Source organism: Notolepis coatsorum (assembly GCF_963971535.1).
Source record: "Notolepis coatsorum genome assembly, chromosome: 6".
NCBI lineage: Eukaryota > Metazoa > Chordata > Actinopteri > Aulopiformes > Paralepididae > Notolepis > Notolepis coatsorum.
Window position 1 is genome coordinate 140696024 of NC_140170.1, and position 286098 is coordinate 140982121.

The 286098-nt window shown below is 44.9% G+C and overlaps 2 protein-coding genes across 4 annotated transcripts; one reads left to right on the forward strand and one right to left on the reverse strand.

Annotated features, from left to right (window-relative positions):
- Positions 1–31172: 31172 nt before the first annotated feature.
- Positions 31173–196488, forward strand: LOC311230920 (integrin alpha-5-like). Its single transcript, XM_084317367.1, has 30 exons — positions 31173–31531; positions 44808–44932; positions 50941–51041; positions 51854–51977; positions 53478–53539; positions 53700–53745; positions 53953–54078; positions 55210–55254; positions 58302–58345; positions 58946–59002; positions 62688–62740; positions 64927–65135; positions 65598–65789; positions 65907–65952; positions 66047–66160; positions 67528–67583; positions 69499–69656; positions 89249–89386; positions 111669–111736; positions 140161–140311; positions 140614–140706; positions 150255–150334; positions 150455–150535; positions 150635–150740; positions 152039–152197; positions 152557–152664; positions 172415–172528; positions 181954–182055; positions 192512–192634; positions 193633–196488. Exons 1-30 carry the CDS (start codon positions 31323–31325, stop codon positions 193714–193716), a joined length of 3174 nt encoding a protein of 1057 aa, XP_084173493.1. The 5' UTR covers positions 31173–31322; the 3' UTR covers positions 193717–196488.
- Positions 196489–197593: 1105 nt separating this feature from the next.
- Positions 197594–232796, reverse strand: zc3h11a (zinc finger CCCH-type containing 11A). Of its 3 annotated transcripts, XM_084316968.1 has the most exons (18): positions 232718–232790; positions 232180–232249; positions 230929–231002; positions 230605–230750; positions 229201–229320; positions 226429–226552; positions 225289–225471; positions 221643–221735; positions 220031–220213; positions 219832–219909; positions 219112–219210; positions 207937–207999; positions 207303–207839; positions 207050–207120; positions 206374–206950; positions 201005–201174; positions 200655–200872; positions 197594–199628 (listed from the first exon to the last, which is right to left on the reverse strand). In XM_084316968.1, the coding sequence occupies exons 4-18, from the start codon at positions 230656–230658 to the stop codon at positions 199406–199408; spliced, it is 2793 nt and encodes a 930-aa protein (XP_084173094.1). In that variant the 5' UTR covers positions 230659–230750; positions 230929–231002; positions 232180–232249; positions 232718–232790; the 3' UTR covers positions 197594–199405. The 3 variants fall into 3 exon arrangements, with proteins under 3 accessions (XP_084173094.1, XP_084173095.1, XP_084173093.1); XM_084316969.1 differs by lacking the exon at positions 232180–232249 and having other exon boundaries at positions 232718–232796; XM_084316967.1 differs by lacking the exon at positions 232718–232790 and having other exon boundaries at positions 230929–232704.
- Between the last annotated feature and the right edge of the window lie 53302 nt (positions 232797–286098).

Sequence of the window (286098 nt, forward strand, 5' to 3'; positions counted from 1 at the left end):
ACAATTGTATGTATTGAGCCGTACTGTATTGTACCCATTCTGCAATCTGTTAAATAAAGTTTTCATTCATTCATTCATTCATTCATTCATTCATTCATTCATTCATTCATTCACCGCGTACCTCGGACGCTATTTCGGCGTCTGGGACAACCGTGCGCGTCACGGATCTGGGGTACACGAGTTCGACTCCCGGACTCGCCGTATCCTCTCAGAGTGTCTTTCCCCCGATCTATACCCCATTCAACCTGTTTCTGTCGGTCATGCTTGACCAGAAAAAGCGATAAACGCTAAAAGAACCAGCTGACTGGTCAAAGTTAAAAAAAAATAAAGATAGCTGGGTCAATATCGCTGTAGGGTGCCTTTTGGTGTCCTGTACATAAATAATACATTTGTCATGTCAATTTAACATAAAGATTATTATGAAAGGGTTTGGTATATTGGGCTAAGTCTTTATATTAATAAAAAAGCATTACCTGGCTCTTTAAATACATTTTCCAGATTTTTAAAATAGTCAAATCCAAAAAAATAATTATTTTGTTTTCATAATATTATTTAGTTAAATAAGATATTACTCAACTTAAGTGTATTATCTTATTTAACTAAATTAATATTTGTATTTATACTAAAAAAATAAGAGTTTGTGTGTGTCCTTTAAATGATTGTCCACCCTGTCATATTGGGGAATCCGCCAATAGTATCCAGCTGCAGCACGACAGCCCAGCGCTTACAAGCCCCGCACATACAAGCCCCGCACATAGCAACCCCTCGCTTCCATTGGCTGATTTTGGTGACGTGATTTTGGGTCACGTTGCACTGCGGGATTGATTGATTGATTGATTGAAAACTTTATTAACAGATTGCCGTATGATTTGGGTCACGTTGCACTGCGGGATTGATTGATTGATTGATTGATTGATTCATTGATTCATTGATTCATTGATTGATTGATTGAAAACTTTATTAACAGATTGATTGATTGATTGAAAACTTTATTAACAGATTGCCGAATGGGTACACGTGACCACAGGCCCTGATTGATTGATTGAAAACTTTATTAACAGATTGTAGAATGGGTACACGTGACCTGACCGATTGATTGATTGATTGATTGATTGAAAACTTTATTAACAGATTGCAGAATGGGTACAGTGACCGATTGATTGATTGATTGATTGATTGATTGATTTATTGATTGATTGATTGAAAACTTTATTAACAGATTGCAGAATGCAGTACAGCTCAATACACACAATTGTTAAGGGGATGCAGACCATGCAGTACTGTTACATTTGTGACATACAGTAAATATATACAAGGGGGAGGGAACTGTACATTTATGATGAATTGAAAATGGGGGACCCTGATGTAAACAAGACGGAAGTCTTTCTCTGGTCTGCATCCCCTTAACAATTGTGTGTATTGAGCTGTACTGCAGATATATTTCAATTGCCTTACTTATTTACATAAGTATTATAGGCCTACAGCAGTATTGTACAGACAGTCTGTGTGAAGTCTGTGTGGTTATCCAGCTGCACAAAGGCAGAGCAAGAGGCTCTACAGAGGGTGGTGAAGGCGGCAGGCAGGATTGTCGGGACTCCTCTATCAAACATCACCTCCGTCTTCACCTCCCGCTGCCTCCACCGCTCCAAGTGTATCATCAAGGACCAGTCTCACCCAGCACATCACCTCTTTCAGCTCCTTCCCTCACACAGTAAATTTCGCAGAGTAAATTTTACTCAAACTGAGTCCATTTGCGCCCAAGTGAGTAAAACTTTACTCAGTTTGAGTCAAATGTACTCAAGTTTGAGTAGAATTTACTCAGCGAAATGTACTGTGCAGGGAGGAGATACCGGTCCATACATGCCAAGAGTTAAAGATTTAAGAACAGCTTTTTCCCCCAAGCAGTCAGACTGTTAAACGCTCATTGACTGTCCCCTCACGTGCACCATGCACTTACCTGGACTTGATAATCACTGTTACCACTCATCATGCACTTTATTTAAAATATTCTGTTATGTACAGTGTTATATGTGTTTCATGTATGTATATATTGTACTACGGTCTGTGGGAGCTCCCCTGAAATTTCACTCACGGTCATATAAGAGTTTTAATGTAGAAGGTTTTATTAATGAAATGTTGGGTATAAACTGGGAGGAGGTATGTTGTGAGGATGACCCAGAGGTTGCACTGGACTTATTTATGTCAGAAACAAATCAGCCCCATGGATAGATAGTAGCTTTTAATGAATTTTAATGAATGAGAGAGACATACTGTAGCCAAAAAAGCATCAGTGTGTTCCAGTTCTGCAGATGACAGACAAAAGTACCGTTCCTTACGTAATCAAGTCACAAAGTTAAATAAGGTGAGAAAAAGGGAATATTTTAAACCATGGTTATATGATGTGAGAAATGATGGTAAAAATCTATGGAATGTTTTAAATCAAATTATGGGTAGAAAATCCAATGTCTGTACACCTTTTGTTGAGTCATATGGAATTGTCCTAACCAAACCATGTGATATTGCCAACCATTTTAATGATTTTTATGCAAGTAAGATATCTCAGCTCAGGCAGGGAATGCACATCTCAAACAATACAAAATCAAATGACATAATTAAGAATATCATAATGAAAGATAAAGGGTGTACATTTGATTTTCAACAGGTTGAGGTTAGTGATATTGAAAGGTTACTCCAGGCTCTACCTGACAGCAAGTTAGCTGGCACAGACAACTTGGATAGTAAATTATTGAGAATTACTGCTACGATCATAGCAAGTCCAGTGTCATATTATTAATAGATGTATACAAGTGGGACTATGTCCAAAGAGATGGAAGGAGGCTAAGGTTACTCCTTTACCCAAAGACTCCAAATCAGTTTTTAATGAGGGCAACTCCAGACCTAATATAGAAAAGATAGAAAGGCTGACAAAGAGAAGAAGAGTGCAGCAGAAGCTGGAGAAAGAAAAAGATGGAAATATTTGAGCATTCTCAGTTTTTTAGAGCCACACTTGCAAGACAGGGAGACCAGCAGCTATTTCAGGGAGATGGAGAGCCAGCAGACTGTGGACTCCTTGCTTGCCTCCATCATATATGTCAGAGGTAATAATTGACTTTAGGGCCTGATCACTTCAGTGCAAGCAGGGAGTAGGAGATGAAGGTTGTTGTGGAATATTCCAATGAGCCAAACAGTGAAGCTGTAGGAATTCAGATCGAGTCAATTTGTATAAAAATATAGAACAGTTTATTTCTGTTTCCATGCCCACAGAAAAGTGCTCAGTTCATCATCAGAGACCAGAATGTCATATCTCCTTCCTCAACCTTGGCTGTTGTTTATAAGAAGGCCGTCAGACTGTAACCTAGTGTCTTTGCCTAGTATACTAGTTGATCATATATTAACTAGTCAAAAGCTGTACAGAGATTTAACACAGATGGACATAGATAACATTTCCAGTCACAAGGTTTTTATTGTTAAACATTCACAGAATGTGTGTGAGATACCACTGATGTAATCAGGTTTGTTTACATAAATGGCAAACTATATATATATATATAGCTTTGGCATTTTGTGGAAAACTGGAAAAAGTGGAAACTTAATTTAATTATTCTAGTTTTATCTCCAAAACTGAAATATTCTGTCGTCTGTCACCCAGACGACCCAAGGTTTGAGCAGTGAGGAGGAGGGCCCTGGTCCATCCACAACACTGCCCCGCTCTGCACCACCAGCGGAGATAGCTGCTCCACCACCTGCTGCACAGAGGGAGGTCCCTGGCACCTCCATCGTCCGTCGGGGACATAACAGCTCTGCACCACCAGCGGAGATAGCTGCTCCACCACCTGCTCCACAGAGGGAGGTCCCTGGCACCTCCATCGTCCGTCGGGGACATAACAGCTCTGCACCACCAGCGGAGATAGCTGCTCCACCACCTGCTGCACACGGGGACATAACCGCAGGGCAGGGCTCCTCCTCCACCACCACCACCCGCCTGACTACCTACCAGCAGGAAACAGCAATGAACATTTTTTATTGAGCCTGCTGCCAGCTTTGGACACACTTGATGGTGAAAATAATTCACTTTTAGTAGAAAAAGGGGGTAACCACTGCGCTCAGACAGGTGCGTAGTCCAACATTAATTAAGTTGCAAAAAAGGAGGTAGGGACCGCACTCAGAATATCGTTGTTTTTATTTTCAAGTTGTTATAGCGCACAAAACGTTTTCAGCCATCCGGCCTTCATCAGTGTGCACAGCAGTGCGCTATAACAACTTGAAAATAAAAACAACGATATTCTGAGTGCGGTCCCTACCTCCTTTTTTGAAAAGAATTCACTTGTCAGAATGAAAATCCAGCAGGTTTTGCATGAGGCTCAGTTTCCAGTTGAGTTGTAGGTTCTTTGTTTTATTGTAATCAGTTCAATTGTTTTTAGGTTTACTTGTTTTTAATGATTTAATTTAATTGTAATCAGTTTAATTTACCTGTGCCTTTGATGATCTGTAAATAAAATATGCACTGTTCTAATAATCAATTCAATGTCTAAATGTATCTGTGCCCATAATTGTAATATGTATATATGCATTGGTCAAAGTTTAATCTTGATTTGCATCGTAATAGCCAAAACATTATGCTAGTTATGAATAACATTTATACAAAATTGTTGGTAATAAATAGTTATTGTACAAGGACAATCTTGGTTGAGCATGGGAACAACTCTCTCAACACAAAGTAGGTGGCTCTGAAAAGAGCCTTTGGGTGGCTCTGAAAAGAGCCTTTGGGTGAATACGGGAGGTAGGAGTAGGAGGTCCTCAGATGATCCCATTCTGCCATGGCACCTATCCTGCAGCTGAGCAGCTGAGAAGTACCCAGTGAAGGTTTCCCTGACAGTAATGGCCTCTCTGGTGGCGTTGTTGCTTCCCATCCTTCTGAGGGCCTGGGCACCAAGGAGTGGCTCTGCTGGCACCACAGGCACTGGCACAGATCCATCGTCCCACCTGATTGATTGATTGATTGATTGAAAACATTATTAATTGCAGAATGGGTACAATACAGTACAGCTCAATACACAATTGTTAAGGGGATGCAGACCAGAGAAAGACTTTCGTCTTGTTTACAAATCTGCATATGGCTCGCTGATAACAAACTATCATTACACATGGGCAAAACAGAGTCCATTCTCTTCGGTTCAAATAACAAACTCAGCAAGACCGACGGCTTCTCAGTTACAGTGGGTGACAATATTGTCACAAGGAAAGATGAAATTACCTACCTGGGTTCCATCCTAGAGGCAAATCTTTCCTGTGACAAAATGGCATCCAATGTAATAAAAAAAGTCAACCAACGAACTAGATTGGGATCTCCTCTCTGGTAAACAAGAATACCCTGAAGACTCTGGCAGGAGCACTCATTCAAGGGTACTATGACTATGCGTGCACCTCATGGTACCAAAGCACCTCAAAGGCGCTTAAAACAAAATTACAAACATCACAAAACAAACTGGTCAGACTACTTCTTGACCTGAACCCCAGAACCCACCTCACCCCTGCCCACTTTGACAACCTAGGATGGCTTAGAGTAGACGACAGAGTACAGCAACTTGCAATGGGCCTGGTCTACAAGATACACTATACGACCGGGGTGCCCATGTACATGTCAAAATACTTCCCAAAGGTCAGTGAATACCACAACCACTACACCAGAGGAAGCTCAACAAATCATGTTAAACCCAGATTCGGCTCAAACAAGGGACTAAACACGTTTCGCAATTATGCCACAACAATGTGGAACGCCCTACCCAAAGCTGTAAAGGAAAGTGAATCCCTGCCCACATTCAAAACCGCTCTTAAAGAGCACCTACGGGAGGCTGCAATTCAAAACTGGCCACCGTAAATGCCCAAAACCCCCACCACCTCCTAATAGACAGTCTCCTCCCCACCGCATGTATATATTCCCTCCCCGCCGTATGTATATTTCCCTCCCACCCCCTCCTAATGTACAGTCCCCTCCCCATCATATGTATATACTCTGTCAGGATCTAGGGGTAACAGTACTGTATATTTGAATACCGCTTATGTCACAAATGTATCAGTACTAAATACCTATATGTCCCTATGCCATAAATGTCATGTATGTTGTGTATGTCATAAATGTCTATATGAATTGAAAATGGGGGGGACCCTGATGGAAACAGGACAAACGTCTTTCTCAGGTCTGCATCCCCTTAACAATTGTATGTATTGAGCCGTACTGTATTGTACCCATTCTGCAATCTGTTAAATAAAGTTTTCATTCATTCATTCATTCACATCAGGGTCCCCCATTTTCAATTCATCATATGACATACATGACATACAGATAGACAGAACTGCTACATCTATACATTTATGACATACCAGATCTACAAATACAGTACTGTTTGTGATACAAAAAGGGTCTAAAAAAGAGAGTATACATTTGAGGGGGAAGACACTGTACATTGGAGGAGGTTGGGTAGGTGGGATGGGGAAACTGTACATTTGAGGATGAATGAATGAACACTTTATTTAACAGATTGCAGAATGGGTACAATACAGTACGGCTCAATACATACAATTGTTAAGGGGATGCAGACCTGAGAAAGACGTTTGTCTTGTTTCCATCAGGGTCCCCCATTTTCAGATGCAGACCTGAGAAAGACGTTTGTCTTGTTTCCATCAGGGTCCCCCATTTTCAATTCATATAGACATTTATGACATACACAACATACATGACATTTATGGCATAGGGACATATAGGTATTTAGTACTGATACATTTGTGACATAACGGTATTCAAATATACAGTACTGTTACCCCTAGATCCTGACAGAGTGGGGGGGCATGTGGTAAACATGTTTATCTTTTAATTTAGTTTTGAATGACCAATTGAAGCTCTGACATACCTGCGGTGCAGCAAGGGGCGAGGGCGAGGGATCCAGATGCGGACGGCCGTGTTACTATTGTCTCAAAGACAAGACAAGACAAGACAAGAGTTTTAATTGTCACGGCATACAGGTATACAATGAAATGCGGCTGGTCTTGCCCGCGACGATGTGCAATACAGTGGTACAACATATAATAGAATCCAATTAAATACAGTGGTACAACATATTAATAGAATCTAGGGATGCTCGATATTGGCTTTTTTACCGATACCGATATTCCGATATTGTCCAACTCTTAATTTCCGATACCGATATCAACCGATATCAACCGATACCGATATATGCAGGGTTTCCCACACCAAAAAAACGGAATAATTTCAGGTAACTAATAATTTCACTGGATATATATATAACAAATATTGTTATTGTTTTTTTCTTTTTTTAAACCGATACCGATATTTTCCGATATCACATTTTACTGCCGATATCGGCCGATAATATCGGTCGGCCGATAATATCGGACATCCCTAAATAAAACAGTGCAATAAACAGGTACGTAGCGTCTTGTACTCTGTGTGGCACTGCCACTCGGGACAATAATACGGTCCGGTCGTGGAGTCACTCCACAAGTCTCCAATACAGTGCTTGCAGAACCGATGGTCGCACTTCAATGTGATCGGGTCGCGATATGAAGACTTACACAAAGGACACGCCGCCGCAGGGGTGTTGAAAGATGCGCCCATTTTGTTTATAAACTTTATTATATCTGTTAGTGTTCTTCTTCACTTAGTTAATGTTTTGGTTGCACAAATCACGTGACCCACCCAAATCAGCCAATGGAAGCGAGGGGTATCTACGCGCAGGGGACCTCAGCCATTGGGTGGGACCCAAATTACGTCACCAAAATCAGCCAATGGAAGCGAGGGGTTGCTATGTGCGGTGCTTGTATGTGCGGGGCTTGTAAGCGCTGGGCTGTCGTGCTGCAGCTGGAAGCATCTCGAATCCGCCCCCTTAAGAAAAGGCCATCCACTCTAGTGACATCACAACGACAGTTTTTTCCTCTCTTCAGTGGCGGGAAATTCAATGGCTGAGGTGAATGAGTAGCTGACTTTCCTATTGACACATTTTCTTTCTATAAGTTTGCTTACTTGCTCTGACCAAGCTTAACATGTCCACCCTGTCAGCATAAAATATGCTGGAAGTGATTAGAATACAATATTTTCAAAATATGTAAGTTTAACTATACCAAATTCTCTTCAACAACCAGACTAGCTAGTTAGCTAGTCACAGTTTGTTGTAAGCTAATATGCTAACTGAAGCTCAAAATGTCCACCCTATCGTTGTCCCAAAATGTCCACCCTGTCGGGACCACTTAGACCCGACAGGGTGGACATACACATGACAGGGTGGACATATACTTAATTTGTAATTTGTATGGATGTTAATTTATCATCCCTTTGATAATGGACTCAACCACACACACACACACTAGGTCATATTAGTCTATATTATTGCTTATTCCTTGTTGGGTCAAGTTGTATATTAAGTGTAGCATCATTATGCATTAATAAAGCCTTAATAAACATGAAATAACTATTTTCTCTCTAACGCTCTAACTCTAATGTTATTAAGCATACTGTCATATATGGAAGTATATAAGATATACGTGGGTAGTTCTAAGGCCTGCGCATTGATCTGGAGTTATATTGTTACACTGAACGTGAATGAGTCAGTGGGTTACTGCATACGGAAGTTGTCAATAAATTAGCAGAGCTCGCACCAAGTCAAAGCCTCCAGACGATTAATCGACAATAAATGGTGTCAGAAGTAAAGTAGACAGAAATGGCAAAATTTCACCCACCGGCGAGTTTTCTTTTCGACAAACCAGGAGAATGGCCCGATTGGAAGCAACGTTTTGTGAGATTCAGAAAACGGCTACCAAGTTGGATAAGAAAGATGGTGCCGTGCAGGTTAGCAGTCTGATATATGCTATGGGAAGCGAGTCGGAGAATAAGTCTCCCGTAAGTTGCAGCTGACAAGGGACTTGACACTCGCGCTGACCATAGAGACGGTCAGGCAGTCTGAAGAGGTTGCTTCGCAGATCAGCATGCAAGGAGAGACAGCTGGATGCCGGTCGATACACAAGGTCACTCACAACAAGCGCTACAAAGGCAATGGCAGCCAGGGTAAGCCACAAGGGGGCGACAGAGGACAATGTAGACAATGTGGGAAAGCGTGGCACAGTAGAGATGAGAACTGTCCAGCTAAAAAGTCCACATGTAATACCTGCGACAAAGTAGGGCACTGGAGCAAAGTGTGTAGGAATAGGAAAGCAGTATGTGAGGTCAGAGAACAAAAAGAAGTGCAGCAACAACAGCAGGACTCCGGGTCAGAAGATGGGTACTACATGCGGGAAGTGAGTAAAGCAGGTGGGTCACCAAAGAAGTGGGCCGTCAAGGTGTTGATGGGTTCCACACCGGTCAAGTTCAAAATCGACACTGGGGCGGATGTGAGCATCATTCGTGAGGAGACCTACCACTCACTCATGCCAAACAGACCGCTGGAGCCTGCGGAAATACCACCGGGCAGCCCAGGTGGCGAGCTGCAGTGCATAGGACAGATCCAGAGCACTGTGACCTACAAGGGTAAGACACACCCACTTACAGCTTATGTCATCCGGGGGCCTACAGTAAACAACCTACTCAGCAGGCCAATATCAGTGAAAATGAATCTAGTGAGAAGAGTGGAGGAAATGGTGAGCAGCAGCGGGAAAAATTTACATTTGCAGGCAGGCATGGGACATTACAAACTGAACCAGTAAGAATACTGCTGAAAGGTGGCGCCCAGCCGTACGCTGTATACACAGCGCAACGTGTACCTCTCCCTATGCTGCAGAAGGTCATGGAGGAGCTCCAGAGGATGGAGGGGAACGACATCATCGAGAGGGTGACACAGCCTACCGATTGGTGTGCACCCATGGTGCCGGTCCTGAAGAGCACAGGCAAAGCCCCATCTGTGTGGATCTCAAGAGGCTGAACGAGGCTGTTAAAAGAGAACAGTACACCCTGCCCACTACCGACGAGATCACAGCAAAGCTAAGCGGGGCCACAGTCTTCACTTCACTCGATGCCGCCAGTGGATTCTTCCAAATCCCGTTGCACCCAGACAGCTGTAAACTCACCACCTTCATCACGCCGTTTGGCAGGTTCAACTTCAAGCGACTGCCATTCGGGATCACAAGCGCGCCTGAAATCTTCCAGAGGAAGATGATGGAGACCCTGGACGGGTTAGAGGGCGTCAAGATCTTTATGGAAGACATTCTCGTCTATGGGGCCACAGAAAAGGAGCATGACAGTCGCCTGGAGGTGATGCAGCGCATAGAGACGGCTGAAGCTGAATCGAGAAAAGTGCTCCATCAAGCAAAGTCAACTACGGTTTCTCTGGCACATCATCGACCAGTCCGGGATCCGGCCTGACCCAGCGAAAGTGGAGGCTATCCGGCAGCTGGCGCCGCCAACAGATATGCAGGAGCTGAGGAAGGTGCTGGGAATGGTGAATTATCTCAGCAGGTACGTCCCAGACCTCTCAACAGTAGGACAGCCGCTGTATGAGCTCCTGAAGCACAAGAATGCATGGGCATGGAATTATGCCCAGCAAACAGCTTTTCAGAGGATCAAAGAGATGTTGACCACAGCACCAGTACTCGCCTTCTACGACGTGAGCAAGCCCACCGTCGTGTCTGCAGACGCAAGCAGTTACAGGTTAGGGGGCGTGCTACTTCAACTTCATGGCGAGCAGTGGAAACCTGTGGCGTACTGCTCAAGATGCCTCACCGAAGCAGAAACGCGCTACGCCCAGATTGAAAAAGAAGGTCTGGCGGGCGTGTGGGCGTGCAAGAGGTTCGACCGGTACCTCAGTAGCCTGGACCAGTTCAAGCTAATAACTGACCACAAGCCCCTTGTACCTCTCATTAACACTCGCAGCCTGGACAATGTGCCTCTCTGATGCCAGCGACTCCTCATGAGACTCATGAGGTTCAATGCGGTGGCAGAGTATGCTCCTGGAAAGACTCTGGTCGTCGCAGATACTCTGTCATGCAGCCCAATGGCCAACATAGGTGCAGACTTGGACACACAGCGTGAGGTGGCATGCTATGTGGTTAGTGTAATGGAGGGGATCCCAGCGTCCGCAAGCAAGATGGACGAGATCAGAGCGGCCACAGCAGCTGAGGCCGAACTGCTGTCAGTCGCCAGACTCATCAAAAAGGGATGGCCTGAACACCTAGCCGAGGTGCCTATCGAGGCGAGATCCTATGTCCCAGTGAAATCAGAGCTGTCAGAGCGAAATGGACTTGTCCTAAGAGGGAACAGGTTGTCATGCTGAGACCGATGAGAGGAGAGATCCTTCAGAGAGTGGTATATTCTATGGTATATTCTATGGTATGTTCTATGGTATGTGGTATGTTCTATGGTATGTGTGTGGTATATTCTATGGCATGTGGTATGTTCTATGGTATGTGGTATATTCTATGGTATGTGGTATGTTCTATGGTATGTGGTATATTCTATGGTATGTGGTATGTTCTATGGTATGTGGTATATTCTATGGTATGTGGTATGTTCTATGGTATGTGGTATGTGGTATATTCTATGGTATGTTCTATGGTATGTGGTATATTATATGGTATGTGGTATGTTCTATGGTATGTGGTATGTTCTATGGTATGTGTGTGGTATATTCTATGGCATGTGGTATGTTTTATGGTATGTGGTATATTCTATGGTATGTGGTATGTTCTATGGTATGTGGTATATTCTATGGTATGTGGTATATTCTATGGTATGTGGTATGTTCTATGGTATGTGGTATGTTCTATGGTATGTGGTATATTCTATGGTATGTAGTATGTTCTATGGCAGGGGTGGCCAACCCGCGGCTCGCGAGCCGCATGCGGCTCTTTGCCCGTCAATGTGCGGCTCTTCCATCCATAAAAAAATTTAAATAAAAAATATTATAATCTTTTTTTTTTACTTTTTTTTTTTTTTTTTATGTCACTCATTCCACAAGGACGTAGAATAAACATTTAATTTCTTTTTTAAATGGTCCATTTGCATGTTCTTGGTATCTGAATCTAGGGAATTTCTCCACCATTTTTCATCATATTGCAACACCGTTTTTTGCAAGACGTTCACAGAAAGGTAGAGAAACTAACTGCGTTATGTTTTATGGCAATAACGTTCAGGTTTGTGGGAGATAATCCCAAAAAATAAGAGAAATAAAAAAGTTAATCCAGAAGTCAGATGATTGACAGGGGCTGGTGTGAGCTGGGTAGGGTCGTTTTTCAAAATTTTAAAGCCCTGCGTCTCTTCCTTCAAAAGACTACACTCACTTTTGGATGTGCCACTTCCTCCTGTCAATATGCGCCGGTTTCCGACTCAATGCCCTGAGATTTCTATAATCTTATATTTCACTAATAACAGTTAAAATAATTGGTAAACAAACGTAATGCTGAAAATATACACTTTTACTGTATATCTCGGGCTTAAGAGGTTAACCCTGTGAGGCCCAAATTAAAAAGACATTAGCAACTTCAGAGGCCAGAGGGTGGGACATATAAACACATTTACTATCAAATAGCATTGTGAGGCTGAACAACAGGACCAATTGACTATACATGTGCTTAAATGGGAACTATCTTATAAATGGCCTTTTCAGCGTTTAGCATTGTTTCCTAGCTATGTGGACTTATATTAATATGATCTATGTCTCTAATTCTCATATTGGCGCATTCTTCCAATTCTCCTCTCACAATATTCACCCTCACTGAACTGAGTCATCTGAAAATTTGCATATCTGTGATGTCAGAGATTTCTCAGCTGCATAATAATGTGGCAGTTGATGTGGCAGTTGGCACCAGGCCACACAGTGGTTGGAGCCCAGCCTGAGTCAAAACGGCTTAAGATCTTGAGATAGAAAAATGCGGTTTTTGAGTACTTGATTAGAAATACAAACCGTACGTTAAATCTAGAGGAAGGAAGGACGTGGTACTTACCTCACCATTTGAAAAAAACCAAGGTGTTCCATAGACTCACAGGAATTGTGTAAAAGTGCCCAAATAGTGAAAGAAATAGTCAAATAGTTCCCCTTTAACATTTTTTAAATAAACATTCTTTTTTTAAATGGCTAAAAGTGATTTTGTAATTTTGCAACCGTGGGTCTCACAGGGTACTTTTAACCCTGTGAGGCCCAAATAAAAAAGACATTAGCAACTTCAGAGGCCAGAGGTGGCCATCGGCGTATTTAGACCACTATCAGTAGGGCACGTGCCCTACTGATGATCATCTGTGCCCCACTGATAATTTTTTTTTTCTTTTTTTTTTTTTTTTACAGATGTTTTTTATTTCCCCTTTTTTAACATGATCAAATGATCATTTAACATGATCAAATAATTATTATAATATTTTTTACTTCACTTTGAAATATTATAGTGAAATATTTTGCAATGTTGTCGCATTTATCTTGTTGAAATCCTCCAACAGGCTCTTTTTTGTAAGTTGACTGGTTTGCACACCAATAATACAGTGCAATAATAGAATAGTAGAATAGATAGTAAAATTATGCAATAGAATGGCCAGAGTAAAATAGTGCTACAGTACAATCAACAGCGGGGTGTATTAGAAGGCTATGGTGAAGAGGTACGTTTTTAGCTTATTTCTGAAAATATTAAGAGATCTAGCTTCCCTAATGTCCATAGGTAGTGTGTTCCATAACTTTGGTGCATAGTTAGCAAAGGCTGCATCCCCGATTTTCTTTAGACTGTGGCTTGGAACCTTCAATAGTAGATGATCGCAATGTTTATACTTTGTATATAAGGAGGAGGACCTTGAAATCAATTCTAAATGTTACCGGAAGCCAGTGTAGGTTATTTACTTGTAACTTTGGGTTTGATCCAAGGAGTAAGTTGCCCCATATTGCTCTGTAACATTTCTCTTTTTGTTATAGGACCGACTAGTAGGATTTCAGTTTTGCCCTCATTTAATTTTAGGAAGTTGTTCGTCATCCATTTGTTTATTGCTAAGAGACAGGCGGAAATGGAGTTTATAGCTGTGTGATAATTTGGTTCAGTGGAGATGTACAATTGTGTGTAATCTGCGTAACTATGGAAACATACATTGTGCTTTCTAATGATGTCTCCTCAATGTTCAATGTTCAATGCAATGTTCAATGCAAGTAAAGCACTTTAAAGTATGACTAAATGCTTTCTTGACTATATATATAGTAACTGTTCCAAAATGCATAGATTTCTATGTATTTTAGGGGTTTGGGGGGCTAGCTCTTTTTAATATAAATGTCAGATTGTTTTATTTATTTCATAGATTTCTATGCATTTCAGGAGTTTGGGGGGCTGGCTCCCCCAAATAATTAAATAACATAACCCTAACCTAACCCTAAAATCGAAATAAAGTTTTTAAAAAATAGTTACAAAATCCACCCATTTTCGCCCACAAACCGGCCAAAACCGGCTCACCTATAAACACATGAAGGGTGCCGTGACTGAAAAAAAGGTTGAGAAACTTTGTGGTACCACAGTAATTTTTGTGGCTCTTAGTCTCTGACTGGTTGGCCACCCCTGTTCTATGGTATGTGGTATATTCTATGGTGTGTGGTATATTCTATGGGATTTGGTATGTTCTATGGTGTGTGGTATATTCTATGGTGTGTGGTATGGTATGTTCTATGGTATGTGCTATGTTCTATGGTATGTGGTATGTTCTATGGTATGTGATATGTTCTATGGTATGTTCTATGGTGTGTGGTATGTTCTATGGTATGTGCTATGTTCTATGGTATGTGGTATGTTCTATGGTGTGTGGTATGTTCTATGGTATGTGATATGTTCTATGGTATGTTCTATGGTGTGTGGTATGTTCTATGGTATGTGCTATGTTCTATGGTATGTGGTATGTTCTATGGTGTGTGGTATGTTCTATGGTATGTGATATGTTCTATGGTATGTTCTATGGTGTGGTATGTTCTATGGTAAATTATTTATTTCAAATAGATTGAGAATGTACCCATTTTCAAAGTTGAATAAATGTTTCATTTTCATATTTTGTGATTCTTTGTGTGTTCTGCTTTATGTGTCCACCCCGTCATGTGCTGGTCCACCCTGTCATGCACTGGTCCACCCTGTCATCTTGATATTTTTTAATAATAATTCAATCATACTGTGAGATATGTTTAAATAATCTAGTGTGTTCAATAGCTAAGTGGGGGGCAATAATATGCAAATAAAAAACTGCATCCAAATATCACAGTTTTCTCCTAATTATAAAATATATATGTGCGAATTGTATGTGTGTCTTTTAAAAACAGATGGTTTACATAAAATCTTTTATTTATTTATAATTTAAAGCAAACAAATAACCCTGTTCAGGAAAGGGACATCATACCTTTCTGAAAAAGTAATTTTCATCTTAATATTGCAATGAAAACATATTTAACAGTAATGTATTATGTCCATGACAGGGTGGACATATCTCATGGTTTATTCTGCGAATATATGCCCATAATTATCTGAAAATATGTGTGGGAGCTCAGCTTATATATATTTCTACAACTTGAGTATCTACTATTTATGATAAGACATAAAGGGAATGGGAAATTAAGATAAACATTTCTGAGTATTGTGAGGGTTGAAAGGCACTCTATGGTGATATTGACCCAGCTGGTGTTCATGTTGAGTAATGTATTCAGTATGCCAGTGCAGTGTGTTGAGTAAGATAAGATATTCCTTTATTGATCCCCTTGGGGTAAATCGGATGTCATAGCAGCGGGGGGGGGGGGGGGGGGTACGGGCATGGTAATAGTAGAATACATAAATATAGGCAATAAAACTATAGTGAAGACAAAAATAAGTAGTGTAAACAATATAATTAGCCCCATCAGTTATATTGTATGTTACAATAAATGTGGGCAATAAACACTTAGAATCTGAATATATATAGGCTACTATGAGTAATCGAAGTATACAATATACACAGGTGCAGTATACATAGGTACCCTAACTGGCATGATGTAGGTCATACGTTGTAGTCCGTGCAGTTTAGGTGGTAATTGTCAGACACTTAGTGATCAGACATTCCTAGTAGTTATTGAGTGCTGGCAGGAGTGGCAGCGGTCCCTGCCCACTGTATGTACGGTAAGGTATTTATTATCAATCAATCAATTTCTTTAATGACCACCCAGCCAGGCCCTTGTAGTGTGTTGAGTAAGGTATTTAGTATACCTGTTTGTTGTGTAAGGTATTTAGTATGCCAGTGCGTAAAGTATTTAGTATTCTAGTGTGTTGAGTAAGGTATTTAGTATGCCTGTGTGTTGAGTAAGCTATTTCATATGCCAGTGTGTTGAATAAGGTATTTAGTATGCTAGTGTATTGAGTAAGGTATTTAATATACCAGTGTATTGAGTAAGGTATTTAGTATACCAGTGTATTGAGTAAGGTATTTAGTATGCCAGTGTGTATTGTATTTACATTTAGGCCACGGGATGGTTGTAGATATGCAGTATACAATGCAGGTATCCCATTGAAACTCACTCAATAGCTGATGTAGTTATTGGCCCTGCCCTGCGGTTTCCTTTGTACCACAAGAGGGCAGTGGGAACTACTGAATGACCTCGTGGGACTCTTGTGGTTTTTACTGAGGCTGTACTGTACAGTATATGACCTCGTGGGACTCTCGTGTTTTTTACTGAGGATGTACAGTATATATACACACGCACACAACACGTCGTATTCCTTCAGCAGTGACCAAGGAAAGGGAGGATGATGAAGAACTGAACCTCATAATTAGGCTCTCAAAGCCCAATGCTTATAACCACGGCATGAATGAATGAAAACTTTATTTAACAGATTGCAGAATGGGTACAATACAGTACGGCTCAATACACACAATTGTTAAGGGGATGCAGACCAGAGAAAGACGTTTGTCTTGTTTACATCAGGGTCCCCCATTTTCAATTCATATTGACATTTATGACATACACGACATACACAACATACATGACATTTATGGCATAGGGACATACAGGTATTTAGTACTGATACATTTGTGACATAAACGGTATTCAAATATACAGTACTGTTACCCATAGATCCTGACAGTATTATACATATGATGGGGAGGGGACTGTACATTAGGAGGGGGTGGGTGGGTGGGAGAGAAATATACATACGGTGGGGAGGAGACTGTACATTTGGAGGGGGTGGGTGGGTGGGAGAGAAATATCGGCTGTGAGAGAATATACATGCGGTGGGGAGGAGATTGTCTATTAGGAGGGGGTGGGGGGTTTGGACATTTAAGGTGGCCAGTTTCGAATTGCAGCCTCCCGTAGGTGCTCTTTAAGAGCCGTTTTGAATGTGGGTAGGGATTCACATTCCTTTACAGCTTTGGGTAGGGCGTTCCACATTGATGTGGCATAATTGTGAAACGTGTTTAGTCCCTTGTTTGAGCCGAATCTGGGTTTAACATGATTTGTTGAGCTTCCTCTGGTGTTGTGATCGTGGTATTCACTGACCTTTTGGAAGTATTTTGACATGTACAAAGGTACCTTAGTCGTATAGTGTATCTTGTAGACCAGGCCCATTGCAAGTTGCTGTACTCTGTCGTCTACTCTAAGCCATCCTAGGTTGTCAAAGTGGGCAGGGGTGAGGTGGGTTCTAGGGGTAAGGTCAAGTAGTAGTCTGACCAGTTTGTTTTGTGATGTTTGTAATCTTGTTTTTAGCGCCTTTGAAGTGCTTTGGTACCATGAGGTGCAAGCATAGTCGTAGTACCCTTGAATGAGTGCTCCTGCCAGAGTCTTCAGGGTATTCTTGTTTACCAGAGAGGAGATCCGGTACAAGAATCTAGTTCGTTAATCGTTGGTTGACTTTTTTTATTACATTGGATGCCATTTTGTCACAGGAAAGATTTGCCTCTAGGATGGAACCCAGGTAGGTAATTTCATCTTTCCTTGTGACAATATTGTCACCCACTGTAACTGAGAAGCCGTCGGTCTTGCTGAGTTTGTTATTTGAACCGAAGAGAATGGACTCTGTTTTGCCCATGTGTAATGATAGTTTGTTATCAGCGAGCCATATGCAGATTTTGCCTAGTTCCGAGCTGAGAGTTTTTTCAACCTGCAACTTGTTCTTGTCAGAGACCAGCAGGGCTGAGTCGTCCGCAAACAGGAACAAGTTGCAGTCACAGGCTGACGACATGTCATTTGCATAAATTAGGAACAGTAGCGGTCCTAGTATGCTTCCTTGTGGAACACCACAGCTCACTGTGAGGGGGGGGGATAGAGTACCGTTTACCTCCACCATCTGTTCTCTCCCCTCCAGGTAGGATTGCATCCAGCTCACTGATACACTATCAAAACCAATTGCTTTTAGCTTGTCAATCAGAATGGAGTGATTGACAGTGTCGAAGGCCTTTTGTAGGTCCAGCATGACCATGCCGCAGTATTTGCCCGCGTCCACCTCTTGTTTGATGTGGTCGTTCAAATAGAGAAGGCATGTGTCAGTGGAGTGGGACGTTCTGAAGCCAGATTGGAATTCGTAGATTAGATTTCTTTCCGCCGGGTACTTTTCGACCTGTTCGTAGACTATTTTCTCCATGACTTTCGAGATGGAGGTAAGAATAAAAACAGGGCGGTAGTTGCCTGGGTCTAATTTGCTGCCCTTTTTGTGCAGAGGGGTCACTCTCGCAATTTTGAAGTCCTTGGGGACGTGTCCCTGTTTTATGGAGAGGTTTATTATGTGTGTGATGACTGGGGTGATGGCGGCTGCTGAGTCTCTGAGGAATTTGGAGGGGATGTTGTCATGGCCAGTGGCCTTGTTAGGTTGGAGGGCGCTCAATTTTTTGAGTACCTCATCGGTTGTTACCATTCTTAGGTCTGATAACCCATAAACAGTTAGTTAATATGACTCAGCTTTAAATGACACAAGAACAACCACTACAATGTGAAAGAACCAAACGGAAAAGAACTTCTCAGACAAAACTCTTAACTGCAGGGAAAGTCCCGCAGTCATCATCAGCTGAAAAAAATAACTGTTTGGGAAAAACGAAAACAAAAAGTGAGGAATGAGAGAGCCTGGGGTCTCCTTTACTCCAAGCAATGACATTGGCTCTTTATTGAAGTCCCTGCTGTTATATTAAACCCCATTCGCACAATGCCTACCAAATTAAATCACCGCAGTGACACAGGGATGTTGCGCAATCCTGGGCTGGTTTGGATTAGAATACTGCTTCCCCCTGATTCCTGGAAGGAGAGCGTTGTTGCTTTTATTTCACAATAGAATGAAGTGTGGAAAAGTCAGCAGGTTCTCTGTGCTAATTGATGTGATTGATTGATTGAAATTTTTATTAACAGATTGCAGAAAGGGTACATACACACAATTGTTAAGGCGATGAAGACCAGAGAAAGACTTTCATCTTCTTTATATCAGGGTCCCCCATTTTCAATTCATAATGACATTTATGACATACACAACATACAGATATAAGAATCTAATCCTGGGTGGGAGGGAGTTCGGACATTTACAGAGATCCTAAGAGAAAATATATACATACAAGGGGGAGGGGGGTGCAAGGTGCAAGCATAGGGAGGGGGGGGGGGTTCAAATTGCAGCCTCCCGTAGGTGCTCTTTGAGAGCGGTTTTGAAGGTGGGTAGGGATTCAAATTTTTTTACGGCTGTGGGTAGGGCGTTCCACATTAATGTGGCATAATTGCAAAACGTGTTTAGTCCCTTATCTGAGCCGAATCTGGGTTGAACATGATTTGTGGAACTCCCTCTGGTGTTGTGGTCGTGGTATTGACTGACCTTTGGGAAGTATTTCGACGTATTTGAGTATTTTCGATGTACAGTACATGGGTACCTTAGTGGTGTAGTGTATCTTGTAGACCAGGCCCATTGCAAGTTGCTGTACTCTGTCGTCTACTCTAAGCCATCCTAGGTTGTCAAAATGGGCAGGGGTGAGGTGGGTTCTAGGAGTAAGGTCAAGCAGTAGTCTGACCAGTTTGTTTTGTGATGTTTGTAATCTTGTTTTTAGTGCCTTTGAGGTGCTTTGGTACCATGAGGTGCACGCATAGTCATAGTACACTTGAATGAGTGCTCCTGCTAGAGTCTTCAGGGTATATATCAAGGAACATAATCAGGAGATCATGTCTGTTGATAACGGTGTGGCAGCCCCTTGTGTGTTCCTCAGATTAGCAACTGTTAAACCTTTTTAGGGCAATTTTATTTACTTCAAACAAGGAAACAATGCTAGTTTCACTGCAGGAAGCCTTTTAGGCGGATATACTGTGTGCCTGTTTTACCGTTAACAGTGATATGAGTTTAACAGTTTCCTTGCTGATTCTTCTCCAAGAACAGGATAATGAAATAATCAGTATATCTTGATGCAACATATCCTCTCTCGGAGGGGAAAACCTAGTAATATTATTTTCTGCCCCATGTGTAGATTTTCTTTACATCCATATTCATGTACATAATGTCTTTGTGGATTTCTGAAGGGTGACTGACAAGAACAGAGATCTCAAATGCTCATAACTCAATCATTTCATCAGAGGTGGTAATAAAAGAGACTATTTGTCACATCTACACCACAGGGTCAGCAGATGACTAATCAGGATATGCGCGACAGTACACAAATTCTCCTCTTAGAGGTATCCTAGACAGTAACAGAGATTCTATTATGTATAGCTCTGCTCCAGTGCAGGTTAACCCTGAAAAGGGATATTCTCCATAGACTACTACATTCTGGGCTCCACTCCAATATAAAAGCAATGTAATATAAAATCAATTTACTGTTACTCATCCTTTACTCAATGTGGAGCAGTGATTGAAGTACCCAAATCCTTTGCTTAAAGGTTCTGGGTCGCAGTTGCTGGGGGAGGGGGGGGGGGGGGGGGGGCGGGTGGAGGCCAGCAATAAATGTACAGTATGTTTAATATATGATATATGTTAAGCAGGTTTGGGGAGGGCCTATTCACTGGACTTTTTCAGGGGTGCAGCCAAAATTCCACTCAAGTAAAAGTATTATTTGATATTATATGTACTAAAGAATAGAAAGAAAAATGACACATTCTATGTCATGTCCTCATGTCAGTATGAGGAACTATTCCTTATCTTTGATTCATTAACCTCTAGGTTAAGCTGAAATGTTTGTTGGTCCAGTTATGGCTGCCCTGAGGATTTTCCCTTTAAAGCTGCAGTAGGCAACTTTGGAGAAATTAGTGAGTGAGTTTAACTGCAGGAATAGAGCAAGCTCTATGTTAGTTTTCCAATGCAACCCTGGGAACACCACTTGGCAGAGACCAAAAACATCTGACTGGCCAGAAACACCAGCTCCCTGCATCAGCAGCAATCAGATGTTTTTGGCCTGCCAAGTGGTGCTCTCGCGGTCGCATCGGAAAACTAAGACCACCATCGCATTCCTCATCAAAAAGTACACACTATGTGCAAAACCACCTGCTGATCGGAGGCTGGGAATTTTTTTTATTCAGCTTTTTATTCAGCTGCTGGTGCCTTTGGGAGTCTGTGGAAAACCTTTGTTGCACGTCTACAGTCTTGAAACAGGATTTCTCAAAATCTCTCTGCAAAGTCGCCTACGCTTGAAGTTGACTGGCTCAAAGTTCAAAAGTGCATCCTTTTTATGAAGGTCATGAATGCAAACCCTTCTATTAAAGGTAACAGTTGCAGGTGTTATAACTAAATATAGGTGACAAAAAAGTAGGATATTTTCTTCCAAATGTAGTGGAGAAAAAGTGGAGTAGTAGTGGATAAGGAAATACTCAAGTAAAGTAAAAGTACCTCAAAATTTGGCATTTAACAGAATTAAAGTATTTTCATTAGCATCAAATACAGGACAGTATTTATTATAAAATATGTAGTATTTGTATTAGTATATAAAAATACACAGCATTATATTGTTTTAATACTAATTATCAGTCTTTGTTTTTATCTTTTATGTGTTCATAGTTGTTTTTTCTCATATTTCTGTCCTATTCTTTGCCATGCTGTGCTGTGCCAATGAGAACAAAGTTCTCCTCTTTAGTACTTGAGTAAATGTACTTCGTTACTGTCCACCCCTATTGCAGAGGAGATTTTTTTTGTCCTCCAAGAAAATCCCCCTTTTCTCCATGACCGTTAACCTCTCAGCGCTTGTTTGTTGTGCTAGTTCTCCTATCTGGTCCTCTAGGGATCCAGCGGGCGTGTCAGTTACACAGAACGCATAACTGTTGTATTAGTGTTGGGGTCCATTAAGAAGTGGTGGTGTGTTTCGGCGAGGCTGATGATGATAGATAACCTTCAGTGGTGTAAAAACTCTGGGAGACTTCTGGAGTTTCAGCCTGCAGCCCTCAGTCACATTCCTCCGCCTTTAGATTCTGGCTCAAGGTGAAAGGGAGATGAGATGTTTAGAGAGAACTGGCTCCAATCAGAGGAGCTCCGTTTTTCCATGTTTATGCAAATGTCTGTTTAGGGTTTTGAAATTGTCAGCATTTTCCATCAATCGTGGGAAAGGTGTCTCATCAGTTGGGACAAGTGAAATGAGAACGTCATTGAAGTTATTTGTTGTCAGAACATCACTGACGTAGAGGTATCAAAGACATTCAAATATATAACAGATATCTGTATATGTACCCACTCTGTACACACACACTATATATACATGTATCTATATGTGTGTATATATATATATAATATATATCCATACCTACTCTTATTAGTTAAACCACTGGCTTGTATGGTTTACTATCACAGTGTATTCATACTTGTACCACTGTATATAATAATACAATACATATTTAGTCTGTAGCTTCATCATATATCTACTCCACATATTCACATGTTACACTGTATCCTGCAATGCACATTACTGCTACTTTGCACAATAAATGTAATGTAATGCAATGTAATCTAATATTATCTGTTGTAAACTTAAATTTTCTTTGATACCTCTGTCAGTGATGATGACAAAAACCTGAAAAATCATTTCATAAGTCCCAAAAATAGGCCCACACCATAACGAGGGTCCCAACTGTCAAAGACATCTTTACCCAATATACTCTGTACTTGTGCAACGACAATACATTAAATCTAATGTAATCTAATAATAGAAATGTAAATATGAGAATGAACATGGTCACTCATAGCTATGTGGGGACGGAACCCATAAATCTTCTGAGAATATTACTATTTTGTTTATATGGAAATGGTGTTGACTGTGATTAGAGAATACTGTGAATAAGCCTCCTCTTGTACTCTACATCCTCAAGCCTCCACTTGTACTCTACATCCTCAAGCCTCCTCTTGTACTCTACATCCTCTTGTACTCTACATCCTCAAGCCTCCTCTTGTACTCTACATCCTCAAGCCTCCTCTTGTACTCTACATCCTCTTGTACTCTACATCCTCAAGCCTCCTCTTGTACTCTACATCCTCAACCCTCCACTTGTACTCTACATCCTCTTGTACTCTACATCCTCAAGCCTCCTCTTGTACTCTACATCCTCTTGTACTCTACATCCACTTGTACTCTACATCCTCTTGTACTCTACATCCTCAAGTCTCCACTTGTACTCTACATCCTCTAACCAATGCTGAGAAACTGGCCCATTCTCTGTGTCCCATCTGTGTCGCATTAAAGCATCACTCCATGTAAACCCATGATGACAGTCTTTCCATAATACAGTTTACCATACTGCAAAAGAGAGCTACTCTGTCAACCTCTAAATAGTGTGCTAGTACACAGATGATACTTTGAGCAATGAGCACACAGATGATATCCCATTACAAAGAAAAACGGGGGATTATCAAATATTTACCTTTGAGTATAAGCAAGAAAACATGGTTAGAGAAGGTCCTAAGGCAGGTCTTGTCAGGATGTATGAATACCTAGACAGTGACTCTAGCAAACAGATGCAACCCCCCCCCCCCCCCCCATTGGCCCTATGTTTGCTGCCATGTTGTTGTTTTAATTGTGGTAATCCTGTGGCTTCCTGTGTGTGGGGGCGAGTGTGTGGTTGTATGTGTGTGTGTGTAAGAGTGCTTTTTCTTTCGTCTTTCAATATTCTCAAGACAACATGCAGATACACGTATGTGCGTCATGTCTTTTATCACCTTTGTCTTGACATAATACAGACTGTCCTGTGTGTGTGTGTGTGTGTGTGTGTGTGTGTGTGTGTGTGTGTGTGTGTGTGTGTGTGTGTGTGTGTGTGTGTGTGTGTGTGTGTGTGTGTGTGTGTGTGTGTGTGTGTGTGTGTGTGTGTGTGTGTGTGTGTGTGTGTGTGTGTGTGTGTGTGTGTGTGTGTGTGTGTGTGTGTGTGTGTGTGTGTGTGTGTGTGTGTGTGTGTGTGTGTGTGTGTGTGTGTGTGTGTGTGTGTGTGTGTGTGTGTGTGTGTGTGTGTGTGTGTGTGTGTGTGTGTGTGTGTGTGTGTGTGTGTGTGTGTGTGTGTGTGTGTGTGTGTGTGTGTGTGTGTGTGTGTGTGTGTGTGTGTGTGTGTGTGTGTGTGTGTGTGTGTGTGTGTGTGTGTGTGTGTGTGTGTGTGTGTGTGTGTGTGTGTGTGTGTGTGTGTGTGTGTGTGTGTGTGTGTGTGTGTGTGTGTGTGTGTGTGTGTGTGTGTGTGTGTGTGTGTGTGTGTGTGTGTGTGTGTGTGTGTGTGTGTGTGTGTGTGTGTGTGTGTGTGTGTGTGTGTGTGTGTGTGTGTGTGTGTGTGTGTGTGTGTGTGTGTGTGTGTGTGTGTGTGTGTGTGTGTGTGTGTGTGTGTGTGTGTGTGTGTGTGTGTGTGTGTGTGTGTGTGTGTGTGTGTGTGTGTGTGTGTGTGTGTGTGTGTGTGTGTGTGTGTGTGTGTGTGTGTGTGTGTGTGTGTGTGTGTGTGTGTGTGTGTGTGTGTGTGTGTGTGTGTGTGTGTGTGTGTGTGTGTGTGTGTGTGTGTGTGTGTGTGTGTGTGTGTGTGTGTGTGTGTGTGTGTGTGTGTGTGTGTGTGTGTGTGTGTGTGTGTGTGTGTGTGTGTGTGTGTGTGTGTGTGTGTGTGTGTGTGTGTGTGTGTGTGTGTGTGTGTGTGTGTGTGTGTGTGTGTGTGTGTGTGTGTGTGTGTGTGTGTGTGTGTGTGTGTGTGTGTGTGTGTGTGTGTGTGTGTGTGTGTGTGTGTGTGTGTGTGTGTGTGTGTGTGTGTGTGTGTGTGTGTGTGTGTGTGTGTGTGTGTGTGTGTGTGTGTGTGTGTGTGTGTGTGTGTGTGTGTGTGTGTGTGTGTGTGTGTGTGTGTGTGTGTGTGTGTGTGTGTGTGTGTGTGTGTGTGTGTGTGTGTGTGTGTGTGTGTGTGTGTGTGTGTGTGTGTGTGTGTGTGTGTGTGTGTGTGTGTGTGTGTGTGTGTGTGTGTGTGTGTGTGTGTGTGTGTGTGTGTGTGTGTGTGTGTGTGTGTGTGTGTGTGTGTGTGTGTGTGTGTGTGTGTGTGTGTGTGTGTGTGTGTGTGTGTGTGTGTGTGTGTGTGTGTGTGTGTGTGTGTGTGTGTGAGAGAGAGAGAGCCAAAGTGAGTGTGAGGGTACAAGTGGTTGTGGAAAGGCAAAAATAAAATCTCCTCTGTGCCTCGAGAAGTCCTCAATACTTACCAGAGCTGGCTAGTGGAAAATATTAAACCATGTTTATATATATAATATGTGTAACGGTTGTGACAACGTCACCTTTATATATATTACACACATAAAGAGCTGGAATAGCTGTTTCAAGGTTTACTTCCATCTCAGACTTTTCACATTAGCCAACAGGCATAACTGTAGCATGGCGTCTCTCTGGGCTGTCATCACTGACAGAGGTATCAAAGAAAAGAAAGGTTTTCAGATAATGGTTGAAGAATATATAACGAAAGGAAGTTGGCATCTGACCAGAGTGCAAAGGAGCAGTAAAGTGTATTGCAGTATAACATGTGAATATATATTTTTTTGTATTTAATTTTTTTATGATTTTTTAAACAAACACATAAACAAACATGACAACACACGATAAGATATACAAGCATTAGTTGACAGTGCACATCCAATGAAATCACATTTTAGTTAATTGTCATATATAGGATATACCCTTACCTGTTATCTAAAAACCTACACACATATGCTCCAGCTCGTACCCCCCCTCCCGGACCCCCCATTGGATAATCCATCCATTTTCCCTCGCTCCTAACCATGTGAATATATATATAGACAAATCTACAGAGTAAATACGTAAGGGATAATGTATAGCTACGAGGTCATTGTTGCAAAATAATTTACCGACACGGAGTTTAAAATACAGAGGCGCCTCGCCGAGGTGTTTTAAACGTCAGTAAAGGTCAATTATTTTGCGACAATGACCGAGTATAGCTATACATTATCCCGCTTATTACATGGCTAACTTACTAACAATATACCTAATTCATTTTACACCATCGACAAGACGAGATCAAATGCAGACGCAGTTGTTCTGTGGCTCTGTCAGCCCCGGCAGCCGGCAGGTGTGTCTGATTGCACTGAAACAGTGTGCGTCAGTGGGCTTGATTGCTCCAGCTGCGAAAAACAATAATCACCGGTGGTTATCGAAAAATAATTCACCGCTATCAGGGGCTATTGACCAATCACAATCAAGCATTTCGGCGAATGTTAAAACGCCATGTAATAAGCAAAGTTAATGTGTGCACAGTTTTGTTATTGTATGGTACAAGTATGAATACACTATGGGAATAAACCAGTCTAGCCAGTGATTTAACTAATACTGTATGAGTAGGTATGAGATTCCAAAAACACCGGCTGTGATGTTAAACTGTCCTTTGTGCCAGTAGGTGGTAAGAGAGTTTACACAAGATGTGCCTTGTTGTTGAAGGTGGTAGGTGATTGACAGGTGGGGATGCTTTAATGTATGTGGGAGGTGTATCTTGGCCTGGGTTAGGTCAAATTTCAGGATAATAGGGCACGGGACACAATCAGTAATGTTCCCTTGCATCACTGGGTGTTTTGACCTTACAACACTATATACCCTCCACAAAGGTCGACCGTATATATCGACATATATAGGTCGACCTACATAGGCCTACCGCGTATTGTCTTGAATGATATGCATTTAACCAAAGAGACAGATGTTATTTGAGGACACACACAGAAGTTAGTTGAGGTCACAAAAACAAACTCTTTCACAACTAGATATCATGAGAGTGAGCTCATACCGCCAGCTGCAGGGTGATCATCCCTTTGCTTGTGACCAGTACCCAATTGTCCATGAAATCCGCCTTTATACAGATTGTGACAGACTCTGGGTTGTTTTGAGCCGTCACCAGATTGGAATTAACAAAATAGAAGTTGTATTGCTGTTTAGGGGAAAAGGAGAGGTTAGTGATATCGTCAGCCAGTCCGTAATGTGTGAGAATGGTCTTGTCTCATAAGGGCGGAGGCTGATCCGGGAGAAGAGACATCAGTCAAGCAGGGGTCGATACACATGCGGGTTCTCAGACGATCGGGGGTTATAGCACACATCACGGTCCTCCTTCCAAAAGCAGATGAACACAGCATTGGTCACACAGACAATAATCTTCCTCCTCTTCTCGCTCTCTCTTCTCTTACTCACGTCCTCTCTTTCAGTACAGGTTTCGCCTCAGCTACTCCAATGATTCTGTCTCTCTGTCTCCATTTTCTATGCTGCTTGATTGTGTGGTAATTGCGCTTACCTGTCTCGGGCGCGTCTGGCACAGGTGCACTGCATCGGTGCTGATGCACTCTGCTCTGTTGGGGGTCTCCTCGGATCTCCTAATAAATATGGGCATATGCCCCAGTACCTTGGCTGATACATAGTGGCCTTCTATTACCACGCCAGCTGGTCTGCCACAATAATGTATATACAGTGTTTATGGTGTTATTGTACATTGTTATTATACAGTGTTCAGGGGGGGGTGAGAGGTGTCCTTGATGACGTTGCGTGCCTTTCACAGTCTCAATTGCAGGGAGTGGTGTACAAAGTGATGCATTGGGCGGTTTTCACCATCCTCTACAGTGCTTTCCAAGGTCCAAGGCAAAGCAGTTGCCATACCAGACTGTGATGCAGTTAGTGAGTATGCTTTCTATAGCGCATCGATAGAAGTTCACCAGAATCTGAGGAGACAGATGGTCTTAACTCAGTCTCCTCAGGAAGAAGAAACGCTGGTGCGATTTCTTGACCAGGGTTGAGGTGTTGAGCGCCCAAGAGAGGTCCTCAGAGATTTTAAGCTGGAGACACGCTCAACCTCCGTCCCGTTGATATGGATGGGGGGTCTGCGTGGCTGCTTTGGTCTTTCTGACGTCCACGAGGAGGTCCTTGTTTTTTTGGTGTTGAGGCACACCACACCTCCAGGTGCTGGACCTCCCTATAGGCCGACTCAAACTTGATAATGGTCTTGGAGCCATGTATAGGAGTGCAGTCGTGGGTAAAGAGGGAGTATAGGAGAGGGCTCAGCACACAGCCCTGTGGGACGCTGGTGTTCAGGGTGAGGGTGGAAGAGGTGAGATTGTCTAACCCTAACATGTTGTTTAGGAGGTCAAGTATCCAGTTGCAAATGGAGGGGTTGATGTCGAGGTCCTTGGTTTCCACAAGGTCACCACGTTTGGAGATGAGTTGATAATATACATTTTAACATGAGTATAAACATGACTCAGGCACTGATATCACTGCCCCCTGAAAATATTTTCCATACCAGGGAGCCGGTAGTTAAGCCAGATAACCACCTTTTCTTTTTTTAAAGGTCAGGATCCAATGTCCACCAAACAACAACAGTTGAGGAATAACATAGAAAGATCCAATAAGATGATACATTTCACTCTGACACACATTTAGGAGTGAGTTTACACCAAGGGGATAATATTGCAAGCTTTCAACCTTGTTACATAAAGATTACATAAAGATGAATATTTCCCCCCAAAGTCAGATTTGTTTTGATGCAGGTCTAAGACCATGTCCACATGTACACAGATATTTCAAAAAACACATTTTTCACCCCTCCATTCAAAATAATTTCCGTCCACACCAACAGTGTTTTAGAAAATCTCTCCATGAGATTTTGATTGACCTGATGGCAGGCTGCACGGATCTCACTGTGGTCCTAATTGCAGAGAAAATACTCTGTTTGCAAAGATATACATACACATGTGGACAGGGGCCAGTGGTCATGATGTTAATATTTTCAAAAGTTCCATTTTAGCTCTGTTTCAACGTCCACACATATACAGGCAAAACTGTGTTAAAAAAATCTCCACCCTTGCAGGTGTTGTTGAAAAGTGATGGGGACACTCTACATCTGTGAGTGCCGTCCTTCGTATGAGACGTTAAACTGAGGTGAATTTGTTCATTAAAGAACCCTGTCTCCTGAGCCGTTCAGCCATGGTGTAGTGTGATGATGTGTGCCTGGTGCCAGTGTATGGCAGCCATTAAGCCTGCATACAAGGTTGGGTGCTACACAGTGGTGGTGAAGGAGGCCATTTCCACCCTACATTGTAAAAAGCACTTTGAGTCTGTCCAGGAAAAAGCGCTAGATAAATGCAACAATCATTCATTCATCATGAGTGAGTGGTATTTAATTGAGAGATTTTGCCCTTCAAATGGAATGGATTAGGTAGAAGCCAAAGATACATGTCTCCATGTGAAGTAAAAGTATATATATATATATCTCCATGTGAAGTAAAAGTATAGTACTTTGTCTAAGTTCTATTGCCTTTGGCAGGTGACATACCTATTATGACTCATGGTACAATCTGGGGCCTCTATTTCCTATACATGCTCAGGCACACAGCCACAAGAGGCCCTAACACACACACACACACACACGTCACACACACACACGTCACACACACACACACACAGCCCGCAGCACCAGCAACGGTAAGCGTGTCTCATTTAATTTCCACCACTGAAGCGGGTTTTCCCCTATCGATTGCGTCCTCCTGTGTGTAGACAACCAGCTTTGCGTGTGCTCGCTCCACTACAGTGAGGACTGGTCTCGCCCTCTGCTGGCGCGTGCTGTGTGTGCACTACAACCAATGCCGTCCCTGTCAAAACTCTGTTTCAGTGTAATAGAAACTGAAACGCATCTGTGATTTTGACGGTATTGATTTTCAATACCGTCGGGATTTCTAAATACCCTGGTATACCGTAATACCGTCATACCGCCCAAGCCTAACACACACACACACACACACACACACACACACACACACACACACACACACACACACACACACACACACACACACACACACACACACACACTCATCACTGTCTGCTGTGACAGCTAGTACTGCTTCCAATCAAACAAATGATGAGACAGATACGCTGACATCTGACGTTATATGTTTCCATGAAAAGTCAGAATTCTGCCTTGATGTGTATGTGAGCACATTAACAGAACATTTTGATATTGAGCTATATTCATGATGAGGTAGTGGCAGGCAGCAGCCTATAATAGAAGCTATGCACTAAGCGGCAGGGGGTTTTCACCGGTTGCCCCATAACTGAAGTTGAGAAACTGCTGTGACCACAATGTTTACACATGAAAGGGTTGTTCCTGTCTCACTGTAGGCTACTGGTGTTTAGGCTAGTCTTTAATTGAGTGCAAAGATATATGTTTATTGGCGAGCTGCATGACTTTCACATGGGGCTTCATTGTGCAACAAAAGTCCAAAATGTTACTGGTCATTTTGGCTTGATGGGAAGCCTGTACTGAGGGATGTATGATTGATAGATGTAAGCTTATATGAGCTGACAGCTGGTCTACACACACACGCATGCACACACACACACACACACACACACACACACACACACACACACACACATATATACAGGCACACACACACACACACACACACACATACACACACACACACATACATACAGACACACACCTGTTTCGAGGCAGCGAGGCAGCAGGGAGGCTCAGTGAAATCCTGTTGAAACCTTAAAACCAGATAACTAGTTGGCCATGAAACTCGTGAGGTCATTGTAGAGGGTGACTTTATGGCAACTCTCTCTCTCTCTCTCTCTCTCTCTCTCTCTCTCTCTCTCTCTCTCTCTCTCTCTCTCTAAGGGGCTCATTTCAGAGGTGCGCCCGCCAACATCTCATGTAATAACCAAACTACCAAAGCTCCACCCCAAATGAGGTTGCAATCATCTCTCTCCATCTCTCTCTCTCCCTCTTTCTCCCTCTCTCTCTCTTTCTCCACTACACTCTTTGAGCCAAAATGAGCGTGTAGAGGGAGAGAGCGCACGGGACCATACGGGACCTGTTGGAGCTGGAGGGATCTTTTTTGCAGAAACCTAGACTATACACCTAAACAACAGCACGGATGATGCGTTTTGCATTCCAGGTTATCAATGAAAGACAAGACGCACAAAAGAGATGGGCACTGGACTGCGACTCGCTAAAGTTTCACAAATACAGTCATCACAACATCGCTCCCGTTGCACTTTGTTCGCTGTGCTGGCTGTGATTTCGGTCCAGCTGTGCGCAACGTTTAACTTGGACACAGAGAAGCGGGTGATCTTTACTGGACCCAGGGGGAGTTATTTCGGCTATTCTGTGGAATTCTTCGCAAATAATTTGTCTAGGTAAGTTCATGCATCATGCACTACAGCCCCATTCCGAATCATGTTCCTTTGGACTTTGACCGCGGTCTCAAAGCTATCCAGAATTTGGTAGAATTATCTCAATGCCAAATTTATTATGCGCTCCTGTCAGCCAAAATAGAACTATTCTATAATCTTCCATAGTCCATCGTCTCTTTCGTGACGCTATAGTTTCTTACCATTTGGCACCATTGTTTGTAATCATAATGTGACGTCAAACGTTGTAGCTATATTGAAAATTAAGTAGCTATACACGCACGCTGACACGCATGCTCAAACACATGCCAAGTACAAAGCTGATGAGAAACAGACATGTACGTGTCTATGGGGACATAGAAGAGCCTGCAGAGGGCTTCAACTACTGAAGAGTACGACTATATGCACATCCTCGTATGAATATTTACTGAGGGGACTTCACTTAACTGTACCAGAGACGAAAGTCTTTTTTTCTGGTCTGCATCCTCGTCGCAGTTGTTTGTATTGAGCCGTAGCCTACTGTACAGTGTACTGTACCCATTCTGCAATATGTTAATACAGTTTTCAATCAATCAATCAAACCAAGAAGACTCCTGCAGTTTATGTCGACAGGCGAATGAGAAGAAGTTAGGCATCATTTTGGGCGCTAATAATTCTAGACGCTAATCTGGACGCACACACACACACGCACACGCACGCACACACACACACGCACACACACACACACACACACACACACACACACACACACACACACACACACACACACACACGTACTCTGGTAGAAGAAACAATCCCCTCCACCAAAATTAAAATCTACCCAAATCAAAAGCCCTGGGTAGACAAATCCGTCCGTGAGGCTCTGAAAGTGCGCACATCAGCATACAACACCGGGCTGGTGACAGGCAACATGGAAGAACACAAGATGGCAAGATACAACGTCAGGAGAGCAGTAATAGAGGCAAAACGGCGTTACAGGGATAAAGTTGAACTTCAGTTTGAACAGGCTGACTCTAGAGGCATGTGGCAGGGCCTCAGAACAATGACAGACTACAAAGGCACCCCCCTCAAACTGAACAGTGACATCTCCTTAGCAAATGATCTCAATTCCTTCTATGCAAGGTTTGAGGCTGTGAATAACAACACCAGCCTACAAACCACGGCAATGGGGGGGGGGGGGGGGGGTCTGCTGATGGAGACTCAGTGTTCAGGGTAACAGAGCATGAGGTGAGACGGATCTTTAAAAAAGTGAATATCAGGAAGGCAGCAGGACCGGACGGCATCCCCGGCCGCGTCCTAAAAGTCTGTGCCGACCAACTGGCCCCGGTATTCACCGACATCTTCAACCTGTCCTTGGAACAGGCTGTCATCCCCACCTGTCTGAAGAAGTCCACCATCATCCCTGTACCCAAAAAATCTACGACCGCTTGCCTCAACGACTACCGCCCTGTAGCCCTCACCTCCATAGCCATGAAGTGCTTTGAGAAGCTAGTGAAGGGCTACATCTGTTCCTCCCTCCCCATCAACCTGGACCCTCTGCAATTTGCATATCGCCCCAACAGGTCCACGGAGGACGCCATAGCCCATGTGCTGCACACAGCAGCATCACACCTGGACAAGAGGCAGGGGAACTATGTGAGAATGCTGTTCATCGACTACAGCTCAGCATTCAATACCATAGTCCCCTCCAAACTCATAGCCAAGCTCAGGGACCTGGGCTTGAACTATGACCTCTGCCAGTGGGTCTTGGACTTGCTGACGGGCAGACCCCAGGTGGTAAGAGCCGGCAACTGCACCTCCTCATCCATCACGCTCAACATAGGGGCCCCCCAGGGCTGTGTTCTGAGCCCCCTCCTCTACTCCCTGTACACACATGACTGCGTAGCACAGCGGAACAACAACACCATCATCAAATTTGCTGATGACACAGTAGTGGTGGGCCTGATCTCTGCCAACGACGAAAGGGCCTACCTGGAAGAGGTAGAGAACCTGTCACAGTGGTGTCAGGAGAACTGCCTCTCCCTGAACGTCAGCAAAACAAAAGAGATGATTGTGGACTTCAGGAGGTCGGGGGTCAAGGACTACAGCCCCCTCAGCATCGACGGGGCACCGGTTGAGAGAGTGAACAGTTTCAAGTACCTCGGAGCCCACATATCCGAGGACTTGACATGGACCACACACATTGACAGTGTTGTGAAGAAGGCACGACAACGCCTCTACTTCCTCAGGCGCCTAAGGAAGTTCCAAGTCAGTCAGAAGATCCTTAGGAACTTCTACTCATGCACAATAGAGAGCATCCTGACCGGCAACATCACCTCCTGGTTTGGGAATAGCACTGCACAAGACCGTAGCAGACTACAAAGAGTGACACGTTCAGCCGAACGCACAATTGGAGGGGGGCTTCCCACCCTCCAGAACATTTACAACAAGCGGTGCAAGGGGAAGGCTAAGAGAATTATTAAGGACTCGAGCCACCCGAACAACTGCCTCTTTGTACTGCTGCGGTCAGGCAAGCGATACCGGAGTCTTAAGGCGAGCACAGAAAGACTCAGAAGAAGCTTCTATCCCCAGGCCATCAGGCTGCTAAACGAACAATAATCACTATGCAACAACCATCAAATGCACACAGCACACACACCCACACGCACACACTCACTCAAACAAACAACACACTGCAGCACCCACTCTCCACACTTTAGATCACACAAACACACTTACACTTTATATTTATTGATAAAGGATTTGCACTACAACTCGTACACCTACTGTGAATTGTACCTAAATTGCACCTCGTCCCATTTCTCCATTTCTGCCTTGCACTATATAGTATTGTATATTAGTACACTGCACAGTATTGTATATTGTATGGTAACTACGTCTATTCTGCATCGAACATTGTACATATGTCTAAACTGAACACTGTGACCTCATTTTTTTTACTTCTAATTTTACTATGTTATTTTATTTCATACTTATCTTGTCTTGCACAGTCTCTGGAGCGCAACAGTAAGAAGCATTTTGTATAAAAGTATTCTGTACTTCTGTATGACAACTATTAAAGAAACTTAAACTTAACTTAAACTTAAACACACACACACACACACACAGGAGTGTAGCTGTAGATTCTGGGCCCCATGAAAGAATCTATTTGTGGCTGTGGGCCCCCAATCCATGCGAGCGGCGTTCGCGCGCAAGCTTAAAAACATTTGGGGCATTTATTTATTTATTGATGAAAACGCATAATATGGTTTTTACCTATTTTTTTTAAATAATACAGGCAATTATACTTTTGAGATTTGAGTCCTATCTACTTTAGGATAATAATAAAACCATATTAATAAAAAGATAATAATAGTGTTCTCTCCCCCCCCCCCCATTGCTGGGCCATTGGAATCGTCCTAACCCCCCCCGCGTGTAGCTTTATGCCAAGCAAGCAGTGCAAAAATTTACCGTAGTGGCGTGCAGTAATGCGCCTTTCATTTTCCGCCGCCCAGCGCCCAGGTCGCGCGGAAATAGGCTGTCTATTGCCATTCTCTTTGACAAACTCTAACCTTAACCAGCTCCTTAACAACGCCTAAACTTAACCGTTCTAACCTTAACCAACTCCGAAACAATGCCTAACCTTAACCTTAACCTTAACCATGCCTAACCTTAACCATAGAAATTATATTGCCATTCTCTTTGACAAACTCTAACCTTAACCAGCTCCTTAACAGCGCCTAAACTTAACAGTTCTTCTAACCTTAACCAACTCCGAAACAATGCCTAACCTTAACCTTAACCATGCCTAACCTTAACCGGCGAAAGAATACACGTTAAAAAAAAATCACGTTAAAAAATATTTTCGATGGGATTCGAACTCGCCAGCAAACGAGCCATAGGATCCACAGCCATGTGGCCTTGCCAATTGAGCTATTGCTAGATACTGAATAAGGGGCGGTGACTTATATATATTGAGCTCCGCTCGTGTCGAACCAAGGCGGGATCTCATGCGCATGCGCGGGCACCTCGCGCGAGCACGCCGGCGCACGCACCTGAGCGAGCACGCCGCCGCCGGTGCACGCACGGTAGCATTTGTCTGAAAAGAAGGGCGCTTTACCGCACTGGCGTGCGGTGACGAATGCGGAAGCATTTTTGCACTGCTTGCTTGGCATTAAGGAAAACGCGACCCCCCCCCCCAGCTACTCCCCTGCGCGCACACACACACACACACACACACACACACACACACACACACACACACACACACACACACACACACACACACACACACACACACACACACACATATGCACTGTCAAGCATATAATGTCTATTGTCTAAAGTAAAAACTACACTTCTTAAAATGCTTGGATTATCCCTCTAAAGTAGTTTATATTGGTTGGTTTATGTGGGTCGTTGTTATCATCATCATCATCATCAACAACATAATCATAATAACAGTATATAATGGAGAGGCATCAGGATATTAGTCAGGGGGTTGAACTCTAGTTCTGTGCTCTGATGACTTGTACGATGGTGTAAGATGATCTATTCAGTAGGCTTAAGAATTTTGCACTTACATTATATGCTCAGTAAAAATGTGTACATGAATGAACACTCTTCTCCAATGCTGAGCTACTCAAACAAGGATTACCACTATAAGACAGTGTTTAGGTCTGTGACCAATCCTTTATATTATCACCTCTCTCTTCCCCACGAGGTGGGTGTCATTGGGGTTTAATAAAATGTACATACTTCCCTAACATCAGCGGTGAGGAAATTGGTTAAGTCTTTCTCAGTTTGCTTAGCTAAGCGTGTGTGTGTGTGTGTGGGGTTGAGGGGGGGGGGGGGGGGGGGGGGGGTGCAGAATGTGTGTTGTTGAGTTCTTATCAAGATGTTGATTTACCGGTAAGCCAATAGCAGGAGCCCGGCCTGCAGAGCCCCCCGATGGGTTAGCCTGGACTGAACAATGGTGCCCTTTGTCCTGCAGTAAATTAAACAATTTAGCAAATTGCATTTAATAGCTCACAATTATTATGAATGTACTGTATGTGTAATGTTTTCACATTTATTGAGACTTGTTTTGTCACATGAATCATATTGTGGCGCGCAAAATATTTCTCATAGATGTCATGCGTTCTGACCATTAGCAAACTGTCCAGCTTTACAGGGTGTTGTTGTTAGAGTTGACCCTGTCTCTCCCCATGCCATCTCTGCTTTTGGGCTTTGGTAATGTGCTCAGTGTAAGTCAAGAACCCTGGTTATAGAAGAGTGTTCCAGTAAAGACGGTGACTGGTGAAGATGAGCCCTCGGCTGCAGGAGTGGGTTGTGGTGATGATGCATAATGTTGAGGTTGTTGATGTGCAGCATTTCACCACAGTCCTACACAGTCTGGACCTCAGTTACATTGTCGTGGGTGAACGGGGGAAAATCCCACCCATTTTAACAATTAATTTAAAGCCCACATTTCTGATACATTCCTGTGCCCCTCGACCATTCGTTCAACATTTGTGAATGTGCATCACTCTCCTAAAACTAGAAATCAACACTTTGATGTAAAATCTGCTCCATATAAGGAATGGGACTCTGTCTGAGGAAGTAAGCATGACTGGATCAACAAACACTTTAATATAAACCTTAGACCAAGGATTGAGCTCCCAAGCATGAAATACAATAATAATGTATAGAAGATGTACTTTTAAATGGACTGCATTTATATAGGGCTTTTATCCAAAGTCCTTTACAACTCATGCCTCACATTCACCCATTCACTCAGCAACGGCAGAGGTGACCATGCAAGGTGCCAACCTGCTCATCGGGAGCAGTTAGGGGTTGAGTGTCTTGCTCAAGGACACTTTGACACGCTGCCGGGAGGAGCCAGAATTGAACCAGGGACCTTCTGATTACCAGACAACCACTCTACCTCCTGAGCCACTTTTAGATTCAACGTATAAGAAAAAGAAGAAAAAAAACATTTATAAAAAGGGAACTTTTTCTTTTGAATGGAAGGCTTTTACCCGACTACTATTCTGTCAGGATATTTGTACTGTGAAATAGTGTTATTGAGTCCTCAGAGTAGGCTCTGAAGAAGGCTCTCTGCCAAAACGTCAGCCTGAACTGATCTTCCGCAGAAAAGAGTGCTCCTGTCCTGTGTTTTCCATCCTTGGATAGCCAGTTGTGTTTCCTGCTGGTTCTAGGTTATTTGTGGTGGTGGTGACAAGCTGGGTGATACACACGTAGTCCCTCAGTGGAGATGACTGTGTACATACATGCAGGATGAGACATTATGAATGTGTTGGGACATCTTATTTGTGGTGGTGGGTGGCCATGTATGGGAAACGTTTGGTCAGCTTTGATGTTTCCTAGGTAAGAAAACGTTTACATTGATATAAGTACAAGTTGAGCACCGGGTCCCTTGCATTGAAAGAAAGCTGGCTGAAGCACATTGGAGTTAAGTCTTTCTTTCAGGGTATTTCTTACTCAAAGGAACACGCCAACATTTTGGGAAATTAGCTTACCGTCTTCTCCAGAGAGAGACAAGAAGATGAATGGAATTAGGCATTGTCCAACTAACACCTCTCCCGAAGGCTAACCGATCATGTCCACTTCCATTCATTGTGCTAAGCTAGGCTAACATGCAGCCAGATAGCTTTCTACTGAACGCACAGAGAGGAAACTGGTATCTATCTTCTTGTCTCTCTCTGGAGAAGACGACAAGCTAATTTCCCAAAATGTTGGCGTGTTCTTTTTAAGGAACTGTATACTTTTCCACCAATACTCATTTCCCTCTGGCTCAACATCTTCATATTGGGTTTGATTGATTGATTGATTGAAAACTTTATTAACAGATTGCAGAATGGGTACAATACAGTACAGCTCAATACACACAATTGTTAAGGGGATGCAGACCAGAGAAAGACTTTCGTCTTGTTTACACCAGGGTCCCCCATTTTCAATTCATCAGGACATATATGACATACATGACATACAGATAGTCAGTACTGCTACATCTATACATTTATGACATACCAGATTTGCAAATACAGTACTGTTTGTGATACAGAAGGAGTCAAGAAAAGGGAGTATATACATTTGACGTAGAAACTGTACATTGGAGGAGGTTGGGTGGGGGGGGTTGGGTACACTGGGATATTGACAACCATACTGGGTAATTTACATTGGAGGTGGTTGGGGGGGGGGGGGGGCACACTGTATAAGCAAGCAAAACTGTACATTGAGGGGGGGGAGACTCTGTACAAACAAACAAAATTGTACATTGGACTATTGACAAATTACAGATATATAATTGTCTATGGCACATGTCCTGTTTCTAATAGCCGGGGGCCAAGTTTATCCCGACTATGAGAAACCTGAATATAATAGCTGGGATATGCTGGTATTAGGATATTAGGGCACCTCATCGCATTCACTGCTGGGTTTTGCTGTCTGTGAGTTCTGTTTCTATGGTAATACGAGCAATATTCTATTTACTCAATTATATGGGCATACTGGTAGTCGGCATTAAAATGCATATTAACACCTTATCCCGTCTTAAGACCTTAACCGCAATATTAACTAGTATCAAGAATATTCATGTGCATGTAATGTACATGCAGCCATCGATCATTGACCATATTCACATGGCAGTCAGCTGGAAACAGGGTGAATATGTCCAATAACAAGGGTTGTAGGAACACAAAGTTATTTCACATTCCAAGAGTATCACCCACAGAGTACGCTGGTGTCTGACATCATATGTTCATCATAAGTGCGTGTCACAGGCTCAGCAGGCACTTAACCACTCAGCACATCCAGAGATCACAGGGTGGTTAAATGTGTACATTTGAAAGAGAGGGCCATTCAAAAAGCTCCACCCAGGGAGAGAAAGAGTGTGTGTGGTGAATGCTGAGGGAAAGCTAATCCTGCCATGTAAATATTCCTCTTGTGCTCTCCAGACGTTTTGGGGGCCTCTGTGTGATCTCTGCTAATGTCATCAGTCATTGATTTCTTCAGTTCTAACGTCCCCCTGCAGGCAGACCCTTTTGTTGTTTTAGCATGGCTGGCTGCGAGCTTGAAAGGGTTGTTGGTTTGTCACACATCGGCATACACACAGAGGCATACATGCACAAACACACACTTGTATACTTGTGCACATGCATGCACATACATATATATATATTCACATACACACACACACACATACACACATTCATATATATATTCACACACACGCACTCACACACATACACACATACATATATTCACACACACACACACACACACACACACACACACACACACACACACACACACACACACACACACACACACACACACACACACACACACACACACACACACACACACACACACACATACACAACTACACACACACACATACATAAATACATGATAAGTAAACCATACATTTAAATAAAAGTAATTTTAGGGCGGCTGAGTGGCGCAGTGGGCAAGGCGCTTGCCACTAACGCAGGAGATGCTGGTATCAAGCCCAGCTCTGGGCGTTGCTACCGGCTTGGCCGGCCGTCATACTAACACAATTGGCAGTGTTAGAGGGTGGGAAAGCCGGTGGGTGAGGATTGGACGTTGTGGACAGGTCGGTTGGGTGACGCCGGTGCGGCGGAAACAGGAAGTATCGGGGGCAGCGTGAGCCTCCCACGCATTACTCCTCGCCACTGAGTTCGAGCTGCTGCGGTGAAAAGATGCGACAGGCTGCCTCCTCGTGTACCGGAGGGGACACGTGATGCAAGGCTTCTATCCTCACTACAGCCGACCAGTGGGAGGCATAGTCTAGCAACGTTCAAGACAGGGGAGGGAAGAATTGGAAATACGAAATTGGGATGGGAGAAAAATAGAAAATGTGGAGAAAAAGTGGAGAAAAAAAAATAAATAAAAGTAATTTAGACTTTTACACTACAAAATGTCTATGAGCCCACAAAGTTGGCCACTAATTCATTGTGAATGGACCAACTACAAAAAGGTATTACTTGATTTAGCTAATCTCACACAAATAGAAGTACAAGAGCATGCACACACACACACACACGCACACACACACACTAGGCTTGGGCGGTATAATTTTTTTCATACTGTCATACCTTGCTGACATAATACCCCGGTATATGGTATATGACGGTATGACTTTCATTTTCATCAGCGGGCGGGGGGGGGGGGGGCAACCAATGTTACCAAGTAAACAAATCACGGAGCGATGACCAGTTAGCCCGCAGCATCCTAGTAACGTTAGCTCCCAGAACGGTAGCCAGTTAGCCCGCAGCACCCTAGTACTACTAACGTTAGCTCTCAGAACGGTAGCCGTTTGCCCGCAGCACCCTAGTGCTAGTAACGTTAGCTCTCAGAACGGTAGCCGTTAGCCCGCAGCAGTGCTAGTAATGTTAGCTCTCAGAACGGTAGCCGTTAGCCCGCAGCACCCTAGTGCTAATAACGTTAGCTCTCAGAATGGTAGCCGTTAGCCCGCAGCAGTGCTAGTAACGTTAGCTCTCAGAACGGTAGCCGTTAGCCCGCAGCACCCTAGTGCTAGTAACGTTAGCTCTCAGAACGGTAGCCGTTTGCCCGCAGCACCCTAGTGCTAGTATCGTTAGCTCTCAGAACGGTAGCCATTTGCCCGCAGCACCCTAGTGCTAGTAACGTTAGCTCTCAGAACGGTAGCCGTTTGCCCGCAGCACCCTAGTGCTAGTAACGTTAGCTCTCAGAACGGTAGCCGTTTGCCCGCAGCACCCTAGTGCTAGTAACGTTAGCTCTCAGAACGGTAGCCGTTTGCCCACAGCATCCTAGTACTAGTAACGTTAGCTCTCAGAACGGTAGCCGTTTGCCCGCAGCATCCTAGTACTAGTAACGTTAGCTCTCAGAACGGTAGCCAGTTAGCCTGCAGCATCCTAGTACTAGTAACGTTAGCTCTCAGAACGGTAGCCAGTTAGCCCGCAGCACCAGCAACGGTAAGCGTGTGTCATTTAATTTCCACCACTGAAGCGGGTTTTCCCCTATCGATTGCGTCCTCCTGTGTGTAGACAACCAGCTTTGCGTGTGCTCGCTCCACTACAGTGAGGACTGGTCTCGCCCTCTGCTGGCGCGTGCTGTGTGTGCACTACAACCAATGCCGTCCCTGTCAAAACTCCGTTTCAGTGTAATAGAAACTGAAACGCATCTGTGATTTTGACGGTATTGATTTTCAATACCGTCGGGATTTCTAAATACCCTGGTATACCGTAATACCGTCATACCGCCCAAGCCTAACACACACACACACACACACACACACACACACACACACACACACACACACACACACACACACACACACACACACACACAAAATGTGTCTGTTTTTCTGTTTCTCTCTGTGCTCTTGCCAGCTACTCATTCCAGTCCGTCGGCCAGTGTAAATATCGATGAGCGGTTGAAATCAGTCCATACCTAATTTATTTGCTCTTTCACTTTTCCATCTCCCATTGAATCTCTTTCATCTTATTGGTTGGTTCAGACGGTGAACTGTGCCTCAGTTCCACCAGACTTCCCCTGCAGTTCCCTCTGTTCCAGTTACTGTACTCTCAAGAGACATTATGGCAGAAATCAGCATGGCTCAATACTGAAGATTTCTCAGATGCAAAAGTAACCCTTCTGAAATCAAACCTGGGTCCCCTAATTGGGGAACTGAACATTACACCGGTCAGCCAAAGGGGAATCCTCCCAGTGCTACGGAGATATTAGGCTTACTAGGCTTCAGGCCAAGGGAGATATTAGGCTTACTAGGCTTCAGGCCAAGGAAGATATTAGGCTTACTAGGCTTCAGGCCAAGGGAGATATTAGGCTTACTTCAGGCTTCAGGCTGGGCTACTCTGCTACACTCACCCCCCTTTGACCTCCCACTATGGCGGAAAGACGTCCACTTCACGAGACACTAAAACCCACCTGGAAATTAACGCCCCCCCCCCCCCCCCGCCTAGGAGACCAAACAGCTACTGGTCCTGGATCAGCCAAACATCTACTGGTCAACCAAACATCTACTCGTCCTGGATCAACCAAACATCTACTGGATCAGCCAAACATCTACTGGTCAACCAAACATCTACTGGTCCTGGATCAGCCAAACATCTACTGGTCAACCAAACATCTACTGGTCAACCAAACATCTACTGGTCCTGGATCAGCCAAACATCTACTGGATCAGCCAAACATCTACTGGTCCTGGATCAGCCAAACATCTACTGGTCCTGGATCAGACAAAAATATACTGGTCCTGGATCAGACAAAAATATACTGGTCAGCCAAAGGGGCATCCCCCTGGCAATATTAGGCTTACTAGGTTTTAGACACGGCTCTGTATTTCGAATCTCCAGAGTCGCTTGGAAGATTTGGTTGGGGGAAGTGAATGAGGGTTGCTCTCCCCACCTTCAACATGTACCAATGAGGTGCCTTTGAGCAAGGCACTCCCAACTCCTAGGAGGCTAGGAGCTATCTTCCATCCCTCCCTTCCTCCCCCTTGCAACTACTCCCTCAGGCTGTTCCTGTAAATAGGAATACTTTCTTCGTCAACAACTTGCCTAGTTTAGAAAATGGTTAAGGTCAGGAATAGATATTTCTAATGGTTGGACATTTCTGTTTTGGCAGATATGTTTGATGAGATTTAATTGTAGGCTACTACTGGCTGTTGATAGGATCAGTGGCCATTTTCCCACCTGAGAAGATAATTATTGTTAGCAGCTTTAATCAATAGGCATATTTTCAACCAAATAATCAATGACGGACTGTTGCATTGCCAGACCTATTCCACACCTAGTGGACTTCTTCCACCACTGCCTCCGACAGTGACACACTAGGTGCCACACACACACACACACACACACACACACACACACACACACACACACACACACACACACACACACACACACACACACACACACACACACACACACACACACACACACACACACACACACACACACACACACACACACACACACACACACACAGCTGTCCATCACAGTGTTGACTGCTACTCAGCTCTCCTCTCCTCTCTTGTCTTTAAAGAGATCATTGATCAGTATCAAGAGATACTTTATTGATCCCCTTGGGGAAATTCAAGCATCATAGTAGCACAGGGGAAGGGGTACAGGTATGGGCAGGGTAATAGAAGAAAAGATAAATATAGGCAATATAATTGAATCTGAATATAAAATATGAGAAAATTAAACAGTATAAACAAAGGTGCAGACACGCAGGTCTTGTCACTGTTAGCTTGTTAAATATGGCAAGAGCAGAGCCTCCATGACTGGTTTTGAATAATTTTTAAATGGAGAGAAACAGCTGAGCTGTATGAATGAATGAAATGAATGAATGAATGAATGAATGAATGAATGAATGAATGAATGAATGAATGAATGAATGAATGAATGAAAACTTTATTTAACAGATTGCAGAATGGGTACAATACAGTACGGCTCAATACACACAATTTTATTATGGCTTCATGTCATTATCAGAATGAAGCCTTCAGGATATTATTACAGTAGCTCAATGTACAGTAGGATGTTGGGCCTACTTGTTGGAAAGATGTTAAACCATCTGGATTGGGAACACTGGAAACAGAGTGCATTTCCTGTTTCTACAACCCCACTGGCCTCAATCTCTTTCTGTGTACCGTCTGTTCTCTCTCTCTCTCTCTCTCTCTCTCTCTCTCTCTCTCTCTCTCTCTCTCTCTCTCTCTCTCTCTCTCTCTCTCTCTCTCTGACATATACACACACACACACACACACACACACACACACACACATAAGTGGCAATAGTGATAAGCTCTGCTATGATTTTGCCCTTATCTCTGCCCCAGGTTCAGTAGCGCTGTCATCTCTCCTCTCTTCAAGTCACGATGACCTCTTAATGGCTGCTCTGGCTTCCCGTTTCTATTTTCAGTGGCCTAACCTAATGGTGGCCTCCACGAACAACCACTAGTAATGATGACAGGGGACCCAGGAAGAATGGTCGCTGAGGTAATAGCTGTAAACTGTACCCGACTACCCGGTGTTTCCCAACTGCCCAGTATTGGCGGAAGGTGCCTGACAACACTTCTTTCTAAAAAGATGTTTCATATGTGTGGTTATGGTGAAATGGGATTTCAGAGAGTAAATGAGTCCCTTTGAAACATGTGCCTCTGTGTTTACAACAATATCTGAGGTGAAGCTGGAAGTGAGTTCTTCTTCGTGTCATAGACTTGGTTTGCTGTACACCAATGCCAATCTGACATCCTTTTTCTTTTCTACAGTGTCAGCATTTTGATCGGAGCCCCTAAAGCCAACACCAGCCAACCCGGCATCATTGAAGGAGGAGCTGTCTACTTGTGCCCCTGGAGCCAATCGAATTGCAGCATTATCAACTTTGACAGTCAAGGTAGGGTGTCCAACTCGAAGAGCTTGGCTAAGAACACTTAATACACACAATTCTTCTAGGGCGCTCGCCACGAATGCGGAGACGCTGGGCTCGCCTGTTCGGCTGCTTTCAGTTTAGCTGGTCGTTCATACTAATACACATTGGCCGTATTAGGGGGTGGGAAACTGATGGGTGGGGATCGGGCGTTGTGGACAGCGACTCCTACAGGTCGGTTGGTGCGCATGCGCAGTAGAATCAGGAAATGTCGGGGGCAGCGTGAGCCTCCCACGTGTTACTCCTCGCCACTGAGAGATCGAGCTGCGCAGGTGAAAAGATGCGACTGCTGTTACCTCAAGTACCGGAGGGGACTTGTGCTATGTATGACTTAGTCCACATTGCAGCCGGCTTGTGGGAGGCAAGAAACAGTGTTCGTGACAGGGGAGGGTTGAATTGGATGATACGAAATTGGGATGGGAGAAAATATAGAAAAATGGGAGAAAAAGTGGATACAAAAAAAAAATACACACAATTCTTCTAAAGATAAGAAACAACTAATTTTACACAATATGACTTGGTAATTCATAAAATCATAAACTTCCATCACTTCTCCCAATAGCCTTGTTTAGGACTTTACAGTGTAGTTAACCTTCAATTGTTTCTAACCACCCATATAAGTGGGTTAAAGAGGCTACGGGTAGCATCATGCGTGGAGCTCTGCTGTGCCTTATTTGACCCCTGGGGTCACCAGAGCTTAGGGCTCCTCATGCTCTTGTTTTGATTGAAACCAGCCTTTGATGTTGTTCTGTGCTTAAACGGGAATTCCACCCTGGGTCTCTCTTGTATTTGTAGAAAGGTTACTATAGAGTAAAATGAGCATATGCTCCATCTTCCCACTTTACAAAGGACTGAGGTGACATGGGTAAGTGTCGTTAGGGCACCTGTCTCTACAAAAATTAGCACCTTCCACAGCCGATGTGTCTGCTCAGAAATCGCTTTAGCCACATAAAGAGAATTTATCAGTTATGCCTCATTCTGGTGAATTAGTTTAATGTTGCTTTGTGCTGGAATTCCCCTTCACTAGCTGCTGGTCCCACCTACGTTTTAATTATTTTGTGATTCAGGGTCTGAATCTGTTTGGAGCTTTCTCTGGTTGGAATTTCAACCAGGCCAATCAGCAGCCAACTCACAAGTCTACTTGTACCTATCAGGTCTGTTGACCAGAATAATGACACATGAAATTGGCCAGACTGGAATCACTTTCAGACTGAATAATGCAGTAGTGAGTATCAGACAAGGGGAACTATCTTACTATTTCTTTCACTATTTGGGCAATTTTACACAATTCCTGTGAGTCTATGGAACACATCTGTATGTTTTTTTTTTTTTTTTCAATTCATTGTTTTGTATTTCTAATCAAGTCCTCTGGACTCTAGAGCAGCATTTTCTGCACTTCCAGATTCCAAGCTGTTTTTGGCTAGGCTCCGCCCATACTCGCAATGCGCTGTATGACAGTCACCCACAGTCTGCACTGGCAGACAGAGAGAGAGATAGATAGATAGAGAGGGAGACTAATTAATTTAGCCGCAGGGGGCATAATCCCACGGGACAATGCATTGGTAACTTGTTTCAAATGACAATATATACCCCGTGAATATTATTGCACGGATCGGAATATGCGTGTCACGTGTGCGTGTGCGCTATGATATTTTGCAACAGGTTGACGTGACGCGAGTGCTGATAGAGAGAGAGCGAGAGAGAACGAGCGAGCGAGAGAGAGGGGGAGAGAGAGAGAGAGAGAGAGAGAGAGAGAGGGAGAGACAGATAGAGAGAGGGAGAGAGAGAGAGGAGAGATGCTCAGAGAGCGTGCGTGTGTTACCCCACACACACGCAGTCGGCAGTGTGTGTAAATGCTCCGAGACGACTCGAGTTGCACCATATGAGAGCCTCTCTCTCCCTCTCTCTATCTGTCTGTTTCTCCCTCTCTCTCTCTCTCACTCGCTCGTTCTCACTCTCGCTCTCTCTATCAGCATTCGCGTCACGTCAACCTGTTTGAGGAAGTGTCAGTGACAGGGAAACCGCTTTCCCATTATTTCCACTCGCTCCGTTGTTGAGCGAATTGTTGATTGTGGGCGGTGGCTACAACCAGGGGCTGATATATGCAGATCAGTAGGGATGGGTACCGTTCACATTTGAACCGATACGGTACCGGTACCGGTACCTGTGAATCGATACCGGTACCCAACGGTACCTTTTTTCTGTACTTTAGTCTCTAAAAATGTAATCTACCTACCTCAGAATGATGGAAAAAAAATAACCACACTTTCGACCGTTTTGTTGTTGAATCAAGTCAAATCCTAGGTAAGCGTCAATTTTCTTTTGTTTTGTTTACAGTACCGACAACGGTATCTCACGTGAATCGATACTCGGTAGTACCGACGTGTTTCGGTAAGTACCTTTAAAAGTACCAAATTCGGTACCCATCCCTACAGATCAGTGCCTAATTCACGTCAGCGAACCAGTCAAATCAGAATGGCTTGGTTCAGTGGGGGAGGACCTTGTCTCATCTGAACTGGAGGAATGCGCAATTCTTTTTATTTGCGACATAGATAGTGTTGCTACAACCCCACATTGCTAGAAAACAATGCTAAACACTGGAAAAGGCAATTTATAAGATAGTTCCCCTTTAACACTGGCTGAGCCCCTCTCCTCTCTCCATCCCACTGGAAGGCCTTCATTTTGGGCTCATGTTTGCAGTGTTTCCACAGAGCCTTGATTTCTCGCTGGTTGAAAGCACTCTTTAATTAGGCCAAAGTCATTATGGGGACAAGGACCCCTGAGGTATCCCGGGGCTGCCCCTAACTCTGCCTGTGAAGTAATCTCTGTCCCATCTGATAAGCAGGAAGTGATAAGGACCACTGTTTCGGGATCAAAGGGTCTTGAGTTATCACGCGCGCTCACGCCTCACATACTGCACTGGGTGTAGACACGTACACACCGACAACACACAACGTGTACTCACACACCCATACACATACACACACTATGTCCTCGCATTACTATAGCTGGAGGTGTATACACAGGCCCATAGCTGGAGGTGTAAACACATACCCATAGCTGGAGGTGTAAACACAGACCCATAGCTGGAGGTGTATACACAGACTTGGAGTCACATCTATACAAAAATTGTGTACATGCATAAACACGGCCCTATGATCTGTTTACTAACATGCGCTATGTCTGCAGTCAGCTTCTGAAACTTGATACTGCACAGTCACATGCACACAAGAACACACACAGACACACACACACACACACACACACACACACACACACACACACACACACACACACACACACACACACACACACACACACACACACACACACACACACACACACACACACACACACACACACACACACACACACACACACACACACACACAGCTCCAGAGTGTTCCTTGCATTGTGCTTACAGCCCATTATTTCCCAATGCACAAGGTGTGTGTGGGGGGGGGTTATGGTGTTTGAGGACACAGTCCAGACGCAGTTGAAGCAGACAGTCACTGAGCTGTGATGAAGAGAGGCTAATGTCACCGCTCAGGTACAAGCAGGCAAATCCATCACAACCGCAATCAAGTTAACTCATTTAAAGGGCAGTTCATCCATGAAAGAATACGTATGATCTCACATGTGAGATTAGAATTTTGAGAACTGAATATTCTACTGATGATGTCACAATGGCTACTGGTTAATAAATCTACGAAATTCTAGAAATTCAAGATAGAATTTGTAGAAACCTGCAAGAGTTCAACATGGGGTTAATAGTCGGTAGTGAGTTCAGACCCACTCTGAACTCATAAAGAGTGCAAAACTTCCCTATTTGTTGTGTTATTGTTGATGCTATTAAGTTTTATCTTCTCATTTTGTTTACAGTTATTTGCTTCAATGTTTTCTTTAGAATGATTTAGAAGAAAAAAAAATTGCAAAATGATGTCATGGGATTGTTTTTGCCCAAGACTAAATTCTCCATGTGTCTGCTGACAAACCTTGAGTTTCCAGCTTGTAATTACTATACTTGGAAGAGGATGTAAGCAGTTTTTGTGAAACAAACTCATTCGTATGATTACCCCCATATGATGTGAGTGTATTGCTATGGGTTCTGGTTTGAATTTAATTTATTTATCTTTTATTTAACCAGGGTAATCACTCTGGTATTTTTCAAGTGGGCCCTGGCCAAGAAGGCAGCACACAGATAGAAGATAATAATAATAATAATAAAAATTAAATATAGATACTATAGCACATACATACAAAAAAGTTGAGAACATTTCACATTTTAATGAAAAAATACTACATTTAAAACATGAGCACTCCATAGCAAGCAATCTTTTCTTTAAAATGACTAATTCCAATTAGGGTAATCTAGCTTCAAATCTTTTTAGGAGAATGGAGCAGCATAGCTGAACACATGTTTCCCAAATTCAGTTTTCACAGTAGGAACATGATATGAGATATTATTTTGTGATCTCAGATTGTAATGTCCATCTCTTGGTTGAATGAGTACAGTGCTGCTTACGTAAGTTGGTAGTTGCCACAGGATGGCTTTGTGTACAAACAAATACCAATGTATGTCTTCTTATGGCCAGGGATGACTGACCTGACAATTAATCACACAGTGATGTGTGAGGGATGAGCTGTTTGTTACAAATCATAAAGCAGCAATCTATATTGTGTCTAAAGGAGGAAGATGTGATTCTGGAGCATTTACAGTATATATAAAACATCACCATAATCCAATATAAAAATAAAGTAACATAATACAAGCCACTCTTTTGCTGAAACAAGCCCTGTTTCTAAATTAAAAAACCCTATTTAAGTTCACATTTCTTTGCTAGTTGTTCAATATAGAGTTTAAAAGACAATCGTTCATTGACAATCAAGAAGGAACCCTAGATACTTGGAAGATGACACCACCTCTATCACCCTGTTTTGTATTGTAGTGATTTGAAACACTACAATACAGTGGAACACTGATTTTGGATTAAAAAAAAAACATCAACTTATCTTCTATCTGCATTAAGAAGTTTAAGCTTAATTAAATAGTTTTGAATGGTATTTTTTGTCATTTAAATACAGCCTCAGATATGGTGGGAGCAGAGCAATAGATTATGGTACCATCTGCATATAAATTGGATTTTGCATCATCTATGTGTTCATATAACTCATTTACATAAATAGTCAAAAGCAATGGCCCCAAAATGTAACCTTGTGGCACTCATGTATTTACAGTTAACACACTGTGTCCTGAAACTGTGGACAAACCTATCTCAGACAGCCTATTCAACAGTATTTGATATTCATCAATAGTGTCAAATGCCTTGGTTATTAAAATGTTTTTACTGGACTCAGGAATGTATATTTGACCAGCAATGGCTGTCTAAAATAATGACATTTCCATCGTCTAATTGAGATGAATTAGATAAACATCAGGTTCTTTAAGAGTGAAAGAACATGTACTGTAGAGTCTGTACTGCCAACTTCCAAGCTTTATTACAGTTAGGCTGACTACCCCCCGCCCCCCCCCTAACCTCTCTGTAGCTCTGCTTAGTAACCAGGCCCCCTTCCTAAAACAGGCCCAGACAATGAAGGACAGACGCTTGGGTTACAGTAACAACCCGGTCCATGTCCTCTCCGAGCTGTTTGATGTCTGCCTGTAGCACGGTGGATGGATTAAGACGTCAGGCCCAGGGACCGAGGTCATAAAAGTTCCATGTTAAAAGGACATGTGGGGAACGGTCGTGAATGCAGCCCCGCCAACTCAAACATCAGGGTGGGGGGGGGGGGGTTCGAGAAATGTAGAATTGGAATCCCCTGATCACACCAAAGTCTCCTCTTCACAGGGTTCACTTTCTAAGAAGCTAGAGGTTTAATTAATGATATACCAGCAATGTTTCCCAGTAACCATAGTTCTACTAATGGATGATGTATAAAAATGCAATTTCTCTTTTACCCTCTCATACCCTCAGGTGATCGTCATTTTTACATCAATGACGCTGACACCCAGGTGGAGTTCAAGTCTCATCAGTGGTTCGGGGCCACCGTGCGTTCCCATGGCGACTCCGTTCTGGTAAGAATGGTTCTAGATGAGTTGGTTGGGTTTCAGTGAACTAAACTGTGTCGAGCTGTAAGGCTGTGGCCACGTTCCGACCTTATGGTAGAACAATCCTCGTCAAAGTACTCATGTAAGCCAGAGAAGGGTAAACTGGATTCCAATGCATAAAGTATGGATGAAGTAGCAAAAATTATTAGGGATATCCCCATTGGATCGGACACAACAGAATCAGAGCCAATATGGGGCGACAGTGCGACAGTGGTTCGGGAGGTAGAGCAGTCGTCTGGCAATCCGGAGGTTCCCGGTTCGATTCCCGCTCCTCCCGGGCAGCGTGTCGATGTGTCCTTGAGCAAGACACTTAACCCCTAATTGCTCCCGATGAGCAGGTTGGCACCTTGCATGGTTGCCTCCGCCATCGGTGTGTGAATGTGTGAGTGAATATGTGAGTGAATGGGTAAAAATGTGAATAACAAATTGTAAAGCGCTTTGGATAAAAGCGCTATACAAAAAAGAAGCCATTTGCCATTTACCAATAATGGCATATTTTAATTGATTGGTAATGATACGTTTTTATTAAAAAATAAATGGAAAAAATCTTTGATTATTTTTTTCTTTAAGCAGAACTATTCAATTACCAAGCATATCTTACCTATTGGATTGGTTTTATTTAACTTTAATATACTTGAAGTGTGCAAGGATCGGATCAGGATATTACATTTCTCTGATCGGGATCGGGGGACATCCCTAGAAATGATTGAAGGGTCTCTCTGTCCCTCCCAGGCTTGTACTCTTTGTCTCACCCAGCCGTCCCTCTCTCTCCTTCACAGGCTTGTGCTCCGAGGTACTACTGGAGGACAGAGCATGACACTCCTTTCTCTGACGCCACAGGAACCTGCTACCTCTCCGTGGACAACCTCAGAACATTTGTGGAGTACGCACCCTGTCGAACAGGTAATGTTCACTGTTCACTTCACTGATTTGCACCAGCGGTACTGTATGTAAAGTCTGGCCTGAGAGGGCCTTTTTACAGTCCATAAAAGACAGTCGAGTGGCCCTTGGAAATATTATAGTATAGAGCCCTCCAGACAGCATTAGTAGAACCAGGGGGAGGTCTGGTGTTTAGTAATTGTTACCTCACAACCCTATTAATTCAAAGACATTCTGTGATTTTTCTCCAGCTACCCCGCTAAAAGTTATAGCCAATTTCCCATTGTTTTTGAATGAACTTGGACATCCCATAGTCATTTCTAATCCCATATGGATCTACACCTGGCATTTCATGTAATTATCGACTTCCACACATGGGATCTTAATTACAAGGGCCATAAAATGTTGGGTACTTAGAGTAGGCCCCACTCTTAAATGATAACAGACAATATGGAGCCACTTGAGAGTTTTGCCTGTTTTGATTCCATGTTACGTCCATGTGTTACGTTTGTTCAGGAAATAACAGTGTGTGACACCAACGTTTTTAAAAAGGTGCTGACATTGTGCAAAACATACACACAAGCATGTCCCTGAATTACCGTACACCCTAGGGGTGGGGGGGGGAAATCGATACGTAGTAGTATCGCGATACTGTATCGATACAGGGACGCCAAGTATCGATATTTATTTATTCATAAAAAAAGATAATTTTTTTTAAATTTTTTGTATAAGGAAATTGCATTGTTCATTTCAATACCTGTAATAGTACAGTAGTCCACACACACACATGTGCATTCAGTTAAGTTGGAATATGACTGTAATACAAACAGTTCAGTTTGTCAGGTACATGCAACACAGATTACAGTGTTTACATCTGTCTGCTTGAGAAAATACCATGCAATAAAAATTATTGAAGTGAGATGAACAGACTGAACTTTATTTTATTAGATAAAACATGTTGACAAAGTTTTACTTTGCAGTTGAAAAAAGGTAATAAATAAAATTTGTTTAAAAAAAATAAGAAAATAAAAAAATCCACAATACTCGTGATATATTTAGTATCGCGATACTATCGTATCGTGACGCAAGTATCGCGATAGTATCGTATCGTGAGGTCTCTGGCGATTCCCACCCCTAGTACCCCCATTACATTATTTCTGTGTTGTTGACATTCTGCTGGAAGCTTATGGAGAATGAAGCATGTCTCTGAAAAATACCATTCAGCTGCTTCCAAAAAGCTTCCTAACTGTTTCACAACATAGTTAAGAAGGACTTAAATGTGAGTTTCTGGAGACCTCCACTTGCATTGCTAACAAAGCCAGTAATTTCTACTTCCAACATGTCTGCATATGCTTCATTATGCACTGAAATTACTTCAAATTTTTAACAAAAAACAAAGCATTTTCTAAAATGGATGGAAAGAGTCTTGTTAAAATGTGTATCCCAGAAGAAAAGTTTGAAAAGCACTATTTAATTTAGAAAGTTACACGTGTTTCATGTTTGTTTTGGTGCTATTCATCACAGAGAGACATGGCCCAGCCGGTCAAGGCTACTGCCAGGGGGGGTTCAGCGCTGATTTCACCAAGGTAAGTGAAAGTCGGTCCACCATTTCTGTTGGTTTCTACTGTATATAGACTTGACACCTCAGATATGTGCATTCAGTATTGTAGCAGATGAGCAGAAATCCCCAGATAGAGAAAATTACACCACAGTTTCTCTGCGCTGAACTACTGTTTGTTGGTTCAGGATGGGAAGGTTGTACTTGGAGGACCGGGAAGCTTTTACTGGCAAGGTGAGCTCACAAATATGTGACATGGATTTTTTTTTATTTATTCATGAAATCTTAAGTTATCTAGCTCCTGGTCTCAAGAGACCATACTGCATCATCATTCATCAGTGAATGACGCATTGTGTTAAAACCCCAAAGAAGTTCAAAGGTCACTCCTCTTGTTTTAACCCCTTTGATGTTTAACCGCTTGCCACCCATCCTATCCTGTAGGTCAGTTGATCTCAGCCACCACGGAGGAGATCGTCAAGGCCTACTACCCCTCGTACTTCCTGCTTTCTGTCGCTGGGCAGATTCAGACCCGACAGGTGCAGGGCAGCTATGACGACAGTTACCTGGGTGAGACAGTAGTATAAATTAATCCATTATATGGGCGGCTACGTGGCGTAGTGGGCAAGGCACTCGCCACAAATGACGGAGACGCTGGGCTTGCCTGTTCGAGCCCAGCGCTCCACATTGCTTTCAGTTTAGCTGGTCGTTCATACTAATACACATTGGCCGTATTAGGGGGTGGGAAACTGATGGGTGGGGATCGGGCGTTGTGGACAGCGACTCCTACAGGTCGGTTGGTGCGCCTGCGCAGTAGAATCAGGAAGTGTCGGGGGCAGCGTGAGCCTCCCACGCGTTACTCCTCGCCACTGAGAGATCGAGCTGCGCAGGTGAAAAGATGCGACTGCTGTTACCTCAAGTACCGGAGGGGACTTGTGCTATGTATGACTTAGTCCACATTGCAGCCGGCTTGTGGGAGGCAAGAAACAGCGTTCGTGACAGGGGAGGGTTGAATTGGATGATACGAAATTGGGATGGGAGAAAATATAGAGAATGGGAGAAAAAGTGGATAAAAAAAAAAATGTATTCCATTATATTCAATGTATAATATAAATCCATTGCCTTGGATGGAATATTGAAATGGGTGGGGGAATACATTTTTTTGTCACTTTTGGTTTTGCCGTTCAAAGTCAATTCGATTACCTCCGTTATGTTTTTGTCTTTATCTATTTTCTGCTTGATGGTGATACAACTTAAAGCCTCAAGTCCTTCAGATGGAAGAAACTGCACAGGTCCACTTTTAGTTTTCATAATGAATGATGTTTTAAAATATCATTACCTAAAAGACTTACAGTTGGAGTGTTGTGTACATTAAAGACAGTAGGCTAGAGGGTGTGTACTGTGTACTTGGAGATGATGTAACATTCCCAGTAGTACTAATAATTGCACAACTGTAATGTTGGCTTGTGTGGCTCATCATCTGAATGCCTGAATACTTCAGTAGAAGAGTAATAATACTCTCCTCTCTACCTCTATCTATCTCTCTCATCTCATTCTCCTCTCTATCTCTCTCTCTCTCTCTCTTTCTCTCTCTCTCTCTCTCTCTCTCTCTCTCTCTCTCTCTCTCTCTCTCTCTCTCTCTCTCTCTCTCTCTCTCTCTCTCTCTCTCTCTCTCTCTCTCTCTCTCTCTGTGTGTTCCAGGTTATTCTGTGGCTGGGGGGGAGTTCAGTGGGGATGATGTAGAAGGTGAGGGTCATATTTCCAGTACTGAGAGCCAGACGTGGTCTGCTTACCCCACACACCTCTGAAGTCTAAGTCCTTTGGGGGGGGGGGGGGGGGGGCTTGGGACATTATGTAATTTACCTGTAATGACCATTCCCATGTTCAACTTATGTGTAATATGTTGCTCTTAATAATAATAATAATTCATTTAATTTATATAGCGCTTCTCAATAACCCGAAGTCGCTGACAGTAGTCGGGAGCAGGAGTACAAACAAAGAAACGAAAGCAAAGAAACAAAAACAAAAACAACAAAGAAACAAAAACAAAAGGAACATGAGACCATGGGGGGAACAGGGGAGACAGCCTGATAGCACAAAAAAGACTGGAGACAGACATCAATCAGGTTGGAGGGGAGGGGGGGGTTTAGGGGTGGGGGGGGTTGAAGGCAAGGGAGAACAGGTGGGTTTTGAGGCGAGCTTTGAAGGTGGAGAGTGTAGGGGAGTCTCTGATGGACTGGGGGAGGGAGTTCCAGAGTCAGGGTGCAGTACGAGAGAAGGCCCGATCTCCGAAGTTTTTAAGCTTGGATGTCGGGACAGTGAGGGAGGCAGTGGAGGAGGACCGGAGGGAACGGGTGGGGCGGTAGGGGAGAAGGAGATCAGTCAGGTAGGGGGGGGGGCAGGCTGTGGAGGGCTTTGAAAGTGAGGAGGAGTGTTTTAAAGTTAATGCAGTGTTTGATCGGGAGCCAGTGGAGGGAGTGGAGGACAGGAGTGATGTGTTCGCGGGACCGGGTGTTAGTGAGGAGGCGGGCGGCTGAATTTTGGACCATTTGTAGTTTATGGAGGGAGCGGGAGGTGATACCAGTGAGGAGGGAGTTGCAGTAGTCCAGGCGGGAGGAGATGAAGGCGTGAATGAGGGATTCAGCAGCGGGGGGGGAGAGGCAGTGACGGATTTTTGCGATGTTGCGGAGGTGAAAGTAGGATATTTTTACGATGGAGCGGACGTGGGGGTCAAATGAGAGGGTGGGGTCAAGGAGGACACCAAGGTTGCGGACTAGGGGGGAGGGGGTGATGGTGGAGTCGTTGATGGTGAGTGTGATGGGTCCGGATCTGGTGAGGGTGGTTTTGGTGCCAATGATGAGAAGTCTTGTCACTGTTCAGTTTGAGGAAGTTGTGAGTCATCCAAGTTTGGAGTTCGGTGATGCAGGATTCGATGTGACTGAGGGGTGGGCTGTGGGGGGATTGTGTACTGATGTAGATTTGGGTGTCGTCAGCGTAACAGTGGAGGTTGAGGTGGTATTTACGGATGATGTGACCAAGGGGGAGAATGTAGCAGATGAAGAGCAGGGGGCCAAGGACTGAGCCTTGGGGGACCCCCTGTGTGACTGGGGAGGGGGAGGAGGTGTGGCCGGAGAGGGATATGAATTGGTGTCTGTCTGTGAGGTAGGAGGAGAACCAGCCAAGTGCTGTGCCCTCAACACCCAGTTGGTGCAGCCTTTGGAGGAGGATGGAGTGACACACTGTGTCAAGGGCTGCACTGAGATTGAGTAGGATCAGGATGTTGAGGGCACCGGAGTCAGCGGAGATGAGGAGGTCGTTGATGACCTTAACCAGTGCAGTTTCGGTGCTGTGAGCGGGACGGAAGCCAGACTGAAGGGGTTCATAGAGGGTGTTGGACTGGAGATGGGAGTGGAGTTGGGAGGCAGCAATACGTTCCAGTGTTTTTGAGAAAAAAGGAAGATTGGATATGGGGCGGTAGTTGGAGAGGCTGGATGGGTCAAGAGTGGGTTTTTTGAGGACAGGGGTGACAGCGGCGAGTTTATAGGGGGAGGGGACGTGGGCCTAGGGATAGTGACTGGTTGAAAAGGGCGGTGAGGTGGGGGATGAGAGCAGGGAGGCAGGCTTTGGTGAGAGTAGTGGGTAGGGGGTCAAGGGAGCAGGTAGTGGTCTTGGAGGTGGTCATGAGGTCCATGATGAAGGAGGAGTCAACTGGGGCGAAGGCAGTAAAAGGGGTGGGAGGGATGGAGTCAGGTGGGGGAAAAATGTTGGTGTTGCTCCAGCATCTTTTGCGTTGATGCCATTAGTTACACAGCTTTGGTGCAATTTCAAACACATTTTTGAGAATTTTTAACTGTCCAAAAGACAGCAGTACGACCTCAAGATCTTGGAGAGCAAAGGTTAAAATATTGGCCATTTCGGCAATTGGATGGCGATCACTCCTTCCTGAAAAATCCCACTCACTGTCACTTAGTTGAGGTCATACATCTTCTGAAGGGCCTAGGTCTGGTTGTAAACTTTCTATTATTCGGAGGTCTGTGATTATCCTTGAGGTCACAATAGGTAATTTATATTGTGAAGTCACGTTTAAAAACGAAAATCGTACAATCATACAACTCATGCAATTCCAAGACTGTATAAGGATAATATCCAGAAATAGGTCTAAATGTATATATATATTAACCCTCCTGTTTTCAATTTGACCCCATTCAATGTTTAACATATCTAAATAAATGGTTTACATCATCTTTTTTGCTTATTATTTCATGACTTTTCCTAAGTTAATGAGGACAAATGGGTAAACATAACATTAACACAACGATGTGTTTTCAATGTCCTGAACACACTTTGTGTTATTTGGGGTAAATTTGACCCCAGGCTGTTTTAATAATAAAGAGAAAATCACATATGCATGACGATCTTATCACTGCATGATTTAGCATTAAAACAGCATGAAACTAGCATTTAATATCATGTTTATGAATCTTTATATCGTATAATATTGTAGTTTCTGAACAAACGGCGTCTAATCCCCCAAAAAGAGGCATAGCAATCAAAATTCTGTGCGGATGACATATTGTCGGTCTGATGTATACCCAAAATTTAGGTGGTTAAAAAATCTCGTATGGATCTGGTCTTTAGTCACTGAACTCACTGATATGGCCTACAGTACTGGAGAAATTAACTTTAATTCATCTGTCTATTTTAATTTCCAACAATTCAGTTCCTACTGTAGTTGACTATTTCCCTTTGTCTTCATCTTCACCTCTAGCCTCTTGTTCTCTCTCTCTTTACAGATTTTGTCACAGGAGTCCCCAAAGGACTCATGCTGTATGGTTTAGTAAGGAGTCCTCACGTTTCATTACACATTTTACACTGACATAATTATTACAGGAGAGAAATGTCTATAAGAATATTTATTAAAACATTTCATAATATGTGGTTTGCCCTATCATTATCATTCCCGTTGACCCACATGCATATTTTGAGTTTTATGTACACTGTAAAAAGAAAAGAAAGAAATCACAAGTCGTCTCAACTTGTATTTTCAAGCAAGCTATTCACAGTCGCAGTATAGGCTGTTGAAAAGAGTAGATTAACAATACATTTATTATTTATATTAATATCAAGCTAGACATCTTCCACTGAATATTAGTGTCACCAATACATGTTTGTTATAATGCAATACACTGTGGTTAAGTCATTGTAAAATATGATCAACAGTATTCAGAGATCACATTGTTTTAGTAAAATATGAAGAAAATGAACAGTATGATAAACAGTATGATAAACATCACTGATTAGAAAACGAGTCGTTGCACCTTCCGACTGAAAACATATTATATATTTAAAAGGTGGAGCCAATGCCTACATTAATAATCATGTAATAAATAGTTACAGTAGCAGGCTAAATTACATTGACTCTCTGTCCCTCATGTAGGTATCCATACTGAATGGAGGAGACCTGACCTCTCTGCTGAACTTGACTGGGGAGCAGGTATGAAGCACACATCTGTATGGGGATTTTCAGTATTCTTTCCATGCCTCTGTTTTTGGTGACCTGGTGAGCTGTGTGTGTGTGTGTGTGTGTGTGTGTGTGTGTGTGTGTGTGTGTGTGTGTGTGTGTGTGTGTGTGTGTGTGTGTGTGTGTGTGTGTGTGTGTGTGTGTGTGTGTGTGTGTGTGTGTGTGTGTGTGTGTGTGTGTGTGTGTGTGTGCGTGTGCGTGTGCATGTGTGTATGCGTGCAAGAGAGTGTGTATATGTGTGTCCATGCATGTGTGTGATGAGGGGGTAGTTGAAGCAGAAGGAATTTGCCCTCTGGAGAGGAGCCCTATACCAGGATCAGAGGTGAACTCACAGCTCATGGATTCTATAAGTCGTGAATCAAAACCAGAGGTAGCCGAGCAGCAGCAGCATACTGTACACACAGCACTTCTCCTTCTATTATTATTATTACCATGGACTCAGCAGGGTTTTATTCATGCAGAGTTTGGGATTGGGGGGGTTGGGGGGTCAGGGGGGTCGGGGGTTGTGAACTTAATTGGGGAGACGGTACAGCGGATGAGAGACAAGCACTCTGGCTCTGTGCCATTAAGTCAGGAACTCTGGGATGAATCATATAGGGGAGAATACCTTGTTGTAATTGTTGGTATTTGTGAAATGTAGGATTGTGCTCGTCTAGACATGTGTCTGTTCACCAGTGGTGAGGTAGTAGGTGAGGATATATACTGCTGTGGAGGTATAACATCCTATAGAAATAGATGCCTGATGATGACCCTATTGGGTTGAAACTTTTTAGTTAATAAGGTATTGGGAGCTGTAATCCAGTGTGAAGATATTCCTTTCCTACAGTATTGTGCCCAGAGAAACAAGTAACCCTTAAACCCTTAAAGGAGCACTTTGCTGAAAAACAATGCTTTTATTTTACACATAATCTCACACACGTCCACCCGCTGTGCACACATTCATTTAGTTTGACAGTTATTGAGAGTAAGTGAGTTTGAATAGGGCCACCAGTGATGTCATCTGGGACATTGAATCCTTGTGTTGTGTTAATTACAGCTCAATTAAATGATGTAGATGAATCAATCAAGAAGAAGAAATACTGCTACCTTATAATTTCATTTAGCTGCAATTAACACAACACAAGGATTAAATATCCCCCACGATGACATGACTGGTGGCCATATTCAAACAAATTGTCAAACTAAATGTGTGCAAAACTGTGAGTTTTTGGACATGTTTGAGATCTATATTCACATTGATATACTATATTCATGATGTTGGAATTTTGTATATACATCTTTTATACTGACCTGCACTTTTAATTACTTTTAGCAATGTGTGTTGTGAGGAACTATGGGTACTGTGTGAGTGATATGTGTAGTATGGAGAGAATGATATGTGTAGCATGGAGGGATGAATATGTATTGTAGTTGTCCTGTTTATCTTGTTTTTAACTACACTGATCAGGAGTACCACTCCTAATTGAGTTGTATTGGTACAATGACAATAAAGCTTTCTATTCTATTATGTGCAAAATAATGCATTTATGTGCATTGTCTTTTTGGCAAAGTGCCCTTTTAACTGCACCACTACGCACATGTGCGTGTGTACATTTCCGTATGCGTCCACGTGTGTTACTTCAAAATGCATGTGTATGCAAAATGTAGCCTATAGGCCTACATACATGTGTGTTTTCAATGATGGAGGTAAACTTTGCCGGCTGGCCAGCACTCTCAGTCTAAATGGGTGGAGGGTGCTGTGTAAACTGTTAGGTTCTGAGCAGCAGTGATCTGAAGTAAACTTCTGCCTTGCTGACTCCATAGTGACTCTGCGGGCTGAGAGTGGTCCCTCCACGGTCCCTCCAATGCACTGAGGAACTCAGCTGCATAAACACTTTAGAGAGAGTCTATCTGCATAAACACTTTAGAGAGAGTCTATCTGCTTACCCAAGAGCCCCTGGAGATGTGGGAACCCAAGCCAGACATTTTCCCGCTTGTTTTTTTCCCCCACAAAGCTGCGTGTCTTGAATTTTTGAGACATCGATACCTGGAATGTCTTCCACTTTCAGTGATGTGACATAGTTGGCTCGTCGATATAAGGGAGAGCTTGGTGGACAGGGATTCAAATTAAGGATGCATTGATATTGATATTGGTATTGGACTGAGGTACTGATACCAGGCTAAATCGGGTTATGGGTATCGGGAGAATTCCCCGATTAGTGTCTAAGTATATACCGTTCAGTAACCATAATGGATCAGAATCAGTATCAGCAATAAAAAAAAATTGGCATTGAATACCTGGCAACAATCTTATTTTTTATTTATTTTTTAGCTAAATGTAAGAATAATAGTCTTGGACCAAGCTTGATCTGTGTCTTTGGAACCAGCCCACAGTGTGTCAGAGGAAAGAAAAGCCTTGTTGCCTGAAATCAAGCCCTGACTTGCTCTCTCCTTAGCCACGCCCACTTTTTACATTAAAGGTAGAATCTTTAATGTTGTGACTTCTAGGTAACATCTACCATAACCTTGTTCCCAGTTTTATCTCCGTGAGTTAAAGCCTGGTAAAGAACTACTGCCGAAAGTGTCTATGGGGTGGAATTTCCGGTGTATGTACTTCCCCCTGGAAGCTGCCTCCGAACGGACCAAACTTTTCCCGAATCCTGTCCGCAAACAAGCTAGAACGTCCCGGTCATGTAGTAAATTCTTTAGGCAAAGCCGCTGCAGTGGCTTAAACGAGGAAATATTGTGCACTTCACACGTTTCTATAATTGTTTTGTCAAAACCGGAAAGTCTGTAGCCTGTACTTCCTGTACGTTTTGTCTTGGATCTGATGTGTGTGGATTGGAGTTGAGTGGGAATAGTGGGAGGGGTAGCTACTGTTGGCAACAACTCATGTTCTGCCAAGAGAAGTCTGGAGAGATTCACAGTATAATAAATGTATTAAACTCCAACCCACACATCAGACCAAAAAATAAAATGTAAACAAAGCGCAATACCAAGCAGGGCTCTTTTGCTTAGAGCTCACTGTTTGATGGCATTATTCTACCTTTAAAGGTACAATCCATGATGACAATAATGGAATTGAGTCTGAAATGTATTGTCACGTGACTTTTACATTTGTAATTTTTGTAAACATTGGAATACAACAGAACTGCGCCTCAAGTTATAAGAATGTTGAGAAAGCAAAGAAATAAAATAAAATAGACCCCACCTGAAGTTTCCCAAAATGGATTTATTTATTTTTTTAACTGTTTTTGTACGAAGGGGAGGGGGTCACGCTAAAAAGCTCATAACCTTCCATCTTATCCTTGGCGGGGTCACCAAACTCACCCCGGTGCATGTCGACGACAAATCACTTTGAAGTGAGTGTCACCCACGGACGTAACTCTACCTTAATCTATCATACGTGGCATGAAATTAAACCGTGGAGCAACAAAGCCCCCCCCACACGGACCCCCAACCCCTCCTGTAGCTTACAGAAGCTGTGTGAAAGTAGAGAAGAGGAGAGCCCAGGGGGGGGGGGGGGATTTGAGGCCTGATTGAAGGAGAAGGTCCTGGCTGGCGGTGTCGGGGAGAGAGAGAGGGTGAAAGAGAGAAAGAGAATTAAAGAAAGAGAGAGAGATCTGTACCCCACAGTGTGATTACAGGCTAACTTTGTCTTGTTCTCAATGCATTCCAGATGGGGTCCTACTTTGGCTATGCCGTGGCCGCCACCGACATCAACAACGATGGGTGAGTGAGCGGACAGCAAGAGTGGTGGGGGGCGGGGGGTAAGGAGGGGCGGTGGGGGGGGGGTGGGGGGGGGGGGGGGGGGGGGGCAGTGTTGGTGCAGGCAGGAGGAATTGGGGAAAAGTCAGAGAGATTGTAGTATGGACTGGTGAGTGGGAGAGAGAATGAAAAAGAGAGAGAAAGGAGTCACATAATTCAACAGAGCCTGTATCCATAATGCATTATAATCATACATAGTTATAACACATTAGAATTGTCACAAGCATGGTGCATTATAGATAATCCTGCATAGGAGGGTATAGTATTAATTCAATCAATACTTGTAATGTGTCATAAAGCTTTTTTCATAATGGCTTGTTGTAATCATATATATATATATATATATATATATATATATATATATATATATATATATATATATATATATATATATATATATATATATATATAATAAAATATAATATAGGGTATGATTATAGTATAGTTATAGCTATAATATAGGGTATGATTGTAGCTATAGTATAGGGTATGATTGTAGCTATAATATAGGGTATGGCAAGATGCATCACGCACACCAAAGAGAGGAAGTGAGAGAGAGATATTAGATAGAAAGTGAGAAAGTGGGGGGTGCTGGAGGTGAAGAGTACAGCTTTTTGGAAGATCCCACGGCCATCCAGTCACCCACTCTCTCCCTCTCTCTTACAGTATGTGTCATGGAAATTCCTCTGCTGTTCAAGGTTCTCTTTTTGGCCAAAGTCGCTTCCTCTGTCTGCCAGAGTCGTGTCTCTCAATCCAGAAGAAAATTGTTTAGTTATTTCATGATTTAAAGCCTTGTTTAGATTTTGCACTGTTATACGGTCTGGTTTCAGTCAACCAGAATTCTGGTTCTGGTGCTTTGAGACACTATCTTGTTCATTTATCAGCAGAAATTAAGTCATTTAGATTTTTCGATACCTACACAGTTCCTCTTGTTCCACCCCCAGATGTGTTTTTTTCAGTGTTATTGAAGCAACAACTGCCGAATAAGGAACTCCAGGAATGTTCTCTATCCTCAAAACACTAGACCACAGTTCCTGCATATATGTCTAATGAGTATACCACTTATCGTCCTTGTGCCCGTATTCACTTTCCATTCCTCTCCCCTCCCCTTGTCCCATCTCTCCTTTCGTATCCTCATTGTTAAGAGGTCTTAGACAATTCTCATATGAACATGGCCGTTTTCAAGGAGATATTTTTTTATGTGACTGGTCAGTTCCCTGTAGATGACTTATGTGACATTCCGTATAGATAGACTGTTGCGGTTTCAACAGTGTTTTCAGTTGTTAGGTAACGACATTGTAGTTCCAGCTGAACATCTGGTCCGCAACATTCAAACACGAAAACAGCTGATGATCGGCTGATGTAATTCTGTATTTACTGGCAGCTGTGTACATTAGTTTGAGAGCCTTTGCAGGGTAGGTTGTCCCCTCCTAACAGGAACAACCTGAACCAAGTCTAGCTTTTTAGCTCAGAATAGAACCCAGTGCAATGTGTGGATTTCAGGAGAGAACTGGACACTGTCAGTCAGGTCCTTAGCCCCCGTTTATATCTTAGTGTTTCCAAGGACCAGCATAATGTGACCTTCACATAATGAGAATGAGGAGTTTTCCTGCCAATCAGAGCTGTGCTTGGAACAATCCCGCGTACAACACGTTGCATGTTGCTCCTTTCACTGCTGACCTTTCGAACGTAAGATCAGTGTCTTCACAGAAATGTCTGTCTGCCAAAATGGAGACAATTAACCTGCTTGATAAATTGGTGATAGTCTACATTATATGATATATATGCCTATCCGTGTATATTTTACATGCCTTACACCACCATCATTTACACTGCCGACATACAGTATGTCATGACTTATTATTATTATTATTATTATTATTATTATTATTATTATTATTATTATTATTATTATTATTATTATTATTATTATTATTATTATTATTATCATAGAATATATATACAAGAACCCTGTTGGCTTTCAACCTGGACTCCTCTTCCAATGTCTACCTTGTCCTGTCCTTTTATCCTCTCCTCTCCTCTCCTCTCCTCTCCTCTCCTCTCCTCTCCTCTCCTCTCCTCTCCTCTCCTCTCCTCTCCTCTCTCCTCTCCTCTCCACTCATCTCCTCTTCTCTTCTCTTCTTCCCCAGTCTGGATGACTTGGTAGTGGGAGCGCCCATGTTCATGCGTCGGGGGTCTGATGGGCGTCTGGAGGAGCTGGGTCGTGTATATGTGTACCTCCAGAGGGGCCCTCTCCTGCTGGAGCCCAGCCAGCCCCACCTCAGTGGAACCCAGGTCTACAGCAGGTTCGGCAGCTCCCTGGCCCCGCTGGGGGACCTCAACCAGGATGGCTACAACGGTGGGTGGCGGAGATGCAATGGGTGACCGGGTCTGTGACTGAGACTCTGTCGTTTTGATTCGCATCGCATTTGGAATTTGATGATGATTTTGAGAGAAACATTGCAGAATGATTTCTAACAATACCTTTATTATTTCTCCACTCCTAATATCAAGCCAGTGTTGAATGTGTAACTAACTGTATTCATATTCTGAATGTATCACTAAATGTAGAGATTATGAAACCCAACATTGTTTTTGTAGAACGTGAAAGAAATCCACAACACAAAAAAGAAATCTACATTTTGACGGAGAGAAAAAAAACTGCTTGTTTGCAAACCTATCTCAAACCCTGCCCTCTTTTCTTGATAGGGGCGGAGTTTGAGATAGGCCAATTATGACTTCTGACTGAAAATGATCAAGTGTGTCATTGATATGAGGACACAAGTTTCACGCTGTGTTGTTTGTTCTTGGTTGCTCCCAGACTTGGCCATCGGCTGTCCTTACGGAGGAGATGACCAACAGGGATTGGTTCTCATTTATAACGGACATGCAGGTGGGCTGAAGGGAACGCCCACCCAGACCCTATCTGGCCAATGGGCTTCCAGTTCCTTTCCTGCTAGTTTTGGTTATGCTCTCCGTGGCAACAGAGATCTGGATCAAAATGGCTACCCAGGTACCAGAGAACAGAGTTCAACTCCCATGTGTTTATTTAAAAGGTATGAAATAATTAATTCTGGTAAAATGATTGATAATGATTTAATTTAAGATAATCCACTTTAATCTCCCTTAGATCTGATCGTCGGTGCTTTTGGTGTTGACAAGGCAGTGCTGTACAGGTATGTTAAAGCACCCAGCGACACAGCATGCATGACAAATACATATTAACAAACACACTGAGCTTATTTGTCTCTGGTTGGTTTCTCCCGTTAGGGCTCGGCCAATTGTAAACGCCAGCGCTTCTCTCGTAGTGCACCCTACCATGATCAACCCAGAGGAGAAGAACTGTGAGGTGACCACTGGGAACGGGACTATCGCTGTGTCTTGGTTTGTACACACGCCCTTTTCCTTTGAAAACAATGTTTTTCGATTTTGAGGTTTGATTTGACTTGCTGTCAACAAAGGAAAAAGTATCTTACATGGTTTTCAAATTAATGACTTTAAGAGCTCTGTGACGGTAGAGAGTGCAATGCTTCTGAGTTTAATTTAAACTTTCCAAAGGTTACTGCGTGAGTCATTGTCAAATTACTTTGGACCAGGGCTGTTCAGCTTCCTGTCCTGGCTGCATTTAACTACTCACTCAATATTCTTAGAGCCAGTAAAAAGGAAAAATCACCCCCCTTTTAACTCTAGATGAAACTCTTTCCGCGAGTTCAATTCGTCATGTTAAGCATGGAACACTTTTTACACTGTCATAAGAGAGGTTTGCCAACTGGCTGGTATTTTAATGCCTACTCGTAGGTTTGGTACAAGCAGGTTTTGTTTGCATGTTTACTAGTGTTTCTGTTGCCTTGGAAACAAGAGGACCCAGAAGGAGGAAAGGAGGAGGAGAAGGAGCAGGAGGAGGAAGAAAGGTGGAGTAGCTGTTGACAGGAGAAGGGTTGGAGGAGAGGAAAAGTGGCGGTAGTGGAGAGGAGAGGAGAGGAGAAGAGAGGGGAGGAGAGCAGAGAAGAGGGGAGGAGAGGAGAAGAGAAGAGGGCAGGAGGGGGAGGAGAATAGTGGAGAGGAGGGGGGAGGAGAATAGTGGAGAGGAGAGGAGGAGAAGAGAGGAGAGGAGAGGGGAAGAGAGCAGAGAAGAGGGGAGGGGAGGAGAAGAGAGAAGAGAGCAGAGAAGAGGGGAAGAGAGAAGAGGGGAGGATAGGAGGAGAAGAAGAGGTTGCGTAGTTGTTGGTGACATGGGAGAGGGTGGACAGGGTTGGCATTCACACTGAATGAGATATAGTTTGGCACAGGGTCAAGTAGCTACAGCATGCGTCAAAACACATGTTCCCTCACGTGTGCACATTGAAATGACTACAACACACACTCACAAGCAAAGCTGTACACTGATGTGCTGGGAAACATATGGACGCTGTAAACAAAAACATGTGCATGAAAGCATACATAAGCGCAGGCACCTGTGTACACACACACACACACACACACACACACACACACACACACACATAAACGCAGGTGTAGACAAGTATGTGTGTGTATGCATATGCATGTGCATATGCATGTGTGTGTGTGTGTGCGTGTGTGTGTGTGTGTGTGTGTGTGTGTGTGCACATGTGTGTTTGTGTGTGGAGGAGAGTGTTTAAGTAGAAATTATTTTATAAATTAATGATATTCATTCTAACCCCCCCCCCCCCCCCCTTTCTCGCTCCCCCCCCACCCCCCCCCCCCCCTCTCTCTCTGTCTCCAAATTCCAGTGTTAGCATCAGTTTTTGCCTGTCGGCTAACGGAAAGCACCTCCCCACCGATCTAGGTGAGGCGTGCATGTACTGTACACACAGAGACACATGCATGCACACAAACACACATACACACACAGACACCCACCAGACACACACATATGCAGACACACATACACACACAGCTGGCCCTCATAATAATAATAATAATAATAATAATAATAATAATAATAATAATAATAATAATAATAATAATAATAATAATAATAACTATTAGTATAGCAGCTGTCTTAACAAAGTTACAAATTGCAGTTATAAACACAAGTATTATCATATAGGGTATGCTTGTAGCTATATTATAGTGTATGATTGTAGCTATAGTATAGGGTATGATTGTAGCTATAGTATAGGGTATGCTTGTAGCTATATTATAGTGTATGATTGTAGCTATAGTATAGGGTATGATTGTAGCTATATTATAGTGTATGATTGTAGCTATAGTATAGGGTATGATTGTAGCTATAGTATAGGGTATGCTTGTAGCTATATTATAGTGTATGGTTGTAGCTATAGTATAGGGTATGATTGTAGCTATAGTATAGGGTATGATTGTAGCTATATTATAGTGTATGATTGTAGCTATAGTATAGGGTATGATTATAGCTATAGTATAGGGTATGCTTGTAGCTATATTATAGTGTATGATTGTAGATATAGTATAGGGTATGGTTGTAGCTATAGTATAGGGTATGATTGTAGCTATAGTATAGGGTATGATTGTAGCTATAGTATAGGGTATGGTTGTAGCTATAGTATAGGGTATGGCAAGATGCATCACTCACAGAGGAAGTGAGAGAGAGATGAGATAGAAAGTGAGAAAGTGGGGGGTGCTGGAAGAGGTGAAGAGTAAAACTTTTTGGAAGATCCCACGGTCATCCAGTCACCCACTATCTCCCTCTCTCTCATGTGACATGGAAATCTCCCCTCCATTTGCTTAAAAAAAGAAGAAACGTATCCTCTCTGAACTATCTCTTCTCTTCAAGGTTCTCTTCTTGGCCAGTCTTTTCCTCTGTCTGCCAGAGTCGTGTCTCTGGCTCCAAAAGAAGGATTTAAAGTTCACGTTGTACTTGAGTGCATTGCTTTTGTAGATTTTATATTTATTTATCTATTCTGTTGTATGGTTTAAACAGCTTTCCTTGGCCGCAAATATGTTGGAACTCACTGTGGTCAATCTGGCAGTTCAGATAAAAGAATAATCAAGTGCAGGGAGCCTGGTGGGCTATAAGATCCTGGTGAGCTCTGGTAGCTTAAGCCGTGGTCACATTGATTGCAGAAATTCATACATTTTCATTACCGATGCATTGTTGTATTGCCGATGTGTCACGTTGGATTTCAGCCATCACATACTTGGATTTATCCTATTTTGGATTGAAATGGATGCGTGAGCTAAACCAGCTTTCTGCCGTGTTGTCATGATGAAATCATTTGATCAGTGAAGTTGCAAAGAAAATATATAATGACACACTAAAATCAAAGTTCTACCAAGCAGCAAAGTTTTAGGCTGAATGTTGACGACCAGAATAGTTTTTACGAGTGTAGTATTTCATTACAGGGATAATAACCCAAATCTAAATTACTACATTTTCGTCAAGAATAACAGCACATTTGGCCAATAACCACTCCTGACCTCTTTCTGTTGGAGATATGGGATCCTTGCGTGTTGTGTTGTATATTGTACACAATATGCACGGACAGTGTATGAATGATTAGGTGTGCCTTGTGTATGTTCTATTTGTCATCATGTCTGTCATATTGATGTACAGTAAGTGGGTTTGTGACTTTGTGAACAGTGTGTGTGTGTGTGTGTGTGTGTGTGTGTGTGTGTGTGTGTGTGTGTGTGTGTGTGTGTGTGTGTGTGTGTGTGTGTGTGTGTGTGTGTGTGTGTGTGTGTGTGTGTGTGTGTGTGTGTGTGTGCGTCTGTGTGTGTAGGCTTTGTGGTGGAGATCCAGCTGGACAGTGTGAAACAGACTCAGAGAGAGTCTATCAGAAGGACTCTGTTCTTAGACACCCAGCAACCCAGTCTGGTCGGGAGTTTCAGCCTGGCCAACGGAGGACGCCTGTGTCACGAGACCAAGATCTACCTACGGGTTAGTTTTGGTTTATACGCCTGTGTCACAAGGCCAGGATCTACCTACGGGTTAGTTTTGGTTTATACGCCTGTGTCACAAGGCCAGGATCTACCTACGGGTTAGTTTTGGTTTATACACCTGTGTCACGAGGCCAGGATCTACCTATGGGTTAGTTTTGGTTTATACACCTGTGTCACGAGGCCAGGATCTACCTATGGGTTAGTTTTGGTTTATACGCCTGTGTCACGAGGCCAGGATCTACCTATGGGTTAGTTTTGGTTTATACGCCTGTGTCACGAGGCCAGGATCTACCTACGGGTTAGTTTTGGTTTATACGCCTGTGTCCAGTGATGTAACCTGACCGCGTTCAATGAACGATCGTTCGTGAACGCGTTCGTATTTGGGGCCAACGTGAACTGAACGTACTGTATTTCCGCTAAATGAACGTAATTGAGAACGCGCTCATTCTCAGCGCTGTATAATGGCGTTCAAAAGTGCGTTCATTCTCAGCACTGTATTATAACGGCGTTCAAAAGTGTGCCCGATTTCATATGCCTTTCAGCCGAAAACCCAGTTAAAACACACCGTAAACAGGGTGCAAAATAATGCGTAAAACCACCCAATCTGGCAACCGCTCTGGGCGGAGCTTCGGGGAGTCGGGTAGTATAGCAGCAGCACTCGCTCAGAGTCAGACTCTACGCGGCGTCGGCGTATGAGCATTTAAAAGAGTTTTAGTTAAAGTCAGTAAATGTTTTGCACTTTGAATATTGAACTTTGAGGTACAACCTTAGTTTCATACCTCAGCCTGGTTCCTACCTCGTGTTGTGTTAGTACAGCGTTATGTCGGCACATGTTTATATGTTATATGTTTGCACAATGACTACTTTCACTTTTGGTACTTTAAGTATATTTAGATTATTATACTTAATAAAGACCATTCAAGCAGCACGTTTTTCCTCATGTTTTTTTAAATATACTGTAGAGATGAAAGCTGCAGCTGCTACTAGTGTGGACTGAATGGACGGCAGTAAAGCGTTATGGAAATGCCAGTATTCTGTGGTTCTATATGGGTTGTGGCAATACATTTGACAAATAATAGCTTGCAGCAACGTATTGAAAAAATAACTATAAACTATAAATTTGTTCATTTTTGAAACCGTGAACTTTTGTTCAACATTTTTAATTATGAACTATGAACTGAACTAGTTCATTTTAAAATGTGTGAACTGTGAACTGAACTAGTTCATGTAGAAAGTGAACTTTCCCAACACTGCCTGTGTCACGAGGCCAGGATCTACCTACGGGTTAGTTTTGGTTTATATGCCTGTGTCACGAGGCCAGGATCTACCTACGGGTTTGTTTTAGTTTTATACTCCTGTGTGATCCACATTAAACCATGTTTACCTGCAGACAGTATTCCAGATACCAGCTCATATCCTGCATAATGTGGTTATGTGCATCTTTGTATTCCAATCACAGATTCTCCCTGTATAAGTAAATATAGTATTGTGAGTATTACCATGGAAACGGAGCTTACATAGACAGCAAAACCCAACACTAAACACAATTATGTACATGTAAAGGTACCTGAAAATACATGTCTCAGTATCCTGTGAGTTTAATATCCCAGGTGTTATTAACTAGGTTTCCCATACTGCTGGATCTCCACAATAAGGATAAAAAGATTTCGCCACTGTCTTTAACAACTGTTGTAGGTGTATATTGTGTTGTGTTTGTAGGTGTATACAGTGTGTGTTTTAGCTGATCTCAGCATACCTTACTAAATGCCATTCTAACTGCATTGATGTTGAAAAGGGGTGGACAAGGCTTGAAAGTTGGGTAACACTTTATAATAACACTCAGTTATAAGACATTTATAAGGTATTTATTTGTAGATAATGAACTAATCATGAACAAACCATTTAAATACATTTACAACTGATTAGTACATAATTTATAACTATATTTGTATAACATTCATAAATGATCTGTTGGTCACTTTTTTCCACATGATCAACCTTATTTGTAAATTATTAGTGTAACATTTAATAATAAATAATAATCTAATGTGTAACACATTTGTAGATGCTTTGAAAAATGGATATGAAAAAACGACTACCGGTATACCTCTATTTATTTGTTCATGTTCAACAAATGATTTGTAAAACATTCTTAAGATCTATAAATCATTTGCAGATGTTATTGTGTGCCCTAATCTAAAGTGAAGACTATTCATCATTAACAATGTCTAATAGTTTATTTAACCTCTTAAGCCCGGAGCCCTATTTTCTGAAAATCTGCCTAAAATACATACCTAAGTAAATGGAATATTGCTCCACTTCTACAAGGTCCATTTGCATGTTCTTGGTATCCAAGGACATCTATGGACCTCAGTGAATGTATTCCCAGTGTCAGAAATATTGTGTCTATTACTAGGCTTGCTTAAATTCTGATGAAACAAAGGAGAATATGAATTATGATTTTTCTTTGCATCTTTGACAGTGAATAACACCATGCTAAAAATGACCAGACATGAAAAACTGAGCTCGTTCAGTACCTTCTTGAGATCACGTGTACAAAAGATCTAAGGAAATTAATAAAGGGAAGATGATTAAACAGAAGGTTTTGTAGATACAGTACTGAATTCTCCCATCCGGACCAATGCAATTTGAAATATTATTATAGAATATAGAATAGCAGGCCTATAAATTACCTTATTATAGCCAATTCGCACATTTATGGATTGGGCCAAATCTTCTCTTTCAAATGGCCGAGTTCAATTTGGATTTAGTATCACCAGGCGTGCATGAAGAACAGAGAATGAAAACTACTGTATGTACAGTAGGTTTTTTGTTCTTGCATGAGCTCTGCCATTTCGGAACTTCGGATGGTTGCTAAATGCTCAAAATAGGGGAGACAAACTAACTGTACTCCAATATATGCCAATAACGTTCAGTTTTGTGGTATATAATCCAGAGTAATAAGATAATAAAATAAAATTCATAACAAGTCATTTGCTTGAATGGAGCTAGAAGCCTTTGGGAAGTGTAGTTTAAAAAAATTCCAACGCTCATTGAAAGCTCTGCATGTCCTCTTCTCAAAATGACTACATTTACCATCATTCAGCGACGGCCGGTAATTCAAAATGGCCGATCTCCGCGATCACAACAACACAAAAACTAAAACTAAAATCTCACTAATAACACTTTAACCTATTGGTAAACAAACGTATTGCTGAAAATATACACTATGACTATAAGTTGTAGTTCGGAAATGATGGACATTTTACCAACGAAAAAGGTGTTTAGCCTGCTCATACCTTAAAAGCGTGGAGCAGCACGAATTCCTTGGCTCTGCTAATGTATAACATGTATGTAGCTTCCATTAAAACAGACCAGAACAAACGTGAACTTTCAACTTTCAAGTCTCATGCGACTCCCTCTACATACTCTGGCAATACCTGGCCAGGGAACTCCTGGGTCCTAGTGTCCCACTGGTTACATTTATATGACTTGTCAAAAGAGACTCTTTTTATTTGTATTATAAACCATGTTTATTGGTTGTTGCTTTGTTTGTGTTAATAAAATTGCATTTATCTATAGCCATAATTCTGTGACTGTTTTATGTCACAAAGAAGGGTGGATCTGAAAGCTGTCTACAACATTTGTAACAGGTGATGCAAAAGTCACCAAATAATTAACAAACTGTATTAGACATTTGTTAATGATAAATAGTCTTCACTTTAGATTAGGGCACGCAATAGCATCTGCAAATGATTTATAGGTGTTTTATGAATGTCTAACAAATCATTTATTAAATATGAAAAGACAAGTCTGGTAATTGCTTCGTGTCTGTATTAATAAAAGCCAGATTGTTCATAACAGGTGAGTAAAAAGTCCACAAATAATAAACAAACTATTAGACATTTGTTAATGATGAATAGTCTTCACTTTAGATTAGGGCACACAATAACATCTGCAAATGATTTGTAGATCTTTTAAGAATGTTTTACAAATCATTTGTTGAACATGAACAAATAAATGGAGGTATAGTAGTTTTTTCATATACATTTTTCAAAGCATCTACAAATGTTAAATAACATTATTTAATGAACAAATCAAGTACAAACAATGTTGATAATGAGTTATAATGTATAACTAATTTGTAAATGTTATACAAATATAGTTATAAATGATTTAATAATATATTTATAACTTATTTAACTATATAAATTGTTTGTTCATGATTAGTTCATTATCTACAAATACCTTATAAATGTCTTATAACTGAGTGTTATTATAAAGTGTTACCGAAAGGGGTTTGAAAGTTGATAGTGATATGTAACTCAACCTTAGAATGTATATACATATTTTAGAATGTATATCCCTGACTGTATTTTTATTCTTATTTGTGATTTTTGATTTTGACTACCTAAATGTTTATTGTGAGCGATCTGTAGTGCTGAATTTCCCTCGGGATCAATAAAGTACTTCTATTCTATTCTATTCTATTCTACTTCTATTGTCTCAACTAGAAGCCCTGCAGTACAATACAGTAACGTTAGGGAAAACGAAAGTGCAGTGGTTTTCACGAGGGTAGATAGATGACTTGTGCCTAGCGACTTTCACGTTTCTTGGTGTATTTCCACCCCTTTTCAACATCAATGGCAGTGTGAAATGTAGGCTGAGATCTACCAATACATACAAGTTATACACCTATGCACGCAAAATATGTTAAAGAAAAACGTACATAGATGAGGAGGAACTTCCATCTATAAGGGACAAGCAGGTGAAAAGTTTGGGTAGGTGGTGGAGTGGTGAATGAGGAGTTGAATGATAGATAGAACACCTTAGGAAAGATATTGTAGAGGGGATAGGAAGGATAAATAAGTCAGGGCTTCCAGGCAAGCTGAAGTTATGATGTTTGCAGTTTGGATTATTCCATAAATTGATGTGGCCATTGTCAATATATGAAATGCCAATATCAAAGGCTTGAGAGATTGGTTAATTTGTCTATTAGGAAATGGCGAGTTCCTTGGTGTATCAGTAGTGTGGCATTGTATCGGAAACCAGTAACGGGTTTAACAGAGGAGTTTAAGTGTGTGAGAGGAAGATTAGCTGGAAGAACCTGTGGAGTATAGAGGAAAATCATATGAAATTCCTAATAGTCTCCTTATGATGTCAATATGATGTCAGAGATGGAAATTGAGGCATATTATGTCAGGCTGTAAGACTAGTCTAGCTGGTATACATGGCAACATAACCAGGTTTTGGAAAGCTTAGCGGCAGGAATTGAAAGTAAAAGAGTAGAGGTGAATTCAGGATGTAATGGAGGGTGCAGCCATTCAATTTGTCCGTGAGGGAGAGAAATGTAGAGGAGGTAGGTTTTTAGGCAGGTGTGAGTCAGGCCACCAAAATGGAGCTTCTGATTGGAGATGCAGGTAGATTTGGGAAGAAAACACGTTGTTCCACAAGAGATATTGTCCGTGTCTTGGGAGGATTCAGTGGAGGAGACGTATAAAATTAAAAGGCTTAGATATGCAGACTTGGCAGCAGAAACTGAACAGTGAGAAGGGAAAGCTAGGGTTTGTCCGGTGGAAGTAGGATGCACAATCGATTTATAGCACAATCGACTTTATCAGTATTGGGAGAGTTGGGGATTTGTGGGCAGAGTTTGCGTAAAAATAGGGAAACAATGTCCAGGCACGCACTCCAGGTTTTTCCAAATTTATTGGCAGCCTGTAATCATGACGTTTCGGTGTGAACACACCTTCTTCAGAATGGCTTGCATGAAGCATGAAGGGTAAGTGACCCTAGTATATACAAGTCAAACAGGAAGTGACAACATAGGAAGTGACAACACATTCCCACAAGAGATCTGCAAAAAAGTACAAAATACCATTTACAAGCACAACCTTTTCAGAATTATGTAAATCGAAAAGAAGCGTGTAAATCAAAAAGAAACAGTAAATCACAAAGAGATATATCTATATATAGTTATATATATTTTATACAGAGTAGGCCTATGTAACAGAGTTAGAAATGATATTTGTTTGCATGTGAATTTTATCTAAATTGAGAAACAGAGCCACCTGGTGACGTGTTGAGGTCATTGTATATCGCGCTGCATGTCTCTGTGGGGACACCGTACCACTACCTACCCAGCAGTCTTATACCCAGTTGCTTGAGGCAATAAACAGTCGAAAGCAGTTCCGTCTCTTCAATCTCTGACCAGATGACAACCGTTACACTGGTGCCGCGACCTTCTGGATCTTCAAGATCAGCTCGACGCCGATCGCCGTGGATGCTGTGTGGCTGTCCAGAATTGTGTACAAGATCAGTGTGTGGTCAGATCTGTAACTAGTATATTGGTCAGAGCGAAGTGTTTTCACTCCCATACATAGAGTGACGATTAGTTTTGTTTTGTTTTGTTAAAAAGAAAGAAAAAATATATATATAATTATTATTTTGATTATAATTTTCTTTTTCTTTCTTTTTCTTTCTTTTTTTTCTTTTCATTTGATATTCCGTAGTTTAACACAACGCGAGTACTTGCAATGTCTGAGGGGGGAGTTGATGACGATAAGGTGGATACTTTTGCCAGCCCAGTCCTATCGATGGGAAGAGGTTTGGCGTTGAGTGGCTATGCTGGCGGCAGCGATGTCACCAGGAAGTTTGATAGGGGGGTGGGGCGTTCCCGGTCCATGGCTGACAGCGGTAGGGGTACAGGGTTGAGTCAGAGCCCAGGTTGTGCTCCTGTTGGGCAGGTCATGGGGGAGGGTCCTCACACTTCTACACCTAGTAGTGATGCTGATGCTATGAACCACCTCACAGACATGGTAGGGCAGTTAGGTGCCCAGATTGGCGAGTCTATAGTCGCAAAGTTGATGTCATCTGGTGTAATAAACATGAGTGGCGATCTCCAGAATACTTCACGTAAGGATACGCACAGGGAAGCTACCAGGCAGGAAGCCCCACATGTGACAGTTCAGGTTAGGCCAGACAGAGAACCCCAGACATTCAGAGGTGACGGTTCTGATAAGTGTTCAGTTCAGGAGTGGATTGACATGACTAAGTCTCATCTCAGGAAACAGGCGATACCTATGCTTGAGCAGGCTGAGGAAATTCTGAGTCGGTTAAGGGGTAAAGCTAGAGATGTTGTGAGGATCGGCCTACGTAGTGATCCATCACTTGATGCCAATAGAGACCCTGGGCTGATTTACAATATCCTCCTTCAGTACTTCAGTGATGCATCCTCATGTCTCCCTCTTTCAGACTTCTATGCCACCCTGCCCAAACCCAGAGAAAACCCAGTCGATTACTGGATTAGATTGAACAAGGCAGCAGACCTAGCTATTGAGGGTCTGGACAGACAGGGCAAGCAAGCAGGGAACATGAGTGATGAGGTGGCGCTCATGTTTGTGAAACATTGTCCTGACCCAGAGTTATCCTACACTCTGAAATGTAAGCCAATCCATGAATGGACCTCACGAGATGTGCAGATGAGGATTGATGATTACCAAAGGGAGTTGAGGGCTAGCAGCAGAGTTAGTGGGGCTGTGCAGTTAAAGAGTCACACCACCACTGTCCTCCATGAGCAGTCTAGCTCATCACCAGCCAGTTTGTCAGTACCTGAGCAGTGCCACACCCAGAGTCCTATCTCTCTCTCTCTTCAAGCCCAACACCAGGAGTGTCATACTCCTTACCCCTCTCCTGGTTCTGTCCCAGTTCAAGGAGAGTTCTGCCATGTCCCACGCCCCACCTCTACGGCAGTTGTCGGTCAGAATCTCCAGCAGTCGGAGGAGAGGCTTCTTAGCCGTATGGTGGACATGTTTCAGGGGATGATGGAGAAAATGCAGCAGCGCAATGTCGCTACTCCAATGCGTGGTGGGAGGTTCCCGCGTACCCCTGGAGGGGGACGTCCCAGGGAGCAAGCTTGTCGGGTCTGTGATGACTCTAGTCATAGCACCATTTCACACTGCATGAATGAGAGGCTGTGTTTCGCCTGTCTGGCCCCTGGGCATACAAAGAGGGACTGTCAGGCCAATAAGTCCTCCCAACCTCAGTTTGGGGGAAACTAACTGACCTGTATGTGAAGGGAGGCAGTACAGGTCCCGTCGTGAACTCCCAAACTAGTTATATATCTGATGCTGAGACGGTTTATACGTCTGTGAAGGATTCAAGTGATGACTCAGAAGTTGTTGTGTATCAGAACATACACAGGATTAGCAGCAGTGACAGTCTTTTTTATACACCTGTGGGTGTGGGTGGTACAACAACGCTGGGTGGCATGCTGGACAGCGGGTCCATGGCTTGTAGCATCAGCGAGGCAGCAGAGATGAAGCTGAGGGAGGCTGGAGTGATAACTGAGCACAACCAGATCAATGTGAACGTGGTCCTTGTTGGATGTGGTGGACGTCGTGTCACGCCAAAGTCTGCCTTCGATGTGGAGATGGAAGTGTATGGCTGTAAGATGTCGGTCCCCACGCTCGTTGTTCAGGGACAGCATGATGAGTTGATACTGGGGACTAATGTTATTAAGCATGTCCTTCGTCAGTCTAAGCTGTGCGATTCCTACTGGAAAGCTGTATCCGACCCCTGCACTGCCAAAGATCAAGAATCTGAACAGTTCCTATCTATGCTCTCTGGTCTGAGTCCGTGGAGAGGTCAGGACGTGCCGGACAAAGTTGGCACTGTGAGGTGCAATTCAGCTGTTTGCCTTGAACCTGGCCGTGAATATCTCGTATGGGGAAAACTACCTAAAGACACTGTTGTATCTCCGGGCAGCACCGTAATGACAGAGCCCACATCTGCTCGTTCGGCCCCGAGGGGAGTTTTGGTAGCAAGGATTGTTACTCCATTGTGGGGAGACAGATGGGTCCCACTGAAGCTCATCAATACTTCTGACAGGCCCGTGTTGGTGAGGCGTAATGCAAAGCTGGCCGACGTCTTCTCCTGCATGGCGCTTGAGGACATGGATGTCGCTGACCCTCCAAAGGTCCCCCTGGTCAGTTGCACTCAAGTGGAGATGCCCGCCTCTGCCGAGGTACGTTCCACTGATGACAAACTTGAGTCAGTTGGGTTGAGCAGTCTCGACGTCCAGTCTTGTGATGTATCAGAGAGCTGGAAACAGAAGATGGCTGACCTGATTGTGCGGTATGAGGACATCTTCTCATGCCACCATCTTGACTGTGGAGAAGCGAAGGACTTCGTACACCGCATTCACCTCTCTGACCACAGACCATTCCGGCTCCCATTCAGGCGGGTTCCCCCCGGCCAGTATCAGATATTACGCCGGGTACTGAGTGAGATGGAGGAGAAGGAGATCATCCGAAAGTCCACCAGTGAATACGCGTCTCCTCTGGTACTTGTGTGGAAAAAGAATGGCGATCTCCGTGTGTGTACGGATTTCCGTTGGCTGAACAAGAGGACCCTAAAGGACGCTCATCCTCTCCCTCACCAGGCGGATTGCCTGGCTGCGCTTGGTGGCAACTGTTTCTTCAGTACAATGGACTTGACCTCCGGGTTCTATAACATGCCATTACATGAGGACGACAGAAAGTACTCAGCCTTCACCACGCCCATGGGCTTGTATGAGTACAACCGCCTTCCGCAGGGCCTCTGCAATAGCCCCGGGAGCTTTATGCGCATGATGACCAGTATCTTCGGGGACCAGAACTACTTGAGTTTACTGTGCTACTTGGATGACTTGTTGGTGTTTGCTCCAGATGAGGAGACTGCCTTGGGGCGCCTTAAAATGGTGTTCGACAGACTGCGTGGTCATAACCTGAAGTTGGCCCCAAAGAAATGCTTCTTCCTTAGAAGGTCTGTGAAATTTCTCTGTCACATAATAGACGAGAAGGGCGTGTCAACAGACCGCAGCAAGGTTGAGAGCATTGCAAAAATGACGAGTGCTGACCTCATGGAGCCCAATGGGGTGAACCCATCACAGAAGCGGATAAGATCGTTTTTGGGGATGATCAACTATTACCAGCACTTCATTCCCAGATACTCCGCCGTCGCCAAGCCTCTCCTCTCTCTGTTAAAGGGCGAGCGAAGAAAAGGGAAGGAGGGGAAGTACAGACTGTCGAACAAGAAGTTGAGAGCCTCTGACTGGACCTCAGACGAGGAACAGGCTTTTGAGAAGCTGAAGACATCCCTTGTTAACACGGTGGTCCTGGCTCACCCTGACTTCAGCCGCCCCTTCATGCTGTCGACGGATGCATCCCTGGATGGTATTGGTGCTGTCCTGTCACAAGTCCAGGAAGGCGAAACCAGAGCCAGGCCTATTGCGTTCGCCAGCAAGTCCTTGTCTCAGTCTCAAAAGAACTATCCAGCTCATCGTTTGGAGTTTCTGGCCTTGAAGTGGTCAGTCTGTGACAAGTTTAGTCACTGGCTGAAGGGCCACAAGTTTACAATTTGGACTGACAACAACCCGCTGACTCACATAATGACAAAGCCGAAGCTGGACTGTTGTGAACAGCGCTGGGTAGCTAAATTGGCAAGCTACGACTTTGACATCAAGTATGTGCCAGGCCGGCTGAACGTTGTGGCTGATGCCCTGAGCCGTGTGCCGTTTGTTAAGGACAGTGTTGGTCATAGGTTGCTGGAAGAGCCCTACCTGAGTCTCCTGTCCCAAGTCAGGGATATGTCGAGTGGCTCTGTTCAAGATGCCTTTCGGGTTTCCAGTGGTCACAGGGAACACCCCCCGATGAGTGTCGATGCTCAGGCCTCATGCAGTCCCATTCACATGCATACTCAATCCATTGAGATGGAAGATGTGTCTGCTGTTGTACAATCACATGTGGAATGGGAGGCTGGTTCAAGGGCTCGTGCTGTGGCAGTGCTGCAGTATTTGCCTCAGTTGGTTCCGCCTGGACAAGACTCTTTGCCTGCCCACACAGAGAGGGACCTCCGTGATAGGCAGTTAGAAGACAGAACCGTTTCCCGTGTCCTGTATTACGTGGAGAGATGTCGGAGACCTTCCAGGAGAGAAAGAGTGAAAGAGTCTGTCACAGTCATGAGATACTTGAAGCACTGGGAGAAGCTCGCTGTGAGCAATGGTGTGCTGTACAGAGTTTCAAGAGACCAGATCACCAAGGCAAGGCGGTCTCAGTATGTCGTGCCTGATTCACTCAAGGTTGAGGTTCTGAAGGGTGTTCATGATGATGCAGGACATCAGGGCCAGTTCAGGAGTCTCAGTTTAACCAGACAAAGGTTCTTCTGGCTAAACCTTGACAGGGATGTGAGAGACCATGTGTGCCACTGTCAGCGATGCATCGTCAGCAAGACAGTCGAACCTGAGGGGAGAGCTCCCTTAGAGAGTATAACATCAACCAGACCGCTGCAGCTTGTCTGTATCGACTTTTGGTCGGCTGAAGATTCCAGAAACAAGTCAGTCGATGTCTTGGTGGTGACCGATCACTTTACGAGGATGGCTCAGGCGTTTTCCTGTAGAAACCAGTCAGCCAAGCAAGTGGCGAGAGTCCTCTGGGACAGATATTTCTGTGTCTTCGGGTTCCCAGAGCGGATCCACAGCGACCAAGGGGCAAACTTTGAGAGTCAGCTAATCAGTGAGCTTCTCAGAGTTTCAGGTGTCAGGAAGTCGCACACAACACCCTACCATCCAATGGGAAATGGTAGTGTGGAACGATTCAACAGGACCCTGGGTGGGATGATCCGTGCATTGACACCTGAAGCAAAGGCTGACTGGCCACGGCGTTTGCAGACGTTGACATTCATGTACAACTGTACGGTCCATGAGACGACGGGATACGCCCCCTTTTATCTCATGTTTGGCCGCATTCCCCGTCTACCTGTAGATGTCCTCTTCCGAACCGTCTTGAATGACTCATGTGTGACGAGTTATGACAAGTATGTAGAATCTCTCACTAAAGATCTGAGGGAGGCCATGGCCATTGCCCAGGAACATGCCACGAAGGAGCAGAACAGGCATGCTCGGCTCTACAACAGGAAAGTGAAGGGGTCTGACATTGAGGTCGGCGACAGGGTGCTCTTGGCGAACAGGAGGGAAAGGGGGAAGAAGAAAGTCGCTGATCGATGGGAATCAACCATCTACACTGTGGTGGGCATGAATGCTGAGACACATACGTACAAGATCTGTGACACAGTTGCTGGACGTGAGAAGGTGGTCCATAGGAACCTGCTGATGCTTGTCAATTTTATCCCTGTGGATGACATGAGTGAAGTGTCCGACCTTGCCTCATCCATGCCTGAGACCCAATCGTCCATTCCAAGTGTCGACGGTGTGGGGGAGAACACAGAGAACATCTCTGAGGAAGGGAGTGGGGATCTCTTGACTGGCCCAGCATCTGTGGACTCTGAAGGAAGGACCCGAGACTGGATTACGCAATTGTCCGTTCCTAGTCTTTCGCAGGCCGACATTACAGACATAAGCAGTGCAGACTCTGTGTCTCGAGACATCTCAGAGGGACCTGAGGGCCAGATGGAGGTTCGGTCTGTGAGCTGTGACTATGGACCAGTGAACGTCACTGTTGATGCTGGCAGTTCTGTACACAGAGTGCAGGCGGATCCTTCACTTGACACTGTGACACGGACTGATAGGGCGAGAAATGTGCAGTGCAGTGACATACAGAGTCCACCCGTACACACTGATCAGGCTCGGTCTAGATTTGGCCGCCTTATCAAACCAGTTAGCAGGTTAATACAGACCATGTCAAGGCAGGATGTTGTTCGCGACACAGGGTCCTTGTTCTAGGTTTTGACAGTCCAGAGTAATTTATCTTACATAATTTTTTTTTATGTTGCGATGATTTATTTTCATGGGCTTATACTACACAGTGTATGAGGGTCTTGTGGGGTGTACAAGGCACCCTACCGCCAGTAGCTGGATTGAGAGCGTTGTTCTCATACCACTTCATCCTTATGGGATACTTTTGGAGTTGGTTTTGTTATTTTGAAGACCCAGTGTGTGTGTGGTTGTGTTGTACTGTGCCTTTAGTAGGTAGTACGTAGTTGGTGCTCAATGTCGCCAAAATTCAGTGGGGGTGGGTGTAACAGAGTTAGAAATGATATTTGTTTGCATGTGAATTTTATCTAAATTGAGAAACAGAGCCACCTGGTGACGTGTTGAGGTCATTGTATATCGCGCTGCATGTCTCTGTGGGGACACCGTACCACTACCTACCCAGCAGTCTTATACCCAGTTGCTTGAGGCAATAAACAGTCGAAAGCAGTTCCGTCTCTTCAATCTCTGACCAGATGACAACCGTTACACCTACATCTTAAACTCTAAACATAAACACTCATGACCCATATAAGCCAGAGGGCAGAGTTTGCGAAAAGCAGTAAATGAGATGTCGGAAGAAGCATTGAAAGGCAGCCAGTGTATTTGGTTGAGGAGAAATAATGTCATCTGGGGGCCAAAGTAAACAAAAGGTAGGGATGTCCGATATTATCGGCCTACCGATATTATCGGCCGATATCGGCATTAAAATGTGATATCGGAAAATATCGGTATCGGTTTTCAAAAAGTTTTTATTTATTTCTATAACCTTTATTTACCCAGGCAAGCAAGTAAGAACAAATTCTGATTTTATTTATTGTCAAAAGTATGCATAATGTTGTGTTAATTCCACAACAAGAGATATGTAATGTTAATTACCTGAAATTATTCCATTTTTGGGGGGGGGGGGGGGAACCCTGCATATATCGGTATCGGTTGATATCGGTATCGGAAATTAAGAGTTGGACAATATCGGTATATCGGTATCGGTAAAAAAGCCAATATCGAGCATCCCTAGATAAGAGTATTCCTTTTCTTCTCTGTTGTTGCCGTTTCATGTGTGATATTGGTATCAGGAATTGTTCTATTTGATAAAAAAAGGTAAATGGTGCATTTATATAGCGCTTTTATCCAAAGCGCTTTACAATTAGTTATAATAATAATAACTTTATTTGTATAGCACCTTTCATATAGAAATTGCAGCTCAAAGTGCTTCACAGCAGTAAAAAAATATATATATATATATATATATATAAAAAGAAGACATGCATAAAATTAGCAATGCAGACATATAAAACAGACAAAAGGATAGCAGCAAAGTAGACAAGGTAAGGCAAATCACAGTTTTTCACATTAGGATCTAACGTTCAATCCTACAATATGGCTCGTTTAGGCCTTGAACGTAAAGTGGTGGACACAGGACAAGACAGGAGTTATCAAAAATAACAATATTTATTTGCACAGCTAATTTAAATGAACAAAAAGAGTGGGGAGCTGGGTGCTCCAGACTCCATAGTTCGATAACAAAAAGCCAAAAAACAAGCCAAAATATACAATAAAGCAGTGAGAGCAGGTGAGACACTGGAGAGCTGTGACGAGGACAAGCTCTGTGAAGTGAGGACTTGACAACTGCAGCCTGCACTCTGCTCTGCATTAGAAAAGCGGCCATTTTAATGACAAGCCAAAAAGACAACAGAAAGAAAAGTGTGTCAATCAAACCACCCATTAGTGACAACACACTACTACCACAATGTGAATATGCACCACAGACAGTAAGTATCCCTCCACCATGTGAAAGAAATACGTAACACATCCCAATAGGCCTCTTTGTTTATGGTTTGATTCAGTTTTAAAACAATAGACAGTAATAAAAAAGACTAAAATAGAATAGACAGAGTAAAATAGTGCAATAAAATAGTCAAATAGAATAGACAGTAAGATGATGCAGTACTGCAGTGCAATAAAATAGTTAAATTAAATTAAATAGCCCTCATTTACAATATAATAATCAGTGTTGAGGTAATGAGTCTAGCGGCACAACAGAGCAGCGCATTTCTCTTAACACTTTATAGAACAAGAGAGCAGTGCATCGCTCTTAACACTTTATAGAACAACATAGCAGTGCATCGCTCTTAACACTTTATAGAACAACAGAGCAGTGCATCGCTCTTAACACTTTATAGAACAACAGAGCAGTGCATCGCTCTTAACACAATGGGAACGAACAACGGATATATACGTGTTTCGATTCCACCCGTTGTGGACAGAAGCACGGATATATCCGTGGCAAGTTGTTTTGGCTTTTATTCCATTTTAATAACCTATTCAAGGTCGCCGAGTACCCAGATGTACCCTACTCTTTGAATTCACCAAAGTGCAATACCGGCCAGATCCTCTTAGGGGCGCTGTCGCTGTGTGCCCTGTGGCTGAACGGAGCATTATTTTTTTCAGTTAGCTGGATTCTGGATGTGCAGCCTGTAGCTTGGATTACATTTTGGATCGCGGATTTCACTATGCAATAAGGGGATTTATCATCAGCCAATGGACATATCGATCTACCAGATGGCGATCGATAACAGGGAAATTCTCGGGGGGATCCAACCGGCTCATGGTAAGATCTTTTTCACGTAAATTACAGCCAGATCGAGCCTTGTTATGATACGATACGATCAGCGTATGTGGCTACTTAGACGAACACGGTTATTGGTAATCAATAATAAGAAACAACGTCCGTCCCCCCCCCCCCTTTCATGCATACATGCTTGAGGATCGTGCCGATCATATGCAGTTTGAGTTTTAACTGTAGCATCTGTATAACGGAAATGCCATTGGATATAACGTTAGTATTAGCCCTTTATTTAGCCTTCCAGGAAATATACTAGACCAAATGCCGTATAACGCTTATATTCACGGCACTATAAAATGAGAACGTATTGATGATTTTTTTTTCTTTAAGCCATTTTGAAGGGACGGTTTATGGACTCAATTGACAATGACAATGGACAGATAGCAATACTATAAAGTATAGATTTAGCTCTACAAACAGCCCCAAGTCTGTTTACAAATGCTGGTCGTCTCTAGTGATATTAGACTCATCCCAGTGGCCGCCAATGTGTTAACACTTTATAGAACAACAGAGCAGTGCATCGCTCTTAACACTTTGAGCTTCTTTACAAAGTTCAGTTCTAAATTACAACAGAGCAGAACAACTATAGAACAACAGAGCAGTGCATCACTCTTAACTTAACAACAGAGTTTTAGCGGCCCACACAAGAGCAACAGTAGAATAGACAATTTCTTCATCCCTTCCTCTAAGCTCTTTCTAGTATCGTCCTGCACAATCGGAAGTATTGTTTTATCGGATCACGCCCCTATATATCTGGTCTACTCCCTGTCAGAAGAGAGGGCGCTGTCGAGGCGTTGGCGCCTCAACCCATACCTCCTCAAGGATGATATGTTTGTCTCCTATTTCTAATCGGAATTTCAAATGTTCTACTCAATTAACTCGCATTCTACGGATAACCCGTCTCTGCTCTGGGAAACATCCAAGGTCTTTTCTCGCGGACTGATTATGTCTTACGTATCATCCAAGAAACGCAAGAAAAATTAACAATGCAAACTTCTTGAATCCAAACTAGCCGACCTTGAGAATCAACATGTCTCAAACCCAGCCCCGGCTGTGCTTATAGAGCTTACGGCCACCAGAACCGCGTTAAACACTCTTTTGATCCAGGACGCCGAATACTCTCTTAAATTTGCCAGACAGAGAATGTACGAACAATGTGACAAGCCTGGTAGGTGCCTAGCTAACTAACAGAAGAGCCACATTTATTTTTAATTTAATTTTTATTATTTTACTTTCTTGTTTGCCTGTCTTGTACTGTTATTATTGTTGTCGTTGTTGTTGTTATTGTTACTATTATTATTATTATTATTGTTAACCCTTTAATCGCCGTTGACGCTTTTCAGCGTCATTCCCCGCCATGCTTATTCTGCCGATGACGCTGTACAGCGTCATTGATATCAATATTTCAAAAATCTGTGATCGAAATCATATTTCTCCCCTGGAGACATTATATGTACTGGTGAGCCCCTGTCAACTCTCTAACGGTTCAAGAGCGCCATCTGGTGGCCGATCGGCAGATCGCCCAGGGCATAAACAGGGAAGTGGACGCTGGTGCTCATTTCAATTTGGTCCGATCACTCGCTATAGGTCCCGGGACTCGAGCTCGATACAATGGATATCGATCCGTTGCCAATAACTCGATAAACAACATGATTTGGACGTATATACTATTATACAACCTGGAAATGGATCGGGTATTTCTATATCCCATAATAGAAAAAATTCTGTTCCACGCTCATCTCCCAACGGCGCGAGGAAGCTACGGTGAGTTTCAGCGTTATTTTGTAATGTCTTCTATACTAACTGCTCCAATGATCATATCACCCACACTAGATGAATGATATAACGTTGCCCACGGAATTATAAACCACCCCCCGCCCATCCGGTCAACATCAGATGAGACGTAGTGACTTCTAGAACCACGTCCAGTTGACATTTTTTATCTCGCGCCGATTGCTATCAAACTGTATTTCATCATCAATATAATGCATTTGGAGCTATAAATCACGTTCTGGAGAAAGCTGCAGAAAACGATAAAAACATACTTATACTTTAGACCGTATTTTAGTATGAATATGTGAATGAAAAAGTATAACGTTGCTACACCCTGAACAATAGATATAGGACTTTGAATGGGCCATGGTAATGTCAATTTAGCAATACAATTTAAAAAGTTATAGCCCTGCAAAGAAGGGGAACTTCTCCATGTTAAATAGGGCTGGCGAGGGATGGTAAATTATGAATTTAACCCCGGCGATCAAAGGGTTAATGTTATTGTATTGTGATGTCTTGTTCTATGTTGAAAAATGGAAAATAAAAACATTTATAATTTTTTTTTAAACTTAACAGAGCAGTGCATCGCTCTTAATACTTTCAGTTTCTTTACAAAGTTCACTTCTAATTTGCTTTCTAGAACAACAGAGCAGTGCATCGCTCTTAACGCAGCGGAAATGGTGTTCAGTTCTAAATGACAGTGCATAGGAGGTAGTATGATCAAATTAGCATAGAACAGGGGGCAGCGTGAGCCTCCCACACGTTACTCCTCGCCACTGAGAGATCACGCTGTTCAGGTGAAAAGATGCGACAGCTGCCTCCTCGTGTACCGGAGGGGACACGTGATGCAAGGCTTGGTCCTCACTGCAGCCGACCAGTGGGAGGCATAGTCTAGCAACGTTCGAGACGGGGAGGGTGAGAATTGAAGGTAGAATTGGCGAGGCAAAATTGGGATGGGAGAAAAAATTTAAGTAAGGAGAAAAAGTGGACAAGTAGGCAGAATAAAAATAGTGCAGCCAAAATACAATTTGTGTCTTAAGATATCAAAATATCCAGTCTCCCTGATATCTCATTTAAATGCCTGAGCAAAGAGATAGGTTTTAAGGTGTCTTTTGAAGATATTTAGCGAGTTGGCTTCCCTGATGTTTTGGGGCAGTTTGTCCCATCGCTTTGAGGGTGTAGTTGACAAAGGCTGCATCACCGATCTTCTTTCTGGGAGCCTCTAGTAGCTCACTGCCTATCTATCTACATGTTGGGTTGTGGTGGCCATTGGGGGCCATGTGGTAGGATATGTAGCATCGGCATTGTCAATACCTGGAGTTCACATTTTAACCCCCCCCCCCCACACACACACACACACACACACACACACACACACACACACACACCGAACTAGCACCTTTTGGTTTGGCCCCTGTGAGTATAGATGTTTGGCATAGACCCCAGATGTTTGGCAAGGGGATTGGGTTTCTTCATTGAGTGCTTATCCTTATCATTAGGGCACAAGTATCTTGCGTTTTATTATAAAGACAAGGACAGTCTCTGGTAATGGCGAGAAGTCAAAATCACATATGGTCCTAAGTAGCTTCCTCTTTATGACGCTTTAATTAGAGACACCATCCATTCACTTATCCATGCATCGGTGCACTCGCTACATCTGTTCATTCATCTGTCTATCCTTCTGTCCATGTATTCATTCAGTCCCTCTTTGATGGTGGTGTAAACATGCTGGTTTGGCCATCAGACTTCACGTCACATGTGGTAGAAATTTAAAACAGATTGCATTTAGCTACATTTCACTATTGCATCTGTTTGTTATTACACATGCTATGAAAACATTCAAACGTGACCCTTTCTCTTCATCTTGCACATTTACCTGTGAGAGGGCATTGGCTGCAATATACGAACATTTCAAGTTTGAAAAAAATCTAATTAACTTGTCCCTGGCAAAAGAATATTGAACAGTAGTCATGTGTTCTGAGATCCATATAGACCTACACCCAGAGACAGAGAGAACTATTCTAAATTCTAAATTCAAAAAGGAGATATCCACTCCTTGAAAAGAATGTGACACCTATTCTTAGAAAATGACCCACTGCAAAATGTACCTATCTCAAACCTCACCCTCTTTTCTTGATCCTCCAATCACAACTGTTGCTTCCCTCAGACAAGTTTGCAACAGTTGTGTTTGGATGATCAAGAAAAGAGGGCGGGGCTTGAGATAGGTCCATTCGAAATAGACTAGTGGTCCATGTGGTGATTGTATGTGATGTATGAGCAACCATCTATCTAGTTTCTATATACAGCTTTCTATGCAATGCTGTGGCAGTTCCTCTTCAGTCTAATAACATCTCTGCCTCTCTCTCTCTCTCTCTCTCTCTCTCTCTCTCTCTCTCTCTCTCTCTCTCTCTCTCTCTCTCTCTCTCTCTCTCCCTCTTCTCTGCAGAGTGAAGAGGAGTTTCGGGATAAACTCTCTCCCATTTACGCCACTCTCAACTTCAGCCTGGATGCCCATGCCCCGTTGGACCAGCACGGCCTCGGTCCTATCCTCAACTATCAGACAGAACAGCTCATAGAGCAAAAGGTACTGCATGCACTGCCGTGATATTATCAGTAAAGTATTGAAAGAAACGGGCACAGAGGCACTGAAAGAGGATTTCACCCCTAATGAACACACTAGACTAGACAAATATCAAGATGTATCCATCAGTGGACCAATTGCATGCTTTCTCAGAGGCCAAGAAGCCTTCAGTCGACTCCTTCAGACATTATAGTCGACTACCAGTCGACTATCAGCTCATTTCGACTATACAAATCCTTAGTCGGGGACAGCCCTAGTCGTATGTGGTCCATTTATGCTGCTCTGATTACGTCATCTTGAAGTTGTCAGGCTTCAAATGTGTATAATCTTCATACATTGCCAACATATTTTTCTTCAAAGTAACTAGTAACTGATGGGTTCAGAGTAAAAAGTACAATATTTCCTCTGAAATGTAGTGGAGTAAAAGTATAAAGTTCCCTAAAATTTAAATACTCACATAAATGCAGTTTGAGCGTATGGCGAAAAAAAGGCTTTGGCAGTAGTAATGTTTTTGGAGAATGCTGACAAGAGGTCGTGATAAGTAGTAATGTCACTGGTGAGGTGTGTCTTTTTGCACTTCCTCTCTGCCGCTCTCAGGCAGACTTGAGCAACCTCAGTCTAGTTGTAACCAAAATATTTGCTGTAAAGCCATTTACTTCATCCAAGCAGTTATCCACTGCAGTCGCAGGGTCTGCTCTTGATTGAATGAAGGCTAACCTAGCATCACTTAGCCAGCACCTAGCATCCTTTGGCTAACCTACAATCTAGCCTTCACAGAAGTCTGTATGATTGAAGCACACACGTTGTAGTAGCAAACAAAGAAGCCTTCCAGACCTACCTAGAAAAGTATTTAGTCACTTTGACTTAACATGGTGGTGTGTTGGTCTTGTCTCTCATCATGCAATTCATTCCTGGCAATGTCATCCAAGTAATCTTAGGGAAAAGGCGATTTTGTCTTTACCAGCCAAGAGCTCCCCTCCACTAAACGAGCCTTGCGTGCATGTGTGTGTGTGTGTGTGTGATGGCTTGGTGATGATGCATAAGGCAGATGCACTCGGCGCACACACACACACACACACACACACACACACACACACACACACACACACACACACACACACACACACACACACACACACACACACACACACACACACACACACACACACACACACACACACACACACACACACTATTGCACTTTACTGTTACATTTGCACTCTGGTTGGATGTTGTATTGTACTGTATTGTGCTGTATGATGACAATGCATTTGAATCTAATCGAATTGTGATCAGTCACAAATCGCTTCCTGTTGAATACAAGGGTCAGCACAGCAGAGATGCAATGCAGACTCTCTCGCTTCCGTTTTGCACACAGCCCTGGTCTTATAAGGAGCTGGTAGGGCTTGTCTGTATGCAAATTCAGGTGTACGGGAATGAGTTTAAGAATGAGTGATGTTTTTCATTTATGGGAACCCAGCTGCGTTGATTCTGGCCACCTACGAAGACCGTTTCACGCGTTCAGGAATCCGGAGGAGTATTTTTGTAAATGTGTTGGTATGACATTTTTACCAAGATATTTACAAAGGTACTTACGAACATGTTCGAGAATGACTTTATAAGCCGATAGCTGATTGCCTTTTGAATAAAAATAATTTTCCTGCTTTGATTTCGGGTTCAAGCCTTAATACAACAAGCTGTTGTGTTCTCTTTCAACATTCAACATAGAATGTTGAGCTTCATTAAGTCTGTACTGTCTGACTTGGCAGCTTAAACTGTAAAAACTAAAGTATGTATGAATGTAAAGTACATCAAATCCTCATAGCTACCAAGCGTCGAGAGACCACACAGTGTATTAAGCAGGGGGTATTTGGCTTCCTACTGTGCATTCCCTGCACTTAACAGACAGATACCAGAAATATTAGCAGCGTGGAGATCAGAGCAGATGGTATGGTCATTATTTTCACAAGACCATATTGAAATTATCACAGCTCACAGAGAAGCGAGTGCCATGGAGACTATGGCAGAGGTTACACCTTTCGTATCATCTTCGTATTGTTTTCTTATGCGTATCGCCGCGACGTCGTGCGCCTGAGTCACACTTTCGTTTTTTTTTTCGTTTTTGTCAGCCAAGCACACTGATGTAGTACACTGCCAAAGCAGTAGGTGGCAGTAGGTGGCAAACATGAAGGCAATTTCAACCAATCAGAACGAATGTGCCAATACACTTCCTGGTGGAAGCTCCAGCAAAGAAATTTCAATAAGGCAGGCGCCTATGCCGCGCCACCATCTTGCTTGCTCACTCAATGCAGCAATTCTTTTTTCAGCAAAGCCTAATAAAAGTGCAATAAACAAAACGGATACATTCACTGTGTGTTCTGCCTGTCATTTGTTGATGAAACAAAACTAACATCAACACAAGTGACCACCAAGAGCAGATAGTTTAGTCTAAAAACGATCGGTAGCATTGTTAGCTGCATGCTAACGTCAATGGAGTATGCCATTATAACAATATAGCATTGTGGCTAGAAGCTAACGTTAGCTCACGCTACTTAGCCAGCACGAAACTGATGATATCGCGAGCTATCAGTAGTTAGATAACATTAGAGACAACGCTGTGTGTATTAAACAAAGGTGAATAGATGACTGGGCCATTTTGTTTAATGCTTGTTAAGTTGAAAGAGGAACTCTGAGCTAACAGGGTCTGAATCCTGATAGCTCACGTTAGCCAGCTCATGCAATCGGTAATGCTAGCAGAATGAATGGATGTAAACTTTATTTAACATATTGCATATGGGTACAATACAATACGGCTCAATACAAACAATTGTTAAGGGAATGCAGACTGTTGTAGCTTGGACTGGGGTCCTTATAACAATAACTTGACAACACATGGTAGCTGAAGCTATTTGGGACACGGAGCTCTGTCCCAAACACACACACTGTACACAGGAAGGGCACGCAGATGGTATCTACTGCGCATGGGCGTTTTCGCAACAACTGCTCCGTGCTGACTACACGCTGTATTCCTGGCGTTTTTTTTGCGTATCTCCAAACGCAAACACAATTTTGCGTTTCAGCCGTATCCACAAAAAAACGCCAAAAAACGCGTTTCTGTGTAGATAGGACATGATACGTCGTCAAAAACGTATAAAAAAACGCAAGGAATACACTAGTCTAACCTCAGCCTATGTATACATGCAGTGTTTTCCCAGACTGCTTCCATGCAGTGTTAATTTTGTCAACGAAAATGATGACTAAATATGTTCGTCAACAAAGCTTTTTCCCCTGACTAAATCTAGACTAAAACAAAAAAGACAAAATCGAGACTAAAACTGACTAAGACTAAAATGCTCAGACCTGTAGTTGACTAAAACTGACTAAGACTAAGGGCTTCTTCTCATTAGGAACGGGTGCTCCGTTCCGTCCTCGCTCCGTCCTCGAGTGCGACCCCCTCCCTCTCCCCCCTCTGGTTTGTATACACACTACAATCTCGTGTTTCGTTCTCAAGCTCAATAGACCTATCTCAAACCCTGCCCTCTTTTCTTGATCCTCCAATCACAACGGTCTCTTGCCTCGGACAAGCTTTGTTTGTCCGAGGCAAGCGACAGTTGTGATTGGAGGATCAAGAAAAGAGGGCAGGGTTTGAGATAGGTCCATTGAGGAGAGCAACTCTCTATAGTCTATTATATTTCTGAATTAACCAAAACAGTTACACAGGACATTTTCGCTGTACCTCAGGAAGTAATGTACCAGCTAAACCTACACGATGGGTTAGATACAGGCGGGATTTTGGAGACTTTTCCTACACTAAAAACATTATGGCCATGCGCTAACCACATAGATTACAGACAGATAGACAAAACATATATCGAACAACGTAAAAGATAATATGCATATATACTTGATCGCTAAAAACACTGGCCACTTATGCTGCGCGTTAAAAACACAATGGATCACAGACGGATCAGACACTGAAAAGTCATGAGAATATGGATGCTAAAACTTTACTTACCGATTGGCAGGCTAGTTGATGGACTAACGTCAGGCTGCGTTACTGGAAGTAGTAATAGTGCAATGGGTTGTGTGATTGAACAACAACGTCGGGCTCCCTTGCTTTGGATGGGCTAACCGGCCACATTACTGTGGGTAGTGATTAAACAACGGAGGAATCACTGGTTGGTTTTTGGCCGATTATGCTGTCCACTGCATCAAATAACGGAAAAGATATTGAAGCCTCATCTTCTTCACTTTTAGCTCGACATTGTTGACTGATCTGTTGTACCCATCAGAGCATGTGAGCGGCGCGGAGCGGCCGAGAAATCCGCTCTTCGCTCGGGACGGCTTAGTTCCGCTCTCATTTGCTCATGTTGGCCCCCCCCTGCTCGCTCAGCGCTCATCTTCATTTGCTCATCAAGCGCTCGGCGCTCCGGCCCGCTCAGCAGAAAAAAAATATTTTTTTGGAGCATGATGTAAATTAGCTTGATTTGGCCAAACTACAACAGTCTGCACCCCCTGGGCCCCTTAACAATTGTTTGTATTGAGCCTTATTGTATTGTACCCATTCTGCAATCCGTTTTCAACCATTCTACTAGCTGTCTAGCTTTACTATGCTAATGTACGCTAGCCTAGCTGCAATGCTAAGTGTAACTGAGGGGTACAATTCCCTGACTGTATTACTAGATATGATACTTACTACCACTACCTTTGTACTTAATATTCGGCCACCCAGTACACGGCATAAATATATTATGATGAACACTGTCACGTAGATGAAACGGATCCAACACAAATGTACGAATTAGAAATAGGTCTTTATTTCTACACAGCGATGGTGTGTAGAGCAAGCACTTAATCAAATCAATCACATTTATGAATGGAAATTAGTATGCACTTTTATGGCAAGAGTATTCGTCGGTATATCAATAGAGAATGTCCAATCTCTGAAGGCGCAGGTGGTACATATACGACCTGGAATAGTTTAAGGAATAACAGCAATGATACTTTAATGATTATATACTGGACACACTAGGGGGGCTTAATCCGGTCGCTTGTAAGCCGACAGGAGTAGGAGGGGGGGGGGGTAGAATCCGGCTGCCTCATCCGGCCAAGGGTATCCCAGGTGAACCCACTGTAGTGCCGTTCAATGCGCCGGCGATCCTTGGACCACAGATGAAAGCAGGTGGACTCTTTGTGGGCCGGTGTCCTCCGGTCCACGGAGGAGAGACGTGAAGCGACCTCGTCTTGCAGAGCGTCTCCTCACCTTGCGTCCTCTCCAGGGGGGGGGGGTTCCAACACACGGCAGTGTCGGGGGTCTTTATCCATGGAATAATCAAAGTATACAAAGCATAATCCGTGCCTGGGAAGGCGGGCTGTCGTCGGTAGAATAATCCGGTATACAGGTCCACTCGCTCGTCGGCTCTGGGGCTCCTCGGGTGCAGCTTCACGTGGGGTCAACCACCCTGGATAAGCAGCCAGTTCTCTGCCCGAAACGATGGGGTACTGACTACGGTAGTATTCTCACCGCACGAAGCACTATATATTAACAGACTATTATTAGCTTAATAGACTACGTCCAACTCGACGATATAGTGCCAAATATGACTATTCAAATATTAATATACACGATGTCTCAATACCGATGGTAGGCGAACTTGGCCTTACTCCCACACGTGGCGTCGCGGGGAGGCTTTACGTCTGTGACTCTATTGGAGGGTAAGAAACTGGACTGAAAAGAAAGTCCTACTTTAGTAGCGCAGTATATATACGCACTATGAACAAATAGTCCCATTAGTGATGCGGTAGCCAGATTCCTACGCGGAACTAGGACTTGTTCGTACATGTGGAGCGGTACGTTTGAACTGGGTCTGAGGGGTATGGCAGCCTGGCACCAAGGTCTCGACCAATAGTAGAATGGAGACTATTATGGGATGTTCAGTAGGTTAGAATGGATATTCAATGCATATTGTACAAGGAATATACAAGGGATATCAGGGAATATTAGAGAATGTACAAATACAATTAAATATATATATATAAATAAATATATATATTCGGTTTAATCTGGCCCTTCACAACACTAAGTGTTTATACTGGCAGATCCCATTTACGTTAGCATGTAAGCTAACAACACCAGCGCTCTTTTTGTGAGACTAAACTCTCCGCTCTGGGTGGTACATTGTGTTGATGTTGGTTTCGTTTCATCAATAAATGAGGCAGAACACAGTGCACCCCCTGGGCCCCTTAACAATTGTTTGTATTGAGCCGTATTGTATTGTACCCATTCTGCAATCCATTTTCAACCATTCTACTAGCTGTCTAGCTTTACTATGCTAATGTATCTGCATAACCAATGAACGGATTTTGTCGAGGCAGGTAGTGTTATTTCTAGGGATGCACTGAAAATTCAGTCACCGAAGGGGGAAGAGAGCGCGTGAATGAATGTTTATTAGAGTAACTAATCAACATTAGTTACATTAGTTACTAACTAATCAACATTCATTAATTTCATCCACCCGCGCTCTCTTTCCCCCTCCTCCTCCTCCTCACAAGCTCCATATAACGCGGAAGTGCAGTGGTCTATTCCTCTTTCACTCGTCTCTCGTAAACTACGTCATCCCCCGCTAAGAGTCACGGGAGATATAGTAAATACAACAGTACTTGACTTTAATGTAACAGTAAGAAGCATTTTGTATAAAAGTATTCTGTACTTCTGTATGACAACTATTAAAGAAACTAATGCACATTTTGTTGTATGCAAAGAGAACATTTTTAAATTGTACAATCTTTCAGCAGTCAGTCTGGAATTAATGCATGCATTCAAAAGTGCTGAATAAATCTGTTATGGGCCCATAAGTGATTATTAATATTATTTAAGTTAAGTTTTGCCATAATCATGTCTTTTGCCATAATCAGGTAGCTAAATTCTTTTTTTTTTAAACATTATATATATATTTATATTAATCATTTTCGGCCTTTCGGCATTCGGTTTTCGGCCAACTGTTTCTTATTTTCGGTATCGGTTTCAGCCAAGAATTTCCCATTCGGTGCATCCCTAGTTATTTCAGGGAAATTGATATCTATAGACTGGTGTATTTTTCGTCCATGAAAAATGGAGGCTCTTATTATTATTATTCCGATAGACTCTCGAGCAATAATTATTATTACAGCCTCCATTTTTCATGGATGAAAAGTGGCCTTTGGTTAGGGTTTGGTTAGGGTTCACTTCATATGGTAGAGTAGCAGTGACTAGGGGAGGTGGATGTATGGAGGATGGAGATTAGGGAGTCATGGCTATGCAAAAACACAGAGGGAGGACTGACAGCTCTCTTTGGGTGGGGCGCTGAGTGTAGACATCTGGTTGTGGTCTGTTTATGTATGTTGCCAGTGGTCTCCGCCAAGCAAGAGCCAGGCCCAGTGCGTGTGTGTGTGTGTGTGTGTGTGTGTGTGTGTGTGTGTGTGTGTGTGTGTGTGTGTGTGTGTGTGTGTGTGTGTGTGTGTGTGTGTGTGTGTGTGTGTGTGTGTGTGTGTGTGTGTGTGTGTGTGTGTGTGTGTGTGTGTGTGTGTGTGTGTGTGTGTGTGTGTGTGTGTGTGTGTGTGTGTGTGTGTGTGTGTGTGTGTGTGTGTGTGTGTGTGCGTGCGTGTGTGTGTTAAAGAGGGGTGTGTTTGTGCTTCTATCCTTGTGAAGACCAAATGTCCTCACAAGGATAGATAGATGTCAAAATCCTTTAATGTAGGTCTGTTGAAATAAAGTTAGAGGTTAGGTTCAGGGTAAGGGTTAAGGTAAGACATGTAGTGGCGAGTGTTAAGGTGAGGGAAAGAGACTAGGGAATGATTGTAGTCAGTAGAATATAATCAACAAAGCATAGTTATACAATAATGTATGTATGCACGTGTGTTTTCACCCTTGGTGTATAATTGGCAGTGAAACCAATACAGCCCCAATAAAGCAGAGCTCTGGGGAATAGTTCACAGTCTCTCTCTCTCTCTCTCTCTCTCTCTCTCTCTCTCTCTCTCTCTCTCTCTCTCTCTCTCTCTCTCTCTCTCTCTCTCTCGGGTCTCTTGTCTTATCGAAGCACATATTAAAATTCCTCCAACCGCCCTTGCCTTTCTGACACAGGGAATGGATACACAGGGTGTTGGAGAAATGAATGCGAGAGAGTGGACGTGGTACAGTGTAGAGATGATAAGGGTGGTGGTATATCTATTACATGTGTGTGTGTGTGTGTGTGTGTGTGTGTGTGTGTGTGTGTGTGTGTGTGTGTGTGTGTGTGTGTGTGTGTGTGTGTGTGTGTGTGTGTGTGTGTGTGTGTGTGTGTGTGTGTGTGTGTGTGTGTGTGTGTGTGTGTGTGTGTGTGTGTGTGTGTGTGTGTGTGTGTGTGTGTGTGTGTGTGTTTGTCTCTCTCATGGTGTTGACTGACTGATGGCCACATGGAACTGAGTGGGCGATAACACCGGGGGAACTTAATGAGCAATCGCCATGGTGATAGAGTGAACGGTTGCCATGCTGACTCTGTGCTCTCGTATGGCCCTATAACATTCTTCTGGGGTTTAATGTTTCCCATATGTTGGGGAGATGAGTGGTATGGTAACAATGGGGGAATGTTTCACTCGTATGCATGGCAGAAAGAGGAATGGTGGAGACAGAGGAGAGAGAGAGACAGAGAAAGAGAGAGAGAGAGATAGATAGAAAGACAGACAGAGAGAGAGATAGAGAGACAGACAGACAGACAGACAGACAGACAGTGAGAGAGGGTCTGAAGGGAACAATACAGCCAAATCACATTCATTATATTGTGGTTTTTCTCCAGTCACATGTCACACAGCACTTCAGAAGAGATTCAGCTCTTTTTCTTCGTCGTCTCATTTTCACCATGGCTGTTTTCCAAAGAATATAAAACACTCATCATTCTCCCCTAAATCTTGACACTCTTTAAGTTCTCTTTTAAGGCTTCTCTTGTTCTGCAAAACAGATCATCTAAGCTTACATATTTGTCCTGGCGTCATGAAATTCTTAGCTGTGGTTGTTGTATATTTTGTGAATATATTGCGAGTGTGCCAAACTATCCCTCCCTTAAACATGAATCTATACTATTAGCTACTATTATTACTAATAATAATAATAATGACTTGGATTTATATAGCGCTCTTCATGACACCCAGAGCGCTTCACAGAGTCCATTATTAGTTCATACACAGTCATACCGGTGGTGGTACTACTACTACTGCTATTACTACTACTGCTATTACAACTACTGCTGCTACTACTACTACTATTACTACTACTACTACTACTACTACTACTACTACTACTACTACTACTACTACTACTACTACTACTACTACTACTACTACTACTACTATTACTACTACTATTATTACTACTACTACTACTATTACTACTACTACTACTACTACTACTACTACTACTACTACTACTACTACTACTACTACTACTACTACTACTACTATTACTACTACTACTATTACTACTACTACTATTATTACTACTACTACTACTACTACTACTACTACTACTACTACTACTACTACTACTACTACTACTACTACTACTACCACCGCTATTACAACTACTGCTACTACTACTACTACTACTACTAACTACTGCTACTACTACTACTACTTGTTAGGGCAGCAGTGGCGGAGCCCAATAGCAGAACACAGGAGAAGAGAGAATGGAGCATTTTAGGTTGGTTTTAATTGTAGGCACCAAGCAGACAGGTATGACAACAGGAATGTGCAAATAGATGCGAGCAGGTGTACTCCTCGTGCAGCACAGGAGCGTCCAGGTGGGTGGTGTCTCGGGAGCGGTGGTCCTAGGTTGTTAGGTAACACTGTGACGAGGGAGAGCAGGATCCGTGGGCTGAAGTAGGGGTTTGATGATGAGGGAATCCCTCACAGCCGCGCTGATTGATCTCCCTCTGGCAGCGTGGGAGTGCAGGGGTCGGATGCTGCCCATATAAGGGTGTTGAAGGATGAGGGGTGAGGAAGGCTCTCGCCGTGATGGTGTGGAAGGAGGAGGGGTGAAGAAGGTTCTCGCCGTGATTATGACACTACTACTACTGTTACTACTACTACTACTACTACTACTACTACTACCGCTATTACAACTACTGCTATTACTAATACTTCTACTACTACTACTACTACTACTACTACTGCTACTACTACTACTACTACTACTACTACTACTACTACTACTACTACTACTACTACTACTACTACTACTACTACTACCGCTATTACAACTACTGCTACTACTACTACTGCTACTACTACTACTACTACTATTACTACTACTACTACTACTACTATTACAAATACTACTCCTATTACAACTACTGCTACTTCTACTACTACTACTACTACTACTACTACTACTACTACTACTACTACTACTATTACCACTACTACTGCTATTACTACTACTACTACTACTACTACTAGTACTACTACTACTATTACTACTGCTATTACTACTACTGCTGCTATACTACTACTTCTGCTATTACCACTACTACTACTACTTCCCGGTTCGATTCCTGCTCCTCCCAGGTGAGTGAATGTGTGAGTGAATGGGTAAAATGTGAGTAACAAATTGTAAAGCTCTTTGGATAAAAGCGCTATATAAAAAAGCAACCATTTACTACTACTGCTATTACTACCACTACTGCTATTACTATGACTCAATCAATCAATCAATCAGATTTATTTATATAGCACATTTAACATGACACGTGTCAACCAAAGTGCTGTACAGAGGGTAGATACACATAGATACATATTGACAACAATCACACTCCGTTTTATGGGAGGGCACACAGGCAAACACATAGGAAAACAGGGCATGAGTCAGTGAACGGGAAAGGCTAGTAGGTAGAAGTGGGGTTTGAGCCTCGATTTGAAGGCATCTATCTAATGGAGGTGCGGATGCTGTTCCACAGTTCAGGGGCTGCGATAGCCCCGCTATTACTATGACTCAAGTCAAGTCAAGTCAAGAGTTTTAATTGTCACGGCATACAGGTATACAATGAAATGCGGGTGGTCTTGCCCGCAACGATGTGCAATACAGTGGTACAACATATAATAGAATCAAAAATGAAAAAACAACATTGTGCAGTAAACAGGTAACAGGTAACATGGAGTGACATCTCGGTATCTGTACATAGTTATTTACAGAGCATATGGGACATGCTAGTTAGCTTTGGTAGTGCAATACACTGTTCCTGTTATTCTAATTTAAAGTGTCCTTTCCTTTGGCCATAAGTGTGCGTGTGTGCGACATGAGTGTGTGCCCGCTCATGTTAAAGTGTTAAGTGGCTGCTCGTGTGTGAGCGTGCACAGCGTGCGTGTCGTGTGTGTGTTCATGTGTGCTTGTGTGTGGATAGTTCAATGTTCTGAGCACTCAATGTTCATTGTTCATGGCTCTGATGGCCTGGGGGAAGAAGCTGAGCCTAAGCCGCTCTGTCCTAGTAGCTGGGGTTCGCAGGCGTCTGCCTGACCTCAGCAGCTGAAACAGGCTGTTATTGGGGTGGTGAGGGTCTTTCATTATCCTGCAGGCTCTGGATTTGCACCTCTTGTTGTATAGAACCTGCAGGGGGGGTAGTGCAATACCCGTGGTACGCTCGGCTGAGCGCACCACTCTCTGTAGGGCCTTCTTGTCCTGTGCCGTGCTGTTTCCATACCAGGCAGTGATGTTTCCGGTCAGGATGCTCTCTACAGCTCCTGAGTAGAAGGACTGGAGTATCTTCCCCGATACTCTGAACTTCCTTAACTGTCTCAGGTGGTAGAGGCGCTGTTTCGCCTTCTTTACTACTGTGTCTATGTGTGTTGACCATGTCAGGTCCTCTGAGATGTGGACCCCCAGGTACTTAAAGCTGCTCACCCTGTCCACGGTGGCCCCCGTTAATCATCAGTGGTGTGTGCATCTCCTGCTGTCCTCTCCTATAATCCACGATCAGCTCCTTGGTTTTACCAATGTTCAGGAGCAGGCTGTTGTCCTGGCACCAGCGTTCCAGTACCTCAACCTCCTCCCGGTAGGCCTTCTCGTCGTTGTCCGAGATCAGCCCCACCACCACCGTGTCGTCTGCGAACTTCACTATGGAGTTGGAGCTGAACTTGGCCACACAGTCGTGTGTGTAGAGTGAGTACAGCAGGGGGCTCAGAACACAGCCCTGGGGGGACCTGATGCTCAGGGTGATGGTGTTGGAGGTCTGACCCCCCACCCTGACCGCCTGGGGTCTTTCGCTCAGAAAGTCCAGTACCCAGGCGCTCAGGGCGGAGCTCAAACCTAGCTCGATCAGCTTGTCCACCAGTCTGGTGGGGACTATGGTGTTGAACGCTGAGCTGTAGTCAATGAACAACAGTCTCACATAGCCCCCCTTCTGACGGTCAAGGTGCGAGAGGGTGCTGTGCAGTACCTGGGAGACCGCGTCGTCGGTGGACCTGTTTGTCCTGTATGCAAATTGCATAGGGTCCATATCACTGGGGAGGGAGGCACAAATGTGGTCCTTGACCAGCCTCTCGAAACATTTCATGACCACAGAGGTGAGTGCCACCGGTCTGTAGTCATTTGGACATGTTGGGGAGGGTTTCTTCAGTACAGGGATGATGGTAGACATCTTGAAGCAGGCAGGGACCACTGACTCCGCCAGGGATTGATTAAATATGGCGGTGAACACTGGGGCCAGCTGGTTGGCACAGGACTTGAGTATGCGTCCTGTTATGCCATCTGGGCCAGCAGCCTTCCTGGTGTTCACCTGCATAAATGCTCTTCTCACACTGTGTTCCGACAACGAGAGAGCGTCCCCGCCCCATCGCGGTTGCCCCCCTCTACAACAGCCGGCGCGCCAGTGACGTCACTAGCCGGAGAGCCAGCAGCGCCACTGTCTACACCAAACCGAGCGTAGAAGATGTTGAGCTTAACAAGCGACTCCTACAAGTCGGTTGGTGCGCCTGCGCAGTGGAGTCAGGAAGTGTCGGGGGCAGCGTGAGCCTCCCACGCGTTACTCCTCGACACTGAGAGACCGAGCTGCGCAGGTGAAAAGATGCGACTGCTGTTACCTCAAGTACCGGAGGGGACTTGTGCTATGTATGACTTAGTCCACATTGCAGCCGGCTTGTGGGAGGCAAGAAACAGCGTTCGTGACAGGGGAGGGTTGAATTGGATGATACGAAATTGGGATGGGAGAAAAATATAGAAAAATGGGAGAAAAAGTGGATCAAAAAATCAAAAAAAAAAGAAGATGTTGAGCTTGTCCGCGAGGGAGGCGTCGTCGCTCCCCATTGAGGGGGCGCTGACTTTATAGTCAGTTATTGTCTTCAGTCCCTGCCATAATCCTCTTGTGTCGTTTTGTGCCATTTGTGTCTCCAGTTTATCAGCATATGTCCTCTTAGCAAGTTTGACAGCCTTGCGTAGAGTATAGACTGAAGCCTTATACTCCTCCATGTTTCCTGACTCTCTACCCAGGTTGTAGGCGGTGGTACGAGAGTTCAGAGCTGCTCTAATAGTGCTATCCACCCACGGTTTCTGGTTTGGGAAAATCCGCACCGTTTTTCTGGGGACAATACCATCGGCTATTGTTGTAATGTAGCTCAACATGCACCCCCTCGGGATTAACCCAGGAATTGTTCGTGAGGAGGCAGACTCCGCCGCCGATGCTCTTTCCTGAGGCCGCGGTACGATCTGCACGTAATACTGTGAAGGCATCCGAGGGAGATACGCTTTTGTCCGGAGTCGCCGACGTGAGCCATGTCTCCGTGAGACATATGATGTTGATGTCTCTCATCTCCCGTTGGAACCGGACCCTCGCCCTTAGGTCATCCATCCTACCCTCCAACGAACGGGCATTCGCCAGAAAGATGGATGGAATTGCTGGGCGGTAAGCAGCTCTTTTTAGTCTCAGTCTGATACCTCCACGTCTCCCTCTGTGTCTCCTCCTGCCGTAGCCTTTGTTATTTTCCTTGCCGCCATTCTCCCGTCTGATTTCTACTGCTATTACTACTACTACTACTACTACTACTACTACTACTACTACTACTACTACTACTACTACTACTACTACTACTACCATAGGCGCCTGGCCTTAAGAGCACGCGGAGCAGCTGCTCTCCCAATATTGAACTTGGGGGAGCAAGGGTATGATCTTGCCCCACCACTTTTTGATCATATGAAAAATATGATATATCCCCCCCCCAATATATAAATCGAACCATAACTACGTAATTTCGATCAAATTAATAATACGCAATGACACTTAATAACAAGTTTTTAAGTTTCCAAAGATTGCGAACCCCCCCCCCCCCCCCCTGCCCCATTATGGTTTGATCCAGTTCCTCCCATCTCCAGCGCGTAGACCTTGGAGCACAGCGCTGCAGTCTGGCTGCAGGTAGGCTGAGTGTAAATCAAAGCCCACAGAGTGTGTCATAATATTGGTGGCAGGCAGGCAGGCTTTTCCAGTAAGTTGTTCAAATAAAAGGATTATGTTAGACATAAGTTACTATTGAGTGGTAGTAGAACTTCTACGGTTCTACCACGCAATACAATAAAAGTGTTTCACGGTCCCGAATTGCGATCTGGTCATACGGTTTCCTCGAATAAATAATAATCCCTCTCTGGTTGGCGTTAGCTTTAGTGCTAGCCGCTAGCTAACGTTATCTAGATATGTGGTGTGAGCTGGATGACGTTGACTTCATTTCCAAACGTTAACGCTATCTATATGGCAGACGAGCAGGGCCGGATTAACGACGGCCGCGGCCCGTGGGCCTATAGTGACGAAGGGCCCCCATTTTTTTTTTTTTTTCTTTTTTTTTTTTGAGATCGATGTCATGATTGTGCACTGCAGACTCAGGGAGGAGGCAGAGAAGGAGAGAAAGAGACACAAGATTTACAGGTAATGGAAATATATCTTTTTTCGCTTTCTTATTAAAAACTTGGCCTATTTGAAAGGAGATTGATTTAATAAAAATGAATGAGCGAAAAATCAATATACAGTGTATATACAGTATAATATATTATTATTATAGTAATTGGCTATCATACTGCAATATAAACTGAGTTTTATAGTGAAAAGAGCAGCTGTATTGGTCAAGATTGAAGGCTCTATATTGCAGGAAATTGCACGTACAGGTTCATTAAATTAAAAAAAAAAAAAAGTCTGCCATGGAGGGGGTCGTGACGGACCCCCTCCAAACCACCCCTTGCCTGTCAAAAAAATAAATAAAAAAATTGCACCCCCACTTTCAACTATAACTAGGCGGCCATGACTACTACTACTACTACTACTACTACTACTACTACTACTACTACTACTACTGCTATTACTACTACTATTACCATATTACTATTACTACTACTACTACTACTACTATTACTACTACTATTATTACTACTACTACTACTACTACTACTACTACTGCTGCTATTACTATTACTACTGCTATTATTACTACTACTACTAGTAACAATGTTCATCACTGCAGCACTCAAGTTTGAACACTTTGATGGACATTGTTACTCAGCTGATAGAGTTGTACCCTTACTGCTGACTTGTTGTACAAAACTTGTAAGTCGCTTTGGATAAAAGCTAAATTACAAAATGTAAATGTAAATGTACTGCTATTACTATTGTCCACTTCTCTGAAACCCATCTGTTCTTCGCTGTCCCCCCTCCCACTCCCCCATAATGTATAATTTATATAACTATCTGTACTTTGATTTTTTTGAAAACTTCCAATAAAGAAAGTTATAAAAAATAGAAAAGTGTTCGCATTGCTCGCCTGGACACGCTACTATTTCCAAATCAAAGGTATATAATAGGTATTATGTTTCATCATGAATGCATGAAAGGGGGGGGGGGGGGTCGTTTTTTTATGCTTTCAAAACTGACTTTCAAAACCACTCTCAAAGAGCACCTACGGGAGACTGCAATTCGAAACTGGCCCCTGTAAATGTCCTAACCCAACCCCCTCCAATGTACAGTAAATGTCCTAACCCAATAATACACGAGACCCTCTTCTTGGAACCAAGCATGGTTTCGTCGATATTCCAATGTACAGTTGTACAGTTTCCCCCACCCCACAATTTCTTTAATTTTCACTCTATGACGCCATTACATTCATTTTGTATTTATCAGCACTCTTTGTACATGAACTTTTAAATATCTTCAAGCACTCTAGTGAGTCACACCATCGTGTGTTACTTTATCACCTGTTATATTCTGCTAACATTCAGTGCCAGGCATTAGATGGGACCCGTTGTAGCAATGCCACGCTTTAAAAGATAGGAGTGTGTCACCTTATTTGTAGAGCTATAACTATATTCTATATTATAGCTATGGATACAATACTATGGCCCATTTGACATCAACTATCTATCGTTCAATATGTGAAAAAGAATAAATTTTTTCATCCATACGTTCCCGTGTTATACCGTGGTGAATATAAGTATAATTTCTGTGATCCGGGATCATTCCTGGGAAGCAAGTTATAGGGCGCAACGTGAATCCTACTATAAGCGTTGCCGTTTCTTGCCTGGACACGCTACTGTTCCCAAATCAAATCTGTTCTAGCCGGTTCTACTATGACATCATACTTAAACTTAAACTTGAACACGGAGGCAGTTACACTCCCATCAAACAAATATTATGTTTCATCATGAATGCATGAAAGGGGGGGGGGGGGGGGGGGGGTCATTTCTGATTATTTGATTGCCAGTAACGGAATTCGTATTGAACACTAAAAACGTTGATCAGCTCGATCAGTATAAAAGCATTGCACGATCAAGCCAGAATTTACGTCAGATAGTCCTTACCTGTGATCGGGAGTATTCCAAAAATAATATTCCAATTGTTTGATCGCCATCTGGTCCATCCGATGTCTATTCGGTCCACGACATAACCCACACAACATATGGATCGGGAGCATTTGACGTGCTTCAATGCAACCGGGAGAACCGCTCGACTGGCCCGACCCAGAAAACTGCGCCCGGAGACATTTGACCATTGCACAGGCCAAGATATAAGGTTTCAAAGGGTGCTCGATACCGCCGTCTAGCTGGATGCGGCCGGTATTGCACTTTGGCGATCTCAGACTCATTCCCTATGGTAACACCAAGGTCCCTGGATGAATAATGAATACAAATATAGAAGAACATTTTTACGATCCAAAAACGACTTTTTACGTTTTTTTGGCACTGAAAGTGTTAATTAATGTTACTTATCCTGTCTTCCTACAGGATAGGACTCATGTGTGGTAAAGTCACTCAAATGAAATCTCCCCTTGAGATAATATACGACACCCGGTATTCTCTTTATAACACAGGTTTATTGGCATAAACAGTTACAATATCATTAAGCTGAGCAGTGGATACTCTCAACTCTGAGTTGAATACCAAAGTGCATACTCTCCTCCATCTGAATACCAAAGTAAGTGCATACTCTCCCCCATCTGAATACCAAAGTGCATACTCTCTTGATGAATTGAAAATGGAGGACCTTATGTAAAGATGGCTAGAATGTATGAGCGATAGAGAGAGAAATACCCAAAGAGAGACCAAGACTCTCTCTCTCCCTGGCATAATATGACCATTAAATGGAGACCATTAACTAAAGGAGAGGGTGATAACAAATTTTGTTATCACCCACTCCTTTAGTTATCTCCATTTCTGGCGCCTAAAGTTCAACACAACCTTGGTTCTCCTAGATTCGTTCCCCCAGCGATATACTCCATCTGGATACCTATCTAGTCTAGTTAACTAAAATGTTGACACATATCAACACAATCAGGTCAGAAATAAGAATAGACGGGGGCGGCTAGGTGGTGCAGTGGGCAAGGCACTCACCACCAATGCAGGAGACGCTGGGTTCGAGCCCAGCTCTCCGCATTGCTATCAGCTTGGCTGGTCGTTCATACTAATACAATTGGCAGTATTAGGGGGTGGGAAGCTGATGGGTGGGGATCGGACGTTGTGGACAGCGACTCCTACAGGTCGGTTGGTGCGCCTGCGCTGCAGAATCAGGAAGCGACGGGGGCGGCGTGCCTTCCAAACGCAGACCCCAGACGCTGAGAGGTCGCGCTGTGCAGGTGAAAATATGCGACTGCTGCTTCCTCGTGTACCGGAGGGGACACGTGATGTAAGGCTTAGTCCACATTGCAGCCGGCTTGTGGGAGGCATGGCCTAACAACGTTCGAGACAGGGGAGGGTAGAATTGGACGATACGAAATTGGGATGGGAGAAAAATAGAAAATGGGAGAAAAAAGTAGATACAAAAAAAGAAATAAGAATAGACTATTCTTTATTTTATTTTTTTTAATACATTTTTTCTCCTTATTTTTCTATTTTTCTCCCATCCCAATTTCGTAATTCCAATTCTCCCCTCCCCTGTCTTGAACGTTGCTAGACTATGCCTCCCACTGGTCGGCTGTAGTGAGGATAGAAGCCTTGCATCACGTGTCCCCTCCGGTACACAAGGAGGTAGCCTGTCGCATCTTTTCACAAGACAGCTCGAACTCTCAGTGGCGAGGAGTAACGCGTGGGAGGCTCACGAGTCACGCTGCCCCCGATACTTCCTGTTTCTGCTGTACAGGCGTCACCCAACCGACCTGTAGGAGTCGCTGTCCACAACGTCCAATCCCCACCCACCGGCTTTCCCACCCTCTAACACTGCCAATTGTGTTAGTATGACGGCCGGCCAAGCCGGACGCAACGCAGAGAGCTGGGCTCGATACCAGCATCTCCTGCGTTAGTGGTGAACGCCTTGCCCACTGCGCCACCCAGCTGCCCGAATAGACTATTCTTTTCATATTAACACTCTCTCGGCTTAACCCTTTCACTGCCACACTACAGAAGGTTAACCTTTCACTACCACACTACATGGTTGTGAAAGGGTTAACGATTTGGTAGTGTGGTAGTGAAAGGGTTAAGGTCCAAGTGAACTTAGACCTATATAATTGTCATAATGGTTTTCTTCTAAGAAAACGCTATACCCAAATCCTACAATCCCCCCTCGATTATAAATATAATTACAGAATCCTACATGGATTTGGAAGATAAAACACATAATATGGCTAAACACTTAAACATGTTAAAACATAGCAGTTTAACAGGTTACCTCTACTTAGGAAAACACATTATCCTCATAATTATCATATCAGGACATCCTGATAGGCCTCTTAGTTTTTTAGGATTATTGGTAGTGTAGTCTTGCGACTAACACTTGACTACTCTACAGGACATTACCAATACCCAAACATCCATTGTTATGAAATGGATGTCATGTGCCTAATACCCAGTGTCCAGAAACATGTACTGAAAAATACCACAGTGGAGACCGAGTCTCTGCATCGGCTCCGTTGAGCCGGACAGGAAATCCCTCGTTCTCAGGTCAGCAATCGTCATTCCCCCGTTGGAATGAGGCAGACATGTTATGAATGATCACAGATCCTGGACCGACCCTCAGCTTCCCCTGGATGTTCTCTGTGAATGTTCATGGATAGGGCACTCTACATCTGCTCTCCTGAGCAGGACTCTAACCGCTGCACCCCTCCAATAGGAGAAACTATCAATCTCCCCCCTAGACTCTTGGTCGTTGGTTTGATTTGGATTGACACGTCCCCCTCTCTCTTCAGGTGTCTCCTCAAGTCTGTAAGACAGAATGAACACAAAAACAGAGCAGTATCTTGCGAAAATATAATTTTCTGTATGTTTGTTTATGCTTAAATATGTTGAATTGACAAACATTTTTATAAATGTTGAATTGACTAAATCTCTACCCCTCACCCCTCCATGATCAACCATCTGTCCCTCCTGGTGACTTCCTACAGTAATAGACCAGCCAAAACATAGTGAGGTATTATGTCAGTGTGATCTCTCACTATGTTGCTTCACCTGAGCAGTTCACCCCCATCACTAACCGGATGGTTCCTTTGCGGGCCCTGGCCTACAACAGTCACCTCAGTCCCTATCTTTTGGAATGGTATATCTTAGTGGATAAAGATATAGGCATAATATTATTTCTCTAAGATTCAGACTCTGGTGGCTCCACCACTTTGCACTGGCTAGCACAAATCCAGTGACTGGCTTCCCAGCCACCTTCACTGCACAATTTCCCCATTTCTGAGGGGAGGGGTAACTAATCCACCCCCTCCAGTTAACCACCCCCTCCAACATCATCAACATGGTTCACCTCCAAAAGGCATTCCATTGCACGCTGTATGTTCATATTCCAACTCTCTACATCAGCTTTGAATTGTCGGATCTGGCCTAAGATAACTTTAAGATTAGAGACCACTCAATATAATAAATCACCACTGCCTTCTGATTGCCTTTGGTTCTTTATCAAAGATATGTACACTGGCTATAACCCTTCGTTATAGTATATAAACATTCATGCTATCCCATGCGCAATGCGTCCTATCAATTGATTGCAAATGCGCTATGAATCAACAAGTTGTTAATAATGTATCCCTCGTCTATATGCTATAGGTCGCTCTGACACCACATACTCCAGATCACAGTGACAAGTGAGAAGCCCTATATCACCTCTCACATCACCGGTATGATGGCTATACTTTATCATTATTGTTGTGAAGGGCCAGATTAAAGCTGAGAATCTACATTTATTGTTTTATATACATTGTATATTATTTATATATACACGGTATATCCCTTTAAGCCTGCATTCGAATCATAGTCATATTCGCTTTCCTTATTGGATAACGCCATCGGCGCCAGACCGCAAGCCCCCAAAGTCAGGTTCAAAGGCGAGCCCGGGCATGTCGTAACATGCCCGGAGACAGCGTATTGATTCGAGACGAGAACTGAGGTTTGGCACTAGATAGCCAATTAAGTATATATGCTGCGGCAGGTGCGAACAGTAGTTGTTCAGCAGTTCGATAACAGTGAAGTGAGCAGCAGTGCGTCTAACAGAGCGTTGAGAACCATGTGCGAATTGAATAGTAAAGTGTCAGATTTAATGCAGTAACGTCAAGTTCGACTTAGCTTAATGTGAAGTAAATAGTCGTTAATTTATTGTGTATCGTGCCAACCACAGTTCGTTCGTGTGTAGCATTACCCAGCAGTTCGTTCGTTTAGCTAGTGGACCTTAGCCAGTGCGCGTGGACTAAATACATTGGTACCAGCACACGAGGAGGCCTAGTCGGAGAACCTACTGGACATGTGCACAGGAGAACCGACGGCGGCGATTGCAGAACCAGTATTGGTTGGATTATATTGATTGTGGAACGTATTACCCGGAGAAGAGCATCGTTAATCTCCACTGTCGTTTGGATTTAACCCCGTGAGGATCTACATTCGGGCTGGCCTCATGGACCGAGGCTAGCTGGCTATCATCGTTGCTATCATGCAATTGGATTACAGTTATTGCTTTTGATGCTGAGCTTTGGATTACAAGGACTGGCTTCTGTACGTGAATCCCCTTCTTCTTCAATTGATCAGACTGAGTATCCGAACATTCCTCTCTCCTCCAGACCTTACAACTCTGGGAGGAACCCATTGTCTCCAAGCGGTACCAGCGTTGCCCTCTATAATTGCCATTATACGCCAGGCGGCGTTAGCCTAGTACCCCATCGTAGGAATTATTTTATTCCCATTGACTTATGCTACTGACTGACTTTATGCCTATTCTTCGCCATACAAGCGCGACCCTAATTCTCATATCTGTAACCAATTATTGCATAATAATAAATACCCTCAAATGATATTTTTTTGTCAGTGCTGTGTTGTTATGAGTGTCTACCATATATTAGATGTACTGTCTGGCCAGTAATTAAAGTACATACCTAGCAGTGGTTTAATCTATCACAATCTTTAATACAGTCAGGGTTTTGTAACCCCTCAGTTACAATTATCACAACATGAAAAGCGCACTTTCGCCTTTCCACACTTATTCATTATAATAGATTTTTTTACATTAAAATCTATAAAAGACTGCTGACAGGCTTCTGACATTAAAAGATTCCCAGTACCTATAACTAATCTCCGCCAAACTGCCTAGGTCCTAGGAGATTAGTGTCTAATAAACCCTCTTCCTGTTATACTCTAGTTTACTAGTTTACAAACAAACAAGGTTCCGGCAATAAGTATCAGACTAAAAGAATATCTTCAATGAAGTGCTATGCAAACAAAAGCAGCAATGTGGGCAACATGGGGTGTCATCGTACGGCAGTATTGTGTCTTTGTAGTGATTGTGGCTCAAATTCTCAATATTCTCTCTCTCTCTGTTTCTCCCTCTCCCCTGTTTCTCAGGCCCAGATTCAGCTGGACTGTGGGGAGGACAACATCTGTGTCCCGGACCTCAAACTGGCTGCTTACGGGTGAGAGGATATCTTTTTTCTAGTATAGATAAGATGTGGTTTTTTTTGTATAGTGTATAATGTAGAACATAATTATTGTATTTCACAGCCATATCCACAGTGTGAGGCTGTTTAGGCCATTTGTTTTTATATTTGGGTATTTTTTGCTTTTGTGAATCAATTTAGCCTCTCACTATTGTGTAATAATGGCGACATTATTGGTAGACAATAAGCTACACCTTTCAGTTTTTATGGGCCATTCTTTTTGCACCCATTAAATTCCAGAGGCATTTTTTCCTTAGCCATGTTAGTGCAGATCCGAACAGACATTACATTCACGGATGTGGTGTAAGCAGACAACGGAATAAAAACAATGGTCCTCATTCTCGAACGGACATACGAGAAAGTTAAGACATTTCTTCGTAATTCGATTTACAAACTTATTTGGCATTCTCGAACGGGTTCATTTTGATTTACAAACTCGAAAAGGCAGTCGTAAGTCGGACAGACCGGTGTGCGCCCGTGTTTTTAACGGCTTAATTTGGGAGAAGTCCTTGGGGATTGTGTTCACTTCAATTCTACAGACATCCGTGGAATAAAATAATTATAATGATAATAAATACGACAATATCATGACTCAACGAACCATGTCAGAAAATAAATAAATAAATAAGAACTTCGTGGTGTCAATACTGAACGACTGTGCGCTTGGCTCTCAAGGGCACCTCCTGCTCCGTCTGCGGTCATGAACCAGGGGGGCAGCGCATTATCAGCAATCTCCTAATAAAACAAGACATTAGAATAATAGAATGTACTGTTGCTGGAACGATTCATTACACACGTACATACAGTACACGTGTGTGTGTGTTATGTGTGTGTGTGTGTGTGTAGACCCAGTTTTTGGCATAGGCAGTATAGGCAAATGCTAAGGGCGCAACCAACCCATAGGGGGCGCACAAATAAATTTTTTTTTTTTTTTTTTAAACTTACATTTTTTATTAAACATTTATAGACAAACAACACGACATATACAATAACATCAACAACACTATTAATCAGACATAAATAATAAATAAAAAATGTAATACCCAAAAGACGAAAAATAAAAAATACTGACTTAAGCAAATAAAAAACATAAAACAGTTGTCATACCTTAAACCAAAATGAAATTAGAAAACATTAAGTGTGTGACATGGGTTCAGAGACCCTCTTTGAACCTCTTTCCTCCTTTACCCTTCGCCCTCTTGTGGTGTATTTGGTTCTTCCTCTGTGATGTCGTTTTCGTTCCCCTTGTAATCCTCCCACTTACCCCATCTTTCTCCAAATTTCTCTTCCTGTAACCTCAGCATGTGTGTTATCTTCTCCATATCCTGTATATCTTCCACTATTCCTACCCATTGTGCTATTGTCGGTGGGTCTTCCTTGTACCACAGTCTCGTTATTGCTTTTCTGGCCGCTATCAACATTATCTTTATTAAATATTTGTCCCCCCCTTGTATTCCCTCGTGTGTCAGGTCTCCTAAGTAAAGCACCAGTCCTGTTTGTGGTAATCCGTATCCTAATATTCTGATCATTGCCTCCCCTATCTCCTCCCAATACCCCTTCAGCTTCTGACATCCCCAGAATATGTGCGTGTGATTTGCCCCCTCCTTCCCACACATCCTCCAGCATGCTCTTTGTGTTGGTGCATATTTTCCCTTCATCTCTGGGGTTATAAAGAATCTGATTATGTTTTTCCATCCAAACTCTTTCCATATCCTCGATCCTGTTGTTGAATGTTGCACCTCGCATATGTTCCCCCATTCCTTCCCTGTTATTTCTATCTCTAGCTCTCTCTCCCATTTCTCCCTTATGTAATCGGCCGTGTGTCCCTTGCTGTTCATTATAGCCCGGTATATTGCTGATATTACTCTTCCTTGCCCCCCTTCGTATGCCCATACTATCATCTTTATTATTCCATTCTGTTCTTCGTCTTTGGCCCCCCTTATTTCTTTGTTGTAGTAGTCTCTAATCTGAAGTGGTCCCTGTTTTCTAGTCCAAATTTCTCCTTTAATTTTTGTAGTGTCTGCATTTCCCCCTTCTCTATCATTTTGCATATCGCTGTTGCCCCCCCCCCCCCCCCCCCCCCCCCTCTCCCACCTTCTGAATCCATGGTCTAACCTCCCTGGTTTGAATCTCTTGTCATGTGCTACCCATCTCAGAACCCCTGACTGCTTCTCCAATTTGTGTGTTTTTACTACTCTGTTCCATATGGTCAAGGTGCATTTGGTGATTGGATCTAATAGTCCCTCTTTTTCTTTAAATAGTTCCCTATCTCCCACCAGAGCTTGTACCTTGTATCCCTCCCCTTCTTTTTCAATGTCTTTCCATCTTGCCTCATATCTGTCGTTACACCAGCACGTCACTGCTCTCAGTTGTGCTGCATAGTAATAATCTTGTAGGCTGGGTACTGCCATCCCTCCCTCTTCCTTTGGTAATTGTAGTGTTTTATATCTGACCCGTGGTCTTCTCCCCGCCCATATGAACCTCGATATCAGTCTGTCCCACTCCCTGAATTGATTCTGTGGTATTTGTATCGGTAGTGACTGGAATAGGTACAGTAACCTTGATAGTATGTTCATTTTAATGACCTCTATTCTTGAATTGAAGTCCAAGGGCATTACTGTCCATCTCTCTAAGTCTCTCTTGATGTTCTGATTTATCTGTGTATAGTTCGCCTCAAACAGTTTCTCCACCCCTCTCGTGATGTTCACCCCTAAGTATTTAATCTTGTCCATGTCCCATCTTATCCCGTACTGTTCCCTAATTTCCATCGTTGGGGTATAGTTCCATGCTAAGGTCTGTGTCTTTGTCACGTTTAGTTTGTATCCTGAGTAGTGGCCATATTCCTTCAGTAGATCCATCAGTGCCGGGAAGCTCTTGTCTGGTTGCCTCATGTATACTATCACGTCGTCCGCAAATAGGCCTAGTTTATATTTCGTTCCCTTTATCCTTACTCCCTTAATGTCCTCGGTCTGTCTGATCAGTTGTGCCAGTGGTTCTATGAAAACGGCGAAGAGCGTCGGTGAGAGACAACATCCCTGTCTGGTAGCCCTCTCTAATCTGATTCTATCCGTCAAGCTGCCATTCACCTTAACCCTCGCTGTCGGTTCTTGATATAGCACCTTGATCATCTTCATCGCCCTCCCGTTCAGTCCGAACCTCATCAATGTTTTATATAAAAATGTCCAGCTCACACTGTCGAATGCTTTTTCTGCATCTAGGCTAATCAGTACCGCGCTACCACCTTGTTTTTGTATCTCCTCTACTATGTGTAATGTCTTTCTCACGTTGTCCTGTGTCTGTCTCCCTTTAATAAATCCAGTTTGATCTTCATCTATAATGTCTGGCATAAACGTCTCAAATCTCTTTGATATTATCGATGTATACATCTTGTAATCCACGTTGAGTATGGACACAGGTCTGAAACTACTACATAATTCTCTATCCTTCCCTTCCTTCGGTATCGTGGTGATTATGGCTTCCTTCCACGAGGGGGGCATTTTGCCCTCTTCCATCGTGTGTCTGAACGCCGCCCCTAACATGGGTGCTAATTCCGTTCTAAATGTCTTGTAGAATTCCGATGGGAATCCGACGCTCCCCGGAGATTTGTTGTTTTTAGCTCTACTAATTGCCTCTTCCAGTTCTCGTTCCGTAATTATTTTATTTAATTCTTCATTCTGTTCTTTCCCTATCGATGGTAACTCTAGCTTCTCCAGATATGCTTCTATTTCTTCTTCTCCCGCTGCTTTTGGCTGTGTGTATAGTTTCTCATAGTATTCTCTAAATGTCCTCTCTATTTCAGCTGGGTCTCTCAATATTTCATTAGTCTTTATATCCCTTATTGTGTGTATCGTGTTCAACTTCTGTTGCGTCCTAATTCTCCTAGCCAACAGTCTGGTCGCTTTTGGTCCCCCTTCATAGTACGTTTGTTTCATGAACCTCGCTTTCTTTTCTATTTCCGTCAATAATTCCCTATTTATCCTGGCCTTTACTTCTTTGATTTCTCCGAGCGTTTCCTGTTCTTTTGATATCTGGTGTCTCCCTTCTAGCTTCTTCAGCTTCCCTATCAGATTGTGATATGTCTCCGTTCTGGCCTTCTTCAGCATTGCTGTCTTCTCCATCAATTTCCCCCTTATCACCACCTTCAGTGTGTCCCATAGAATGTTCGGATCTACCGCCCCGTTGTCATTTTCTTCCTTATACCTGGCTATCTCCTCCTTGATCTGACTCACCACCCCCTTGTTATTTAATATTTCTACATTTAGTCTCCAGATCGTGTTCCTCCGTCTCCCTTCTAGATCTACTGTCAGATATATGGCACTGTGATCCGATATGTCCGCTACTCCTATTCTGCTCTCCCGTACCCTGTAACTGTCCCCCGTCGTCATCAAAAAGTAGTCTATTCTCGCATATGTCACGTGCGGGTGTGAGTAATGTGTGTATTCCCTGTCCATGGCGTGCATCCCCCTCCAAACATCTGTAATTCCCATTTCCGTCATCTGAATATTCATATATCTACTGATTGGTGCCCGTCCTTTTCTAGTACTCGTGGTGTCTAGGTCGTGATTCAGTACTACATTAAAATCTCCCGCGCATATCAATATCCCTTCTAGTTCCATCACTATCATATCAAAAATGGTCTCATATAAATCCCTCTCACTCTCTGGGGGTGCATAAACATTTACTAACGTAATCATTTGACCCTCCATTTTCCCCTTCACCAGAACAAACCTTCCCTCCTTGTCTCTTACTTCCTTGATCAATTCAAATTTGACTGTGTTTTTGATTAACGTGATTACTCCTCTCCTCAGGTTCCGTTTAAAGGAACTATAGTATGCATTTTCATATCCGAAAAATCACTTCCATCTCACTTTTTTTACATTTCAACATCACTTTACCCCTCTTTATCACATTATTCATTCCATTAACGTTTAACGACATAATTTTTATACCTTTAACCATTGTCATCTTTCTTCTTCTTTCGTCTGTCAGTCCCCCCCATGTCACATTCATTCCCCCCTCCGGTTGTAGCCTCCGCTCTCTTCACCGAATACATATAATGATTAACATAAATAAAAAACATAAACTTTACATAAAGTGCTCCCAAGGCGTTCGGGGGGTCCCTGTGTCCCCCCCTGTCCCCTGCTGGTGGGTGAGGAGTAATTGCTCTCCTAGTGAGAGGCCTCCTCCTGACGGCTTGGGGGTTTGAAACCTTTACCCCCGACCGCTCGTCATATTTGTCCAGCTTTCTTACTGTTTTTATTGCTGTCGTGCTCCTGGTCAAAAGCACTCTGTCCTTCATTCTGATCAAAGACCCCCATTTCCTAGGTCCCCCTCAATGCGGCTCATATGTTCCAATGTCTCTCTTTCCTCCCAAACCCGTGTGGTGTCTTCTGTGTACCCCTTTTTATTTTATTTTCCTCCTCTCTATTTTCTATGTGATGTCCATTTATCCCCTTAATCCCTTCCAACTGTGTTACTCTCAGCGTGTGTCTATGTACTTGTTTCAATATGTTCTGTGTTCCGTCTATCATACCTAATTATATTTCCATTTATTTCCTCCGTCAGCCTGTGTATTATGTGTCCATGTATACGTTATGTTCGTTCCTATATCCTGCCTCTACCTGGGAATGTGTGTTTATGTATATGTTATTTCAGTTTCTATATTTTGTCTCTATTTGGATAGTTTTTCAATTTCTTGTGCGTGTACTCATCCGTTCGTCTCCTCCCGCCTCCTCTCCCCTCCTTCTCCGTCTCTGGCCTCCTCGTCCGTCTCCGCCTTCGGTCTGTCCCGTCTCACCTCGGCCTTCTCCTCTCTCCTCCCTCCTCTCCCGGGCCTCGATCTCCCACTCTGGTCAATAAAATTGATTCTTATTTATTTATTTTCTCCGAAATGAAACATTTAACCACCTGTGCATTGTATGTTACAATTGCACTTTACTGTTACATTTGTACTCTGGTTGGATGCCAAACTTATTTTTGTTGTATTGTACTTGTATGGTGACAATATATTTGAATCTAATCTAATTTTGATCAGTCGCAAATAGCTTTTGCGCTACAGAGTGTGTGTGTGTGTGTGTGTGTGTGTGTGTGTGTGTGTGTGTGTGTGTGTGTGTGTGTGTGTGTGTGTGTGTGTGTGTGTGTGTGTGTGTGTGTGTGTGTGTGTGTGTGTGTGTGTGTGTGTGTGTGTGTGTGTGTGTGTGTGTGTGTGTGTGTGTGTGTGTGTGTGTGTGTGTGTGTGTGTGTGTGTGACGGGTGCATCAAATTGCAATGCAAAAATTGAATCTCAACATATCAATCTGTATGGGGTTGCATTTTGTTCGGACACACATAAAAATGATTAGTGCAAAGTTTGAGAAAGATTAGTTGAGATTTAGAGGTAGAACACAGCATGTGAGCGTTGAGCGTTTTACTAGATAACATGACAAGGCAACAAAAAAACGGCAAGAAATTGTTTTTTAGAATAACATTTATTAACCCTAACATTTAAGAACAAAATGTTTGATAACAATATTGAAAGTCTTTCAAACATGTCTCAAGCATCCTAGAGTCCTAGACCTGGTCCAGCTTGCTCTTGCAGCAGTGAAGATTTGGCCGTGTTGAGCGGTCATGCTCAACTGCCTGTAGCACATTCTGCAGGTGCTCCTCGCTCCTGGCTGCTGCCACAAAGTCTGACGTCAGTTTGACGCCACGCTCGGCACAGTCATTCACAACATTGATGGCACGTACATTCACTGCACCCATCTGAAATGCTGTACTGGTAGCCTCTACATCCAGTGAAAGAAAGGCGGGATCGATGTGCCGCAGGTATATCTCGAACCAGTAGCCTGGGTTGGCCGAGCTGGTGGTCGGCGAGAGGGTTGGAAACTTTGGCTTGCCGAAGCCAGTGCCAAAGCGGAGCTGTGGGGCTTGCATAGATATATATAGCCTCTGCAAGTGCGCGCCAACTGGCACCTTGGTGCTGAAGAGTGCCAGGGGCACCATCTCGCCTGACAGGTACCATAGGTGCCACTCCAGCGCCTTAATCGCTGATGCTACAATGCCCTCGTCAACAGACTTGTATGCATACAGGTGGTGGTAGAGTGTGAGGTCATTCCATGCCGCATCTACAGCCGTGTCGCAGGTCAACCACCACGTTGCGTAGATGTGCGTGATGAAGTTGGCAAACGCCCGAATTTTCAGCACCTGCTGCTGCGTAGTGATGGTCCCCCGAGGAAGCAAGGCAATGTGCTGCTCCATCAAGGCCAGCTTGAGAGTGTAGAGCAGCTTGGCCATCCACCACGCCTTGTGCAGTGCTCCCGGTCATTGGAAGTTAACTGGAGTGTACTCTGCACTGTCTGCACTCAGATACACAAGACATAGCTGCACGAACTTGCGATAGTCGTCTCGCTTGTAGTCGAGCACTCCTGCAGCGCACACAATTAGTTCAGCACGCAACTTGCCCAGGAACAGGGGTTCGGCATCGCCAAGAATGTAGCGGTACAATGGGCCGCTGTCCTCGTGTGGCAACAGGTTCCAGTTGTCCCGCAGACGTGTAAACAATGTAACCTCTGGCGAGCGTGACGTCTCCACCTTGAGGTCAGTTAAGATGTGGCTGAGGAGCACCTTGCCGATGTGCCGGCACCCGGACCAGAGCAGTGGTCGACCCAGTGAGAGCTGATGGCAATGCAGGCTGCCATGAGATGGCCAGTGTTTGACACGGTGGAGTGAAATACCATGTTGACAACCTGATCGGTGCAGCACCAGTCCTGCAGCAGCTTGCATGTCAGCCGGGGGATGATCGTTCCGCATGCCTCGTCAGTCCCCTTCATATATGCTGGCACACCAAGCAGTTTGAGCTGCTCCGCGTCTCCGACCACCACTGTCAGACACTCCTCCAACTGGCGCACATTGTTGAGCATTGGCGTCAACTTGCTGTCCCAGTGCAAGGTGCACATGGGAGGTGGTGTCCACTGTTCATGCTGGTCCTCACTGATCCAATGTAATAAAAAAAGTCAACCAACGAACTAGATTCTTGTACCGGATCTCCTCTCTGGTAAACAAGAATACCCTGAGGACTCTGGCAGGAGCACTCATTCAAGGGTACTATGACTATGCGTGCACCTCATGGTACCAAAGCACCTCAAAGGCGCTTAAAACAAAATTACAAACATCACAAAACAAACTGGTCAGACTACTACTTGACCTGAACCCCAGAACCCACCTCACCCCTGCCCACTTTGCCAACCTAGGATGGCTTAGAGTAGACGACAGAGTACAGCAACTTGCAATGGGCCTGGTCTACAAGATACACTATACGACCGGGGTGCCCATGTACATGTCAAAATACTTCCCAAAGGTCAGTGAATACCACAACCACTACACCAGAGGAAGCTCAACAAATCATGTTAAACCCAGATTCGGCTCAAACAAGGGACTAAACACGTTTCGCAATTATGCCACAACAATGTGGAACGCCCTACCCAAAGCTGTAAAGGAATGTGAATCCCTGCCCACATTCAAAACCGCCCTTAAAGAGCACCTACGGGAGGCTGCAATTCGAAACTGGCCACCGTAAATGCCCAAAACCCCCACCACCTCCTAATAGACAGTCTCCTCCCCACCGCATGTATATATTCCCTCCCCGCCGTATGTATATTCCCCTCCCACCCACCCACCCCCTCCTAATGTACAGTCCCCTCCCCATCATATGTATATACTCTGTCAGGATCTAGGGGTAACAGTACTGTATATTTGAATACCGCCTATGTCACAAATGTATCAGTACTAAATACCTATATGTCCCTATGCCATAAATGTCATGTATGTTATGTATGTCATAAATGTCTATATGAATTGATAATGGGGGACCCTGATGGAAACAAGACAAACGTCTTTCTCAGGTCTGCATCCCCTTAACAATTGTATGTATTGAGCCGTACTGTATTGTACCCATTCTGCAATCTGTTAAATAAAGTTTTCATTCATTCATTCATTCATCTCCTGCTGCTCCTTGTTAAGCCATGCCTGCTGCGCTGCTTCACGCTCCTGTCGCAGCTTCAGCTTGGATTGCAGCTTGGCATTGAATGCTCCAAATGTGGCCACTCTGTCGCCCTTCATGCTGGCCAGGAAAGCAATGTCCTCTGGATCACAGATCAGCTCCTCTGCATTTGGAGACCACAGCGGGAATGTGGCATCCAGCTTGTGCTCTATTGCGTCCACCAGTCGAGCTGTAGCCTCACTGGACCGCCTGGCCTTCGGAATGTGCCGCAACTTGTTGCTAGCATCGACAATCGCTACCATCTTGTCGCATGCTCGACGATCACTCACCATTGGGATATTGGCCTTTCCATAAAATGGCCGCACCTGCTCCAAAACGTCCTTAGATGCATGGAACAGTGACAAGGCTCCGGTCAAACCTGGCCGCTTGGCATGCAGTTGCGTGTCGCAGTTGTAAGATCTGGCGACCACTTGGCAGTTTGGCACCAGTGATGATGGCATCTGCATCAGTTAGGGCCCGCGTCCACCTATCTACCAAAAACACTGGCAGTGCGCCGGCAGTGCTGGCATGAAGCGCATCTTGTAGATGACAGAAAGAAATCTACAGCCATCTTTTTATCGTTTTTTCCTGCCACGGTTTTGCACATATTATAGCATATTTTAATACACTTTATTGTATATTAATTATATATAGTTATTGCCTGACACCACAGTTCGCCCTTTGCTTTTTATTAGCTTTTTAGTAGTGTATTCGTGTAGTTATTATTATTAGTGTATTTGTGTTTTGTCGCGAATCTCAATGGCCCGTCTCTTGTGGGAGCCAAGACAGGCAGGCAACTCCGGTGTCAGGTTACAAACAGAGTGGTAGATATGAATGGCTGTGATTGGTTGTCTGAAAATGAGCTCAGCTCATCGCTCTGAAAGTTCAGAAAGTTTCAACTTTCGGCCGCACAAAAAAGCTGAAAAAAGAAGCCGACTGCAGCGCATTTCCTATAGGCTGCGCATGCGGCCGCATACGCTCTCTCCCCATTGGGATACATTGAAAAAAGACGCGTGCGGTCATAAATATGAGGCAGGTGGACCCGGGCCCTTATGCTGGCCAGACCTAAGACCAGGCTGCGGCTGCTCTGGCGGGAGCCTAAGGGCGGTGACGCCATCTTGTGATAACTGGATAGCTGGAGATATAGTTGGAGAGCTGGATCCTGTGGTGGGAGATGGTGGCGTTGAGGGAATTGAGTAAACTGTGATGCAGAGATACACAGGCAAAGCTATTTATAGGCCCATCCCCCAAAAAAATTTAGGTGCGAGAAACTTTGTTTTAACAGGGTAAAATGTGCAGGAATATGGGAGCGGACAGGTCTCTGTGCTTGAAATGTAACAATGTTTCAACCTTGTGCATGTGAATCACACACACGGACACTAACGGCAGGCCATGTTGGGGGAGGACAGAGTGAAGGGACACAGTACCTAACTATTACCCCCTGTTATAATTTCCCCCTTTTGCCATAAAAGCTGATGTACCGTTCCACCTCCAAATCACCTCCTATTGCAAAAATATTTTGCATGTATTGTTTTTACATGGATGTTAACACTTTTAGCACCCAGACAAATCAATACGCTGGAAATGTGTATTTTGATGCACCCTTTGTGTGTGTGTGTGTGTGTGTGTGTGTGTGTGTGTGTGTGTGTGTGTGTGTGTGTGTGTGTGTGTGTGTGTGTGTGTGTGTGTGTGTGTATATGTACAGTATCCTCACAATATCCTGCATCAGCTGCTGCATCGTTAATATGGATACCTGAATTACCCCAAGCCAGGGGATTGATAAAGTATCTATCTATCTATCTATCTATCTATCTATCTATCTATCTATCTATCTATCTATCTATCTATCTATCTATCTATCTATCTATCTATCTATCTATCTATCTATCTATCTATCTATCTATCTATATCTATCTATCTATCTATCTATCTAATAAGCTATAGATTTATATGGAATTCATTAATCTATTCTTAGTCTATTCCACTATATTCGTGTGATTGGTTTTTGTGTGTAATGCTCACGATGCCTCATTGAGTCATGACTATAAATGCAAAACGTAATTGTTAATGATACAAATATTTAAGTCGTATTTATCTTTATTATAATTATTTAATTCCGAGGATGTCTGTAGAATCGACATGAATGCAATCACTAACTATTTATCCCAAATGAAGCCTTTTTACCAGTTTCATCACTTTGTAACTGTGCATTGTATGTTACTATTGCACTTTACTGTTATATTTGCACTCTGGTTGGATGTTGTATTGTACTTGTGCTGTATAATGACAATACATTTGAATCTAATCTAATTTAAGATAGTTACAAAGATACTTATGAACATGTTCATGTTAGGGTAGCGTCAGATCTTGAACCCAAGAGCAGAACACAAGAGGAGAGGAGAATGAGGCGGTTTAGGATGTTTAATCACTAGGTACCAAGCAGACAGGGTTTGAATGACAGAATGTGCGACAGGAGATAGCAGGGTCACTCTGTGTGATTCCCAGGGAGGGAACGGCTTGGCTGGTGGTGTCTCGGGATGGAGCGAAGACTGGAGGGTGTGTGATCCTATAGAAAAACAGGGTTAACTTAGGACAAGGCAAAAATAGAGACAGCGTAAGCAACAGGTTCTCGTCCTCATACCCAGGCAGGTGAAGCAACACTCGGACGAGGAGTGGCAGGAACGCAGGTCTCATATCCAGGTCTGGTGATGATCTGATGAGCCTCAGGTGTGTAGGTTGCTCCATGGAGACAGCATGTGGAAGAAGGGCGTGGAGGCCTGCAGTTGTAGCGGCTGCATTCCAAATCTTAAGATAAGATAAGATAAGATATTCCTTTATTGATCCCCTAGGGGAAATTCAGGCATCATAGCAGCATGGGGGGGGGGGAGTGGGGGGGGGGTACAGGTAGTAAACAACACAGTGTACAGGTAGTAAAAACAACACAGGCAGTGTAAACAATTTGGTCAATATGGTCAATATAATTTACTATCTGACTAGCTGAAGAAATATTCACATTATTCACAGTGTCACATAAGGTGCAGTATGCGTGAGGTAGTGTTATAATTTACTATCTACTGAGTATACATTATTCACAGTATCACGGTATCCACTGAAATATACATTATTCACAGTATCACAGTATCACAGTGTCCACATAAGGTGCAGTAAGCCTATGGTAGTGTTGTGTAGGTTGTCCTCCTTGGGTTCCTATAAGTCCCAGGTCAATGTCTGGTAGCAGTCGCTGTCGCTGCCCCCTGTTGTGGAGCCTGGAGGCTGCTAGTCGCTGCCCACTGTTGTGGAGCCTGATGGCCGCTGGTATGAAGGACTGTCCGAGGCGGTTAGTTGAGTGTCGTGTATTAGGGGTGTAACGGTACACAGAAGCCACGGTTCGGTATGTACCTCGGTATTGGGGTCACAGTTCGGTACAACAGAAAAAAAATATTTATAATTATTATTATTAACACTTTCAGTGCCGGCCATTAACATGGGAAAGCATGGTTAAATGCCAGCACCCACTTCAATGATAGCGTTGTGAACGCATAATCTCTGTCTTAAATTATGGCTATGTGTCTAATCTGCCTGTCGCTTATCAATGACTCGTTTGCAGTCAACATTGTCGAAACGTATTGTTTTTTTATCGGTTAATTTTTCGTTTTATAGCATTTTGAAAAGCCCTCGTTTTCAAGGAAAATATAAAGATTCCATGATAAAAGACATTTACTGGAATATTCTAGAATACACAAAAACGTTGTAATTTTTCGGCCTATTTATGAATAGTTTTCAAATAAATGCTAGATTATCGATAGTATGTGTACGTATGCACGCTATAGATGCGAGCTGAAAAATCAATTATTTTATTTCCTCATCAGCGATCGCGCACACACAGACACATCACACATAGGGCAAACGCTGAGATCTCAGCGAATACAACTCTGATTATCCCAAGACTGGTTTAATAGATTCCTTACCTCAGATCAGATGTTCTCCAAAAAAATATTCCAATTCCTGATCGCCATTCCAAATATCGATCACGCTTATTGATTGATTATTGGCTGCTGTGAATATATATTCCAGGCTGATTCCCGTCCCGCGAGCAGATCCCTCTTGAGCAGACCTGGGCATTGTATGGATGATTCTGACCGGCCCACGAAAGATTACATGATAATTAAAAAAAATTTAAAAAATAAAAAATTGTAATATTTATTTATTTATTTATTTTTTACTTTTTTATTTTCATGTCAACGTTCACACGCACAATATACGCTTACCTAGGATTTGACTTGATTCAACAACAAAGCAGTCGGGGCAAGCCGAAAACGGTCGAAAGTGTGGTTATTTGAAGTTTGGATTTATTTTTTTACAACTGAGGTAGGTAGATTACATTTTTAGAGACTAAAGTACAGAAAAAAGGTATCGTTGGGTACCGGTATCGATTCACAGGTACCGGTACCGTATCGGTTCAAATGTGAACGGTACCCATCCCTACTGAACACACAACTGCAGGGCAAGGGCATTTTTGCTCATGAAATGCATAGCCATGTGAAAGCCTTCATGACAAAGTTGCAATTAATTTCAAGGCAACTAGGCAGCAACAATCTCAAACACATGAAAACCCTGAAAGAAGTCAAACCATCAGCTGATCACCGGCACAGGTACTCATCCATGTTGGGAGCACTGCATGATGAATTTTCAAGGCGTTTTCAAGATTTCAAAAAGGTTGAGGATGAAATGCAGCTGGTTTCCTCTCCCTTTACCTGCAGTGTTGATAGTTGTTCAGCTTGAACTCATTGACCTGCAGTCTGATTCACTACTGAAAGAGCACTTTAAGTCAGCATCACTGCTAGAGTTCTACTCTGCTCTCAAGGAGGAGAACTTTCCAAACATGAGGAGACATGCTCAGAAGATGTTGGTTCTCTTTGGATCCACCTACATATGTGAACAGACATTCTCAGTCATGACGTTTACCATGTCCAGGTACAGATCCTCTCTCACTGATGAACATCTGGCAGCTGTGCTTCGCATCTCCACCTCAGACATGCAACCTGACTTTGATGGACTTGTTAAAGCTCAACAGAGACTGGATTTCTCACACTGAATGAAAAAAAAAGAACTGAAGAACACTAAAATGTGGAAATATAACAAGTGAAATGGGACAATTGATATTTTTTTTTCTTTTTTTTTGCACAGTTCTGAAAACATTAAATGTTTAATATAGGCATGTAAAGTAAAAAAGGGACACTTTTCTTTACACAGTTCAGTGACATGTCTTGTTTATTTTGGCTATAAGATGATGTGATGTCTTTAGAAAGCTAAGAAAATCCTTGTTTCAATAGTATATGAAACTCAAAATGCCCTTTGTTATTAATGTTTCACATTTTGTTTATCATTTTGGAAATAAATTCTATTTGAATAAATGATATTTTTGAAAGCTAACCTCACCTTTTAATTGCCAAATAATAACATACACTCTTACCAGGGGTCAAAACAATGCCATTTACTGCTTTTTATATAGAAATAAAATGTATATTATGCATAATTGAGTTTGGAATTTTGGCCCGGCCCTCCAACATATTTTCAGTTGCTCATTCGGCCCCCTGGGAAAAATAATTGCCCACCCCTGCTCTTGAGCATACTGCTTGCCAGCACAAGGAGCGAGTCGGCTCCCCCCCAGAGATCTACAGATCCCAGGTCAGTCTAAGCGACTGACCTGCAGTTACACAGGGATAGACGATAGGGGGCGCTTTTTTCCAATCTGAGCTCCTGTAGGGGCTGGTGTACCAACGGGAGACTCGGTTGATGAAATATGAACTCAGATCGCTAATAAAAGAATAAAACGATATTTGTCGTTGTGGGCATTCAACGGGCGGGCTGATAAAACGAGATATGTCGTCCGTGGCACTGAAAGGGTTAATTTTTTTTGATCCACTTTTTTCTCCCATTTTCTATATTTTCTCCCATCCCAATTTCGTATCATCCAATTCAACCCTCCCCTGTCACGAACGCTGTTTCTTGCCTCCCACAAGCCGGCTGCAATGTGGACTAAGTCATACATAGCACAAGTCCCCTCCGGTACTTGAGGTAACAGCAGTCGCATCTTTTCACCTGCGCAGCTCGATCTCTCAGTGGCGAGGAGTAACGCGTGGGAGGCTCACGCTGCCCCCGACACTTCCTGATTCTACTGCGCAGGCGCACCAACCGACCTGTAGGAGTCGCTGTCCACAACGCCCGATCCCGATCTGCACCTCCTCATCCATCACGCTCAACATAGGGGCCCCCCAGGGCTGTGTTCTGAGCCCCCTCCTCTACTCCCTGTACACACATGACTGCGTAGCACAGCGGAACAACAACACCATCATCAAATTTGCTGATGACACAGTAGTGGTGGGCCTGATCTCTGCCAACGACGAAAGGGCCTACCTGGAAGAGGTAGAGAACCTGTCACAGTGGTGTCAGGAGAACTGCCTCTCCCTGAACGTCAGCAAAACAAAAGAGATGATTGTGGACTTCAGGAGGTCGGGGGTCAAGGACTACAGCCCCCTCAGCATCGACGGGGCACCGGTTGAGAGAGTGAACAGTTTCAAGTACCTCGGAGCCCACATATCCGAGGACTTGACATGGACCACACACATTGACAGTGTTGTGAAGAAGGCACGACAACCTCTACTTCCTCAGGCGCCTAAGGAAGTTCCAAGTCAGTCAGAAGATCCTTAGGAACTTCTACTCATGCACAATAGAGAGCATCCTGACTGGCAACATCACCTCCTGGTTTGGGAATAGCACTGCACAAGACCGTAGCAGACTACAAAGAGTGACACGTTCAGCCGAACGCACAATTGGAGGGGGGCTTCCCACCCTCCAGAACATTTACAACAAGCGGTGCAAGGGGAAGGCTAAGAGAATTATTAAGGACTCGAGCCACCTGAACAACTGCCTCTTTGAACTGCTGCGGTCAGGCAAGCGATACCGGAGTCTTAAGGCAAGCACAGAAAGACTCAGAAGAAGCTTCTATCCCCAGGCCATCAGGCTGCTAAACGAACAATAAACACTATGCAACAACCATCAAATGCACACAGCACACACACCCACACGCACACACTCACTTAAACAAACAACACACTGCAGCACCCACTCTCCACACTTCAGATCACACAAACACACTTTATATTTATTGATAAAGGATTTGCACTACAACTCGTACACCTACTGTAAATTGTACCTAAATTGCACCTCATCCTATTTCTGCCTTGCACTATATAGTATTGTATATTAGTACACTACACAGTATTGTATATTATATGGTAACTCAGTTACGTCTATTCTGCATCGAACATTGTACATATGTCTATACTGAACACTGTGACCTAATTTTTTATTTTTTATTTTTTTTACTTCTAATTTACATGCTATACTATGTTATTTTATTTCATACTTATCTTGTCTTGCACAGTCTCTGGAGCGTAACAGTAAGAAGCATTTTGTATAAAAGTATTCTGTACTTCTGTATGACAACTATTAAAGAAACTTGAAACTTGAAACTTGAACCCATCAGTTTCCCACCCTCTAATACTGCCAATTGTATTAGTACGGACGACCAGCCAAACTGAAAACAATGTGGAGAGCTGGATTCGAACACGCGAACCCAGCGTCTCCACATTGGTGGCGAGTGCCTTGCCCACTACACCACCTAGCCGCCCCGCACTGAAAGGGTTAATATACTTTTTTTTGTATTATTATTTTTTTTTAATTTTTATTATTTATATATTATATTTATGATAATTATGATAATAATTATTATTAAATAGAATAATTTTCTATAGGCTTGTTGTGGTAGTAAGTGATACTGGTGTCATTCTGTGTTCAGGCATCCAGAGTAAATTAATTGCCTAGTGCCCCTTTAACAATTTATAGGCTTGGTAAATTTCACTTTCACTTCTAGAGAGGATTAACTGCACGAGACTGAATACTAGAGAACTGATGACAGAATGGCAGAGGATTATTTGGATTTAAACACAATAGCAGTTCAACTGGAGAGGAGCTCAGATGATCAGTCCAAAAAAGTATGTTTCTTTTTTTTATTTGATCAGCGTGAGTCCGGCGGGGGAGAATGTTGTTGTTGTTTGTTGGCGACGCGCGGCGTGTGTGTGTGTTGGCGATGCGCGGCGTGTGTGTGTGTTGGCGACGCGCGGCGTGTGTGTGTGTTGGCGATGCGCGCCGTGTGTGTTGCCGGTGTTTACGCTGTGGGGCGTATTCTCCATATGGCTGAGCGTACCGCACCGTGACGGCCATACTGTAAATTTGCGGGACGAATACACGTACCGTTACACCCCTAATATATATATATTAGGGGTGTAAAGGTACACGTATCCGTACTGAACCGAACCGTTTCAGTGTGTATCGTACCGCACCGAATGGCTGTGTGGTGTACCGAACAAATACAACGGTATGTTAACACATTCAGGGCCATTGGGGGCCGTCTAATATCACTCTAGATCAGTGGAGGCTGCTGACCAAATTTTTAGGTGAAGCACAAATTATTATATTATATTATATATTAAATAATATTTTTAAAACATCCCCCACTGTGTGTCAGTGGTCAGTGGACACAGATGAAAACATATTAACATTAGGTGACAGCGGACCTGACCAGATGAAAACATATTAGGTGACAGCGCACCTGACCAGATGAAATCATATTAGGTGACAGCGCACCTGACCAGATGAAATCATATTAGGTGACAGCGCACCTGACCAGATCAAAACATATTAGTTGACAGCGCACCTGATCAGATCAAAACATTTTAGGTGACAGCGCACCTGACCAGATCAAAACATATTAGGTGAAGGTGACAAGGAAGCCACAGACTCATACCCCCCCGACACTCAACTAACCGCCTCGGACAGTCCTTCATACCAGTGGCCATCAGGCTCCACAACAGTGGGCAGCGACTGCTGCCAGACATCGACCTAGAACTAATAGGAACCCAAGTAGGACAATAACACTACCTTATGCATACTGCACCTTATGTGGATACTGTGATACTGTGAATAATGAATAATGTATATTTCAGTTAGTTAGATAGTAAATTATATTGACCTATTTATTTACACTGCTTGTGTTGTTTTCACTACCTGTACCCCCCCCCCCCTTCCCCCATGCTGCTATGATGCCTGAATTTCCCCAAGGGGATCAATAAAGGAATATCTTATTTTATCTTAAAAGGAAAGATGAAATTACCTACCTGGGTTCCATCCTATAGAGGCAAATCTTTCCTGTGACAAAATGGGATCCAATGTAATAAAACGAAGTCAACCAACAAACTAGATTCCTGTACCGGATCTCCTCTCTGGTAAACAAGAATACCTTGAAGACTCTAACAGGAGCACTCATTCAAGGGTACTACGACTATGCTTGCACCTCATGGTACCAAAGCACCTCAAAGGCACTAAAAACAAGATTACAAACATCACAAAACAAACTGGTCAGACTACTGCTTGACCTTACTCCTAAAACCCACCTCACCCCTGTCCACTTTGACAACCTAGGATGGCTTAGAGTAGACGACAGAGTACAGCAACTTGCAATGGGCCTGGTCTACAAGATACACTACACCACTAAGATACCCATGTGCATGTCGAAATACTTCCCAAAGGTCAGTGAATACCACGACCACAACACCAGAGGGAGTTCCACAAATCATGTTCAACCCAGATAAAATAATTTAAAAAGTAAAAAATGTAATAAAAGAAAATAGTCATAACTTAGAAATGAGATTGCATAGGTCTATGAATCGATATCGCGATTCTGTTTCGATTAATTGCCCAGCCCTACAGAGTGTACAGTAAGTTAGCTTGGTGATTATCATTGTGATGTAGGCTAAGCTGGCTAGCTACTGTTAGCATACAAGCACTGTAGCCTACTTACTTTTTCATCCACAACGTTTTTTCTGATCTAGATGCATAAGTCCACTTCTTCATGTTGCTCAGTTGCTGGTTTATACTTCGGTCCTAATGTTGGCGCAAAGTTTAATTTAGCCTGACTTGACCTGTTATAGCTGTACATCTTACTAACTACTAAACAACAACTTTCTCATAGTCTCAACTTTCACATAGTCAAAACGGGCCCAGCTGCATGTCCGGAGGATAGGTTTAGCTCGGGCCAATCTCAAGTTTCTCAAGTTTCTTTATTAGTTGTCATACAGAAGTACAGAATACTTTTATACAAAATGCTTCTTTATGTTACATTTTGTATAAAAGTATTCTGTACTTCTGTATGACAACTAATAAAGAAACTTGAGAAACTTGAGATTGGCCCGAGCTAAACCTATCCTCCGGACATGCAGCTGGACCCGTTTTGACTTTGCAATGCAGCAATCTCTGATTGGATTTGCAAGGCTGCCAATCATATTCAACCTCCGTGTATTGGATGTCAAGGGCTGTCAATCAATCAACCCTCCATTCAATGGCAAGAGTTTAACTGCACAGACCGTGCTTAGATGAAGTTAATAGCCTATTTTGATTCGCTGTTATTTATTATTTATTTAACAATGGGTCACACCTGTGAAGTTTTCTTCACGAATAATTACTGCAGGCAATACTGCAGTGCAGGCCTGCTCAGAGCAGTCAATTTTGGCCATTAAAAAAAAAAAAAAAATCACTGGCATTTTTTTTACAGAGGAAAACATTTATAATAAAAAAATAATAATAATAATAATTTAAAAAAATATATATATATTTTTTTATATATATATATATAGGTATATGTAAATTAATAATAATTATGAATTATGAGTGAATTTGTGTTTCACGTGTTGTCATAGAGAAACCTCCACTGCTCTAGATGGCCAGCATTTCAAAATAGACTTGCATAGTTTGTGAGGCTGTTTGTAGAGCTAAATCTATACTTTATAGTATTGCTATCTGTCCATTCTCATTGTCAATTGAGACCATAAACTGTCCCTTCAAAATGGCTTAAAGAAATAATTTTTTCATCAATATGTTCTCATTTTATAGCCTCGTGAATATAAGCGTTATATGGGATTTGGGCTAGTATATTTCCTGGAAGGCGAGATACAGGTCGCTAAGCTAATAACATTAAATCGAACAGCATTTCGGCCCTACAGAAGCTAGAGCTAAAACGCAAAATGCATATTGTCTGTATTGATGGTCCACCATGAATGCATGAAGGGGGGGGGGGGGGACGTCGTTTCTGATTATTGATTACCAATAACCGCGTTAGCCTCAGTAGCCACATTCGCTGATCGGGTGGATGGCTATCATAACAAGGCCTGATCAGCGTGTAATTTACGTGAAAAAGATCTTACCATGGGCCGGTTGGATCCCCAAAAGGATTTCCCAGTTATCGATCGCCATCTGGTAGATCGATATGTCCATTGGCTGATGATATATTCCTTTACTGCATACTGAATTCGGCATCGCAAAAGGTATTCCAAGCTACAGGCTACACATATAGGATCCAGCTAACTGGAAACTCCATTGAAAGTAAAAAAAAAAAAAAAAAGAGTGCACCGTTCTGCCACAGGGCACACTGCATTATCGAGACAGTGCCCCTAAGAGGATCTGGCCGGTAATGCACTTTTCAGAATTTAAATAGTAGGGTACTTCTGTAGTGCCGCTCTGTGACCTTGAGTAGGTTATTAACACTTTGACTGCCGGGAAACGCTTTACAGCGTCATTCCCGGCCATGCTCAAGTTGCCGGAGGACGCTGTACAGCATCCTTATATCAATATTTAAAAAATCTGCGATCGGATTCATATTTCCCCTCCGCTGGCCTGAGATCCACCAGGAGGACCCACTGAGCTCTCTGGCGGTTCAGGAGCGCCATCTGGTGGCCGATCGGCGCAATCGCCAAACAGGAAGTGCTATGGAGGTTGTGCTGGTCGGCCATATTACTTCCGGGCACTCTGTTTGGCTCCCGGGACTCGATCTCGACACAATACATAGCGATCGATTGCCAATAACTCGATAAACAACATGATTTGGACATATATACTATTATACAAGCTGGAAATGGACCCGATATTTCTACATACCATAATAGGTAAATGACTGTTCCACGCTCATCGCCCAACGGCGCGACGAGGATACGGTAAGATTCAGCGTTATTTTTTATCGTATTCCATATAAACTGTTATGATGAACATATCACCCACACTAGATGAATGATATAACGCTGCCCACGGAATTATAAACGATCCCCCGCCCATCCGGTCATCATCAGATCATACGTAGATCATTCTAGAAGTACGTCCAATTGAAATTTTTTATATCGCCCCGATTGCCATCAAACTGTATTTCATCATCAATATAATGCATTTGGGGCTATATATCACGTTCTGGAGAAAGCTGCAGAAAGAGATGAAAACATACTTATACATTAGACCATACTTTACTATGAATATGTGAATGAAAAAGTTTAACGTTGCTACACAATGAACAATACATATAAGACTTTGAATGGGCCCTAATAATGGCAATGTAGCAATAGAATTTAAAAAGTTATAGCCCTGCAAAGAAGGGGAATTTCTCCATAGACAAATAGCGCTGGCAATCCACAGTCATTTTCCGGATTTCTGGCCGGCACCCATAGTATATATATATATTTTATATATATAGGATTTGGAATGCAGCCGCTACAACTGTTCTGGAACGGAGCACTAAAGGCATGAATTCTAGGAGTTTGTTTATGTCTTGTAAACATGTTTGCATTCCTTGTATAGAACTCGGAAGAGATCTGGTTCTCTTCTGCTGCCGTCTTCCCGACTCCTGGCTTAGTCATGGTTATTATTGTTCATTATTGATTAATTACTGCTAGTGAATGGACAGCAGCCAAGCATTTTGCAAGAACTGTGTTCATTCACAAAGTGCATACTCACATGTGCACACGCGCATACACACAGATGCAGAGACACACGAGCGCACACACACACATACACATTCTTTCAGCCAGTTCTGTTTTGAGTTATGTTTTGCATTACATCGTCATGTGATTTCTGTTAGCTGCATAAAGACAATCAAGTTACAAGTTTCCCATGGAAAGTCAAATAGCTGTATTTACATAGAGACAATCACGGTCATTCAGCACTTTCACTGAATAGAGTTTTAATTCGTGTGGACGTGAGACACAACTTGGATTTGGTGCATCTTGATTTGTAGTTTTGCTGAAATGTCTTAGAGTTCCCTCTGTGGGATCGTGCTACAAGTTTCACGGTTCATTATAGTTGACCAAAAACATCAAATTCCAGTGTAGCTAACATCTCAACCACTGCGGCCCTCAAACCCTCACCCATCCCCCTTCCATCCTCACTCCCCCTTCTCCGTGTCTCCAGGGTGTTGGTGATAGAGTGGTATCGATGTGGCTTCCTCTGCATTCACTAAACTGGCCTGGAGCTAATTGGAATCATCTGTATGGTCCTCTTACAGAGCGAGGGGTCATTGTGTCCAGACCTTCGCAGAGGGGGGAAAAAGGAGGGTGGGTTGGGGGAGATGAGGAAGTAGGAACCAGGGGATTGAGTCAGTCTTCTTCTCGCTCCACGGAAAGCATGAATTTATTACCACAGTCGGCAGTGTAAAGGAGGTGTGGAGGGGAGGGGCCTGGTGGCGTGGAGTGGATTTATTATCACAGTATGAAGGAGCAGAAAATGGCAAGGGCTTGTTTCCTGGAACAAATCGTAGTGATTTGATATGGGTTGTTTCCTTCCCTGGGTGGAAGTGGACAGATATGTAGAAAGGGAAAGGGCCCATAGGGAATATATGTAAAACTGAGGACTCTTGTCTCTTGCCAAGAGCTCTTGCCTTGTCTTGAGAACTCTCAATGTCTTGAGAACTCTCCATGTCTTGAGAACTCTCCATGTATTGAGAACTCTCCACCAATAGCTGTAGTTAAGGAAGTGCCATCTCCTCACTAGATTACACATGTTGTGCTGTTTCCTTAGTATTCTTTCGCTGATAGATTTCTCCAGGGACCATGCATATCTTAAAATTGCACCAGAGCTTGCTTTGAGCTATTTTGCATATGTAGTCCAAGGGCAAGGGATACGGCCAGACAAAACATTGATTGGCATATGAGAAGCAGTCATTAAGCCTAACCAGTCATTATGTCTCTGAGCCATATAAGGAGAATGTTTACTTTCATCATCATCATCATTATATGCCCAGTGTTTAACTCACATGTTGACATGTTGCCTGGCCCAAACCAGATGCTCTCACAGAAAAAGGTGAAAGAGAGTGAGTTTCTTTAATGTAGCTGACCAAAAAGGTTATATTTGGAACACACTTCTTTTGGATTAATTGATTGATTGATTGATTGATTTTTATTTGGAAATTACAAACACATCATAAAAACAAATTATCATAACAGATATCAAACTGTACTCTAAGGTATTAGCCATCAGATTACAAAAGCATATGACGTCTTTAGTTCACCCGGACCAAACTGGCTTCATAGGAGGCCGCCTGATCACTGAGAACATAAGACGTATACTGCACGTACTTGATGCCGACAAGGAGGACACCATACCTAAGGCGATGCTGTCCCTGGATGCTATGAAGGCCTTTGACAGGCTGGAATGGTCGTATCTGTGGGCAGTGCTAGAAAGGATGGGGTTAGGAAAAGGATTCATCGATATGATTAAAGTATTATACAAAGACCCATCGGCCATGATTACAACAGGCACAATCATCTCTGAAATATTTCCGGTATCACGCTCTGCCAGACAGGGTTGTCCTCTTAGTCCCGGACTGTTCAATCTATCATTAGAGCCTTTAGCACAATATATAAGACAATCCCAATCCATAGAACCTATCGTAATCAAGGGCACACAACAAAAAATTTGTTTATATGCGGACGATGTAATATTGTTCATGAAAAACCCCAACACCACATTGCCTCATCTGCTCAAGTTGATTGAGGACTTTGGTGATTTATCGGGATTTAAGATAAATTGGCCGAAGTCGGCTTTCCTTCCACTTAACACCCCTGCAAAAAAAGATACAACCCTCCCAGGACAGATACCGATGGTAAAACATTTCAGATGCTTGGGAGTGGAAATATTCCCTACCATAAGACAAACGGTGAAGCACAACTACACAAAAATCCAAAACAAAATCAAAGACGACCTTGATAGATGGGCAAAACTTAAGAACACAGTACAAGCACGGATATCAATAGTTAAGATGGATGTACTACCTAAAATCAACTTCTTCTGTTCAATGCTACCGTTACCCCCTCCAGAGGGTTACTGGAAAAGATTACACTCCTCCACATACAAATTTATTTGGAATAACAAACCACCACGTATAAAAAGATCCACCGCACAGAGAAATAAAGCAGATGGTGGCATGGCATTTCCAGATTTTTTCCTATATTTTAAGGCGTACTCATTAAGTCCATTGACAACATGGTTTGACTCCCAAGCATTAGCATCTTGGAGAAAAATAGAAGAAAACATAGTAGCCCCACATAGACTGAAGGACATAGCATACACTAAACTACCAATCAAGCACTGTGAACGAAAATTTGGTCCCATAATTACTCATGCGATCCGGATATGGCGTGAATCACAAAAAAAAAATCCTAACCCACAAGAATGGCACAATCATACTCCCTTATTCAATAACAATGCTCTCTTAATTGGAAAACGACCTATAAGATTCCCTATATGGGAAGAGCAAGGCATACACTCATTAGGGGATGTTTTTAACAAACAGGGTTTTTGTAGTGATAAAGAAATACGCAAAAAATTTAATCTCACCAAGTCCACATGGCTTTTTCACAAACAGTTAGAGCTATGTTTGAAGTCTCACGGTGTTCCATTAGACAGACCAATTGAACACCACAGATACCACAAATTCTTCTACTCAAGAGAGACATCGAGAGGTTTTGTTTCAGAATTTTATCATCAATTACTAACGTCCTCGTATGAAACCCTCCAACTTGACTCTGTCTGGAGGAGGGATATACCAGACCTGGAAAATGACTTTGATTGGCAAGGAGCCTGGGCAAATGTCCGACTTACATCAAGGAACCCGGATCATCAACAAATCAATCTTAACTATATTCACAGGACATACTTGACTCCTATAAGACTGTGCCGAATGGGGCTCAAACAAGATTCCAAATGCACCCAATGTACAAATGGGGACGAAGGGACATTTATGCATGTATTGGGACTGCTCACCAGTTAAGGCATTCTGGAAAGATGTGACCCAACAAATATCAAAACTCGTATCTTGGAATATACCTGTACACCCCTCGGTATTGCTGTTGAATGATGTTTTTGAGTTTGCAGTGAATCCACAGCTAAAGAGATTGGTTTTATCGGGTATCACAGTAGCCAAAAAGCTGATCGCATCACGCTGGTTTCAACCGGAAAAAATGTGCCGTAAAGTTTGGTTTCTTACATATCTCGATGTAATTTACCATGAAATATCTACAGCAAGAATTCTGGGTCTCAATGAATCCAAAATGTCAATGTGGTTAGAAGTGGTGGAGAGAATAAAAGCTAGCTTATAATGGTAGTGTCTGGTTAGGTGCGAGGGATAGTGGAGGTACTTCTCAAGGTGGGGTCCGGGAGGGGGGGGTTCGAGCTGAGCATATGTGTGTAGGTTTTTTTTTTTAGATAACAGGTATTATGGGTATATCTTATATAAAACAACTAACCAAAAGGTGATCTCATTGGATGTGCCCTGACAATTAATGCTTGTATATCTTATCGTGTGTTGTCATGTTTGTTTATATGTTTGTTTAAAAAATAATAAAAAAATAAAATACAAAAACAAATTATCATGACCAATTTGTATTCCTGACGATATCACCTAAAAGCATTAATTAAAACACTTATTTTCAAGGTGGTCCTCGATGGAAGACATAAAGACATAAAACATTTTTTTTGTATTGATCTTTTCCCCCCTCCTTTTTCCTCCGATTTTTCTCCCATCCCAATGTTAGTCGTTATGCCAATTCCCAATCCCCTTCCTGGTCGCTGCGCACTTACCCCCCACAGTCGGTCTGGGAGAGTGGAGGCTATCACGTGCTTCCTCCGACACACGTCTAGCCAATCAACCGCTTCTTTTCACCTGGCAGCGCGGACTTTCACTGAGAGCGTGTAACGTGTGGAAGGATCACACTACCGCCCTTAGATCCTATCCGCGCTTAGCAGGTGCCCCGACCGAACTGTAGGAGTCGCTGTTTACAACCAGCTTCTCCCACCCTCTAATACTGCCAATTGTATTAGTGTGAACGGCCAGCCAAGCTGGTGACAACCCCGGAGCAGCGTCTCCGGGGTTGGTGACGAACGCAATCTCCGCTACGCCACCTGACCGCCCGATGACATAATGCCTCGTCACCACTGGTTCTGTGAAGTTTCTGCGTTGTGTTTATCTCTTACTCATCCTACTGACTGATACCCTCTTCTTCCCCGGTGATGCATTCGACTCAGAAGAATTAACAACACACTGGAAACATGATACCTTTTCTTGATGGTGATGTTTATTTCCATAAACAAACAGTTCTGAAAGGTCTTTGAAGGTCTATTGAATTCATTATTTCTACCGTCTCTTCTGCTATTAGTCCGATGGTGGTTGAGGCCTAGTGGTTAACCAAAAGCCTTCCCTGTTAGCCAAAGCTCGCTACCTCGAGGCCTAGGAGAGGGGGGAGGCCCCTCCCACCACCCTCAAGCTATTGCTCGGTCTCTCTGTCAACGTCTATACGTGTCAGCTTCGTTTCCTAGTCTGACTAAACCCGGAAGAGCTCTCAGCTATAAAGTGTATTTCCCTAGCAACAACGTCTCTACATCTCCTGTCTCTGACCCACTTTTCCTCTATTTCTCTATGTTATGCTATGTTGATGTTAACACCTTGGCCAATGACCTCTGCCCTATCTCTAGCACCCTGCCTGCTGACACACTCTGGCTGCCTCCACTTTAAGATCTATAGATCCGTCAGAGATATTTACATTATGTACACATTGAAAAACCAGTCGGATCTCACAAGAGTACTACACCTATGTAAAAAAAGAAAAAGAAAAAAAGGAGCTTCTTGCTATCTTACTCTTAACTTTAGGAACACTGTAAGACCTAATTCTAGCTCTGGTGTTATGATTGTGTACCTCTCTTACCATAACCACATGAACTTTCAAATATTCAGGGGCCCTGTCGTTAACAATGTTATACATGTGGTTTAGCTTAAGTTGTTTTACTCTTTTATCTGCTGGTAATAGTCCTACTTCTTTTCTTTCTATCGGTTCTATATGTGTCCTGAGAGGGGCGTTTAGCATGTATCTACACACATTGTTCTGTGCAACCTGCAGTTTATTTTTGAGCTTTTGTGAAAGACCACTATACTGTACCATGCAGAACAAGCATAATCGAAATGACACTGGATTAGAGATGCAACTAATAATTGTTAAACTTTTAGGTGTAGATCACGTGTGTATCTATATAGAAATTTTACTTTCTTAGAAACTTTGGACAGGACTGTCACTGCGATTTCTTCTCCAGAGACAGACTGGTCAAGAGTGATTCCTAGATATTTCACACTTTTGGACTCTATGATGTTCCCTTCACACTGTACTGTGATCGTTTTCCTCTTCCTGAGCTTCATTTTAGTTCAAAATAAAATAGACGCTGTCTTTCCTAAATGCAATGAGTTGTTATCTATCAGCCAGTCCTTAACTAGGGTCAGTTCTCTACTGAGAGTTAGCTCGAGGTTGTTTGGGTCTTTTCCTGACACAAGTAAGGTGGAGTCGTCTGCATAGATCATTGTCCTACAGGATACTGAGCACTGCTGGCATGTCATTAATATACAGTAAAGTACCCAAAATGGATCCCTGTGGTACTCCACATGTAACTTCCCTGACTGTTGATAGAGCCTCTCCTACTTGCACATCTGTTCTCTATTAGATAGGTATGATCTGAACCAGTTCACTGATATTTCATTTAGTCCAATACATTTTAGTTTCATCAAGAGTATAGTGTGATCCACTGTGTCAAATGATTTCTGTAGGTCTAGCATGACCATACCTGTGTAGTTGCCTTTCTCTAACTCCATTTTTATAATGATCTACGGTCTATCAGGTCTATCTATTAGATCAATCAAGTAGAGGTTCCTTCTGTTGTGTTTGCCTCGCCCTTCACTAAGCAAGTTGACAGTTAAGTATTTGCAAATCAATCAATCCGATTTAGAATGCGCCCATCAACTTTTTTTGTACACACCAAATACCATGGTAGTACTATGGTATTTCTATGGTATAACTACATATATCTATACAGTATACATCTATACACTATAACTGTACTGGATACGCTTTTAAAGAGTACAGAGAACAAAAGAACATTGATACCGTCGTTGCGGTTCTTTCTCTCGCAGTGACAGAACGGAAGTGTACCTGGGTGACGAGAACTCCTTGACTCTGACCTTCAACGCCAGGAACAATGGAGAGGGAGGGGCCTACGAGGCTGAGCTCTGCGTGGTGCTGCCCCCGGAGGCCGACTACAGTGGGATCGCACGCAACAATGCGGTGAGGGCGGTCAGTCTTGTCTAGTTTGACATGTACTGGTAGTGTTGCTGGGAATAGCTACTTAACGAGTAGCTTCTTAACAAGTAATTCAATGCTGTATTGAGTCTTGCAAACTTGTTTTTTCTTAAAGCAAAGGAGGACAGTGGGGTGACAACTGAACTTGTTTCAAGAAAATCTCTCAAAATAAGTTTCTTGTCTTAATAACAGAATATTGGAGTCAGTGTATACTCATACATATCAATAGAGATTATGTGGCAACATTTCCTTATCAAGATTCTATCCCCCCACCATCTCCTCCTCAGAGTCTGACCCAGCTGACCTGCAGCTATGAAGCAGAGAACCAGACCCGCTATCTGGTGTGTGACCTGGGAAACCCTATGAAGTCTGGCACCAGTGTAAGTGCCAAAACAGTCCGCATGGTGTTGTATCTCTGTTAAAGTGTCTTTCCAAATTTGGAGAACTTTGTTCGAAAGCCAGAGACATTTTTAAACCACAGAATCAAAGTCACGCCCCTCCTTCCCTCAGACCTCCGCCCACAGTAGTGGGTGCAGCCCCCTCCTTGATAGGTTACCCGGTTAGATGGATGTCAGGCTCCAGTGTATTTCTCAGAAGGCAATAGGCCTGATTGATTGATTGATTGAAAACTTTATTAACAGATTGCAGAATGGGTACAATACAGTACAGCTCAATACACACAATTGTTAAGGGGATGCAGACCAGAGAAAGACTTTCGTCTTGTTTACATCAGGGTACCCCATTTTCAATTCATCAGGACATATATGACATACATGACATACAGATATTCAGTACTGCTACATCTATACATTTATGACATACCAGATTTGCAAATACAGTACTGTTTGTGATACAGAAGGAGTCAAGAAAAGGGAGTATATACATTTGACGTAGAAACTGTACATTGGAGGAGGTTGGGTGGGGTTGTGTGGGGGGGTTGGATACATTGGGATATTGTCAACCATACTGGGTAATTTACATTGGAGGTGGTTGGGGGGGGGGGACACTGTATAAACAAGCAAAACTGTACATTGAGGGGGGGGGGAGATACTGTACAAACAAGCAAAATTGTACATTGGACTATTGACAAAACCATACTAGGTAAATGACTGTACTGACATTGGAGGGGGTTGGGTTAGGACATTTACAGGGGCCAGTTTTGAATTGCAGTCTCCCGTAGGTGTCCCTTGAGAGTGGTTTTGAAAGTGGGTAGTGATCCACATTCCTTTACAGCTTTGGGTAGGGCGTTCCACATTGATGTGGCATAATTGCGAAACGTGTTTAGTCCCTTATTTGAGCCGAATCTGGGTTTAACATGATTTGTGGCGCTCCCTCTGGTGTTGTGATCGTGATATTCACTGACCTTTGGGAAGTATTTTGACATGTACATGGGTACCTTGGTCGTGTAGTGTATCTTGTAGACCAGGCCCATTGCAAGTTGCTGTACTCTGTCGTCTACTCTAAGCCATCCTAGGTTGTCAAAGTGGGCAGGGGTGAGGTGGGTTCTAGGAGTAAGGTCAAGCAGTAATCCGACCAGTTTGTTTTGAGATGTTTGTAATTTTGTTTTTAGCGCCTTTGAGGTGCCTTGGTACCATGAGGTGCAAGCATAGTCATAGTACCCTTGAATGAGTGCTCCTGCCAGAGTCCTCAGGGTATTCTTGTTTACCAGAGAGGAGATCCGGTACAAGAATCGGATCTCTTCGAGCCTCTTAAGTGTGTTGTAATTATTCTGCCTGAATAAGGGAGTCTGGCTCCAGCCGTCTCCCGCAGCTATGTGGAAAATTAATGGGTTATTAAAATATTGTCCCTAGATCTGTATGTGGTTCACACAGGCTCTTAACCTTGAATTAAATATTCAAATGTTGATTTCTCTATGTCGGTTTAAAAAAAAAAAAAAAGGAAAACTCGCTAGCCAAAACGTAAGGTTATCCTATAACCCTAGTTATATGATACTGGCTGAGCGTCTCGCTCTGCCTACTGAGATAACCCATTATCTCCAGCACCTAGTGTGCTCCGGGTAACAAAACAAATGCACCCACTTGCACGTGACCATGCCACTCCCATGCGTCCCCTATATTACGCCGGAAGTGGTCACGCCTCACCCTTCCAAGTTCGATTTCCATAAGCGGAAAACATCCAAGGGACCTCAGGGAGCTAAAGAGAGAGACGCTCAGCCAGTATCATATAACTAGGGTTATAGGATAACCTTACGTTATATATCAACTGGCTATCGCGTCTTGTTCTGCCTACTGAGATAAAGGGCAGAGCGGACGCGTGGCCCAGACAAATGCACCCCCTGAGGGCCCGTAAGCCCCAGCCAGGGAGGAGGGGAGTCCCATCCATCCGCCCATCCTAACGAAGGGGGGGGGGGGGGCAGTCAACTCCACCAAAGTGCGAAAAAAGGGGAACCAGGCACCCCCGAACGCACAGCGCAAGCGGGACCACATGTGACACAGCACCCCGCGGTCCACACCCACACACCCCTGCTAGCCCACCTGATGGCGGGATGCAGGAGAGGTCCCAGACCTCAGGACCGCCTGGGAGACAGAACCCCCAGTCATGTCCATGAGGTAAAACCTAACGAAAGGACTTGGGGAGGACCAGGAGGCCGCAGCACAAATGTCCTCCACTGAGGCCCCCCCTAACAGGGCAGCAGAGGCCGCCACACCACGAGTGGAGTGCGCCCTGATGCCCCCGGGGGGAACCTGTCCAGCCAACGTGTAGCAAAGGGCAATGCCCTCGCACAACCAATGTGACAGGCGCTGCCTGGACAGTGCCTCACCCGCGCGAGGGCCACCGTAACAAACAAACAGTTGATCGGAAGCCCTGAGATCCCCCGTGCGACTAAGGTAAACCTTCAGTGCACGGACAGGACACGACAGGTGAAGGCTCACCTCCAACCCACTAGCGTGAGGAGGAGGGCGAAACGCCTGAAGCACCATATCCCAGGAGCGACAAGAGCTCCGGATATTCTTTGGCACGAAGGCCGGATCAGGCCACAGAGTCGCCTGCTATCGGCCCGAATAGACAGGTACTCCGACCGCACCGAGAGAGCACATGGCTCACCCACGCATTTAGCTGAGGTGATGGCCCAAAAAAGGAACACGGTCATAAGACAGATGATCCAATGGCGCCTGCTCAAGAGGCTCAAACGGGGGCCCCAACAGCCTTTCCAGAACAGTTGGAGGTCCCGACTCGGAGACAGAGAACGTTCCACAGGCTTGAGACACCGTGCGCCAAGCAAGAACGTCCCACGAGAGGGTGGCTGAACAGTGTTCTGCCCTCTACTCTCGAACCATACGCCACTTCCCTGCGTAAGCCGCGGTAGTGGACGGAGTGCGCGCGTTCCGGATGGCGTTAACCACAGAAGAGTTAAGACGCATCCCCACCAGATTCACCCTTTCAGCAGCCAAGCCTAGAGGCTGCCCCAGAACAGGAGGCAGAACAGAGTTCCGCGTGCCTGAGAGAGGGCCCGCGGTGACCACGGAACAGGCCACGGCGGGGCCACCAAGAGCCGTGGCCCGGGATCAGGGCCGGGAACCACACAGCCGAGCCCCGGCCCAGCGCAACCAGGATCAAAGTCCCGCGCTCCTGACGTACCCGCCCCAACAGCTGAGCTATCAGGTGTATGGGGGGGAATGCATACAGAATCCCGGGCGGCCACGGATATATCGAGAAGGCATCTACCCCCAGAGAGGGGTTGTCCTTCCGAGAACCACGAGGGGCACTGGTGGGACTGTCTGCTCGCAAACAGGTCCACCGTGGCCTCCCCGAATCGGTCCCAGACCTGTCTGACTATGTCTGGACGTAGTCCCCACTCGTCGGGGTGAGGGCCGCCCTGCGACATCACATCTGCACCCACATTCTCCCTGCCGGGGATGTGGAGAGCTCTCAGGCTGCGCAGATTGAGAGACGCCCATAGCCAGAGTTCAACCGCCGCCCGGTGCAGACGGGGGGAGCGTACTCTTCCCTGTCTGTCGATATACGACGCTGACGTCGTGTTGTCCGTCCTTATCAAAACATGCTTGCCCACCACAAGGTGGCCGATCTGTTTGAGGACCAGAAGGACTGCCTTCAATTCCAACACATTGAAATGTAGTGCAGACCGGGCAGCATGGTCCTGCCAGCTGCCCCCTACTGCGTTGGCCCAACACGTGCCCCCCATCCCGTGAGGGAGGCGTCGGTGAACGCCGTAACCGTCCTAGGATTGAACCTCCCGAGCGTGCCGAGAACATCCACTCGCCGCCGCTCTGAGAGGAATGCCCATATAGACCTTGAGCTTAGAAATAAGCCCAAGTACTCCACCCGTTGACTGGGAAGAGGAGTACTCTACTTCCAGTCTACAGCAAAACCCAGGCTGGTGAGGAATTCCACCACCTGCCTGGTATGAGACCTGGCGATCTTCTCTGACCGGCCGAGGACCAGAACGTCGTCCAGGGTAGAATAAAATTCGTATCCCCTGACGCCGCAGAGGCCTCAGCGCGGTCTCCATGCACTTGGTGAAGATGCGAGGAGCCAGAGAGTAGCCGAACGGCAGCCTCTGGTACTCGTACACTAAGCCCTGAAAAAGGAAGCGTAGGTATGTCCTAGGAGGGAAGATCGGGATGCGAATACACATCCTTCAGGTCTATGGAGGTGAACCAGTCCCCCTCCTGACAGCGCTTACCAGGTGGGTGACGGACCTGACAGCGCTTACCAGGTGGGTGACGGTCAACATTCTCAACAGGTCCAGTATGGGTCTGACACCCCCCCCCCCCCCCCCCCCCCCGATTTCTCGGGCACCAGAGAATATCGGGAGGAAACGCCGCTCATCACGTCCTCCCATGGGACCACGACGGCGGCCTGCTTCGCCACCTGAGAATGAATCTCCTCGGCCAGGGCTGTCACTGCCGCGGCCTCTGATAACAGAGTCTGTACCAAACCCAAAAACTGTAACACAAGCGCCGCCCTCAGCGTTCTCTCCATCCACACCGACACATGGCTACTACTGCAGCCATACGTGGTAAAAATTCCAAAGGAACCCCGCCGCTGGTCCGCTAGGAATCGTAGATAGGTGGCCCGGTCCCTCCCGCTGTGCGTTGTCAACCCTGGTCTCGCCAACCGCGCGAACAGGGTGTCCCGCGGAGCCGGGATATCGCACCCTGACTCTATCAACGAGGCAATCGCACCCAAGGGGGGGACCCCGACAGAAGGGCCGGTCTGATATGGGAGGAGCAGCCATCACCCCTGGTGACATAGGCTCCCCCGCTGAGCATCTTCCCGGCTTAGCTTGCTGAGGACAGCCTGCTCTGCAGCTGGACATGCATGTTGTGTGGTCCCACACTGCCCGATAGGGTGGGTCTCTACTCACCGTAGCCCTGTAGTGATATTACTACCACCCAAATTACGTGTGCCTGCTGACCACCGCGGGATCGGAAGTCCAGACGGGGGAGGCACTAACGTAATACCCGGCCTGGCGGCGTCTATACTTTCTGCAACGGAGCTCGGTTTCCGGGTTCCTCTGATTGGCCGTGACCCCCATGTGACCCGCGCTAGCACGCCCCCTTATCCACGCCTGCCGCCCTCGCTCTGTGTGTTGTGTTGCAGCGCGCACCAGAGCGGCAGAGGTCGCTGCCTTCCTCAATTTATACGCATGGAAGTATTGACTACGCCGTAACGAATCATTAAAAAAATATACCGTTAACTGGAATATGTTGTGCCTTTACACATATGGCACAATATGGTTTGTCATGACAAACAAATAAAAAAATCGCGATTTACCCGCTGGCTACAACAACACACAGTGACTGCATGTAGTCACTGTGTGTTGTTGTAGCCACCTCCTCAGAGGCAGGAATACTAAGCTCCCCCTTAAGCTCCACGAGAGAGGAGAGAGGCTGAAAACCCGCAGTTCTTGCCCGACTGATGGGAGCCGAATCCCCGGATCCGATTTGTCTGATGAATACCCCCAAAACATGGAGGTCCCGAATGCATGGAAGTATTGATTGCGCCGTAACGAATCATTAAAAAAAGATACCGTTAACTGGAATATGTTGTGCCTTTACACATATGTTGGATTATGTAATTGGTTTGTCATGACAAACAAATAAAATATCGCATCGCCGGCTGTCTCTGGCTTGCTCCAGCGGACACCAGAGCTCAGCGATGCCGCTCGCGGCAGCATATTCTCGCCGCTGGCTGAGCTCTGGTGTCCACTGGAGCAAGCCAGAGACAGCCGGCGATGCGATATTTTATTTGTTTGTCATGACAAACCAATTACATAATCCAACATATGTGTAAAGGCACAACATATTCCAGTTAACGGTATCTTTTTTTAATGATTCGTTACGGCGCAATCAATACTTCCATGCATTCGGGACCTCCATGTTTTGGGGGTATTCATCAGACAAATCGGAACCCGGAAACCGAGCTCCGTTGTGGAAAGTATAGACGCGGCCTGGCGAGGGCGGGGCTGGGGGGAACCCACGCTGCGACCTCCCGGGCCTAGAGTTCCCCCTCTGACAAAATTTTTTAGATACAGGGAACCCTGCTCCGTCGACAGATACAACACCAGGCTCACCAAACACAGACGCAGGACGTGTGGTGTGGGAGCCGCTTGACAGCTCAGCATTCTCATAGACAGATCCAGGCCTAGCTAGCAACTGGGTGTCAGCCCCTTTCTCCATGAGAAGCGAAATGTGGGGCCGCTTGCGCTTCACTGGAAGAACGCGGCCCGCAGCCAAAGGGGACAAATCAGACCCCTGTGTCCCGTAGTGTAGCGGGGGGAGTAACCGGAGAGCGTGCTAGACACAGCTGATGGCAACGGTTTTTTAGGGCGTGCCCATCTAATATAGCTGATCCCTCGGGCCGCCGAGGCTGTCGGCCTTGTGATCACCTGTTTCCTTTGTGACCAGGGTATCTCAGGCGGGGGAAACATGGCTGCTGGCTGGGGGCCTCGCCGCAGCCGCTGGCGAGGCCGTGCTCTCACCTCTGGCTGCGCGGTGTGGGGGCGGCGTGGAGCCCAGGTCAAATACCGCCCGCGCCTCCGTGGACAGACCAAGGTCCACCCACGGAGATGGGAGCCCCGAGGAGGAGACCCCTCCCCTCCTCAAGGGGAGATTGCTCCAACCAAGATGCCTGTGAACAACCGTTGACAGCATCCTAGCCCTCCCTGCGGTTATTGTAATGCTTCCTCCGGTCCTGCGGGACCGGACGGCAACCCTCCTCCCGGTTCGGCTGGTCCAGGTGTCGGACCTTCTCAACTCCCCTTCCATACACCCCTTCATACTACAACATTGCCAATCGGTGGGCTGATCCAGATGTGGCAGATCTGGCATCAGCTCACTCACCTGATTAACATTATTTGCTGTCATTTATGTTTGATTTATTTGTTGTCTATGTTGTCTTTATTAGTTCCACTTTGTTAGTCTTGTGTCCCTACTGTCTGTGTTTTGTAAATGTGTTTTAGTCTCGTATGTCTCAGTTTGTACCATTGTTATTGTTTTCCCCTGTGTTCTCTGTGTTCTGTTAGTTCTGTCTGTCACACCTGTGTCCTGTTAGTAATTACCCTCTGTCTCTGATTGGTGTCTGTATTTAAGTGTTCTGGGCCAGCATACACTTGCTGGTTCATTGTTTCATGTTACCGTTGTGTCAGTCGTGTTCCTTGTTTTCTGTTGTGAGTAAAGCCTTATTATCGTCACTACGCCGTCTCCTGCTTCCTGTTAAGTATCTCTCCGTTGTCTGCTGCAAACTGGGTTCCACTCTCCACCATGCTATCGAAACACGCCATTCGTAACAGGTTATAGCTTGCGGCTGGGTCAAAAACTGAATAACCTCAAAACCTCGCGCAATGGTTTTGACGTCGGCTAGCCCTAAGGCCCCACCACCCGACACCATTTTTTACAGAAAAGCAGCCAATTGAGCAATGTTATTAGTTGCTGCTAAATTCTGTACCGCGGCGGTATAAGCTTCAACAGCCCACCAGCCACCTGCCGGGCCGACTCGCCTCTTGGCGTCGGCCGGGTGGGATACCGTTCCACCATGTCAGGGCAAAGGACCGATGCCACCTGCACCACTAAGCACGGAACACCAGTGGCGGCTGCTGACCAAAGTCTACTACTAGTGAAGCACTGCTCCACTAGTAGGCATGCAACAACCTCCCCTGCAGTGTGCACCCGTGACGGGATAAATTAATGAATGAACGAAAACTCTATTAACATATTGCAGAATGGGCTAGCCCAATACACACAATCGTTAAGGGGATACAGACGAGAGAAAACGCTAGTCCTGTCTACATCAGGGTCCCCCATTTTCAATTCATAGATTCACAAAATGCACACCTGCCCTGAGCCCTGTCGTCAGCCCATCCACCCATGTAAAGGGTAAATAAGCCTCCGCTAAACCCCCAACATTAGACACCGATTGACGGTCAGCATGAATGGTTAAGAGGAGGTAAGAGTAAAGACAGCCCCAGCGGGGTACATGGGAACGGCGCCCCAACATTGTAGCATTAGCATTAGCTGCGCGCTAGGATACTTGGAAAAACATCCCAAAAGTGAGTCATGATGACCACGTTTATCCAAATATCCCGCCCCCTGCGCCAATACATCACTCGGTCGTCTCACGAGACAACGAGCAGTATTACCTATGCCAGTACCAATGCCTGCTAGCGCAGGCCCTACCTGAGCGCGACGTAGCTCGACTGCTAAACATTGCGCGAAGTCCATCGGTCCGCTGCCAAGCGACGAGGAAAAAACACAGGATAGGACCGCCGTGCTATGGACGTGCCAAAGAAGGATCCGGGGGCTGGCGCACTTCTGGCGAAGCCCAACATTGCGTAATTTCTCCTTCTGCTTCATAACAATCTCCAGTTCAGAAGTGCATCTGAGCTGCTTCCGCGTTGGAAACGAATGAGGAAGGGTGAGGCGTGACCACTTCCGGCTTAATATAGGGGACGCATGGGAGTGGCGTGGTCACGTGCAAGTGGGTGCATTTGTTTTGTTCCCCGGAGCACACTAGGTGCTGGAGATAATGGGTTACCTCAGTAGGCAGAGCGAGACGCGATAGCCAGTTGATATATAACTAGCTTAGCATTCCAGCACAGTTTCCCCTGACATCACCAGCTTCAGTGCATTCTTCCCCTGACATCACCAGCTTCAGTGCATTCTTCCCCTGACATCACCAGCTTCAGTGCATTCTTCCCCTGACATCACCAGCTTCAGTGCATTCTTCCCCTGACATCACCAGCTTCAGTGCATTCTTCCCCTGACATCACCAGCTTCAGTGCATTCACTACATCTGCTGCTTTCCTTTTAGCAATTGCTCTTAGAAATAGGCTTGTTAACTAAACATATACATTTATTACCCTTCTGTAAAACATAATTTCCCCTCTCACCCCAACTGCACTGTAAAGGACAATTATGTTGAATGGGAAAGAAATTTAAATTTTAAATAATTTTCAAAAACGAAAAAAGGCGGGAAAAAGGGAGCCATAGCTTCCAGTTTTTTTTAACTGATGACAACACAAGAGGTCTGTTGCAGAGTAGTGGAACACTCTATTTCTGAAAGTCTGTTGTATTTGTACAAATCATTGTCCACCTGTTAGATGGAAGAACAATGCGGAATTCAAACAAAATATACAATTTATAATGGCACGGATAGAGTCCAGGATCTGTTTACGAGTGTGTGTGTGTGTGTGTGTGTGGTTTCAGGCCACAGTTTTATGACTGTGTGTGTGTGTGTGTGTGTGTGTGTGTGTGTGTGTGTGTGTGTGTGTGTGTGTGTGTGTGTGTGTGTGTGTGTGTGTGTGTGTGTGTGTGTGTGTGTGTGTGTGTGTGTGTGTGTGTGTGTGTGACATATATCTATGTAGGTCTTACATACAGTATAATTATGTTCATGCTCCAGTAATTGATTGCATATTTTATTTTTTTTCCTCTGGGATTCGTCATAGTTGTGGGCAGGCCTTCGCTTCACTGTCCCACGACCGAAGGACACTCGTGACACTGTACAATTTGAGTTCCAAATACGCAGGTAGGCCTCTTGTAAGAGAGCTGGATCAAGTATTATGAAACATTCTAATGTGTGTCATAAGAATTTAATGAAAACAGGCTAAATGTTTAGTCTCCCTCTCATTATTTTCTCTCATGGCAGTAAAAATGAGAATAACTCCCAGAGTGAAGTTGTTGTCTATGACCTGGCGGTGGCTGCAGTGGCCGACGTTATTCTACAGGGGTGAGGCTTCATTACCACCATCATCATCATCATCACCATCATCATCATCATCATCATTATATGCCCAGTGTTTAACTAAACCCTTGTTCTTCTTGAAAGTGTTTCCCGGCCAGACAAGGTGCTGTTCCCTCCTCTCGGTTGGAAAGTGACCCATAGGCTGCAGGAGGAGCAGGACGTGGGGCCTGAGGTGCAGCATGTCTACGAGGTACACTGCAGTTCAGCGTGCCTTAGAAACGCTTTTGTCCTCTCTATCAACGCTGTCATGGGAAGATTCAGTAACACCAGTTCAGTCGGACAACTCACTTACTGAAATAAGAAACTGTATCGAGAACAAACGTAAGCACCAGTGATTTTGTGCCTAGAGGCAGCTGTGTCTCATCACTACGTACTAAGCATAATTTGAAACCAGCTAAATATGAGAGCGAGAAGTGATCAACAAAACAACAAAACTAAAATAGGGAACCATAGAGAGCAGAACCCACAGTTGGATACTGTGGTGGTGGTGGTGGTGGTGGTGGGAGCAAAACACATGGAAAAGAGCTGCAGTAAGTAAGCAGCAGAAGCAGGGAATAAGATAGCTGAACTAAAATTGAAATTATTACTTTTGTTGCATGTGGACCAGACAATATTAATTAGTTGTATACTATAGTGTAGGGCTGCTTGATCGATCGATTATGGCAAAAATCATAATCACGATTATTTTTGATTGATATTGAAATCAAGATTATTAAACAAACACAATCACTCATTGATTTGAGAACATCATATGATGACGACTGAATTAGTTTGACCTTTCTTCTCGACCAAAGGCTGCCTTTCTGTCATCTTCTACAAGTTCAAAGAAGTTTAAAAATAACTGGAGAAACACGCCGTGGCTCCTCCCTCTCAATATGAGCTGAAACTACTGTTTGGGCTTGGAGGGAGGGCGGGAGGGGCGAAGCAAGACGGCATGCACCACAATAACCGTTTCATCTTGATTATCTTGTTTTCATGATCGTGGGAAGACAAAATCATAATTGAAATTGAAACTCGATTAATCGCCCTGCCCTACTATACAGCTGACTTTATTTACACTCGCTCCCTCTCCCTGTTTCTTTGTCTCTCTCCCCCCTCTCCCTGTTTCTTTGTCTCTCTCTCCCTCCCTCTCCCTGTTTCTTTGTCTCTCTCTCCCTCCCTCTCCCTGTTTTTTTGTCTCTCTCTCCCTCCCTCTCCCTGTTTCTTTGTCTCCCTCTCCCTGTTTCTTTGTCTCTCTCTCCCTCCCTCTCCCTGTTTCTTTGTCTCTCTCTCCCTCCCTCTCCCTGTTTCTTTGTCTCCCTCTCCCTCCCTCTCCCTGTTTCTTTGTCTCTCTCTCCTTCCCTCTCCCTGTTTCTTTGTCTCTCTCTCTCCCTCCCTCTCCCTGTTTCTTTGTCTCTCTCTCCCTCCCTCTCCCTGTTTATTTGTCTCTCTCTCTCCCTCCCTCTCCCTGTTTCTTTGTCTCTCTCTCCCTCCCTCTCCCTGTTCCAGCTGGTGAATTATGGGCCCAGTATGATCAGTCTGTCTGTGTTGGAGCTGAGTTGTCCTCTGAGGGCCCACGGTCAGGAGCTTCTGTACCCTCTGGAGGTCGTCACTGAGGGAGCCCTCAGCTGTTCCTCTAACCACACCTTCAATGCACTGAAACTTAAGGTGAGGACACACACACACACACACACACACAAATACACACACACTCTCACAGTCTCACAGGTGTGTCACAACACACATACTTCAAGACTCTCTCTCTCAGAAACACAGACGCGCATGCACGTGTGAACACACACGTACGCATGTACACATGCGCTCTGAAAACAACACATACAGAGATACAAACCTGTACACACAGATATGCCATCAGAAACTGAACACACACACATTCACAAATACACACACACGCACACACACACACAGTGAGGTTGGCATGGTGAGCCCATTACCAAAGTCTATTTTGGGCTCAGGACATTTGATTGTGCTTGTTAATGAGCCTCTTAATCTTGGCATGTATGCAGCTCCAGCCTCCACCAGCGGAGAAGCCCCGGTCTCTGACGGCCAGCTCCGAGCACCACATGCAGAGGAGGGAGGCATACAGGGACCTGCTGGCCAACCAGGCCAACCTGGTGAGATATCACATGGAGGGTTCTTAAAGCTGAGAATCCTAAAATAGAATTCACACATGTTTCTATGATATAATATAATATAACTGATTTGTGAGTTACATCAGTGAGTTTAGTGTTATCCTGGGCGAGGAGGATCCAGGCTCATTGAAACATACAACAAGTGCTATCGTCATGTCAGGACCCACCAGAAGCCCATAACTTATTTCACTCCCATATCAGTTTACGAAACACTGGACTTGAGTGTGGCCTCTAGCTTTTTTGTGGGATCTTGTTTTTATTTTATTTTTATTTTACATAGCTCATTAGCTTGAGCTTTTAGTCACACACCTAGTACAACCAGAAATCTTCTACCACTGGCCAGGGAGCAGCCCCACTGGTTGTAGTTGGAAGTTTAAGTGTGTTGCTCAAGGACTCTTAAGTGGTATTTAAGGAGGGAGAGGAGAGCGTTACCATGTAACTCCTGCTGGTCCAGCGCTCCTCAGGGCGCTTTAGGGCTAATGCTGCCCCTAAACTGTATGCAAGCCAACAGTGTCATTTTGTAGATGCAATTTATTAGTTTGGTATCATTCTATAGACACACACACACACACACACACTCATACTCATGCATGCATCCACACACACACACATACATACATACACATACACAGGCCTGCCTTTCTTTCATGCACAGACGTCTTTTTATAAAGCCAGCATCGTCTGCTCATCATAATTTTTGTTTTCTAAATTCAGTCTTTTAAGATCACCAAGTAAATGGTAAATGGTGCATTTATATAGCACTTTTATCCACCACCATGCAAGGTGCCAACCTGCTCACCGGGAGCAATTAGGGGTTAAGTGTCTTGCTCAAGGACACTTCGACACGTTGCCCAGGAGGAGCAGGAATCTAACCGAGAACCTCCCGATTACCAGACGACTGCTCTACCTCCTGAGCCACTGCAGTGCATTGTTTTTTCCTGTGATAACATAATAAACCAAATGAGGCAGCTGCGGCTTCCCTACTTCGACAAAACATAAATGATGATATTATTTTCTCAACAGAAGGAAATGTTCATCCTCTGGCCAACATCACAAACTGTTTACAGTAATTGTTTTTGAGACAAAGTTAATTAGGCCTGTGATTTAACGGGTTGTTATGTAAGATGACTTACATCATGAGGACTATAAATATAAATATAACCCAGGCTAACCCAGGCTAATTTACTACAGTAATTTGTGCTATATTATTTAAGCATTTTCACATTAACCCTTTCACTACCACACTGCAGAAAGTGAACCTTTTACTACCACACTACAGACGGTTAACCATCTGTAGTGTGGTAGTTAAAGATTAACCTTCTGTAGTGTGGTAGTGAAATATTAAACTTCTGTAGTGTGGTAGAGAAAGATTAACCATCTGTAGTGTGGTAGTGAAAAATTAACCTTCTGTAGTGTGGTAGTGAAAGATTAACCTTCTGTAGTGTGGTAGTGAAAGATTAACCATCTGTAGTGTGGTAGTGAAAGATTAACGTCAGGTTATGTATATAACCTAGTTATATGAGTACTGGCTAAGCGTCCCGCTCTTAAGCCATACCGAGATATACCTCATCTCATGTACCTATTGTACTCCATCAACGAAAAAAACGAATACACCCACCACCTGCCAGGCCCCGCCCCTATAGTGGCGTACTATAAAGTACTAGGCGTGGTCACCACTCACTCTTCCTCGGAAAAAACGTTTCCAGGAAAAGATTCCCCAAGGGAACTCAGGGCACGCTAAGAGCGGGACGCTTAGCCAGTACTCATATAACTAGGTTATATACATAACCTGTTGTTATATAGCGTACTTGCATCGCGTCCCGCTCTTAAGCCATACCGAGATATGGGGTAGAGCGGACGCGAGGCCCGACAGATGCACCCCCTGAGGACCCGTAAGCCCACATCAAGGGGAAAGGGGAGTCCCGTCACCCCATCCTTCCTAACGAAGAGGGGGCGCAGTCAACTCCACCCGAGTGCGAACAAGAGGGAACTAGAACCCCTTGAACACACAGCACAGGCGGAACCACGTGTGACCCAACACACTGTGGCCCATACCCACACACCCCTGCTACCCCACCAAAGGACGGGAAGCAGGAGAGGCCACAGACCCCAGAACCGCCTGGGAGACAGAAACCCCGGTCATGTCCATGAGGTAAAACCTTACGAAGGGACCCGGGGAGGACCATGAAGCTGCAGCACAGATGTCCTCCACCGAGGCCCCACCCAGCAGAGCGGCAGAGGCCGCCACCCCACGAGTGGAGTGCGCCCTGACGCCCCCAGGGGGATCCAGCCCGGCCAACGTGTAGCAGAGGGCAATGCCCTCACACAACCAATGGGACAGACGCTGTTTCGATAGTGCCTTACCGGCACGAGAACCACCGTGACAGACAAAAAGCTGATCGGTAGCCCTGAGGCCCTGAGTACGGCTGAGGTAAATCCCCAAAGCACGGACCGGACATGACAGGTGAAGGCCCGCCTCCAACTCACTAGCGTGAGGAGGCGGATGAAACGCCTGAACCACAATATCCCTGGAGCGGAAGGAACTCCGGATATTTTTAGGCACGAAGGCAGGATTAGGCCGCAGAGTGGCACCGCAATCGGAACGAAAAGACAGGCACTCTGGTCGTACCGAAAGAGCACAGAGCTCACCCACGCGTTTAGCGGAGGTGACGGCCAGCAAGAACACGGTCTTGAACGACAGCTGTCCCAACGGCTCTTGCTCAAGAGGCTCAAACGGGGCCAAGGACAACCGACCGAGGACCAATTGAAGATCCCAACTCGGAGCCAAAGAGCGTTGTACCGGCTTAACGCGTCGAGCGCTAAGCAGGAAACGCTTCACAAGAGGGTGGCTGAACAAAACATCACCCTCAAATCCCTCATGATAGAAGGATATAGCTGCTGCATATACCCTCACCGTCGAAGCCGACAGTCTATCAAGGAGAGACTGGAGGTAACCAAGGACAGCATCCAGGGGGCAGGAGACTGGGTCCCGGCCCCCCGCCTTACACCACTCTTGGAACATACGCCATCTGCCCGCGTAAAGCGCGACAGTGGAGGGAGCATGCGCATTCCGGATGGTATCAACCACAGAAGGGTCCATCCTCTCCAGACTTACCCTCTCACCAGCCACACCATCAGACGTTGGCCAAACACCGGGTACTGAAACAGCGACCCGTGTGCTTGAGAGAGGGCCGTCGCCGACCAAGGAATAACCCATGGCGGAGCGACCAGTAGCTGGATCAAGACCGGGAACCACACTGCCGTGCCCCGGTCCGGCGCGACCAGGATCACCGTCCTGCGCTCCCTCCGTATCCACTCCAACAGCTGACTCAACAGCTGTAGAGGAGGAAAGGCGTACAGAAGGCCGGGCGGCCATGGAAAGATCGAGAAGGCATCCACCCCCAAGGGGGGATGATCTGCCCGACTGACCGAGAACCACAAGGGGCACTTGTGAGAGCGTCGGCTCGCAAGCAGATCCACTGAAGCCTCCCCGAAGCGATCCCAGATCTGCCTGACTATATCGTGGCGCAGTTCCCACTCGTCGTGACGAGGACCGCCCCGAGACATCACATCTGCACCCACATTCTCCACACCAGGGATGTGGAGCGCCCTCAGACTGCGCAGCCTGCGAGATGCCCATAGCCAGAGTTCGACCGCCGCCCGGTGCAGGCGGATGGATCGAGTCCCACCCTGCCTGTTGATATACGCCGCTGCCGTCATACTGTCCGTTCTGACCAGAATGTGCTCGCCTACCACCAGGTGGTCGAACCGTTTGAGGACCAGGAGGACCGCCTTTAATTCCAACACATTGATGTGCAGGGTAGATGGGCCAGCATAGACCTTCGTCCAGCTGTCCCCCACTGCGTTGGTCCGACACGTCCCTCCCCAACCCGTGAGAGAAGCGTCGGTGAAGACCGTGACGTGTGAGCGCCTGCTGCCCATGGGGACCCCAATGGCGAGGATACCCAGCCTCCTCCAATGGGCGAGATCTCCCCATATCGACAAAGGAACCGTCAACCGTTTCCATTTGTCCCTCACCGGATCTATTCCCATACTGAAGAACCACCTCTGTATCCTCCTCATGAAGAGGAGGCCAAGAGGAACCACCATGTGAGCAGATGCCATCATACCGAGCAGGCGCATCACTTGCAGCGCCGTGACCGTCCCTCCCAGACGGAAACCCCGAGCGCGTGTAGGATAGACACCCTCCGTTGCTCCGAGAAGGTTACAATCATGGGCCTTGACCTCAACGTCAAGCCCAAGTACTCCACCTGTTGACTGGGAAGAGGCGTACTCTTCTTCCAGTTCACAGCAAAACCCAGCCTGGTGAGGAATTCCACCACCAGCCTGGTATGAGACCTGGCAACCTCCTCCGACCGGCTGAGGAGTAGAATGTAGTCGAGATAGAATAGAACCTGTATTCCCCGACGACGTAGAGGCTCCAGCGCAGTCACTACGCACTTGGTGAATGTGCAGGGAGCCAGAGAATAGCCGAACGGCAACCTCTGGTACTCGTACGCTACGCCCTGAAACAGGAACCGTAGGAACTTCCTGTGAGGAGGGAAAATCGGGATGTGAAAATACGCATCCTTCAGGTCTATGGAGGTGAACCAGTCTCCCCTTCTGACAGCAAGCAGCAGGAGTTTGACGGTCAACATTCTGAATGGTCTCGCTACAATCAGACGATTGAACGCGGACAGATCCAGTATAGGTCTGACCCCTCCCGTTTTTTTTGGGCACCAGAAAATAACGGGAATAGACGCCTGACATCGCGTCCTCTCTCTGGACCACGACTATAGCCTGCTTCGCCAACAGAGATCGAATCTCGTCGGCCAGGGCTGTCACTGCAACTGACCCTGACAATAGGGTCTGCACCAAACCTGAAAACGGAGGGTGGGGTTGTGCGAACTGCAAAACAAGCCCCTCCCTCAACGTTCTCTCTATCCACCCCTCCAAACGGCATTCTTGTCGCCATATGTGAAAATAATCCCACAGCGCACCCACCGTCAACTGATGCTGGGCCGCAAGGAACAGTAGATAGGTGGCCCGGTCCCTCCCGCTGTGCGACGCACTCAAGGGGGGACCCCGACAGAAAGGGCCGGTTTGATACGGGAGAAGCTGCCATCAAACTGGTTGACACACACCCCCCCCCCTGAACACCCCTCTAGCGCATGCTGAGGAGTTGTTCTACAGCTAGACATGCAAGGCGTGAGGACCCCATGGGCTCCTACACGCCGTAGCCCTGCAGTGATATTGCTATCACCCAAATCACGCTCGCCTCTTCTTTGCAGACCACTGCCGCTCTCACGGGGGTGGGAGGCATCAGCGTGATACCCCGCCTGGCGAAGGCGAGGCTGGGGTAACCCTTGCTGAGCATTCAACCGAAGAGGCCTCGAGTCCCTCTGCTGACCACTGTAAATAGTGGCAGCCGTAACACCAGGCTCACCCATCACACAACGTGTGGTGCAGGAGCCACGTGACAGCACAACATTCTCACGGACAGACCCAGGCTCAGCCATCAACTGGGTGTCAGCCCCTGTCCCCATGAGAAGCGAAAAGTGGGGCCGCATGCGCTTCAAAGAAGGTTTGTGGCCCGCAGCCAAAGGAAAACGATCAGAGCCCCGCTTCCGTGGGTAACGGAGAGAGGATTGAACGGGGAGCGGGCTGCTCGCGGCAGAATGACGACGGCTTGTTTGTTCCAAGCCGAATACACCCAAAATGGCCGATCCCTCGGCCGCCAAGGCTGTCGGCCTTGTGGATCCCTGTTGACTCTCCGCCCAGGGTACCACTGGCGGGGGAAACATGGCCGCCTGTCGAGTGCTCCAACCTCTGGCTGCATAGCGTGAGGCGGTGTGGGACCCAGATCAACAACCGCCTGCGCCTCCACAGAACGACCAAAAAGTCCTTCTGTGGAAAAAGGAGTCGTGAGGAGAGAAAATCTATCTTCTTCCCCAAGAGGAGAGTGCTCCAACCAGATATGCCTATTAACAAATGTTGATAGCATCCTAATCCTCCCCGCAGCTATAGCTTGCGACTGAGTCAAGATCTCTATAACACCACAAACATGCAACATGTTTACAGTGTCGGCTGGTCCCGTAGCCCCACTACCCGACACCAATGTGGACAGGAAAATAGTCAGCTGAGCCATAACACTGGCTGCCACTAAATACCATCCTGCAGCAGTATAACACTCATCCGTCCATACTGCCACCCTCCGAGCCGATTCGCTCTCAAGCATCGGCCGGGTGGGACATCGTTCATCCCCGCCGGGGCACAGGATCAAAGCTACCTGGCTACTTAGCCACGGTACACCCGGCCTGCACCCTGTTGTCAACCCTTTTACCCGTAAAAAGGGTAAATAGGACTCAGCAAAAACCCCCACATTAGCTACTGACTGACCTTCATTAATGAACCGGGCAAGAGGAGGGAAAAGCAGCAACGTCCCACGGCGGGGAATATTAGAACAACGACCCATTTCAGCATTAGCATTAGCAGTAGCATTAGTGTTAGCAGCATGCTCCAGGATCGCCCGGAAACCATCCACTTCAGGGGAGCGTTCACCAAGCCATCCCGCCCCTGGCGCCGACACACACTTCACAGCATTACTAACACCAACATCAATGCCTGATGACACAGGGCCTACCTGTGTACAAGCCGGCTCGATAGCCAAACCTTGCACGCTGCTCGTCGATCTGCTGCCACAAGACGAGGAAACATCAGAACAGGCCCAACATGTCGCTGAAACATGCCCCGAAGATTCCAGGGGTAAGCAAACCTCCGGTAAGCATTCAACATTACGCAATTTCTCTAATCTTTTCATAGCACTAGTTACATAGGGTGACTTGCAGCCGCTATGATGGAAACGAAATTAGAGCAAGAGTGAGTGGTGACCACGCCTAGTACTTTATAGTACGCCACTATAGGGGCGGGGCCTGGCAGGTGGTGGGTGTATTTGTTTTTTTCGTTGATGGAGTACAATAGGTACATGAGATGAGGTATATCTCGGTATGGCTTAAGAGCGGGACGCGATGCAAGTACGCTATATAACCTTCTGTAGTGTGGTAGTGAAAGATTAACCCTTTGTAGTGTGGTAGTGAAAGGGTTAACCTTATGTAGTGTGGTAGTGAAAGGGTTAACCCTTTGTAGTGTGGTATTGAAAGGGTTAACGTAAGGTTATGAATATAACCAAGTTCTATGAATACTGGTGACGCTCAGCGTCATCTGCACTAACCTCACTTTGTGCATATGCACTGAATAAAAATCCACAATGTACCTTTACATACCAACATTCGTCTGGCCACACCCCTATCCGCTACCTTCATAAGCAGGTGTGTGGTCACCTACTCACCAGTATTCATAGAACTTGGTTATATTCATAACCTTACGTTCTATATCATACTGGCTGCCGCTCAGCGTCATCTGCACTACAGGAGCTGAGCGGGAGCCTGAAGCTCGACAAATGTACCCCACTGAGGCCCCCCACAACCATCAGAACCGGGGAGGACCGAGCCCCCCCGACCCTCCCTAATGGAGGATACCCCCCCTATTGGAGGATGGGAGGGAGACGGATCCGACCGTGCGAAGAGAAACTCGAGCAACTCAATGCACAGGGTGAGCAGACCGTGGCTTGACCCCACGACTACCCACACGCACAACCCGCATGCCACCAGGGAACGAACGGAAGGAACAAACCTCGTTACCGCCCCCAAAAACACGTGGTCGAGAGCAACTCAACCCCGTGGCAAGGCCGTAGCAGCGGAGCGCGAAGGAAGACCCAGACCCACTGAAGGGACTGGATCCCCCGGAAAAAGGGGGCCCGGAGAGGTCAATGACGCCACAGCATCAAGACCTCACCAGGCGGTCACTTAGTGACACCGCCCCCCACATCGCCAGCGTATTCGGACAGGGCCCCTCCAAGAGCGGGCCCTTCCCCCCACTAGTACGCCGCCTGGCACACTGACCCTGGCAAACTCAGGCAGTCAGCATGGCCGTAACTCGAAGCACTCAAAAGGCTACACTACAGCGGAAGCAAGCAGCGCACCGGGGAGACGACCCCAGAGGGGGTCGATCCCTCAAACCAGGCCGCAGGCGTTTGACCCGAGCCTGGAGCACTGCGGACGAGACAGGCGCCAAAGGGGTCAACTGAAAACAGCACCCCGGCGGAAGGGGCGTATGCTGGCATTGTTGCGCACCATGACAAAGCCTCCACCAAAAAAACCCGACCCAGAGGGGCCGAGGCAGAGAAGGCTGAGACGATTTGGCAGACGTCATGAACGTGCAGGGGCACACTCAACCGGGTAACCCGGGAGTTGACTCTGCTCCAACACACCATGGAATCAACCACCCTCTTGGTACCACATGCAGTGGTTGATCCTATAACCCCTCAAGAAAAAACTCAAACACACCTGCGGGTATACGTTTCAGTTTTCAAAAAGGGGTTATTCCAGGCCTACAGGTCAACGAAACACAACTTCGGACCGGGCCCGGCGGCTCGGGAAGCACACAGGGCTGCCAGAGGAGGTCCATAAGACCACCCCAACAGCCCCCTCTTCGCCATGCGTGAGAGAGGAGCGAAAATAATGGAGAACCAGCCCCTTCATGATAGCGCAGGGTACAACATGTACCCAACAAAGGGTCTCCATAACGCCCAACCCTGTGACACCCGGGCCGACCCGGCATTTTTCCCCCCGAAAAAAGCACAAGTCCCTCAGGGTACCAGAACAGCAGATCTGCGTCCCCGGCGGACAACGGGTTAACTGACCTGGACCAGCGTGACCAGAACCAGTCCCGTGCCCTAACCACGCCGACATCCCCACTCCAAGAGAGGGGGTAGGTACGCGTGTCGATCTAAAACATGAAAAGAGGGCGCCACCCAGGCGGTCCCATTCGTACCGCGCTCAGTGGCCCACCCCAAGGGTATGTTTTGATCTATTCCGTTAACATCCCCCAGATATGAACGAGAATTCGTCGAGACCTAGTAACAGGCGCTCGGAAGAGAAAACCTCCATCCCAGTTGCCCTATAAAAACGCCGTTTTAATAACGAGCAACCAAGGCGTACCAGCCTCATGCGTGATCAGAAACACCCAGAGCCAGCACTATGTACGCGTCGAGACCCAAACACATCAATGGATAGTCTAACAAGACACCAGACATTGTTCCTCCAAGTCGCCTGGGAGAACGACAAGGAGCTGTCGTGCTTCATGTTATTTCCTCTTTTTATTAAAAAAGAAAGAAACACAGACTGACATGAATCCCACGTGACGCGGCTGAGGGTAAAAATTGTTTTAATTTTTACATCCAGCCACCCTCGCCACAGGGAGGAGACGGGAATCCCCAGAGAGACTTCCCACGTGAGCTGTATAGATTGAAAAGAAATATTGCAACATTGAGCTATGTAACACTTGGGTTAGGGCTCTCCGAGGAGGAGGCACTGAACCAATACACACTCAATAATCAAATTGAATCGAATACACACACAATAGAGCAGAACTCCTTTTTGAAGTTCTACTCCCCTTGACAATCTGAGGAGGAGGCTCTGAAACTCTGAGGAGGCTCCCTCACTGGGAAGGAGAGTCCGAACTCACAGAAGGCACTTCTCCCTGAGGAGGAGCTTCGTGAGGAGGATTGATTGATTGATTGATTGATTGAACACTTTATTAACAGATTGCAGAATGGGTACAATACAGTACAGCTCAATACACACAATTGTTAAGGGGATGCAGACCAGAGAAAGACTTTCGTCTTGTTTACATCAGGGTCCCCCATTTTCAATTCATCAGGACATATATGACATACATGACATACAGATAGTCAGTACTGCTACATCTATACATTTATGACATACCAGATTTGCAAATACAGTACTGTTTGTGATACAGAAGGAGTCAGGAAAAGGGAGTATATACATTTGACGTAGAAACTGTACATTGGAGGAGGTTGGGTGGGGGGGGTTGGGTACACTGGGATATTGACAACCATACTGGGTAATCTACATTGGAGGTGGTTGGGGGGGGGGGGGGGGCACACTGTATATACAAGCAAAACTGTACATTGAGGGGGGGGGGGGAGACACTGTACAAACAAACAAAATTGTACATTGGACTATTGACAAAACCATACTAGGTAAATGACTGTACATTGGAGGGGGTTGGGTTAGGATATTTACAGGGGCCAGTGTTGAATTGCAGTCTCCCGTAGGTGTCCCTTGAGAGAGGTTTTGAAAGTGGGTAGTGATCCACATTCCTTTACAGCTTTGGGTAGGGCGTTCCACATTGATGTGGCATAATTGCGAAACGTGTTTAGTCCCTTATTTGAGCCGAATCTGGGTTTAACATGATTTGTGGAGCTCCCTCTGGTGTTGTGATCATGGTATTCACTGACCTTTGGGAAGTATTTTGACATGTACATGGGTACCTTGGTCGTGTAGTGTATCTTGTAGACCAGGCCCATTGCAAGTTGCTGTACTCTGTCGTCTACTCTAAGCCATCCTAGGTTGTCAAAGTGGGCAGGGGTGAGGTGGGTTCTAGGAGTAAGGTCAAGCAGTAGTCTGACCAGTTTGTTTTGAGATGTTTGTAATTTTGTTTTTAGCGCCTTTGAGGTGCTTTGGTACCATGAGGTGCAAGCATAGTCGTAGTACCCCTGAATGAGTGCTCCTGCCAGAGTCTTCAGGGTATTCTTGTTTACCAGAGAGGAGATCCGGTACAAGAATCGAGTTCGTTGGTTGACTTTTTTTATTACATTGGATGCCATTTTGTCACAGGAGAGATTAGCCTCTAGGATGGAACCCAGGTAGGTAATTTCATCTTTCCTTGTGACAATATTGTCACCCACTGTAACTGAGAAGCCGTCGGTCTTGCTGAGTTTGTTATTTGAACCGAAGAGAATGGACTCTGTTTTGCCCATGTGTAATGATAGTTTGTTATCAGCGAGCCATATGCAGATTCTGCCTAGTTCCGAGCTGAGGGTTTTTTCAACCTGTAACTTGTTCTTGTCAGAGACCAGCAGGGCTGAGTCGTCCGCAAACAGGAACAAGTTGCAGTCACAAGCTGACGACATGTCATTTGCATAAATTAGGAACAGTAGCGGTCCTAGTATGCTTCCTTGTGGAACACCACAGCTCACTGTGAGGGGGGGGGATAGGGTACCGTTTACCTCCACCATCTGTTCCCTCCCCTCAAGGTAGGATTGCATCCAGCTCACTGATAGACTATCAAAACCAATTGCTTTTAGCTTGTCAATCAGAATGGAGTGATTGACCGTGTCAAAGGCCTTTTGTAGGTCCAGCATGACCATGCCGCAGTATTTGCCTGCGTCCACCTCTTGTTTGATGTGGTCATTCAAATAGAGAAGGCATGTGTCAGTGGAGTGGGATGTTCTGAAGCCAGATTGGAATTCGTAGATTAGATTTTTTTCCGCTAGGTACTTTTCGACCTGTTCGTAGACTATTTTTTCCATGACTTTCGAGATGGAGGTGAGAATAGAAACAGGGCGGTAGTTGCCTGGGTCTAATTTGCTGCCCTTTTTGTGCAGAGGGGTCACCCTCGCAATTTTGAAGTCCTTGGGGACGTGTCCCTGTTTTATGGAGAGGTTTATTATGTGTGTGATGATTGGGGTGATGGCGGCTGCTGAGTCTCTGAGGAATTTGGAAGGAGCTCTGACAACTCCCTGAAACAGATCCATAACATGGAACCTGAACAACTCACGGAAGTCTTAACAATAGAGACACGCTCAGTGACGTACTCTATGGCGGGGGAATTTCCGCGGTGCACACGCCCAATTTTTCAGGGCGTGGGACCAGGAAACTCCCCCCCCTACCCTGTAACGTGCCGAACAGCAACAAGACAGGAACCCTGAAGGACAAGGGGTTTTAACCCCTGACCAATCAGAAAAGGGGAGGAAAGGATTACCAGTTCACCCCTTTACGACCCCTCACCCCTGATACGATGTAATGACAAAGTAGAGCATGACCCAGTCATAGCATGCTACATGAAGCATCTAACAGCTTCACATAGCTCATGTGCTAACCTGCTATCTGAGTTTTACTAAGGAAAAAACACAGAACAGAGAGGGCCCCTTTAAGAGCCCCGGTCCAGACTTACACACGTGCTTCTGTGGGCCAAACCTAACCCAGTTGTAGATCACAACGACACACACAACCCTTCATCACAAAAAAAATGGCAAAAGTACACTCTTACTACAGAGGAACGCCGTTTTTCATAACGAGAGAAGCCACAAGTCCTCGATTATGTATTGGCCACAGACCTTGCTAAGCACACATGATAAGTGACCAAACAACCTTTTCTTTAGGAAAATTTTTTTTCTCAAGCGGACGCACAACCCCAGCAACTTAACACTTTGACTGCCTAAAAACGATTTACAACGTCTTTGCTGGCGATGCTAAAGTTGCCGGGGGACGCTGTACGTCGTCTTTGTATCAATATTTCAAAAATCTGCGATCTGATCCATAATGTCCCTCCGCTGGCCTGAGAACCACCAGCAGGACCCACTGAGCTCTCTGGCGGTTCAGGAGCGCCATCTGGTGGCCAATCGCGCAACCGCTTAACAGGAAGCACAGTGGAGGTTGTGCTAGATGTCGGTATTGCTTCCGGCCACTCGGGATAGGTTCCGGCATTCTAGCTCGTCACTCTACATAGCGATCGATTGCCAATAACTCGATAAACAACATGATTTGGACGTATATACCATTATACAAGCTGGAGATGGACCGGGTAATAATATATCCCATAATGATAAAATTTCTACTCGACGATGATCGCCCAACGGCGCGCGGAGACTGGGGTGAGTTTCAGCGTGTAACGTTACCATCTTCGATACTAACTGCTTTTATCAACATTTGACCCACATTAGATGATTGGTATAACGCTGCCCACGGAATTATAAACGCCCCCTCGCCCATCCGGTCAACATCAGATGACGTGTAGTAACTTCTAGAAGTACGTCTAGTTGGAATTTTTTATATCGCGCTGATTGCCATCAAACTGTATTTCATCATCAATATAATGCATTTGGGGCTATATATCACGTTCTGGAGAAAGTTGCAGAAAGAGATGAAAACATACTTATACATTAGACCATACTTTACTATGAATATGTGAATGAAAAAGTTTAACGTTGCTACACAATGAACAATACATATAGGACTTTGAATGGGCCCTAATAATGGCAATGTAGCAATAGAATTTAAAAAGTTATAGCCCTGCAAAGAAGGGGACTTTCTCCATAGACAAATAGCTGGCAATCTATGGTATATCATTAATTTAACCCAAGGCAACCAAAGTGTTAAGCTGAGGGTTACATCGTATCCCCACAAACACAGTGACACAATATATTGTAAACAACATGTCTGAGAGGAGGGGGGGAAGCCCCAGGGAAACCGGGGGGGTCACCCCTCCTACCTTACCCTTGATACGACCAGGTTGAACAGGTACTCCTGTTAATATGTGAACATGCTGTTCATTGTCATCACAGGCTGAGAAAAAGATTCATTCCTCAATCACATGTGACTAAGCATAGCTTCACAGGTTAACTAACCCTCTTAGTTGTGAGTTCACCCACGTTACAAACGTTACATGAACACACATGTTCTCATCACAACTAACCAGTTCATTTTTACACATGTAAAAAACAACGCCGATTTACTATGGAGAGAGAAGCTATACCAGTGACAAGACAATTCACACACAACACGCGTCGTATCCTCAATGTATTGCAGCAACACCTGTTTTGGAAACATCATTATTACAAAACATTTAGAAGGGAAAGAAAGAAGAAGTGTTTAAAGTCCGGTCAGGACTCCTACCTTCACCCTGAGCGCAGGCCGAGAGGACTGCAACACTGGTCAACGGGACACCGAGTCGAACCCAGCATCTCCTGCGTTGGTGACGAGGGTAAAGTCCGCTACGCCACCCAGCCGCCGTTCTCCATGTTGACGAAGTCCTCGCTGGCATGGCACCCGGGTGTAGGGTCGACTAACATCCTCTGTCAAAGATGACGTCGTAGTCAGAGTGTTTAAGGCATGTTATAGTCACAGTAACGTTCAACAGTGTAGCATTAAGCTAACAGCCGCCCGACTGATAACAACAAGCTAACGTTCACTAGCCTAGTGAACACAACGAGCTAGCGCCGCAGCTAACAGCTGACTGGCTAACAACAGTAGGCCACAAACTAGCACGCCAGCTAAGCAGCTATCACCTGAACTGTACACAACGACATAATAAGCCACACTTCAGACAGGCCGCCGCCTGAGTCCCTCCCCATCCTAAGAGGGAAGAGAAAAAGAAATGTCAAACACAGTTTTCAACTGTGATTTACCAGACATACAGCGGAGCCGGCACAATTCCCATCCGGGCTGCAGCCGACTTGAGCATGGATCTTCCGATAACGAAGATCCATGCCCACTTTTCCTCGTGCCTTAAGGGTGTACTTTCACATTCACGTGAAAGATGGGGCCTGCACGGGACATAGAAGCATCCGCTTGTCCAGAGAATCCTGGGTTCAACCAGGTCTCGGTCGCGGCCCACTAGGTTGACCATCATGGGGAGTCAGACCAAGATCCTCCGTCCGCCGCTTAAGAAGCCGAGCAGAGGACCCCAATCCGGGGCCGGCCTTCGTAAAATTGTCAGTTAACCCCCATAGCGTTAACAGACAACTAGCGCTCGCAAGCAAAACAGTACTCACCCAGCTCGGAAGCAAACCGGCTTCTCACAACAGCCGGTGCCTCCCACAGTCCAGCTGTATAACCGGAGGTCCAATACCTATCCAGCCGCAGCAAGGAGAACTGCAGTTGGGGAGTATATCAGCGGCGTGAGCCCCTAATACGAAAAAGCCGGTGGAGGTCAGAATGAGCATCATCTTCCAGACACTCCAGTGACGAAGACAATATCGCCGTATTTTCTCGAAAATAGTGAGAGAGAAAATAAAGATATAATGTCAACGTATCTCCTTGTCTTCCGTTTTCACCTCAACTTTCTTCAGCTTAACAACCTCGTCAAGTGATGTATACAACAGGCACTTCCTTGTGGTGAAAGTGAAGAAGGAGGCGAGTAGGTGACCACACACCTGCTTATGAAGGTAGCGGATAGGGGTGTGGCCAGACGAATGTTGGTATGTAAAGGTACATTGTGGATTTTTATTCAGTGCATATGCACGAAATGAGGTTAGTGCAGATGACGCTGAGCGGCAGCCAGTATGATATAGAACCTTCTGTAGTGTAGTGAAAGGATTAAGCACTCAAAACTACAAAAATATCTCATAGTGAATGAACCATCACTCCCTAAATTAACATGGCGTTTGTTAATTCTTTTACATGACATAAAATGGAAATCAAATTTTTCCATGTGCATGGTTCTGCCCCGAGCAGATCCTCAAAGAGAGCATACTGGTTTGGCCCACCCCCTCTGGTTTTTGTAAGTATTTTCTTTATGGCCGTACCCTTTGGCATTAAGATAAACCACAATTATTTTACCATGCAACATTACTATGAAACCCACAGTTCTCCAAAAGCATAAAGTAGTTGCATGTATTTGAGATACAAATGTATGTAATGACCATTGGAAGGGTTTCAACCCCCTTTTTAGTGCTCTCTTTCCTGATTCCAGCGGACTGAAAATAAATCTACATTGCACGTCAGAGGAGTGTGGATTTCTGTTTCATATCTTCCTTTCCACCAGAGGCTACAGTCATGGGGGCGTAATCTTCCTTTCCACCAGAGGCCACAGCCAATCAGAATTCTTACAGATAAAGGGTGTTCCACAGGGTTCAGTCCTGGGTCCTCTGTACCATTTATATCAATTGTATTGTCTCCTTATTGAATCATTGTCAGGCTGATTTATATGCGGATGATACTATTATATACTTTATTACTGACACTGCTCAGCTAGCTATGGAGAAGCTGCAGCCTTCTTTTAATGGCCTCCAGAAAACATTTATATATAAACCTCAAATTGGTTTTAAATGTGGGGGGGGGGGGGGGGGGACAAAATGCATGGTCTTCTCAAGATCCAAAAACATAGACTACCATAACCTACATATTTCAACTGTAAATGGTTAAAATATTGAAAGGGTCCAAGAATACTGGGAATCTGGCTTGATGACAAATTCACATTTAAATACCACATCAGTAACCTTACTAGTAAATAGGACAAATGATTGGCTTTCTGTTCAGAAACAAAACATAAATGACTATATAATTTTCTTTGTATACCACTCTGCCCTGAAGTTTTACTACCAGTGATGGCTTCAACACTCACCACTGTATTTTGTATGATACGGTTGGTTGGTCTTCACTAACTGACAGACGTGATTGTATTGAGCTGTACTGTATTGTACCCATTCTGCCATCTGTTAATAAAAATTTCAATCAATCAATCAATCAATAATCATTAGTATCTGTACATTTATATAACTGTGCTCTGTAAATGCTCCAGCGACAGTTCTTGCTGCATGGAATCGCTTGCAACATCACCAAAAATGTTGTTCCCTTGTCTCTCTTGGTCGTTTTAGATTTTTACTCAATGGCCATACATTTACTGTTTATTAGTATTTTATAAACATTGTTTTTACATTTGTGTATGTGTTTGGATTTGTTGATGTCATCATGTAACTTTGGCGTCGTTGAAAATGAGGGTCTCCCTCAATTGACTCCAGAATTTAAATAAAGAATTACAAATAAATGTAAATAAAAACAGCCACTGCTGAGCTCCACATTGATCTAGTGGGACAATTGATTGATCTAGAGCAGGGGTTCCCAACCTTTTTTCCCCCAGGGACCCCCAAACATCTCTGATGAAATTCCTGGACCCCCCTCCTAATAAAATACCATAAAATACTATTTTTTTTGTCATTTTAATACTTTTTTTTGTCATTTTAATAACAAACTGCTTATACACAGGCATATGCATCATAATTAGACCCACTATGCTTCTTTGACTTGTGCCTTCAATCAACAAATATCATCTTGCACCATATGTATTTCAAAATGTTGGCCAATATTCAAATCCTGTATTCATCCTCTCAAATCAGGCCCTAATGGTGAACGGTTTGCATTTATGTTGAATGAAGTAAGAATCCACTGCAGTTTTGATTGATTGATTGAAAACTTTATTAACAGATTGTAGAATGGGTACAATACAGTACAGCTCAATACACACAATTGTTAAGGGGATGCAGACCAGAGAAAGACTTTCGTCTTGTTTACATCAGGGTCCCCCATTTTCAATTCATCAGGACATATATGACATACATGACATACAGATAGTCAGTACTGCTACATCTATACATTTATGACATACCAGATTTGCAAATACAGTACTGTTTGTGATACAGAAGGAGTCAAGAAAAGGGAGTATATACATTTGACGTAGAAACTGTACATTGGAGGAGGTTGTGTGGGGGGGGTTGGGTACATTGGGATATTGACAACCATACTGGGTAATTTACATTGGAGGTGGTTGGGGGGGGGGGGCCGGGGGGCACACTGTATAAACAAGTAATACTGTACATTGAGGGGGGGGGGGGGGGAGACACTGTACAAACAAACAAAATTGTACATTGAACTATTGACAAAACCATACTAGGTAAATGACTGTACATTGGAGGGGGTTGGGTTAGGATATTTACAGGGGCCAGTGTTGAATTGCAGTCTCCCGTAGGTGTCCCTTGAGAGAGGTTTTGAAAGTGGGTAGTGATCCACATTCCTTTACAGCTTTGGGTAGGGCGTTCCACATTGATGTGGCATAATTGCGAAACGTGTTTAGTCCCTTATTTGAGCCGAATCTGGGTTTAACATGATTTGTGGAGCTCCCTCTGGTGTTGTGATCGTGGTATTCACTGACCTTTGGGAAGTATTTTGACATGTACATGGGTACCTTGGTCGTGTAGTGTATCTTGTAGACCAGGCCCATTGCAAGTTGTTGTACTCTGTCGTCTACTCTAAGCCATCCTAGGTTGTCAAAGTGGGCAGGGGTGAGGTGGGTTCTAGGAGTAAGGTCAAGCAGTAGTCTGACCAGTTTGTTTTGAGATGTTTGTAATTTTGTTTTTAGCGCCTTTGAGGTGCTTTGGTACCATGAGGTGCAAGCATAGTCGTAGTACCCCTGAATGAGTGCTCCTGCCAGAGTCTTCAGGGTGTTCTTGTTTACCAGAGAGGAGATCCGGTACAAGAATCGAGTTCGTTGGTTGACTTTTTTTATTACATTGGATGCCATTTTGTCACAGGAGAGATTAGCCTCTAGGATGGAACCCAGGTAGGTAATTTCATCTTTCCTTGTGACAATATTGTCACCCACTGTAACTGAGAAGCCGTCGGTCTTGCTGAGTTTGTTATTTGAACCGAAGAGAATGGACTCTGTTTTGCCCATGTGTAATGATAGTTTGTTATCAGCGAGCCATATGCAGATTCTGCCTAGTTCCGAGCTGAGGGTTTTTTCAACCTGTAACTTGTTCTTGTCAGAGACCAGCAGGGCTGAGTCGTCCGCAAACAGGAACAAGTTGCAGTCACAAGCTGACGACATGTCATTTGCATAAATTAGGAACAGTAGCGGTCCTAGTATGCTTCCTTGTGGAACACCACAGCTCACTGTGAGGGGGGGGGATAGGGTAAACAGTAAAAATATTCTCACCTCGAGTGGTGGTAGTAAGGTTGACTGACATGAGAATGTCCTGCTTCAGATCCTCATTTTCGATATACTGCACATAAACGATGAGCACAGCCTTGTCTGCGACAGTTGTAGTTTCATCAAGTTATATGGCTAATGGACCCTTTCTAAGCTTTTCTGACAGCTGCTGCTCGCAATCACTTGACATCTTATCAATTCGGTCTTTCACTACATTGTTCGAGAGTGGTACTGATTTTAGTTTATCCGCCACCTGTGGGCCGCACAGTTTCTAAACCATTTTGATGCAGGCTGGTTTGATGAGCTGCTCGCCAATATTGTGCGGTTTCTTTGCTTTTGCAATTAAAAGCGAACACTCAAAGGAGGCTTTGGTAGCCTTCTGTAAATCACTGCCACCCCTGCTCCACGCTACTCTAACATCAACGGGCTTGTTCGCCTTGAGAGACTGTTCTTTCCTCCGAAAAAAGTCCGGATCCTTCCCAACGGTTTCTGGGTGCTTAGACGCCTGATGTCTCTTCAGCTTGTTGGGCTTCAGGCTCGAGTTTGCCAACTTTTCTCCACAAATCACACACTCGGGTCGTTTGTCTGGTCCCTCAGTGAAGCCCATGGTGATGTAATTTTCGCGATTGCTGTAGGTCCTAACTTTTTTTGCAGATGAGCTGCCGTCATCTCCTTTTTGTTTGTCACACATTTTCGCCTCTGGCGGCTGACTGCAGACGAGCCGAGAAAGTTAACTAGCGTGCTAGGCTAGCTACGGAAAATGATACAGTCAACTGATTCGCGTTTTAGCGGCTACCCGGTAGCCTACTGTTAACGTTCAAAAATCATGTCTAGATGTTTATTTATTTATCTTTATTTTTTATTGTAGTGGAGAGACTATTCATGCTTCTGATGATAAAAATATGCTAATTAAATATTTCTCTGAAAAAAAAAAGAAAAAAAAAACTCAAATCATCTGTGGTCTGGCGGACCCCCTGCGCCCCCTGGCGGACCCCCAGGGGGTCCGCGGACCCCAGGTTGGGAATCACTGATCTAGAGTTATTGATTAGTGAGAAAAACGGTGTCTAAGACTAGATTTCATTATTCTATGTCTCTTCCATAGTCCTGCTCTACAGTAGAGTGTTGGCGGGTGAGGTGCAGTGCGGGGCTGATGGAGAGAGGAGACAGCGTTATCCTGACCGTCCGTTCCAGGGTCTGGGCTCAAACATTCAGCCAGGTGAGTTTAACCACTGTCTTCACAATTATCCCACCTGCTTATTGAACCCAGAGTGGACCATCAGGGTTTTTGTAAAGTAAATGTATACCAATTAGGGTACACAAAAACCACGGTACGGTACGTACCTCGGTTTTGAAGTCAAGGTTCGGTACGGGTTTTCGGTACAGTGGGGGAAAGTTTGGCTTTCCATGTTCCACTCAGGGGTGATGTAGTGTGCAGTAACTAATTGTACTTGTAGGGCTGTCAACGAATATTCTATATTGAAATTAATAATCGACTTGTAATTTTCTTTTTTAATAATTATTATTATATTAGATTGTGAAAAAACAGCCCGTTAGTGGTTAACATACCGTTGTATTCGTTCGGTACACTACACAGCCGTTCGGTACGGTACGGTACGGTACCCACTGAAACGGTTCGGTTCGGTACGGATACGTGTACCTTTACACCCCTAATACCAATAGCACTTTTTCTGGTTTGTAACTTCTGTTTGTCATTTGTCGTTTGTCGTTTGTTTCTAAAGATTGTTGGATGTCTTCACAAAGCCCATAATAGGGGTGATATTACCTCTTAAGCCTCACTGAAAGCAAGGGGAACCTCTGTGTTCGCTTGATAACGTTAGGTTATGACTATAACCAAGTTCTGTTAATAGTGGTGACGCTCGGCGTCACTCATGCACTGTCCTCGCACACGTGCACGCGCACTGAATAAAGACCACAATGTACCTTTATATCCCAATATTTGTCTGACCACACCCCTATCAGCTCACCTACATAAGCAGGTGTGTGGTCACCTGCTCTCCTCCTTCCCAAGCTTTCACCACAAGGTGAGATCAAGGGCTGCAGCGGCGTCGGACGCCGAGCGTCACCACTATTAACAGAACTTGGTTATAGTCATAACCTAACGTTCTGTATCATAGTCGGTTCCGCTCGGCGTCACTCATGCACATAGGGAGGCCGAGCGGAGCTACCGGCCGACAAATACACCCCGCTGAAAGCCCCCCACAACCATCAGAACAGGGAGGGCCAAGCCCCCTCGACCCCCCCTAATGGAGGGAACCCCCCCTATTAGAGGTTTCCCGGGAGGGCGACGGACCCGACCGTGCGAAGAGGCACCCAAGCAACTCAACGCACAGGGTGAGCAGACCGTGGCCTGACCCCACGACTACACACACGCACAACCCGCATGCCACCCGGGAACGAACGGAGGGAACAACCTCGTTACTGCCCCCAGAAACACGGGGTCAAGGGCAAACCCAACCCCGTGGCAAGGCCGTAGCAGTGGAGCGCGAAGGAAGGCCCAGACCCACCAAAGGGACTGGACCCCCTGGAACGGGGGCCCGGAGAAGTCCATGATGCAGCATCAAGACCCCACCAGGTGGGCACTTAGTGACCCCGCCCCCCACATCGCCAGCGTATTCGGACAAAGGCCCCTCAGCCGAGCGGGCCCTGTCCCCCCAATAGTCCACCGCCTGGCACACTGACCCTGCAGAACAGGCAGTCAGCATGGCCGTAAGCACACAAAAAACCCGAGCCTGGAGACTGCAGACGAGACAGGTGCCAGAGGGGACAGCTGAATACAGCCGTCCTGGCGGAAGGCGCGTATGCTGGCGTTGTTGCATGACCAAGCCTCCATTTAAAAAAAACCCACCCAGAGGGGTTGAGGCAGAGAAGGCTGACACGATTGGTAGACGTCATGAACGTGCAGGTGCACCCTCAACCGGGTAACCCGGGAGTTGACACTGCTCCAACACACCAGGGAATCAACCACCTTGGTGTTACCCAATGCGGTGGTTGTTCCTATAACCCCTCAAGAAAAAACTCCAAAACACACCTGCGGGTATACACCGGCTATACCGCAGTACAAGTGTTTCAGTTTCCAAAAAAGGGTTAACCCAGGCCTACGGGTCGACGAAACATTACTTCGAACCGGGCCCGGCGATACGGGAAGCACAGGGTCACCAGAGGAGGTCAAAGACCACCCCAACAGGCCCCTCTTCGCCATGCGTGAGAGAGGAGCGAAAAGAATGGAGAACCAGCCCCAAGCACACCGTACTTGGTATTCCCAGGCGGTCTCCCAACCAAGTACTAACCAGGACCAACCTGCGTAGCGGCCTAGATCTGACGAGATCGAGCGTGTACAGGTTGGCAAGGCCGTAAGCCATTACGACAGTGCTGAGTAAAAAATTTACCCAACCAGGGTCTCCATAGCGCTTAACCCTGTGACACCCGGACCGACCTGGCATTTTTCCCCTGAAAAAAGCCCAAGTCCCTCAGGGTACCAGAACAGCAGATCTGCATCCCCGGCGGACAACGGGTTCAACTGATCCGGACCAGCATGACCAGAACCAGTCCCGTGCCCTAACCACGCCGACATGCCTACTCCAGGAGAAGGGGCAGATATGCGTGTTGATCTTAAACATGAAAAGAAGGCGCCACCCAGACGTTCGGGGCGAACCGCGCCCGGTGGCCCACCCCCAGGGCGTGAGACCCCTCTACATATGTTCAGATCCATTCCGTCATCATCCCCCAGATATGAACGAGAATCCGTCGACAACCAAAACAGGTCGTCGGAAGAGGAAAAACCTCCATCCCAGTTGCTTTATAAAAACGCCGTTTTAACCCCAAGCAACCAAGGCGTGCCAGTCAGTCGCCTGATTACAGAACACCCCGAGCTAGCACTATGCGTGCGTCGGGACACAACCACATCAATGAACAGGCTATTTAGACCTGTCATTGAATCCCCAAGGCGCCCAGGGGAACGACAAGAGGGGTGTGATACTTCCTAACTCCAACTCTTTTTAAAAGAAAAGAAGGAAGCACCAACAGTATGTATCCCAGTCTACACAGCCGGGGGTACATTCTTTTTACATTTTTACATTCCACCACCCTCCCATAGAGAGGAGACGGAAATCCCCAGAGAGACTTCCCACGCGAGCTGTACAGATTGAAAAGAATATATTGCACCTTGAGCCATGTAAAAGTTTGGTTTTAGGGCTCTCCGGGGAGGAGGCACTGAACCCATACACACTCAATAATCGAATTGAATCGAATACACACACAATAGAGTAGGACTCCTTCTTGAGGTTCCACTCACCTTATCAATCTGAGGAGGAGGCTCTGTAGTCTGAGGAGGCTCGCTCACATGGAAGGAGAGTCCCAACTCACAGAAGGCCCGAATAGGAGCTTCATGAGGAGGAGCCCTGACCACCCCCCGAAACAGATCCATCATATGGACCTGAACAGCACACAGAAGTCCTACCAACAGAGACGCGCACAGTGACGTACTCTATGGCGGGGGAATTTCTGCGGTGCACACGCCCAATATTCCAGGGCGTGGGACCAGGAAACTCCCTCCCCCCCCCCCCCCCCCCCCCCCTGTAACGTGCCGAACTGCAACGTGACAGGAACCTTGAAGGACAGGTGGGTTTACCCCTGACCAACAGAAACAAGGGGGAGGAAAGGTTACCAGTTCACCCCTTTACGACCCCACACCCATGATGCGATGTAATGACAAAAAGAGAGTATGACACAGTCATAGTCAGCTCCATGAAGCGTCTAACAGCTTCACACAGCGCATGTGCTAACCTGCTATCTGATTTTTACTAAGGAAAAAACACAGACTAGAGAGGGTTCTCCAAGAGCCCCGGTACCAAACTTACACATGTGCTTCTGTGGCCAGCCCAACCCAGTTGTAGGTCACATGACACACACAACCCATCATCACCTACAAAAAATGGCAAAAACACTCTACAGAGGAACGCCGTTTTTCATAATGAGAGAATACATAATTCTCGATTAGTATCGGCCACAGGCCTTGCTAAGCACACACGAAAAGCGACCAAACAATTTTTTCTTTTAGGAAAATAAAGTTTCTCAATCTGTTTTTAGCACAACCTCAGCAATCAAGCTAAGGGTTACATCGTATCCCTACCACACAGTGACACAATGTAGTGTAACAACATGTCTGAGAGGAGGATGAAGAAGTCCCCAGGGAACCGGGGGGAAAACACAACCCTCCTACTTTACCCTTAATATGGCCAGTTAAAACAGGAAAACCTGTTAATATGTGAACACACTGTTCATTGTCATTACAGGCTGAGAAAAGAATCATTCTTTACTCATATGTCACTAAGCATAGCTTTATAGGTTAGTTAACCCCCTTAGTTGTGATTAAATGGTACATAAACACACATGATGTTTCTCAACACAACAAACCAGATCATTTTCACATCTGTAATAAACAACCCTATTTGCATGGAGAAGCTAATGCCAGTGACAAGACAATTCACACATAACTCGCATCGTATCCTAAATGTAGTGCAGCAACACTAGTTTTGGAAAACATCGTTATTTACAAAACATTTAGAAGGGAAAGCAAGAAGAAGTGCTCAAGGCCTGGTCAGAACCTTGCCTACCTTGAGCGCAGATCAAGCGAAACTGCAGTCTCTAACAAGGCACCGTAGTAAACACAGCCGTTCTGTGTTGTCGACCTGGGCAGCGTCGCCGCTCCATCCCGCCACTACGGTCCCCCTTGTTGACGCAGTCCTTGCCGTCCTGGCTCAGGGCAGGTTCGACGAACATCCTCTGTCAAAGATGACGTCGTAGTCAAGAGTGTTTAAAACATGTTATAATCAAAGCACGTTCAACAGTGTAGCATTAAGCTAACGGCCGCCCTCGGCCGATAGCAGCAAGCTAACGTTTCCTAGCCTAGCCTAGGTAGGCCACAACTAGCACGCAAGCTAACGTTTCCTAGCCTAGTGATCACAACAGGCTAGCGCCGCAGCTAACAGCTGACTGGCTAACAGTAGGCCACCACTAGCACGTAAGCTAAGCAGCTATCACCTGAACTTGTACACAATGATATAACAATCACTCAGACAGGCCGCCGTTCTGAAACCCTCCTCACTTTTTAAGAGAAAAGAGAAACAAGATGTTAACACAGTTTTACAACAGTGATTTTACCAACACCCGACGGAGCCAGCACAATACCCAACTGGCCTGTAGCTGACTTGAACACAGATCTTCCGCTAACGAACATCCATGCCCATATTTCCTCGTGAGGGAATACTCTCATTTGTATATGAAAGAAGGGGCCTCACGGTGACAGAGAAACATCCACTCGTCCAGAAAACACAGGGATCACCAGTGTTATTGGTCGTGGCCCACTAGTTAACTATAATGGGCTTCAGACCAAGGTCTTCCATCGCCTAAGAGGCTGAAAAAAGGACCCTAGTCTGGGGCCGGTTTTCATAAACATTGTCAACTAGCCCCCATAGCACTAACAGACAAGTGGAGCTCGCCAGCAAAAACATTACTCACCAAACCTGGAACCCACCGCTTCTCACAACAGCGGCGCGTCCTACAGTCCAGCTGTGCCTTTACCGCAACCAGCACACAGCAAGGACTGCAGTTGGAAGGCATGTAGCGGCGCGAACTCCCAATACGAAAACCGGTGGAGGATTTTTAGAATGATCATCATCTTCCAGACACTCCAGTACGAAGACAATATCGCCGTATTTTCTCGAATATAGTGAGAGAGAAAATAAAGATATGATGTCAACGTATCGCTTGTTTTCCAACTCTTCTCCTACCATCACATCACGTCAAGTGGGGATCTACCGAGGCACTTCCTTGTGGTGAAAGCGAGAAAGGAGGAGAGCAGGTGACCACACACCTGCTTATGTAGGTGAGCTGATAGGGGTGTGGTCAGACAAATATTGGGATATAAAGGTACATTGTGGTCTTTATTCAGTGCGCGTGCACGTGTGCGAGGACAGTGCATGAGTGACGCCGAGCGGAACCGACTATGATACAGAACATAGTGTGACATCCTCCAAGCACGACGCAATTAACACAAGTAGATTTCCTGAACTGATTTTAATGAAGCTTTGTCCAATCTCCATCCAAACCGTAAAATCTGTACAACATACAAATGATACCATTAGCAATTGAAAGTCCATCAAAACCGTAGCTAAAACATCAACCGTCAACATATAACAAATCATCATGGGTGGGTATGATTCTGTGACTGAACATGCTTCTCATCTCACCTTGATAACATAGTGTTAGTATACTGAGGGAAACCTCTGTTCTCTTGATAACATAGTGTTAGTATACTGAGGGAAACCTCTGTTCTCTTGATAATGTAGTGTTAGTATACTGAGGGAAACCTCTGTTCTCTTGATAACATAGTGTTCGTATACTGAGGGAAACCTCTGTTCTCTATATTGATATACAGAGGGATTGGAGAAAGTGACATGAAAGCACTAGAATAGATCATACTCTGTAAGAGCCAGTCTGTATGCTAATACTGCCCTCTACTGGATGCTATCAAGTTTAGGGTTCCCTACTATTTAAAAAAATTTAAAATAAAAGAAGATTATTGGGAAATCACTGGCAAGGACATTTTCATGATATTATTGATCAATTTGCGAATTAATAACATTGGAACACCTAATAAATTACGCTGCTTTAGATGCTCCTGCCTACTGCAATGACCTCTGTCACCAGTGTTTTCCATGAAATGTTATTGATTCTCCAGATTTCCAGGACTGGACAACTAGTCTATCAGCATGTGACTTGCAACACCAGAGGCGGTAACATCCTAGATCACTGTTACACGCAATTTAAAGGTGGCTACAAGGCTCATTCTGATAGTGGCTTCGGTAAGTCAGATCACGCATCAATTTTTCTTACACCGAAGTACAGACAGAAAATTAAAAGTACTCCCGTAGTCTCGCGAGAGGTGCAGAAATGGGATGTGACGTCAGAGGATACGATCCGGTCAGTGTTTCACAACACAGACTGGAATGTGTTCCGCGACACAGATAACATTAATGCCTACACGGAGACAGTGCTGGACTATGTTTGTACTAGGGTGAAAGAAACAATCCCCACTACCAAAATGAAAGTTTACCCAAATCAAAAACCCTGGGTAGACAAATCCGTCCGTGAAGCTCTGAGAGAGCGCACCAAAGCATACAACGACGGCCTAGAGGCAGGCAACATGAATGACCACAAGGTGGCGCGATACAACGTAAGGAGGACTGTGTCAGAGGCCAAACGACGCTACAGGGATAAAATTGAACTCCAGTTTGAACAAGCTGACTCTAGAGCTATGTGGCAGGGGCTCAAAACGATGACAGACTACAAAGGCGCCTCCCTCAAACTGAACAGTGACATCTCCTTAGCAAATGACCTCAATACCTTCTATGCGAGGTTTGATGCTGGTAATAACAACACCAGCTCACAAGCCTCGGCAATGGGGGGGGGGGGGTCGGCTGCTGATGGAGGCGCAGTGTTCAGGGTAACAGAGCATGAGGTGAGGCGGACCTTTAAAAAAGTGAATATCAGGAAGGCAGCAGGTCCAGACGGCATCCCCGGCCGCGTCCTAAAAGTCTGTGCCGACCAACTGGCCCCAGTATTCACTGACATATTTAACCTGTCCTTAGAACAGGCTGTCATCCCCACCTGCCTGAAGAAGTCCACTATTATCCCTGTACCCAAAAAATCCAAGCCTGCTTGCCTCAACGACTACCGCCCTGTAGCTCTCACCTCCATAGCCATGAAGTGCTTCGAGAAGCTAGTAAAGGGCTACATCTGCTCCTCCCTCCCCATCAACATGGACCCCCTGCAATTTGCATACCGCCCCAACAGGTCCACGGAGGACGCCATATCCCATGTGCTGCACACAGCAGCATCACACCTGGACAAGAGGCAGGGGAACTATGTGAGAATGCTATTCATCGACTACAGCTCGGCATTCAATACCATAGTCCCCTCCATACTCATAGCCAAGCTCAGGGACCTGGGCTTGGGCTATGACCTCTGCCAGTGGGTCTTGGACTTCCTGACTGGCAGACCCCAGGTGGTGAGAGCAGGCAACTGCACCTCCTCATCCATCACCCTCAACATAGGGGCCCCCCAGGGCTGTGTTCTGAGTCCCCTCCTCTACTCCCTGTACACACACGACTGTGTGGCTCAGCGGAGTAGCAATACAATCGTCAAATTTGCTGACGACACAGTGGTGGTGGGCCTGATCTCTGCCAACGACGAGAGAGCCTACCTGGAAGAGGTCAAGGTCCTGGCGGGATGGTGCCAGGAAAACAGCCTCTCCCTGAACGTCAGCAAAACAAAGGAGATGATTGTGGACTTCAGGAGGTCGGGGGTCAAGGACTACAGCCCCCTCAGCATCGACGGGGCACCGGTTGAGAGAGTCAACAGCTTCAAGTACCTCGGAGCCTACATATCCGAGGACTTGACATGGACCACACACATTAACAGTGTGGTGAAGAAGGCACGACAACGCCTCTACTTCCTCAGGCGCCTAAGGAAGTTCCAAGTCAGCCAGAAGATCCTTAAGAACTTCTACTCATGTACAATAGAGAGCATCTTGACCGGCAACATCACCTCCTGGTTTGGGAATAGCACTGCAAAAGACCAAAGCAGACTACAAAGAGTGACACGTTCAGCCGAACGCACAATTGGAGGGGGGCTCCCCACCCTCCAGAACATTTACTACAAGCGTTGCAAGGGGAAGGCTAAGAGAATTATTAAGGACTCGAGCCACCCGAACAACTGCCTCTTTGAACTGCTGCCGTCAGGCAAGCGATACAGGAGTCTCAAGGCGAGCACAGAAAGACTCAGAAGTAGCTTCTATCCCCAGGCCATCAGGCTGCTAAACGAACAATGAATGAACACTACACAACAACAACCACCAAACACACATAGCACACACATCCACACGCACACACTCACTTTAAACAAACACACTGTAGCACCCACTCCACACACTTTATAGCACACACCCACTTTAAACAAACACACTGTAGCACCCACTCCCCACACTTTATATTTATGGATGAAGGATTGCACTACAACTCGTACACCTTACTGTAAATTGTACCTAAAATTGTACCTCATCCCATTTCTGCTTTGCACTAGATAGTACTGTACATTAGTACACTGCATAGTATTGTGTATTGTATATTATATGGTAACTCAGAACATTGTACATATGTCTATACCGAACACTGTGACCTCATTTTCTTCTTCTAAATTCATGCTATATTATGTTATTATGTTATTTGATACTATCTTGTCTAGCACAGTCTCTGGAGCGTAACAGTAAGAAGCATTTTGTATGAAAGTATTCTGTACTTCTGTATGACAACTATTAAAGAACTTGAACTAGTTTTCTAGACACATGGGACGTTTTCTTTCATCATTTCAAGAGGTTACTTTGTGTGTGTGTGTGTGTGTGTGTGTGTGTGTGTGTGTGTGTGTGTGTGTGTGTGTGTGTGTGTGTGTGTGTGTGTGTGTGTGTGTGTGTGTGTGTGTGTGTGTGTGTGTGTGTGTGTGTGTGTGTGTGTGTGTGTGTGTGTGCGTGTGTGTTCTTTTCAACACTCCTTTTCTTATCCACAGAGGGACTATAAGCACTATGTTTTAGAGTGCTCTGTCCACTACAGGGTGGAGAAGATGCCTTATGCCATCGCTCCCAAACTCAAACCCTCTGGATCCAAGAAGGTAAACTCATCAAAAGTAGGCGTAGCAGCAAAAAAAAAAGCTAACTATTGGGAGGCTGGGTAGCGCAGTGAACTAAGCACTCGCAGACCGCAGAGACTCTGGGATCGAATCCAGTCAGTGGCAGTGTTAGCGGGTGGGAAGCCGGTGGGGTATGTGTCCTGGTCGTTGTAAACTGCGACTCCTACTCGTCGGTCTGGGCGCCTGTTCAGCAGGGAGGGGATCTGGGGGAAATAGCGTGAACCTCAGTCTAAGGACAACTAAGGACTCTGGCAGAACCACTGGATAGCACATGTATAGAACTCAAGGAAACTATAAAAGAAGGAAGGGTCATCGCGTCAAATGTGTAGTGCGTGAATTCAGATTGGTGGAAACTTTCAGTACGGCCGATGTTGAGTTGAATGGGATCAGTATCTCCTCATTTATGACCTGTCATTTAAACTGGTTATTACCTCAGATATCAGAATCATTGGCAATGTGTTTCATTGTTAACTAGGTAACGTTTGATATATCAGTTGATGTATATTTCCTCAGATAGCTTGTATATTTAGAATTTTAATATAGGCACCAATATAACTGGCACTAGACTCTGGCACCAAGCATAGGATAGAACGCTGATATTCTGACGTGATGACCCTTCCTTCTTTTATAGTTTCCTTGATATAAGTGGGGAAAAATGCATTTTTCTATTAAAAATTTTACTTTTTGACTAAATTAACAATTTTTTGTTGTCAGTAATTTACCAGTGACTTATACTTTAGACAGAATTTGGCCATACTTAATACAGTCCCCCGTTTGTCATGTTACAGACTATTTGTTATTGGAATTTGAATTTGTTAGATATACACACATATAGCATGCACTAATTTCTTCAGAGAGGCCAGAGAACAGGGTCACCCACAGTGCAGTGCCTTGCTCAATGGCATTTTTGCAGAGATGGTGGGCACCATAGATGTAATACCAGCCAATATTGAGTCGATTGAACCAGTGTCCTTTAAGTTATTGTTTGTCCTCTCAACCCCTGGGCAATTTGCCACCCCAATCAAAATAGACTATTCCAAAAGACGTTTATTTACGAGAATTAACGTTTTAGAATTTTGGACCCCCTAGCCCTATTTCCTACTTACCAATTATGTTGTTGATTGGTAAAGTCCTTTCCCAACACAATCCATGCCATTTTTCATACTGGATATCAGCAAGCCCAGCTAGTAAGCCACAAAACATACGGTTATCCTATAACCATAGTTATATGAGTAATAGCGAGCGCTCTGCCCTCAATGTGGAACATATCCCATAACAGCCTAGATACTGAATACATTTCTCCACATGTACATGTACACACCCATCCGCCTGGCCACACCCCCATCCGCTCCTCTACATAAGCAGGGGTGTGGCCATACTAACAGCTCCTTCCCAAGTCTTTCACCACCGAAGGGAAAAAAAACTGTTACAACCCCTAACATCACGGGCTCAAGGTCAAGAACCCAACCCTGTGGCAAGGCCGTAGCAGCGGAGCGCTAAGGAGGACCCAGCCCCAGGAAGGGACTGGACCCCCCCGGAAAAAGGGGGCCCGGTGAGGCCAAGGATGCCGCAGCATCGAGACCCCACCAGGCGGTCACTAGTGACACCACCCCCCACATCGCCAGCGTATCGGACAGGGCCCATCCAAGAGCAGGCCCTTCCCCCCTACAGCACGCCGCCCTGAAGCACTCAAGAGGCTATACCTCCACAACGGGACCAGGCAGCGCACCGGGGAGACAACCCCCAAAGAGGTTGATCCCTCAAACCAGGCAACAGGTCAAAAGGACTCGACCTGAGCCTGGAGCACTGCGGACTAGACGGGCGCCAAAGGGGTCTGCTGAAAACAGCACCCCGGCGGAAGGGGCATACGGTATGATGTGCACCATGTCGCAGCCTCCACACAAAAATAACACCCTCTAGAGGGGCCGAGGCAGAGAAGGCTGACACGATTGGCAGACGTCATGAAAGGTGCGGGGGCACACTCGCAGGCAGACGGAGTCAAGCCCGGCCTAACCCGAGAGTCGACTCCGCTACCAACACACCTGGAAACCAACCACCACCTAACAGGAGGCGGTTGTTCCTATAACCCCCCCCCAAGAAAAAACTCCAAAACACAACTGCAGGTATACACCGGCTATACAGCAGTACAAGTGATTCAGTTCTCAAGAAGGGGTTAACCCAGGCCAACAGGTTGACGAGAACGAGTCCGGACCTGGGCCCGGCGGACCGGGATGTATACAGGGATGCCAGAGGGGTACAAAACCCACCTTGACAGCCCCCTCCCAGCCCCGCCAAGTAGGAGAAGAGAGGGGCGAAAAAAAGAATGGAGAAGGACCAGGCTCCTTCAGCACAGCGCAAGGTACAACACAAAACGGACCAAGCAATAGTGAAGGATAACACGCAGTGATATAACCACGAACACCTCCATAACATCAACCCCTGCAACGCCCGGGCCAACCCGGCATTTTTCCCCCGAAAAAGCACAAGTCCTTCAGGGTACCAGAACAGCAGATCTGCGCCCCGGTGGACAACGGGTTAACTGACCTGGTCCGGCGTGACCAGAACCAGTCCCGTGTCCTAATCACGCCACCATCCCCAGTCCTAAGAGGGGGGTAGGTACGCATGTCGATCTAGAACATCACAGAGGGCGCCACCAAGACGGTCAGAACATAAAAGCACTGCGCCCGGTGGCCCACCCCAAAAGCGTGAGACCCCTCTGCCAATGCTCCGATCTATTCCGTCATCTCCCCCCAGAGATGAACGAGAATTCATCGAGACTAACCTAGTACACTGGCGCTCTGAAGAGACAAACTCCCAGTTGCCCCATGAAAAACGCGTTTAGAATGAATGAGCAACCAAGGCGCGCAAGCCCACACGTGATTCCACACAGAAACACCCAGGGCCAGCACTACGTACACGTCGAGACACAAAACATATCAATGGTAATTCTAACAAAAACCCAGATAACGTTCCCTCCAAGCCGCCTGGGAGCGCGGCAAGAAGCCGGCCAAAAACACGGATATGGGTCCCATATGACGTGTTCGAGGGAAAAAACACCCCTGCCAAAACCCGCTCTATATAAAAGAGAGGAGACGGGGAACCCCCAGAGAGACTTCCCACATGAGCAATCATTTGAAAATATATATGTAACATTGAGCTACGTGACCAAAAGCTCAAGACATATGCAACAGAGCGCAGAGCAGAAAACTTTTGTTTAAGTTCATATGCACCGCAAAACCCATCTTGACAACAACAGAGGTCCACAACATGGAGCCTGAAAAGAACTCACGGAAGTCTCACAACCAATAGAAACGTGCCCAGTGACATACTCTATGGCGGGGGGAATTCCGTGACCCACCTGGCCAAAAAAGGCGTGGGACCAGGGAACTCCCTCCCTCCCGACCTCGGTACAAGCTACATATATGAGCACTTCCGTAGGCTAACACTCCAACCAAGTTGTGGACTCGATGCCATGTTTCCAATGTAACAGAATACACACAACCCCCTCAGACAACGGTAAAAAATTACCACTATAAGAAGAACACAGATTTCTTCATGATGAGGGAAGAAAAGTCTTTCGACCGAGTGCTAGCCACAGGCCTTGCCAAGCACACATATATATAGCGACCAGAACGATTTACAAGAAACTGTCCTACTCTCCTAAACAGCACACAACCCCACAGCTAGGTGAGGGTTTACACATCGTATCCCCAATATATAACAGTGAATAAAAACACAGTTTGTAACAAAAAACAGTCCCTCACCAGGAGGAACCTTTTATTTAGTTTAACAAAATCATATGTTTGGGGCAGGGAAGGGAACAGGGGTAAACAGGGGAAAGTCACTAGCGGCGCCTGCCGCGTGCAGCACGGTGCTTGCCCCCACGGGGAGCCGGCCCGGAGGCCATCACCGGTGGCATCGGGTCGGGGGAAATGGGGTTGGAGCACAGCGCGCTCCTCCTCTATCTCTCTGCAGGCAGCCGTCATCTGCTGCATGGCCGACCCGAAGAGCCCAGCATCGGAGAGGGGGGCCGTGAGCAGGGGAATCCTCTTCTGTTCCGGCACCCTCGCCTGCTCCAGCCAAAGGTGGCGCTGGGACAGAGTGGCCAGGGCGCGCTCCTTCCCGGCGGCTATCGCCTGCAGCTGGGTAAGGTGCAGGATGGCTCCAGCCGCCTGGGCGTGAAGGTATTGCTGATGGTCGTCCAACACCGACCCGCCCGCCATCATCCCCGACATGTAGCGCGCTAGCTGCGCGATGTTAGACGTCGGAACTAGGCTCTGAGTCGCGGCGATGTACGCCTGGTCACTCCAGTTAGCCATCTGCCTAGCCGATTTCCCTTGGGGAACCAGCTTCCGCAACAGCTCCCACACCACTTTGGGACAAAGAATGGATGTCATCGGGCTATCAAGCCGAGGCACCCTGTCTTTTAGTCCCTGGACCAAACCCGCAACCCGCGTGACTGGCACGTAGGCGGAGGTAAGGCCAGTGATGCGGGAGATTACCTGTCCCTGTTTCACGTAGGCCTCCATTGAAGGGAAGAATGGGCAGACAACGCCCGTCTCCCTCACAGGACGACGTTGCCAGAGATGACCTATCATGTCATCAGGTGCAGGCAGAGGCTGCGGCAACGCCACACCATTAGCGGCTGCGGCGGCCGCCATGAGCTCGGGGAACAAGGCACGCAACTCCCCTTGCGCACCTCCCTCCACGTCACCCGCGTCCCTCACGTACGGGAGGCTGCCATGTCGGGCACCACCATCCAACACCATCAAACAAGAGCGATCCCGCTTCCTCCATATGATCCTCAGTTTCCATCGGAAACGGAGACAGAGCAAGAGCACCCTCGTTTGGCTCCAGCACCTCCCCAAAGCCAGGCCGTTCGCCCCTGCAGCTCGCCGCCCTACGACGGGAGTGAGCAGAGGCGAAGAGCCTGCGTCTCAAATCCTCAGCCACCAAAGGAGCCGTCGGCCTATCGGCCGACCGTCCACTGGCAGGGGAACCAGAGCCGGAAATAGACCATCTCACGGGAGACGGCCTTGGTTCAACGGCCCCTCGGAGAGGCAGACTCACCACCGGACGCCGCTCGGGCGTGTCTGACTGCCACGACCGTGGAGTCAGAGCAGCCCCACGATGCACGGCGGATGCGGCAATGGAAAAACGCTGGTGAGGGGCGACGTTGTGAGCGTTCGAACCCCCCGAAGGTGCAGACATTATGACCTCGCTTTTTCTCTAAAATTGGTGAGAGAGAGAAAAAATAAGATACAATGTCCACGTAGCTCCTTTCCAACAACTATTTCGGTCACTAAACTCAAGTGGTGTATACAGACACTTGTCGGTGGTGAAAATAGGGAAGGAGCTGTTAGTATGGCCACACCCCTGCTTATGTAGAGGAGCGGATGGGGGTGTGGCCAGGCGGATGGGTGCGTACATGTGGAGAAATTTATTCAGTATCTAGGCTGTTATGGGATATGTTCCACATTGAGCGCAGAGCGTAAGCTATGACGTAATATAACTAATGCAAAGTGTTACGACCCTGGCTCATGGGCACGCAACCTATGTGCAAACCAACACCAAAACCCTGTGCTCTAACTCAAAGTGCTACTATATCAAGGAACTATTAATGTAAATGTAAACGAATGTACTAATGTAAACCCAACGGACAAGGACTGGAAGAACCTGACAGCTCTCCCTCTAAGCACAGACACTGCATGTGTTACTAGGGCTGGCTTTAAAGCTCCCAGCAGGTAACCAATCAGCACTAATTGGCTAATTGGCAGCCCTCACCTGCATGCCCCGTGACACAGGAGTGATCAGGCCTGCCTGCACAGTGACACAGGAGTGATCAGGCTCCTGGTACATAACACCTCCCCCACCAAACTGGTTGCCCCAGAGGCAACCACCACACAACAACCCATAAACAAAACAAAAAAAACAACTGTGACCCATTAGTTGTCAGGGCCACCACCACAACAGTGATAGCGGGTCGGCCCCTGTCGAACACGACCACCAACCGTGTTGTATGCTCCCTTTCAACAGGCCCCTCCACCGATACCGACCTGTCAAAAATAGACTGCAAACCAAAATCAACCTGAGAACTGCGCTCAACAGAACAGAACACAGCAAAACAAAAACCATAGATCACTGATACCACCACCGCGCCCATATCCATCCCACCTGGCACTGGCAGTCCAGGATACTGCAAACCGTGAACATCCAGAGTAGGATGTACCGCCTCAGGTACAGCCCCACCGTACCTGGAACATGGCAGTACGACAGTCACAAAAACGTCTGGAACACCATCTAAAATGGCGTCACCCAAAATAACATTGTCCTGATCAAAATCAAAATGGCTGCCACTCAACAGACCAGGTCGCGAAGGCGGCTCCTGCTCCACAGGACACAGGTAACTAGGTTGATCATCACACCTAGTGCATGGCAGAGAATCAGTGTGGACATGTGGATCAATGTCAGAATCATCAACTGACATACTGGGACCATCCCTGCCCACAAGTGAAACATTAGGGACAATAGAGCTACTGTGGGAAGGCTGGCAGCCTAAGTCAGGCTTAGTAGCCTCTCCAACTAGAACGGTGTCACATGAAACAACAGCACCTCTCATAGCATCCTTCCCACACTCCTCCAATTCGTTCGTGGCCTCAGCCACCATACAGGCTGGGAAGACCCTGAGACACTGCGCTGCCATACCATCTCCTGCCACATGCTTCTCCGGCACGCATGTCAACTCTGGTTTCACCACCGGGCCCAACACAAAGCCACAATCAAGAGAATCATTATGCAGAGGTAGATCCACAGTGTGCTTTCCAAAATTCTCAACAGGTACACATTTTAATTCAACAAAGAATGTGTCACTAAGTGTAATGTCCCAAGTCGAAGTATCAACAACATCACTTTTGTCCTTTGACATTTCCCGAGCCACAGCACACACAGGAAACACTCCTGGATGTTTCTGTGCCAGCTCATTAGGGACCTCAGAAACCACAGGAATGGGAGTTACAACCGGAGTAGCCAACACTTTGTCACCAGCCAAATCATTCCCTAGAATGAAGGACACCCCCTTTATGGGAATGTGAGAACATACCCCCACAACAACATTGCCTGATACTAAGGGAGAATTGAGCGTGACCTCATGCAAAGGTGCATCCACAAATCCACCCCCAAAGCCCCGAACAACGACACCGGAATGCAAAGAAGAGTTTTCTGAAAACGGCAAAACCCCCTCCAGAATGAGGGACTGAAAAGCACCGGTATCTCTCCAAATTGTTATAGCCTGTTTGGACTCTAGTGCATTAGTCAGGGAAACAAATCCATTCATCATAAACCTTGAGGAACCCTCGAGCTCTTTGTCCACACGTTTGATACTTCCCCCATCCCCATCTAACGTTGGCATAGGCGTTCTGCATATGGTTTCTACCAGAGCCACGGTTCTGAAATTTTTCTGCTCAAGCACCGGGCACCCAGCAACGATATGACCAGGTTCTTTACAGTAGAAACAGATAATCCCTTCTGGGAATGCACCAGCAGAACCACCCCGCCTAGGAGGTGAAGTTAACTGACCAGCAGACACAGGTTTTGGGAAACGGCCCCCCTGAACAGGACGCCTATCCCCGGACTCAACACGGTAGTCCTCCAAAAACACGGACTTGTGTGTCAACACAAACTCATCAGCGAAGACAGCGGCGTCGCCTATCTTCGATACCTTACGCTCATTTAGATGTGTGGAAACGGTATCCGGAACACATCTTTTAAATTCCTCTAGGAGAATCAACTGCCTAAGCTGCTCTCTTGACTCTGCCTTCTGAGAAGTGCACCACCTGTCAAACAGGTTCTCCTTCTCCCTTCCAAATTCAACATAAGACTGCCCCTCCGACCTGCGATAACCTCTAAAACGCTGACGATAGGCCTCGGGGACCAACTCATAAGCCCTCAAAATGGAAGCTTTAACCAGCTCATAATCAGCGCTTTGTTCAAGGGACAGAGCAGTGTAGGCTTCTTGTGCCCTACCAACTAAAACACATTGCAGCAGCAGTGTCCAGGCGGTATCAGGCCACTTCAATGTGGTTGCCACCCGTTCAAAAAGGGGAAAATATCTTTCCACGTCTTTCTCAAAAAATGGTGGCACCATCCTAATATTCCTGCCTACATCAAACCCGGAACGTGACTCTGGATGCAGAGCACCCGCCTGCAAGGCAGCATGCTTATATTCAAGCTCCTTCTGTGCACGCTCGTGTTCCAGCAATATTTGTTTCTCCTTAAACTCACGCTCCTCACGCTTAAACTCACGCTCACGCTCATGCTCACGCTCCTCTTTCCTCTCTCTCTCCTTAAGCTCACGCTCCTCTTTACTCTCTCTCTCCTTAAGCTCACGCTCCTCTCTCCTCTCCTCACGCTCTCGCTCTAGCTGCCTTTCCTTAAACTCCAACTCCCTAATCCTCCACTCACCCTCTACACCAGGTAATAGCGGAGACGCGCCAGACGAAGGAGGCTCCTCCACCCTCTCCTCAAGCACCTGCTCCCTAATGAGTAACACCCTTAAAGCACTCAAGGCAGTCGGCTTCAAACGTTTCTCACCTGCAGAAAGCTCTACCCTGTAGTGTACAGCAAGTTCCAGAAGTTGTTCTTTGGAAAACTTCTCCAACATGTCATGAGACGGGCGATCAACAAAGTCCTTGATGGAAGCCATCGTCACTGTACCAGCCACCACAAGCTACACACTTTACCTCACAGTCACGAAGAACCACTAATGAACCACGAAGACCCCCCTAACGAACCACTGAAGAACCACGAAGAACCACTGAAGAACCATGAAGAACCACTGAAGAACCACTGAAGAATGCTAAATGCCAATAATAACAACCAGAAGGGAACGCGGTGGAAATGTGAGCTCTACGGAGCGCACCTTTCTAGGTTGCAAAAAATAAATAAAAAATAAATAAAACACACCCACCCTAAATAGACGTGTCATACACGCAGGGTGTTAGGTGCTACCAGGTATGCTCACCAAACACTCAAACAAACAAAATAAATCCAACAAACAATTCCAAACAGGTGCGCCTTCTAACCTGATATGACTACATATGCTTCTACGTCTAAACTGCAGTCAAAACCGGCCCACCACATGTCTACCCTAAGAAACACTAAATCAAGCCCTACCACACTACCTGTGTTTTCTGGCCGCCCTAATCTACCTACCCTTAAACTAATGCCCTGTAGACCTAACCATCTTCAACCACACCTGCTACCAGTCAAAGATCATACTTGACCATCCACCCGTCCAGTACATCATCCGGTACCAGACAAGCAGATGGTGCTAATCCCTTCCCTGACTGCCCCAGGAGTACGTGGTGCACAGGACGCTAACCAACAACCAGAAAATAATGTCCCTATCTACATGTGGTGCCCACTAAACTATATATTTTAACAGCATAAGTAGTCACATCAAATTACAAACAAATACGGCATACTCACCTGTTTGATGAAATGGCTCAAGCCCCCACGTTACACCATATGTAACGAACACCACCCAAACCATAATACCATGACACCCTGTGTAACACAAAAAAAAAACACCAAACAAATTTCTAGGGGTAAAATATCCCGGACGAGCGCCCAACTGTTACGACCCTGGCTCATGGGCACGCAACCTATGTGCAAACCAACACCAAAACCCCGTGCTCTAACTCAAAGTGCTACTATATCAAGGAACTATTAATGTAAATGTAAACTAATGTACTAATGTAAACCCAACAGACAAGGACTGGAAGAACCTGACAGCTCTTCCTCTAAGCACAGACACTGCATGTGTGTTACTAGGGCTGGCTTTAAAGCTCCCAGCAGGTAACCAATCAGCACTAATTGGCTAATTGGCAGCCCTCACCTGCATGCCCCGTGACACAGGAGTGATCAGGCCTGCCTGCACAGTGACACAGGAGTGATCAGGCTCCTGGTACATAACACAAAGTCAATGGGGCCATGCTCCAGCAACATGATTGGTACCTTATTCTTTAAGTATGGGAGTTAACTGAGCATTGTTTTGAATTTAGAATAGGAATTCAAGTCATAATAAGCAAAAACATTGTAGATTACATGTGGTAACAAGATTGCAAATCAAGGTAAAAGCGCAAATGATGGGTTTCATTCCAAAATTGTATTTATCTACTTTGGGAGGGAAAACTAAGGTACTGGTTATTTGAAGTGAGGACAGTGTGTAGACTCAAGTCCAGATTTAGCTGTTTCAACTACCAGAGATTTACAGTGAGCATTGTTTCTCATAAAAATCTTTATTTTTTTTGTAATGCTGCTTAAACACAACCAGAAGAGGCTGGGCAGATTGTCCAGGGTGAGAAGATATGACTAAACTGGCAAACTGTAGCCAGTGGTTTTGGTTCAGATATTGTGCTTGTGTGCTTCCTTTGTACAGGTGGTGACTGCTGTGGTTTGGAACAAGCCAGACAATCAGTACACTGTTCCAGTCTGGATCATCATCCTGGCCATACTGGCTGGACTACTGCTGCTGGCCCTGCTCATATATGTACTGTACAAGGTAACAAGCATGATAGGGATGAAACAATTTAAATCAACAGCAATGCAATTCGATTCTGATTAATTAAAGCTGCATTAGGCAACTTCTGAGAAATTAGAAATAGTGAGTTTACCTGCCCAGCAGAAATAGAGCAAGCTCTGATCACTTTTCAAGCCCATGCAAAGGTTTTCCACAAACTCCCAGAAGCACCAGCAGCTTTAAACTGGATTAAAAATAGATAATGCAATTATTCCCTCTTGGCATAAGCTTGAAAAAATGCCCCTATCTTACAGCTTCTTCTCATCCCCCATCCCCCTTCTCATAATGCTAAGGTTTGAACTGCACAATCGAGAGGAGCGTTATTCTTTTTTTAATATATATAATTATTGACATACTTATTAGCAAACAGTGAATCTAAACATTTCCCTAGTTTCACGCTTGTTTCCATCCTGCTGAAGTTGAAAGTACATAAAGGACACAGATGAGCGCCAACAAACCTCTGCATCCTGTCCCACTGAATGACACATGTATAGAACTCTCTGGTGAAAACGCACTGCATACACTTTAAGTGTAACGCAAAAGCAATGTAACGAGTAGTGTAATTAGCCTACTCATTTCTTTTATCAAAAGTAACAAGTAATATGTAATACATAACCTTTTATGAGTAACAACCCCAACACTGCTTATTAGCTCGGTCTCACTTATAGTACATTTAAAGGCAAGATTATTAGGTGTGCCTCAGAATTAGTTTTCTTGTACAAGTGTGCTACAGCATCAGATAGATTAAGAACCACAGCACCATCATGGTATTACATTTGTACACAGCATTCCTTATGCATGAATTAACAGTTTTGATTTTCGGAGGGGGGGGGGGGGGGTGAAATGGTCAATGAATAATGAATATAATGTGCATTGTGGTGTGTAACACACTGGGTTATGATACAATGTGCTCAAGATGCAAAGCCTCAAGTTTTAAAATAAACATTTCTCGATCCACCTCTCCTTGTCTCTCCATCCAGATGGGTTTCTTTAAGCGGTCAGATCCGTACGGTACAACCATGGAGAAAGCCAAGCTCAAGCCCCAGGCGTCCTCCGAGGCCTAGGTTCTAAAGAGATGGAGCCTGACCCCTGCAAGCTATTTCAGAAAACTGGAAAGTCATTACACCTCCCAAAGAACAACTGAACTTACTGTACGTGGAAAAACAGGAGACACATTAAGGGACAATGGGAGGCGTACCACTGGAATATCTGATATCTGGTGCTGCACTAAAAATCCCCAAACAGGAAAGCATTCAGGTGCCTGGTTTACAATTGCACAACTGTTTTTGGACATCAGTTTGTTAAAACGGAGCAGCATTCTGCTACAATACAGAAAACTATATAAAGCTTTGCTTCATACTAGCCTCATCCCGGTGGAGAAATTATTATCAAATCGTTCCCTGAGGATTTCTTAAACCCATGTGACGACGAGTGAGCAGGAAATGACAACTTCACACAATCCTTTCTACAGTACAACAAATGCATATCCACAGCTAAGGAATATCAGTAATTATCTCTCTTTCTTCACTGGAGACTAATGAGAAGCTCTATATTTTTGAACCATATTTGCAATTCCAGTGTTAGATATTTCTTGAATTATTTCCCGCTTTTGTGTAATGTATACACCACTCGTTATTTATGGCACAATGTTTTGTTATTGATTGCTGAATGTTGTACTGCGCTGTATGTGCAGGTGAAATCTGATGAAAACAGTGTTTGGCTTATCGTTTCTCTCCCACATTGGGAGGTGTATTTTGGATTTGTTGTAATGTATGTAATGTATTCATTGATGTTATGGTCCAAAATAAATCCTAATTTTGTATTCTCAACCAAAACGTCATTAATACTACTGGGCCAGAAAGAAAGCATGTGGCAGAATAAACCACTCAAGTGTGTTGCAATCTTTCTGCCCAAATAAGGGAGTCTAATTTCAGACATCTATCGTTTACGAGAAAATGTATGTTGTTGCTTCTTTTATTTTTAAAGATTGCTCCTAGCACTCTTTATCTTTAAAACGGTTTCCTAAAATATGTAGAAAATATGAGTAACATATTCCTAGTATTGGTATGCTAATCAGCTTGTATTTTTAGTCTAAAGTTAAAGTTCAAGAAACTACTGTGATGAAATATTATTAGGCCTAGGGAAAGGGTAACTAATACAATAACAAGGCTTCTAGAACTGAAATGCAGAAAGATACTGTAAGTCAATATATTTCAATCAATATATTACATACTCCAAAAAGAACAATATTTAAACGTAATGACCTTAATGTTAACCACTTAATTGTCCCTACAGGTAGAAAAACTAAAAAATCACCTTCATAATGTCCAAGAAATCCCAAGTCTAAACGTGATAAAGTACCGTATGTGTAGCTACAGTATATATTTTCCTGACCATATTTAATAGCGTTTGTAGGATTTAACAGGTAAAATCAATAAGGGATTGCCGTTTTCAACTAGTCAGTATATTTTGTGAAAATTAAGAAATTAAGAAGTGTATATAGCACTTTAAACCCAACATTAATGAATCCTTCACATCCTTTCAGGACTTAGAAAGAGGAACATGACGAAAATGAACCCAAATCAATGGGGTGGGTTGGGGGTTTTACATCCACTTCTCCATAATCCATGTCTCAACCCAGCATTAAATAATTATATTACGAGAAAATGTATGTTGTTGCTTCTTTTATTTTTAAAGATTGCTCCACTCTTTATCTTTAAAACGGTTTCCTAAAATATGTAGAAAATATGAGTAACATATTCCTAGTATTGGTATGCTAATCAGCTTGTATTTTTAGTCTATAGTTATAAGTTAAAGTTCAAGAAACTACTGTGATGAAATATTATTAGGCCTAGGGAAAGGGTAACTAATACAATAACAAGGCTTCTAGAACTGAAATGCAGAGATACTGTAAGTCAATATCTTTCAATCAATATATTACATACTCCAAAAAGAACAATATTTAAACGTAATGACCTTAAATGTTAACCACTTAATTGTCCCTACAGGTAGAAAAACGAAAAAATCATCTTCATAATGTCCAAGAAATCCCAAGTCTAAACATGATAAAGTATGTGTAGCTACAGTATATATTTTCCTGACCCTATTTAATAGCGTTTGTAGGATTTAACAGGTAAAATCAATAAGGGATTGCCGTTTTCAACTAGTCAGTATATTTTGTGAAAATTAAGAAATTAAGAAGTTTATATAGCACTTTAAACCCAACATTAATGAATCCTTCACATCCTTTCAGGACTTAGAAAGAGGAACATGACGAAAATGAACCCAAATCAATGGGGTGGGTTGGGGGTTTTACATCCACTTCTCCATAATCCATGTCTCAACCCAGCATTAAATAATTATATTACGAGAAAATGTATGTTGTTGCTTCTTTTATTTTTAAAGATTGCTCCACTCTTTATCTTTAAAACGGTTTCCTAAAATATGTAGAAAATATGAGTAACATATTCCTAGTATTGGTATGCTAATCAGCTTGTATTTTTAGTCTATAGTTATAAGTTAAAGTTCAAGAAACTACTGTGATGAAATATTATTAGGCCTAGGGAAAGGGTAACTAATACAATAACAAGGCTTCTAGAACTGAAATGCAGAGATACTGTAAGTCAATATCTTTCAATCAATATATTACATACTCCAAAAAGAACAATATTTAAACGTAATGACCTTAAATGTTAACCACTTAATTGTCCCTACAGGTAGAAAAACGAAAAAATCATCTTCATAATGTCCAAGAAATCCCAAGTCTAAACATGATAAAGTATGTGTAGCTACAGTATATATTTTCCTGACCCTATTTAATAGCGTTTGTAGGATTTAACAGGTAAAATCAATAAGGGATTGCCGTTTTCAGTATATTTTGTGAAAATTAAGAAATTAAGAAGTTTATATAGCACTTTAAAACCCAACATTAATGAATTCTTCACATCCTTTCAGGACTTAGAAAGAGGAACATGATGAAAATTAACCCAAATCAATGGGGTGGGTTGGGGGTTTTACATCCACTTCTACATAATCCATGTCTCAACCCAGCATTAAATAATTATAAGGACAGAATGACCAGCATTACAAATTAGTCAGAAACCTTTCGTTTTGTGAAAAGAGCAGGTGTTGCTAATGTTTTTGGTTAAGTACAAATGTATTAGCTCTAAAAAAAGTTTTTCGTTTTTAATATAAACAATGGTAATGAACAGGTGCCCATGTCTAATAATACCTATAATTCATAGCAAACTGATTAAAGTCGACAATCGAGAACTACAGAATAATTGACCACCAGATTCTGGAATTGTGCGCATCTCTACTAACTGCCAGGGCCGTTTAGCTGTACATAATCTGAAGAGCTGAATATATTAAAGGCATCACTGGAAGCACCATAGGTTGAAGCTAGATCAGACAGCGTCATTGGCATGGCATAGGGCTAGTCAGGTTTTGGCCAAACTGCATGTCTTCAATTGTATATAAACCCAAACCAAACCATTCCCACTACCTATTGTAAAATAAATGTAACCATTTTCTTCAGAGTCGTCCACTTGCACATGCGGCCCACAAAACATCCTATGTGAGTGAGTGTGACCATGGCGGCAGTCCAGTCACCCCAACTAGCAGCTTTAAGCGATGTGAGATTGCCAGTGAAATCACCTAAACAGATTCAAGGAGATTGCCTTGATCGCAAGTACTGTCTTTTGCAGTCTATGCTAAATATTAATAAGGTGTGAGTGAAGGCATAAATTGTAAAGCACTTTGGATAAAAGCGCTATATGAATGCAGTCGTTTTACCATTTGGTCAGGATTGTTACCTGAAAAGTCAATACTTGTTGAAAAGATGCAAAATATTGGACCATACGAAGCCCACCACCACCAATTCATCTCGGGTCTTGATTTGCAGGGCTTATGACTTGAATTAAAATCACAACACAATTATTCATAAAAGTATTTGTATTTACAGAGGTCACTCCAAGTTATACTTAACACAGTAAGCTCATGGGGACAAAACAACAGGCGCAAGCATGTACAACAAAGATCAACTGAGAGGTTGTGTTGGGGATGTTTGGGACTGATCTTCAATATGGAATATAAGGGGAAATTATGGCGTTAAGCTCAAAAACATTCATAGTGTGAATGAACATTAAATCAAAGATCAAACGGGTGGCAAAAAAGTCCCTGAGTTATTATTTAACATTGCAAGATCAGAGAGCACTTGTTAAAATTATGTTTAAACAGTAAACCAATTGTAAATGGGATAATATGGGCATTTAAAAAAAATTTAAATTACATTTCATGTAGAATACACAAATAAAAAAGGGGGATAAAACAATTCCATAGGTTGTGACCAAACAAAACTGAAAAACAAATTAGAATATTCACATCATTGATCCCGTTTGTGGAGAATTCCTTCACCATGCATCGGACCTTTCCTTACTATTCTTTTAGAGAATCATGCAACAGCCTCCTAGAAGTTTCAATAGTCTGCTTTTACCAACGTCATCTTGGCACCAGAAAAGTTTACGCGCCCTTTCACTAGTCAGAGATGTAGATCAAATGGCAAGGTGATCCGCCGCTTTTTCTTGATCCTCCAATCACAAATGTTGCTTTCCTCAAACAAACTATGTTAGATAGGTCAATTAAGTACAGAAAGTAACAGATTGAGGCTGACAAGGCCATGTTTCTTAGCTATTCCATTTGAGCTCGACCCTCCTTTGCATACATAGTATACAGATTTCACTTCTCTGCATTAATGATACATGATTGAATAGCAAGCTGGCCATGTAAAACTGATGACCTCTTTAACAAACTCAAGACAATAAGTTACCCAAGGATGTTCTAGATTAGAAAGTTTAACATTTCCAACCAAAATGGCAGCTGGTTTCAAGTTATCTTTCAGGACTTGGAAAGATAGATGTCCATAACATGAAAATGAACCAAAAACAATACTATGGAACATCACTTGCATCATATAATCATCTGTGCAGAAATGAATAAAATTCATTTAAGAAATATTTACATGGGGGGGGGGGGGGGGGGGCTCCTACAAAACCACTGCTAAGCTCACCGGCAGCTAATCCAACACACCTATCTTGAGTCGGTCAGAGTTATTAAATTAAAAATTAACATGGGCTTGGGGCAAAAATTCCCTTAAAATGCATCATATGCTCTTGAAAAGAGTTATGGGGGCAAAAGAAAATCCCTTTTTATTTATTTTTTTCATGTCACGAAAATATCTGAAGGCATTAACATTAAATTATCAGACATAATCAAAAAGAATATAATACTACAATTCCGCTGATGAGTAGAAGGCGTGGTTTCCCATGTGGTCCCACCTACCATCTGAACACTAGCTACGCCTGCTGCCAGCGATGTGGAGGACCGATAACAGACACGCAGGCTGGAGCACTTTCTCACCGTAACAGAACAAAAGAGCACACAATTCCGGTGGGGGGGGGGGGGGGGGGGGTCACCCCAGCAAACATGTTAAAAAAAAAGGGAAAAAATGAACCCAGTGCCAATCAATGACTAATACATTTAAGAATTGTAAAAAAAGAAAAAGAAAGAAAAGAGTCAAAACATGATAAATGCTCATTTTTTGTTTTTGTTTTGGTGAATGCTAATGGGACGTATTGTCAGGTAGATGGTGATAGTCTGACAACTCTCATGATGGCCAGCTGCTGGGGAGGTCACTGGTTGTATGTTTAGTAGATGTGGACGAGTTGAGGTGTCAAGGGGTTCCAAATTGTCAGCTTAGCCGTCGATCATCTCAGACAGTTCCTGCAGCAGGTCCTCCTCTCCAATGCCGTCCATATCCTCCTCCAGGTGGTCTCCTGTGAACTCGTTCATCAGCTCCTCAAAGTCGTCCACTACGGATGAGGTGGAGGTGGCGGTGACACTGGTGGTGGGAGGTGCGCGGGAAGCGGCCGTGCTCAGCCTCCGTGTCCTGGACTGGGTGGGAGACTTCATGATGGGGCTGAAGGGAGAAAGGGGTAATATTTTATTTTTCAGCAAGTGTCAAGTATGACTTCATCTCTTCTCATTCTTCCAACTAACTTGTGATGTTTAGTGTTCTAATACAAATATATATCACTCTAGGTAATATAAAACCAACAACCACATATTTCCAGAGAACTTCTAGGAAAGACTTGACTATGATGTGGACCTACTTCAAACTAGGGCTGGGCGATAAAACGATAATTATCGCAATATATTTTAATAATCTTTATCGATTGAAAAAAATAAAATCAATAATATATATATTTTTTAAATAATGTTTGTGACCTGCAACAGGGCAGTTTTAAAACCAGAGACAGTGGACAGACTTGTCTTTCTTGCCTGCAACTTAAAGTAATGGCTTTGCTTGTCCAAATGCTGACCAAATTGATTTATTTTTCTCTTGTCCATTTATTTTGTTTACTTTCCAATTTAAAATAGTTTGAAACCGTCTGTACACAGTAGGCTATGTGTGCTAGCAGAGATAGTCTCCAGTCGCGAGTCACGGTGCAAATGTGCGGTGGTTTGTCCACCATGTCCACCAATAAAGCACCAAAAGATAGAAAAGAAACTAGCAGAGCCAGAACTATTCAACTCCCTTGGAGCCACAGCCAGCAGAGAAGCCTGTTTACTTTAGCTTTCAAACCAGCTGCAGCCTGAGAACTGGAGTGTGAGGGGATGTAACACTAAAGATGGCGGCAACGACAAAGAATTGCTGCAAAATAAACATACATCTGTTTAAAAAAAATTATAATCTTATAATATCGATAATTATCGATATCGAGTGATATAACATTATCATATAGTTAGTGATATTATTTTTGGCAATATCGCCCAGCCTCAAACCATGCCCTCTATTCTTGATCCTCCAATCACAACTGTTGCTTCACAGGAAAGCAACAGTTGTGATTGGAGGATCAAGAAAAGAGGGGTGGAGTTTTGAGACGGGTCAATACTGCAGCCCCTGCAGTTAGTTCCCCGTGCACATAAGGAATCCATTCTTTACCTTTGAGGGACGACACTGGTCTCACTGGCTGCAGCTGTAGGGACAGTGGTAGTGACAGCGGACAGGGCTTCGACCGGGCTGTGCTGGACAACAGGGACCGTCTGGAGCTCCTCTCTCAGGGGGCTAGCGTTGCAACCCAAGCCTGACAGGGTGGGGGGGCTCCTGGGGACTGCTGCGTTCACCCGAGACTCTGTGCTGCTGGATGAAGAGGGGGCCATCTGTGGAGGAGCCATCAGTGAGGATCAATATCAGTTAGTTGCATTACAATTCCCACACTATTTCCCTGCCCCTTTCTGCTATACCTACAGTACACGATCTACGGCAGGAAACACGAGTGCGGGTCAACTGACCTTTCGTTTGCAGGGAAGGTCCTGCAGTGGCTCCTCCTCCACTGTGGAGGCACTGTTCAGAGGTTTGACTGCAGCAACGGCAGACTGCTTTGCCGCCTTCCTCTTCTGGCCCGGTTTCACCTGCGCCGCAGGCTTCATCATAGAGGGCTTCACGTTCAGTTTAGGCCTCACTGGAAAAGACAATCAAGGGGTCAGATGTGTACGATAAAGAGGAAAATACATGTATGACGACACCTACAGCCTTGTTCAGTCCATTAACCCTTTATCTGCCGGAGCTTATTCTCATCCTTGTAGCCTCTCTGCCAGCACTATTTGTCTATGTAGATGTTAACCTTCTTTGCAGGGCTATAACTTTTTAAATTGTATTGCTAAATTGACATTACTATGGCCCATTCAACATCAATTATCTATCGTTCAGGATGTAGGAACGTTTAACTTTTTCATTCACACAAAAATACGGTCTCGAGTAGAAATATGTTTTAATCGTTTTCTGCAGTATTTCATAGAACGTGAGTTATAGCCATAAATGCATATATTAGATCATCAAATGCAGTTTGATACCGATTGACGCCAGATAAAAAATTTCAACTGTACATGGTCTTAGACGTTATGCCTCATCATCTGATGTTGACCGGAGGGAGGGGGGGGGGGTATCGTTTATAATTCCGTGGCCCACGTTAAAGCATTTATGTAGTATGGGTGATATATAGATCAGAGCAGTTTGTATCGAAAATGGTAAACAAAAACACTGAAACTCAGCCCGGTCTCCTCTTACCGTTGGGTGATGAGCGTGGAGGAAAAAGATCGCTATTATGGGATGTTGATCTATGCGATCAATTTCCAGGTTGTATAATACTATATACGTCCAAATAATGTTGTTTATTGAGTTATGCCAACGGATCGCTATCCAGTGTGTCAAGATGGAGTCCGGCGAGTGATAGCGAGTGGCCGGACGGCATAGGGGAAACACCAAGCACTTCCGGCCACTTCCGGTTTTGGCAACTCGCCGATCGGCCACCAGGTGGCGGTATTGAAGCGTTGGAGAGTTGAGCGGAGATCTACAGCACCAGTCAAGGATCCGTGAGTGAAATATGAATACCATGACAGAAATTTGAAATATTGATCTCAAAGACGCTGTAAAACGTCATTGGCAGATTACGCATGGCGAGGAATGACGTGGTAACACGTTATTGGCGAGAAAAGGGTTAAATGGCATGTTGTAAAAGTTGTGACAAATTTCACACAGATGTGAAAATTGTGGCCGATACCGATAACAGATATTAATATTGCTGTTCTGGCCGATACCGATATTTACCGATGTCGATATCTCTGTATAGAAAACACTTTATGATAATCAAATAAAGAACTATTTTCCAAAACATTTTTTACTTTTGTAATTTATTTTCATAAATGACTGATATTTTTAAACAATATAAGACCAAAACATGCAGTGTTTCCCCTATATGCATTCAGCAGCGGTGCAGCGACCGCCGCTGCTATGAACTAGACTATTAAAAAAAAATTAAATATATATATATATTTTTTTATATAATTTCATTTGGGCTGTGGGGGGTGCTTAATGTAAAAGACTGACCTGAGGAAAAGGCTGCAGGGAGAAAGCACTGCAGTCTAGTCGATTTTGTGTTTTGAGCACAAAGTTCATCATAGATCTAGCCTCTTTATTTTGCTCTCAAAGTGCACCAGATTGATGCATTTAACTTTAAAATGTAAAAAAAGAGGCACAGCACCGCTGCTGATTTTTTTTTCAGGGGAAACACTGACATGTTAAATGAAAATAAATATTTAAATAAAAATACATTGTACAACAGTTCAAAACTTGACAGTAGTAGGCCTTAAATGGCCAAAGCCAACAGTATTGGTATGTATAAGCATTTATAAGATAACATGTGAAAATGGAGCCAGAACAAACTGAACAGAGACTGGCTTTTGCAGTCTTCTGAATTGTAAGTACAGTACCGGTAACTGCCCAGTACTTTAGGGTTAGGCCAAAACATGTTAAATGAAAATAAATATTTAAATAAAAATACATTGTACAACAGAGAAAGTGGTATCGAATCTCTTGTTCACGGCTTCAAGCAGCGCAGACTTGGTTGTTTTTGGCTGTCTTGTTCAAGAAAACGCTTGAGTGCCACAACAGATGGGCGATCACATCAGGAGGTGTAGCTGTATGAGAGCTAATCTCTCTTGTCAATTCTTCAAAGGGTGCCAGGAGTGTAGTCATTTTGTCAATGAGACTCCACTGGTTTGCGTTGAGAAATACAGGCAGTCCATGGTCAACCTCGTACATAACCAGTGCGCGCTTCTGTTCCAGGATAGTTCTCATCATCATGAATGTGCTATTCCATCGCGTCGGGACGTCCTGTTGTAGCATCTTGATCTTCATCCCCATGTCTCTCTGGATGTCTCTCAGCCGAGAGGTACTAAGGGGGGAGCTTTTAAAATGTCCAACTATTTTTCTCGCTATAGCCAAAGAGTCAATGACGCTTCGCTGGCTTAGTACTGCATCGTGCACTGCCAACTGCCCCAAATGAGCCATACAGCCCAGGCTTTTAAGACCACACTCCTCCATTGCCTTCACCATATTGCGTGAGTTGTCTCGAAGCACGACGTGCACATTTTCTTTCCGGATTTTCCATTCAGTAAACATGCCGTCAAACGCACTGGCTATGGCGATACCTGTAATAAAATTATAAAAAACGTTTAATCAGACACGTTAGCTAGCTGGCACATGATAATAATACATGGGTTTCTGGCAACGCACGAGTCTCAGGGCAGAAAGCAGCCGAGACCCCATAGAGAGAGTGTATATACCGTAATTCCTCTAATAGTGACCCGGGCTTGTATTTGTTTCAACTGTAGCGGGTACCAGGCTTTTATTAGGAGGAGGCATGTATAAGAGAGAGGCATATATTTCAAATTTTCAAACTGATCATAATGAATAAATCAACATTTTGTGTCAGTTTGAACCCAGTAAAATGTACTGGGTTCATTTATTGAAACCAAGTACTGTATGAAATAGTAAACAGTGCAATTACAGGTGGTCACTGGTCATTTCAACGTTTTCAAAGTGAAATCAAGTAACTTTACCATAGCAGCTCCGGGTACAGTAGGTAGCAACGTTAGCTCTCATAACGTTAGCCAGTTAGCAGCTCCGGGAACAGTAGGTAGCAACTTTAGCTCTCATAACGTTAGCCAGTTAGCAGCTCCGGGAACAGTAGGTAGCAACGTTAGCTCTCATAACGTTAGCCAGTTAGCAGCTCCGGGAACAGTAGGTAGCAACGTTAGCTCTCATAACGTTAGCCAGTTAGCAGCTCCGGGAACAGTAGGTAGCAACGTTAGCTCATAGCGTTAGCCAGTTAGCAGCTCCGGGAACAGTAGGTAGCAACGTTAGCTCTCATAACGTTTCCACTCGGAAAGTAGTGTCTCCATCTCCTCGCTCACTTTTGTCACTCCTTCAGTTATGCGTACCTCAAAACGTCCTCTTTAAACTTAACGTCAAACTTTCGTCTCTGTTTAGTACCGGTAGCCATGCTTGCTCTGTTGTTGTGTTACGTGCTGCGTGCGACCTGTGTTCCATACGGAAGTAAGGAGAGGTTCGCTCACGCGTATATTAGTAACCCGGTTTGTATTAGGAGGTCGGCTTATAATTGCTTAGCTCAACAGCGCACCCGGACATTAATAGTCAGTTTTTAATTGAATACAGGTCACTATTAGAGGAAATACGGTATATATATTTATATAGGGCAAATATAAAGAGGGCATATATACCGTCATCTTGCACTATGACCTTTTACACTGCCAGGCATCAGGGCAAAGTATACTTGCCCAGATGCTTGATCTACTGTGGCGTTGTCTGTGTTTTTAGCTTATCTTTTACGGGTACGGTATTTACGTTTCTCGCAATAATAATTATTACATTATTTTTTGTGGACAAAAAATAGACCAGTCTATATTAGATATTAATTTCCCCTAAACGCTACCTGCCTCAACAGAATCCGTGCATTGGTTATACTTATCCAGATATGAATTATCACCTGAACGAATAATGCGTAAGCGGCGTATGTGTTTTTAGCTTATCTTTTACAGTGGATTTTACGTTTTGGGCAATCTGTTATTAGAGGCTCAATTTTCCATGGAAGAAAAAATACACCAGTCTTAGTCTATATAAATAATTAAATGCATTTGAACAAGAAACCCATGTATAGACATAGCAGGCTAAATGGCTAAACAATTGCCAGGCCTACCTGTATGCGAACCAGGGAAGTCTTGGGCATGTAACACGGCTCTCTTCATCTCAAAGTTTTCGTCTATCCACTGAGCCGTGAGGCTCAACATGCTGGCTTGGTTGAGGTCTGAACTCCAGATATCCGTTGTAAAACTGATGTCATTGACATTGCTGTCGAGTAACTTGTGGACGTGGGTGGCTACGATATCGTGTAAGGCAGGCAGGGAGATATCCGCAAAGTAGCGACGACTTGGCTGGTCATAGCGAGGCTCAGCAACCTCAAGCACCTCGCTGAATCCTTCGTCTTCCACTACTGAAACCGGTTGGTCATCAACAGCGATCATCTTGGTTATTGCCATGGTCAATGCCTTTTGCTTCGGGTGGTTCTTGTGGAATTTCTTGTTCTTTTCCAACGCTTGTTCTATGGTGCTAGTGCTACCGACTGGTGCTGGTGCAGCTGCCGTAGCTTTCTTCCGCTGCTTGTTAGCATGAGCTAGTTTATCATATTCTTTGTAGACTTCGGGATGCTTGTTTTTTAAGTATGTTATCAAATTTGTTGTATTGAACGATTTTACATGAACTCCCCCTCGCATCACCCGGCCCTCACAAATCATTGCATACAGCATAGCGAGGATCCTCTTTATACTGTGAAGAATGACCAAACAGACGACATCGCTGCTCTCTCACCAATTTTTTTTTTGCGCCTCCAGCAGTACTTCGGCACAATGACGTGCCGTGTAAAAACAAACATCCCCGGCCCCACTCACATCTAAGCCTAGACACACGTCAAATACACAGGAATGGTCACATCAGCCTGTTCACATCGGCCCTATTTTGACATCGGACCGATACTGATGTGTAAAAAAATTACCATAATCGGCCAATATTATATCGGCGGCCGATATATCGTGCATCACAAATTTGTATCCAAAAAACCAATTGTGGTTTCAGTAGAATGAAGATATCCAACAATAAACATGGCTGAGGTGCAGCAGGGTGAAACAAGATAGGAACATAATAGGGATTGTGATGGGGACAAGAAAGGTGCTCCCCAAAATCTTTATATGACACAAAAGCCCCCAGTAGAAAGATAATTTCATAGCCCAGAGTGAAAGGAAGGTACCTTTGGGTTCAGTAGTTTGTCCAGGGGACTTTTTCTGTGCAGCATGTTGTGCCATATCAAAAGGAGGCTCCCCCACAGAGGGCCCAGGAGATGCTGCTCCTCTGACATGTTTGGCTGGTGGCGTGAGCCCTGGGCCGTTCCTCTTCCTCTTGCCAGGGGAGACGGTGGGGCTGCAGGAGGCAGAGTCTGCCTGCCGGGGTGGAGAGGTCTGCTTGGGAGAGGTTGAGGCGATGGCCAGAATGTCGGTAGTTGTGCCGTTCACAGGCAAAGCGGCCCTGGTTCGGAGGCTGACCCGTTGGTTGACAGGACACTTTGGAGCCTGGGTGGGGGCTTCGGAGACAGGAGTAGGAGAGGAAAGCGGAGCAGCAGCTGGGGGCGTCACTCTGGCTCTTATAGGTATCTTCCTCTTGAGGGTGGGACCTGCCGCTGGTTTCTGAGCTGGTTCTGCTTCAGTGGAGTCTTCAGAATGGCTGGTGGAAGAGGCATCCTCTTCCACTTGTTGCTTGCGTAGGCGCTTCTCGTGCATGATCTCCTCAAAGGTTTTGACTTTAACACCATTGCTGGAGTTGGAGCTGGGCTAAAAGACCCACAGAGAAGAGAAGGTATTTCACAATCACCCACGGTAAATATTTATCATCTATTGTAGGCATCGACAGAATATCGATGTCAGTCTCACCTCAGCAACAGTCGTAGTAGGTTTTACAGTCTTCTCCGTCGGCTCAGCTGACCTCTGTGTCGTGTTGCCAGCTGCTCAACGTGAAATGATACGAGTTAGAAGCTTCAGAACATGTCATGGTAGTTACACAAGCAAGTAAAATATGACAGGAATAAAGCCAAAGCATTAATTAAACTGAAGAACAAGGAATACTAAAGGTCAGAATGCAATGGAGGACATGTGGAACTGATCAACTGTTTAAGACCCATCTTACCAGGAGAAGCGGGTTTAGTCACGTGTAGCCGGGGCTTCTTAGGAGCGGGGTCTTCAGAGCCAGAGGCTGGGCTCTTGCTGCCGTCGGCCTCCTGGCCCTGCATCCTGGCTGCCTTCTCCCTGCGGATCTCCTCCAGCGTCTTCACTTTCAACTCAGCCCCAGGAGGAGCCACTACACTGGACACAGCTGTGTCTGTGGAGCCCTGAGTCTTTCCTGGAGAATCACCAGCAGCACGCTTGGCCCTCTTTGGGCTGGGAGCCTTCTGCTGCTGTTGCTCCTCCTCCTCCTGGCGTTTCTTCTTGGCATGAAGGACCTCAGAGAAGGTCTTCATATGGCTGATGGAGGAGGCTCTGACACTGATGACTCTCTTAGTGCCCTTGGTTGGTTTGCTGGAGATGTTTTTTGTAACGGCAGAGGCAGGAGGGCCGTCTTTCTGGCTCAGAGATGGAGCCTTAGCCGCCTTCTCTTGTCTGATCTCCTCCAGGGTTTTGATGCGGATTTGCCCAGACACCTTCTTCAGCTCGCTGTTGATCTCAGCTATTAGGAAGGTTAAAGAAAGATTATAATATTAATATAAAGACAAAATGACCGAAACTAGCCAGTTTTTTCATGACTTTCCTAGACTATTTTGTACCTGGTTCAGGAGCGACAGCTTGTTCAGCAGGCAACCCCAGTCTTTCTCTCACTGGTTTCAAACCTAAAGAACAAGAGAAAAACAATCAGTTTGACCATCATTCTTTTCAGACACTACAACATTAAGACAATTTAACACAATATACTTTTGACAAATGCTATTTCTAATAGACACCATTTCATGCAAGCATTCAGAGTGCAACTCGTAGCTAAAGTAAAGCACTGTTTAGTATACATCATAGTATATAGCAGTGTAGGGCTGTCTTAAATACTTCAAAGCTTCGTTCGATGGGCATGATATTCGAAGGGAAAATAAAATTTGAATATATTAAAAAGAAAAATCAACTCTGCCTCCCTTTGTTAACTACAACAAGCAATGCCGGTTGTTATTTAACACTATGCCGTCCGTCCACGAGTATATACGTGTTTCGGTGGCATGCGTTGTGGACCAGAGCCACGTATATAGCCGTGGCAAGTTGTTAGTTTTATTCCATATTTATAACGCTATTAACGTCCGTGATCGAGATCCATGACCTACCCACATATTTGATTTTCGAAACATGCAATACCGGCCAGATCCGCTTAGGGGCGACATCGCTCCACTGCAGTATCATTGAGGGGATTTAAAAAAAAATTATTTTACAGTCCTATGGGCGGATCATATGAGCCTCGATTCCAAACGAAGACCCTCCATCTTTGATCCAGTTACCGAACGTATTTTTCAGCCTGGAATAATGGCATTTATGATTAGCCAATGGACATATCGATCTACCAGAATCCGATGACTAATGAAGAAATGCTGCCGGGGATCACATGGGCTGACGGTAGGACACTATTCCCCCAAATTACAGCTGGATTGGACATTGTTTTAAAACCTAACGTGATCGATCAGTGAACATGGCTGATTGAACGCACACTATATTGCTAATCAATAATACTAATCGGCGTTCCCCGCCGCCCCCAATTCATCCATAGATGCTCTGTAATAGTCTGGATGCTACGCAGTTTGTTTTATTTCATTCGTATATATACAGCAGAAATGGCGCTTGATATAACGGCGCCAACGTTTAGCCTATTATCTAGGTTCCTGGAAAAAAGACTAGACGAAAAGCGCGATAAACCTTATATTCACGACGCTATAAAATGACAACCAACCGATGGATTTTTATTTTCTTTAAGCCATTATGAAGGCACGGTTTATGCACTCAAGTGACAATGAGAATGGACAGATAGCAATACTATAAATGATATATATAGCTCTTAGAAAGTACATAGGTTTGTAAACAAACCGCTGTCCTCTGAGGCATAAATCGCCGCAAGAGTGCGGACGCCAAAGTGTTAACACTTTGGGTGCCGGAAAACGCTTTATAGCGTCATTCCCGGCCATGCTCAAGTTGCCGAAGGACGCTTTACAGCGTCTTTAATATCAATATTTCAAAAATCTGTGATCGGATTCATATTTCCCCTCCGCTGGCCTGAGATCCACCAGGAGGACCCACTGAGCTCTCTGGCGGTTCAGGAGCGCCATCTGGTGGCCGATCGGCGCAATCGCCAAACAGGAAGTGCTGTGGAGGTTGTGCTGGTCGGCCATATTACTTCCGGGCACTCTGTTTGGCTCCCGGCACTCTGGCTCGTCACAATATATAGCGATCAATTGCCAATAACTCGATAAACAACATGATTTGGACGTATATAGTATTATACAAGCTGGAAATGGTTCATCAGGATAAACATCCCATAATCGAAAACGGTCTACACCACGCTGATCGTCCAACGGCGCGAGGAAGATCCGGTAAGATTCAGCGTTATTTTTGAACGTGTTCCATATAAACTGTTATGATGAACATATGACCCACACTAGATGAATGATATAACGCTGCCCACGGAATTATAAACGATCCCCCGCCCATCATCAGATCATACGTAGATCATTCTAGAAGTACGTCCAATTGAAATTTTTTATATCGCCCCGATTGCCATCAAATTGTATTTCATCATCAATATAATGCATTTGGGGCTATAGATCACGTTCTGGAGAAAGCTGCAGAAAGAGATGAAAACATACTTATACATGATTAGACTAGGGATGCACCGAAAATTCTGCCACCGAAAGTTTTCGGCCGAAAATGGCCAAAAATGGCCTTTCGGCTTTCGGCCGAAAGAGTTTTTTCACCGAAAATATATCACCGAAACAGAAGCAACCTAACGCGTGTTGTTGTGATGATGTAATCAAAACGCGGATTCATTACATGCGCGCTGTGAGCTCTTCAGTCCTGCGTGATACTCCTCTTGGGACTCGGGAGCAATGCATCTCCTCGGGAGTCGCGCTGTTTCTACAGTATGTAAACTCCGCGCGCAACAAGTCCAATAAATGCGTCTTTAACATACTTTATCCTTATTTACTATATATATCACTGAGTGATCTAATATGCATATTATTCAGAGCGAGAGGGGGAGGGATTGTTTCTCTCACATTGACGCTGTCTGTCCTGCGTGATACTCCTCTTGGGACTCGGGAGCAATGCATCTCCTCGGGAGTCGCGCTGTTTCTACAGTATGTAAACTCCGCGCGCAACGAGTCCAATAAATGCGTCTTTAACATACTTTATCCTTATTTACTATATCACTGAGTGATCTAATATGCATATTATTCAGAGCGAGAGGGATTGTTTCTATCACATTGACGCTGTCTACTGTGCCAAAGTCATCTGGGGACTAGAAAGGTGTAGTCAGAGTCTCTCTCTCTCTCTCTCTCTCTCTCTCAATACTGTACAGCTCAATACACACAATTGTTAAGGGGATGCAGACCAGAGAAAGACTTTCGTCTTGTTTACATCAGGGTCCCCCATTTTCAATTAATCAGGACATATATGACATACATGACATACAGATAGACAGTACTGCTACATCTATACATTTATGACATACCAGATTTGCAAATACAGTACTGTTTGTGATACAAAAAGACCCATAATAGCGATTATTTATTATTTAAGTTAAGTTTAGCCATAATCATATATTTTTCCATAATCAGTTGGCTGAATTGGTAAAAAAAAATCTATTCTATGAATCATTTTCGGCCTTTCGGCTTTCGGCCAACTGTTTCCTATTTTCGGTATCGGTTTCGGCCAAGAATTTCCCATTCGGTGCATCCCTACATTAGACCATACTTTACTATGAATATGTGAATGAAAAAGTTTAACGTTGCTACACAATGAACAATACATATAGGACTTTGAATGGGCCCTAATAATGGCAATGTAGCAATAGAATTTAAAAAGTTATAGCCATGCAAAGAAGGGGTACTTCTCCATAGACAAATAGAGCTGGCAATCTATGGTATATCATGAATTTAACCCATGGCACCCAAAGTGTTAAGATGAGGTCGGACTCGGCACTGACAGATGTGTTCATTGTGCTGCTTTTATAAAGCCTCAAATGACGGCTTACAATATTTCATGAAAGCAAAGTGTTTCGTTTGTATAACATTTTAAAAGGTTTAAACTTTACAGCACTGACAAAGTTGAACAAAGTGCTGTAAAAGTGCCACAACAAAACAAAAAAAAAAAAAAAATTATTTAATTTATGTCTCGCCCCTTCATCAACGGAATACACATCTCACGACATCCTGCACAGGTATAATCGTGGAGACCACGTCTGGTCTTTTGTGAGTCAGACGAGCGCAAAGTGCCGCGACGTGCGTGACGGCCCATACACATCTCGGAACAGCTAGCTTTCTTTCAGAAAAACGACTTTGGAGCAGAGAAAACTGCAACCAGTCAACAAAAAAGGACTACATGCTTTGTTTATTGCTGCCAATTGGATCACACTGGATTAACACATCTGGCGCCAATAACGTCGTACAACGTGTTTCAAGGTCATGCTAATTCTGCCAAACCACGGCGTACGACGTTATTGATATCATATAAACATTTTTAGCCATGGTATTCATAATTCCCTCACCCAGCCTCGGCTGACACAGTGGGAGCCGCTTCAATACTGCCGCCTGGTGGATGATCGGCGAGTTACAACCGGAAATGGATCTCTGGTGATCTCTGTGCATCTGGAAAATGCGTGCGGCACTCGCATATTGTTGCAGGACTCTAGACACATATCCGTGTATATGGATCACTGCCATAACTCAATAATCGATATGATTTGGGCGTTTAATATTATTATACAAACCGGAAATGGATCTAGTAGATCGCCGTCAAATAAGTGGGATCTTTTTCCTCCAGCCTCATCGGCGAACGGTAAGAGGACAGTAACGATACTTTCAGCGTGTTTGTTTATTATTATTAATGCAAACTGCTCTGATCAATAATATATCACCCATACCACATAAAGCATTTACTGACGATCACGGAATTATAAACGATGCCCCTACCCCCCGTTCATCCGCGCATGATCAGTCATAACGTTTAGGATCATGTAAAGTTGAAATTTTTAATATAGCGTGTATCGGCAACAAACGGCAGTTGATAATCTATATATGCGTTTATGCCTATAACTCACGTTCTAGGAATTACTGCAGAAAACGATAAAAACATTTATATTCTAGACGGTATTTTCGTATGAATCTATGAATGAAAAAGTATAATGTTCCTACATCCTGAACGATAGATAATCGATGTTGAATGGGCCATAGTAATGTCAATTTAAAAAATGTTACAAGTTTACAAGTTAAAGTTAAAAGTTAAAAAGTTAAAAGTTAAAAAGTTTACAATTTAAAAAGTTATAGCCCTGCAAAGAAGGTAAACATCTACATAGGCTTAGAGTGGTGGCAGAGAGTGGTTGAGACGGGCAAACTCCGTGGCAGTTAATGTGTTAAGAAACTCCGTTTGTGGCACTCCAGGATAATCAGCTGAGATTTTTGGGTATTTACTCTGCTTGATGGCTTTTTGTAGGAACAGAATGTTGCAAAAAAATATATTTGCCACATAGAAGGGCTCATTGTGCTCTCTCTTTCGGGAAAATTGTTCAGAAATTGTTTAGACAATTTGGCCAACTCGATCCAAGATCCGTTCATAAGCATGACGCAACAGGTACCCCACTGTCTGAGGCGCCGATTGATCTTTCGTGTGACGAGCTACTGGAAGTAAAGTTCACTGGACAGGCCCTCGCAAAGTTCTGGATATCAGTCCGGAACGAGTACCCAGTGCTGTGTAATGCTGCGCTGAGAAAGCGTGTCCCCTTCGCATCAACATACCTCTGTGAGGCCGGATTTTCGGCACAGACAAACTTTTTTTTATGCAGATCTCACCTCAGAGTAGAAGCGGATTTCCACCTCTTTCTCAGCACAGCATGGAACTGTGTTCAAATGTACAAGCACACCCTTCCCATTAAGTCTAGTTTTTTTTATTCTTGAAAAGCGCATGTGAACGGATTTTCTTTTTTGTATGTTCTGGCAACATATTTTGGCTAAATATTTTATAAATGTGTATAGAGAAACAATTCCGTTGCTTTTGTTGATAATATTCATTAATTTCATTGATAACAGTGCTGTCATTTCATTTTCTAATAAATATGCATGATCAAGTTCAACGTGTGCTTTTATTTTGATATTCCTTATTTCCATGTTGAAATTATGAGATACATTAACACATTGAGTGTCACGGGCGCGTTTTGTCGTTAGTTCATGCTGACCTTTGAGTGCCCCCGACGCTATATAGCGTTTGTCTTTTTTTTTATTGGCGATTTGAATTAATATTTCATCAATCGAGCCTCACGCTAGTGTTGCATACTCTCTCTGAGCTCAATTGGGAAGATACCGCCCCCTATCGTCTCTCCCTGTGTAACTGCACCCCATTACTTTACACTGACGAAGGGGGGGTGGCCAGTTTCCTCATTTTACTTTTCCCTCAAGCCAACTGAAGAATCCATTGTGCTCGCCGGCCAGAAAACTCGTGGATTATGTATTTACAGTACCCAACACTGTAATCAATAAGCGTGATTGATATTTGGAATGGCGATCAGGAATTGGAATAATCTTTTTGGATAACATCTGATCTCGGGTAAGGAATTTATTTTACCAGTCTTAGGATAATCAGAGCCGTTTTCACAGAGATATAAGTGTTTGCCCTATGCGCGTGTGTGCGTCTGTGTGTGCGCCATATCGATATTTCAGCCCGCCTCTATAGCGTGCATAAGTACACATACTATCGATAATCTAGCGTTTATTTGAAAACGATTCATAAATAGGCCGAAAAATGACAACGTGTTTGTGTATTCCAGAATATTCCAGTAAATGCCTTTTATCACGGAATCTATATATTTTCCTTGAAAACGAGGGCTTTTCAAAATGCTATAAAAAGGAAATTAACCGATTAAAAAACAATCAGTTTCGACAATGTTGACTGCAAACAAGTCATTGATAAGTGACAGGCAGGTGTTTTATTGCCCATATTATTTTAACATAATATAAGTGATAGGTCTGATTACACCGTTTACTTTCTTAATTATATTCAGAGTTAATTATATTGTGTTTACACGGTTTATTTTTATCTTTACTATAATTGTATTGCCTATATCCGTCTTTCTACTATTACCATGCCCATACCTCCACTCCCCCGTCCTGCTATGATGCCCGAATTTCCCCAAGGGGATCAATAAATGAATATCTCACATTATAAAGGGACACTTGTTATGAATCGACATGATCAAGTATTAGCTTGGTTCACCCAATAGACCCGTCGCTAAAACACGCCCCAAAATAGAATTTGTCCAATCATATCACAGGAAAAATCCTCGCTGCAGAAACCTCTGTCAACTCGGGCAACTCGGTTTGTGGGCTGTATCAAACCAGATGGCTGTGATCAAAACCACTGTGTAAGAGTTCAGTTTATATGTTATTATCGACCTAATATCCGATGGTGAAACGCTGTGCGTGGGATACCTGTAATTCGGACACCAGGTACCCTGAAAGACTAATGGAGGAGTATATTTCATACCTTTCCCGAAGCCCAAACGAAAACTAGAGAAATGCAAGCGATGGATTATGTTGCGTCATCGACCACATACACAACTGAATGTGAAGACCATTACCAAGGACACTTATGTTTGCTCAAAGGTAAGGTCAATTCATAAAGACATAATATTTGACGACATGTATTAGAAACGTAGACCAAACTATTAGTTTGCTAACGTTTGACTTTGACTGCGAACTAGCTATCGTATATCCAGCCCAGTTAGCTAACGTTAGCAGCTAGCTAACGGTAGCTGCCAACATGTAACGATACCGCAGATATTTCTGCATCATAACGTGAGCCTTCTGTATCATAAGGTTAGCTTTCTGCATCATAACGTGAGCCTTCTGTATCATAAGGTTAGCTTTCTGCATCATAACATGAGCCTTCTGTATCATAAGGTTAGCTTTCTGCATCATAACGTGAGCCTTCTGTATCATAAGGTTAGCTTTCTGCATCATAACATGAGCCTTCTGTATCATAAGGTTAGCTTTCTGCATCATAACGTGAGCCTTCTGTATCATAAGGTTAGCTTTCTGCATCATAACGTCAGCAACGTTACCGCAAGCCAGGTGCATAACAGTGGAAATGATGACCAACAAGGAGTTATAGTTATAGATGTAATGGATAACAGACAACAGAATACTAATAACATGAATACTACTACATGCACTAAGAATGCTCGATGCACTTCAGATGCCATAGTGCCACTTGAAACCAGTAACAACAGGGACGATGTAAATAAGTCCTGGACTTTTCGTTTTATCCCTGACAAGGCAAACACAAATGTTGATCTGTCAAAGTTGTTATGTTTGTTGTCAATAAAATCCACTTTGAGCTGCATTTTATGTATGAAAGATGCTCCATAAATGAACTATTATCCGTCTATGCTTAGCTAATACTCAGCTTTTTGTGTTTTTTTCACAGAATGAGGTGTGCTGGAGATGTTACTGCCCTCACAGAGACGACACAGGTCAACCCAAAACAGGACATGAGTGACAATGAAAGAGGTCTGATTTATGTTTTTGGACTAAAGTGAGCATCATGGAATGTGTGCAGCTTTACAATCATGTCATTGATGAACTGAATATATTAGATAAGATAGTATATAGAAGTATAATACATTATATAAGTGTGTGTGTGTGTGTGTAAATGCAGGGATTAAAGCAAAAAAAAATCTCATGACTGACTTTTTTTTCAGGCCAAGTCTATTCTTATTTTAACCTCCACTGTATTTTTTTTTAATAGCGTTAGCGTTTTAAGGGAGCCTACTTGTAGAGCCTACTGTCCTGACTGTGACTATAGACCCTACTGTTGTGGTTGTTGTGCCAGGCAGGGAGGCTGTGTGCTGGAGAGCGTGAATGCAAGTCTTGTGGCTAGCTTCTGATTGATGGCGAGCTAGCACCCTTTTCCCATTACTTTGAACCATGAACTAAAAGGCTTGTTATCATACAAACAAGGAACTAAACACGTTTCGCAATTATGCCACAACAATGTGGAACGCCCTAGCCACAGCTGTAAAAAAAAATTGAATCCTCAGTGTTTCCCACAGGATTTAGTGAGACTGGTGGTGGGTGAACCTCTGCCCCTCCAGAGGGGTCCGGGCGCATGCCCCCTCGGATTTTTTTTTTTTTATAAAGTTAAATGCATCAATCTGGTGCACTTTGAGAGCAAAATTAAGAGGCTAGATCTATGATGATCTTTGTGCTCAAAACACAAAATCGACTAGAGCATACATTTGAGCCATCAAAGAAATTAAGCAAAAGTGGTTGCCTGTGTTGAACTAGTTTATTTTTTTAGAAGAAAAAAAAATAGACTGGATTACTATTACGACTACTACCAGTGCCAATACTACTGATACATCCCTATTGGCAAACTTTATATATTTATTAAAAAAGAAAAAAAATTATAAATTAAAATATTATATAAATATAATCAAATAGACGGAAATCCGTCTCAAGACGGAATGCTTTAATGCCTGGTGTAAATGAATGAAACTAAATATGTAGTTTGCTGATATACACAAAATGGGTATATTTATGTTGATTTAATTTGGTTGTGTTGATGTTTCCATTTTTGCAAAATGGGTATATTCTGTTTGGTTTTACACAATAAGTCTATCGGTGTGTTGTGTGTGTGTAGGGGCAGGTATATATACGATTTTTTCTTCTTCTTGTTCCTTTCGGCCATGGTATTTGGTGAATTATATGAATATGTACTGTTGGACTGTGGTAATTCCATGTACGAATAAATAAATGATGAAATGATGAATATATTAACTGAATAATATCCCTCTCTCCTCATTCACCTCTCCCCCTCATCCCTCTCTCCTCATTCACCTCTCCCCCTCCCCTTATCCATCACCCCTCTCTCCTTATCCATCACCCCCCTCTCCTCCCCTCTTACTCCAGATGAGGAGTGCCGGCCTGTGTGGGCACCAGGCTCCCCCAATGGAAGGTGGACATTACTAGAAAGCTAAACAGAATGCTTAGGAATGTTAGAGGTTCTAGATAGAAGGTTCTACTATGAAATCATCACCAACGTTCCAGAATGATCGGGCAGAACTAAGGTTCTAGAATGTACTGCCATGACATCACACACGTTCCAGAATGTTTGGGCGGCAAACATTTTCTAGAATGTTCCTAACAATAGGTCTGTGGGTGAATTATGTACCATTACAATCACTACAGTACTGTATTAAGTTTCAAAAGTAAAAGTACAGTACATATTCTATAGGGTGTTCTTGTATTTCAGTGCATTCAACCCTCGATTGACCTGAAGGTTGTTAAAGTGGTCCAGTTATGCTGCTCTGTGTCCCTCAGATTGCTGGTTTACAATGTTAAAGTACTTAATCTTCATCAACAGTTGCTGATATTGCAAATGTCAACAGACCAGGCTATTAATCCATAATGGAGGTACTAGAAGAATATAATTTTAAATTACCATAGATGTATCACAACAACACATGATATTGTTTGCTATTCCAGTTTATATCGTACATCCATTTGTGTAACTGTAAATCCATGTATATTTATTGTATATATTAAAAATAGTGGCTATTTATGTACACTTTAGTTGTGTTTTTTCTTTTCTAATCAGTGATCTATCTTAAGAATGTGTTGTATATGCATTTATTTATATTTATATTAAATATAACTTATACTTAGTGTTATAAGAAAAGCTATGTGCTGACCTGTACCCATTTACTGTGATTTACAGGTATTTTGGTAAATGGTAAATGGCTGTATTTATATAGCGCTTTTATCCAAAGCGCTTTACAATTTGTTTCTCACATCTTACCCATTCACTCACATTCACACACCGACGGTGGAGGCAACCATGCAAGGTGCCAACCTGCTCATCAGTGTCTTGCTCAAGGACACTTCGACACGCTGCCCGGGAGGAGCGAGAATCAAACCAGGAACCTCCGGATTACCAGACGACTGCTCTACTCCCAAGCCACTGTCGCCCCCTATTAGGTCTATTTTATTATTAGGTATTTTTACTTTGGTCTCTATCACTATACATTTATAGTTAGTGTAATCAATCATTTGACCTGATGTACACTAGAATGTGCAGCATACCATTCTCTGACGTCTCAACCCTTTATGGAGGAGGATTGTTGGCAAGTGACAGCTCTCACTTTTTTCCTCATTCTAGTGACTAGTGACACAACTGTCGGGTCTAGCTCGTATACTGCGTTGGACCACTAGCCTTAAACTAAATGCATCAGCAATAGTAGTAATCATGGACTATCGTCATAGTTCTTGTAATCTTCAATCAAGTCAACTGTAAGTAATGCGACGTTATCTATAGCTAATGCTTGCATCACCATGGAGGTCTAAGGTAAATGTGTATCTCATGAACGTACTTTTCCACTGCATATTGTAACCCTCTCGGTCTGCTTCTAGATGAAATATTTGTGTTATCTTTAAAAAACAGGTCTATTACCTGCTGTGGTAAATCTCCCGCGACCTAGCCCCTTTCGTGACTGTGAAGCAAGGCTTGCATCACAGTCAGGAAAGGGGCTGCCTGCAGCCATCATCAACGAGAGTCATTCACGGTCGGCTTAGCTTGTCCGAGGTTTCAAAGGGGGCGTGGTTTAGCGACAGGTCTATTCAGACAGGTAGGCAACGGTATGCAACAAACAGTTACGCTAACTCAACACCAACATTCAGATTGTGTCGAGAATGTTCTTCCATGACGTTCACCTTTCTGAGGGGCCATCTCCATCTCCTCTTCGTCCACAACTCTGCCAAGACGCTCAGCCAGGCGGCGTTTGAGTGGTGGTTCTCCCACGGCTTGAGCATCTACAGGTAAGAAGCAGGTTGTAAGTAAAAACCAATATCGCTAGCAATGAGAAATCCTTCTAGATATGCCAAATTAAAATACAAACATACAAACATTTTAAAAACACATTTTTTTTTTTATTATTATCTTTTCCCCCCTTCCTTTTCCGTTTTTCTCCCATCCCAATGTTAGTCGTTATGCCAATTCCCAATCCCCTTCCTGGTCGTTGCGCACTCTACCCCCTACCGTCGGTCTGGGAGGGCGGAGACTATCACATGCTTCCTCAGACACATGTGTAGCCAGCCCACCGCTTCTTTTCACCTGGCAGCATGGACTCTCACTGGGAGAATGTACCGTGTGGAAGGTCACACTAACTCTCCCAGATCCTTCCCTCGCTGTGCAGGCGCCGCGACCGAACTGTAGGAGTCGCTGTTTACAACGACCAGGACCCACCCATGCCGGCTTCCCACCCGCTAACACTGCCAATTGTGTTAGTATGGACGGTCGGCCAAGCCGGATTCGATGCCACTGGCCCTGTGGTGGTAGACGCTTAGTCCGCTGCGCTACCCGGCCGCCTAAAAACACAATCTTAAAGTCGCAAGGATGTTTAGTGATTTGCAGCAATGAGAATGGAGGTTTACCGTTATCAAATATCTTTTTCCCAAGTCTTTCAGCTACACTGCCTCTCAACCTTACGGTTTCTTCAAAGATAATCGGATCTAGATAGAAACGAGAAAAACATTTTTTAAATGAGGACCATTTTGATTCAGATGCACTCATTTACACCACCAAATGAGCTGATTAACAAAGGACTATGGAGAACAGACAGGTTATGGTTACCATCTCTAGCTGTGAAGAGAGCCGGTCGAATCAAGGACTGCATGTTCTCCTTCTCTCCATTGTTCCTAAGAAAAGTAGGAGTGTCACTCTGGAAAGGATAACCCATTCTGTTCATGCTGGCCTTCAGAGCCTTCCTCAGTCGGATCTCCTCAAGGGTGCTGACTCCAAAGTTCATCGATTCACCTGCAAAAAAAAAAACACTAGTCAATCAAAGGAGGATATCTAAACACTGCTATCCTGAAATTGAGTTGGATACAAAGTTGCAATAAACGGTTTCATTGTGGACAGATTTATCGGTCGGCTGTCTTTCTGAAATGTTCCTCCCGACAGGTCCAGGGGCAAGGATGAGGCCCCTGAACCAGGTTTTAAGGGAGGGGTGTATTCTACCCTTCTGTAATGGCCACTCAAGACACATGACAGCCTCGAGTGGGCAAAGCGTGAAGGGGTCATCAAAAAAAAAAGACATGTCATGGTTTTCAGGTCTTGGTTGTCATTTCCATAGAGAAACGTCAAGGGGGCACTCCTCTAAATAGATGGTAGTTATTTTTATTTTGTGTGTGCAATGTCTGAGGTCCAAGTCTCACCCATAGAGATGCATAGAGATAGAGTGTGCACTTATGAAGTATCCTGTTCACCGCACGATGCCATGAGTAAGATGATCTTCTACAATCTGTGGAGGGGCAATTTGACTGTTCTGTCGTGTATATTGCCAGGTATTAAAGTTCTGAGTTCCAACCATATTGAATCTCAAATGAGGAAGCAGTTGCGTTGTCTTCTGGATAGAAAGCTTTTCTGAATTTGCCTCCAATGGTAGCTATGTGAATGCATTGGCTATACTGTGTAGATAGGAACTCAGGAACTAGAGCTTTAGGCCCCGTTTAGACGGAAACGCTAGCAGGTGAATCCGCAAAAATATTTTTTCGGATGTGCCTTTTGTTTATACGGCAACAGCGTTTTTACGGGGAGAATCCGCAAAAAAGTGAGATCACCTTCCTGGGTGGAATTCCTAAAAACGATAAACCTTTGCGCCATCATCTAAACTGTCAAACCGCATAAAACTATGACGAAAGGGTTGTCAAGGCTCTCGTCGCGTACTGCTTACATCACAGGCATGCGCCAGACGCCAGTAGCCTAGAAGCGTAAACAAAGCATGTCTGGTTCTATCCATGGCGATCACCTGAAGGCTACATTGGCAGTACTTTTAAATACACAAGAATATGTCCCACGGCTATCGCAACTATTAGTGACTGGAGCCACTGTCTGTGAGTGACTCTGCTTTGGTCCAATCACATTCCCCCACCCAGTCTGCGAATCAGAGGCAGAGTAGGGCGGGTCTTCACAGCACGTCTGGTTGTCTCAAACGACCTGATTGGCCATTGACGTTTCTGGTCATGTGACATCTGCGCCAATCTTGTGACAGCGGGGCTCCGTCGTCTCGAGTCTTTACAGCCTCGTCTGCACGCAGAATTCCATCCCAAAACACTAGTCTAAACGCAAAATTAAAAGTGAGACCGCAAGACAACTTTTGCGGTTTCTGTTCAGACTCTCTCCGTCTAAACATGGCCTTAATCTCTTAGGAACTACACCCTTTAGCTTTAATCTCTGGTCTCACCTGAGCTGGAGCCTCCAGGCAGTTTCCTGGGAGAGATGAGCCTGGTTCCATCTGCACCAACCTTGCCGTCCTCTCCCTCCTCTGAGAACTGATCTGAAAACACAAACATAAAAAATGGAACTCATCTCATTATGATGCAGAGTGTAGAGCTGCCGCGATTACCGCATTACCGCGGTATCGCTGTTACATCACGGCCACCGCAGAGTAGGCTGAATACCGCGTCACCGCTGTTTTTTATAATAATAATAAATTACCCTCCTCTCGTTGGGCTTGCGGCTCTGCCGATATACCCTACTCGTCTATCGAGGTTCCAAGCGACCCTATTGGGTAACAGAAAAGTCACGTGAAACATTGCAGACCACTGATTGGTCAGAAGAGAGACGCGTCACACGTTTTTTACGTCCTGAATGTCAGCTCATCACAACACGGCTAATAACGTTAGCTTTAACTCTCCGCCGGAGTGGACTACCATCGCTCTTCAGGAGTACTAAACGAGACATAATGATTTTACTGTCTGCAACGAATGTTATAATAAAAGCCCTTCGTTCTATACACTTGTCTGATTGAAAACTTTATTAACAGACCGCAGAATGGGACAACTCAGCACGCTCTGAGCAAAGAAAGGAACTGAGATATGAATAGAGTATTGCTTGCCTTGCTAATGGTCCGGTAAATACGCTGATGTTATTGAACGTATAACTATATAATGTTAATGCCACAAAACGAATGCCTTTATTATAAAGTAGTAACTTTATAGTAATAATAATAAGAAAGGGTCGGGGGGGTTAGGGGTAACCACCCCTGCCCGCGACACCGAGTGAACTGCGCACGACCAGAGGGTTCACTTTCAATAACTAATGCGTGCTTGCCGAATCCCAAACAATATTCATGCTGCAAAGTCATCCTCTAAAGATAGACATTTAGACTAGAGGCAGGCTATATGCTATAAAGAGTAGACTACTACTAAAAAAAAAATGCATTTCAAACTTTTTTTTTTCTTTTTTTTTGCGTGTGGTAATAACCGCGGCGGTAGGAAATATTTTGCAAATGTGTGCGGTAAGGAAAACATCAATACCGCGGCAGCTCTAGCAGAGTGTTATTATAATTGAGCACTTCAAGGTCATCTCGAAGGACAGTGGAGTAAATAATAATAATACAACGGATTTATATAGCACTTTTCCAAATGCTCAAAGACACTTTATGCAAGTAATTTAAGAGACAATACAGGAGTGCCATATTGTGGGATTATTGGCTTACGGCTGGTGCCTGGGGTGTCTTGGATGGGAATGTGGTGGGAATTGATGTATGGGGTGTTTGGGGGACTGGCTGTTTCCGGGGGGGGGTTCACATGCCTTCGAGCAACATTGTACTTATTTTATGCCTATTCTTATGTCTGCATGTTTACGTTGCACTACATTTATACCTCTCCTTATGCCTGCAATTGCCTCCATGTATGAAAAGTGCTATATGAGTTATTAATATGTATTATTATTATTATTATATTGTAAAAAATGTATGCATTAAAATGTCTAAGTCTCGACAACATTGAAAATGAGGGTGACCTCAATTGTCCTTTCGAGAATAAATAAAGGTTCCCCTTAGGTCCCTTTAACCTATAGCTACCTTGATAAGGAGTTAAGGAGCAGGGCAAATGGAGACTGTTTTCACATAAATTCTCCCCAAGGAGGCATGATTTTTTACAAACAATCAACCCAGATGCTAAAAAAAATTTGGGGGGGGAAGTTAGTCCCAGGATAGCCCCTTTCATGACTGTGATTCACAGAGTGAAACCACAGTCACTTCCTAGCCCATAGCAAACCAACGTATGTTGACCATGAAGGACTGGTTCTGCCCGAACCGTTCGTTATACAAGAAATTTCAACGGTACTCAGTTGCACGAGGGTTTCGGACAAAAATACGTGATGGTTTGAAAGCTCGGCATTGCTAATAAACATTTTAAATATTTTTTATAAACTGGTCAACACTGCATTATTTCCGGCGTTGGGTGCATGATGCACATGAGCTGTGATCACAGCGCAGGCGCACCAGGCAGCCAAATACGGAAATAATGCCGTTTTGAGCAGTGTTGACCAGTTTATAAAAAATATTTTAAATGTTTATTAGCAATGCTGAGCTTTCAAACCATCACGTATTTTTGTCCGAAACCCTCGTGCAACTGAGAGTACCTTTGAGATTTCTATGCGATACTTGTATAACGAACGGTTCGGGCAGAACCAGTCCTTCATGGTCAACATACGTTGGTTTGCTATGGGCTAGGAAGCAGGGGAGGAAATTAGGCCATTTTACTCGCCAAATGAGAGTATTATTTATGTTTGGCGAGTGATTCATGAAGAGCACTCGCCACACTGGCGAGTAGTAAACAAAACAAAACAAAAAAAATCATTCTGCAATCTGCTGATTCACTCACTGGCACAAGCCGAACTCTGACTCCCTTATGATTCCTCCCATTTGCGCCTCATAATAATCCATAAGCTCCTCCAATGAACACTCGTTTTCTAGAAGATGTCGCCCATCTAGGGGAAGTGGACAGACCACGGCGTGCGGCCCTACAGACTCCTGTCACCGGCTTGACAACGTAGACAAACTTAGACAAAAACACATCAGTGGATGAAAATAATTGCATGTAGAGTCGCCGCTTTCGGATATCAGTGCGGCCTGACATGGGGGCGAACAGCACGCAACGAGTCTCCTTCGAGTCGGATGAGAATGACAAGTGGGCGTGAGGCTAACGATTCCACTCACTCAAGTCAACCAGCATTAGCCGGCTAGCTACCTAGCATGTAACAAGCTACCATAACGCACGTTCAACATAGTGGACGACTATACTGAGCGGCTTTGCTTAAATGCAGCCGAGTGACATTTTATTATTACCGAATTACCTGGTTTCCCCCCATATCACCACTCGCCCATATGCCCTTCACAACGGTGATGTTGTCATACTTGTCATTCAGAATACACCTGCTGAACCCCTAGCGTTGACATGAGATTCGATTCCAATGTATTGTCATCATACAGCACAAGTACAGTACAACCAGAATACGTTTGGCATCCAACCAGAGTGCAAATGTAACAAGTCAAGTTCAAGTTGTTTTATTTAGCTATTACATAACAGTGAAATGCTTGGTTCTTTCACTGCCCAGCCCAGTCCAACCTAGACCAGCCCAACTTTCCCTGCCCAACCCAGTCCAGCATCTTTCACTGCCCAGTTCAGCCCAACCCAGTCCAGAATAGTTCCCTCTTTCATGTTAATATGTGATATCCTAATATTTTGAAGAGTAGAGACGGTGTGATTAATATATGTTTTATGCTAATATTGTGAAGAGTAGAGACACTTAATGTTTTATGGTAATAAATATTTTAAAGAGTAAAGACACGGTGTGATTATTACTATGATTGAAAATCTATTTAGACGAAGACATACAAAGAAGTAATTATCACAATTAGCGATTTATTTATGGCTGGTAAAAAATCAGTTTGGCTGGTAAAAAAAAATCATATACTCGCCAGTTGGCTGGTAAGCCAAAAAGTTAGTTTCCTCCCCTGCTAGGAAGTGACTGTGGTTTCACTCTGTGAATCACAGTCACAAAAGGGGCTAGTCCCAGGACAGAGTTGATTTCATTCTTACCATCTTCATCCTCATCGTCGTCTGCTGGGTTGATAACCACTGGCGGGTGGGTAGGGCTGGGAACACTCTCCTGTGTTTCTGCCTTGATTACCCCTCTGAGCTGGGGGTTGGCTGCAGTGGGGAGAGGGGCAGGGGGAGGAAGGGCTGGTTCTTCGTGAGGTGGCTCCTCATTCCTGGGCAGACCTGAGGGTAAAGAAATGGTTATTTCCCTTCAAATACAGATTACAATTAAATAGTTGGAATTTTTTTTTTTTTTTACAAATATGGGGCAATACCAGGTTAAGACAGTGTTCTCAATATCAAAATATTACACCAACAGCCACATGTGACACATCAGAAATCAAAAGCAGGGCTTGATTTTCAGAATTTTTGACAGAGGCATGTTAGACCCTCATACTTGGGAATAGCACCGCACAAGACCGTAGCAGACTACAGAGTGGCACGTTCAGCCGAACGCACAATTGGAGTGGGGCTTCCCACCCTCCAGAACATTTACAACAAGCGGTGCAGGGGTAAGGCTAAGAGAATCATCAAGGACTCCAGCCACCCAAACCACTGCCTCTTTTAACTGCTGCGGTCAGGCAAGCGATACCGGAGTCTCATGGCGAGCACAGAAAGACTCAGAAGAAGCTTCTATCCCCAGGCCATCAGGCTGCTCAACGAACAATAAACACTATACAACAACCATCAAACGCACACAGCACACACATCCACACACTCACTTTAAACAAACACACTGCAGCACCCACTCTCCACACTTTAGATCACCTAAACACACTTTATATTTATTTGTAAAGGATTTGCACTACAACTCGTACACCTTACTGTAAATTGTACCTAAATTGTACCTCATCCCATTTCTGCTTTGCACTATATAGTATTGTATATTAGTACATTGCATAGTATATTGTATGGTAACTCAGTTACTTCTATTCTGCATCGAACATTGTACATATGTCTATACTGAACACTGACTTCTATTTTTACTTCTATTACATGCTATACTATTTTATTTCATACTTATCTTGTCTAGCAGTCTCTGGAGCGTAACAGTAAGAAGCATTTTGTATAAAAGTATTCTGTACTTCTGTATGACAACTATTAAAGAAACTTGAACTTGAAACTACTTTAAACACACACCTTTATTGGCAGGAACGTAGATTCCATCTATGAAGCGGGCTTTTTCATGGTAGAAAGCACAGTGGGGCTTCTGACAGCCAGCTGACTGGTGCTCCCAGTAACAGGCTTCTTCCTTCCTGTTTTTCTGTGGATAAGAGGTAAAGAGAAAGCATGTTGAAACAAGTAGAGTATGTGGTGCGATGATGTCATTACCTCCATTTACAAAGACGCTTAGATGTTATCCAGGCCTGATTGATTAACTGCCAGACTTTGTGGAATGATCAAATTAAATAAATAATGTTCCTCCCGACAGATTCAGGGGCAGGGATGATGGCCCTGACACAGGTTTAGGAGAGGGGTCTCACGCCAGGACCTCACCAGGTGCACTCGCTTTTTCGTGCGAAAACAGCTCGCGTGGCCGTCCACACCGAGTCAGACTTTCAGAGCGGGCGGAAGCGCACGGATTTACATTGGAACAGCTGTAAATGCCTAGTCTATATGCGAAGTCAGTCCCTGTTTGAAGATTTTTTTGAAAGATTTCCAGTTCCAGTGTTCTATTGTCCATTTTGCATGTATAAGCAGTTATTATCCAATTAGAATACATTTTAGAATGATGAAATCAGTGTGACTGTGCTCCTGAAAAAGTATAGTATGGTTTATTTGTATTGGGAGAGATACACATTAGCTGGTTGAACAACATCTATCATGTGTGGTAATAATGCAGATATTATTGTATCTTTTTCTGTGAAAATGCGCGTGGGGCACGCTTCCAGCCTGCGATTGTATGTCTGTTGGAAACCTCCGCTCCAAAAAACTGACTACAGTACAGCTCAACTTTTGAGTAGCGAATAGCTGGGTTTTGGCCACCCAGGTGACACAAATGAAGAAAACTACCGTACTTTTCGGACTATAAGCAGCGGCTTTCCCCCCCATTTTTCGACCCTGCGGCTTATATAACGGTGCGGCTAATCTTTTTTTTTATATATATTTTTTTTAAACATAAACATTTTTTGTATCCACTTTTTCTCCCATTTTCTATTTTTCTCCCATCCCAATTTTCATATCGTCCAATTCAACCCTCCCCTGTCTTTGAACGTTGTTTCTTGCCTCCCACAAGCCAGCTGCAATGTGGACTAAGTCATACATAGCACGAGTCCCCTCCGATACTCGAGGTAACAGCCGTCGCATCTTTTTTTCACCTGCGAGGCTCGATCTTTCAGCGTCGGGGGTCTGGGCTTTGGAGGGCCCCGCCCCCGTCGCTTCTTGATTCTACTGAGCAGGCGCACCAACCGACCTGTAGGAGTCGCTGTCCACAACGCCCAATACCCACCCTTCAGTTTCCCTCCCCGTAATACGGCCAATGTGTATTACTGTGGACGACCAGCTAAACTGAAAGCAATGTGGAGAGCGGGGCTCAAACAGGAGGCATCCTGTTCGAGCCTAGTCTCCAGCATTCATTGCGAGCGCCTTGCCCACTGCGCCACGTAGACGCCCTTAACATACACATAAACATACACATAAAATTAGATATGGTTAGATACGGTGCGGCTAATCTATGGATTTTTACAGCTAACTGGGCGCGCTCCCTCAGCTCTGTGACCGTCAGATCAGACTCCTAAATCTGCTGCAGCAGTGCACGTCAACAAACCATTACGGCAAGAGGCTAGTGTATGAGCAGCTCAGAGCTCCTCTTTCAACATGCTGCCTACCTACTGTACCCGGCGCTGCTAACTGGCTAACGTTGCTACCTACTGTACCCGGAGCTGCTAACTGGCTAACGTTGCTACCTACTGTACCCGGAGCTGCTAACTGGGAGCTGCTAACTGGCTAACGTTATGAGAGCTAACGTTGGTACCTACTGTACCCGGCGCTGCTAACTGGCTAACGTTATGAGAGCCAACGTTGGTACCTACTGTACCCGGCGCTGCTAACTGGCTAACGTTATGAGAGCCAACGTTGGTACCTACTGTACCCGGAGCTTCTAACTGGCTAACGTTATGAGAGCTAACGTTGGTACCTACTGTACCCGGCACTAACTGGCTAATGTTATGAGAGCTAACGTTGGTACCTACTGTACCCGGCGCTGCTAACTGGCTAACGTTATGAGAGCCAACGTTGCTACCTAATGTACCCGGAGCTGCTAACTGGCTAACGTTATAAGAGCTAACGTTGCTACCTACTGTACCCGGCGCTGCTAACTGGCTAACGTTATGAGCGCTAACGTTGCTACCTACTGTACCCGGTGCTGCTAACTGGCTCTATCGTTATGAGAGCTAACGTTGCTACCTATATGTACCCGGCGCTGCTAACGCTATGAGAGCTAACGTTGCTACCTAGTACCTACTGTACCCGGCGCTGCTAACTGGCTAACGTTGCTACCTACTGTACCCGGTGCTGCTAACTGGCTCTATCGTTATGAGAGCTAACGTTGCTACTTACTGTACCTGGTGCTGTTAACTGGCTAACGTTATGAGAGCTAACGTTGCTACCTACTGTACCTGGTGCTGCTAACTGGCTATCGTTCCTGTTTAAACAAAAATGTTAATAAATGGGAGCTTCCTCAAACAGCCATCTATTTCCCGACAATCCCCTCTGTGCGGCTTATAGTCCAGTGCGGTTTATATATGTACACATCATTCAATTTAGCTGCGGCTTATAGTGCGAAAAGTACGGTACCACTTTGTGCACATATCCGAGAACAGCTGCAATCAACAACTATTCATCACAGTTTGTGGAAATTTACCCTTCTCAAAACCCTCTTTTCTTGATCCTTCAATCACAACTGTTGCTTACCGTTTTCTCCATGTGGCGGAACTTGCAGACCACTCTGTAGCAGCGTCCCTCCTGCCAGAGGCTGCAGACAGTCTCGTTGCCCAAAGCTGCCTCACAGTGTCTAAATGGGCAGCTGTCTCCCTGCAGAAAAATAAACTAAATTAGTCAATTATACCCAAACCAGCACTTTATAACAACAAAATGTTTGCATCATGTGAATTCTGCAAGCTATGCTTATGTAACAGATGGTCACTGACAGGCACCTAGTGCTCAGCACTCGCCCTCAGTCTGGCTCAAACTGATATTAATACAAGGAAATGGGTCAGCATAACAGAAGTTAAAGGAGATTGGTGTAACACCGTAGTTATACTACTATTAGCAAGGCTCAAGGTCTTGCCATGACACGGACAGTTTAGCTCCTAAACTATACCATGATACACACAAACTAATTCATGACATATTGTTGAGAAGAGTTATTTTTTTTAACAAGAAGATGATCTAAATGGACTTTGAATTTCTGTTATTGAGGCGAGAGTGGCACCCTCCTAGCCCCTTCCGTGACTGCGATGTGCAAGCCAGGGGCTTTTGAATATGCAGTCACTCGCAGCTCCATAGGAGCCAGGCTAATTCGGAACACCAAACACTGCTTAAAAGCTCGGGGTGGGTCTGAAATATATATATAAGGTACCCAGCGTTCAATTAGGGTTTCACACACACATACGGCGGGGTTTGAAAGCTCGGAATTGCTAATAAAACATTTTAAATCATTTTTATAAAACTAGTGGTACTCTCAGAGCGAGCCTTGGCAAAATGGCTTCTTCTTCTTCTACTGCTTTTGTGACATGCCTGGTGCGTCCAGCAATCACTGCGCTCTGTGAGTACCACTCGTTTTATAAAAAATATTTAAAATGTTTATTAGCAACTCCGAGCTTTCAAACCCTGCGTATGTGTGTGTGAAACCCTAATTGAACGCTGGGTACCTTTGAAATTTATATCGGATATATTTCGGACCCACCCCGAGCTTTTAAGCAGTGTTTGGTGGTCCAAATTAGCCTGGCTCCTATGGAGCTGCGAGTGACTGCGTATTCAAAAGCCCCTGGCTTGCACATCGCAGTCACGGAAGGGGCTAGCACCCTCCATGCCCAATTGGAATACATTAATTATGACGTCCATTACATAGACATTGAGTGTCATTTTCTCAAGTGCATTCTAATGTTGTTACGGCTAATGCCAACAGTTTGGGACTGCCAGGCTCTTTGGCTCAAACCAACAACTCAGTGCTCATCAACACTAGACCACCATAAAATTAAATCTCATGCCATCTTTCATGTGGAGAAGACCCATCTCAAATCACAAAGCCACCGTACTTCAACTTATGAACAAATTTACACACAGAGGGAGTCACACTTGTAAACAAAGACTTACTTTAGAGCAGGTGGAGTAGTAGAAGAAGTAGCAGTCGTCACCATTGTTCGTCATGTTGAGGCTGGGTTACTTCTTGACTTGCGGGTGGGGTGATGTGATTGTGACCTTTCGGCTCAGCGGGTGGTTATCTGCAAGCAGGACCCTCCCTGACAACACAGTGACAGACTGTTCACATCTATGGCTTGGGCCACCTTCACTTGGCTGAGAGGCCACAGTCCCTGACGACTGAGGCCGCGTGCTCAGGTTTCAGTGAGCTGCCACAGCAAGTAGATGAAGCACGACAAGGCCAGAGATATTTCAGATATAGATTTGTTGCAAATTCACCTGTGGCCGCTGAGAAGATCTCTCCCTTCTGGGGTGTACTTCTGATTGGGTGTCTCCGTGGCGATATAAACGTCCTGAAGGAACACTTGATCCATGAGATAAGAGGGAAAGGGAGGGTAGGTCGGCCAGAGACACTTGTCGTCCTGTCCTACGACATCCCTCCTCTGAGACACCTTTATCTCCGCCAGACTGCTAAGCATTACTGATGGATGGTGCAAGAGCGTCCATATCTTTTTCTTTCTTTCTTTTTTTTATTATTTTTTATTAATGGCTGGAACTAATGGTAGAAATAAGTAAGTGAGGGGGGGACATAATAGCCAGGGAAGAAAAATATCTTCTCTGAACGGCATCCATGAAGACTACCGGAGGTGAAGCAGAAAAGAGGGAGAAAAAAAGGATAAACTGGCCGATTGGTGGAGAAAAATCCTCAGCTTCTTCTGGACTTGGTGTAGGGGGTTGTGTGCTGGGTGGGGTGCTTGGGTGTGTCAGAAGGATACAAAAATGGAATTCTAGAGGATTCAGGCGTGGATTACAAAAAAAAATACAAAAAAATAAGGAAAAAAGTCTTCTGGGAGACTACTATCTTGGGGACAAACTATCCACATCCAGAGATCCCCAGGAATGGCCGAGAAGCTGCTTTAAAACCTATAGAAACACTCAAAAGGGAACTGAAAAGGGCTGTTAGAGGACAGACATTTGTGCACAAATAATACAATTTCCCACACAAGTGTACACCATCATCAAACACAAGCTATAACCCTGACATGAATGTGGTTTAAAAGTAAAACACTGCCTGGTCCCAATAGAAATGGAACTACGTGGAGTGCCGCTTCGATGAAGCATATTGTAATAATAGCATATCAACTGCCATCAAATCTAGCTATTCACGTTTTAAAGTCGGAATTGTGAATATATGGAATGCTTGACAGATTTGATCTAAGTCCGCTACATATTGTTTTACATATCAAGGCCCTCGTTACACACTGCCAATGTGGAGAAGGAATAAATCCTACTTCCACACGGATATAAATATACATTCTTATACAAAATGGCAATTCGAACAGTACAAAAGGGCAGGTTGGATAATATTAAATTGTATTATATATTAATATTAACTTAGTTATTGGCCTTTAAAACTGCATATTGCCCCTTACGTCAAATTACATTTAAACGCACACCAACAATAGATATATGTCGACAAACACAAAGCTTAATCAAATGTTATAACAAAACATACGAAGGCAATATTACCAGAATCAACGTTTTCTAGGCGAAAGGCATTTTCATCTCCAAAGGTTGGTTATTCTTACAGATATTCATACTGCAAGTAACGTACAAAGTCAAATTCAGACATCAAGAATATTATTAACGCTTCCTAACAATTCTAGAGATGAGTTACCGTGATCGTGAGAACAATACTAGGTTGGAGGACGCTGCTCGCAAATGGACGCCAGCCACCACTAGTAGTAGTAACTGTTAAGATAGGTTAACCATTTGCTTATACTTTCTATACTCAAGTTAGCGAACATAACTTAGAAATTACATAAGCTAACGTTGTAAATAGCTATAATCGACAAGAAATAAACACATGTTAAGCACGTTAGATGAAAGAGATCGGAGTAATTCGCTCAGGCCTAAAATAAGCGGCCTTCGCTGAGGCGAAAATAACGTTAGGCTAGCTTTTACAAGGTTATTAAGCCATTAACGGGTTACACAAAGTAAATATAGTCTCCACTTTAAAGAGCAAGGACATGATACAGAAGTTAAATAAACAAAGCGTATTAATTACCAGTATCACATAAAAAAGTTTTAAAATCTTGTAGAAAAGACCCCGGTCCAGTTTTCTTGACTGCCTACGCACTCAAGCTATAAAAGAAAATGGCGATTTCAGAAAAGGAACACAACTCCGCCACCACGAGAAGCTGGATACTATTGGCCACCACCGCCCCCACGAGGAGAAGCTCCTCCCCCAGAATGAAAGAAAGAAGAATAGTTGAGGGTGTCGTTGCCATAGATATATATAGAACACTAGATAGCTTAAGGCGGAGTCACCAGCGTCACTGAACCGCCGCCATCTTGCCCAGGTCAGCCTTGAGTGAGAGTGAGTGAGCTGCAGACAAAGATACTCATAACTCGCTGAAATATTGACGGATTTACAAACGGGTTGGTTTGCTATAAACATCAAAGATGTATTTATGATACTGCATACTTATACATTTTTTTATAAAAAATGTTTGCTTGAATCATAGCCACGTTAATAATGCTTGTAATAAACCAAACCGTTTGTAAATCCGTCAATATTTCAGCGAGTTATGAGTATTTTTTTCTGTGCAGCTCACTCTCACTCAAGGCTGACCTGGGCAAGATGGCAGCGGTTCAGTGACGTCGCTCTCCATTGGCCGGCAGGCGTGTAGCTTATTCCCAGCGGAAGAGTGCGTCGCGTGCTTCTGCGTTTTCTCAGATCGGCCATGACGCCCATGTGACCACGGCAGCGCGAGAGAGCTGCAGCGCGGAAATAGGCTGTCTAACCTTAACCAGCGGAAAGACAAACTCTAACCTTAACCAGCTCCTTAACAGCGCCTAAACTTAACCCTTCTAACCTTAACCAACTCTGAAACAATGCCTAACCTTAACCTTAACCATGCCTAACCTTAACCGCAGCGCTGCCAGTTGAGCTAAGCGTCGAATGAAAATCATCTGGGATTACGGCTACATAATGCCGCAAGCTCTGCCGCTCCGCTCCGCGGCAAGCTCTGCGGCTGCCGCGGGGCGTGTCGCAGCCAATCAGGGAAAACGCGGAAGCACTCGGCAGCACTCTTCCTCTGGGAATAAGCAATAAGCGGCCGGCAGCGCGGGTAAGCTATCTAGTGTTCTATATATATCTATGGTCTTGCAATAGGGTCCAGCTGCAGCGCCGGGAAATCCTCTCACTGGCATCCTAGGCTGGTAAAGCTATGCCTCCTAAAATGTGAATCGGAAATACAGAAATACCGGCTACAGGCTTTCCGGTTTCCGGGCACCCCCTGATCTGTTTATAGTCCCCAGCGAAACAAACAACAAGCAGGTCTGTCAGCCTGTCGAGGGAAGCGATAACGAGGTTGTTTCTGGGGGGAATACATTTTCATGAGCACCGTGTTGTGATTTCAGCGGCGGGACTTCCTACCTGATTCCCACTTTCGGCCGTAGTGCTTTACCAGGCTTTATCTCTCGAGATAAAGCTGGGAACAAGGTTACTGGCATCCTGTGGCAGCCACAGGACGCGCGCTGATTAGCGGAAAGTACGGACGTATCTCGAAGTACGTCTGTGCTGATTGGCGGCGAGGGACGTCACTCTACATTGGGCCTAGCCCCTCCCCCTTGACCAAGCTTGGTTGAGACGTGCGGTTGTAGAGAGGGTCGTGGCCTGGAATTGATTGAAAACTTTAACAGATTGCAGAATGGGTACAATACGGTTGGAGAGAGGGTTGCGGCCGTGAATACTTTCGACAACAAATGTTTGTTTCCGTGTTCGAGTTTTGCTCTCTGATTGGCCAGGTCATGTGACATGTGCGCCAATCGTGGGACAGCAAGTTTTGATTGATTGATTGAATGAAAACTTTATTAACAGATTGCAGAATGGGTACAGTACAGTACAGCTCTCAATACACACAATTGTTAAGGGGATGCAGACCAGAGAAAGACTTTCGTCTTGTTTACATCAGGCTCCCCCATTTTCAATTCATCGTAACATATATGACATACATGACATACAGATAGACAGTACTGCTACATCTATACATTTATGACATACCAGATTTGCAAATACAGTAGTTTGTGATACGAAAAGAGTCCAGAAGAAAAAAGAGTATATACATTTGACGTAGAAACTGTACATTGGAGGAGGTTGGGTGGGGGGGGGGGGGGGGGGGGGGTACTGTACATTGGAGGGGGTTGTGTTAGGACATTTACAGGGGCCAGTTTCGAATTGCAGTCTCCCGTAGGTGTTTTTTGAGTGTTTTTGAAAGTGGGTAGTGATTCACATTCCTTTACAGCTTTGGGTAGGGCGTTCCACATTGATGTGGCATAATTGCGAAACGTGTTTAGTCCCTTGTTTGAGCCAAATCTGGGTTTAACATGATTTGTGGAGCTCCCTCTGGTGTTGTGATCGTGGTATTCACTGACCTTTGGGAAGTATTTTGACATGTATATGGGTACCTTTGTCGTGTAGTGTATCTTGTAGACCAGGCCCATTGCAAGTTGCTGTACTCTGTCATTTACTCTAAGCCATCCTAGGTTGTCAAAGTGGGCAGGGGTGAGGTGGGTTCTAGGAGTAAGGTCAAGCAGTAGTCTGACCAGTTTGTTTTGAGATGTTTGTAATTTTGTTTTTAGCGCCTTTGAGGTGCTTTGGTACCATGAGGTGCAAGCATAGTCGTAGTACCCTTGAATCAGTGCTCCTGCCAGTCTTCAGGGTATTCTTGTTTACCAGTGAGGAGATCCGGTACAAGAATCGAGTTCGTTGGTTGACTTTTTTTATTACATTGGATGCCATTTTGTCACAGGAAAGATTTGCCTCTAGGATGGAACCCAGGTAGGTAATATCTTCTTTCCTTGTGACAATATTGTCACCCACTGTAACTGAGAAGCCGTCGGTCTTGCTGAGTTTGTTATATGAACCGAAGAGAATGGACTCTGTTTTGCCCATGTGTAATGATAGTTTGTTATCAGCGAGCCATATGCAGATTTTGCCTAGTTCTGAGCTGAGGGTTTTTTCAACCTGTAACTTGTTCTTGTCAGAGACCAGCAGGGCTGAGTCGTCCGCAAACAGGAACAAGTTGCAGTCACAAGCTGACGACATGTCATTTGCATAAATTAGGAACAGTAGCGGACCTAGTATGCTTCCTTGTGGAACACCACAGCTTACTGTGAGGGGGGGGGGGGTAGAGTACCGTTTACCACCACCATCTGCTCTCTCCCCTCCAGGTAGGATTGCATCCAGCTCACTGATAGACTATCAAAACCAATTGCTTTTAGCTTGTCAATCAGAATGGTGTGATTGACAGTGTCGAAGGCCTTTTGTAGGTCCAGCATGACCATGCCGCAGTGTTTGCCCGCGTCCACCTCTTGTTTGATGTGGTCGTTTAAATAGAGAAGGCATGTGTCAGTGGAGTGGGATGTTCTGAAGCCAGATTGGAATTCGTAGATTAGATTTTTTTCCGCTAGGTATTTTTCGACATTTTCCATGACTTTCGAGATGGAGGTAAGGATAGAAACAGGGCGGTAGTTGCCTGGGTATAATTTACTGTTTTTTTTGTGCAGGGGTGTTACTCTCGCAATTTTGAAGTCATTGGGGACGTGTCCCTGTTTTATGGAGAGGTTTATTATGTGTGTGATGACTGGGGTGATGGCGGCTGCTGAGTCTCTGAGGAATTTGGAGGGGATGTTGTCATGGCCAGTGGCCTTGTTAGGTTGGAGGGCGCTCAGTTTTTTGAGTACCTCATCTGTTGTTACCATTTCCAGTTTGAAGTCGTCTTTGTGGACCCCTAGGTTCTTGTAGTATGCTACTATGTGTTCTACCCCATAATGCCCTGAGTGGGAGGGTAGTTTGTTTACCAGTGTTGTGGCTATGTTTGTGAAGAAACTGTTTAAGTAATTGGCTACATCCAGCTTGTCTGTGATGAGCGTGTTGTCCGTCTTCATGTTTATGTTTGAGAATCTGGTTTTAAGTTTTTTACTGCAGCCTAGTTGGTTATTGAGTAATTTCCAAAGTTCACATGGTTTGTTTTTGTTTTCCTCGGTTTTGTCATTGATGAATTTTTTTTGTTTTGATCATGGAGTTTACGTAATTTTTTAGTCTGTTTCTTTCCAGTTTGAGTTCAGTCACGTGGGCTTGGAGTTCACTGCTCGTGCTTATGGTAAGCTTTGACTGACTTTTACGAAACTCAGAGAATTTTTTGTCTCTGGTTTTCATAGCGGTCAGTATTTCAGTGTGCATCCACGGCTCTGTGCGATTTTTTACCCTGGTGGTTCTTAGGGGGGCCATGTTGTTTAGTATCGTTGAAAATTTGGTTTTGAAACCAAGCCATGTTTCTTCAATCAGTGTACCATTGAGCTCATCTGACCAGTCCACTCTCCAGTTCAAGGTTAAAGGCCTCGCTAGAGTAGGTTTTGAGGTCTCTAGATGTGACTGTTTTGTGACAGCCAGCCTTTTGTTTTAGCTTTTTGCTGGTACAGAATATCATATAATGATCACTTAACCCGCATGCTATAACCCCTTTATTGGAGATCTTGGACTTGTCAGAGGTTAGGATGAGGTCAATGGTAGTCTGAGTTGACTCACATACACGTGTGGGTTGTGTGATTAGCTGGCTGAGGCCGTGCAGATCACAAAACCTATTGTAGGATTTGAAGACGGGTGCATCTTTTTGTTGTATATCCGTGTTCCAATCCCCAATAAGAATAATTTCTGCATCCTCAGCTCCAGCTAAGCACACATCCAACACATCACAAAAGCCATTTTGGTCTGGCGGTCTGTAAATTGTGCCGACTAGAACAGATTTAGCCCTTTCAAATAGAATTTCTACAAAAACAGTTTCAATAGCCTCATGATCTAGGTCTGTACGGTTAATAAATTTGGTGTCTTTATGAATGTACATACAGACACCTCCTCCATGCCTGTTCCTGTCATTGCGGACTATAGAATAGTTCTCCAATTCAATTTCCGGGTCTGTTACTGATGAATCCAGTTTAGTTTCAGAGAAACATAGAAATGTTGCCTTATTTCTGCCAGTTTGTGTCTGAGGCTGTTTACATTAAGATGGAAAATATGAAGTCCGTTTTTATTTGCTGTGTTGTCAATATCCTTGAGATAAAGGTTCTGTGCCTATTTCCGGGTCTAACAGCCGCAAACTAACCTTAATCAACTTCGAAAGAGCGCCTAAGCTTAACCAGTGTAGAAACTTGCGGTCCCACGATTGGCGCACATGTCACATGACCAGAAACGCGCGGGCCAATCAGAGACGCGGAAACAAACATTTGTTGTCGAAAGTATTCAGGCGTCTCGCGCCGGCCTGGAATTTATTGAAAACTTTAACAGATTGCAGAATGGGTACAATACAGTTGGAGAGAGGGTTGCGGCAGCGTGAATACTTTCGACAACAAATGTTTGTTTCCGCGTTCGAGTTTTGCTCTCTGATTGGCCAGGTCATGTGACATGTGCGCCAATCATTCTGTGCAAGTTCTGTGCCTATTTCCGGGTCTAACAGCCTGCAAACTACCTGGCGTTCTATCCTGCAAACTAACCTTAACCAACTTCGAAAGAGCGCCTAAGCTTAACCAGTGTAGAAACTTGCGGTCCCACGATTGGCGCACATGTCACATGACCAGAAACGCGCGGAAACAAACATTTGTTGTCGAAAGTATTCAGGCGTCTCGCGACGGCCTGGAATTGATTGAAAACTTTATTAACAGATTGCAGAATGGGTACAATACGGTTGGAGAGAGGGTCGCGGCCTGGAATTGATTGAAAACTTTATTAACAGATTGCAGAATGGGTACAATACAGTAAAATACTTTCATCATCTCTTTTTACTACACAGTTCTGTATTGCTTGTACAGTTGTACAGTATATCCCCTCTATCAGATAGATTTATTATTATTATTATTATTGGATACAGGAGTTTGGGTACAAAGAGCCTCTTCAAGTCGATTCTACAGACTTGATTCTAGTCATGACTCAATGAGCAATCTGAGCATTACCGCTATATGTACAGTACTTCACTAAGCCGTCTAGCTCACATTGATTGATTGATTGATTGAAAAGTTTATTAACAGATTGCAGAATGGGTACAGTACAGTACAGCTCAATTGTTTTTGAAAGGGTAGGGCGTTCCACATTGATGTGGCATAATTGCGAAACGTGTTTAGTCCCTTGTTTGAGCCGAATCTGGGTTTAACATGATTTGTGGAGCTCCCTCTGGTGTTGTGATCGTGGTATTCACTGACCTTTGGGAAGTATTTTGACATGTACATGGGTACCTTGGTCGTGTAGTGTATCTTGTAGACCAGGCCCACAGATAACGACTAGAATAGATTAACGAACTCCATATAAATCTATAGTTCATTAATGATGCAGCAGCTCAGACCAGGCTGCAGAAACAAATTAGTGGGGGGGCATAAAATGTTCTCGGGGGAGGGGGGGCACAATGGTTTTTCAACACAGGTTCCCTTTTATACGTTTCAGCTGGGACAGCGGCGCTGTGGCTTGCTTGGCGCTGCCCACAGTGCTGAACTAAACAGCAGAGAGGCAATTGAAAAATCAAATTTCTCTCTCTTAAGAACATTCACTTATACAAAAACAGACTGAACGGATATATATATATAACAGACCTGCTGGGGCCGCGGACTGAGAGCAGGGGACACAAACAGGCTGGATAAGATGGTCAGGAAGGCCAGTAGTGTGGCTGGGGTGGAGCTGGACTCTAGCGAGGGTGGCGGAGAGGAGGAACTAAGCTCCAGGCCATCAGGGAAAACCCCTCCCACCCACTATACACAGACTTGGCTGACAGGAGGAGCATGTTATAGGCTCACACTACCTAAATCACTGAGCACAGAGTGACAGTTACCATCTTCTTGGACTCTTACTTTTTAAACAGCACTGTGCAATATTAGACTTCAGTATATTTTTACTGTATTTATTTACTGTATCTTTTATTCAACTTTTATTCTATTTCATTTTATTCTATTCTTAGGCCATTTGTTTTGTTATTCTTATTCGTGACTTGTTCTGTCTAAATGTTTAATGTTGAGTGATTTGCAGTGTCAAATTTCCCTCAGGATAATACATTTCTATTCTATTCTATATCTTTGAAGTCTCCATTTATTCAACACTTCTGAATTCACTGACAAACTGAACTGAACTGACAAAAATAAGGTGCATAAAAAAGCAAACAAAATTCCTCCACAGGCTACTCACCATCATTAGTAGAGCGGCAAGTGGCGTTTGGGGACAGAGTGAAATCTTCTTAAAACACTGCCCCTCCACTCATTCCTGAACTTTTTTGTTAAGTCCTTCTCAAATGCCAACTGAATTAAATTGGCCTTGCATCGATGAAGCATACTAAGGCGATGTTCTGTAAAGACGTTCTTGAGGGTAGAAAACGAATTCTCACAGAATGCCGTGCTAGCTTCAGTAGTGTTGTTGTTGACATCAAATTATTATAATTTTTTTTACAAGGGTGGGCACAGCTGACTGCAGCAGCTGATACTGTATACACACACACATACACTGCTGAATAATGAGCGTGCAACAAGATGGTATATAAATATGGTATATTAATAGTCTAGTGTGCTGTACTGTGTGATGACAATACATTTGAATCGAATCTAATTGTGCATGCGGCCCTCGAGTTGCATTATAATGAGCTGGACAGGTGTGTATGTGTGTGTGGTAACGTGAACGAGTAGGGGGTATCTGCAGAGCCGCAGAGCCAGGCTGGACGGGTTGGAGGCGGGGGCTTCGTAGTCTGGACAAGTATTAGTGGTCTGGACAAGTATTGCGGATGAGGGGGGGGGGGGGCTCTCTCGCTATGTGTTGGAGTGCGCAATGTGTATGCGCATGCGTGTGGACTGGAGCATGTGAGAGTATAAAGAGTAAAATTTTTTAAACCCGTCCAATCTTTCGCCGTCGACTAAAGACTCACTACTTCAACCATTATCTAAATAAAAAAAATCTAACCCTAACTAACCTTACTGTCATGCACTTGTCCTAATAAACTAACCTACACTGTAGCACTCAACACTTTATGAACATTGTTACTCAGCTGATAGAGTTGTGCCCTTCCTGATGGCTTGTCGTACAGAACTTGTAAGTCGCTTTGGATAAAAGCGTCGTCTAATCATAAATGTCTAGATGTAACATTACTGTCTATGTACCTATGTAAACGAGACAAAAGTTAAGTTTACTCTATTATTTCGCCGTCGACTAAAGACTCACTTCTTCAACCATTATCTGAATAAAAAAAATCTAACCCTAACTTGTGGTGTTATGTTGATGTGTGTGCGCTTACGCGAAGTGCACAGGCCACCGTACTGGGGGGTCAGGGGGAGTTAGAGGAAACTAACCGGCACACCCGTGTAACGTAGCGAGGCTAAGCTAATAAAGATACTTACAACCAAAGCAGAGGACTCACGTATTTGTTACCGTGCAAAGTAACACGACATGGTGTCAGAAGTCCTGCTAGAGTTGTGTGTGAGTTCGGTCGGACGTTAAAGTGCCATTTGAGACTTGTTTATGACGAAGAAAAGCAGAAGGAGAAAGAAAAAGATGGTGGATAACGCCAATAACGCTGTAGCTCCGGTAGCGGCAGCGGTTTCAAGTGCTACGTTTAGCATCCAGCCTCCTGAGTCCTTCGACTTCTCAAAGCCGCAAGAGTGGGCCAAGTGGATACGCAGGTTCGAAAGATTTCGCCTGGCAAGTAACCTAAATGCTAGCTCTGAAGAGAATCAAGTCAACACGCTAATATATTGTATGGGCGATGAGGCGGACGATATTTTACGTGGACTGAATCTGGCTGTTGATCTACGACGTACGTACCAAGGAGTGCGGGATGGATTGCAAGGTTTCTTCGTGGTCAAGAAGAACGTGATATATGAACGAGCCAAGTTTAACATGCGCAAACAGGGAGAAGGTGAAACAGTCGACTCATTTGTGACGTCATTGTATGCGCTGGCGGAGCATTGTACATACGGAGTGTTGCATAATGAACTTATACGTGACAGGCTTGTCGTCGGTCTGATGGATAAGCGGCTGTCAGAACGCATGCAGCTGGACCCAGACTTAACCTTGGAGAGGGCATTGAACATGGCGAGGCAGAGTGAGGAGGTGAAACGACAGCAATCCTCTCTGCGAGGGGATGCCAGGACAGAGGCAAGTGACATTAAATCGGTGGACAGGGTGTTTAAGAGCAGTAGCAAGAACTATGCTAAGAACAGCCCCCAACAGGCTAACAGCTACACAGCCAAACCACTCAGTACCCAGTACTCGAGGGGGAGAAGTGTCCAGTGTCATAAATGTGGCAGTTCTCAGCTCCACCCACAGCGCGATTGCCCTGCTAACGAGGTGAAGTGCCATTCATGTGGGAAGATGGGCCATTATAAACGTGTGTGTAAATCTTCCAAAAATGTACATGAGGTTGAAGAAGACTATTCCTGCTCCTGTGATGGGGAGGAGGAGCACATGTTCTTGGGCAGCATCACAACTGATGGGGAGCCATGGATGGTCGACATAGACATCAATGGCAGACGTGTGCCATTCAAAATAGACACTGGCGCTGATGTTACTGTGATGCCTCACACTGTATTCAGAGAGATATACAAACACAAGGATCCACCTACCCTGCAGAAAGCAACAAAACCACTGATGGGACCTGGGAGGAGTCCACTAGATGTTGTGGGCGTCGCCAAGCTGTTGCTGAGGAGAGGAGAGAGAGAGGTGTTGGAGGATGTGTACGTCGCTCGACACCTACACTCAGCGTTGCTGGGGAGACCTGCTATCAGCAAGATGGAGCTTGTGGCACGTCTAGACAGTATAACGATGGAGACGCTCAAGACGACCTACCCAAAGATATGCAGTGGTCTCTGGGAGATGAAACAGCCGTATGCAATCAGGCTGAAACCGGGGGCTCAACCATTCTCACTGAAGACGCCCAGAAGGATTCCATTGCCACTGATGGACAAAGTCAAGCAAGAACTGTCCCGCATGGAAAGCCTCGGAGTGATCAGCCGGATCGAAGAGCCAACCGACTGGTGCGCTGGCATGGTAGTAGTCCCTAAGAAGAAGACAGAGGAGGTGCGCATATGTGTCGATCTCACAAACCTCAATGAGTCAGTGTGCCGGGAGAAATACACCCTGCCAACAGTCGAGGAAACACTGGGAATGCTGGCCGGAGCTAGGATATTCAGCAAGTTAGACGCGAACATGGGATTTTGGCAAATACCCCTGACTGAGGAGTCGTCAAAGTATACAACTTTCATCACGCCGTTTGGTCGTTACCACTTCAATCGCCTACCTTTCGGCATCGCCTCCGCCCCAGAACACTTCCAAAACAGAATGGTGACTGAGGTCACAGAGGGGCTGGAGGGTGTCGTCTGCCACATGGATGATGTGCTGGTGTGGGGCCGATCACAGGAGGAGCATGACGCTCGTCTGCATGTCGTGCTGGGGAGGATCGAGAAAGCAGGAATCACCCTGAACACAGGCAAGTGCGACCTGTCAAAGGAAGAGGTGACCTTTCTAGGCCATGTGATCTCCAGCAGTGGCATTAACCCCGACCCGAGTAAGACGGATGCCGTGAGGAGGATGGAGGAGCCGACAAATGTCAGTGAGCTGAGAAGCTTTCTCGGCATGGTAAACCAGCTGGGGAAGTTTATCCCGCGGCTGGCGGAGAGAGACAAGGCCCTGCGAGACCTTCTGTCAAAGAAGAACTGCTGGCTGTGGGGCATCGAGCAGGCCAAAGCCTTTCAAGATTTAAAAGATGCACTAATATCTCCACCAGTGTTGGCCATGTACGATAACCACAGGGAGTGCAAGGTCTCAGCGGACGCGTCGTCGTACGGCTTGGGGAGTGTGCTTCTCCAAAAATGGGATGGAGTGTGGAGACCAGTAGCCTATGTGTCGCGGTCTCTCACACAGACTGAGCAGAGATACGCACAGGTTGAGAAGGAGGCCCTGGGCTTGACCTGGGCTTGTGAGAGGTTTAGAAATTTTCTCATCGGCAGACACTTCCAGCTGGAGACGGACCACAAGCCTCTCCTGAGTCTCCTGGGGTCTCAGGCGTTGGATGATCTCCCTCCACGGATTCTGCGCTTCCGGATGCGCCTGATGCGCTATTCCTATTCCATTGCACATGTGCCAGGGAAGAGCCTGTGGACTGCTGACACGCTCTCACGTGCTCCTGTGAAGAGGAGGGAGACACCAGAGGAGGAGGAGTTATTTGAGAATACAAATATCTATGTGGACATGGTAATAGAGAACCTGCCAGCGAGCACTGCCTACCTGGACGAGCTGAGAGAGCAGTTGGAGGGGGACAGTGTGTGCGCACAGGTGAAGCAGCGGTGTGCAGAAGGATGGCCACCACACAACAGTGAACCGGCTCTCAGGCTGTACTGGGCGGAACAGGCGTCACTCACAGTAGAGGATGGACTGTTGCTGAGGGGAAGCAGGCTTGTAATCCCTTCAACAATGAGAAACGACGTGCTTGCCAGGCTGCATGAAGGCCACCAGGGGGTGGTAAAGTGCAGGGAGCGAGCACGGCAGTCTGTATGGTGGCCCGGGCTCAGCCAGCAGCTGAATGAGCTGGTCCTCAACTGCCGAACATGCTGCAAAGAGAGAGAGAACCAAAGGGAGCCCCTGATGCCATCTCAATACCCGGGGCGACCGTGGCAGAAGTTGGGAGCGGACCTGTTCATGCTGGAGAGCAAGACTTACCTGCTGGTCGTGGATTATGCATCAAGGTACGTGGAGATCGCTCTGCTGACTCCTACAAAATCAACAGACGTCATCCACCACCTGAAGTCAATTTTCGCACGCCATGGTATCCCGGAGGAACTGGTGACGGATAACGGGCCGCAATTCTCCGGAATGGCCTTTGCAGCGTTTGCGACATCATATGGGTTTCGCCATGTCACAAGCAGCCCGAGATATCCCCAGAGTAATGGGGAGGCAGAACGTGCTGTCAAGACGATAAAAGGCCTCCTGAAAAAGGCGGCCGACCCATACCGTGCTCTGCTGGCATACAGAGCCACCCCGTTGCATAACGGATACAGTCCAGCCCAGCTTCTTATGGGGAGGAGACTCCGCACAACGGTGCCAACGCTTCCTGCTCTACTGGTCCCTACTCTTCCTGACAGTAAGGCGGTGGTCCAGAAGGAAGAGGAGAGGAGGATGAGAGATGCACAAAGCTACAACCGGCGTCATCGTACGCGAAGTCTCGACAGGCTCACTCCAGGAAAGGAGGTGTGGGTCACAGATCAAAGTGCAACTGGAGTTGTGGCCAGCAGTCACCCCACTCCACGTTCGTACATCATAGATGGACCCCATGGAACACTAAGGCGTAACCGTCGCCATCTCGTCCCCATGGAGCCCTCACCGGAGCAGAGTGCAGCAGAACCTACGGAGCAGGAGGTCCTGGAACCACCAGCTACTCCCAGAACCAGGTCTGGGAGATGTGTGGTGAAACCAACTAGGTTGGACCTGTAAGAGACAGTAGAGAGAGAGAGTAAAGAAAAGTGACATTCCTGCGATAGAATGAAAGAGGTTTATGGTTAAGATAAGACATGTGTTTCATGTATATATATATTATTAGTTTAGATATACATTTCGAAAGAAAGCAATTGCTATGTTTAATATAACCCATGGTTTATATGGTGTTAAAGAAATTGTTTAGATCAGTTCAGATGAACAGACCTTTTAGATATAGAGGCAGAATAATCCTCTAAGGTCTGGGGAATGTTATGTTGATGTGTGTGCGCTTACGCGAAGTGCACAGGCCACCGTACTGGGGGGTCAGGGGGAGTTAGAGGAAACTAACCGGCACACCCGTGTAACGTAGCGAGGCTAAGCTAATAAAGATACTTACAACCAAAGCAGAGGACTCACGTATTTGTTACCGTGCAAAGTAACACGACATAACTAACCTTACTGTCATGCACTTGTCCTAATAAACTAACCTACACTGTAGCACTCAACACTTTATGAACATTGTTACTGAGACGAAAGTTAAGTTTACTCTATTATTACTAGATCTGGTATGTCATAAATGTCTAGATGTAGCAGTACTGTCTATGTACAAGTTTACTCTATTATTACTAGATCTGGTATGTCATAAATGTCTAGATGTAACATTACTGTCTATGTACCTATGTAAACGAGACGAAAGTTAAGTTGAAAATGGGGGAAGGTAAGTTGAAAATGGGGGATCTATGTAAACTAGCATGGCTTTGTCATTATTCCAATGTACCCAACCCCCCCCCCCCCCACCTCCAATGTACAGCCCCACCCAACCCCACCCAACCTACCCAACCTCCTCCAATGTACAGTTTCTATGTCAAATGTATGTCAGTATTCCAATGTACAGTATGTCCCCCCCCACCTCCAATGTACAGCCCCACCCCACCTACCCAACCTCCTCCAATGCACAGTTTCTATGTCAAATGTATATACACTCTTTTTCTGGATTTTTTGTATCACAAACAGTACTGTATTTGAAAATCTGGTATGTCATAAATATATAGATGTAGCAGTACTGTCTATCTGTATGTCGTGTGCGTCATATGATGAATTGAAAATGGGGGACCAATGATGGAAACAAGACGAAAGTCTTTCTCAGGTCTGCATCCTCTTAACAATTGTATGTATTGAGCTGTACTGTACCCATTCTGCAATCTGTTAATAAACTTTTCAATCAATCAATCAATCAACGAGACAAAAGTGAAGTTGAAAATGGTGCGCAGTAGTGCAAATACACAGGGGGGGTTGGGTAGGGGGGGGACATACTGTACATTGGAATACTGACATACATTTGACATAGAAACTGTACAGACCACTAATACTTGTCCAGACCACGAAGCCCCGCCTCCAACCCGTCCAGCCTGGCTCTGCGGCTCTGCAGATACCCCCTATTGGAGTGAACGCGTATCTGCCGTGCGAGACTAGGCGAGAGGCTGTCGTCAAATCTGAGGTGTCTGACGTTCTGACTCCTCCCCCAGCTGCACTCAGCTACTCTCGTCTACTTTCGAGGCGAGCCGAAATCAATCTCGAACATGCCTATTAACGTTCGCTAACATAGAGAAACTTCTGTACTACAGAATCTGTACTTTAAGCCAATCAGCACACGTCCTGTGGCTGCCACAGGTGCCAGTGAGCGGATTCTCCAGCGCTGCAGCTGGAGGCTACTCTGTAGTTGGCCATACTTATTAACCCTCCCATTAATTCTCCCGTATTTCAACCTTCTCTCTGTTACGTCTGGTACTCTAGCGAGTGCCAGCACTTTAACTAGTGTTCTAACTATTGCGACAGTGTCGTGTTATTCTGTTGAGTTTCACGTTACGGCATATGGCCGAACGTGACGTTGACGTTGATGTTCTGGTGTACGTTACATTGCATGTGTATTGAGTTCAAAAACACCGACATGCTGAAACTACGTGTTGTCTGATTCTTCCAACATAACATTGGCGACGAGAGATGGCTGAATTATCTATCCCACCCCCTCCACCCTTCCTACCGCTGCCCGGTGAGCCGCCCGTCCCGTGGGCGCGTTGGATTTCCTCGTTCGAGACGTATATCCTGGCTACCGGTTTGGACTTGTCCGCTGTGAGAAAACGTGCATTACTACAGCACTGTTTAGGCGTGGAGGGACAGCGTGTGTGTGAAACGCTCGGCACATTAGACAGTGACACATATACGTCGGTGGTGGCGCTCCTAAAGGGACATTTCGCCACTCCACAGACTGCACTCCTCCGTCGAGTTGTGTTCCGACGGAGACATCAACGTACTGGCGAGTCAATAACGCAGTACGTCGCGGACCTACGGGGCTTGGCTAGCTCATGCAAATTCGGGGCATTACAGGATGAAATGGTGAGAGACCAACTCATATTGAACACTGACAGTGATAAAATCAGGGAAAGACTACTGTTGGAAAATGACGAGCTGACATTAGCAGTAGCTATTAGACTAGCAGTGCAGGTGGAATCTGCTATGAACTGTGCAGCTAGTTTGTCTACCTCCCCCCGCCCCAACACACACATGCCAGTAGAGGGTGCAAGCACGCTCAGCTCAAGGGTGTCCCTCCTCAATGTGAGTGCAGACGACGGCGGGGACAATATACTGCTAGCCTCCCAGTCACGTGACCGCTCACGCCAGCCGTGCGGGAATTGTGGCTCCCTTTCACACAACTCCAGAGCCCAGACCTGCCCTGCCCGTGGCAAAGCCTGCTCCAACTGCGGGAGGCTAAACCACTTCCAAAAGGTCTGCAGGTCAGCCCCAGCTAGCGCTTCCAAGCCACCGACCACTATCATCCATAATGTCAGCTCAGGACGAGTGCCATTCAAAACATGCTCATTGGTGGTTGGTGACATCACACTGCCCCTCCTCCTCGACACTGGAGCCACAGTGTCTCTATTGAATTGGGCGACATACTCTCAATTCTTCTCCCACAAACCACTGGGCCCGCCCACCACCACCCTGCGAGGCTACGCCGACTCCAAGATTGACATCGTTGGCTCCCTCCAGCTGCCGGTGAGGTACGGAGAAAGGACACTGCCTGCCTTCAATTTCAACATCGCACGCCGAGGGACCAACCTCCTCGGCCTCGACCTCTTCAGTGGCCTCGGTTTCTCTCTGCTGGACACCACAGGCTCAGAGATCCACACCGTCACCGCTGTCTCCTGGCAGCAACAGTGGCCGGCACTGTTCAACGGCGTGGGCTGCCTCCAGGGTTTCGCTCACCAGCCCCTGCTAGACCAAAAAGTGACTCCGGTCATCCAGCCCCTTCGCCGTTCCCCCCTGGCTCTCCGTGAGGGCATCGCCACCGAGTTACAGAAGATGCTGGACGACGACATCATCGAACAGGTGAACGCGTCACCCTGGATCTCCAACTTGGTGGTAGCAAAGAAGAAGACAGGGGACCTGCGACTCTGCGTGGACATGAGAGCGGTAAACAAGGCCATCGTCCCTGATAAATACCCCCTGCCAACCACAGAGGAGCTCACCGCCCAGTTCCACGGGTCCAAGGTGTTCTCTAAGCTGGACCTTCGTCAGGGGTACCTCCAGGTGCCACTACACCCAGAGAGCCGCAACCTCACCGCGTTCATCACCCACAGGGGGGTCTTCCGTTACAAACGCATGGCTTTTGGCTTAAGCTCCGCCCCCAGCTGCTTCCAAAAGATCATGGCCTCCGTCTTCGCCGGGATCCCCGGGGTGGCCATCTACCTCGATGACATCGTGGTGCACGGGGCCAACGCCGAGAGTCACGACGCGAGCCTCCACAGTGTCTTAAGTGCGATGGCGAAGCACCACCTCACACTCAACGGCGAGAAGTGTGTCTTTGCCACCACGACCATTGACTTTGTTGGGTTCCGCCTCTCGGCTGACGGCATGTACCCGCTCCAGTCAAACACAGAGGCCATACACAGTGTCCCAGAGCCCACCTCAGCGGCCCAGGTGGCCTCTTTCCTGGGCATGACGGCGTACTACCTCCGCTTCCTGCCACACTACTCCGACACAACTGCACCGCTGCGGAAGCTGCTGAAGCAGGACGAGCCCTGGCTCTGGACGCCTGCCTGCTCGAAGGCTGTGCGCCTCCTCAAGTCCCAGCTCACCTCATCACCAGTCCTGGCGTTTTTTGACCTAGACAGCACCACCCTCGTCACGTGTGACGCCTCCGCCGCAGCCGTGGGCGCGGTACTGTCACAGCTGCACGGGGGTGTGGAGAGGCCGGTCGCTTTCGCTTCACGGGCCCTTAGCCCCACAGAACAGAGGTACTCAGTGGGGGAGCGAGAGGCCCTGGCCTGCATCTGGGCATGTGAGCGCTGGCATATGTACCTCTACGGCCGCTCATTCACGCTTAGGACGGACCACCAGGCTCTCACTACCCTCCTCGCCACGTCAGGCACTGGCCACAAACCGCTCCGCCTCCACCGCTGGGCTGACCGCCTGCAGCAGTACAACTTCGGTTTGCAATTCACGCCGGGCCGGGACAACGTAGTAGCTGACCTACTGTCACGCGCCATCCCCAGTTCCCCCACGGCCCCGCCCTCGACTCCCGATCGGGATCAGGCTGAGCATGACCTGGTCCAGCTCCTCCACACTCCCCTCCAAGAGACAGTGTCGCTGCAGGAGCTCCAGGACGCCTCGTCTGCTGACCCTGTCCTCTCTGCGCTCTCAACCTACATCAGGCAGGGTTGGCCGGCGAGGACACCCGACGAGCTGCTTCCCTATAGCAGACTCCGGGACGAGTTGTCATGCTGGAACGACTCCTGCGTCGCTCGTGGGCTCTGTACTGTGGTCCCGAGTGTCCTTCGGGCGCGTGTCCTTGCTATGGCGCACGAGGGCCACTTGGGCATAGTCAGGCTCAAACAGCGGTGTCGTGACTTGGTGTGGTGGCCAGGCATCGACAGGGAGATCGAGACCCTGGTCAAGGACTGTACTGCCTGTCTTCTGAGCGGGAAGACCAGGGCCCCAGCCCCGCCCCCACCCATGCAGCCATTGGACTGGCCGTCCCAACCCTGGGAGCACCTGCAGCTCGACGTCTGTGGTGAACTGCACGGGGTACCGCATCACCAGCGTTTCCTCGTTGTAATCTACGACCTCCACTCCAAGTGGCCTGAGGTGGCGCCCGTGGGCTCGGTCACAGCCGGGGTGCTGATTGAGATTCTCGAGTCCCTGTTCACACGCTGGGGCCTGCCCAAGAGGATCACGACAGACAATGGGCCCCAAATGATCTCCCACGAACTGGCCTCCTACCTGGGGGGTAAGGGGATACGTCATATCCGCACGTCGTTCTACAACCCGGCTGCGAACGGGGGGGTGGAACGGCTGAACCAATCCCTGAAGAATGGCATCAGGGCCCACCTGGCACAAGGGTGCACATTCATCAACGGTCTCCAACAGACGCTCCTGCACTACAGGGCCACTCAACATGCCACCACAGGCGTCTCCCCAGCCTCCCTCATGCTAGGGCGCGAGTTTCAGCTGCCCCTGGACAGGCTGCGCCCTACTCCGGCTCAGGCTCCAGCCCACCCGCTTCAAGCCACAGTCAACGCACGCCAGCGCCGGATGAAGGACCGTTTCGACAGGACCCGACATGCGAGACCACCTACCATCGCCGTCTCAGACTGGGTCAGGATTCGGCGACCCCACCGGGACAACAAGCTCCGGTCATTCTGGTCTGACCCGGTCCAGGTCAGACAGCAGCTTGGCCCGGCCTCATTCAGGCTGGCTGATGGGACGCGTTGGCATGCTGGCCGACTGCGCAGGGTGCAGGCTCCCGCTGCCCCGGGACAGGGTGTGCCCGCGGCTGTAGCTCTGCAGGACAGACGATTCAATGACGTTGCAGCCCCAGCACCCGCGGCTATAGCTCTGCAGGACAGACAATTTGATGATGTTGCAGCCCCAGCACCCGCGGCTCAGCCTGAGGCTGCGGGACCTCCGCCGTCGGCTGTTGCAGTGCCCGGGCCCCGCCCACTCCGAGCGCGCAACAGGCCTGCACACCTGAATGACTTTGAGACTGAGTATCACTCCTAGGTTGAGTGAAGGGGGGGGAAATGTTACGTCTGGTACTCTAGCGAGTGCCAGCACTTTAACTAGTGTTCTAACTATTGCGACAGTGTCGTGTTATTCTGTTGAGTTTCACGTTACGGCATATGGCCGAACGTGACGTTGACGTTGATGTTCTGGTGTACGTTACATTGCATGTGTATTGAGTTCAAAAACACCGACATGCTGAAACTACGTGTTGTCTGATTCTTCCAACATAACACTCTCCCGCCGTCCTCCCGTTAAAATATTTTTTCGTATTTTTTCGTCTTTTATTTATTTATACAAAATGGCTGCAATTACCCTCCGTGACGACAGGTGGCAGCAGTGTAGATTAGAATGTTAGCACAGGAAGTCAGACTGGAAGACGGTTGCCAAGAAAACCTGTCGCAAAGTGGGGTTGTTCCCGGAGAGCTCACTCTCGGCCTTGGTTTCTCAGTGTATAATGTATGGTGCTTTCCCTCAACATGCGAGTAGGGTGAGACAACACCATTCTTTAGTCCAAATAATACCCTACTTTATACTATATTATTGTCATTTGTTTAATGTAAAGTCAGTCTTACATTGGCACTGCTTTAACGTTGCATTTACCCATAATCCATTGCTGTATTAGACCCATGTGCCAGTATAACTTTTGTAAAGTAATGAAGCGCAAATGTAACGTTATCAATACACAATGAATCTCACATGTCAAAATTAACAAAACAAGATTTCCGTTTTTCATTTCTACTCATTCATCCAAAACAAGACAGCAATTCTACTTCTGCATGCACCGGGAGAATTGAGCTCATAGCACAGATTTGGAGTTGATAGAATGGACATTGCTGTTCTTAGGAAATGTTGCACAATGGTGGAAATAATGGAAATTAACATGAACATTTAGTGTATGTTTAAAGTTGATACATTGAGGCATGGTAGAATTTCACTTTATATTACAGCAGTATCCGTTTTTAACATTACAATTAGTGTCTGACACTATAGACACATGTTAAAAGTCAAAGTCAACTTTGTCATTTTCCAATTTGTGCAAGACATACAGAAAAATGCAATTACATGCCACCCTTCCCACGGTGTATATAGAAAGAGACAATAAACACAAAAGTAACATAGGACACAATATACAACACACAGGACTATGTACAATATAAACAATACCTACAATTAAATTAATTAATGAATTAAATAAGAGGTAAAAGAGAACTTAGTGTAAATATTCCTAATTTTGTGTCAACATTATAAAAATCCTATTGTATTCAACAAATTAATTATGATACACCACAATGTGCCCTTTCTATCTATTCTAAATCTATGGCCTTGCGATTCCACGGCTGCGCAGTGCCGACAAGAGCAGGCGTTCCATCTCCTCTACAGAAACACTGACACTTCCATTCATTTAATGCAGGGATGTACACAGCATTTCACTTTCAACCAGGTATCTGATTAATTTAATGTAGCAATTAGTAGTTCACCCAGTCCTTGGGTACATACAGGTTTTGACCAGCAGATTGCAGCAACGAGGCAGCTCAGCAGAGAGCAGCTGTCAACAAACATCCTAACAGAAAATATATACATACGAGGGGGAGGAGACTACATTGAGAGGGGGCGGGGAGGGGGGCGGGGCGAAATATCCAGTTTTTTCAAATCCCAATGTTGACAGCTAGTTGGACTTGAAGCTCGAAAAAGGCTTCCGCATGGGTAGGAAGCAGTCTCGGAAGAAGCAGCAGCCAACGAAAGGGGAAGTGAAAGCTAAACAGACTGACATTTTGTGTGCACATGCTGACGAGTTGATGGTGTGGGATAAGCCGTATCCGAGCCCTGTTTCCCCCCCCGGGTTCGAGGTCGGGACGAAGCCTGTCACCGTATTCGGGCCCTACTTCCCCCCAGGGTTCGACGTCGGGAGCCAGGGCGGGCAGTGCGAGCGAGTGCGACTCCGACAGGGATGGGAATTGGGAACGGCCGTGACGAAGGAGAGGAGATGGATAGTGACATGGAGTGTAGAGTAGGAGAGGAAAACAAGGGAGAAGGGTGGGAAAAGGTGGAGAAAAAGAGCAGGGAAAGTGGGGGGAAGGGGCATAAGAGGAAGAAAGAGAGGGAAGGTAGGTCCGTGTACGTTTTGGGTCCGTGTACGTTTTGATAGTTCGTTTTTAGTTTCAAACGGAAATACGAAAAAAGGAAGAAAAAAAACGGAAATACGAGGTGTTTTCCTATTTCCGTTTGAAACCAAAAACTGAAATACAAAGCTGTTTTTCGTATTTTGGTGTCAGAATCAAATGAAAAAAGAGTAAATAATGGGCTGATTTTGGTCCGTGTACGTTTTGATAGTTCGTTTTTCGTTTTTGATGTGAAGAATGGAGAACGGAACCACGTGACAAGTACATTTTTCAATGTAAAAGCCATGCACGATCTAACGTTAACGAATATGTATAACGTTATGAATAAATACATAAATACATGCATACAGATCTATACCAGGGCAGGGTAACGTTATGATACATATATTTTTTGTTTTGTGCATTTCATTTAGACATGATCTTTTATGTGAAGTAATAGCCTAATATGGTCTGTCCCAAATGGTCTGTCCCAAATTGTCTAAACGCACGTTACCCAACAGATATCCTAGTTCAGTGGTCGGCAATAGGCGACTCCGCAGGCTGAAATAGGTCCGCCAGCAATAATATCTGCCCGTCAGATTATTTTGAGAATATGATTTTTGTGATGAAGATTCGCTTTATTGTATCGCAATCGGGAGACTTAGGTAAAGTTAGAAAGATATTCACAGATTCGAATTTCCGCAGTCAATAATTCTTAAGCGAAATGTTTTTAAAACACAAAGGACACCTCTTTCCTATCGTAGTAAGGTAGACAATGAGCTACAACCTTATTTTCACCTAAACGAGCCGTCCTCGGAGCTGTACAATTAATAATATTGATCTCTATGTGCAGTCGGCTGTGAGGCAAGTGCGCAGCCAGGGACCGTCTAAAAAGTGCAACACCGGAAAGAGACACTACAAAAAGATTCAATAACTTCACTGTCATACAATATGGTCTGATAATAACATTCATGTAACTGCAGCTATGGTTAACAGTTGGTTAATATAGTTATTTTCGTTTACAATTTTATATGCTTATTTTTGTATATTAGTAATAATACACTCAATTGTATTTCACTGTATTTCTTATTGGTTTATATAAGATATATATTAGTGGCGCACTATTTTTCTATTTGTTTGTGCAATTATTTCTTCTCACGAGACTTGGCACACCTGGTATCCGGTGACGTGTTTCCGCCCTCTTTCTCTTGAGTTGCGACAATGAACTTGGATGGATTATTGACTTACCTGTCGATCTTAATAAGTAAAGGACAATCCATCAAGACAACTTAACAAGACAATCTTCCAAGATAAGGATCGAAGACATACTACCATAACGCATCGATGTTCTCTTATACTGGCACGCAGCCAATAAGGTATTGATTGTTTTGGATGATGATTTTGGTATATATTACAGTGATGTTCTGACCATGGTTTTAATGGACTTTCAATGTTAATGGTATCTTTTGTATGCATTTGTATGTTATACAGATTTTACGGTTTGGATGGAGAATGAACAAGCTTCATTAAAATCAGTTCAAGAAATCTACTTCTGTTAATTGCGTCGTGCCCGGAGGATGTCACAATTCAGTATTCAATATTGTCTGATTCAATATTAACATTCAGTATTCAAGTAGAACAGCTAGCTAGCTGTTGTGGACACTCACCGTTCCACAGCAAAACGGTAGGCAAGGCACCTTGGTTGAGAAATGCAGGTTTCAGTCTATGTGTTTTGTAGGATAGACAGTATCTATCCTGTCTCAAGATGCAGAATGAGATCTTGAGAGAATTGTTGAATATATATAGAACACAAATGTTCTAGTCAAGTCAAGTCAAGAGTTTTATTTGTCACGGCATACAAGTATACAATGAAATGCGGGTGGTCTTGCCCGCAACGATGTGCAAATAACATATAATAGAATCAACATTGTGCAATAAACAAGTAACATTGTGCAATAAACAAGTAACATGTTAGGGCATATTGGTATATGTACACAAGTTATTTACAGAGCATGGAGGACATGCTAGGTCCTTTGGTAGTGTCTTTCTGTACATGCTAATTTATACAATCTCCGGTTATACTATACACATTTTTAAAGTGACCTTTCCTTAGTGTCCATAAGTGTTGGCGTGTGCAGCATGAGTGTGTGCTTGCTCATGTTAAAGTGGCTGCTAGTGTGTGAGCGTGTACAGTGTGTGTGTTGTGTGTGTGTGTTGTGTGCTTGTGTGTGGAGAGTTCAGTGTTCAGGGCTCTGATGGCCTGGGGGAAGAAGCTGAGCCGAAGTCTCTCTGTCCTAGTAGCTGGTGTTCGCAGGCGTCTGCCTGACTTCAGCAGCATGAACAGGCTGTTGTTGGGGTGGTGTGGGTCTTTCATTATTCTGCAGGCTCTGGATTTGCACCTCTTGTTGTATAGAACCTGCAGGGGTTGTAGTGCAATACCCGTGGTATGCTCGGCTGAGCGCACCACTCTCTGTAGGGCCTTCTTGTCCTGTGCCGTGCTGTTTCCATACCAGGCAGAGATGTTTCCAGTCAAGATGCCATCTACAGCTCCGGAGTAGAAGGACTGGAGTATCTTCCCAGATACTCTGAACTTCCTTAACTGTCTAGAAAGTTCTATTATGACATCATACTGTGACATCACAAATGTTCTATTATGCATCATCTGTGACATCACAAATGTTCTAGATTGTTTGATGACAACTGACATCACAAATGTTCTAGAATGTTCTATTATGACATCATACTGTGCCATCACAAATGTTCTAGAATGTTCTATTGTGACACCACTGTGACATCACAAATGTTCTAGAATGTTCTATTATGACATACTGTGACACACAAATGTTCTAGAATGTTCTATTATGACATCATACTGTGACATCACAAAGGAACATGTTTGAGTTCCATTTGAATAATATAAATAATATGTTTGGTAAGGCTGTCCCTGAAGCCTGTTTTTGGGATTCAAACTTCGTCAGGGTTCTTCGAACGGACGTTCGAACCTTCGTTTTTTAAGCGAAATAAACACAAAGGACACCTCTTTCCTATCGTAGTAAGGTAGACGATGAGCTACAACCTTATTTTCACCTAAACGAGCCGTCCTCGGAGCTGTACATTTAATAATATTGATCTCTATGTGCAGTCGGCTGTGAGGCAAGTGCGCAGCCAGGGACCGTCTAAAAAGTGCAACACACTACAAAAAGATTCAATAACTTCACTGTTATACAATATGGTCTGATATTAACATTCAGTATTCAATATTGTCTGATTCAATATTAACATTCAGTATTCAAGTAGAACAGCTAGCTAGCTGTTGTGGACACTCACCTTTCCACAGAAAAACGGTAGGCAAGGCACCTTGGTTGAGAAATGCAGGTTTCAGTCTGTGTTGTAGAATAGACAGTCTATCCTGTCTCAAGATGCACAATGAGATCTTCTTCTTCTTCTTCTTTAGAATTTCCGGCAGTGTAGACGTATCGTGGCGTATTACTGCCCTCCGCAGTTCTTTTGATGAGCTCTTCTTCTTCTTCTTCTTTCTTCTTTTGAATTTCCCGCAGGCGTATTACTGCCCTCCTCAGTTCTTATAGTGGTATGGTTTCCATAGTTAGGCCTCTGATAAACCAACTTTTGATTGTTTACCCTCTTCTTCTTCTCATCTTCAAAACACATTACTATCGACTCTATCTCCTTCTTCTCTGCTCCTCTTGCCTGTCCAATACTAATAAATACAATAACGCTATATCCTCTGATACAACTCTGACGCGTGCAGAAATGTCAGCACTGACTCTGTGATCAGCTGGTGGTTCTCATTATCCATGCCAAAGAAAGATTTAAGAGAGAAGGAAGAGACTCCCAACTCTACCAGACTTTTATAAAAGATTTCCCTCTCTTTCCTATACCTTTCACATTCTAGGAAAGCATGCCCAACAGTTTCAGTCTCTCCACATTCACACCGCCCATCTGGATGTTTTCCCACAATGCACAAGGTACTGTTCAACCCACAGTGTCCCAGCCTCAATCTACACATCTTCACCCTATCACTCCTAGACCCATATCCATCCACCTTGATTTTGACCCGAGGCTGCAGAGAGAAAAAGTGCCTTCCCTTAGTCCCCTTTTCCCACTCAGCCTGCCACTCAGCCTCAACTCCTGTCTTTATCTTCTCTCTGAGTTCTACTCTTCCCATTGAAATGCCTATCTCTTCCTCCCTTCCCAGGCTCTGTTTGGCAAGGGAGTCAGCCATCTCATTTCCCGCAATCCCAGCATGCCCCGGAACCCAACAAAACTCCACTGACCAGCCTGCCTTCGCAATCCTATATAAAACCAACATTATTTCCTGAATGAGATCAGGGCGAGCTTTAGACCCACCTGCACTCAGAGCCATCAGTGCAGCAGCCGAGTCAGAGCATATAATCACCTGGCTTGGTCCCACTTCCTCCACCCACCATAATGCCCCGAGAATGGCAAGCAACTCTGTCACAAATACAGAGCTGCCATCAGATATTCTCTGTCCCTTACCGATCCCTAACCGAGGCACACACCACCCAAAGCCTGCCCTCCCACTTTCAGGATCCACAGAGCCATCAGTGAAAACCTCCAGAGACCCTGAGGCCAGAAGGAACCTCTCTATTTCTCCCACAATCTCGCCCTTATCATCCTCCATCAAGAACCTAAATTCAATGACTCGATCAGGAACTAGCCAAAATGGCACTGACAGCCAACGAGTGTGCTCCGCAACCCCCACCTGATGCAATCTCAACTTCCTGGCCCACTGATCAATACTGGACAAAAAAGGCTTATACTTATCCCCATCTCCTGAAAGTAGACACCTAGCTGTCGTAAATTAGACTTGGCCGCAGAGCCGTACACAAAACAGCCATAATCAATTACTGACCTGATCATCGCCTGATATATCATGCACGTGGTCTCTCTATCCGCTCCCCACCCACTCCCAGCCAAGCTTCTCAGCACATTCACTATTCTTTCACACTTTGCCAGGGTTTTCTCTATATGAACAGCCCAATTCAGTCTTTCATCGAACCAAACTCCCAAAAATTTAAACACCTTCACTCTCTTTAAGGGAGACCCATACATAACCAGCCCACCCCTAGGCACCCTCTTTCTAAAACCAAAAATCATATAATTAGACTTAGAGGCGGAGACTTTAAAACCCCACTTGTCTCCCCATTCCTCTACATCCCCCAGGGCTCTTTGTACCTGCTTTAAACAATACTCAACATTCTTCCCTCTTTTCCATATGGCCCCATCGTCTGCAAATAAAGACAACCCAAACCCTCTTCCAATTCGCCCAAAAATGTCATTAATCATAACATCGAAGAGGACCGGACTAATCACGCTTCCTTGCGGGGTGCCATTTTCTATTTTTACAGTTTTTGAGGTTTGCCCCCCCACACGTACTTGGATCGTCCTGTCTAATAGAAAATCCTTTATCCAATTAAACAATCTCCCTCTAACTCCTAACTCATACAATTTCAAAAGCAACCCCTCTTTCCACAAAGAGTCATACGCCTTCTCAATATCCAAAAATACACTTATCACTACTTCCTTATTGTCAAAAGCCTGTCTAATGTCCTGATCTAGAACAGCTACTGATTCCATTGTAGACCTGCCATTTCTAAACCCATTCTGAAATCCAACATAAAGATCCTTACTTTCTCTAAAAATAAAATAATCTATTAGTAATCATCCTTTCCATAATTTTACACAATACAGACGTCAAGGCTATGGGTCGGTATGACCCTGGGTCACTGGGTCAGACACTACTTTACCTGGCTTCAAAATAGGAATGATGACGGCATGCTTCCACTCCTTTGGCAAGCAGCCTTCTAACCACACATTATTAAACAAACCCAGTATTTCGACCTTTACAAATTCTTCCAAATTCTTAAATAATTCATAGGATAATCCATCTCTGCCAGGTGTCGTATTTGCACCAGCCTGGATAGCATCCTAACTCTTTCATTGTAAAGTACAAATTAATCTGATTTTTTTTTTCTGAGCTCCAACTCAACTTCCACTCATTTTGCGACAACAGTTCAGTCCTCTTTCTCCCTCTCTCCTCCCCCAGACTCCCAGAGCTATGCACTGCTTGAAATGCCTCCACCAGCATGTCTGCCTTCTCTTTATTGGTAACTGCTTCTACCCCACCCTTCTGAATCACTGGAATCGAGATTTTTTTATATATTCCTGCCATTCTGTGTACAACTGCCCATAACTGCCTCACAGAAGTCTCAGCGCCTAGTGTTTCACAGAACTTCCTCCAACTACTCTTTTTAGCATCTTTAATAACTCTTCGTGCTACTCCCCTTAACCTCTTATATTCAACTGCCTGGCACAACCCTGGGTACTGTCTCACCCTCTTATATGCTTTATTCCTATTCCTTACAGCTACATCACACTCTTTATTCCACCAGGGAACCATCATTCTAGCTCTGGGATCCTTCTTCATAGGGATTGTGTCCTGCGCTGCCCTATGTATCATCTCACTAAGAGAAGCATTCCACCTGTCTACACTCCCCTCAGAGTCAATCTCGCCTATCAACTTTCGGGCCGCCTCCAAGAATTCTTCCCAATTAGCTTTCGAGAAATTATACCTGGGCACTCTCTCCTCAATTTCTATTATCAGATCCCTACCAAATTGTTGAATATATATAGAACACAAATGTTGTAGAATGTTCTATTATGACATCATCTGTGACATCACACAACTCCCAGAACTGTCACTCTCCTCCCTCGAATATCATGCAGTATCTGTCTCTAATCCTTTCAATCTCACCATTGTTACACTCTATCGCCCTCCAGGTCCCCTCGATCACTTCACAGATGAGCTGGACATGCTTCTAAGCTCCTTACCGGAAGATGGTACCCCGCTCCTTCTATTGGGCGACTTCAACCTGCCTGACTCATCTCAGTCGGTCCCAGTGGTCTCCCTCCTACAACAATTTGACCTGACTCCGGGGGGGCGGAGCTGAGCGATCATGGAGTAGACGTGTTTTCACATGAGCTCCCTTCTACCGTGCTGAATATACGTTTCTCCCCATTAGTCTTTATTTTATTTTTATTTGTTTTTTATCTGTTTGCTAGGTCGTCGTGTTTAGTATACATTCATCAACTTTTTTCGACTTTCTACGATGGCGGGGGTGGAAACCAGAGCCATGAAAGAGTTAGGCACGACACCGACACCGCCGAGCATGGCCGTACCGTCTCCCGCTGTCGGGGAGTTAAGCGAAGCTGTGCTCTTGGTCATGACCAAGCTACACGCAGAATCTGAGACACGCATCGCTGAAGCACAGAAGAAAGTACACGCAGACTCTGAGGCACGCATCGCTGAAGCACAGAAGCAAGTGCTGGCGGATTTCTGTATCAGCCTCCGTCGTGAGATATCAGAAGAAATACGGCTGGCGGTAGTCCCGCTGACAGACAAGATGGAGACGATTCACGCTGCCTCATCGGCTAATGCTAACGAACTAGCCATGCTAACGACGGAGGTATCATCACAATGTGAGAAGATGGCGGGTCTTGAATCCGCCCTGCTGGCTAGGCAGGCTGAAGTCAACAAACTACAGTCGGCGATGGAGGAGATGCAGTCCCGGGATAGACGCCACAACGTCAGGATTGTTGGAGTACCGGAGACCAGCGGTGAAGGCCGTCTCTCTGAGACCATGCCCGAACTGCTGCAGAAGATACTAGGGACGGACGTCCTCCCCTCGCCTCCTATCTGTGAGTCGGCTTACAGAGCGGGCAGGTTTTCTCCCGGCGTGAACAAAGAACCGAGGCCCATCATAGTCAAGCTGAACAGACTCCAACAGAGAGAAATCATCATGCGGTCGGCTCGTACCAGAAGGGGTACTCTGAGGTTTGGCGATCACAAAGTGGCCATTTTCGAGGACTTTACACCGGAGGTTCAAGCTCAGAGAGCCGAGTACAAGGTGGTCCTGACTAAGCTATGGAGACTAGGCCTGAGGCCCACGTTATTCGCTCCCGCGAAACTATCTGTGTTGGAGAAGGTCGGTGGTCAGCGTTTGTTTTGGTCGTTGGCTAAAGCGAAGGAATATCTCGCGAAGACACCCGAGTCTGTTGCTTGATATCTATGGAGGGTGAGTGACTTGGCGGTTTGGGCCTATATACATTGATTAGGTCGACTATTCACAAACACTTGCTGTCATGCCCAGACATGCTAACTGTCCTCTGCCCATCCAACTAGCGGGGCTTCCCAATGACTTCTGTTACTTGCTAAAGCTGACCTCATGGTCGTACTTGTGTATCGCCTCTTTGGAAGCTAACGAGCTAGCTGAACAATGTACATAGTAGGCTAACGTGCTATCCGGATTCGTCACTAGCTTACGCGCTAGCCTCGGGCTAGCCAGCGGGCTTCGTCTATGGTCTGCGCTGAGACATTCGTTAATGGTTACGTATTTTGGTTGCTGTTGCTGTTCAAAGGGACATTGGTTTGCACAGTTCAAGAGTGACCGAGTCCCTAACTAACTTCTGGTATGCTTTTTATTTTTATATCCAGGTTGTTTTGAGCTTTGGTGATCCAAAGTAGATACCAAGGTCGGTTGAATATGCATAAACAATATTTGATAACAGGTTGGGTCGGGTATGGCTTGCACTTAATGGCTATATGGTTATATGGCTTGCACTTCTAGCCATTACCCTCTCTTCCTTTCTTTTTTCTTTCCTACTGTCGCTGTTTTTATGTCATCTATATGCGCGATTTAAATGTGATCCGGTTCTACCTTGGACTAACTACTGACAAGCCTTAATTTTGTTTTGAATTTTCCGTGAGGCACTTATGCTATAACGTTGATACATTAATATGCAGACTCCAGGGTAGATGGTTACAGGTTGATGCTGAGTAATTATATAATAATTAGTGTCGCTGTTTTAAGGGCAATTGAATGAGCAATTAACCTGTGACCCGAACCTGCCTTGGACTATCGGCTGGGATGCTTTAATTTAATTTTGTATTGAATTTTCCTATATGTTTTAATGGCATTTGAATGAGCAATTTAAATGTGATTCGATCCTACCTTGGACTAACTGCTCCGACCGATATCTTTATTGAAACAATGTATGATGACAGGTGGTGTCAGGTGTTGCCTATTACCATCCCCGGATTGATTAATGAATGATTGTGTTTAATTCTAATCTTACATAGGTTGGGTCATTTCAGCCGTTGTGCCTGATCAGAGGGACGGCTAAAGGGGTGCACTTTGACCATAACCTTTTTTTTTTCCCTTACTCCTTTTTTTTTTGTCATTGTTTAATTGACACTGTTCACACAATTTTGCACAATTAACCTGTGACCCGAACCTGCCTTAGACTATCGGCTGGGATGCTTTAATTTAATTTTGTATTGAATTTTCCTATACCTTTTTGGGCTATAACAATGTGATGTTGAAGCGCAGATTCCGAAATAGAGGGCTGCAGGTTGATGCGGAGTTATTATTTAATAATGGCTATTTTTACCATTATGGTTTTCTCATGTTGGGGCCAGGGCTCAGGTGGTTTTCGACCGATATCTTTATTGAATTTTATTTTATTATTATTTGTGTTTATTGGACTAGTGGGGGTTTACTCAGGGGTTTATCTAGAGGGGGGTGGGAGTGGGAAGCGTCTTATTGATCCATGTCTCTAGTGGGAAGTGATAGGAAGATGACCATCCTCAGTGGGTGGGGCATAGGGTGGGGATTGGAGAGTGGGTATAGAGGAACTTATAGTAGGACGGGTGGGTTAGGGTTTAGAGTAGAAGGAGGGGGGGTTGTAGCTGGGGTGGTATTTTTATGTGTTCTATGTACTGTTGTCTTATATATGTGTAAGTGTTCCTCCTCTGAACTCCTGGGATTGACCGTCCGGGCCCGCCGGGATCGGCACCTCTGTACTCAGCCTGGCTGCACGGGTATGTTCTCTACGCACTTATACAAGCTCGACCATGGCTAAATTGAATATTTTAATTTGGAACGCAGGAGGGCTTAACGCCCCACACAAGCGTGCCAGTGTCCTTTGGCTATTGAAGAGGAGAAATATTGACCTTGCTCTCCTTAGTGAGACGCATTTAATGGTAGGTGACGTGTCAAGACTGGCAAATCGGCAATATCACGTTATCTCCGCATCCTCAGCCGATGATAAGACGAAAGGAGTAGTCATAGTTACAAGACGTAACCTTGATATCAAAATCTTGGATGTATGGTCGGACACGGAGGGAAGGATTACTATAGCAAAAGTTGAATTCTTGCATAGGAAGATGGCTATAATAGCATTGTATGCTCCTAACACATTTGATTCAGCGTTCTATAATACAATCACGAAGAATATGTTGGAACTTAATGGATACGCTCTCATTGTGGGTGGCGATTTTAATGCGTGCTGGGATGCGGAGATGGATAGGTCTGGGCCCTCTGAAACGAGCGACCAGAAACGGGCCTCTAAGGCCCTCAGGATGTGGGCCAAAGACACGGGGCTCTCAGACCTCTGGCGCTTATGCAACCCCACCCTCAGAGATTACTCTCACCTGTCAGCCAGACACAAAAGCTTCTCTCGAATTGACTATGCATTCGCGTCCCCTAATATGTTTGATAGTTTCGATGTCTCATTGGTTCCCTTGGCTCTCTCAGACCACAAGGGGATTTTCCTTACGGCAACCTTTGGCAGGCTCTCCGCAAGAGCTCCCAGATGGCGTTTTAATTCGACCTTGCTAAAGAACGATGACTTCTGTTCTGAGTTCAGGAGTAAACTAGCTGAATTTTTGCAGATCAACGTTGGCACAGTAGAAGACCCTAGGGTCCTGTGGAACGCATTGAAAGGATTCATCAGGGGTCATGTCACACTATTTGCCTCCAATTTGCGAAAATCCCGGTCAAAAAAGCTAGAAGGACTGGAATCATTATATGCGGACCTATACGCATCCTTGCAAACTGACTATAATGAACGACTAAACACACAACGTAAGATAGTCAAAAAAGAAATAAACTCCATACTTAAACAACAGTCTGAGTTTTTGATACACAGGACAAGACAAAATTACTATTTTCACGGCTCCAGACCTAGCCATCTATTGGCAATGAAAATACGATCAAATGATCATTTCTCAGATATCCCCTCGATCAGGACGAGCCAGGGTGCAGTCACTACTGATTCGAAAAAGATCAATGACACTTTTAAAGAGTTTTACTCACAGTTATATAGCTCAGAGGGTAATCTGGATGACTCTAGATTTGAATCGTTCATTGGCGGGCTTGAGATACCCCACATTTCTGAGGAAGAGGCCAAGGAACTGGGGAGACCGATTACTCTCGTAGAATTGAGGGAGACTATTGTTGAAATGCAGAGGGGTAAGGCGCCAGGCTGGGATGGTATTCCACCCGAAGTGTATTTAGCTTTCTGGGACCAACTGGGTCCATTGATGCTCGATATGATCAATTACGCTATCGAACAAGGGGAGTTCTCAAGAGATGTCAATATGGCGTTGATTTCTTTACTTCTCAAAAAGGACAAAGATCCCAATGATTGTGGTAGCTATAGACCCTTGAGTCTTCTCGGGGCCGATTTAAAGGTGTTTGCCAAGGTGCTGGCCCGTCGCCTGCAGAGATTTATGTCTGTATTGGTACACTGCGATCAAACTGGTTTTATCCCGGGGCGTCTGGCTGCAGATAATCTTAGGAGGCTGTTGCATGTAATCGATAACAGTAAAGACAATACAACTCCATCCACAGTTCTGTCTTTGGATGCCATGAAGGCGTTTGACAGACTTGAGTGGTCATATCTGTGGAAGGTACTTGAGGTCATGGGTCTTGGAAAGAGTTTTATTCATATGATTAAAGTCCTGTATGCCTCGCCGTCTGCGATGATACTGACAGGCAAAAACTGTTCCACACTCTTTCCAGTCTCCAGATCTTCTAGACAGGGTTGCCCTCTGAGCCCGGGACTGTTCGCGCTTTCCCTCGAACCTTTGGCCCAATTTATTAGGCAATCGGAGGACATCGTCCCCATAATGGTCAACAATACTCCACACAAAATTGCTCTCTATGCGGATGACCTGCTGATTTTCATGGACGACCCCTCCCGGTCGGCCACAAAATTATTGAGGATAATCGACGACTTTGGTAAATTGTCAGGTTTTAAGATTAACTGGAACAAATCAGCCTGCCTACCTCTTAATGAACTGGCCAAGGCGGTACGACTACCAGCTGATATCCCCATAGTAGAACATTTCAAATACCTGGGCATAGAGATATTCCCCACGCTGAACCAAACTACTAAGTACAACTTCACGGGTACTTATGATAAAATACGCCAGGATCTAGACAGGTGGTCGTCCCTTCCTAACTCCTTACAAGCCCGGGCTTCCATAATCAAAATGAACATCCTGCCTAGGATAAATTTTATTAGCTCAATGCTCCCCCTGCCCCCTCCAATAGACCACTGGCGCAAGGTACAATCGATGGTATCTAAGTTTGTCTGGAATAACAAACGCCCGAGAATCAAAAGGGCTACTACTCAACGTAGGAAACAAGATGGGGGCCTCGCAATCCCTGATTTTAAACTGTATTTCTGGTCCTTTTCACTGAGACCTTTGATGTGCTGGCTAGACCCTGTAGAGGCTGTATCGTGGCGCTCCTTAGAAGCGGCGGCGGTGTCTCCGCTAAGATTACAGGATGTAGTGTACTCCACTGTCTCTATTGCGAAATGCCGGCTGAGGTATGGACCGATCATAACTCACGTGATCCAAACGTGGCGTAATGTACAGAGGTCGTGTGGGGTTAAATGCCCTTGGCACCTGGACTCTCCAATTTTTAATAACCAGCAATTACTTGTTGGACACAAGCCGGTTAATATTCCTCAATGGCAAAGGAGGGGAGTGCATACTCTGGAGGATATTTATGATAAGAACGGCCTCCGTGCGTTTCAGGACTTAAGAGAATTTTATGATCTACCCGGCGAGTCCTTCTTTCTTTACCTTCAACTAAGGTCAGCACTGAGGGCGCATGGCGTACCGTGGGCTCAAGCCTTGCACCCACACCCCTTCCTCAGGCTCATAGTGGACAGGACGACATCCAGAGGGTTTGTCTCCGACTTTTATACGCTCTTAATTCAATCCACGTATAAAAATTTATCATTGGATACAATCTGGCGTGTGGATATACCGGAGTTGGACCCCGAGTTTGACTGGGATGATGTTTGGGCAAATGTGGCATTATCTTCCCGCAACCCCAATCACCAGCAAATTAATTTTAATTATATTCATAGGACCTATCTTACACCTAGGAAGCTATTTGCTATGGGACTGATAACCGACTCTCGGTGCACTTTGTGCTCTCAAAAGGCCACTGGCACTTATATGCATATGTATTGGGATTGCCCACCAGTGGCCCGCTTCTGGAGGTCAATAACGGACAAACTTTCAGATCTGTGTGGCTTAACTATCCCATTCACTGCTGTTACGCTACTCCTGAACGATATAACGACACTACCCGCGTCCGTACAACTGAAAAGGGTTGTCCTAGCGGGCGTCACAGCAGCGAAGAAGCTAATAGCAATGAGATGGAAGGAGCCTGAGAAGCTTACAATGATTAACTGGTCCCTAACTCTATTGGATGTGATTTATCTTGAGATATCCACGGCCCGGGTGATCGGGGTAGGGCAGGCTGGAATTGACCTGTGGTTCGCAGCAGCTGAGAAGGTAAAGACCGCAGTGTGCGGCTGAGCGGGGTTGGGGCGCTTGATCGGGGGGGTCCGGCGGTCTCTGGGGAGGGGGAGGAGGAAATGTCTTGTCTGTCTTGGTTTTTGTCTTGTCCTTCTTAACTTTGACTGGGGGGATTTTAGGGGGGGTTGGTATTTAGCTATTCTGCGCTATATGTCAACTCACATGCCATCTCCCCAAGAGACTAATATTGACAGACTGATTGACCTGTCAACCAACTTGGAGGAAGAATTTCTTTCTTCTTACACTTTACCTTCTGCAAGTTTGGCAGTCTTGAACATGTGTAAGGGACCTAGGCTATCTACAGTAAATCTGCGGCAACACTCTCATAAACAATCTTTTAAGTCACTCCACTTTGTAAAGGTGGGGAAAGGTTGCCATGTTTTGAAGACCCTTTTTGTTATTGAAGTAGCCATCTATATTTGATAGGTTGGACGCTGTTTCTTTTTCTTTTTGTCTTTATAATTTATTATTCTGTATTATTATTGTTTGTTATTCTCCTGTGAAAGTTATGTTTTTTGTTACTGTGGTTATTGTGTTGTCCTGTTTCATGTAATTAATAATAAAAAAAATTTGATCAAAAAAAAAAAAACAATTTGACCTGACTCCCACTGCCATGCCTCCCACCCACAAAGCAGGCAACTCCTTGGATCTCATATTTTCCCGTAACTCCAGCATCATTAACACCACGGTAACTCCCCTACATGTATCTGACCATTCCTTCATATCCTTCTCACTAACTCTCATGCTTAACCGAAAGGTCTTCACCCCAACTCAAACCGTCTCACTCAGACGTAACCTGCCCTCCCTATCCCCCTCCACCCTCTCCTCTGACATAATATCCGCTCTACCTTTGAGTGACACCTTCTCTGCTCTCCCCACAGAGATGGCAACCTCCACCCTCCTCTCAGCCCTTGCAACCTCCTTCGACAAGCTCTGTCCCCTCGTTGAGAAACCTGCCCGCCGTTCCCCACCCAGTCCATGGCTGACGGATGCAGTGAGAGAACAAAGACAGGTCCTGAGAGCGGCTGAGAGGAAGTATAGAAAGTCACGCCTCACTGCTGACATCGACACATATCACAACCTCTTGTTAACATTCTCCAAAACCATTACTAATGCCAAAGCTTCTTTCTTTCACCATAGGATCGAGGCCTCTGCCAAGAATCTTCGCAAACTGCATGCTACCATGTCCTCCCTCCTCACTCCCCCCCCACCCCCTCCTCCCTCATCTTTTTCTGCCGAAGACTTCGCGATCTTCTTTGAGGAAAAAGTGGAGAACATCCGCAGCTCCTTCTCCCAACCCCCACCCATTCCAAACGCTGAATCGAGAACCTCATCCTTCACTCTGTCATCTTTCTCTCCCATTACAGAAGCCGAGACCCTGACACTGGTAACGTCGAACCGTCCGACTACATGCCAGCTGGACCAGCTACCCTCCCCACTCCTCCAGACCATAGCACCGGACATCCTCCCATTCCTAACTGCAACCATCAACTCCTCACTCAACTCGGGGGTGGTCCCCACCTCCCTAAAACAAGCCAGAGTCACGCCCCTCATAAAAAAACCAACCCTGAACCCCACCGTCTTAGCCAACTATCGTCCTGTCTCTCTTCTCTCCTTCCTTTCTAAAACACTTGAACGTGCTGTATCCAACCAACTTACTGCTTATCTCTTACAGAATGACCTCCTAGACCCCAATCAGTCTGGCTTCCGGACTGGCCACTCCACAGAAACGGCCCTCATTGCGGTCACAGAGGCACTTCACTTAGCAAAAGCGAAAGGCCTCTCCTCTGTCCTGATTCTCCTAGATCTATCTGCAGCCTTCGACACAGTCAACCATCAGATCCTCCTCGCGGCCCTCGCAGGAATGGGAGTGGCTGGATCTGCGCTGACATGGCTGACATCATACCTCAACGACCGCTCCTACCAAGTGTCATGGAGAGGGACTCTGTCGGCCACCCGCCCCCTCCGGACGGGTGTCCCCCAGGGCTCGGTCCTAGGACCCCTTCTCTTCTCCCTCTACACTAAATCACTGGGTAACATTATCACGTCTCATGGCTTCTCATATCATTGTTATGCCGATGATACTCAACTCTTCCTCTCCTTCCCTCCCTCAGATATCCACGTCTCTGAGCGGATCTCGGCCTGTCTGTCCGACATCTCCGCCTGGATGATGACCAACCACCTCAAACTGAACCTAAGCAAAACAGAATTGCTCCACCTGCCGGCCAAATCCTCCCCCCTGACCGACCTCTCCATCACAGTCGAGAATGCAGCTGTGACCGCGTCCCCGACCGCCAAGAACCTTGGTGTTGTCCTCGACGACCAGTTGAACTTCTCTGGTCACATCGCAGCGACAACCAGAACCTGCAGATTCCTCCTGAGCAACGTCAGAAGGATACGCCCCTTCCTGACAAAAGAAGCCACCCAACTCCTCGTCCAATCAACAGTCATCTCCCGCCTCGACTACTGCAACGCACTGCTAGCTGGCCTCCCGGCCACTGCCACCAAGCCTCTTCAACTCATTCAAAACGCAGCGGCCCGCCTGATCTCAAACCTACCGAAGTCGGCCCATGTCACCCCACTTCTTAGGGACCTGCACTGGCTCCCCATTGCTGCACGTATCCGCTTCAACGCCCTCAACCTAGCATACCGTGCGGCAAAGGGAACCGCTCCCGCCTACCTCCGGTCAATGGTCTCTAACTACACACCCTCAAGACCCCTACGCTCTGCATCTTTACATTTACATTTACATTTAGTCATTTAGCTGACGCTTTTATCCAAAGCGACTTACAAGTTCTGTACGACAAGCCATCAGGAAGGGCACAACTCTATCAGCTAAGCAACAATGTTCATCAAAGTGTTGAGTGCTACAGTGTAGGTTAGTTTATTAGGACAAGTGCATGACAGTACGGTTAGTTAGGGTTAGATTTTTTTTTTTTTTTTTTTTTAATTCAGATAATGGTTGAAGAAGTGCGTCTTTAGTCGACGGCGAAAGATTGGACGTGATTCGGCTGTCCTAACTGGGGTGGGTAGTTCATTCCACCATTGTGGGGCAAGGACTGAGAATAGGCGACTTCTCTTTGATGACCCTCCCGGAGCTTGGATAGGAGTAGGTCTGAGGCGGCCAGAAGATGCAGAGCGTAGGGGTCTTGAGGGTGTGTAGTTAGAGACCATTGACCGGAGGTAGGCGGGAGCGGTTCCCTTTGCCGCACGGTATGCTAGGTCGAGGGCCTTGAAGCGGATTCGTGCAGCAATGGGGAGCCAGTGCAGGTCCCTAAGAAGTGGGGTGACATGGGCCGACTTCGGTAGGTTTGAGATCAGGCGGGCCGCTGCGTTCTGAATGAGTTGAAGAGGCTTAGTGGCAGTGGCCGGGAGGCCAGCGAGCAGTGCATTGCAGTAGTCGAGGCGGGAGATGACTGTTGATTGGACGAGGAGTTGGGTGGCTTCTTTTGTCAGGAAGGGGCGTATCCTTCTGACGTTGCTCAGGAGGAATCGGCAGGTTCTGGTCGTCGCTGCGATGTGAGCAGAGAAGTTCAACTGGTCGTCGAGGACAACACCAAGGTTCTTGGCGGTCGGGGACGCAGTCACAGCTGCATTCTCGACTGTGATTGAAAGGTCGGTTAGGGGGGAGGATTTGGCCGGCAGGTGGAGCAATTCTGTTTTGCTTAGGTTCAGTTTGAGGTGGTTGGACGTCATCCAGGCTGAGATGTCGGACAGACAGGCCGAGATCCGCACAGAGACGTGGATATCTGAGGGAGGGAAGGAGAGGAAGAGTTGAGTATCGTCGGCATAACAATGGTAGGAGAAGCCATGAGACGTGATAATGTTACCCAGTGATTTAGTGTAGAGGGAGAAGAGAAGGGGTCCTAAAACCGAGCCCTGGGGGACACCCGTCCGCAGGGGGCGGGTGGCCGACAGGGTCCCTCTCCATGACACTTGGTAGGAGCGGTCATTGAGGTATGATGACAGCCATGTCAGCGCAGAGCCAGCCACTCCCATTCCTGTGAGGGCCGCAAGGAGGATCTGGTGGTTGACTGTGTCGAAGGCTGCAGATAGATCTAGGAGAATCAGGACAGAGGAGAGGCCTTTCGCTTTTGCTAAGTGAAGTGCCTCTGTGACCGCAATGAGGGCTGTCTCTGTGGAGTGACCAGTCCTGAAGCCTGACTGATTAGGGTCTAGGAGGTCATTCTGTAAGAGATAAGTAGTAAGTTGGTTGGATACAGCACGTTCAAGTGTTTTAGAAAGGAAGGAGAGAAGAGAGACAGGACGGTAGTTGCCTATGACAGTAGGGTTCAGGGTTGGTTTTTTTATGAGCGGCGTGACTCTGGCTTGTTTTAGGGAGGTGGGGACCACCCCCGAGTTGAGTGAGGAGTTGATGGTTGCAGTTAGGAATGGGAGGATGTCTGGTGCTATGGTCTGGAGGAGTGGGGAGGGTAGCTGGTCCAGCTGGCAAGTAGTCGGACGGTTTGACGTTACCAGTGTCAGGGTCTCTGCTTCTGTAATGGGAGAGAAAGATGACAGAGTGAAGGATGAGGTTCTCGATTCAGCATTTGGAATGGGTGGGGGTTGGGAGAAGGAGCTGCGGATGTTCTCCACTTTTTCCTCAAAGAAGATCGCAAAGTCTTCGGCAGAGAAAGATGAGGGAGGGGGGGGTGGGGGGGGAGTGAGGAGGGAGGACATGGTAGCATGCAGTTTGCGAAGATTCTTGGCAGAGGCCTCGATCCTATGGTGGAAGAAAGAAGCTTTGGCATTAGTGATGGTTTTGGAGAATGTTAACAAGAGGTTGTGATATGTGTCGATGTCAGCAGTGAGGCGTGACTTTCTATACTTCCTTTCAGCTGCTCTCAGGACCTGTCTTTGTTCTCTCACTGGATCTGTCAGCCATGGACTGGGTGGGGAACGGCGGGCAGGTTTCTCAACGAGGGGACAGAGCTTGTCGAAGGAGGTTGCCAGGGCTGAAAGGAGGGTGGAGGTTGCCATCTCTGTGGAGAGAGCAGAGAAGGTGTCACTCAAAGGTAGAGCGGATAGTATGTCAGAGGAGAGGGTGGAGGGGGATAGGGAGGGCAGGTTGCGTCTGAGTGAGACTGTTTGAGTTGGGGTGAAGACCTTTCGGTTAAGCATGAGAGTTAGTGAGAAGGATATGAAGGAATGGTCAGATACATGTAGGGGAGTTACCGTGGTGTTAATGATGCTGGAGTTACGGGAAAATATGAGATCCAAGGAGTTGCCTGCTTTGTGGGTGGGAGGCATGGCAGTGGGAGTCAGGTCAAACGATTGTAGGAGGGAGACTACTATGACTGACTGAGATGAGTCAGGCAGGTTGAAGTCTGGCCGCCTCAGACCTACTCCTATCCAAGCTCCCGGAGGGTCATCAAAGAGAAGCCGCCTATTCTCAGTCCTTGCCCCACAATGGTGGAATGAACTACCCATCCCAGTTAGGACAGCCGAATCCCGTCCAATCTTTCGCCGTCGACTAAAGACTCACTTCTTCAACCATTATCTGAAATGATATTAAAATATATATATATATATATATATATATATATATATATATATATATATATATATATATATATATATATATATATATATATATATATATATATATATATATATATATATATATATATATATAACCCTGACTAACCTTACTGTCATGCACTTGTCCTAATAAACTAACCTACACTGTAACACGCAACACTTTGATGAACATTGTTACTCAGCTGATAGAGTTGTACCCTTCTTGCTGTCTTGTCGTACAGAACTTGTAAGTCGCTTTGGATAAAAGCGTCAGCTAAATGACTAAATGTAAATGTAAATGTAAATGTTCTAGAATGTTTGATTATGACATCATACTGTGACATCACAAATGTTCTAGAATGTGCTATTATGACATCATACTGTGACAGTGGCTCATGAGGTAGTGCAGTCGTCTGGCAATCCGGAGGTTCCCGGTTTGATTCCCGCTCCTCCCGGGCAGCGTGTCGATGTGTCTTTGAGCAAGACACTTAACCCCTAATTGCTCCCGATGAGCAGGTTGGCACCTTGCATGGTTGCCTCCGCCGTCGGTGTGTGAATGTGTGAGTGAATGGGTCAAATGTGAGTAACAAATTGTAAAGCGCTTTGGATAAAAGCGCTATATAAAAAAGCAGCCATTTACATCACAAATGTTCTAGAATGTTTGATTATGACATCATACTGTGACATCACAAATGTTCTAGAATGTTCTATTATGACATACTGTGTTAGGGTTTGAACCGACCTCAATCGCACGGCAAAGACAGGAAGTTCAGAGTTAGCCAAATACTAGGGCGTATTTATTTACAGAGTCACAAAAGGGGTAAAGTAACAATTATGAAACAACAAGGGAAACTGCCATCGGCAGAGTTCTCTGCGGCTCTGCAGATCCTCCTGGTGATAGCAGTGGGGAATCGGTATTTGACGTTGTAGCGGCTCTGCAGATACTCCCAGCTTTAACTCGAGGTGGAAAACGGAGAGAGAGAGAGATATCAATAACAGTCCAACAAAACACAGAGGCAGTGTGGTTCCCTCCTCCCTTAGCTGTGTCCAGAAACAATGAACAGTAACAATCTTCAGTGTTCTCCACAACACACAAGTTAGCTGAGTTTAGTGCAAACAGAAATGATATCTTCAGTGTCTCTTCAAAACACACACTTCAACTGAGTCCAGTGCAAGCAAAAATGATAATCTTCGGTGTTCGTCACACACACAGACAGAATAATCCAGAGGGGTTTGGTTCCAACTCACCCAAGCGCAAACGCGTAAAGCGGGTAAACGAGGCGCAGCTCCAAACGGGGAACAAGGTTCTCATCAGCGGATCTCCACAGAAAGTCCTGGAGGGAAAGAAGACGAGGCACAGCAACGGGGAAAAAGCAGGCAAAAGCAGTTGTATTCCAAAACGACCCGACATCGATTGAAGGGAAGTCCCAGTATAAAAAGCCTCTGGGGCGCTAATCAAAAACTATGACAGGTGCGCGCTGGAATTGATACTTGCTCCAAAAGCGTGTGGCGGGGAATGCACCAATCAACACAGCACCTTAAAGGAGCGGAGCGTGTGGCGGGGAATGCATCAATCAACACAGTACCTTAAAGGAGCGGAGCGTGTGGCGGGGAATGAACCAATCCTCACATACTGTGACATCACATATGTTCTAGAATGTTCTATTATGACATCATACTGTGACACAAATGTTCTAGAATGTTCTATTATGACATCATACTGTGACATCACAACGGAACATGTTTGAGTTCCAAACCTTTGTTTTAATTAAAAAATTTAAATTAAAAAAAAAATATATATAATTGTTTTTTAATTATTATTATATATCACTTTTTTTATCTACTTTTTCTCCCCATTTTCTATTTTTCTCACATCCCAATTTCGTATTATCCAATTCTACCCTCCCCTGTCTCGAACGTTGTTAGACCACTGGTCGGCTGCAATGTGGACGAAGCCTTGCATCACGTGTCCCCTCCGGTACACGAGGAGGCAGCCGTCGCATCTTTTCACCTGCACAGCGCGATCTCTCAGTGGTGAGGAGTAACACGTGGGAGGCTCACGCTGCCCCCGATACTTCCTGAATCTGCTGTACAGGCGCACCAACCGACCTGTAGGAGTCGCTGTCCACAACGTCCGATTCCCACCCACCGGCTTTCCCACCCCCTAATACTGCCAATTGTATTAGTATGAAAGACCAGCCAAGCCGGAAGCAACGCAGAGAGCTGGGCTCGAACCCAGCATCTCCTTATTATTATATATCCTCAAACTAAATCCTCAATTTGAATAAAGTGATTCAAACTTCATCAGGGTTTTTCGAACGGACGTTCGAACCTTCGTTTTTAATAAAAAAAAATTAAATAAAAAAATGTATTCTCATTTATTTTTATACATTTTTTTTTATCCTCAAACTAAATCCTCAATTTGAATAAAGTGATTAATCTGATTAAATTAGTCTTTTTTCTTTTATTATTTTGTTAGTGATGTAATCAAAAATAACACTTGGAACAAAAAAAACGATATACGATTGGTAAACAGTATGTCTGATATTATCGGCCTACCAATATTATCGGCCGATATTGGCATAAAAATGTGATATCGGGGGCGGCTACGTGGCGTAGTGGGCAAGGCGCTCGCCACGAAATCTGGAGACTCTGGGCTTGCCTGTTCGAGCCCAGCGCTCCACATTTGCTTTCAGTTTAGCTGGTCGTCCGTACTAATACACATTGGCTGTATTAGGGGGTGGGAAACTGATGGGTGGGGATCGGGCGTTGTGGACAGCGACTCCTACAGGTCGGTTGGTGCGCCTGCGCAGTAGAATCAGGAAGTGTCGGGGGCAGCGTGAGCCTCCCACTCGTTACTCCTCGCCACTGAGAGATCGAGCTGCGCAGGTGAAAAGATGCGACTGCTGTTACCTCAAGTACCGGAGCACTCATTCAAGGGTACTACGACTATGCTTGCACCTCATGGTACCAAAGCACCTCAAAGGCACTAAAAAACAAATTACAAACATCTCAAAACAAGCTAGTCAGACTACTACTTGACCTGTCCTAGAACCCACCTCACCCCTGCCCACTTTGACAACCTAGGATGGCTTAGAGTAGACGACAGAGTACAGCAACTTGCAATGGGCCTGGTCTACAAGATACACCAAGGTACCCATGTACATGTCAAAATACTTCCCAAAGGTCAGTGAATACCACGATCACAACACCAGAGGGAGCTCCACAAATCATGTAAAACCCAGATTCGGCTCAAACAAGGGACTAAACACGTTTCGCAATTATGCCACATCAATGTGGAACGCCCTGCCTAAAGCTGTAAAGGAATGTGAATCACTACCCACTTTCAAAAACACTCTCAAAAAACACCTACGTGAGACTGCAATTCGAAACTGGCCCCTACAAATGTCCTAACCTAGTTGTACAGTAAATGACCAAGTAAGGCTTTGTCAATATTCCAATGTACAGTGTAAAATGTGTGTGTGTCCCCTACCCAACCTCCCCCCCCCCCCACCTCCAATGTACAGCCCTCACCCAACCCCACCCCACCCAACCAACCTCCTCCAATGTACAGTTTCTACGCCAAATGTATATACACTCCTTTTCTGGACACTTTTGTATCACAAACAGTACTGTATTTGCAAATCTGATATGTCATAAATGTATAGATGTAGCAGTACTGTCTATCTGTATGTCATGTATGTCATATATGTTATGATGAATTGAAAATGGGGGACCCTGATGTAAACAAGACGAAAGTCTTTCTCTGGTCTGCATCCCCTTAACAATTGTATGTATTGAGCTGTACTGTACTGTACCCATTCTGCAATCTGTTAATAAACTTTTCAATCAATCAATCAACCGGAGGGGACTTGTGCTATGTATGACTTAGTCCACATTGCAGCCGGCTTGTGGGAGGCAAGAAACAGCGTTCGTGACAGGGGAGGGTTGAATTGGATGATACGAAATTGGGATGGGAGAAAATATAATATAATATATATATTATATTTCATACTGGCTCCGCGTCTTGCTTCGCCTATTGGGACTATGCTCGCGCCTATGGCGCAAGTTGAAAAAACCTTCATGCATCTTACTGTACATCTACCTAGCCACACCCACCACTTCCGGTAGTATATAACACGGTGAAGTGGCCATGCTCACCCTTCCTCGTTTTTTCACACGAAAAGGCTGTTCACAAGCGCCTGCAGCTTTGAGAGTATACGTGTTACTGTTAGTTAGAGATGGATATACCACCACCCAAGCATGAGCGGCGGCCAGTCTGTGGAGGTGGAATTTTACCCCCTGTTTGATGCGCCAGGGCTAATCACCCCGGCCCGTGGAGTGAGCCACTCCCGGGCCAGGGGGAAGACCTGTGTGTCTTCCCTCGTGTGTCACCGTCTATTCGAGACGGAGGTCCGCGAATTTTACCCCCCATTTGGTGTGCCAGGGCTAATCACCCCGGCCCTGCGGGGAGAGCCACTCCCAGGTCAGGGGGGAGACCCGTGTGTCTTCCCTGGGGTGTCACGTCTATTAAATTTTACCCCCTGTTTGGTGCGCCAGGGTTAATCACCCCCGGCCCCTCGGGATGTATACTCGGAGGAGGTCAGACAGCAGTCGTGGCTATTGCTCGTCTTCCCCAGTATTATGGTGGCTGCCAATGGGGTCCTACTCTCTGTGCCCCCGCCGATGTCTGTCCCCGATGGCGTGGTGGGGGATTTTTTCAGGAGGGACCTGTGCAGCAGGCAGGACCTGCTGTGCCCAGGTTTCCCCCCAATCAACCCATATGTCGCAAAATGACAGGTGGTGTCGAGTGTCAACAAAGACTTAGTTTATCTATCTTAGTTTAGAACCCCTTTTTTCTGTCGGGGTTCCCTATGGGGGACCGGGGTCTCTTATCTACAAGTTCTTAGCGGGGAATCGCCAGTTAGAGGGCATGCGACCGCTTTTTACGACTTTTTCCACACACGATTACGGAAGTGCAATGTGGTGGGACAGATAGATAAAAACGCTGGGTTAGGGCTTGTATTAAAATTCGCCCAGTCCCGTTCACAGGTTTTTGAACCCTGCTCTGTTATCAGATGCCGCCGCTGCGACAGCCCTGGCCAACGAGATTAGAATAAATACAGAAATCTCTGTTGGCAAAGCAGGTAATTTTCAGTCCCAGGAAAGGGACGTGATGAAAGGGTCTACCCCCTGTTTTCTTATACCCAAGACTCTACATGCCAGCTGGACCAGATACCCTCCCCACTCCTCCAGACCATAGCACCAGACATTCTCCCATTCCTAACTGCAACCATCAACTCCTCCCTCAACTCTGGGGTGGTCCCCACCTCCCTAAAACAAGCCAGAGTCACACCGCTCATAAAAACAACAACATTGAACCCCACCGTCATAGACAACTATTTTCTTGTCTCTCTTCTCTCCTGTCGTATTCGATTAAATAGAATAATCTTCAGGACGAGGAGATAACGTTTATATGTTTATTCAAAGGTAAGCATCATTCAGCATGAGTGTAACTCCATTCACGGCTGGCAGCCAACTGCCTGTGAGGACCCCTGGTCAGGTATACATAAGCAAGGTGCGCCTGGCGCGCCTGTCGTAAATGATATATTCACAGCATGAATAATATAGTAAAGATATATTCAAAGCATGAATATTACATCCTCCTTCTTTTAGAGAAAGCTTAATAAGCTATGAACAAAATTGAAATTAGGAATGGTTGTGCAATACTCTGTAAGAGTTTCTTTGTAAACAATAACAAGTGCGTTACCTGTGTCAGGACCAGGCAATGTAAACAGGTAGGATTAATATGTTAAACATAAAGATTCATGTATCAAGGTATTACAGTTCGTATTGTGTGCCCTCTTATTCTGGATAGTCTGCTTTAATATTTGAATACTTCAGCTGTGAATAAGGTATGTATTCATGGCTTATTTGGTCGTGTCTCAACACTCTTACCATATGCAGTTCTTATTTGTAGAAGTAGCTTGCTAACACAATGGGAATATATCGACAATTAAGCAAGGTAAGTAGGTCATAGATTCAACACATATAGTAAGTCATCATTTCAGCATACATTAATATTTGTTACATTTCACCACTTTTTTTTTTTTTTTTTTTTTCAATGGGGCAAATGGTGTTATAATAGGGCAGCGATCCGCCTGCACCCTGTACATTTATAGGTCTAAAATGTCCCGAGGCTTCACTGCTCGGCCGGATCTGGTGTAGTATGAAGCTGAGTTCTCTTCTGAGTCCTCTGGCAGTTCAGGGTCGTTGGTCTCCGGCGGTTGATCGACGCTCTCTGGACTCGGCATACCGTCGCTGTCCTGGAAGTGTTCCTCTTTCGTGTCCCTCAGGTGCCTGCGGTTACGGCGGTATTCGCGTCCATCTTGGGTGCGAACGTGGTATGACCGCGCAGTGTCAGCTGGTTGTATGACTACTGCTGGCCTCCAGCGTCCAAGTTCTTGTAGCCTGACAGATTCACCACAATGTAGTGGGGGCAGCGGTCTAGCTGACCTGTCATAGTATTTCTTCTGGTGCTGTTGTCTTTGCACTCGCTTGTTATGTCCATCTTTTTGGCTTACTACCCCTGGCCGCAGCTGTTGGTTGGTGCTCGGGAGGGTTGAGCGTAGCCTGCGGCTCATCAACAGTTGTGCCGGCGATTTGAAGTTGTCGACTGGGGTATTACGATACTCCAGGAGGCTTAGGTACGGGTCTCTTCCGTCTGCCTTAGCCTTGTCCATGAGTGATTTTGCCGTCTTCACGGTTCTCTCCGCTAGTCCGTTGCTTTGCGGATAGTGTGGGCTTGATGTGACGTGTGTGAATTCCCACGACTTGGCGAATGCCTCGAACTCTTTAGACTTGTATTGTGGTCCGTTGTCCGAGACTATGGTCTCTGGGACGCCATGCCTGGCACAGGCTGCCTTTAGCTTGTGGATAACGGCTGCCGATGTGGTGCTGTGAAGTCTGTCTAGTTCGAAGAATCTGCTGTAGTAGTCGACGGTCACAACATAGTCCTGGTTGTTCCAGTTAAAGAGATCTGTCCCTACAACCTGCCAGGGGCGGTCTGGGATACGATGAGGCATCATGGGCTCCTTGGTGTTTGATGGGCGGCGCTCTTGGCATATTGAGCACTTCTCCACGACTTGCTCTATATGTCTACCCATTCCAGGCCAGAACATGATGTCTCGTGCTCTCAGTTTGCATTTTTCCATTCCCATGTGGCCTGCATGGATCTTGATCAGCATATCTCCTCTGAGGCTGGTAGGGATGACTATTTTCTCCCCCTTGAAAATTATTCCATTCGTCTTGGATAGTTCATCTCTGTGATTCCAGTATTCTGTAATGTTCTGGGGGCATTGTTTTCTTTCCTCAGGCCATCCCTCCAGGATAGCCTGGCTGAGCAGCTTTAGCTGTCTGTCACGGTGTCTACATACAGTTCGTCTGACTCTTCTCCTGACTCAGAGCGCATGCTAATCTCGTGTACTGACTTTTTCTGGAAGCTACCGGCCCTGCAGACTTTGGCAAAGTGGTTCCATTTCCCACACTTCGTGCACTGTTTTCCCCTAGCTACACAGTTATCCCCTTCCTTGTTAGCTCTACCCCCACAGTATCCACAGTTCTTACGTGTGTCTGTGTCGCTCGCTCTGTTCGCTCTCTCTGTCCACTCTGCTCTGGGGCGATATCTCTGAGCGCTATGCTTCTGTTCATGTCTGTGCACCTCGTGCACGAGCTGCTCCTGCGCGCTGCACGTGGCGCCAGTAAAGCTCTTTATCTGTGATTGTGCTAGCTCGTGGGCTCTAGCTATATCTATCGCGTTGTCTAACGACAAGTCTGATCCTACGTTTAATAGTTTCTCTCTTACTTTTGCTGAGTGTATGCCAAACACTATGCGGTCTCTAACCATCTCATCATTGTTCACATATGCACAGTCTTTCACCAGTAGTTTCAATGCAGTGACAAATTGTTCGAATGACTCGCTCGGTTGCTGGGTTTTCTCATGGAATTTGTACCTGGCGAAGATTGTGTTCCTCCTTGGAAGTACGTATGCTTCGAAATTGTCATAGTAGCTCTTCAGTACCTTTGCTTCATCTGCACTGAGAGTCCATGTGTTGTGAATGTCTCTCCCTCTTTCTCCGCTCCACAATAGCAGGTAGCTACATTTCTCGTCCTCTCCTTTCTTCTTGAGTGGGCCCGAAAACATCAACTCCGCGTGCTGCCTGAACTTCTTCCATTCTCCCGGTAAGTCCAGAGAATCCCAATTCATCCGTGGCGACGGGACTCCGTTGATATCCATGTTCATCCTGCTTCTGACACCATGTCGTATTCGATTAAATAGAATAATCTTCAGGACGAGGAGATAACGTTTATATGTTTATTCAAAGGTAAGCATCATTCAGCATGAGTGTAACTCCATTCACGGCTGGCAGCCAACTGCCTGTGAGGACCCCTGGTCAGGTATACATAAGCAAGGTGCGCCTGGCGCGCCTGTCGTAAATGATATATTCACAGCATGAATAATATAGTAAAGATATATTCAAAGCATGAATATTACATCTCCTTCCTGTCTAAAACACTTGAATGTGCTGTATCCAACAAACTTACTGTTTATCTCTTACAGAATGACCTCCTTGACCCTAATCAGTTAGGCTTCAGGACTGGTCACTCCACAGAGACGGCCCTCATTGCGGTCATAGAGGCACTTCACTTAGCAAAAGTGAAAGGCCTCTCCTCTGTCCTGATTCTCCTAGACCTATCTGCCTTCGACACAGTCAACCATCAGATCCTCCTCGCGTCCCTCGCAGGAATGGGAGTATAATAATAATAAGAATGCAGGACCTCTTTAGAGAGGTCTTTATTCGGCATGCAACGACACAACGACATGCAATGGGCGGCACACACACAGAGGAATACACACACACACACATGCAATTGTCTTTCTCAGGGTCGCCGATGCGATTGAGCTCTGCTCTTAACCCATCCCATCGTCCTTCCCCCCAAGGGCTGCCGGGAGCAGACAGGGCGTCGGCGAGGTACCGACCCCTTCTCTTCTCCCTCTACACTAAATCTCTGGGTAACATTATCACGTCTCATGCCTTCTCGTATCATTGCTATGCCGATGATACTCAACTCTTCCTCTCCTTTCCTCCCTCGGATATCCACGTCTCTGAGCGGATCTCGGCCTGTCTGTCCGACATCTCCGCCTAAATGATGACCAACCACCTCAAACTGAACCTAAGCGAAACAGAATTGCCGGCCAAACCCTCCCCCCTGACCGACCATTCCATCACAGTCTACCTCTGTGTAGTGAAACACAGATGAGTGCATGCGATAGCAACTGAACATTTTGAAATATTTTTTTTTATCCACTTTTTCTCCCATTTTCTATATTTTCTCCCATCCCAATTTCGTATCATCCAATTCAACCCTCCCCTGTCACGAACGCTGTTTCTTGCCTCCCACAAGCCGGCTGCAATGTGGACTAAGTCATACATAGCACAAGTCCCCTCCGGTACTTGAGGTAACAGCAGTCGCATCTTTTCACCTGCGCAGCTCGATCTCTCAGTGGCGAGGAGTAACGCGTGGGAGGCTCACGCTGCCCCCGACACTTCCTGATTCTACTGCGCAGGCGCACCAACCGACCTGTAGGAGTCGCTGTCCACAACGCCCGATCCCCACCCATTAGTTTCCCACCCCCTAATACGGCCAATGTGTATTAGTACGGACGACCAGCTAAACTGAAAGCAAATGTGGAGCGCTGGGCTCGAACAGGCAAGCCCAGCGTCTCCAGATTTCGTGGCGAGCGCCTTGCGCACTACGCCACGTAGCCGCTCCTAACATTTTGAAATATTAAAGATAGAGTTGATTCGCCTGTTCGAATCCAGCTCACAGCTCCGGCGTTGTCACCAGCTTGGCTGGCCGTTCACACTAATACAATTGGCTGTATTAGAGGGTGGGAAAGCTGGCGGGGTGGGTCCGGGTCGTTGTAAACAGCGACTCCTACAGTTCGGTCGGGGCGCCTGCTCAGCGCGGATAGGATCTAAGGGGGGTAGTGTGATCCTTCCACACGTTACACCCTCTCAGTGAGAGTCCGCGCTGCCAGGTGAAAAGAAGCGGTTGATTGGCTAGACGTGTGTCGGAGGAAGCACGTGATAGCCTCCACTCTCCCAGACGACTGTGGGGGGTAAGTGCGCAGTGACCAGGAAGGGGATTGGGAATTGGCATAACGACTAACATTGGGATGGGAGAAAATCGGAGGAAAAAGGAGGGGGAAAAAGATTAAAAAATAAAAATAAAAGATAGAGCTGATAGCGATAGCAACTGAACATTTTGAAAGATTAAAGATAGAGCTGATAGCGGATCTATTTGAGGCACAGGGGCGCCGCAAAGAGGGTCGCGTCCTCCCGGTCTTGATCACGGGACGTTCAACACTCCGGTCATCACTCCGAGACAGCCGGAGACAGGGAGATAGGGGGCGGCGCAGAGAGGGTTGCATCCTCCCGGTCATCATCACGGGACATCCAGCACTCCGGTCATCACTACGAGACAGCCGGAGAGAGGGAGACAGGGGGGCACGCAGAGAGGGTCGCATCCTCCCGGTCTTCATCACGGGACATCCAACACTTCGGTCATCACTCCGGGACAGCCACTCACAGGGAGACAGGGAGACGGGACAGGTTGCGTGATTGTGATGGGCGGACATAGCAATAGATACAAGTGGTAAGCATATATGTGGATAGAATAGATTATATGAAGTAAGCATATTATGTGAATAGAATAGAAGTACTTAACCCAGCAATGAAACCACGTTGACAGACCACAAACCATGTTGACAGACCACGGACAGAAGACGGTAAGAAGCTGATCCATGGCCTCGGTGGTGCACATAGAACAGTTACTGCAATCTTGGCCAAGACCCCGAGACATCCACCACCTTGGTCAACACTACGAGACAAGCACTCAGAGAGATAGGGGGGGGGGGGGTTGGGACAGAGGTTAGAGAGTTCCCATGTTTGTAGTGGGCGGAGATGGAGCAATAAATACATGTAGTGAGCATATGCATACATGGTGACAGTAGAATCATATAGTAGAAGTATATAAGAAAATTGTGAAATAGAGTAATAGATAGAACTACTGCAGGCGTATGGATACAGGATGAGATACAAGACAATAGCTCAGGGCCGTATGCCCTGTGGGGGCAGGAGAAGTCACTCAGAAGGTTCAGCACTGCAGGCCAGACAGAAGACGGTATGAAGCTGTTCCATGGGACCGGTTGAGACAGAGACAGAGGTTAAATAGACATCCTAACTAAACTAGACAGATTAATCTAAGGGTCAGTCCCCGGCCAGGTGAGATCAGGGTAGGTTGAAGGAGAGAGAGAAAAGATGGGTCTTAAGCAGGGATTTAAAAGCTTCGACAGAGCAGGCGCCCCTGATGACGGCAGGTAATTTGTTCCACAGGTAGGGAGTGTGGTAGACAAAGGCTCTGTGGCCGGCGGATTTCTTTTGAACCCTAGGAATCGATAGAAGCCCCGCATTTTGTGAGCGCAGAGCACGAGCGGGCGAGTATCGAGAGATGAGATCGGATAGATAGAGCGGTGCAAGCCCATTTAAAATGTTATAGGTGAGGAGTAGCACTTTGAAGTCAGATCAGGCTTGAATAGGAAGCCAGTGTAGGGCGGACAAAACTGGTGTGATGTGATAAACCTTGGTGTCCTCCTCAACCCCACCCTCTCATTTGACCCGCACGTCCGCTCCATCGTAAAAATATCATACTTTCACCTCCGCAACATTGCAAAAATTCGTCACTGCCTCTCCCCCCCTGCTGCTGAATCCCTCATACACGCCTTCATCTCCTCCCGCCTGGACTATTGCAACTCCCTCCTCACTGGCATCACCTCCCGCTCCCTCCATAAACTGCAAATGGTCCAAAACTCAGCCGCCCGCCTCCTCACTAACACCCGGTCCCGTGAACACATCACTCCTGTCCTCCACTCTCTCCACTGGCTCCCGATCAAACACTGCATAAACTTTAAAACACTACTCCTCACCTTCAAAGCCCTCCACAGCCTGGCCCCCCCCTACCTGACTGATCTCCTTCTTCCCTACCGCCCCACCCGTTCCCTCCGGTCCTCCTCCACTGCCTCCCTCACTGTCCCGACATCCAAACTCAAAAACTTTGGAGATCGGGCCTTCTCTCGCACTGCACCCCGACTCTGGAACTCCCTCCCTCAGTCCATCAGAGACTCCCCTACACTCTCCACCTTCAAAGCTCGCCTCAAAACCCACCTGTTCTCCCTTGCCTTCAACCCCCCCCCCCCCCACCCATAACCCCCCCCCCCCCCCCTCCAACCTGATTGATGTATGTCTCCTGTCTTTTGTGCTATCATGCTGTCTTCCCTGTTCCCCCCATGGTCTCATGTTCCTTTTGTTTTTGTTTCTTTGTTGTTTCTTTGTTTTTGTTTCTTTGTTTTTGTTTCTTTGCTTTTACTTTGCTCCCGACTACTGTCAGCGACTTCGGGTTACTGAGAAGCGCTATATAAATTAAATGAATTATTATTATTATTATTATAAAATATTCTAGTTTTAGTTAGTATCCGTGCAGCCGCATTTTGCACAAGTTGAAGATTTTTGATGCTTGAATTAGGTAGGCCTGAAAAAAGTGCATTACAGTAGTCTAGACGTGATGAGACAAAAGCATGAATTAAGGGTTTCAGCATCAGCCAGAGTTAAAATGGGGCGCATTTTTGCAATATTACGAAGATGGAAGAAGGCAATTTTGGTAAAAAATTTTATATGTGCATTAAATGAGAGGGAGGAATCAAAAATGACTCTGAGGTTTTTTATGGTGGAGCTCTGGGATACATGACAAGTATCAAAGTTGAGGGAGATGTCCTGAAACAGGCCTCTGTGGTTTGGGGGGCCAACAATTAACATCTCAGTTTTATCTGCATTAAGGAGTAGAAAGTTTTGCGACATCCACTTTTTGACGGCAAGCAGGCAAGCCTCAAGATTTTGTAATTGGGAGGAATCATTTGGCCTAATAGGTATATATAATTGGGTGTCATCAGCGTAAAAATGAAAGTTTATGCTAAATTTGCATATGATATTGCCGAGGGGTAGCATGTAAATCGAAAATAGCAAAGGGCCCAGGACAGAGCCTTGTGGGACACCGCATTGCACTGGGAGGGTCTCAGATGTTAAATCATTATAGACCACGCAGTGTGTTCTATCAGTTAAATAAGATTTAAACCAAGCAAGTGCGTGACCCCGAATGACAACATGATTCTCAAGACGACCTAGAAGAATCGAATGATCGATAGTGTCAAAGGCTGCACTGAGATCAAGCAATAAGAGCACAGAAGTTAGGTTTGAGTCAAGAGAGAGCAGTAAGTCATTTGTGACTTTGGTAACCGCCGTTTCGGTGGAGTGTAAGGCTCTAAAGCCAGATTGAAAAGATTAATTAAGATTATTGTTTGATAGATGGTCAGTAAGTTGCATTGCGACAATCCGTTCTAATATTTTGGATAGGAACGGAAGATTGGAGAT

Coding starts and splice junctions, on each gene's coding strand:
- LOC311230920 (XM_084317367.1), top strand. CDS start 31,323: ATGGGCACTGGACTGCGACTCGCTAAAGTTTCACAAATACAGTCATCA. Junction 140,707..150,254: donor CTATGAAGTCTGGCACCAGT/GTAAGTGCCAAA, acceptor GATTCGTCATAG/TTGTGGGCAGGCCTTCGCTT. Junction 150,536..150,634: donor GCCGACGTTATTCTACAGGG/GTGAGGCTTCAT, acceptor TCTTCTTGAAAG/TGTTTCCCGGCCAGACAAGG.
- zc3h11a (XM_084316969.1), bottom strand. CDS start 230,658: ATGACGAACAATGGTGACGACTGCTACTTCTTCTACTACTCCACCTGC. Junction 221,736..225,288: donor CGACGATGAGGATGAAGATG/GTAAGAATGAAA, acceptor TTGTGTTTTCAG/ATCAGTTCTCAGAGGAGGGA. Junction 208,000..219,111: donor GGAGATGGCCCCTCAGAAAG/GTGAACGTCATG, acceptor CTTGTTCTTTAG/GTTTGAAACCAGTGAGAGAA.